The 288,358-nt window shown below is 36.0% G+C and overlaps 12 protein-coding genes across 19 annotated transcripts; 6 read left to right on the top strand and 6 right to left on the bottom strand.

The window, feature by feature from the left end:
• Positions 1-53,724: 53,724 nt before the first annotated feature.
• LOC106138511 (uncharacterized) lies at positions 53,725-68,708 on the bottom strand. Of its 3 annotated transcripts, none has more exons than XM_060951788.1 (15): positions 68,034-68,708; positions 67,528-67,675; positions 66,772-66,901; positions 65,969-66,144; positions 65,443-65,620; positions 64,578-64,718; positions 63,843-63,962; positions 62,995-63,123; positions 62,407-62,474; positions 61,390-61,470; positions 60,411-60,492; positions 57,506-57,604; positions 56,940-57,046; positions 56,417-56,498; positions 53,725-56,084 (listed from the first exon to the last, which is right to left on the bottom strand). In XM_060951788.1, the coding sequence occupies exons 1-15, from the start codon at positions 68,318-68,320 to the stop codon at positions 55,576-55,578; spliced, it is 2,337 nt and encodes a 778-aa protein (XP_060807771.1). In that variant the 5' UTR covers positions 68,321-68,708; the 3' UTR covers positions 53,725-55,575. The 3 variants fall into 3 exon arrangements, with proteins under 3 accessions (XP_060807771.1, XP_060807772.1, XP_060807773.1); XM_060951789.1 differs by having other exon boundaries at positions 53,725-56,081; XM_060951790.1 differs by lacking the exon at positions 61,390-61,470.
• Positions 68,709-70,791: 2,083 nt separating this feature from the next.
• LOC106138517 (uncharacterized) lies at positions 70,792-76,573 on the top strand. Its single transcript, XM_013339687.2, has 2 exons — positions 70,792-70,968; positions 72,335-76,573. Exon 2 carries the CDS (start codon positions 72,341-72,343, stop codon positions 75,929-75,931), a length of 3,591 nt encoding a protein of 1,196 aa, XP_013195141.2. The 5' UTR covers positions 70,792-70,968; positions 72,335-72,340; the 3' UTR covers positions 75,932-76,573.
• Positions 76,574-76,988: 415 nt separating this feature from the next.
• LOC106138502 (anoctamin-8) lies at positions 76,989-102,715 on the bottom strand. Of its 2 annotated transcripts, XM_060951697.1 has the most exons (24): positions 102,326-102,715; positions 101,471-101,599; positions 99,782-99,911; positions 99,100-99,205; positions 95,033-95,171; positions 94,392-94,508; positions 94,007-94,113; positions 93,663-93,766; positions 93,492-93,573; positions 93,139-93,291; positions 92,761-92,878; positions 91,822-91,877; positions 90,356-90,430; positions 89,468-89,600; positions 88,889-89,064; positions 88,270-88,467; positions 87,647-87,778; positions 87,388-87,519; positions 86,854-86,990; positions 84,938-85,031; positions 84,320-84,439; positions 82,433-82,544; positions 82,001-82,149; positions 76,989-81,512 (listed from the first exon to the last, which is right to left on the bottom strand). In XM_060951697.1, the coding sequence occupies exons 1-24, from the start codon at positions 102,444-102,446 to the stop codon at positions 81,423-81,425; spliced, it is 2,910 nt and encodes a 969-aa protein (XP_060807680.1). In that variant the 5' UTR covers positions 102,447-102,715; the 3' UTR covers positions 76,989-81,422. The 2 variants fall into 2 exon arrangements, with proteins under 2 accessions (XP_060807680.1, XP_060807679.1); XM_060951696.1 differs by lacking the exons at positions 76,989-81,512; positions 82,001-82,149; positions 82,433-82,544; positions 84,320-84,439; positions 84,938-85,031 and adding an exon at positions 86,084-86,196.
• Positions 102,716-103,673: 958 nt separating this feature from the next.
• Positions 103,674-125,775, top strand: LOC106138457 (uncharacterized). The gene is made up of 12 exons (XM_013339611.2): positions 103,674-103,840; positions 104,956-105,092; positions 107,572-107,715; positions 110,247-110,336; positions 112,627-112,732; positions 113,128-113,235; positions 113,807-113,986; positions 114,408-114,503; positions 115,561-115,677; positions 117,001-117,076; positions 117,985-118,166; positions 118,844-125,775. The coding sequence occupies exons 1-12, from the start codon at positions 103,838-103,840 to the stop codon at positions 118,979-118,981; spliced, it is 1,377 nt and encodes a 458-aa protein (XP_013195065.2). The 5' UTR covers positions 103,674-103,837; the 3' UTR covers positions 118,982-125,775.
• A 5,616-nt stretch (positions 125,776-131,391) lies between these two features.
• LOC106138485 (uncharacterized) lies at positions 131,392-152,056 on the top strand. Its single transcript, XM_013339643.2, has 7 exons — positions 131,392-131,556; positions 144,309-144,865; positions 146,427-146,570; positions 147,254-147,349; positions 149,201-149,313; positions 150,327-150,442; positions 150,816-152,056. Exons 2-7 carry the CDS (start codon positions 144,746-144,748, stop codon positions 151,373-151,375), a joined length of 1,149 nt encoding a protein of 382 aa, XP_013195097.2. The 5' UTR covers positions 131,392-131,556; positions 144,309-144,745; the 3' UTR covers positions 151,376-152,056.
• Positions 152,057-153,387: 1,331 nt separating this feature from the next.
• LOC106138498 (rho guanine nucleotide exchange factor 2) lies at positions 153,388-205,621 on the top strand. Of its 2 annotated transcripts, XM_060951905.1 has the most exons (34): positions 153,388-153,765; positions 154,806-154,867; positions 163,132-163,241; positions 163,754-163,870; positions 164,278-164,398; positions 164,843-164,954; positions 165,905-166,010; positions 167,051-167,205; positions 168,156-168,299; positions 169,779-169,845; positions 170,145-170,250; positions 170,642-170,715; positions 170,808-170,893; positions 174,458-174,517; positions 174,803-174,943; positions 175,336-175,432; positions 176,165-176,378; positions 176,586-176,704; positions 177,230-177,364; positions 177,926-178,080; positions 178,617-178,749; positions 179,059-179,216; positions 179,944-180,065; positions 181,336-181,449; positions 181,809-181,918; positions 182,405-182,561; positions 183,265-183,451; positions 183,802-183,962; positions 185,031-185,138; positions 185,461-185,547; positions 187,785-187,918; positions 195,063-195,158; positions 198,537-198,634; positions 199,734-205,621. In XM_060951905.1, the coding sequence occupies exons 2-34, from the start codon at positions 154,828-154,830 to the stop codon at positions 199,816-199,818; spliced, it is 3,909 nt and encodes a 1,302-aa protein (XP_060807888.1). In that variant the 5' UTR covers positions 153,388-153,765; positions 154,806-154,827; the 3' UTR covers positions 199,819-205,621. The 2 variants fall into 2 exon arrangements, with proteins under 2 accessions (XP_060807888.1, XP_060807889.1); XM_060951906.1 differs by lacking the exon at positions 168,156-168,299.
• A 158-nt stretch (positions 205,622-205,779) lies between these two features.
• On the bottom strand, positions 205,780-209,114 carry LOC106138521 (uncharacterized). The gene has a single exon (XM_013339690.2). It carries the CDS (start codon positions 208,878-208,880, stop codon positions 207,378-207,380), a length of 1,503 nt encoding a protein of 500 aa, XP_013195144.2. The 5' UTR covers positions 208,881-209,114; the 3' UTR covers positions 205,780-207,377.
• Positions 209,115-209,412: 298 nt separating this feature from the next.
• On the top strand, positions 209,413-216,849 carry LOC106138482 (NSFL1 cofactor p47). Of its 2 annotated transcripts, none has more exons than XM_060951760.1 (9): positions 209,413-209,655; positions 209,964-210,183; positions 211,515-211,620; positions 212,179-212,264; positions 213,349-213,404; positions 213,774-213,892; positions 214,564-214,698; positions 215,407-215,533; positions 216,545-216,849. In XM_060951760.1, the coding sequence occupies exons 1-9, from the start codon at positions 209,554-209,556 to the stop codon at positions 216,758-216,760; spliced, it is 1,167 nt and encodes a 388-aa protein (XP_060807743.1). In that variant the 5' UTR covers positions 209,413-209,553; the 3' UTR covers positions 216,761-216,849. The 2 variants fall into 2 exon arrangements, with proteins under 2 accessions (XP_060807743.1, XP_060807744.1); XM_060951761.1 differs by lacking the exon at positions 209,413-209,655 and adding an exon at positions 209,678-209,806.
• Positions 216,850-217,761: 912 nt separating this feature from the next.
• Positions 217,762-226,696, bottom strand: LOC106138488 (stabilizer of axonemal microtubules 2). The gene is made up of 13 exons (XM_060951869.1): positions 226,592-226,696; positions 225,216-225,363; positions 224,346-224,549; positions 223,648-223,834; positions 223,157-223,299; positions 222,510-222,601; positions 222,027-222,137; positions 221,455-221,551; positions 220,506-220,692; positions 219,637-219,729; positions 218,953-219,065; positions 218,367-218,460; positions 217,762-218,041 (listed from the first exon to the last, which is right to left on the bottom strand). The coding sequence occupies exons 1-13, from the start codon at positions 226,597-226,599 to the stop codon at positions 217,959-217,961; spliced, it is 1,560 nt and encodes a 519-aa protein (XP_060807852.1). The 5' UTR covers positions 226,600-226,696; the 3' UTR covers positions 217,762-217,958.
• Positions 226,697-233,447: 6,751 nt separating this feature from the next.
• On the top strand, positions 233,448-243,178 carry LOC106138478 (uridine and thymidine phosphorylase). Its single transcript, XM_060951870.1, has 7 exons — positions 233,448-233,706; positions 237,442-237,562; positions 238,546-238,704; positions 239,879-240,064; positions 241,556-241,694; positions 242,262-242,455; positions 242,946-243,178. Exons 1-7 carry the CDS (start codon positions 233,615-233,617, stop codon positions 243,042-243,044), a joined length of 990 nt encoding a protein of 329 aa, XP_060807853.1. The 5' UTR covers positions 233,448-233,614; the 3' UTR covers positions 243,045-243,178.
• Positions 243,179-260,109: 16,931 nt separating this feature from the next.
• LOC132903435 (piggyBac transposable element-derived protein 4-like) lies at positions 260,110-264,906 on the bottom strand. Of its 3 annotated transcripts, XM_060951758.1 has the most exons (4): positions 264,608-264,906; positions 263,112-263,246; positions 262,946-263,032; positions 260,110-262,753 (listed from the first exon to the last, which is right to left on the bottom strand). In XM_060951758.1, the coding sequence occupies exon 4, from the start codon at positions 262,137-262,139 to the stop codon at positions 260,553-260,555; it is 1,587 nt and encodes a 528-aa protein (XP_060807741.1). In that variant the 5' UTR covers positions 262,140-262,753; positions 262,946-263,032; positions 263,112-263,246; positions 264,608-264,906; the 3' UTR covers positions 260,110-260,552. The 3 variants fall into 3 exon arrangements, with proteins under 3 accessions (XP_060807741.1, XP_060807740.1, XP_060807742.1); XM_060951757.1 differs by lacking the exon at positions 264,608-264,906 and having other exon boundaries at positions 263,112-263,603; XM_060951759.1 differs by lacking the exon at positions 264,608-264,906 and having other exon boundaries at positions 260,110-263,032; positions 263,112-263,603.
• A 7-nt stretch (positions 264,907-264,913) lies between these two features.
• LOC132903434 (uncharacterized) lies at positions 264,914-268,887 on the bottom strand. Its single transcript, XM_060951749.1, has one exon. It carries the CDS (start codon positions 268,401-268,403, stop codon positions 265,500-265,502), a length of 2,904 nt encoding a protein of 967 aa, XP_060807732.1. The 5' UTR covers positions 268,404-268,887; the 3' UTR covers positions 264,914-265,499.
• Positions 268,888-288,358: the final 19,471 nt, after the last annotated feature.

Here is a 288,358-nt window from a genome sequence, read left to right as displayed (position 1 = left end):
ACAAAGTCACAGTCTCGCAAAAACTGGAAAGCCAAGAAGAATACCAAGTTTATCAGCCTTTTCCTTGACTGACTTTTACAATCTACAAGAAAAGAATATACATGAAAGCTCGTTTTGAAATAAACAGCAATAAAGCATATGATGTAAGGTCAGAACGCAAACTAATTTTTAACGAACCCTTTTTTGTAATCTGTCCTCTTTCTGTGCGGAAATAATTCGCCACCTGTCTACATCGGGCCCTTTTTATGAATTAATAAGCCATTGTCGCTGGAAATCCCCAAATGATGAGTTTTTTATGGGTTTGTGTAGGGCAGAAGACGTGGAGGATAGCTCATTTAGAAATGGATGTGTTAATGCAATAGTTCCATTCTTATTTCAAATGATTAATTGACTTCTTGTCACTAGCAGTTAATCTCAATTCTATCCTAAACATCTCATTTCTTGCGCTGGGTTGGCAATCTGTGTCTCAATTCCTTCATTAAGCCATCCAACTAAGCCTTCTTTGCCTCTACAAAGGATATCGACATAATATGACGTGTGGTTAAACTGCATTTAAAGCACATATACATATATATGCCATAAACTTGTCGGATAAAGAAATCTTAAATCTATATGTACATATTATTTACTAAATGCTGTGCATGACGCTTTTTTTAAGTCAGATAGTTTCCCTGAACCACTCTACCACGTTAAAGTAAGTATAATACCTCTTTATGTCTTTATTATTCTCAATGTTTATGGGTCATTAAGAGGGTCAATGGTCAGATTGATAAGTTCACTTCGAGTAAAATCCTGACAGTACTGTAAAATCTTCTTCAGAGAGGTGAAGATGCAGCCGGGATTAACGCTAGGAAGTTTGTCTCATATTATTCTCTAAGTGATAGTGCCGTGTGGTGCCCGACACCAATACATAAAAGAATAGGACCACTCCATCTCTTTCCCATTGATGTCGTAAAAGGCGACTAAGAAATAGCCTTACAAACTTGGGATTCTTTTTAAGGCAATGGGCTAGCAACCTGTCACTATTTGAATCTCAATTCTATCATTAAGCCAAATGGCTGAACGTCACCATTCAGTGTTTTCAAGACTGTTGTCTCTGTCTAACAAGGGATATAGATGTGACCATATGTATGTATTCCCTGAGATCATGCCACATCCATCCACCTGTACTTACAACCTCTACGTTGCAGAATTAGGCAGCACAATGGACGGACGGACGGTCCGGCGGACGCAGAAACAATCCGTGCGCACTGTTCACAAATGAATCCTTGGGACCGTGACTCAGGGATATACGTGTTAATGGAAGTGACACAAAGACATTGACGGCCTCTGTGGCGCAGCGGTAGTGCACTTGTCTGTGTCACCGAAGGTCCCGGGTTCGAATCCCAGGCCAGGGTATGATGAGAAACGAACTTTCTCTGATTGGCCTGGGTCTTGGATGTTTATCTATATAAGTATTTATTATAAAATGTAGTATCGTTGAGTCAGTATCTCGTAACACAAGTCCCGAACTTACATCGAGGCTAACTCAATCTGTGTAATTTGTCCCGTAAAAAAAAAAAAACATAGGTGAACCCCGATCTCCTCTTTAGAGAGATGAGTACATAAGAGGGATAAACGCTAAGAGAATGATGATAGTGGTGGAGTTATGAAGTGACACCCGTTTGCCTCTGTAACTGCAACTACAATCAAACGCAATAAGATATTACCCCAGCTTATATCATGGATTGGTTAGGATAAATATCCAGATGCTTGAATGTGCAGGTTTTCTCTCAATATTTTCCTTTGCCGTTACAGCATCGGGCTGCAGGGCTGACATTTTATCTTGGCAGCATTCATCGCCACGATAGAATTGAGATTCAAATAGTGACAGGTTGCTAGCCCATCGCCTGAAAAAGAATCCCAAGTATGTAAGCCTATCCCTTAGTCGCCTTTTACGACATCCATGGGAAAGAGATGGAGTGATCCTATTCTTCTTTGTAATGGTGCCGGGAACCACACGGCACTATGTCAATGTATAACAAGATAATGTCGCTTCAATTTATTCTACATCTTTCCTCTTTCGCTTTACAGTTTTTACGGGGACTTTATTATTATTTGGGGCGCGTTTTGTTCGTCATGATTTAATTTCGAATATTACAAAAGAATCTTTCCGCAAAATCCTTTGATAATCATTGGGTCTTATCTTTTAGATGTTCTGTCAGTATTATTTTGTACCGTCATTATTTTTTATAGATTAAGCTATACCTTACAGCTAATAACACTTATGTATTATCTTGTAAGCTTGGATTTTATATTAAAAAATGGTTGTAGATGTCGCAAAAGTAGACGATTAGCCGAGTCGCCGACGACCAGACCAAGAATAGATTACTATATCGGGCATACACCAACATATAGTTCTACATTCATTCATGTTTTTTAATGTAGACAATGTGCATTCGTCCATGATTTAGATTTAAGAGATATATTTGTATATTGACGTCCGATGAAAATGCTGCACTGTAGTTTGTCCCGCCGCTTCTTCTACACATGCGCTTTGGAAGCGGTAGAAGTAATAATTAGATTTAAGTGATTTTGAAAATAAATCTATTCTATTCTATATGTCCACTTCACTGTTGAAATATATGGCTATCAACCTCGGGTAGCATATTGCACCACAACTTGCCAACACTTTGTAATAAATAAATGTATAAGAGACAAATAACATAGTTTTGGCTAGAGCCAAAGTAAATTCAAAACTTGTGTTTTATAATACTGACTCAACTGTGGTATATTTCATAAAAAACCACTTTCCCTTTTACACTCACCTAAATGATTCTTCATTCAGACATATAGTCGCGTCTATATCCCTTGCTGGGTAGACAGAGCCAGCAGACTTGAAAAACTGATAGGCTTAATGATTGAATTGAGATTTAAATAGTGAAAGGTTGCTATACTGCTAGCTAGCCCACCTAGCACACCCAAACACAGCTACCCCATCATAAGCCTTGTTATTTTTAGTCGCCTTTTACGAAATCCATGGGAACGAGATGGAGTGGTGCTATTCTTTTTAATATTGGTGCTTTTTTAGTTTGCTTTTTAAGTTTTAATAATTTAAAACTATTTATGAAATAGTTCTTGTTAAAACAAACTTGATTCTCCTTAAGTTAATCAATTGAATTAAATAAACGACCTCCCATACATTGAAATCGCAATATAAGTTTATCTCCTGAATTCCAAATAGGATCGTAGTAATAACAGAGTTACAACGAGTAAGTAGTAAAAAGTCCATAGGAATGAATAAAATCGCTACTGTCGATTTTATTTCCATTGAGAAAGTTTCAACGATTCTTCAAACCTGTCGTCTTACACATACATTTTGGACACATAGGAGCTAGCAACTTTGATATTAAGTTATTATACTGATATTTCCGCGTAAACTTATTTGCAGGCAAACTCATGCCTTGAGTTCATTCAAATGACGAAAACTTTTATTTTTGTGAACCGATTTTTATGAAACAAACTTTAAATGTTTTTCTGAGTTAAAACAAAGCAATTGGTGAAAGTTTTAAGTAAATAGGTTCAGTACTTTCAGAGATAAGCGTGATCATACACACAGACAGACAGACAGACAGAAAGACTGACAAAAAATTTTTGCTTTCTATTATTCATTCTAAGTGTTCCTCTATACATTTCAGCCAAAAATACTAAATGTACAGACAAAATATTTTTGCGTGTCTGCGTCATCTGGAGAGGAGCATGACGTCACGATCACGATCATGGACTGGGTAACGTTATCATACGAAACGACTCCCGTCTGATCGTTGATGGCTGGCTTAATTACTAGGCATTTTAAACTTAACAAACACCTATATACTTTAGGTCTTACACACAACCCCATAATTATGACCAAACCTTGTGATCATTCCCTTATTTTCTTCTTCCTGGTGTTATTCATATAGTATAACTTATAACTATTGCATACTAGAGGCCGCCCGCGACTTCGTCCGCATAGAAACTCTTTCAATCCGCGGAACGGTTAAAAAGTAGCCTATATGTTATTCTGGGTCTTTAGCTACCTACACACAAAATTTCATCTTAATCGGTTCAGAAGTTATGCGTGAAAGAGTAACAAACATCCATACTGACATACAAACTTTCGCATTTATTATATTAGTAGGATAAGGGTAATAAATTTAGTAGCCGCCGGCAGTAGGTGGTGGCAATTTAGATTAAAATCGAATTAGGGTCACTTGCTGTTTCTTGATTGGATCGACCATACAAGTACTAGGCTAGATGGAACACAAAGCAAAAGCGCTGCTATTAACATGGTTATAGATTTTCTTCTTCAGAAGTCAAACTACTGCTTACAGGAAAGGTTTCCTATCTAATATATGGATATATGTATATAGCGGGAAATCAGAGATCAAGGCCTCCTCCAAACCTACAGACTCAAACTCGTCAAAATATACTGATATACTTATGTAAACCAATATATTTTTTTTATCAAATAAATATATGTAGTATACGAAAAGTCAGTAGGTATACTAACTTTCTGGCCATACTAAGTACCAATAGGAATTGAACTTTTATACCTTGGAATTCATACGTTTAACCCTTCCTAATGCTCTTAAAAAATCGAACTAACAGAATAAACACTCGAAAATAAAATAATCTAACTCTTTCTGTAATATGTATGTATAATTCTCAATAAAATATATATATAGCATAGTGTTTGTATTTTGTATTGAATAAGTCTTAAAAAAGTCTTTGGTCAGTGGGAGTAAATTTCCAATCAACTTAGCTGAGACTGCGCCTTTTTCGGCGATCCATCTCTCATTTCTCTTCTCTCCTTCTCTATTTTCGCTTGTCTAGCCAGCCTCCGCAATTTAGCATCTCTTCTCCGCTTTATACAAAAAGAACCCACAATTATAAAACATATCAACGTTATCACAAGAAAATGTATTAAACTGATAATTGGAACCATGGTTTTTGTGTAAAATTATATTTAAAACTTTTAAGTTGATCTAAATTACTTTGTGTCATTTTTGACAGTGATTAACGACGTTTTTTTTTTTTAACTGAATGAGCTTAAGTCAAATTTTTTGTGATTACTTATTAGTTTTAATTTAATCACCCAGGCTTTTCGTTGTCCTTAGCACTTTAGTCCTGGTCTTCAACACTCTGATCAAGACCCCTGGGTCTGCCTGTTACTACGATCCTGGAGTGGCTAAGGCAGCTTTTAACACGAACCCACTTGACTCTGAAAAGTTTTGTTGTTGAAGTTCATTTAGAAAAGTTGTAGACGGATTTTGTTCTTGTTTGAAAAGTTAGAAAGAGGGTTCTGAGAACTGGTTAATATCTAGAAATGCTACCCGTGCAAAGCCGGGGCTGGTCGCTAGTTTTCTACAAAGAAAAAAAGCTGATGTTACTGCAACCACATTTACTGAAATAAATTTATGTTTGTTTCCGTCACTTATTTAACGTCATTAATATTTCAGAACCTCAATCTTTTTTATAGTCATTGCATCAATGATTCGATTTGCGTGAATACGCAAATGAAATAATGAAAACTTATTGATGAATATCAATAAGTTTTCATTGCGTATTTATTTCAATCCATTTTATTACTGGCGGAATTACCAATAAGAGTCATTCGATATTAAATCCGATAAGAATTTTAAAGTTTGCTTTTTTAATGTATAAAATATGTACGTAGAGTCGTGTCCTTTTTTTCTTTGTAACGAACGTTACAATATTTTCATTTAGACTTTGTTGGTTCAAGTTACCCTTTACCTTCCACCAGAACGCCCCAATTTGATCAACTAAAGTTCTTCTTAAAAATTCTAAGTATTTTTTTCATGCTGGTATTTCCCGGGACTTAAGAATAGGACCACTTCAAGACTGCTAGCTCTGTCTACCCTGCAAGGGATAAAGACATGATTACATGTATGTTGTTGTATGGCTATTTATTTTTTATTTTTTTATTTATTATCATTCCAATAAAAAACATCAATTACAATGGTACACATAATGCATTAGGTTAAAACCACAAAGGTTTGTTGTGTACTAATGCAGTTAAATATATTTCAAAGTTTTGTTGACAGCTAAACGTTTGCATATTACTTTAAGTTATGTTTTTAAGTCTGTGACATTTAAGTCTTAAATCTACGATGTAGTCTTTATTGTCCATGATGTATAATGTAGTCTTTGCTCTATAATTTATGGATATGCTATAAACTATATACATACCATAAATATTAACTTTTCAATGTCTTTGCTTATAATACGATCGTATCAATAAAAACACTATGACATCAATCGATAATATAGATATTGTCACGCATAATAATTGTAACGTTTTTTAATATTTTTGAAAAAGTACAAATTAGCTTAATAATCATGGACGACTTTACGAGAAGTATAATGCACCTTTCTACAATAACATGTTTGTGTATTTTCCTCTCAATCGCTTACTTTTTGCTTAAAAGGAGAGAAGACCGAATGGAAGCTCAATATTATGCTGAAAATCCACCAAAGTCTCAACCCCAAAATACATATTTTTTATTAATATAATTTACAGGAGAATGAACAAGAAAGTCATTTTTAATATGGATAATAATGGGTATGCTATATATTATATATTTTTGTACGGAAAAAGGAAATGTGGTGGCTAATAGTGGACAATTATCTGTCAGTCGAAAAATTAGTATATATACGAGTATATAATAGAAGTAACATGAAGATTTTCTGGATTTTCTCGAACGCTTCATCTTATTTTTATCGAGTCGATGTCAGCCTGAAGAAATTAATCATAAGCCGTAGCAAATTATCTTTCTCTGATGCTCAAACAACTACGTATGTAACATTCTATATTGACTCCTACCACAGAATTATTGAAAGTACTACTGCTAGTACGCTTCAAATGTATAACAAGTAAACATGCTTCGAAGCTACGATAATACGTGTTCACGTCTACGAAGCGCTACGAACTTGCATTACGGCTACAAAATGCTACAAACTGTGACTATGCTACAAACTTGTTTAAGGCTACGAAGCTATGTTATTATATCTTAACTGCTACGAAGCGCTACGAACTTGCATTACGGCTACAAAATGCTACAAACTGTGACTATGCTACAAACTTGTTTAAGGCTACGAAGCTATGTTATTATATCTTAACTGCTACGATGCGCTACGAACTTGCATTACGGCTACAAAATGCTACAAACTGTGACTATGCTACAAACTTGTTTAAGGCTACGAAGCTATGATAATATGGCTTCACGGCTACGAAGCACTACGAACTTGCATTATGGCTACAAAATGCTACATACTGTGACTATGCTTCAAAATTGTTTAAGGCTACGAAGCTATGTTATTATATCTTAACGGCTACGAAGCGCCACGAAGCATTATGGCTACAAAATGCTATATTTTACAAACAAAGGAAAAAAATATCAGCTTTATAATATGTATAAGTGTTGCTCAATATCTTAGGTGACAAAAGAAAAAAGATATTTTTTTTTTGTTTTATTGAGTAGGCTATGTTTGAAATAGAAATAAGTATTTCTTTTGTGTGTTTTAGAGTTAAAGTCATTTCGGCTACAATAAGTCCCCTGCTATACATAAACCTCACCAAATGAACCTTGATCATTGTCGTGTGGATTCCAGTACTTTAGAACAAAACCATAAACTCCATATCTTTTCCATGTATGTCATAGAAAGCGACTAAGGAATAGGTTCATAAACTTGGATTCCTCTTACAGGCGATGGGCTAACCACCTGTCACAATTTAAATCTCAATTCAAATATCTCAAATCTCCATCATAAAGGCATACAGCTTAACGTGGCTTTTTAATCTGTTCATGATTGTTGGCTCAGCTACCCCGCAAGGGATATAGACGTGGCCCTATGTGTGTGTCGTTGATCATTCAGGAACAGCCTTCATGGATGACTTCCAACAAACACGATATCTTTATAACCATACACTTATTTTACTCCCAAATTATTATGCATCACAAAATTATTCAACTTCAGAAATGTAAATATTATTATAACTGAAAACAATGTTATCAAATATTGTACCTTATTTACAGACTATAAAGGCGAAAATTCCTTAAACTGTGGGCACCATAAGGGCCTTCTTTAAATTAAATCGGGACCGCGCAGTCCCTGAAGGTCTTAAATTCGTATTTTATAATACGCACATCTAATATGATGTATTTACATTGGAGATGAGTCTTCAATTTGATAAAATATCTTTTACCATTTGGATGTTGTGTTGAGTGTCGAGAGCTTGCTTCAGTGTCACGTGGTTTCAGATTCGAACCCTGTCAAGTCTAATTACGACGGTAGTCGGTACCTCAGCTTCCGTTAGCGAGTCTGATAAATCATAAAACAAAGGAATAAGTCGGCATCGTCATAGACATCAGACATAAAAATATGAATCTAGTACATTATAGGTACTGAAACATAACTTTTGGAAAAAGAGAACGGTCCCCAATCGATATACTTCTTTTTTGAAGTCCCTTAAACACTTTCCTGAATACCGCATCAAAATCGGTTCAGGGTCTGTATGTATATGCATGCTTAGATCATTAAAGCTAAACGACGGATTTTGATGCCGTTTTTTAATATATATGAGTAAGTAGTGATTCAAGAGGAAGGTTTATATGTATAAACGCTCCCGTTCTCCAGGTAATTCCCCGATTTCCTCTCCAGTAACACGGGCAAAGCCGGGGCGGGTCGCTCGCTAGTAAAAATTTAAATTATTCCGATTTCTTATAGAAGTATTATAAGAACCGAGTCAAGAGATATGCTCTTAATTGGTGCTTATATTTTTAATTTTTCCAGTTTATGTATGGATCAGAAATTTTATCTAGATTGCGAACCTTACTCATGTAGTCAATTTATGCAGAAAAGGTACCTACTTTTTTTGGAATGAAAGATAATTAGGTCCTTCTCAGAACTCTTAACAATCAATCGAGTAAAATGTGACAAAAGGTCAGTAAAAATAATATATCTCTGCCTATCCCTTTGAAAAAGAGGCGTAATCGTATTTGTGATCATGGACGCGCTTTAAAAAAAAATATACTCACTCTATTCTTCTGTCAACATTTTGACTTGAACTTAATTTACAAAAAAAATTGTTTTTATAGAAAATACATCAAAATGTCGTTTTTATAACAATCTTTACGTTAAATATTTACATTTTTACAAACGTTATTTATCCTGTGGTAATTAAGGACGTCCTGGTAAAGGGTCAGGTCAAAAGTACCCGAAACCGCCGAGCTTGCATAAAGAGAGTTATGAATGTGGAGGAAACGAAGGAAGTATGCAGAGATCGTGGCAAGTGGAAAGAGGTAGTCTCTGCCTACCCCTCCGGGAAAGAGGCGTGATTTTATGTATGTATGTTATTTATTTCGCATAAGGAGTATACTCACTTAGCTAGATGGGTGCGTGGGAGCGTTTAACGAAATGGCCCCAAAAAGACTTGGCTATGTTGACGACCATTCTTTTCATGTTCTGCGCCGTTCTCACCGTGTTCCTTATATCAATAAGGAAGAAATTGCGTCACACGATCATGGATGAGGGAAGAACTGGTGATAAGAGACCACCGCCCTGCAGCGGAACCTGCCAGGGGAGAGTGGATTCTAGAGGATAGGTGCCAGTTTTGAATCAGTAAGTATATACATACTAGTATTTTGAAGAGGTTCTTTTATTTTGTTTATAAGGTCTTTTATTTGTAAATTTTTTTCACCATTTCAAAGGTACACTTTTTGTACCAGGGGCGAAGCCGTAACGGGTCGCTAGTATATTATAAAGCAAACCCACGACTTTGGAGCTGCCTTTGATATGAGGTTTCAGTTAAACTAAATCTGTATGATTTTTGTCCATTATATATGTATTTATATAAGGTTTAAAATTATTTTATTTTTACAGTTTTATGGATCTAAAAAGATAAAGTATGTAAAGAAGGTGGAACAATCTATTTGGAAATTATAATCAATAATATATCACTATTAGTAAAAATTATATTTCATCTATGAATCAAGAATTTATTATCAGTTAAAATTTTTTATTTATTTACTGAGTTTTTGTATATCTTTTATAGATATGTTATAGTTCCTCCAACACAATAAATTGTAGGCATAAACATTTTATTATTTCATAGCTTTTTCATAAAACTGTTGGGTCTATCTAGTCCATAAGAGATATACATAAGAATATGTGATTATATGTTTGTACCTTGTTTGAAATGAGAGTGTCCACATAATTTCCTAATAGGCTATACAATTATGCTAGTTACATCAAAAAAAATTCAAATTTTTCTGAAGTTGAAGTCAACAGCTGAGAATGTGATAAAAGATTCACTCTGTTACAAGACGATAATCTACACAGCTTCCCAACTCACAACACAATCAAGAACCAGGTTAAATCGGAGAAAAAATATCATAACTGCATGAAAGAGCCCCGAAAATAAAACATAAAATATTAACGCTAGCAGCTAAATAGGGAGATTTTTGTAAAATGTATTTGATAAAACTCGTGTGGCCACTAAATATTATTTTAATGCAGTGTTCTTGTCCTATGATCGCCTATTACGACATTCCCTGATAATATAAGCTTTTTGTGCCAAGCATCATATTCCTAGTGTTAGTCTCGGTGGCAGGGTCACCTCTCTGGAGAGGAGCCCGGGGTCCGCCTTGATCCAGCTCGCAAAGTAAGGCAAGCGCGAAGCATTTTTACATACATACATAAAATCACGCCTCTTTCCCGGAGGGGTAGGCAGAGACTACCTCTTTCCACTTGCCACGATCTCTGCATACTTCCTTCGCTTCATCCACATTCATAACTCTCTTCATGCAAGCTCGGCGGTTTCGGGTACTTTTGACCTGACCCTTTACCAGGACGTCCTTAATTTGATCAAGATACGTTCGTCTAGGAACTATGAACTATATATCTGCTATACTCTTAAGCATTTTTACCGCTCGAAAAATTATCGCTGTCTCGTTTCACGTCATAATAAAAAGCGAAATAGCTATATTTTTTTCGCTTCGCAGTCAGATTTTTATACGTAGTGACTCCCGTCTAACGTTCGCAACCTTTTCACTAACCTAGCTCAAATAGGAACATATAGTTACACATCCAGTTGCCTGAATACTGGTTTCCTGACGATAGTTTCACTCACCGTAAGAGCATTGGTTAGCTATCAAACTAATGTACATAACTTTATTAAAAAAAGAATCATTGAATATGCATCAATCAAGAGAATTGTTATTACAACTTGGAATTCTTTTTTTTTTGACGATGTCAAAAAAAGATAACCTATTCAAATACATACAGAATCTTGGTAAGAATTTGGATATCTCATTGCACGCTTCCGAATTACGGGATGTATATCGTGTACCTAATAAGAAGGACCCCTCAAGATCTACTATCATTGCCGAGCTGTCAAATACACTGATTAAGTCCAAGTTCATGGACTCGGCTAGAAGATTTAATAAAACTAGAAAACTTAATGTTAGCCATCTTGGTATCGAAAAAAATACCTCCCCGATATTTATATCGGAGACTCTTACAGCAAAAAGCAGAAGACTTTACTTTCTTGCCAGAGAATATGCCAGACAAGAAAACTTTCAGTTCTGCTGGACCTCCAATGGAAACATCTATCTTAGAAAACAAGAAGGATCACCATACATTCTGGTTAAAAGTGAAAATCAGCTCAGTGACTTGTTACCAAATAAATGAACTCTTAACATGGGGCGGGCACTACTGTGCCCCTCGAGTATTTCTAATTAAAACACAAATATTTACAAATTGTGTAAGCTACAAACACTTTATATCTTATATCAACTATTATTCTATATTTATCTTTTTATTCATAAATATAAATTACTTATATAAATTTATTGATATATTAATAATATCTACTATTACATATTATATACTTATGATTTTCTTGCATGTTTTTAAGACCTATAATCGATATTTCGTTATAATTACCTCCGTTATTGACGCTGAACTTCAATGTAAAGCAGTGCCAAAACTTCGTCAGTTATGTAATTTTTGTTCTATAGTATATGACTTGTACTTAAAATTGGTGTTTTTCACAAATCACATAAGAATCAATGGTATTTTAATGGCTATAAAAATTCCTTTACCTTTTCATCTTATGGAACATTGCCTCGGAACACATTATATTTTTATGCATCTTTATTATGGATAGCAGAATAAATATTTTAAATGATATAGATAATACAAATCTGGTCACTAGCGTCGAATTATATGATCCCGACTTATGTAGACAACATTTATTAGGCACCAGCGCACGGAAATTTACCATATTATCTCAAAACATACGGAGTATTAATAAAAATTATGATAAATTAACACTACTTTTACATCGTTTGAAATTTAAACCGGATCTGATAGTGCTAACAGAATGCAGGATTAATGATTTTTCTAACAAAATATCTTTAGAGGGATATGACTGCAATCATTCAAAGTGTTTTATAAATCAAAACGACGGTATAGTTATTTATTCTAGAACAGGTCTTGATATAACTATAACAGAACCACCGTTTCAGGATGCCAACTGTTTAGTACTGCAAATTGAACAAATTTACTCGGTGATAGCCATCTATCGGTCACCGTCTTTTCGAAGTACTAAAAACTTTTATAGGTCTCTAGAGAAAATTCTAAAATCTTATACTAAACCTCATTCTATTCTATTAGGCGATATCAATATTAATTTACTTAAAGACAAATATAATGACGCGACGGATGAATATCTAAATATATTAGCACATTACGGTTATACTCCTGGACATAATTACCGAACGAGAGAACACAGAAATCTAGATCACTGCATGATTAAATCAACGTTTTCCTCTACTACTGTGGTTTGCCACGCCGATATTACTGATCATAGCACTGTATTATGTAGTCTTAACACATCTTTAGAACACGAAGATCACAGCTACAAAAGCACTAAAATAGATTTCGATGCTCTTCTAAATACCATCAAAGACGTTGATTGGACTGATTTTTACCAGATTAATGACCCTAAAGAGGCTATAAATTACTTTTTGAATGTCATGAACAGTGCTCTTGAAAAACATAAAACAACACGAAAAATTACTAGTCGTAATGTTATACGTAAAAAATGGATTACTCCGGGTTTATTAAAATGTATTAGACGTCGAGATGAACTTCATATGAAAACAAAAAAATTTCCTGATGACTCTGATCTACTAAACCATTATAAATCCTATAGGAATTATTGCAACAATATACTTCAAAATTTAAAAACCGAACATGACAAAGCAAAAATTTTAGAAAATAAAACAGATATTAAAAAATTATGGGACTCAGTTAAATCTATATGTCATATTAAAACTACAAAAAATAAAAGTGAAAAACTACTTCAAATTAAACGTGACTCCTTTGAATCCTTGAATGTAGTTAATGATTATTTTAGTTCTATAGGGGAAAAACTTGCAAATAATATTCTAGATAAAAGCGGACAAACTGAAATAGACCTAGCTAAAAAATTTAAATCTAAAACCGATTCAACAACCCCCCATTCATTATTTATGACACCTACAAATGAAATAGAGGTAACTAAATTGATCACATCGCTTAAATCTAGTTCAGCAACCGGACATGACAATCTTAGCAACAATATATTAAAAAAAGCCAAGAAATTCGTAGCAAATCCAATTGCGCATATCTGTAACTTAAGCTTGTTGTCGGGTACTGTTCCCTCTGAATTAAAGGTTGCAAATGTTGTTCCTATATTTAAGTCTGGAGATCTTCTACTACCGGAGAACTATAGACCCATATCTCTGCTAAGCGCACTGTCGAAAATTATTGAGAAAGTGGTTAATTCGAGACTCTTAAGCTACTTGGAGGCAGGGGGACTGTTGGCCGTGAACCAGTACGGCTTTCGTTCAGGCAAATCCACGGAGGATGCAGTAACTGATTTGGTTACACATACCATTGAAAAAATCGGTGAGGGACAAAAATGCGTCGGTGTCTTTCTGGATTTTGCTAAAGCTTTTGATACTGTTTCTCGGCCAATACTCCTCTGCAAGCTAGAAAAACTTGGCATAAGAGGGATTGCTCTAGAGTGGTTCCGCTCATACCTTTCTGAACGTAAACAGAGAATCTCCTTAGAGGGCTGCTGTAGTAACTATGCTGACATTAGGTTCGGAGTGCCGCAAGGCAGCGTTTTGGGTCCTACACTCTTTCTCGTTTACATAAACGACCTGTGTTCCATGAAAATGACAAATGCAAAAATTTTTACATATGCTGATGACACCGCAATCGTCTATCATGACGAATCATGGGACCGGGTCCATACTGTAGCTCAGAGAGGGCTTCAGGATGTACATGTATGGCTGCAAAGTAACCTTTTGAGTGCAAATGTTGGTAAAACTAAAGTTGTCTCATTCAAAATTAGTAACAGAACAGGTCCAAATAAATCTCTAAAACTTCGTCTTCATAGTTGCCAACAAGAATGTCAATGTGAGAATCTTGAGGAGGTTAAAACGATCAGATACTTAGGAGTTATCATTGATGATAAATTTAATTGGTCTGCACAGGTTGAAGCAGTTTCTAAACGTCTAAAAAAACTCATGCATATATTTAAAAGGTTAAGATCTGTTGCTGACCATGATATTATTAAACTAATATATTTGAGTTTATGTCAATCAGTAATCTGCTACTGTATAGTGGTATGGGGTGGAGCTCCAAAAACTTTTATATTAAAACTAGAAAGAGCTCAACGAGCCATTCTAAAAATAGCATATAGTCGTCCCAGAAGATACCCAACTAAAAAACTTTATTCAGAGCGTCAGCTCCTTAGCGTGCGTCAATTGTATATATCAGCAACTATTCTACGTTTTCACAAAAATGCCATGAAATTAGCAAGAAAATTCTATAGAGGTTACAGATGGGACTATCCAAAAATCAAAACAGTCTTCGCGCGTAGGTCATTCAAATTTATGGGTCCATACCTATATAAGAAAATTTACAGGGTGGATAAGACCATTGTCAAAATGACTAAATTAAGATGTAGACGTACTGTATGCAAGTGGTTAATGACTAAAAACTACAATGAGACGGAGAACTTGTTACTTAATGTCATATGAAATTATGCATTAAAAAAAAAAAAAAAAAAAAAAAAAAAAAAAAAAAAAAAAAATATATATATATATATTTTATGTATAATATATATAATGTATAAAACATATGTTTAATATATATAATATATATTTTAAATATTTGCATGTTGTTATGTATATATGTATTACATGTATTTCTAATGTATATATTTATATTTATTGTGTTTATTTATTTATTTATTACAATTATATGTAAGAATACTTTACAATTACTATTTAACGTACGCTCTCATCCACAAAAAACACAAATTAAAATTGTTTAATAAATTTAAGGGGAAGACACTGGTCGCCACGACACAGGGAATCCTAGTGTGACGGTCAGTGCAACTGTTGTAGAAAACTCTGTATTTTTTGTACTGAATAAAACATTTTTCATTTTTTTCATTTTCATGTGCAAGCAATTGTGAAATCAATCCTATCAAATGAACGTCGCCTTTCAGTATTTGACAGTTGGCTCTGTCTACCCCGTCAGGAATAGGAACGTCATTGTATGTTTGTATTAACATGGATTCGAACTGGTGCATATCACTTTTTAGTGGGTCACCTTAACCGTTCGACACCGTCCTAGCTAAGACGGTATCTTATGATAAAAGCTTTGCCAAACCGACCCGCACTAAAGAGAGGGTGCTATTAAGTAAATGCTCGAGGGCTTTCAATTACCGGCCAGACGTTTAAGCGCCATCATACTTACGGCCGCAATCCGATTTAGACAAGAACTATTTCAGCCTAAACAACTCCCATTTGTATTACAAAGGAATTTAATTGTGATATATAGATTTTGGCTGAAATAGGGGAATAAGGTTGCTGATTTATAAACATACATTAATTATTTTTTTACTAACGGGGTAGATAAAACCAATAGTCCTGAAAAGACTGAAAGACCACGTTCAGTTCTATTGATAATGATGGAATATAGATCCAAATAGTGACAGATTGCTAGTCCATCGTCTAAAAGAAGAATCTCAAGTTTATAAGCCTTCTCTTTGGCAGACTTTTACAGTCTGCACGAGACCAGCATGGCAGCTTACACTAGATGAATGTGCACCTATTCCTTTAGTCGCCTTTTACGACGTCCATAGGTGGAGTAGTTATGTTCTATCAAAAGTCAGAAGACGGACCCCGGGCCACGAAACACTTCTGTGAAGGGTGCAAACGGGAACACGCAGAGATGAGAGAGAGAGAGAGAGACAGTTATGTTCTATGAAAATTCCGGGATCCACACGGTACTCAATTCTATACAATTTTACAAGCTCCGTTTGATTACATTTTCAACAAATTTTGTCAGTTTCGTGGCTAAATTTAGTGGCCCATGTTAACCCGTAAACGCGACAGACGTAGAGTGACGCTATCTGAAATGAGTGTCTAAGAGTGCGCGGAGGAAAATAAATAAAAAGCAAGAACGGGTTGAAACGTGCCAATGTTAAAATATTATTACACTGAAAATTTACTCGTCGGCAGTTGAGTGTTTATTATATTTCCTGAGAAAATTTGTTTATGTTGTTCCACAAATATGTTAATTGATATCTTTTCAAAACCAACATTCTCAGTTTTAGACTAAGAGTCAGATATCGAGTTCTCAAAAGACATTTGACAGCCTCTATCTTTATAGTGCTTAATTCTGACTCAGGAGGTTGCAGTTTGTTCACTGCCCCCGTAATTTGGCCGTTTTTATCGCGGGATAGTTAATGCTGATTCGCTTTAAAAACGTGCGATAAAAACCGCGTCGCGCGTGCTATGCTACGGGGGGTTGGTCAGGTGAAAATTAACATTGCAAATAGATTTCTTTTTTCGCCTGTCTATCTCGTACCAAAAATTATGAATTAATCGACTAGAGTGTTATTAATTTACGTGTAAATATTGAAATAAATATTAAAGATCTTTTTCCGTCAAACAGGGTAATTGCTAGTATATCCATCGCACCACGACGCATTCGCTAGGGAAATAACCGTCTCGTGAACTACAAAAACTGTGTTTGTATTGTCTACCCGCCTATTAATCCTGGGGGAATCCCCGTTATTGAGCCGAATAAATTGCTTTGCTAAGGCATTTTGTGCCATTTGACTTTTGCCAACATGTAATTGTGTTCCAGTAAAATAAAGATGTAGCAAATAAAGATACAAAACTCATACCATCATTAAAACAACTCAATTTTAGAAAATTTATATGAACGTGGCTTTTCAAGTATTTCGATACTACTGGCTCTGTAAAGGACAAGGACGAGATATATGTGTTTCAAGATTCAGTAGTTATGACTATTATAAAGATTCATGAAAATTTAAGAATAAATATTTGAATATGAATGCAAAATGTTAATTCACGAGATAAAATGCAACTTCAACAAATAAATAACAATAAAGTAAATCTTGTCTCTATGATTTATTTTCGAAAATTCTTATCCTACTTATATTGCTTAAAAGTTTATTTTATATTCAACGTACCGACTCATTATAAATTGATAATATTATGATCCATTTGACGACTCCTGTCTGATCTCATTATTCTGGGGTACCCTGGATCATGATTATCTCCATTCCAGGGAGGTGAGGATGTAGCCGGGATTTAAGCTAAGTGGAGGAATAAGACTTAATACAAAATTTTAGTTGTTTTCATGTTTACGTTTACAAAATGAGTAAACAATGGAACACATACAGGCGTCTTCAGATATATAAAGCTCGTTAGGGTTGTCAACGTCCGACAGCACATTAGCTATAAAAAATGTTTGTTCTACTAATTACTGGTGCAAAACATTGAGCACAAACGTGCAGATAAAAAGCTTTCTGTTTAATGTCATATTTGAGATTTTTTTTTGTAAATGAATGTTTATTAAATAGATAAATTGCGATAGGACCAAAAAAAAAGTGGTTTTATAATTTTTTTCTGCACATATTTCTATTTTAAGTATAAATTTAAACCACTTATTAAAAAACTTGCCCTCAATTATATTTTTACATAAACAAGTTTCTTTATTCACATAATTTGGCTTCTCAAACTTATACCTCACCTGCCTATTTCTGGGCTGGGTAACAGAAAAATAACGAAAACATAATGCACAACAATAACAAAAATTAAGAAAATATAAGGAAGTACTTATGGGACATATGGGATTACAATATCACGTTATCCCATGAATTACAAAAAATGTTCGATAACAACTATAATATTAAACTGTAATTTATATATAAATAAAAATTGCAAGAGAACATAAAAAACGTTCTGATATTTCACCAGCTTCAATCGCTTAGTAGCAGGATTTCTTACTGAAACATTTATTGTTTTTGTATTGAATCAACCCAGCTTGAGATCTATACCATCGGCGATTGCGTACCGTGTTTCTTTGTATGTATGTAAAAAAAAATCTACAGCAGCAATTAGGCGTAATCAGTGGCCGGCTTCAGTCGATTCTACTCGATTACCTAGTTTACGTAATCGCCTTGCGTTATCGATTTAGTTTTTTCAAGTAGACTGAGGATAGGGTACTATAAAACTGTCGTTTTAACGACAATTGATTACCCTAATTCATCCAAACTGATACTATAGAGAGGATAGATTTGTATTTTTGTTGGTAAAGTAACGAATAAACTAAGTAACAATTGTGCACATTTTAATGATATGCCACAGTGACAGAAAAGACCTACCAAAGTAAATAGGCTTTTTTCTAGTAATTCCCACGCGAACGAAGACCTAGTAAACATACTAGGCCTTGCCGAGTAAATTTGGTCATATTGAGATGATGAACACATGTTTAAGAGCAATTGGACAGGAAAGGCCAAAATAAATGTGTATTGGGTTGTAGCGGGAGCGATGATTCGGCTCGACCGCCACCAAAGGGAAGATCTTCCGCCAGGCTAGGTGTTATGCCTGGGGAACCGCGGCTCCGACGATGTTGTGTCGGAGGTTGTATATATAGCTCCAATCCGTGAAATCTCTGAAATCGCGATTTGGGTTCTTCGCTGCTATTGGCTGAGCGCGTCGATTTCTTCGAGATGATTGACAGTTGTTGTGTGATTTGATGTTGTTGACGAGTGGCGTAGAGATGGCGCCACAGTACTCCCCCCCAAGACCGGAGGTCTGAAGTCTTGATCTTGCTGTGCAATCTGTGCTTCAGTAACTTGCAAGTGCCAGTTGTCTTCCAGTGAGTCGGAAGTTGCTCGAAGTCCTAGTGAGTCAGGAGTGAGCCGTTGCGTTGCTCGTAGTCTGCGGTGAGTCGAGACAGTAGAGAGCGAAGTCGACTTGTTGGCGCCGGGAGAAATCGTGCAGAGCTGCCACGCTGGAGAGAAGAGCGGCCGTCGAAGAGATCCAGGCGTGGGCTGCGGTAGATGCGTCGGTCGCTGAAGTCGATGAGAGTGAGTGCGGGTGGAGACAGGACCAGGAAGCTCGATGAGTCGGCTGCGATGGACCTGCTGCGATACCCAAGTTGCTGGCTTGCTGTGAGACTGCTTGCAGAGTGAGGAGTGATGCTGAGGATTGGAGATGATGATGATGGAGAAGGTTGCTTCCAATCACGTCGGGGTCACCAATGTAGCGGGAGCGATGATTCGGCTCGACCGCCACCAAAGGGAAGATCTTCCGCCAGGCTAGGTGTTATGACTGGGGAACCGCGGCTCCGACGATGTTGTGTCGGAGGTTGTATATATAGCTCCAATCCGTGAAATCTCTGAAATCGCGATTTGGGTTCTTCGCTGCTATTGGCTGAGCGCGTCGATTTCTTCGAGATGATTGACAGTTGTTGTGTGATTTGATGTTGTTGACGAGTGGCGTAGAGATGGCGCCACAGGGTAATCAAATTTGAATCAGGCATTGAAAGGTTTAGATTACGAGTACCCAAACCATGAATTTGCAAGTAAAAATTGATATATATTGTGAATATAGATGAAACTAAAAGGATCACGACATGTAGAAAGTCGTTATTTCATGTACCACGAATATGCTCAATTCTGACCAAATTTTGCACAGTGTTTTAATTAGAACCTATTCCAACTAATGATATAAATGCGCAAAAAGTTTATTTGTTTGTTTGTTTTTTGTATCCTCTCGAGTTATCTACTTAAACAATCTTCTTGTAATTTTACGTTTATACAAAATTCAGAGTCTAGAGAATAGGGTACCTACTTTTAATACCTACAATTTATAATTGTAGACGAGAATAGTGTTCATTAGGTGAGAAGTTCAAAAGATCTTGAACTTTTTCTGAAAATTCCTACAGGATCAAACCTCCAGGTAAAAGTATGATCGGGAAAACGCAAAATTATACAGAAATTAAAGGATATTTCGACAATTTATCGATAATAAGTAATAATGAGCAAAATAAAGTGTAAACTTTTTTATTAACCAAAAACACCCAATTTGTTTACATTAAAAATAAATGAACTCAAAAAATATTTGTTTTTAATTTGTGAATTAACTCATTAGGACGCGCCGCTTGTTAGTCAAATTAAAAACAAACATTAAAAATACCGGAGAATTACCAGTAAAGCTGTCCGCTAATTACCGGTAAACACGCAAATATGATCATACTAACTCAGCATTTCTATATAAAAATCATCATTATATAAGGTGAAATGATGATTAATCCTGAAGATAAAAAGTATTAGTGGACGAAGAAATAAATGGACTAAAATCCGTAATGCTCATAGGTTCAAATCCTACCTTGGTCATGTACCAATGACTCTTATACATTAGTGTGAGTACTAACCGACGCTTTTACGGTAAGGAAAAACATCATAAGGAAACCATGCACATTCAGGCAACTGCGTAACTATGATACGTCTTGACACATTTCTACTATAGGCAAGATACAGTACAGACAAACATGTTGTAGATTGGATTTCGTTGTATGTGGAGGTATAGTTGATGATTCAACATCAAATAGGCTTCCTTTCTACGGAAGTCAGACTGGATTCCCTTTGTATAAAAACCTGACTCACTCAATCCAGGATCATTGTCAAATTGCGCATTTCGTGCTCCACTCTAGAGGTGATGATGTGACCGGGGTTGAAGAAGAAGAAGAAAGTAACTTATGATAAGCCCAAGTATATTCGGGACTGCAGAACTGTATCGTCAATGCCTTCATTGTGCCATACATCAAAAGGCCTTCCAGACTGCTGGCCCTGGCTCTGTCTACCCCATAAATGATAAAGACATAACTGTATATATGTATGTGTATAGTACTGTAGCGTACACACCTAACAAGATTGAATTCGCCGACGCTGCCTCGGAATTAGACCAGAATCAAGTTAAGATTGCACGGATGTGTAGTGATTAGTCTGCTAACTGCAGAGCCAAGGTGGTACACGTTGAAATATACACAAACAGATGTTGATTAGATGGTTCACGGCTCCTTACATACATACATATGATCACGTCTATATCCCTTGCGGGGTAGACAGAACCAATAGTCTTGAAAAGACTGAATAGCCACGTTCAGCTATTTGGCTTAATGATAGAATTGAGATTCAAATAGTGACAGATTGCTAGCCCATCGCACGGCTCCTTAGAATAGGTTAATAAACTTGGAATTCTTCACGAAGGCGGTAGGCTAGCAACCTGTCACTATGTAAATCTCGATTCCATCATCAAACCATACAGCTGAACGTGGCTATTTAGTTTTTCCAAAACTGTTGGCTCTGTCTGCCCCGAAAGGTAAAGACGAGATTATATGTTGATGACGAGATGTTTAGTAGACGTGGTATATACTTACAAATCATCACGTCTATATGCCTTACAGAGGAGCCAAGTTCAAGTCAAATAGTGACAGGTTGCTAGCCGATCACGGAATTTTAAGTTTATTAGCCTTTCCCTTAGTCGCCTTTTTCCGACATCCATGGAAGAGGTGGAGTGTTCCTGTTCTAAAATGCCACGCGGCACGACGTGGTAAGTAGAAGGATCAAAGATTTTCACTATACGGACTGATGGGCTTGCCATTATTTAATTCTTAATTCCAAAAGACTTGTTAAATGTCTATATGAATTTATTATCTAACATACAATATTTTAGTGCAAAAAAAAATAAATCAATAAGTAACTTAAGCTTGGCCGTCCAGTCTTATTATGACGGTTTTGTTTATGACGTGGGGTAAGTATCTCTGTAATCTGAGTACCTTATATGTAAGATAATTTCAATATGTTTATCCTTACTTTATGGGAGACCGATACGTAATCTTAAATTTATATTTTTTTTTTTATTATTGTTGTTCCCGTTTCACTCTTATCTCATCCCGGCGTATTCCCAGTTGCACCCTCTGCCATGAAGCTTCGGGCCCTGGGGTCTGCTTTCCAACTTCTATCTTTTAACGTCTTTCGGTCTACAGCTTCTTTAATTCTATGACAACTGTATACTATGTAAATGTAGAAAATCACATATGTTGCAATCAAAACTCTTAATTGGTTAACTGACCACGAAAATAACTACATACATACATACATACATACCGTCACGTCTATATCCCTTGCGGGGTAGACAGAGCCAACAGTCTTGAAAAGACTGAATGGCCACGTTCAGCTATTTGGCTTAACGATAGAATTGAGATTCAACTAGTGACAGGTTGCTAGCCCATCGCCTAAAAAAGAATCCCAAGTTTGTAAGCCTATCCCTTAGTCGCCTTTTACGACATCCATGGGAAAGAGATGGAGTGGTCCTATTCTTTTCTGTATTGGTGCCGGGAACCACACGGCACACGAAAATAACTGGTTGAAAATATATCCAACTACAACCTTTTTTAAATGTTTTTCACTTATGCAAAAACGGAATTATTTAGAAATTTAAAACAGTTCATCAGATCAAATAGTATAGATCATTGAACCTTAAAAGTGTGATTACAATGCCGTCTCTCAATCCTTACTTCTACATTTACATGATGTCTGCAGTGTAATCAAGATTATAGTATCGCGTGCTCGTGCGCCGTTGTTATACAGCACATATCGGCTTGCGTTATCGTGTCACGATCAAAATCGTATCGCTATGGTTACAATTAGCTATCCAGAATGATTTGTTTGTTCTAATTGTGTGTTTTTCAAATTGAAATATTGTTTTCTGTCCCTTTTAGGTATTTATAAATTCAGTAATTGGTTCTCATGGATGTCGGGAAAGGCGACTAAGGAATAGTCTTATAAACATGGGATTCTTCTTTTAGGCGATGGGCTAGCAGCCTGTCACTTTTGAATCTCAATTCTATCGTTAAGCCAAACAGCTGAACGTGGCATATTAGTCTTTTCAAGACTGTTGGTTCAGTAGTTATGACTATTATATAGATTCATGAAAATTTAATAATAAATATTTGAATATGAATGCAAAACTTTACTTCAAGAAATAAAATGCAACGTCAATAAATAAATAACAATAAAGTAAATCTTGTCTGTACGATTTATTTTAACAAATTCTTATCCTACTTTATTGCTTAAAAGTTTTTTTTATATTCAACGTACAGATACATTATAAATTGGTAATATTATGATCCATTTGACGACTCCTATCTCATTATTCTGGAGTATACATTTACAGGGAATGCCCTGGATCATGATTATCTCCTTTCCAGGGAGGTGAGGATGTCGCCGGGATTTAAGCTAGGTGGAGAAATAAGACTTAATACAAAATTTTAGTTGTTTTCATGTTTACGTTTACAAAATGAGTAAACAATGGAACACAAACGGGCGTCTTCAGAAATATAAAGCTCGTTAGGGTTGTCAACGTCCGACAGCACATTAGCTATAAAAAATGTTTGTTCTACTAATTACCGGTGCAAAACATTGAGCACAAACGTGCAGATAAAAAGCTTTCTGTTTAATGTCACATTTGAGATTTTTTTTTGTAAATGAATGTTTATTAAATAGATAAATTGCGATGGGACAAAAAAAGTGGTTTTATTTATTTCTGCACATATTTCTATTTTAACTATAAACTTAAACCACTTATTAAAAAACTTGCCCTCAATTATATTTTTACATAAACAAGTTTCTTTATTCACATAATTTGGCTTCTCAAACTTATACCTCACCTGCCCATTTCTGGGCTGGGTAACAGAAAAATAACGAAAACATAATGCACAACAATAACAAAAATTAAGAAAATATAAGGAAGTACTTATGGGACATATGGGATTACAATATCACGTTATCCCATGAATTACAAACAATGTTCGATAACAACTATAATATTAAACTGTAATTTATATATAAATAAAAATTGCAAGAGAACATAAAAAACGTTCTGATATTTCACCAGCTTCAATCGCTTAGTAGCAGGATTTCTTATTTAAACATTTATTGCTTTTGTATTGAATCAACCCAGCTTGAGATCTATACCATCGGCGATTGCGTACCGTGTTTCTTTGCATGTATGTAAAAAAAAATCTACAGCAGCAATTAGGCGTAATCAGTGGCCGGCTTCAGTCGATTCTACTCGAGTATTTTACGTAATCGCCTTGCGTTATCGATTTGGTTTTTTTCAAGTAGACTAAGGATAGGGTACTATAAAACTGTCGTTTTAACGACAATTGATTACCCTAATTCATCCAAACTGATACTATAGAGTGGATAGATTTGTATTTTTGTTGCTAAAGTAACGAATAAACTAAGTAACAATTGTGCACATTTTAATGATATGCCACAGTGACAGAAAAGACCTACCAAAGTAAATAGGCTTTTTTCTAATAATTCCCACGCGAACGAAGACCTAGTAAACATACTAGGCCTTGCCGAGTAAATTTGGTCATGTTGAGATGATGAACACAGGTTTAAGCAATTGGACAGGAAAGGCCGAAAGAAATGTGTATTGGGTAATCAAATTTGAATCAGGCATTGAAAGGTTTAAATTACGAGTACCCAAACCATGAATTTGCATGAAAAAAATGATATATATTGTGAATATAGATGAAACTAAAAGGATCACGACATGTAGAAAGACGTTATTTCATGTACCACGAATATGCTCAATTCTGACCAAATTTTGCACCGTATTTTAATTAGAACCTATTCCAACTAATGATATAAATGCGCAAGAAAGTTTATTTGTTTGTTTGTTTTTTGTATCTTCTCGAGTTATCTACTTAAACAATCTTCTTGTAATTTTACATTTATACAAAGTTCAGTGTCTGGAGAAGAACATATGGTACCTACTTTTAATACCTACAATTTATAATTGTAGGCGAGAATAGTATTCAATAGGTGAGAAGTTCAAAAGATCTTGGACATTTTCTGAAAATTCCTACAGGATCAAAGCTACTGGTAAAAGTGTGATCGGGAAAACGCAAAATTATACATTTAGACATTTTTAAAATAAGTAATAATGAGAAAAATATTGTGTAAATTAATAACAAAAACACCCAATTTGTTTACATTAAAAATAAATGAACTCAAAAAATGTTTGTTTTTAATTTGTGAATTAACTCATTAGGACGCGCCGCTTGTTAGTCAAATTAAAAACAAACATTAAAAATACCGGAGAATTACCGGTAAAGCTGTCCGCTAATTACCGGTAAACACGCAAATATGATCATACTAACTCAGCATTTCTATATAAAAAAATGGTGAAGTAGTGAAATGATGATTTATCCTGAAGATAAGAATTTTTATTAGTAGTCGAATCAATAAGGTGGACTAAAATTCCGTTACGCTCATAGGTTCAAATCCTACCTTGGTCATGTACCAATGACTCTTATCTAAGTTATGTACATTAGTGTGAGTACTAACCGATGCTTTTACGGTAAGGGAAAACATCATAAGGAAACAATGCACATTCAGGCAACTGCGTAACTATGATACGTCTTGACACATTTCTACTATAGGCAAGATACAGTACAGACAAACATGTTGTAGATTTGATTTCGTTGTATGTGGAGGTAAAGTTGATGATTTAACATCAATTAGGCTTCCTTTCTGCGGAAGTCAGACTGGATTCCCTTTGTATAAAAACCTGACTCATTTGATCCAGGATCATTGTCAAAATGCGCATTCCGTGCTCCTCTCTAGAGGTGATAATGTGACCGGGGTTGAAGAAGAAGAAGAAAGTAACTTATGATAAGCTCAAGTATATTCGGGACTGCAGAACTGTATCGTCAATGCCATCATTGTGCCATACATCAAAAGGCCTTTCAAACTGTTGGCCCTGGCTCTGTCTACCCCATAAATGATAAAGACATAACTGTATATATGTATGTGTATAGTACTGTAGCGTACACACCTAACAAGATTGAATTCGCCGACGCTGCCTCGGAATTAGACCAGAATCAAGTTAAGATTGCACGGATGTGTAGTGATTAGTCTGCTAACTGCAGAGCCAAGGTGGTACACGTTGAAATATACACAAACAGATGTTGATTAGATGGTTCACGGCTCCTTACATACATATGATCACGTCTATATCCCTTGCGGGGTAGACAGAACCAATAGTCTTGAAAAGACTGAATAGCCACGTTCAGCTATTTGGCTTAATGATAGAATTGAGATTCAAATAGTGACAGGTTGCTAGCCCATCGCACGGCTCCTTAGAATAGGTTAATAAATTTGGAATTCTTCACGAAAGCGATGGGCTAGCAACCTGTCACTATGTAAATCTCGATTCCATCATTAAGCCATACAGCTGAACGTGGCTATTTAGTTTTTCCAAGGCTGTTGGCTCTGTCTGCCCCGAAAGGGATAAAGACGAGATTATATGTATGTAGATGTTTAATAGACGTCGTATTACTTACATATCATTACGACTTATTAGCTTGCCATTATTCTATTCTTAATTCCAAAAGACTTGTTAAATGTCTATAAGAATTAATTATCTAACATACAATATTTAAGCGGAAAAAAAATAAATTAATAAATAACTTGAGCTTGGCCGTCCAGTCTTATTCTGACTGTTGGTTTTGTTTAAGACGTGGGGTAAGTATCTCTGTAATCTGAGTACCTTATATGTAAGATAATTTCAATATGTTTATCCTTACTTTATGGGAGACCGATACGTAATCTTAAATTTATATTTTCTTTTTATTATTGTTGTTCACGTTTTACCCTTATCTCTCTCATCTCGGGGTATTCCCAGTTGCACCCTCTGCCATGAAGCTTCGGAGCCTGTGGTCTGCTTTCCAACTTCTACCTTTTAACGTCTTTCGGTCTACAGCTTCTTTAATTCTATGACAACTGTATACTATGTAAATGTAGAAAATCATATATGTTGCAATCAAAACTCTTAATAGGTTAACTGACCACGAAAATAACTGGTTGAAAATATATCTAACTACAACCTTTTTTTAAATGGTTTTCACTTATGCAACAACGGAATTATTTAACAATTTTAAACAGTTCATCAAATCAAATAGTAAAGATCATTGAACCTTAAAAATGTGGTAACAATACCGTCTTTCAATCCTTACTTCTACATTTACATGACGTCTGTAGTGTAATCAAGATTATAATATCGCGTGCTCGTGCGCCGTTGTTATACAGCACATATCGGCTTGCGCTATCGTGTCACGATCAAAATCGTATCGCTATGGTTACAATTAGCTATCCAGAATGATTTGTTTGTTCTAATTGTGTGTTTTTCAAATTGAAATATTGTTTTCTGTTCCGTCTAGGTATTTATAAATTCAGTAATTCCTTCTCGTGGATGTTTGTGGCTTATAAACTTGGGACTCTTAATTTTAGGCGATGGGCTAGCAAACTTTTGAATCTCAATTCTATCGTTAAGCCAAACTTTTCAATACTGTTGGCTCTGTCTACCCCGCAAGGGATGTAGACGTGATTATATGTATGTATGTATAAATTCAGTTTATATATGACGATGAACATTACTAAAGTTAACGTTTCAAAGAAGCGGCGAAACTAACTAAATAAAATTATCTCAGCATACTAGTTAACATCTTTTAAAGGGTCCATTTACATATTAAGTTATTTGTGTACGTACTATATTTAAAGCGCTATAATAACAGACCTCCTTATCCAAACACGGTCAAAATACCTTCTCCAGTTAACAAGTTCTAAACACGACGATGTACCGAAGTTAACTTGAAAAAGTTCCCCCTCCACTTAAAACCTGCATAGTGTTTAATGCAAGGAAGACAGCTGTGTGTAAATTTTCATTAGCAGCATATCTTTAGTTCGCAGGTGGAAAGTTGTTCGTCGTATAAGCCTTGGAGGCTTACAGGAAACTTCACACGGAACTTGGAAAGCTGGGGATGATATTTTGATGTAGAATATGATTTGAAGCAAATCATTCACGTTGAGTCAGAGGTTGTGTTCATAGATACTTATACAAATGGATTTTGCCACAGTAGTTCATAATGCTTCTTTTTCCTATAAATACTACTATCCTACTCCGCCGAAAACTCCTTTACTCCTCATTCACTCAGATTTGAGAAATTTCTATTCTATTCTAAAACGAATCATGTTGACAATGAATCACTATACTCTGTAAGTATTTGATTAAACAGATAACTGATAATGTTACTTTTCAGTAATTTATACTACCTCAGAATTATTAATAATAATTAGAACTAAACATTATTAACAGGACTGCTTCAGGGAAATCAAATGAAAGTTTATAGATTTCTGGGATTTTTGGGAAGTGCGTACAACTATTGGTTCTAGCTCTTGTGAACATTTTATTTTAATTATATGACAATATTTTTATTTTATATTTCAGCAAAATTTATGTTATATATAGATTCACATAAAAGGTACCTTCTCAAAAAGTACTCCTAACTCCACGTCAGCGAAAGACAAATATGTAAGTTGAGAGGTTGTGAGCGGTAAGCGCCGGCTGTGTGTTTGTTTGTGTTTTTGTTTGTATTTACACTATATCACGGATATTTACTCTCTACAGCTGCAGCCTTTTGCGATGACCAATGACTTGTATTGCGCATTGTCTGATGGATTTATCAATCTCTTTTTTTTCAGAAAGTTTTTTTTTTAAGTTGAGATAAAAAGTTAGCGTCAGATTCATAAGTTGGCAATACTCTAGGCAAAATTTATAAGTTTGCTTCACTATTGTTCTTTCTTGCGGTATTTTTAATAAATAAAAGTCTAGAACACCTAAGAAACTAAAGCATTGAATTTTTTCTCTGTTTAAATCTGAAGTATACGCCTTAAATAACTATACAATTTTTATTTCAAACATTTTAACGTCAAATTCACAAAACACGACAAATATAATCCAGTTATAAAAAAAAATACATATCTATGATGAGAACGAATATTCCCTAACATTTTATTTGCCTGCAAAACCTAACAATGCAAATTACCACAATAAACCTTATTTATGCATGCTTTGGATTGTATTTCGATCGTTATTATAGTCGATTAAACTGATTTTATATTTATCACCGTTATAATATTTTATCGTGCGTATTTTGGGTAGTAATTGGCCATCTAATCGCCGTTTTCAAGTTCATTACCTTTGATATTAAATGACCGTATATATTTTGCCGTGTGGTTCACAGATTTAAATGAAACCACAACTACATTTTTTTCCTGAAAATATCTTAGGATGTGATTAAAGAACAAAATACTTTACTAAACATTTTAATTTAGCGGGCTATCAAGCATGTAGCATCAAATCACATGTACACAAATCCCTTTTGATTCGTAAGAACATTTTAAAAAGAAGTAAAAATCGTAAGAGGCGTCTAAAGGATAGGTTTATGTATACTTGGGATTGCTCTTTTAGGCGATTGGGTCAACAACCAACCTGTCATTACTTGAATGTCAATTTTATCATTAAACCAAACAGCTGGACGTGGCCTTTCATTCTTTTGATGACCGTTGGCTCTGTCTACCCCGCAAGAGATATAGACGTGATTATATGTTATGTTATTTTATTAGAACCTTTAATAATAACTCACTACATTTGAAAATAACTGCACTTATTGGTATTCAGTTTAATTCAACCATTTCGACGTAAAAAAGAACATAAATGTTTAACTAGCTACTCGTTTGAATAGAAATATGACTAGTACTAGCGAAATTAGTAAAACACGAACCGGCAAAGAAATTTACCGGATAGCAATCATAACTGCGGGCAATTCTGAATGCCTAGCGTGTTATGGCGGAATAAAACATAATCCGCACTCATTATGTTTATCACGGAGCCATCGGCGTAAGCGACGAATTGCTGAAACCTAGCTCGTAGTAGACCTGTATTTTTTTTATTTTTAAAGCTATAATATAAACGTAAAATATGTGATGTTATTAATACCGTGTAGGTACATCACAAAATTTCTTTAAGTATTTAGTGACAAAGAACAATGTTGTCATGTAGATTCTGATAAAGCAAGATTTACCAAGGAACCGTCTCAATAAATCAATATAATATATAATCCTCTGGCTTTGCAACTGGAAACAAGCCATGAGAGGAAGAAGTAGAGCTCACTTTTAAATAAGAAGGGTCACGACACAGAAGACGAAAATCTCTTTTTATCATGTCAATGATTAAACAACGTATGTACATGAATATATACATTTAATCACTATATCTCTTGCGAGGTAGACAGAGCCAACAGTATTGAAAAGACTGATTGGCCACGTTCGGCTGTTTGGCTCAATGCTAGAATTTAGATTCAAATAGTGACAGGTTGCCAGCCTATCGCCTAAAAAAAGAATCCCAAGTTTATAAGCCTATCACATAGTTGCCTTTTACAAAATCCATGGGAAAGAAATGGAGTGGTCCTATTCTTTTCCAAGATATTGGTACCAGGAACACAAGGCACAATAGTAATAGTATTTAGCACAAAATAAGTCCAAGTAAATGGCCCCGCAGAGCAAACGTAATCATACAATAAGAAACAGAAAACAATAAGCCACAGTAAGGTTTAGTCTAAGATCACACTGCAAAAATAATCAAGATATTAAGTAGTTACATATTCGTCAAAACTTCCCTGGATATTTAAAATTGTAGCATTATAATGAATTTTTTTTTTAATTTGATTAGGGTGATTATATATCTTAATTTGTTCAGTAGTTAAAGCCAAATACTCGGCATCATTATTTGGCCTTTTCCTTCTATTTAAATTAATGTTGTTTCACGAACTAAGATACATGTTTATTTTTATACTATGTATTAGTAATTCTACCCTTATTCGATCATCATATAAAAATATTACTGGTCAAACCAACTTTAAACTAAATCTACTACTAGTAAAAATTATTTAATTTAGACTTAATATAGCTCCACGTCTTGTCGATATCACTGGTGACAAGAAGGCCGGCTCTTTTCTCGCGCACGCCATGCCACAAGAACACCATATTTTAAATATTAAGTATTAATAATTATTTTCTTTTTTTTTTTATATTCGATTTTAAATTTAGTTTTAGTTTATTTTAATTAGTTTGTAATGACAATATAAAATATTACTAATTATTATAATTTAATAAGGAACGCTAATATCTCGCACTAAGATCTCGTACTAAAACCAAAGTACACTTGATCTCAATAATTTAGCAGACCCTTAAGGGCTCTTGTAGGGCCTAATCACTGACCCTAGGGCCCAGTGGGTCAACAAAATACGGTCGGATCTGAAATGGTTTATAAGTGGCCACTCTTGGGCTTTATTTTTATATTTGTTTTATATAACGAAAAAAAGGTTTTGGGTTTTGGCAGGTGAAATTCATCTTTTTATAAACATCTCGTGACATAATGCTGGAGTATGTCATTGATGAACTCCGAAAAAACTGAACCGATTACAACCTTTATACCAAACTAGCATTTAGTCTAACTTAAAAATTAAAATGTATACGAATTGATATGATAAAATCTCGATTTTATTACAGAGTGTCACACATCCCGTTTTTAGCATCTGTTGGTTATGTATAGGTTACATTTTTATTATATATAAAATTATTTTTTATATATTGATGTCTGAAATTTCTTCTTTCTTCAGAAAGTATTTAAAACTAATAAAAAAAGAAACCACTCAGTCTTACTGCACATGAGTAAAGACATCTTTGGCGCGCCAGAAAAGTCCATAAATCATAACACTTCTTTTCGATAAGCGCTCTACAAATATTGAGAACATAACAAACAAGAGTTAACAAATAAAACCGTGACAAATCCAGTGGTAGGGAATAATCTGTGGACTGGAGTAATCCCCGATTCACAGGATCAATTTTACGGGCAACATAGTGGCTGGCCGGGTTATATGTGCCCTTAGCACGGGAAGACTGGACTTGGCGTTGGGCCAGGAAATTTATCAAGTTTATATTTCGATGATATTAATATCAACGTTTAAACTGTTAAGTCGATTTGAAATTTGGCATGTGGAGTCCCTAAGGGGTTTTAACCAACCTAGGGTTGGGGTTTGGAGTGGGTCTAAGAGATTTCCTAAAATTCCCGTGGAAACCTATATTAACACGATTTTTCCTAATAACCAGTTGGAGGCATAGGCCGTATCAATTAGTGTAATACTTAATGATGATCGCTGTAGAGTTTAATAAATACTATGTTGTAACTTGATGTATTATTTTTGTTACGAAATCTATAGAGAGTTTTCAAAGATATAACAATTTCAATGTAATTTATTCTAGTAACTGAATGTGTAATCATGATCCAATGAATCAGGTACCTCTGCAAGAGCTGCGGAGGTCACACGGGAGTTGTTTCTTGTCAAAACCTGACGTGGATCGTTGTCAAACTAATTCCAGACACCACTTCTTCTCAAGATCTTTTCCTCTCAAGGTGACGACGGCACGGCACTTATGAATATGACTAATCAAAATCTGTTCCATAGATGTTGTAAAAGGCGACTAAAAAAAAGGCTGATAAAATTGGGATTCTTCTTTTAGGGCGGGGCACTATTTGAATCTCAATTCCACCTTTAAGCCTTACAGCTAAACATGGCCTTTCAGCCTTTTTTAAAACTGTTGGCTCTGCCGTTAATTATAACATATAAATGTATCTATGTTTTAGTATATTTTTTACAAACTTATCAATACCGCTATTTTCCTAACCCTACACCGTTGTAGCCAATGTCTGATACCCAGAAAGACGGTGACATTTTACGACACCAATCTTCGGCCTGTCGTCTAATCGGGCTTACAGCGCCACAAACTTATCTGTTCATGTGGCAAAAATCGGAACTAGCAATATTTTACTATTTATTGTCTGTAAAATGTATATCTTTCTGCTGAAGTGAAACTCAATGACAACTATGACTTAAATGCGAAAAGGGTAGAGGTAGTTATAAAATGTATTCTTTTGACATCTTTCATAGAGATCAAGCTATGTTCTACGGTCTGGAATCAGCCTTCACGAAGACACTAGCGCCGCCAATGCCGAACGAAAAATTATTCCGCTGACGGTAGTCATAAAGTTTATTATCTTAATTCACTGATTGGATTGGGTCGCGTTGATTGAGGAAGAGTTGTTTGTGACATCAATCGTTAAATTTATCCCCTGCACTGCATTAATCTTTGGTAAGCAGAATTAGAACTATTTTTGTGAAGGATAACTCTCAAAGTTAAGTGCCGTGTCGCAAATATTGTTTGTTTATTTGTTTTTGTCATTTTTAACTTCCTTTATTAGTTCACAAATGAGTCTTCAGCGTATTTCTTAGCGCTTTTGACTCCATCTGATCTCTGCAACCAAACCCATATTTGATCATGGTTACTCCCACGTTACTCCTGAGAACATAGAATATTTCTGTAAGCGTCGCTGAAAAATCTTGTATTGTACTAAAATCGTGGGCCTAATCTTTTCATGTTCAGAGTTTTAATGGCGTAGGTATTCCGACTTCATGAGACCAATATACCGGGAAAAAGATAAAAATATATTATTCTTTAGAAATAAATTTATATGTGGTTTTATTTTTTAGTTCAGTGTACAAAAAATTATAAGTATATATTTTCCTCTCAATTTATATTTGGCCCGACAATACGAAAAACCACTCACATTTAGATAGCCTGCCTTTCAGCTATTACGTTACATATCTGCCAAGAGGCATTTCCTACACGGAGCAGAAAAATGATAAAATGAACGAAGTCCCTTATACATGCTTATTGAATTCTCACATACACCTCGCTACTCTCATTTCTAATCTCACCAAGCATTCCCTGGCGACTCGGAAACGGGGCCAGGAAAATGACGACGTGCAAAATAAAATGCGAAAATGTAACATACTTTCCTTTCCTGTTTGGCGCGGTGATAGTGTTATTGTTTCTGAGACAAGTCCCAGGTTCGATCCTTGGTCAGGTATCTTGGTCAGATAAAAACCGTTTTTATTTGTATTGGAGAGGTGAGTTATTAGAATCTTGGATGTTAAGCCTCTACATAGTTCCACTTGCCACGGTCCGTACCTACTTGTTTCGCTTCATCTCCATTCATACCTCTCTTCACGCAAGATTTTAATCGTACACACGTACATATAATAACGTCTTGATCTAAAGACGAGGTTATATGAAAGTATATTCAGTTTTTCAGTGCAAATTTTTGAATAAAAATGTCAAAGCTACAACTTGTAAGCTAATTAAAACTAAGTAAGAAACAATTTGAGTGAAGTTAATTTCCGTACACTACGAACATTTCAGCACACGTCGCCATCCCAATTGGAACTTTAAGCTGTAAGTCTCTAAGTAATTCTAAAGTAAGTACGTACGTGAGCTTTCTATATTAAGTCTGAAGTTTTAAGTGTCTTGTGGAATACGGTATCCGATTATTAAATGCAATGTTTGCAAGTTTTGGGACCTTCTCCCAAAGTTGTGTTAAGATCTTTGTAAGGGTTATGGGAAGGTGTCTATAACGATACTATAAGGTGTGTACGAGTGTGATACTCGTATAAAATTAAATATATAAAGAAGTCTAGGTATAAAAGACACATTCGCGTCGGTGGTCAAATCGGTAAGGTACTTGGTTAATAATAAATAAATAATAATAAATAATAATAAATAATAAATAATTATAATAAATCTGTAGAGAGGTCAATTCTGTACATGGAATATATTTTCAAAATAACTATCAGGGGGTGATAAGTGATCGATACTGATGCCAAAAATGCAATCAGTAAAATTTTTGTCTGTCTGTCTGTCTGTATGTTCTTTATAGAAACAAAAACTACTTGACGGATTTTAACGAATCTTGGTACAGTTATTCTTCATATTCCTGAGCAGGTTATAGTATACTTTTTATTACGCTACAATCACTAGGGGAAGAGCAGTGAAAGGAAATGTTGGGAAAACGGGAGAAGTTACTTGATTTTTTAAGCTTCCGTCGCGTGTGCAGCCTTAATGGTTAAAGATACAGCAAAACCATGTATAACGGAAATATACTACATAAAATTATTAAAAAAATATCCCAAGACAGCATAAGTCTATCTTTTATGGTTGACTCACAATAACACGTGTAATTCCTAATAGCTTAGCAGTTCGGAGATTTCTGATTATATTTCTTTACTCTGATGTTTATAATAGCAATGATACTCACACTCATTCATAATTCTTAAAAATTAATATAAGTACCTATTCAATAAAAAAAGAATCATCGAAATCGGTATAGAAACACCAAACTTATACATGAAATAAAATACCCTAACAAGCCATCGCGCGTAAATACTGAATCATGCTATAAGGATTATTTTTGCGTAACGGTTGCCGCGCTCGACGCGGCTAGCGGCGGCAGGGTAGAAAAGGGGCAGGAGGCGAGCGCAAGCTTCATGACCAAGGCAGCCAGGGGGAGACTTCACGCAGTTCTCTCTTCCAGCCTCCCCCGAGGACGAAGCTCGGGATCTACCAAACGTACGTCAGATCCCGTCTCACGTACGCGGCCCCGGCGTGGTACGCATTCTGTTCTAAGACCAACAGGAGAAGACTCAGAGCCCAAGAGAACCAAAGTCTCAGAGCAGTCGTTGGAGCCCCGCGCTACGTGAGGAACTCGACGATGCTCAGGGACTTGAAGTGGGAGAACCTAGCCTATATTTGAGAGGGCGGACGCGTCATCACACAGCCACCTGCGCGGCATCGCGCCGCTCCACTCCGCTCTCTCCGGGCCTTCGGGTGAAACCCTCGCCTCGCTGCCTTGCGGCTGACGTCGTCAACCAGTGACGACGCCGCCGCTGATGGGAACTCCCAGTGTATGAAGACGCGAAGACCCAGGCCGTCACGGCCGCCCCATCGACCTGCCTACAGTCGTAGGTAGCGATGATGCCATTGAAGAGGGCCAAAAGCCCTCACCAATCTACTCCGACTCCACTAAGGGAGTATGGGAAGACCCGACGACGGCAAGATAGTATTGCACAGGCGTTTCAACTTTATTTTCATTTCTTTTTCTTTTGTAAGTTGTAGGTACATATTTCTGGTTATAATTCTATTAGAATATTTTTTTTAGTTTAAATAGGCACTTAGATTTATCTATACTAATATTATAAAACTGAAGAGTTTGTTTGTTTTTTTTAATGTGCTAATCTCAAGAACTACTGGTTCGATTTGAAAGATTATTTTTGTATTGAATAGACCATTTATCGAGGAAGGCTTTAGGCTATATAACGTCTAGATGCACCTATTAAACTATTAGGAGCAAAGAAATAATGGAAAATGTGAAAAAAATCGTGGAAGGAGCACCCTGAGGGCTTCAATGATGCCCAAAATAACTATTCCACGCGGACGAAGTCGCAGGCACAGCTAGTAAATAATAAATGCGTATTATGAATATTTTGTAATAAGTTGTATCGGCATTTAGACTCGCCAAAATAATGTGTTCTCTACTTCTTTATATTTCAGATAGCTTTTTGTTTATTGATGCGATTATTTCCCCAATGTTTTAGATGTTGTGAAACGAAATTTATTTACAACAAAACAAAAATTAGTCATCATGCCTATTGTGTAGTCATTCGAAAGTAATAAACTGCATAGTTTGAAGGTTTGGTACAAGTATATTCCGTACATTGGGATCTGGTATTTCGCTGTTGTTTTCATAGTTCGCAATCTGTGCGCCGCCGCGCCGCTGCAACCGCACGCAGTCAGCGCACGTAACGCCGCGTAATAATTGCTAGTGTTGCCATTATACAAAGGCAGGGTTGCCACGCTACAATTGTTTCAAATAATTCCTGGTAGCTTTTAAATAAATAAAAAAATCTAATATTACTCTAAACAAAACTCTAAACATTATTCTCAATTTTATTATTTTGAGTATATTTTGAGTGCGTTTTACCTGAATCCGCCTAGTGGTAAGCAAGATGAGGCCTAAGGTGGTGCACGCAAGCTACTATTGCCTTGAAAATCCTAGGTTGTATGTATCTACTTTATCTTGTTTGCACCGTCTTAAAATTTTAAGACCATTGGCACGTATAACGTCTTCACAATGTCAAGTTATAATTTCTTCGGTCTACCTCTTCCACATGGGGAAGCCGATGGCGGCATAACCAGATATTTTTTCGTCCTGCAAAGTTCCGCAAGACGTGATCTGTTACGTTTATAGTATTATCATTATGTCACTGTCACTTTAAAAAAAATATATTTCTTTATACAAGTAAAATAAAAGTAGTTTCTAAAAAGTGACACCCCTACCAACAGATGTTGAACCGTTCCGTTGCACATTTCATTGCGGATGGAACGCGACTGGCTCGTATTAAAATTATGAATTTATACAAACATTCGCTTAGCGGGAATCCCTCTGAAAAACAATCGGTTTTTACCATCAGCCGACAGAAGCCGGAAATTCCGCGCATTCATGGATTGTTATTCAGCTTTTTATAAAAAAAGGGCAAGGGTGAGTTAAACTCGCGATGTGGCCGCAAACATAACCTTGTAGGTAACTTAGCTAGAGATATCTTTTATTGATTTTATATCAAGATAAAATTTAGCGGCATTCAGGTACTTATCCATAAACTTGGTAAGTAGGTAGTGTAGAAGTCATTATACTTCTTAATCAATCAGAAAACGCGTGGTCATTACAATATTGGAGTCGACCTTAGACATTTTGTTAGCAAAACATGTAGATTAAGCCTTATATTTGTACAAAGCTAATTCACAAATTGCTTCCAAAGTTTTCCCTATTTGTTTTCATTAACTTTTGATTGTTTATCGCCTACATACATTACCGAGGTTTACGAAACAATAAGTAATAGTTGTAAGCCCTGAAGTTTAATTTGTTAGGAGTAGTTGAAGATAGTTTTACTAGCTTTCAACCGCTGCTATCAGATGTTAGTTTATTTAGTAGACTTTACATACAATAAGAAACTAATGACAGATTGTTTGGAATTTAGAAACCAGATGGGTTCTAAATTGGCACGTGCAAGCCCAGATAATCCTTATTCACTAAATTCTGAAAGTCAAAAAGTTATATTTATTTAAAATGAACCCATTAAATGGATATTACTGAACTTAGGTATATTTAGAGCTAGATATAATAACGTAGACCAAAAAAGATTTAATTTAAATTCTCAAAAAAGCAAAGCCCTGGTTAATGACTGTCATCTTAATCAATTAAAAAAGCCGGTCGAATTGAGAACCTCCTCTTTTTTTGAAATCGGTTAAAAATGCCAAAGTGAGTTTATATATTCGTTTATAAACTTTTTTTCTTCTTAACCGATATCAAATTTTGCCCGGAGAGTACAACTCAGAACATGCAAAGATGAGAAAGAGTTAAGAGTTAAAAAAAAACCATGACAGTAAAAAAATTTAATAAAGTATTTGAGCAAATTTTAACAAAAATTACAGATATAAAAGGTTCCTGAAAACCAAATAGCGTAACATTAAGTCCTTGTTGCGTACAACATACGTTATCACTAATTAAGGGCCGCATTAATTCCTACAATCTAATAAAGTGGGGATAACTGAATCAAACCCTTGTGATTTCCCCCTCATTATTACCGCCCGCATCTAGTTTAGTCCGGTTTAAACTAGTTCAACGAATTTACATTGCGTAGGTTAGGTCCAGGTTTGGGTAATTGGAAAATACGCAAGAAAAAATTTTCTAGAAAATCTACGTATTACAGAATTCAAACCTAAATTGCAATTCATATAATCACGTCTATGTCCTTTGGCAGGACAGACAGAGCCATCAATCTTGAAAGACTGTCATAGTATAAACTAAAAAAAATCTCGATATTTGACACTAAGTTATACTAGGCGTTTAAGAATAACACACACGCATGTAATTTCTGTCTACCCAGTATAAGTACAGGAGTAGGCAGAAACTGCATCGTGACTTTTTGGCGGGAACCGAAACGTCAACGTTGTTAATTTGTATTATTTTTTCCTAAAATGTGTGTTGTATGGTCTATTAATGATTTTTAAGTGCGGATTATTGATTATTGAGTGTTCGTAGACAATCATGCGTGTTGGATTGTTAAAATATCGGATTTAATGACTTTTGATATAGTCCCGAGAAAGGTCGAAGTAAAGCACCCACAGCTATTCCACGACAAATACAAAGTAAAATAATTATATGACTTGAACTGTTTAACACTAGAAGGGTCGGGGAAATTGCATACCTTCAAAGACCGCGACCGTCAAATTGACGGTATATGATAATTACGGAGAAAATATGATTGAAATATGTACCTATGTGTGTCATAAAAACAAAATTACGAATTTTAATTAATGCTTTTAATTAAATACTTTGATTAGTTACATAAAACATTTATTACAAATAATTTTTTTAAATACTTTTTTACACATTGACCACAAACAGCTTTCTGGCAAATAGTACATAAGTCACAAGTGCGGTTCTTTTTACATTTTGAATTAATTTGACATTGTCGTCTTTTTTGTGATGTAGAAGGCTGTTCTTCTTCAATAGTTATGTTATCCAAACGTTGAAAAGCTGATGCACTTTGTTTTTTATTCACGTACTCTGCGCGAAGTTCACTTACAAGTTGTAGAATATAATTATGACGAGAAATGTTTTCACCTGTAACTTGGCGATAAATAAACCAGGAATTTATGGCGGCCAAATCTAGAATATTATAGAAGACGTGGACTGGCCATCTTCGTGTTCCAGCTCTTACAGTATATTTTCGTGCCATTTGGTCAATTATATCCACGCCTACCTTAGTTTCGTTATAAAATTGTATAGTCTCCGGTAGTTTTTTTTTGACTCAGCATCAATATGAATATTTTCGTGTAATGTACTCAATACAATGACATTTTTCCCAGGTTTACCTTGATAAATTGTTAGGGTTGTGTTTGTTGCCGATTTCAGTATAAAGGTTTCATATCTCTTTGTACGAATGTTTCTACAATTCGCTGGTACTTCTCGTCTTGCCCGTCTCATTGTTCCAACAATACTTGTACTTTCAGATCTAAGCTTTTCTGCCAATTTTAGAGATGTGAAAAAATTATCCGTTGTAACGTTCCGACCTTTTTTGAGGTAAGGTTGTAACAATTTCATAACAACATGTTCTGGTAACGACATATTACTTAGGCGCTCACTATCTTTTCCTAAATAAGGAAAACCCCACACAGATATTTGCTCTCAACATCCACTAATAACCAAAACTTAATTCCAAATTTATCAGGCTTGTTCGCAATATATTGCAAAAAAGGGCAACGTGTTTTCGATGGAAATAACTGCTCATCAACAGTCATATTTTCACCAGGAATGTAACACATTTGGCAATTTTCTATAAAATTATTCCATATATCAGAAATCATTGCAAATTTGTCAGTAGATAAACGTGTATTACGCGTGCTTCTCAAATCAAATCGTAAATATTTTATTATTTCTTTGAATCTATTTTTACTCATAGTATTTTTGAAAACTGGCGGACCCCATTCTTAGGACCATAAAATGTCTAGGTCTAAATGGCTCATGTTGTAAGCTCCACGTGCATAAATCAGTCCAATGAAAGCATCTAATTCATCTAAAGAAATTTCCCACGATTCATCTTGACATTTGATACGTGCTTCAGTTTCAGTGCACAACTTTATGCGTCGTAATATAAATTCTTGAATAAAAAGACGCCAAGAAGTAATAACTTTTTTGGATTCTACATACCGCTTTGCATATGGAGTGGGACCTCGGTTTTCTCTCAGTACATTTTGCCGACTTCGACGGCCCGTCGTTCCACCACTAAAACTAGGAATACACGTCCATTCAGTGCCATCATTAGCCACTTGTCTCATACCTATTTCGGGTAATGATGACGTTCTGACTTGCCTCCCACCACGTGTTATACTTCCCGAATGCACTGCTCTTCCGCTGGATCCAGGTCTTCTGCCACGACTTCTACGTATACCACGTTCGCTGTGTAAATTACTGTCCTGCGTTTCACTGTCGAAATGACTTTCAGTTGGAATGTCGGCTTCTGAATCCTCAGATGTAGAACTTTCTTGGTCTAGCTGAAAGTCTTCATCTTCGTTATCACAATGCGTTACTGATAATTCATTGCCACTTTCATCACCTGAGTCATCTTCTTCAATATTACAAAGTTGCGATAACTCTCGTTCTATTTCAAAACTCGAGAGCTGTTTGGAACGCCGATTGGAACTCATTATAAAATAAACACACGACAATTCTCTTCAAATAATCAGTTGAAACTGTAAGTCATGTCAATAAACACAACATATAAATATATAGGTAAGATAAGAAGGTAGAAACAAAACTTTTGTTTATAACACTTCAAAGTATTCAAGTGCCGTCACATTGACGGCGTCCGGTCTTATTAGGTATGAGTAAGCATACCCCGCATATCAATCATTATTTATTTATTTTTATTAAGTTAAAACTTATACAATCATAAGTTATGAAAAGTCATTAAATATGAATACAAACTGAAATACAGACAAAAAGTTATTAGCCATCAAAATTATTTTGCCGTCAAATTGACGGCCATGGCCCTTCTAGTGTTAAGCTCTACACTGGCAAATATAAGCTCATGAAATAGTTTGATTGCCAAAACGAGGAAAGTATTTTTATTTTGTCTCTTGGGATAAAAGCTTTTTCACCCAAAGCCCCTGGCAACAACTAGTTAAATAAAGTTAAACAGCAAAACATAAGACGCCGAATGCAAGACAACACCCGCGTGGAACGAGTAAAGTTGCACAGTTCTCAAACCGCGGCGTTTACATACACGAGCCAGAGTAGGAACTGTTATATAAGTATTACATCCATAGGAATCGTAAGAGTATGAAACAATAGAAATGACATGTTCTAGAAGCTATAGGAATATGTAATAATTGTATTTTACCTAGACTTTTTATATCTGGTTTTGAATTGCCTTTGCCGTGGGAATTTCGGAAAACCCCTTTATTAGTGCACCCCTAGACCACATAAGGTACATCAAGAAGAGGAAATTGATCCTTCCACGATATGCATACTTTTTTTCTCGTCGATATTATGATTTCTTTTTTACGATATTTCTTCCTCATATAAATATACTAAAATTATATATATAATCTTTATTTTATTAATTAAAGTACATAACAAAAGTGAAAATAATTTTAAAAGCATTTTACGTCCATTTCATTCTATTTATAAGCTTGTGATTCTTCAATAAGGCTATATGCTAGTAATAGCAACCTATCTCAATTCCATGTGGCCTTAGTCTTATGGCTCTGTCTACCCCTTAAGCAGCAAAGACGTGATTACGTGTGTAGATTGATTTATTCACACTCCGTAGTTGTTTAACTATTACAGTAATGAGTGATGCCATTATGTATGTATGTATGTAACTTTAATTCACTCACCACGCAGACGAAATACGATCAACAATAAAATAACGTTAACGGTTATTTGAGTTACATGATGAAGATTTAACCGAGCGTAGTATCGCTTTACTTCACGTAACGACCCTAAAACGATCACAATACATCCCTACCCCTGTACGAAAATCGCTCAAAGAAAATGTATTATTCCATCTAAAGATTTCTTTAAGATAACATCCAAAATCCTGTTCGCTTGAATGACTTAATGCTCACAATTTTTTATCGAAAATGGTTTATTAAGAATTTTCTTTTAACGCACCTGCTACCAGGTTTCAGCAATTCAAAACATTCAATTTAGAGGTTGGCAAAAAGTCGGGACGCAGTGATGTAACAATGAAGGGCTCGAGTCTTAAAGACTTTTCTAAGGTATTCAATGATTAAGAATAACCGATGCTTTTAGATTAGAGAAATCCTACATGTTCAGGCTATATGTAGTTCTGATCTAATAAGGATGTGGGTTTGGTTCCCGTGCGGTTCCGCAGGTCAGACCGGAGTCACTTTAATATTTTCTGATATAGAGTGATTACCCGCGACTTCGTAGCTTTAGAATAGCCTACACAGGTATTCCAAAATAATAATCAAAATCCATCCAATAGTTCCGGAAATAAGCGTAGGTATACAAATACAAATGATTTTGTTTTTATTTTTTTTTATTTTAAATATTCTTAAAGATACTTTTCCTCTTTTTCATTTAAAGTGTAAAGGCAGATTGTGTAAAAAAAATCCATAAAAGCTTTTTTAATTAATTTTCATAGAAGCCTCGAACTGTTTGAGACTCCAGTCTCTTCCCGCCCTAAGGTCGGCGCCGCAAAGAAAAATGAAATGAATATCCGGAAAGGTCGGCGTGTTTTTGACTAGTATTGGTTTTTGCGGCTTTGTACGCCTTTTGTACAAAAGGGATAATGTCTGTCCGGTTTTAATTAGACGGTAAGGGACAGATTTTCACGTCAGATGTCCGACTTTTTGTTGTTTTAGTAAAAAGGCTTTAATAAATAAAGGTAATCAAGATTTGTAGGTAGGCTTTTGTTCAGCTTTTTATTTAGGTATATCGGAAATGGTAATATTTTTTTTTTTTACCTCAACAGTATCAATCTAAAATACCTACACGAAGATAAAATTTCGTCTTTATAACTTACAGGTTAGTAGACCCAATAATTTCAAGGACCCCTTTAGCTGGATCGAGATGCAGAGTGCCAATTTGATAAACCATCCAGAAGACCAGAAAACCAGAAGAAGTGTTACAAGTATACAGAAAAAGTTCACCCACTTACAGGGATTTTTCTACCCAATAATCTTATATACTGATAGTAGGATAAAGCTTGGATTGATATTTTCCCATTAGTTTTACTATAAAAAATACCAAACACAGACCTAGTAATTAATAGACATCTTAAAGAAAAATAATAGTAAAAAAATATGTTCAGAAACAATCTTCTATTTAAATGGAATATATACAATTATGTTCAATCCCATTACGTTGTAACGTTACAGTTTAATATAATGGCTTGTCGCGAGAATAGATGTTTAAATTACCTAGTCAATATTCTAGCGAATGAATGAAAATGTGTGCAAAATTTCCAAACTTCAGAATAATGAGAATAATGACATAAACAAACATAGACTTATGAATCGCTACTTAACGCAATAGACACCTAAATTTTCTATTTCATTTATCTCGAAGTTAACTAATCCTTTTGATTATATCCACTTGGATTACTTTATAACTGGAGCATGAAAATTGACCTAAATAAGGGCAGCGAAAGGACATAGTGACATTTAACACATCATTAGATGATAGTGGATTGATACGAATTTTCGAATGTCCTTTACATATATACTATAATCACGTCTTTATCCCTTACGGGGTCGACAGAGGCACGTTCAGATTTATGGCTTAATAATGTACCTGATATTAAAATAGTGACTAGAAATAGCTTAAAAGAAGTATCCGAAGTTTATTAGCCTCATCCTTGACTGACTTTTACAATGTGGAAATGCCTAGAGTATATTTTAATTGTCTATTATCCATTTACAGATGATATTCTGTAATGTTGTAGAATTTTACCTAGTATGTTTGGAAACTCCTCCTTCACAGACATTAATATCCTTTAAAAGAAAGGTAACGCGTAACACCATCCAAGCAAGACATTCCCTAGCGAGAAAACATAAATAACGGGTAAAGATTTAACTCAAAACAAAAATGAAAAATTATTGCATCGCAAAAAAATAACCTCTGGCCTTTGGTAAATTTATACTACCTAATCTGAAGGGCCGTTAAGACCAAGTAATTAGTGGGGTTGAAAAACACTTAAATTTACCGGATAATGTGTTTTTGCGACACTCCTAATGACCCTAGGTGAAAAGGGTGCGAACGCAAGCAAATAAACATCTTTTGCGGAGTCGTTTAATACTGGCTAGAACCGGTTTGAACCGCCTCAGTCTGGTTAGAAGCGGATTGTTTGACCACGAGCGATTTTATTGCATTATTGCTGTTTGTTTTCGTGGGGAAAATACAAATGGCGCCCGGGCGTCTTCTGACGATCTACGAATACAAATATAAAGTAGCCTCTTCCTCCTGGCTTTAGTCTGATATGCCTTTACAGATATAACGAAGCCTAACTAGTAGAAATAGATAAACTGAACCAGTTTTTCACTTGCTTTCCTTTTCGTCGAGTCTTAGTCTAGAGGTTTACACAATGACATCTATAAAGATTATTTTAACTAGTTAAGTACGAGTATTTTTGAGATAAAAGCGACAAAGGGACATCACCAACCGCCCGTTTCTTCTAGTCCCAATTAGACCGTACCTCTCTGGAGAGGAGCCCAAGTTCTGCCTGTGATAACGGTCCTGGATCAGGTAAGTCAGGTTTTTACACAAAGCGACTCCCGTCTGACTTTCGCAATCTTTACAGGGAAACTAAACCACATTGAATCGTGAACCAGTTGCTTGATGAGTATTTGAACCTGTGCATTACGCATTATTTTAGTCGGATATCTTATATTACTAGGTGATTATCATCATGTTTTTAACATTATAATAACATTCATATTATAAAGTCAAAAACAGACAAAAGACACCAAAACAAAGGCGAAAAGACCAAAGATATATTGGCCTAAGTAACAAGTATAATTGTAAACTTTGACCGTTTTTAATAAAACAAACTGGTGAAAGTTTCAACGACCTCCCTTAATAAGGGATCCTTTCAAAGGTTCATTATTGTGATAATTACAAGGTGTAATTTATTCTTCAGCTTGTAGGCGGGAAATAAGTTGGACCCAGTACTCTTGAATTTGAAGTACTTCGGTTTATGATTCTTGTAGTTTTGAAGTTTTAAGCCCTAAAGGTTTAATGTTGACCTCTGCTAAGTATATAACAAACAATACCAATCAGCAGACTTTCTACAGGTAAGCACTGATGTTTGATGACTTTAAGTAGGTATATGTATATCTATTAAATATAATAAAATTTAGAATTGCAATAATTCATAATAAAAGGAATAAAAATATTATTTTTAAAGATAATTGAAGATTTAAAACCAAATCGTATAACTAACAACATAGACCACATTTTTAAAGAAGGCACAAGAAACAGCCAGTGAGACATAAAACTGGGTCAAATTCCTCGTGTAAGATTAAACAACCGAAGAGTTATTCTGAATTTCCGAAGAGAGCAGTCCCTAAAGAATAAACAACGTAGAGAAACTCGAACAACGTCGTAAGATTGCATCGGTTTCCACTCAACATAGTTCCGAAGCAGTCCCGTTCGTCACCACTGAATAGGCCCTCGCTGTGGAAATCGAAGACGAAATTCAAATTCGTACTGGTGGTCAATTGATCAATTGAATCGAACACTCTGTTACGGAATAGACAGAATCGATCGTCACAAGAATCTGAAGGTTTCATTATATTTATGAAGAAGTTGCTTTTTGCAAATAAATTTTCTTTTTACTTTGTGGTTCCCGGCATCAATAGAAAAACAATAGGACCACTCCTTCTCTTTCCCATAGATGTCGTAAAAGAAGACTAAACTTGGAATTCTTCTTTTAGGCGATGGGCTACCAACCTGATACTATTTGAATCTCAATTCTATCATATAGCCAAACAAACAGCTGAACGTGGCTTATCAGTATTTTCGAGACTGATGGCTCTGTCTGCCTTGCAAGGGATATGGACATGATTATGTGTACGTAAATTATTTAATGATTTTATATTTAGTTGCCTCCAGATATCTGTTCTGAGTAGTGAAAGTGATTTATTTCTTTTATTACTGGCTGTCAAAAGTGAGGTTTTAATTTTTTCATTGGTTATATTTTTATCGGATACATGGAACATTCAAAATTTGTGAATTTTTTTATCGTAAAAAGTAAATGTAGGTAGGACAATCGGGGGCGAAAAATCAAGATCCATTCTGAATCGAACCCTAACACCTTCTAAGTCCAAAGTAATTAATTTGTTTGGAATTATTCATAACTTAAAAGTATTTAATCGCGAACAAAGAGTATTTAACATTCCGAATTATTTTTAATTCGAAACTTTGCTTTCGGAATTCCGTGAACAGCTATTAGAAGTTTTGTCTGCAAATACTTCGTTTCGCGTTTCGGTTTCGCATCGTTTTATTAAATTACCATACGGTTGTCATATTTACTGAGTAAGTTCTAAAAGGAGAAAGTAAAAGTAGGTTAATTATCGTCTTTTCAAATTATATTTTATTGCCACATTTTCACAAAATTATAGTCCAACATAATTTTCTTTATGCTCATATAGTTATTGTGGTTTGCGAAATAAACATGCTTTAAAAAAACATCACCTTCTTGATTAGTGCGTTAAAAAAAAAGAAAAAAACCTTTCAAAAGCCAAGCCGCCTTCAGTAGTGTGTAGTGGTTCAGAGGTATAGAATGAAAGATGGTGATTGTCATGATATTTGAAGGGACGAACGCGCAGCAGAATCTATCAAATAAATTTCTCTTAAATTTGAAATATAACTTGGTATAACGTCCCTTATTTTAAATTCCCATGACAGCGAAGCTCTATCCAAAAACAAAATTCTGTAATCTTGGTTACAACTAGATGCTTGAACTTCCCAGTTAGTAATCTAAAGATACTCGTGATGGGACCAGCCAAAACAAGTCACAACATAAACATTCTTACATTGTACTACTACAAAATGGAACCCTCTGATTGTACAAGTATCTTGTCAGTTCGCACTATGATTTGGCGGGATGGAGACGGGTTAACATAGTAGACGCTTTTGATGAACTCGCAACTTGTGTGCTGTCTACTCGGAACTATGTGGCCAGGAAATTAGCTTTTTTAACAGTCAAAAACTTGTCATGTCTTATCTCCTGTAACGTTCAGTCTCGAAAGACTCAAATTATCTAAGAAAGACTCAAATTATCTATCTAAACACTTAAATAATCAGGGCTCTTTCCCGGAGCTTGCATACTTCATTCGCTTTATATTCATATAATCTATACTAATATTAAAGAGTTTGTTTGTTTGAATGCGCTAATCTCAGGAACTACTGGTTTGAATTGAAAAATTATTTTTGTGTTGAATAGACCATTTATCGAGGAAGGCTTTAGACTATATAACATTACGCTGCAACTATTGGGAGCCATGAAATAATCATTCATAAATCTCATCATGCAAGCTCGGCAGAATAATTTGTTTAATTGTCGCTTATTTCATGGCCTCAGCATAATTACTCCTCGCATGTCATACGTAGAGGAACCTTTGTGAGTCTCGCTATTTTGACAAGACTGAAGTGATTCTGAACCTAATTTACTTGGAGAGCTAATACGGCGGTTTTAAACGAGTTTAAATATGTTAATAGGTGTTGGAAATTGTGTTAGACTTTAATTTCTGTCTGAAAAAAAAAGGTTATAAGTTCAACCTCGTGGCAAATTTCTGCCATTGGGGGCGAGTTAAAAACAAAGCATAGCAACTGGGCATTACTTTAGAATAGCCAAATCAGATTGGAGACAGGCAGGAAGAACTTAAACACGAGTCAAATCATGCAATAAGAATTATGTGCTGTCTTCAACGGTCTAATCCCCATAGTATGACACACGCGACGCCGTTTTTATCGCGCGAAAAACTATCGCTGTCCCGATTCACGTCATAATAAAAAGCAAACTAGCGATAGATGCGCGTGTCAAGCTACGGGGGGTGGATTTTTGAAGCCTTTAACTATGCAATAAGAAATTCACCATGACCAGAGAGAAAAATATACAAAAAATACCGTATTGGATCAAAATATGGACTATAATTACAAAACATATTGTAAAAGCTTACATAAAACTTGGGAGTGTTATTTTAGGTGATGCGCTAACAACCTGACACAGTCTCTGAATCTTAATTCCATCATTAAGCCATCTAGCTGAACTCGGTACCTATCCATATAAATAATGAATTCGGGCAGTAAATAATTAATTTTCAGAGATTAATTCTGAAAATTGAATTATTGCCCGAATTTTCGCTGCTAACGTAATTTCTAGTGATCAAATTAATAAAAATTTATTCGTAACAAATCTTCCCCCTGTCTCACTAGACATTGGTGACAAATATCTCGTCTATCCTACTACCTAGTCCTTTTTATAACTAAGTAAGTATGAGATGTAAAAGATAACAATATTTCGGGAGCCTCTATGAAAGATATTTACCATAAAATATTTCGATAAATATCAATTACACAACTGGCCACTCAGCCCGTTATCGGCGATCGCTCGGGAAACAATCTCAGAGTTTGGGAAACTCTGGCTGTTAGTATTCATGAGAGAAGTATGACGTGAACAACTGCTGTTGCAATAAATTTACTGGATCAAGTAGGTATTCTAAAAGCCGTACACCAAACCAAAGATAAATGATTTGTTTGGTGACTCAAATCATAAATTAATTATTAATTCGTCTCTCTCTCTCTCTCTCTGTGCAACTTTGGAACTATTTTTTAAATGAGATATATTCTAAAATTTAATTCCTAATTCAAGAATGTCAGGTGGATCCATTTGCGGAGAAATCACTTTGCTTTTAACATTGTTACCACATCATGAATGATCCCTATACTTCTTTTAGGGGGAAAAGGTGATAAAAGGATGAATGATTTTCAGTCTTTTATGGCAAATTAAGTCGCGGGCAACATCTAGTGAAATAATAATTACTTTTTATACCGAAATTCCCAGGAGAATCCGCAGGGTGCACTGTATGCCATACTACTATCATAAGTTGCGAGCAACAACAACTATTTTTAATAAATAACAAATACCAGTTACCAGAACAAAGCTCTGAATTTGGGAAACTCTGGCTAAGTATTCATCGGAGTGTATTCGAGGTGATAACAACTGTTACGTCCTAATAACTTTGCTTAATCAGTTATTTTAGGGCCGTGCCCTGAATTATGCGGAACGAACGAACGATAGATCATACATACATATGGTCACGTCTAAATCCCTTGCGCGGTAGACAGAGCCAACAGTCTTTAAAAGACTGAATGGCCACGTTCAGCTATTTGGCTTAATGATAGAATTGAGATTCAAATAGTGACAGGTTGCAAACCCATCGCCTAAAAAAAGAATCACAAGTTGGTAAGCCTATCCCTTAGTCGCCTTTTACGACATCCATGGGAACCACACGGCATAACAAAAGATCAATGTCACCTTTCATATTTCTGGGTCAATACTAAGCTTATCTATTTGAATCTTACTACTCGTAATAGGTAAGGCAGTAGATGTACAAACATAAGGTACCTGAGTACTATCATCATGTCTTCAATGCCAACTGCCAAACTTTGAACTCCCAAATTGGCTCGACCAGAGATTGGCGTCAATTGGCTACAATAGAGCCCGAATTCTCGGAATTCCGGATAATAATTCTCGGATAATTGTACGGTTCCACTATTCTAGAAATCTTGTTATAGGTTTCAACAATATACAACAAGATACTAAAATAGCTGCATTATTTTTTTCATAATTCTTCTTTTGGTTACATTTTAAAGTATCATCTTTTACCTTTAGATTTATATTCCACTTAATTTCTCTTAGGGAGTTTCAAAGATTAAACTTGAAAACTCAACCCGTGATTACGCGGGATGGATTTACGAAAATCGGTACAGTAGTTATTATCGTAAATAGTCAAACTCTTAGTGACCTTTGTAACCTCAACTAACAGATTCAAAACTGACAAAAACAACACAATAAATTTCTTCAAGTTGATTTCTCCAACTTGACTGTTTATTGCTCGTGGGCGTCGTATCGTATTATGATAATAAATTATTTACAATAACAACTTTTTACAGTATTTACAAAAGGCATACAAACTCGCTTATGTCGTAAATTTGACGGAAAATAAATATCTCTATTAGGAATTATTCAATTTCATTAATGTATATCTTTTTCCTACACTTATTTCTAAGTGAAAATCAAGCGTGAAAGTTTGTGAAATCATATTTTCTTGGGCTGACTTCACTCTACAGTGTAGTTTGTTCCACCGCTCCTTTTACACATGCGCTTTGGAAGTGGTAGATGTCAATGAGTGATACCTAGTATCCAATTTTGAAAATAAATCTATTCTTTTTTAAATCTATTCTATTCTAGTGACCAGTCGGTTTATGTCTACTACTTTTCTGCGCAAAATTATAGTATCAGAACCGTGTGTAGTAACTATCTGTCAATTTAATTGTTGGGTTCATTGGGTATCAAAATCGGTTTAATAGTTTTTGAGACATGTGTGACAGACACATGACAAGTGTTCGCGCAGTCTAAGTTCACGACAAACGACTCTTAATTGTATTGGGTACATTATATAGTGTTTTCTTATATTTAAGTTTTAACTTAAGTAGGTATAAGTATATTCTTTTAAATAGAGTAAATAGGTATTATTCTTCAAATATAAGTTCTATTTGCGAAAATTTGTATTCTATTGAGATGTAAACTTTTTTAAACAACCGCTAATTGCCAGTTCTAAAGACTTCATATATTCTGATATTATTCCGATATTATGACTAAATGGTAGGTACCTAATTAGAAAAACACTCATCTGGACAGCGCGTTCAAACGCATAATCAGAACTCAACCAATCAATAAATTCAATGTAGTAAGATTGGCCCGAGGTATATTGTACTATCTCGCAATGAGTGGTGTACGGGAGGCTACCCAGGTTTCTCTTGAGCCCACTGTACCTACCTCCCGGAAACCAATTTTTTAAACCGCAGTTGAACTCTTTAAGTCAATAAATAATTCAGTAAATTGATTAAAAGATCGTCATTTCGTACATTGATAGTAAAAGATCCCTTTAGGGACAAAGTAATATTTTTTGTACCTGTTTTAACGGATTTAAGGCCTCTTTTCAAAGACTGTTGGCTCTGTCTACCCCACAAGGGATATAGACGTGATTATATGTATGTGTTAAAAAACAATAATCCTGCAGTGTGGCATTGACAAAACAAAAATACTTAATACGCCCTAGCCGTTGCTATGATTGCTCATTAAAAACAGACTTCAATATTGTATTAAATGTAGGTTAAACGCATAGAAATCGGAATAATATAAATAAAATATTTTACTTGACGCTTTAAACAGGATGTGTCGTCGGACTTTTTCACAGATTTCTGCGCACTTTACTGTCAAATTAATCTCAGAATTGTGTTAAATGAAAACGTTATGGTGTCACAAACATCAGTTGAACGTTGTTGAGTTCACAAGTACTTGCTACTTCTAGTCTTATTATATTCTGAATTCTATAGTAACGTAGATGTTTAATGCCCGGCATGAATGTTGAACAATATTCTACTCTATGGAAATTAAGCAGATTTTTTTATATGAAAAAACAAATACTGCCCGAATTGAGAACCTCCTCCTTTTTTTGAAGTCGGTTAAAAATTGGTACCGTGCAACCCGGAAGTGACAATTTCTAGGGTCTACTTATTTTCCGGCTGCTATCTGTATATTGCAGCACGAAAAGATAATACGAACAAAATCAACGGTACATAGTTTAATCTAAATTCTGTCATTAAGCTAAACAGCTGAACGTGGTTTATCAGTCGTTTCGACTGTTGGCTCTGTCTACACCGCAAGGTATATAGACGTGACTGTATGGAAAATTTAAACTTTGGTAGATTTTCCCGTGAATATACAAACCAGTATCAGGGCATGTTTGGTCTAGTCTGATAGTAGTTTTGATTTGTCAAGCCAACTTTTATCACTGCAAGTTTAGTCCACTTTCGTAAACTTCTCAAGTGAACGCCGGTTAAAGAATTTAACAGTTTACTTCTTAAACTGCACTTTTTTCTATTTTTGTTTTACAAGTGAAAGAATTGTAAATTATTGTTCCATGCGTTCAGTGTAAAGCAAATAGATAGATATTAATTGTCGCGTGGGCCGTATTCTTCGTAACTGCCAAAAACAATTTGATAATCTTTTCACGAAAGTAAAGAATTTATTGAAATTTTGTGCTTTTAGTGGTCGGGTGCCTTATTTGCCAACTAGCTATATTAAGCTTCATCTTTTAGATTGTCACGAACTCCGTTTGTCACCGCCTAATAGGTTTTCAATGCGGTCGAATACTTGCAAAATACTGGTAATTAGCTAGTTTGGTAATCATTGTTTTAAAATATTGTGCAACCCAAGACAACTATTTTGTGCAATCTCAAAAAACTGTATTTGTGAATAAAAAAGTTATTACTACTATTTTTCGTTTGATAATAATGATTTGAATGCGATCGTTCTTATATATTCCTTTTGAAGAATAAAATCAGGGAACAAGCCAAAAAGGGGCATTAAAAACTTTATGCATTCTCTGCATAAAATCATGTCTCGTTCCTTACAAGAACCTTTCTTGTGTCAATTAAATAATAAATAAACATTTTAAATAAAACAATTTCGAAAATCTTCAATCATATTGCACGCGTGGACTATTGTCTATTCACTACCAGAGACAAAATAAATACAACCTCATTGTTAAGCTTTATTTGAATAAGCAAGAAGCAAACCTATTTATATTTATTTACCGTCAAACTGAGGACAAAAGCGAGTGCCTATAGTATAATTTACAAAACTGACTATTTTAACAAGTTATTTGTAAGCCAATCAAAAATGTAATATCGCTATCTTACTTCAACCGAGTTGTAAGACAAGGATAAAGATGTTTTTGTTGACTTATCATTTTCGTTTAAAATCTTATGAGATATTTACAAAGGATCTATACAAATTGGGTATATATTTTGTTAGTAAATTCAGTCAAGGACACTTAAATTGTCTAACATTAGATGTTACTTTTTCTAAATATAATATAGATTTTGTAATATGAAAGGTTATGTTATTTCCATTTCATTATACATTCTTTAGAAAAAGTTCCTTAATATGCAGGTTGACATTGAATTCATTCGAGTCTTTTAATTTTGGAGTCTTCCCATGATTCTAGAGTTATGGAAGCATAGGTATAAAAAGTAATTATTATATTTTCTTTTTTTAATTTCCAGCAATGCGTAGTTTTGACCCTCTATTTGTGCAAATATTAATTCAAATGATAGGTTTGAACAACTTACAATCATGAGCAAAGTCTATAATAAAAGTATTAATTCAAAATCACCCTGCATTTGTGATCAATTTGAATGAACCTCATAAATATATGACAAATCACACAAACCAGTGTCACGGCCAAGTCAATGCTCTATTTATATATTATTTCATTTATAAAATATCATAATTTATAACAAATTAAAACAGTCAGTTTCCATAACGGGCGTCTATAGACTAGAAGGAAAAATGTATGAAAATACATACTTATTTTACATCATACATATTACGCATTTTCAACGTGATATAAACTCAAAAAAGAGTAAAACTTTATACTATACTTTTCTATATTACACACAAAACAATATTCTATACATACATAACGGATAAATCTTTCTGTCAGTCTGTATTTGACAAGCATAAACCATTTTCTCTATCAAATTCAATAGACTATTTCCGTTGCTATATTCAACTATTGCTAAATTTAAACTGTTACATAGGTGTAACATGTTTATCTATTTTGCCTATAAACAAAAAGAAATATTCAAACTGATGAGTTCATTGGCTTCTAAAGCGTACAACCTTTTATACATTCTGTTATACGTCTTCTCAACAGATGTTGCAGTAGATTTTAAAAAGTCTATCAGTTTTCCATGAGGTAATTTGTGTAAATAAATTATAAAATATGTATGGAACAAATTACACAGCTCGAGTCAGCCTCTAAGTAAGTTCCAGACTTGTGTTGAGAGATACTAACTCAACAATACTATATTTTATATTTAATACTTATATAGAAGATAAACATTTTAGAACCAATCGGAAAAAAATCGTTTCTCATCATGCCCTGGCCGGGATTCGCACCCGGGGGACCTCTGGTGTCACAGTCAAGCACACTACCCTTATGCCGTAGAGGCCTGCCATCATACTATGGGAAACTGATAGATTTTAAAAATTATTATTAATTTTTCTTGTATGGTAGCATATTTTTAAGAGGCGTTAACAGGAGCTACCATTTTTTACATTTGTTACTTAATGTGTATAATCTTTGCAAATCCGATCATTAATCACAAAACTTGCGTTATATCCGTTAATCTTGCTACATATCCTGTTACATACAATTTATATTACCTACTCGATTTCCGAAACACTCACAAAAAAAAATCATGAATGGTTTTTGCAATATTCACAATTTCAAGGATTTTCACCACTTCTATTTACGGTCCGAGAAATAATTCACACGTCACAATTTCAACTCCAAAATCTGACACTGTTACGCACTATCACAGATCAATAAAACCTTGGTTGCCTCGGCCCGGCCCATCTATTAGGCGGTCTCATGGCATTTGAGCGAGGCCAGAACTGCGGTGCAAACTGGGGCCGAAACGTCCTTGGACCCCAATTCCTTGGGAACCGTTGGTTCACTCGTTCGTTCAACTGTCTGGCGCCTTGATTAGGGTACTCATCGTACTCGTCAAATTCTGGAGATTTGTCCCTTATTGGGCTTTTTTCTAACCCTCTGCTTCTCAAGTCTTCATCGTACACGTCGTCTTCAAATTGGGTTCGTTCCGGGAACGGCATATTGAATTTTAACCCCGGCGGCATGTTCTCGAACGGGTTGGGGAGCGGATGACTGGGTGCGGAGTTCAAAGCTGGTTTCTCGTCGTATTTTCGGTTGATCTGTATGAGGTTGTGGTTGGGTTCCTTGTGGTTTGTCGTTCCGTTGTCGCCGCCGACTAAAACCTTGTTGCAACTGTTGCGGCGATTGTCGTTAGGGTTCTGGTTGGGGTAGACGCCTTCTGAAATAAAATTATGAATTGTTTTCTTATTTTAATTTTAAAAAATATTAATAACTAATACTAAGTAGAAAAAGAATTAGACAAAAATCTACGCTTGACTTTGACATTTCTATCCGTTCTGTCCATTTTCTTAAAAAATGGCACAAATACTAACAAATGCTAGAATTTATAAAATTAAAAAAAAAAAATTCCAAATTTTTTATTCATTATTATAGGATATTATTATATCGCTTAATAATTGTCGTATGGTTTAACAACTTGGTTGACGTCAAATAAATTACTTATACTAATTTTTTTTACTAATTATAAAAGTATGTTTAAAAATAACTCACGTTGGTCCTCATCTTCCGACAAGTCCATGTCGATACTCTCCACTATATCGCTCGGTGGAATCGTGGGCGGTACTCTGTAGTCCTGTCACAAATAAAAAAATGTGTTTTATGTTGTTTAAAAATATGTACCAAATGCATTTACACGTTTTTGGCTATATAATATTTTCCCATAGCCAAGTGTCAGTACTCAAATATAGTTTTTTATTAGATTGGTATAAACTGCATGATTTTAGTGTTGAAAATGTTAAATTATTCCTTCTCTATTCAGGGAATTGTCCTGGCCGGAGATGAGGTCACGAGTACGCTAAATCGATGAGCTGATGCATTGATGCTGATGATTGCATGAAGAGAATGATGCAGGTGAATGAAACGAAAGAAGTATGCAGTGATCGTGGCAAGTGGAGAGATGTAGTCTCTACCTACACGTCCGGGAAAGAGTCGTGATTTAATGTATGTATGTAATAAAAAGTGAATGGGTGTGTGAATGAAAAGTGAATCACAAAACTGCAAAAGTTAAACTTACTTGATCTAAATTAATAGGAGGCGGGCCCATAGGTCTAGGTGTTGGATGGACCTGTCTCGGCGGAGGCAACTGGTGCGTTAAAGATATTAAATTCCTATGATCTACATCTGAAACATACAAAAAGGATTTTGACAATAAACTGATACGTTTTTGTTTACACCATTTAGATTTAAACAAAAATGTCAAAAGCACTGATATACAGGGTGTACAGTTTCATGGGCTGGTTCGATACTGTGCGGATTGTAACCCTTTACACCCTGTATGCTAAGTTATGGAAGAACAAACGGGACGTTTTAGCTCAACATTGGTACACGATGACACTGTATTTGTAGGTTAAGTGTCAGTTAAAAGTGCAGTTAAAAAAAGAACGCATTCTTTTTATCAATTCCTGGCTTCCCTAATTTCATGTTCTGTTTTACTTTTATGCCACAAACAGAACTACAACGGTTTTTGTTTAAAAATATAGAATGTTCTTATTGAGCGATTGGCTAGCATTACATTACAGTATTAATTCTACATTACAGTAGCATTGTCTACCCCGTACGAGATAAAGACGTGACACTAACCTTGTTGAGGAGCTGGATGTCTGTTGAGAGCTGGGTTGATGGGCGGCGGCACGGGCGGGGGAACGCTGGGTAAGAACCTGTGATCCACATCTTCCATATCTGTAATCATACCCAATGAGCTAAAGAGTGTAAATACGCCGTACGTATAATGTAAGGTCGAAAAATAAAATAAAAAAAACATAACTTTATTTTAACCAACAACTAACACTTAGCCCAAAAAATTAAAAAAACAAGATATATATTATCTGGATATTCTAATAGTTCTAAACTTATTAAGTAGTAGTAGTAGTAGTACTAGGATTAAGTAGTTAAATATGTTAAACGATATTTATGCACACGCCATACTGCTCCAATATTCATCTCTCCTCTCACGGGTCTACTGGAAGAGATTTCTATTGAAATAAATGGCACCTAAATAAATAAGTAGTAATATTCTAGTGATAATCTAATTCGTAAGCAGGAGATATTTTTTTGCAACTATGGCCATAGTTTGTGCTGTATTTATTTGCTAATTGTCCTGGGTATGAAATGTTTATCTATATAAGTATTTATTATAAAATATAGTATTATTGAGTTAGTATTTTGTAACACAAGTTTCGAACTTACTTCGAGGCTAACTCAATCTGTGCAATTTGACCCGCATATATGTGTCGCATAACTTCAAACTTGGATAAATCCTTCTTCATAGATTTTTAAGATTTTGGTATCGTTAAAAAGAAAAAAACACAAGCTTTGAATCTATTTTGTCAGTTGTGTATAAATCCACATAGTTTGTGAGAAATTAAGAGTCAAAGTCATATCATTTTATGAAAGCCAGATATATCCACTGTCCATTTTTTTTCAAATGATGGTATATCCATGACGACCAATCAACGCATTGCTTTTATCTAATATGTCCGACAATTGGCGTAAAGTTTACGACTTTTAACAACTTGCGCTCCCGTGTTTTATTATTTATTTTGGGTAATTACTTCGTTTCCATGGATAATTCTATTAAAATTGTGTCACCCAGTAATGCCCGTAAACGGCCTAATATAAAAACTCGCCGTAAGAAAGAGGAACGAGCGAAAATTCGGTAAATTTGTAATACGTATGCAAGCGTTATTTGAAATCTTCAGACAGCGCTAGTGATGTGGCTAGCCATTATCGACTCAATTACCTACAGTTACTATTGTGTTATTCTTCTATTACAGAATAATTAAATTTGGATGTGACGAAATATGAAACAAGTTTTGTTTTACATACGACCTCTCCGATCTTTTAGTAGGTATACAGGACTATCTGTATAAGTTATTGTCCAGAGAATCTGCCAATTGGAGTTCCGATTAATGAAGCAAAATTCACTGATGTTCGCAAATTGCTGAAAACTCACTTGAACAAGATTGGGCTTCGTGGCCGCAGTTAGTTAGTTAGTTTTTTTAGTTATAAAAATATGCTCAACAGTGAAAATGTGATAGGGCGACCAACGCTCGAAGAAGAGATTGCAGGAGATGACTCAGAAGAAGTATTAAGTTTTGTTTAAAATAATTTATTTTGTTACTCACTCTTTTAATAAAAAAAAACTTCGTTTTTAATAAATTTTGTCACACCTTATATTAATTTTAAAAAAATGGTTTGTCCTAGTTATGTTATTTTTCTTTCTATTCAGTTAGCTAACACCTTTGACCCTTGATAATTTACCGTGATATCGTCATGAGCACATAGAGCACATCCCTAGCTCGGGTCGTATTTTTTTAAATCTAGTTAAATCCAGACAGGTTAAATCAAAATAATATAAATCCATCATAAGTTTTTTCAAAGATGGATAAAATGCATTCCATTATATCAAATATGTGTAGATCCAATCTTAAAATTAAATCTTTGCAAAGACGAATTGATAAATTATTCTAATTGATGAAAGGGACGGTTTTATTAACTATTGTTGCCATTTTAAAATAAAAACTGCCTTAGAAATCAAAGTGTGTATATTATTATCACTGTTTTCTGAATATCTTCTAAAAGTGTAGAGTGGATTTATCCGACTTTGAAGTTAAGCGACACATATATGAGAAACGAACTTTCTCTAATTGTCCTGGGTCTTAGATGTTTATCTATATAAGTATTCATTATAAAATATAGTATTATTGAGTTAGTATCTTGTAACACAAGTTTCGAACTTACTTCGAGGCTAACTCAATCTGTGCAATTTGACCCGCATATATATGAGAAACGAACTTTCTCTAATTGTCCTGGGTCTTAGATGTTTATCTATATAAGTATTCATTATAAAATATAGTATTATTGAGTTAGTATCTTGTAACACAAGTTTCGAACTTACTTCAAGGCTAACTCAATCTGTGTAATTTGACCCGTATATATGTATTTATTTTTATTTTACTTATTGTAAGATGATGTATTATTTAATGAGAGTGGGAGAGAGAAGTACTGAATGAAAGAGATGAAATAATAATCGCGCCAAAAAGTACATACGTGTATGTCCTTCCACAGGTAACATTGGTTGCTCTTTTGAACATATCAATAAATAGGTAAATATCATTTTTATTCTTCATTTCATTCTCATTGTATTCTTTCAAACTTATGTACTTATACAAATGTTATCTTAATATTTTAAAGAGAACTAAATATACAAAACACTGATTAACGGGCATATCAACAAACAGCCCAAAGTCTAGAGAAAAAACAAGAGAGAATTTCCCAAAATTCTTGCAGGAACTGGGAACTTTCGTCTCAATCCCTTATAACAGTTATTGCGAGAATTTCGATGGCGTTTTAAACCACCGTATGTATATTTCCTTTTTGTTTCTAACAACGTTTGAAAAACCAAATAACTAAAAATAAAACGTGGCATTTTATTATATATTTTGTATTTTTATATAATAATAAATAAATAAATAATATAACTTACGTCCCAACATCGGCAGCACGGGCGGCGGCGGTGGCGGCGGTAGAATGCCGCGTTGGTCCACGTCCGAAGGTGGTGGTAATTTCTGTACAAAACATTTTTTTTTAATTCTATAAATAATAAAGCAAGAGCAGATGATTCAGCGCCAAAATAATTCGTCATCGGGACATTCAGCAATAGAATAGTGGAGAGAGAAAAGTCGGAAAGCGGACCCCGACCGGACCGAAACAATTCTGTGGAGGATGCAACCGGGAACACGCAGAGATGAGAGAGAGAGAGAGAGAGAGAGAGGGATATTCAGCAATAGGACTTTTCATATTTGAAGGATTCGTCGACACAAAAGTATGTAGGTACGATCTTACGACAAATGGTTCGAAGATAAAAAGTCCTGTTGACTCAACGCCAGAAGAGGAAAGATTGTATTGACGAACGCTTCATAGGTCAAACGACCGTCAGAGAACAGTTTAAGACATTTACAAAAATCTATCACTGTGTATATACATGAAAGACGGTGAACGAAACACAAATACATGTGTAAATAGCAGTAAATTTGAATTTCGAATTCCTCACCAAAGAGGAGAAATTTGTGATTAAAGTGGCCAGTACAGCAAAACGCCAATTTCATATGTAAGGACCTAATATCTTATACAATATAAAATAGGATACTTGACAAAGTTCTAAAAACTATCTTGGGGTATTTATTTGTTTATAAGGAGCCTTAAAAAAATACTTTTCTGTTTTTTTTTAGCTATTTTATTAAAAAAACGAATGCAGTGACGTAGATTTCGCATAAATACAGAGCATGTTGGTGTTTCACGTCATAATAGAAATAGCCAATCACGGTCGTTTTTAGTCACGTGACAGCTGCATAAAAAAACCTAATTTTCGGAGACGGATTTTGTTAAAATAATGCAATATTTATTTCTCGCATTATTACAAATCGCTCCAAAAAGTCTAGTAAATATATTATACGAGTACATACCTGTGTGTATGTGCGTGTGACCGTGAGCGGCGGCGGCGCGCGCGGCGGCGACTCCGGCGTGTCGGCCAGCGGCGCCGCGCGCTGCCGGGACACACACTAACTCTAAATCTTCATTCATTTCATTCATTCAGGCCGCCCGCGACTTCGTGCGCGTGGACACCTCATCATAGCGTAACAATCAATCCTATTCTAGGTCTCCAGCTTATCAAATTTCATACGTAACTTTGCGCTGCAGCATTTTTTCAATAACTTTTTTTTGGTTCTATTATTTATCAACAATTTTGTATTTTTTTACTTTGTCAACATCCCTATCCTGCTATCTTGACTCACCATGCGATAAAACAGGGTTTCTCAAAGTTTCAGCTACACGCGCGCCTGTTAAAATTTCCAAGTAACGGCGAACCCCCTACTAAGTAATGAACTACACACTATACTTCAGTCGCCAGTGTGCCAGTTATCAAAGTACCATTACATAAATCTTGTCGCGACCCCCTGCCGTCGAATGGCACGTCGTTTAATTATTTAAACCTTGTAAATTATATTGCACTAGCGACCCGCCCCGGCTTCGCACGGGTGCAAAATTCAGAAAAAATTATGCATAAAAACCTTCCTCTTGAATCACTCTACCTGCTACAAAAAACCGCATCAAAATCCGTTGCGTAATTTTAAAGATTTAAGCATACAGACAAACAGACTAAAATAGCGACTTTGTTTTATACTATGTAGTGATTAAGTAGTCACAGTGTAGCGCCTCCCTAGTGTGCTTGTTCTATCTTTTTGTTTTAGACTACTAAGTATATAAATTTAATTTTTTAAAAAGGTGTCCTCGAAAGACCGGCGTTGTGGTTGCCACCGCAACATTATGCCTTTTTGACATTAACAAATACGCCCAAATTGTAAAATCCTGTTACTTAGTATACTCAAGTTTGTGATATCGCATAAAATATTTTTCTTTCTTTCATTCAATGGCGTAACCCCACTTTGAGAAACCCTACGACAAAACAAAAACAAACTTACCGGCATCCAAGTACTACTATTCCAAGGGCCGGTATTTTCTGGAAGGTACGGAGGATCTGGCTCGTCGACTGAAACAAAAAAAAACATACATACATATAATCACCTCTAAAATTCTCAACTAAGATTGTGTATAATTTCGGTACTAAATTTTATCAATACTGACCATATTCATACACATATACATAAAATCAGACATCTTTTCTCGAGGAATAGTTCGAGACTACATCTTTCTACTTACCACAATCTATGTATACTTTTTTCATGAAAGCTCGTAGATTTTGAGTACTCCTATCACGTTTGCGTATATAGATACGCAATATCCTATCATCTCTCTCTTTCTAATTCGAAGTGATAGAAAGAGAAAGAAAATAAGACACATTGGTTTTCTTATTGTTATTAAATTTGAGAGTTGATTTGATCAAGCAAGATACATATACTTTCACTTCCCATGTTGCCATTTTATTCTCATCGAGACTGATAAATTCTTATTTAGGCATCCTCGCCAAACATACGTATCTTCAAGAGTACTGGCTCTATCTACCGCGTAAAGGAAACAGACGTGATATATGCAAGTATATAAATTCTCACCAATAACAGCGTCCGCCATAGTGCCATAGAAGGACGTGGGAGGTGGGGGATTCCCCGTGCTGTCCGGAGTGAGCAGGTCCAACCCGGGCAAGGCGTCTTGGGACTTTTGGGACATTGTACCACTGGTTACTGGAAAGAAAAAAATATTTTTTTCAAGATTTTTAATATTTCAAATAATATTTTTATATAGATATAGTGCCGTGTGGTTCCCGGCACCTATGAAAAAGAATAGGACCACTCCATCTCTTTTCCATGGATGTCGTAAAAGGCGACTAAGGGATAGGCTTGCAAAATTGGGATTCTTTTTTTTAGGCCATGGGCTAGCAACCTGTCACTTTTTGAATCTCAATTCTATCATAAAGCTAAATAGCTGAACGTGGCCATTCAGTCTTTTTAAAACTGTTGGCTCTGTCTACCCCGCAAGGGATATAGACGTGACAATATGTGTGTAGATTTAGTTTTTGTCTCGAAACCAATTTCGTGAAAGAAAAAATTACATTTGTAGCAAACAATAAATTATATATCCATAATCATATAAGCGTAAAAAGGATTAGTATTTTTATAATGATTTTAATGAAATCAGGCATGAAAAGAGGAGCACTTTAGAATAGGATTAGAAAAGCCATTGCACTCCATTTTATGCCTCTCCATAACTTTCCCATCCACAGATGTCGTAAAAGCAGACTAAATAAATGGCTTATAAACTTTGGATTCTTCTTGTAGGCGACATTTAAATTTCAATTCTATCAGTCATATAGCTTAACGTATGTTAGTTAGTGTTGTATTTGATAAATTAAATAAAAAAAAAATTATAATATAAATAGAATTCAGATACATACTAAACTTACCAGAATTATTATCAGAGTTCACTGTGTTACTGTCATTTGGTATTAGAGTCTTTAGGAACTCATTAATGTTGAAGTCTTGTTTCTCTGAAGGCCTCGAGTTTATCACTTCTATTTTGTTAGCTGCAAAACAAAGGAAAAAAAAATTAAGAACTGTCTGCGAACATTTAAAATTGGAATATATAATTTTAAGACTTTATAAACCTACTAGAGAACACCCGCGTTAAACGAAAAATAACCATAATTTCCGTTCCCACGGGAATTTCGGAGAATGCATTCTAAGTGCACCCATAGACCACATAAAGAACCTACATTGCTGTATTTGGCTAGTGGCGAGTGAAGTTAATGATTGCATAACAAATATTTATTTTACGAGAACAATTAACAAATCTTATAATCTTGGGATTCTTTTAGGCGATGGGCTAGCAACCTGTCACTATTTGAATCTATTTGAATTCTACCATTAAGCCTAACAGCTGAACGTGGCCAATTGCTGAATGGCTCTGTTTGTTACTGCTTCTTCTGCACTGATGCCTTGGAAGCGGCAGTAAACTTAGTTTTAAGTAATTTATTTGACGTCAACCAATGTTGTGAAACCAAAAGTTTTGACAATTATTAAGCGATATAAAGTATCCTATAATAATAAATAAAAAATTTGAATTTGAAAATTTGAATTTGGATTTGTCTGTCCCGCAAGACATATAGACGTGAATATATGTATGTATTAACAAAACTCACCATTCCCATTGTTGGAGTCCGCCGTCTCGTTGAACAAAGCCAAGGGATTGTCTGAAGTGAGGAATGACGACAATCCCAGATTGTACAGAGAGCCGTCCGCTGCCAATGACGAGTTGAACGTGCGGTCTATGTTGTATGCAACTGAAAGCAATTATAATTTTTTTTTTAAATCAGCTTGAACAAATGGTTAGTCGTTTGTTTAGAAGGAAGTTTGTTAGCCTTTCTCTTAAGGGAAAGGCTAACAAACTTCCTTAAACTAATAAACTTCCTTCTTGTTAGCGATGGGCTAGCAACATTTCACTGTCACACCAGAGCACTATAAAGGAATAATCGACATGAATGTATATGTCTATAGTTCTTTAAAACGGAATAGAATAGATTTATTTTCAAAATTAAATCTTATTTTAACTACTTCCGCTTCCGAAGCGCATGTGTAGAAGAATTAAATTTAAAATGAAGACTGTCAAGATTATATTTTGTTATACTATAAGAATTCTTTACCAGATACTTTAAGAGGTGTACTACTACATACATATGTACATACATACATATGATCACGTCTATATCCCTAGCGTAGACAGAGCAACCAGTCTTGAAAAGACTGATAGGCCACGCTCAGCTGTTTGGCTTAGTGATAGAATTGAGATTCAAATAGTGACAGGTTGCTAGCCCATCGCCTAAAAGAGGAATCCCAAGTTTATAAGCCCATCCCTTAGTCGCCTTTTACGACATCCGTGGGAAAGAGATGGAGTGGTCCTATTCTTTTTTGTAATGGTGCCGGGAACCACACGGCACGGTGTAATACTACTGTTGAATTATTGGCGTAAATAAATAAATATATAAAAATATATATCAATGTACTGACTGTCATCATCGCCGTCGTGTGTGTCGGGCGCGGGCAGGTCAATGTCCTCGTCGGGCCCGGGCGACGGCACGTCCTCGTCGCGCTGCGGGGGGGACGGGGCTCCGCGCGGCAAGCTCGGTATCAACTCGTCCAGTTTGCGTTTGAGCACGCGCACTCGAGCGCCGAAATTTTTATATGCCTGTAATGTTAGATAATGGAGTTTGTACTGTATTTGTTTTATTTTATTAAAAGTTATAATTCACTCGATTCTATAATATTAACTCTATCTACCACGTAAGGGATAGAGACGTGATTTTATGTATTTGTATGTATGCATGTAATTATGTCAAACTATTATTAAACGACTTCATAAAAAGGAGGAGGTTCTCAATTTGAAAGATTTATTTAACGATTTTTCCCCTTTTTTTCTCATTCTCCTTTAAAATCCTGAAGCTTTAAACTTGCGGCTCTTATTATTTTCTAATGACGTAAACATATATACAATAATTATTAAATGACCATAATATTGCAAACTAGGTATACTCACATAAGCAACCACTTTGACTTCCCCCCTCTGAGTCTGATAATATTGGTCTGCCGCACTCAGCAACGCTAGCAATGCTTCTCTCGCGACAATCTCTCTTTGCAGTGCTTGTGTGTACTTCTCCACGCATGCTATGCCTTCGTTCAACTCTTTCTCCACTTCTTCCTTATTACTTTTTTCTGAAAGTTAAACATTTCATTTGATGTTGTCTTGGTCTGATGAATGGAACCTTTAGGAAAGGGAAAACTGAGATGTCAATCTGTGAAGCACTTTAAAATAGGACCACATCTCTTTTCTATTCCAAGGGCGACTAAGGTCTTGTTGTTGGCGATGGGCTAGTAACCTGTCACTATTTGAATTTCAGTTGTCTGTTTGTGACTACAATAAACTCATGGATTGAGTAAGGTTTTTCTGCCTGATCTCAATAACCTCTGCCAGTCTCCTAAAGTACATTATAAACGGTTGAACATTCAGTTGCCTGTATTTGCATGTTTCTTTATGGAGTTTACCCTCATCAAAAGAGCATCAAACTAATGTTTACAAATATATAAAAATATTAATATATAAGAGACAGATTACACAGAGAGAAATAAGTTTGAGACTTGAGTTACGAGATACAAACTCAACAATTAGAAGTCTTTGGTACATAGTACATAGTACCACAAAAACCTGTGCATCATGCTTTTTAAATCTTGGTTACATACACTCAACTTAAATATTGGACTACCAAAACCTTTTTTTTATTTATTAATTTTTTTTATACAACCTTATTTATATAATTTTATCAGTATTATGTATCAAGTTACCTTTTAAAGTAGCACACAATGCCTCGGGGTCAGACAACTGTAGATGGTTGTCGTGTATGTATTTCAGTCTCAGATCAGTGTCCGCCTCCAAAACCGTGCACTGCTTAATTTTGTTTACCAGTTGTTGCGGCTGTAATAATAAAAATTCATATATTCATGTCTTGCGGGGTAGACAGAGCCAACAGACTTGAAGTGACTGATAGGCCACCTTCAGCTTTTTGGCTTGATGATATAATAAAAACGAATGTAATAAATGTCTTTTATTCTTTAACCATTTTCAACCACTTTTTTGTAGACCTCCTTCAGTTTCATCCATCTCTTTTGATCTAAAGCTGTTTCCATTCACTTCATGCTAGCTATTCATTTGATATCATCATACCAATGCATCTGGGGTATTCCTTGTGGAATAAATATTCTGTGGTAAACTATTTTTTGTATATTTTTTTATAGAATTCAGATATCACTTTTATTTAGGTAAAAATAAAACTTGGTTAGGTTACTTGATAATACATACATACATATAATCGCATCTATATCTCTTAGGGGTAGACAGAGCCAACAATATTGAACTGAAAAACCATGTTAAGCTAACTATTAGAAGAGGTTTTGTTTAGAAAAATTTATATTCTTATAGTGACAGCCTGCTAGCCCATCACCTAAAAGAAGAACCAAGTTTATTAGCCTATTACTTAATCAACTCTTTTAGAGATGATGGGATGGATATGATAATATTTATAAGTTGAATGAATGTCTTACTTGAAAGTCCGAGGATTCATCATCAGTCTTCTTCATAGCTCCAGCACTGAGTAGCCCAGTGAGATCAGACAAAAATTCCTCATCATACACAGCTCTTTGCTCCCAAATTTTGAAGATACGCATTATCTTTGTTCGAACCTTCTCATCTCTGCAACAATAACAACAATGTACTTTCTAATCAAATTAAATCATTTTTACTGGTCTAGTATAGTCATATCAAGCATAAAGTTCGACATACAAAATTTTATATTATCAATCATTTTCTTTTTAATTACAAATTATCCTTACTTATATATTATTTGTCACAATTTATTTATAAAATATGTGCAAATCAAGACAAATTCAAAGCTTCACTTATGAAAATTTCTAATTTACATATTTATAAAGATAGATAAGCTCTTTATTGCACCAAAAGAAAAAGAAAAACAGAAAAAATCACTGAATAAAACTGAAGATATATACCTAACATAAACAAACAGCAATCAATTATTGATATTATAACTAACCTCACAAGGGGAGTCGCTTTCTGTAAATTTAGTCCCCAACTCTCTACAAACTCGTAGTTCTTCCTCTTACTGTACTGTATCACATCATTGGCCAAATAAAACAAAACCAGCCGCTGTTCCACCTTCACTCTTTTGAGCACATTTAACCAACTAGAAACTATTTTCTTGTGGTGTACCCGCTGCTTCAGACACCACGAAGACAGCCCTTGGATACTCTCCTGAGTATCCTTCAGCTGCATCAACTTCTTTTCAAACGCCAATGTATTAAATTCTTCAGTTTCACCCATTGTTGTTAAACTTACAACTAACCCAAGAAGGGTTTTTCAGAGCATCAAATTCAAAGTTTTATTAGCATAAAAATGTTTTACAAGAGTAATATCTTCAATAATCGTAACATATGGCCCTAATATGTATAAACATAATTTGTTGGCCGAACAGAATGCGTCCGGCTACCGCGCTCTCAATGCAGTTCATACAAAACAGTATTACACCATTTTTCTGTAATAATATGAGCTGAAATAAACCTACGTCAACGAACAAACCTTCGAAACACGTTTTATAGATATAACATTAAATTCTCTAACCACACTTGTCGAATGCAATAAGAATTTCAGAAAGTTTAGTTCAATAGACAACAAGCGCCATTTTCTATTGGAAAGACAGACAGCAGGCAGGACCGATCGCAGCTTGACAGCAGCATTTTAAATGCTACCAACTTATATTCAAAAGTTCCCTATAAGTTTTTTATTTCCCTAAATCAGTAAAATACGAAGAGAGAAGAAAAGTAAAGGTATACGAAATCTGTGCCGGCGCGGCGTAAGTTTCGAATTATAAAAATTGCATAAAATATATTTTCAATCTAATTTCCGGAACCACGTCGAATCTTTGGATTGTATTGTGCATAAAATAAATAGATGTTCCGTCAGAGAGTGTAACGATCAAATCGGTTTTGATTATACCTATGCGCCTTGTTGCTTTTTGTTCCGCATTAAATTCAAATTTACAGCTGATAAATTAACGATAGGTAATTTTAGAAATTCGATAGTATCCAATAATATGAAAATTTTTGTAACTTTCTTTTTAGAAAATGACCAGGAATAACTTTGGTGCCACGGAGGATGGAACGGCCACTAGTGTGGGATGCAACTGCCATTGATACATTAGCGCAGTCTCCACTGGCCGTCAGCACTCCAAGCATCCAGTTCAAAGGCCGGTGGCCTTCTGCCACATATATAGAAAGCCTCTAAAGGCGCAAATACATGTGTAGGTATGTATTTACAAGTAAGTAATTTTTTTTAAACGTTTTGAAGTGTTTGTGTCCGTGGCCTCCATAAGCTTTTAACGTACTTTCTTAAATGATGAATGCTGATCAAGGTATGCCGTAACCAGATTGGACCCTGTATGCTTGTTATTCTGCATTTAATTCAAAATAATATTAAACGAGCAATTATTTACGAAGAAATGTAAGTGCATAAGGAACAAAATTGCTTGGTTTGATTTTCACACTTTCCATCATTTAGCCATACAGCTAAACGAGGCCTTTCAGTATTTTCAAGGCTAACGGCTCTGTGTATCCTGTAAGAATTATAGACGCGAATGTGTGAATGAATTGTACTTTTTAATTAATAATAAAAATATTGTAATTTCTCATTCTTATAAGTCCAGCTTTCGAAAGTTACCATCCTTATACCTTTCAACTGTGACTAATATGTTCAAGGACTGCCTTTTTATTATCATTATCTAGGACTGCCTTGAACATATTAGTCACCAAAAAATGATAATCGACACTATGACTCCTGAAATATGGGGACAAAATCAAAAGCCAAACAAGCAATTAGAAAAGAAATTGTAAAAATAACATTTTAATAAAGCGTAAAGCAAGGCAGTAGTGGATCTAATTTAGAAATGTATTCCAGCATAAGAGAGAGAGCAGAACAAAAGAGTGTTTTAAATTGAAATATTAATATGGATATTAAGCACGGAATAACATTCGAACATTTTATGGAAGTAGTGTCTCAATTAACTATACTATACCATGCGTCCAAACATGCAACATTTTACGCATTTTTAAACAAACGACCTTACTTATGATCAATATCTGAGATCAATAAGAACCAGCATGGTTTCTTGAAATCAGAAAGAAGTAACTAAGATATAGCATAGTAATACAACGACCATGAGAAGTTAGTAAAACCATAAGCAACAATAGCTTTTTGTGGTTCAATCACGCATGACTTATTTGAATGGATTATATAAAAATTAACGATTTACTCCTAAGAGAAGATTAAAAGTAAAATTGAAAAATTATGTCAGTGTCGTGATATTATTTTTCGCCTCACGTACTTACACGCATCGCACCACCTTGTCTGTTTTGCAGCCAAGATCCGAAGCCGCTTCGGAGACCTTATTCAACAACCCTTTTCTAACATCGCACGCTACGGACGAACTCTCTGCTTGCGTACTCTCAACTAAGTTTGACATGTTATCTATGATATTTTAAAAATAATCTTGTCTTTATTGTTACTGTCATAGTTGTGTTTTAACTAGAATAAAACCAATACATTTGGTTTTGCATTATTATTACAACACTTACATACCCAGTTATGATACATGACGTGAGTCTTAATTTTGGCAACCTGGCCTCATCACGTTTTAGTGCGTGTGTGTAAAGTTTCATCTTAGAGTTTCATGATACATCAGGTCACGTCGTTCACATCCAACATAAAAAAAATATATTGTTATCACTATTGTCAAAATTGACAACAAACTTTCATTCTACCTATACTATATAGTTTATGTTGGTACCTAGCTGTTTCTAAACAAAACCCGTCCGCGATACCTTTGAATTTCAGTCCGGCTCTATATTTTAATTCCATTAACGAGTCCATCTGTCTAATATCGCAGGTAATCAAGTGGCTGGATCACAGAACAGTTGGTAAGAATTTTTATTGGTTTCCAAAGCATAGCCTTTAGGTACCTACATAATATCGTCTGACTCATCTACCCACTATGAAATAGAAATGAACTACAAAATTAATTCCTAGTTTTAAATTACTAGTAAGTATTTAGGAATACCACTGAAAGTCAATCAGAGCACAGATTTTGTCACAGATTTTGCAAAATGGTAATGTTGTCCCTTCTTTTAATGTTAATCCTAAATCTTTAGAAAACTGGGGGTATCAATCTTCTTAAAATTTCACGTTTAATTAAGAGTCTAGAGAAGGACACAGGATACCTTTCATACCGAAAAAACCTGTATCCTTTTCAAAGTGACCAAAAAAAGGTAAACTGATTAGGGAGAGAACCAAGCAAGATATGTCTATTGTGCAAATGGCGTATGCCAGGACTGTGAATAACTTCTGGTGTAATATCTGGTCAATGCTAGCAGGACACACCAATGTTGATTGGATGATATTGTTGAATGTGAATGTGAGACTATAAAACTCATGAGCGCGGTGACTATTAGCCTGAAGGCATTAGTTGTGGGATCGCTCGACCCAGAACTGGAAAAGCACTAGGCCGGATGGGTTGTACAAGTTTTGGTCAAAATGGTATCATGCCCCACACTCTATTAGGATCGATCTTATCATTATGGACAGGACTGTTATACTGCTAACAACTCTGACATTGTATTGATAGACCTATCAAAGCGCCAGGCAGTACCTGTGGACATCACCATACCACATAACGAGAACCTTGTGAAAGCCTAGAACGACAAATTGACAAAATACCTTGACTTGGCTCACGTGGTTACTGCCATGTGGGATGAGGATTCTGCGATCATTGTCCCGATAGTTGTATCTGCCAATGGTTTAATAGCATAGTTTCGATCAACATCTAAAGACGCACTCGTTATATGCAGAAGGTATTACTTCAAGACGGGGCATGCTACGTCAGAAGATTTCTTTCTCTGCAGTCTTAACAACGGAGGGGTTAGTGCGAGTTTCACTCAATCAAGCACGTTGAGCAAGTAATCACGAATTTCTATGGAATTGCATTAGTGCCATCACGTTACCACCAGGTGGCGCTGATCAAATCATAAAACACAAAGTCGTGTTTACTTGCTCGACGGGTTTGATCGAGTATAACTCGCACTAAACCCTCCAGTAGCTTGAGTCCAATTCCGGTAGATTGAGTCCAATTCCGCTGTTGGTAGATAATTAAATATGTTTTTTTATACTGTTTCTATTTTAATATATAAATATTATAACATAAGTGTAGCGAAGTAGTAGTAGCGAATTATGCACCTATTGTCGGAATACATCTCATAGTACTTAAATTATGAACATATTTTGTTCCAGATCAAAATGGTGGTGTTGACGGGCGAAAACCTTGGGAAGCGACAGCATGACTTGAACAAGCAGGTCTCCAAAGCTGCGGTAGATTTTGAACAGCTGAAAAAACAACCCAATGATACCGATATAGATATTTTATTCAAAATCGACGTGGCTTCAAGGTATAAAAAAGCCAATTTCATCATTGACATGCTAAAGAGCGGTGATAGTTTGTACATTTCTAGAGCTCTCAAATGTACTTGGTTGTATCATACCGAATATGCATCATACATCAATGTTGATTATCTACATCACAGTGTTTTTCCATCCATGTCGGCGAAAATGAAGCGAAAGTTACTTACTACTATATCGATGCATCTAAATAATGAGGTTCGATGTAAAAGCTTTTACAAATATTGTATTAGTGCAAGATTAAATAATATTGCATTAAAATTCTTAATATTTACATCTGAACCGTTCAAACGCGAAGTCATCAATACATCTTTTGTTAGTATAATGAATCAAGAAGAAACTTTTTACAGACATTTTGTCGGAAATTCATTTGGCTTAGCAAAGTGCATTTTAGACAAAGCTTCCGAATATACGAGAACTGAAATTTTATATTATCTGAGATACTTGATGTCAGTCTCACAGGGTGACTATTTAGACTTGTTTGAAATATATGATAACTACAAAAGGAAAGGAAAGCGATTCGGTTTAAGGATTTCAAAGCAGATAATGAAGAAACATAAAAGAAGATATCTAGAGCACCCTCTCCTATATATGGATAGATTAAACAAAGATGTTATTGTCAAACGCATTAGTGTGAGTAGTGCCCAAGAAATTATTGCTAAAGCTCTGCGTGCTCTTCCTGAAGCCAAAACATTCTGGGAAATTAATTTCTGCAAAAAATTTGATTATCTCATAAACAAAATTCCAGCTAATGACAAATTAATGTTCATGAAGAACACATTCCACGATAAATTTCCAGAAGAAATTTTCGAAATGAACAAAAAGTTTTTCGAATTGGGATACACTTTTCTTATGACAGACAAAGAGAAAGAGGAATGGGCTATACGCCATATCGATTGGGGTACAGAACTAAAGGGGAGCGGCCGTAATTACCTTTGGTATGAATATGTTAGCTATGAAAAAGCATTCCCAGAAATAAAATCTACTGTTATGAAAAAGACAGATTACAGTGAAAGAAAAGAAGTAGTTGAAGTCCTGATAAAGGCTGCGCGGAATCAATCTCATATTCATTCACTCCTCACATACTACCATGATCGTCATAGTAACGAACCACAAAATATTAAAGAACGCTTCGTAGAGTCATTACTTCGAGAACACAACGTATTTGAATTCGATATCGGTTGCTGGGCGGCACTTAATAAAGTCTTGCACAATTTGAAAGTTTACAAAACTATTGATGGATGTGAAAATTATCTCATTATGTATATGACAATCATGTACCATATAATTCGTAATATAGATTTACCTGAAGTTTTGAAAAAGTTTCTATTGGAACACGGTTTGAGACATTTACGTGACAAAGAAATATTGTATAAAAGAGTTAGCAAAGAAAACTTACAACAAGTTTTCGATTATATAACTAACCTTTATGTTGATAAAATAACAACATTATTTAATGAACCAGATCATGACCCTGGTGATATATATTCTTACATAGATCGATATGTCAACTATATAGCATATCACAAGAAAACTTCAGAGGATTGTGCACCCATAATTACGGAGTTCGTGAACAGTAATCGGGACCTATACAAATATAGCGCTTTTTTTAGAGTAAACAAAGAGAATTTAACAGAAGCTATGTTGTTGCGAGAGTTAAAGAAAGATTCTAACAAAACTGTCGAAAAACTTTCAGAACTAAGAGACGTTTTCACTGAGCAATCGTCAGACAATTACATAAATACTTTCTTGAAGAAATTGAAAATTTACTTTCCAAATGATATCGCCAAAGAATATTTGCAATTTTTCTTGAACACTTTGCAGGAGGAAAAAATAACTCTGCCTCGGGGTATCGTAAACATTGTTTATGGGATATTCCAATTAGCTGACAATCAAACTAAAATCGATTTTATGAATAAATATGAACCGACAGATCCGAAGATAAACAACGAGACAATCAATGCCTTTTTCTTAGGTGTACAAGAAGCAATTTGTAAATCTGTGTGTTTTTCTCGCCCTCCTATGCCTCTCCCGAATGTTCTGAAGTATATTAAAGGAGATTATCTTAAATATTGCCTGCCAATATTCCAGTCATACCAAGCTAAGTTACCTCAAAATTTACTCCAAGAATTTGTCATTGCATTAATAGATACTCCGGTGTCGGTGCAAAAACACGCATTACGTCTTGTCTTCGAGTGTTTTTCTTTGGAAGATTTGAAGAAAACTATTCGCAAAACATGGCGAAATACAAAGAATATCTCCGTAAGGTATGTGTTATATCATTCATTGTTTAACAAAATCTGCATTGAAGAAGAAGGACCTCAAGCTGAACTTTTTGAACTCCTAAAAGAATTTACTTCGCAATTGAACGACGATGACCATTCTGAAATATTTGACCGATATGTTAACGGCAATAAATTACCAAATCATCTTTTGGGCGCGTACATAAAAATTTGTTGGCATAGAATCTACAATTTTGAAAATAATACTGAAAATTACCGCATAAAAACGAAGGTCATCGAAAATATTAATAATTCAATTAGTAAAGTTGAACCAGAATTCGTAAAAGAAATTGCTGAAGAGCATGAGGAGTACATGTTAGATCAAAAACATCTACGTCCCCAGTACGGAAACGAAGCATTAGACGCGTTGAATAATGCAAAGTGGAAGCTTGTAGCCAAATACATCGTTTACTTTGCCAGTAATGCCAATTATTTGGAACTAAACTTGGATCTAATGAGATCAATATTGCACAAGTGTCTCAACATGTGGAATGTAATCCACGATGACATACACACAGCTCGTCAATTTTTCTGGACTTTTATAGATGACCTGATTGCCGTAGAAACAGAAAAGTGTTGCGGAGACGCGATACCAATACTTGAAACAGTGGAAACGTTTCTTATAGACCTTATTCCTCTGAAGCAAATGTATAAGTCATTATGGTCTTTGAAACTCAGTATACTAAGAAGGCAACAGAAACAATCGATCAAGGCCAGCTATTATAACAATAGGAATTTGAATATTGTGCATGTAATAAAGAATAGCATTTGTGAGTATGGACTTAAAGTGGCTAAGTTGGTTGAAGAAAATGTGATTAGCAACACATATTTCATAACAGCAAATGACACTATAGCTGAAATAATAAAGGATAATGTAGACAGTATAATTGCTATAAAAATTGATCACAACCTTGGCCCAAACTTGCATGAAATTATGAGGGATCGTTATGTCCTCGTGGCCAGCGGTCTTATAGAGATTAATGCAAAAGAGACATTATTATTAGCTTTATATGTATTGCCATTGGAATCTGATGCTCCAAATTTCCCCATGATTGTCGAACATATAGAACATTTCAATGACGAAGAAGTTCAGTATTGTTGGTTTAATAAATATAATAGAAATACAGTTAAAAGGAGGAGACTAAGGTAAACAGGAAGATACTGTAACAAAGAGATAACAAATAAGAGCCAGATACTGTTAAAATATTGTTTTAGTAAGCTGTTGTAAGCATACGACTAATGCATGTTACTATGAATTAGGTATTTCTGATCCTTTTTTATTGTATATTTTTCTACACAAGTATAATTTAAAATTATGGTGGCGGTAATGGATTATCTTGATAATTCAAGCTCATTACTTCTTATTTACTTTACACATTTGCTTAAACGTCCACATTAAGAGTATTTATTTTATAAATAAGGATGTTTATAAAAGTCTAGTGATACATAGTTGTCATTTATTTTTATTAACAATAAAATGTCTATTTTAAGAGCTTTTCGATATTCATTAATTTGTTACAAATATTAAAAATATTTATTTTAAGGGTTTCTCAGTAATGATTTATATCTAAAAAGTTTTAAGGTTATGTACCTACGTATATAACAGTAACTAAAAATAAAAAAATCCTCATCGTTATAACTTAGTTCATAAGAAATGTACCAGGTGGTGATATAGAAACAGTATAGAGATATTTTTTATTATTATTCATATCTCAAATATTTTACTAAGAAGCATGTTTGGTGCCTATACTTTTTATATTTAAACTTTTTTCCATTTTTAATAAAAATATTTTTGGAGCAAATGCAATTTTATTTCATTATCAACTCTTTGTCGCAAATTGGTATATGCGATGGTTTATTCGCAAAATACTATGCAATTGTCACGGATGCCTCTCTTATTCACATTGACATTTTGGGTCTGTTGGCTCTGTCTCCCCGCAAGGGACGTGATTATATATGTATATATGTGTGAGTATGATAAAAATTTATATCAGTAGTGCCATCATGAAAACTGAATGGTACAAGTGTCAAGTGAACTTTGACACAAGTTAGGTATATAAATGCAATTTTCAACAAAAATGTAGGTATAAAAATTGTTAACCTATATTTTAGTTCTTAAAGAGTTGAATTATAGCCAGCGATGTCCCTGTATTACTTACAAATTAAGACGCAAGGAAAAAATAAAACAAGACAATAATTTTGCGAACTCAATTTTTATCTACTCAAATGCAACATTTATCAATATTTCCGTATAAAAAATAATTACGTAACAACAAATATCCGCTATCGCTGTAAGCACTTACAAATACTATCGAAATTACACAAAACATTGAAGGAACATTCTATGTTTTGCATATTTTTGTACAAAATTGATATTAAAAGATCGGTGCAAACCAAAGGAACCGATGATCATTTATATCGGAACTTAATTTCCGATATAAATGTTTAGAGTTAATTTTAATTGATATATCTTTACTCAAAGCGTTTGATTGAGTAAAAGTCGCACTAACCGCAAGGTTAGGGGAGAACGAGACGAGAACAAATTATTTAACACAATTATTAAATATAAATAAATACTTATTCCCTGTTTGCAACGACCAACTAAAAATTAAACAAGTAATGTCTAGGCTAAAAGCTAACTTAATTGGAAGAGACGACAAGTTAAAATTAAAAAATCCATTTTAATCTGTTACTATGGTTAAGTTACACTATGAATTACGAATCTAGTTCTTACGAAGGCTGTTTGTATTGCTAGGCTTAATTTCAATACTGTTAGGAAGACCAATCTTATATTTCTGTGCATCTTGTAATTAAAGAAAAAAAAACTAATTCTAATTTTAGATTCACTGCAAAACGCAAAAAAGTTTCGACTTTAGAAAACAAGATGTGTTTTAGATGAAAATTACGCTAAAACTAGCACCATTTTAAATCGAAGAAAGACAGAAATCGACCCATTCTCAGATACACAGAAATACAGATCTAACTATTGGACTAAGACTTAATACGCTTGATACACATATTTAAATAAAACTTGTTGTTGGGTTAGGCATACATACGACGTACCGACAACGACATCTTGCTACGATCTTGGCATACTAATTTTGATTCATTCACATTTACCAAGTATTATTTTAATGCAAGTTCGTCAGTTTAGCGTATTTTCGACCTGACCTTTTATTTAACCAAACTAACGTAACGAACTTGTTTGCTCAAGGAACGTTTTTTTTTATTTCACTTACTTTTATTGTACTTAAATTGAATTAAATTAAGGATTATAATTACCAAGATATTTTCAGAAATTTAAATAACTGTTGACACGCACAAATTAAATAAAATCACTGAAATAACCTAATTCAAAAGGAGGTATCTTAAAAATGTGTACCAAGCTTTACATTATTTTCTCTCGACAATTATAACTATTACCACAACAGCTAACTAAACGTACGCAATATGTCTTAACACCAATGTAAACATAATTTGAGGGCAAGAAACTTGCAGGCGGTTTTAAAACAAGGCCCAATTCATACAATATAGCACGTTGATAATATTTGCATCGCATACATACATAAAATCACGCCTCTAGCCCGGAGGAGTAGGCTTAGACTACACTTTTCCACTTGCCACGATCCCTGCATACTTTTTTTGCTTCATCCACATTCATAACTCTCTTCACGCAGTCTCGTTGGTTATTTCTGTTAATTATCATGATATATTTTTTAATTAAACAGAAACAGTGAATGTTATAAACGGAGAGAGAAAGAATGGAGAAAAGAGAGAGAACATCAATGATGTTATTGGCCAAATAGAAGTAAAAAATGATGATTTCTTCAAAGAAAAGGATTTTTCGCTTTACAGATTAATTTGATATTTATCAACAGGCTATACTGACGATATCTACGTAAGTAAGACGGACTTTTGTTAAACACTTTCATTGCTCCAAAATATTAGACGACCCTTTTGACATCAAATAGTTTTAAAAAAACATATGATATTATGAGTAATAATTGACTATGTTTGTTCGTGGCTTCCTAAGAGTAACAATTATTGGAAACTTAATTGATATAAGTTAAGTATGAAGAACTCTAAGGTCAAAATATTATTGATAAATTATGTTGTTTAGATAAAATTATAAATATTATTATATAGGGAGGGCATATTACGTATAAAGCAATTAAATTGCAAAGACTGTAAAATTACTACGAAATTCAATGGAACTTACTCATTAGACTTATGCAAAATATCACTGGCTTTATCAATAAATACGTTTTCGACCGAAAAAAGGGTATAAAGCATAATATACACGTTAATTAGCTGCCTCGATATAAGGGGAGTAATGAAAAGTTATCCTACTTTCTAAGTGTATACTATAACAAACGAAATATAGCCTTAGAAATATAATTTATTTAACCCCTATCTAAGTTTTTCATAATTTTTCGCCTCTTCACATCCTTTGTTTTAATTTTTAAATCACATTTCTAAGGCTTATACTCTATCCTTCTTGTTGTGTCAAAAGTCACAGAATATATAAAATGAAAATTTAACTTATTAAAAAAGTATTTTGTTTGTTATTATTTCAATGAAAAAACAAAAAGCATTCTAATTATGCGATGTGGCCGGATTTTGTAAAAGATAATTTTTTTTTTGTTTTCATATCCATTTCCACTTTTTCGTTCACATAAAATATACAAGTTGGAAGTGCAAAGTCATATTACTATTTTTACCTTTATATATTTCAGTTCTGTGACTTTTGACTTAATATTACTTACTGAAAGTGAAATATTCTAGCCATTTTAGAAAGATTAGTGAGACATTAAACTATCTACTTTTTACATGGTCTTTGAGGAAATGGTAACAAACATTTTTTACGTGGTCATAGAAATAAGGTACATTTATAAAGTGAAAAGCATTTAAGTAGTCATACGACTAATAGTGCTATCTCTTCTTGCCGCTCATTATACAATACCGGGACGATAAAGACAGATTTCTTTTGATATAAATTCAAGATTTGTTGGGCGTTAGTTTTGTTTTAACGCTTTACACTCTTAGACGATTTAGCAGCAAAAAGGGAAACACCTCAATGGATTTACATATCTACTTGATGTTTAATTTATCAACAAATTAACAGCAACTGGAAATTATTGTCAAGACGATTGCTTTAGTATCGATAAAACAGAATTACTTAAAATTGCGAATAATCAACAGTTGCACACATGGAAAATTAAAACATCAACATTAAAAATTTCTTCAAAATCGTTAAAAATGCTCAAAAATCCTTCTCATTACTGACGACTCTCGTTACACATCTCTTTCGCAATTATCACATTACGCATATCGCGGTCTTTTTCTGACAATTCTTTTGTACTTAAATGAACGCTTATTATTTACGCAACGGTATGTGCCTTCATTTACAAATATAGGTTCATGAATGACAAATATTTCTCAGTTAAATACTGAGAAATGGTTGTTTCTCAGCGGTTTCTCATATAAAATCAACGTATTTACCAACTTTGCCATTTATTTACCATAAAAGTGGGCATTTGTGGCATTCTTTATAATACGTTATCTTGCAAAAAAACTCAATTCCATTAAAAACAATACTTATTTCACCCCACTTTGTATAAATAAATGAAGGTACATTTTTAATAAACAAGTTAGCCTTAACATAATTACGTACAGAACTTTCTAATTGGTACCGATACAATTACGCTACAAATAACTGATTTAAACGAATACGATTTCTCTATGGTCTAAGGTATAGGCGTTGTCTATGTCCATTTAATTTTAGCTGAAGTGAATATTAATCATAGTAACCTGACCATCTTGTGCCATTTAAATCATTTTAATTGTACTCTACATAATAAAGGTGTATTTTCATTCACTTCAGCTATTCTGTTTTAGTTTGACAAGTTTTATTTGCATCTAAATTCTATTGTTCAACCTTAAAAAGGGATAATTTTTCTAATACAACGTATAACGTTTATGAATAGGTACATTTTTACATTAACAATATTTTTTTATGAAATACAATAAAGCCAATCTTTGAATGTTATTTTACGTTATTTCATTTCGTTCATTAAAGAAACAATTAAATAATCATGACTATTTTTTTAAAGTGGCAACACTTCATATCTTCATAGAATAAAATGTTTCTGAGAAACAATGGCGTCAATATTATTCTACATAACTTTTACTTCAGACACAAGGCGTCAATTCTGCAAAAAAAATGTACACAGGAATTATCAGTTTGTAAATCCCTTTGTGCATGCATGGGTCTTTACACATATAGAACAAAAAGCTTCATTCTTTATATAGAAATCACGCTTTGGACACGTTAGAAAGTTTTTTTGTCGCCAGTAATATATTGAATGCAATGTTGAGAAACAAAGAATTTTAATTTTTACTAACATAGATTAAATGTCATACTATTGCACTTTTTAAACGTCTCAATTATAGTTTATCTTTACTTCAAGGGTTACCTGAGAAATATTTTACTGATAAATGATAGGTCGCATTTTACTATCCTATTTATAAATGTGAATTTGCTCTGTTATTGCACATTTATTTTTTGCAAAATCAACACCCATTTTTTATCGTTTCTCACTTGAAAGTAAACAGTAAAATATAATTATGTGTGTTTGTGTTTATGGTCGTGGTTTGACGTCTTCCACCTGAATCAGCTGTTCGATGGGAATGAGGGACAATTCTCCGCCAAGCATCGGCGCGGGGGGAGCCTGTATAGGATAAAGAAATATTTCAATCATCCTCTTCTTCCTAGCATTTGTCCCGGTTGGAACCATACTATGTATATATATTATGATATATATACATAGTATGGTTATATATGGTACATAGTATGAAATAAGTCCGATAATTTAACGTAACGACTACCTTCTGGCAAGACTATTTGTTATCATTCAGAGGCAATTATTTTTGGAGACCAAAGAAGCTCACAAGTCGAACACGTCATCTATGATTTCTTAGATTTTTCGATCCTTTTTCCCCACATCACTTCTTTAGAGAAAATTTAAAACTTTTAATGTGTTGGCAAAAATTATTGTAAAAACGAATGTTTTTATTTATGATACTTTTTTTAAAATCTTTATTACACTTTAAAATGTACAGGTAGATTATAAGGGTTCTATACATGTCGACAAACGAAATATCAACAAAACAGTCTCTTACGGTCAAACCTTAATAAATAAGACATAAATAATCTTACCATAGAAGCCTTATCAGGCGTATGGGGAGTCCCAACCTGTCTCTCTTGCGCAGCATTAGCGGCCGCCTCTCTCGCCTTGCGGAGCCCTAGAGAAAATACCGCCACGGAGCGGACGCGTTTTACTAACGCAGCCTTGGCGCGGGAACGGCCTGCAAACATTATATAAATTACATTATTATATAAATACAACATTATATAAATAAATATGTGTAAATAGTTCTATCGCCATTCTCTTTTTACCTTTTTAGTTAATTTTTCTTTTATTTTTAGTTTTTTTGACCCTTGTGTTATAAAATGCCTCCTGTCATTCAGCTTTAATATATTCTGTCTTCCACAAATGTTGACTATTTATTTCACCTTAGCGATACCGTAATCAATCGCACATGTTCCCTAAATAAGTGCCCCTTGTGAAGTAAGTCAGTATCAGCTCACCGCCCTTGTCCTTGGGCTTGTCGTCCTCGCTGCAGGCCGCGTCGGGCGCGCGCGCCGGCGCCGCGTTCAGGTCCGGCTCCGAGCCGCCCGCGCTCACGCTGCCGGATACTTCCTGAAAAATGACATTACAGTTGCTATCATAGGACCAATCACTATTTATAATTTTTTTTAAGTAGTGCGTGTGATAAGTACACTAGAAGCTTGATACTTCCGAGTATCAGACTTCGAAAGTCAATAAGATCAGTAATTTATTCAGGTAAACGAGTAATTAAAACGTACATTTCAATTAAGAATCCATTGAAATTTAACCAACCTAGAAAACATATCACAATGAAAAATTTACATCGTATAAAATATTTCTTTATATCTCTTTCAAATTAAGCGAATTAGAAAGAGACAGTTTTGTTCCATACCTCTGCACCTCTTTGTTAGTTACAAGTGAGCGGTTTTACCATTACTAGTTATACTACCATTACCGAATCACAGTCTGCTATCTACAGGAACCGAGGATATATGTTTAACACATGTACCTGTAGTGTGGGGTTGACAAGCGGGCGAGTGAGCGGTTTTACCATTATTGGTTATACTACCATTACCGAATCACAGCCTGCTATGCTAGCTACAGGTACCGAGGATATATGTTTAACACATGTACCTGAAGTGTGGGGTTGACAAGCGGGCGAGTGAGCGGTTTTACCATTATTGGTTATACTACCATTACCGAATCACAGCCTGCTATGCTAGCTACAGGTACCGAGGATATATGTTAAACACATGTACCTGAAGTGTGGGGTTGACAAGCGGGCGAGTGAGCGGTTTTACCATTATTGGTTATACTACCATTACCGAATCACAGCCTGCTATGCTAGCTACAGGTACCGAGGATATATGTTTAACACATGTACCTGAAGTGTGGGGTTGACAAGCGGGCGAGTGAGCGGTTTTACCATTATTGGTTATACTACCATTACCGGATCACAGCCTGCTATGCTAGCTACAGGAACCGAGGATATATGTTTAACACATGTACCTGAAGTGTGGGGTTGACAAGCGGGCGAGTGAGCGGTTTTACCATTATTGGTTATACTACCATTACCGGATCACAGCCTGCTATGCTAGCTACAGGAACCGAGGATATATGTTTAACACATGTACCTGAAGTGTGGGGTTGACAAGCGGGCGAGTGAGCGGTTTTACCATTATTGGTTATACTACCATTACCGAATCACAGCCTGCTATGCTAGCTACAGGTACCGAGGATATATGTTAAACACATGTACCTGAAGTGTGGGGTTGACAAGCGGGCGAGTGAGCGGTTTTACCATTATTGGTTATACTACCATTACCGAATCACAGCCTGCTATGCTAGCTACAGGTACCGAGGATATATGTTTAACACATGTACCTGAAGTGTGGGGTTGACAAGCGGGCGAGTGAGCGGTTTTACCATTATTGGTTATACTACCATTACCGGATCACAGCCTGCTATGCTAGCTACAGGAACCGAGGATATATGTTTAACACATGTACCTGAAGTGTGGGGTTGACAAGCGGGCGAGTGAGCGGTTTTACCATTATTGGTTATACTACCATTACCGGATCACAGCCTGCTATGCTAGCTACAGGAACCGAGGATATATGTTTAACACATGTACCTGTAGTGTGGGGTTGACAAGCGGGCGAGTGAGCGGTTTTACCATTATTGGTTATACTACCATTACCGAATCACAGCCTGCTATGCTAGCTACAGGTACCGAGGATATATGTTTAACACATGTACCTGTAGTGTGGGGTTGACAAGCGGGCGAGTGAGCGGTTTTACCATTATTGGTTATACTACCATTACCGAATCACAGCCTGCTATGCTAGCTACAGTCCCCGAGGTACCTGCAGCGCGGGGTTCCCCGGGCGGGGCAGCGCGGGGTGCGGCAGGCAGTGCGCGGAGCGGTGCAGCGGCTCGTCGCGCAGCCCGCGCACGCCCAGCAGCGACAGCGGCGCGCCCGCCTCCTGGGGAACGGCGAACTGTAATGGCAGACAGCTAGCTAATCTCATAAATATTTAATGAATGTCATTAAATATTTATGAGATTAGCTTGATGAATTAATCAGCTTCCTTTAATAAAAAAAATTGCCCATTATTCTGACAGAGTTATTCAAATCTATCGTTATGAAATTAAACATTTTAGGAACTTTTAAAAAATACGTAACAGACATCTACACTAATATTATATAAAAACGGGGTAAAATTCATCCTTGAGGATTTCAATTATGCCCAAAATAACTATTCCACGCGGACGATCGCGGGCACAGTTAGTATTTTCATAAAGGCCAATAAAAATAAAACATAAATAAATCCATTCTTCATATAATTTCTCATCTCAGTTCCATCATCAGAATGTGGCTTCGGGTATTCCTGGTATATTTGTCTCTTTCTACCCTGTGAGGAATAAACACTTGATTACCTTACTTCTTATCTCTTCTCTTCTTCTATGGATTAGTGACTTACCTTACGTCGGATCGGCTTCGTAGGACTAACATCTTGCAACAGCTGCAGTGAGCCGGTGGTCACTGTCGGCTCCGTTATGGACGCAGCTTTAGCTCTGTAAATACGTGATTTTGTTTAACAAATGTTGCCCTTGGCAGTTTTTAATAGTGCCTGAAAGTTTGCTGTCGTTAAAATAAATTAATATTAAAAGCATGAAAGGTGATATCAAGCTAAATCAGTGTTTAAATATAGATGTAGTCTCTGCCTACGCCTACAGGAAAGTGATTATAATGGATGATCTATAGCAATATAATCATTGTGCCAGATTATTCGTTTGTCCATAGAAATAACCAAACTAGAAAAACACCCCTTAAGTTTAAGACGGTAATGACCATGAAAATTTTCCGTACATTAGTCTCTTTCTGATTGATGTAATTAGAAGAAAAAAACAGAGGCGAAAGGCAATAAACACTGTCTCTTTCTAATTGGTCTAATTTGTAAGATATGGGAATAAGACTCGCATCTTGTTTTTCATTGTTTTTTTTTTATTCTGTAATTTTTCCATGTTTTTATCTCACACTTAAAGCTTAAAGAGTGAGATAAAAACATGGAAGCATGGAAGCTATCAAGCTTGATACAACATAGTTTTGGAAACAAAAAAGCTATTCACAATTTAGTGCGTAAAATTATAGGGTGATTAGTAAAATTGAGGTGGAAAATTAAAATTACCTTGCGAACACATCTTATTTGTAAACATTCACAGCAAATGGCTAAAAAGGGATACCTAACCCTACAAATTTAATTTATTAATTAAAAAATATATAAACTTAATATTTAAGAGAAAATGTAGTTGCGTGTTTTTGTAAACTAATTTAATTTATCGTTGATAAAAATAGTTAATTGTAATAAACATCTATGAAATGGTGAAATTTAAAAAATAAATAAAAATATAATTCTGTGTGACTTAAAATCCACTAAAATCCAAATAAAAGCTTGTGAAATCAAATAAAATTATAATATGCAAGTGATTTGAATGAAGTTCAAATAACTATTCTTGTGAATAGATCAATATTTAAATGTTTTCATTTACATTTGAGATATAAATTTTCATAATAGAGGTATTAAAAGCCAAGAAAAACTACACAATGTTAATCATAAATTTTATTATAAAAACGAATAATAAAAACAAGCATTAAAATGTAGCGCACAAAATGGAATCGATCTTTAAAAAAAAAATATTTAAAACGACACACCCATCCATAACACTTGTGCCAAATTAACTGAAAACAAAAAAAAAATAAAATAAATTAAAATCTACAGTCTACCATGCTTGTTTGGTAGCGATGAAAAAAACATTATACCTAAACATCAACTACGTCATTACATACATACATATAATCACGTGTATATCCCTTGCGGGGTAGACAAACCCAACATTCTCGAAAATGCATACCCCTTGGACGCCTTTTACGACATCCATGAAAAAATATTGAGTGGTTCTATTCTTAAGTGCCGGAAACCACACGGCACACCATAACGTATTCATATTGCATCTCAATTCTGAGATTGATTCGACAATTTTAGGTCCAAAGTCCACCAAAGCGGAGAAGAAAGGAGACGATACGAGATGTGTTTTGAAAAACCAATCAAATTTTATATTTCCATATCTTTGCTTTATTGAAATTCGAGCCTTATAACTGCACAGAAAACTGCGTGTGGTGCAAGATGACACATAATTTCTTTTCCATAACATAACATAACAGATAGTCACATCTATACTCCCTGCGGGGTAGATAAAGCCAACAGTCATCAAAAGACTGAAAGGCCTCGTTCACCCGCTTGGCTTAATGATAGGATTGAAATTTAAATAGAAATTCATTCAAAATTAATTCTTACAAGAACAACATCATAATTTTTATGTCTATATATACACTGACCTGAATGGTGGTATCTCCGGTATCTTCCCAATGAATATCTTCTTCCCCTTATCGGGCTGTTGTTTGGGCGTGGTCGGTGTGATAGTGCGAGGAGAGCCGCGGACGGAGCGTATATCATCTTGGCTGGGGCACTCCGACTGTAATTACAATCATAATTTATTAATACATTGCAGAAGAGTTTTTTTTTTTAGATATAAACAGTCTCCCTGTACAAAGTAATTCTTAGTCAAGTTATTGTGTTGTGTTTACTCGATGTACGATAAATATATAAATTAAATTAAATACACACATGTAAATCAATACATCTAAAAAAAATTCTACACAATAAATATATTTACATAAAAACAATATTACACCATGCAGAAACAGTAGTAGTAGTCTCTAAAAAATACATGGCGGATGTGGATCAGCTGATTGTCAAAAATAAATGACGTCACTATTTCCGCCAAATAAATTGTAATGAAATTCCGTCTAAATATTTTTCATAGCCACAAACACAAGTCACATTAAATTGAAACAAGATAAAATAATTACCAATAACGGAGCGTTAGAGTTCTTGATGGCCTCCCGTCTCTGGAACTCAACCTTGGCCATTTCGGTGGCGAGCCAGCCCGGGATCTCCGGGATCGCGATGCGGAGCGCCAGCAGGATCACTAGGATCACGTGCTGGAAACAATATATAAGTAATTAAATCTAATTTTATTGATTTGGTTTTATTTCAATTTGATTTTGATCTGTAGCGGCCTGGCCAGGCCAATCAGAGAGCAGCCCCCCCCCTCCCCTCCACACTCACCTCGAGAGCCACGATGAGCAGCATGCTGGTGGCGGGCGCGGCGTCGGGCAGCAGGCGGTGCAGCGGCCCGGCCAGGCCAATCAGGGCGCAGTTCACGACCACTGCCACCCCCACCATCGCTTCCATCGCGTGCTGGAAATAAACATTTAGTAAGACAGTAGAGCAGATCATTTGAGACTTTTTTCAAACAATCATCACAACAATCAAAACGTAAGCAGGGTTATGGAGATCAGATGGGATTTTAAAAAATATTAAGACCCAAAATCTTTTTATTTAGAGATTCTCCATTAAGACGATAGTTTAGCAACTGTCAATGTCATGATTAAGTCGTCTAGATAAACCTGGCCTTCAAGTCTTGAGACTACCCTGTAAGGGCACGACCTATGCGTATTGTGACTACTAGCTCTTTCTTCTTCCTATATAATAAAGATGTGATACATACATACATATGATCACGCCCATATCCCTTGCGGGGTAGACAGAGCCAGCAGTCTTGAAAAGACTGCAACGGCCACACTCAGCTATTTGGCTTAACGATAGAATTGAGACTCAAATAGTGACAGGTTGCTAGCCCAAAAGATGTGATTTATAGAATAAATATTTATATCTGTCAGTCATCTGACCTGCCAACTGCCGATAGAGCTGACCCGCTCGCCGAAGGGTCTCTGCGCCACGTGGCACAGTTTGAACGCGTCCGCCCTAACTTCAGCCGCGTTGTTCAGTAGGGCGCACAACGCGGCCAGGGGAAACGCCGACGAGAACAAAACTACGTGCCCCAGCTGTGTCAGCATTTCTAGGTATTCTGCGAAGGTGCCTTCGTACTGAAACATAGAAGTTTTTGGTAATAAATAGTGGTGTATTTATGAATCATGGCAGGGTTGCCATGTAAAGCGACTTAATGACACAGGTTGGTGTTAAATTAAATTATAAAACACGTTTTCTATCATCGTCTCTATACGAGTATCATCACTACATAGTAATCATTGGCAGAAAGCCGCTTCCGTAATAAGGGGGTGCCGCCAAAAAGATGAAGTAGACTTTATTGCTATTAGACAGAAATTGACAACTAGCGTAGCGTAAATCGTAAATAAGGCCAGTGTCATTTGATTTTTAATGTCGTGCTTTTCATTCACGTCTCCCTCGTGGATTAAAAACCTTCTTCTTTCCTCGTCACTGCTACTAATAAAACTGTTAAAAATATCACACACATATATATAATTTTATCTGCAACTTAAATAGTACCTTGAACAACTGCGACTCCAATTCAGCCTGATGTATGACCTTCTGACCAACTAATGGCTCGGAATCTCTCCTATTCTCCTTGTCAGTGCTGCCGTTAATCAAACTGTTTTCCGGCGGCTCCCCTGAAGAATCGGTCTTCTTTTCAAATAACTCTGTTAGCTGGGCCGATGTAGGTACTGAAATTATTTTGTAATTATTAATTTTTTATCCTCAAAACCTCAAAAAGACTAGGTTAATGTTTGTTATGAAATTTATCAAGTAAGACATAACCTGCAGGCATTGATTGATAGAAACTAAAACCAGAATTAATTGAATTAATTAAATGTCTTAATAAGCAGCAAATGCTTCTTTGAACTAACAAAATATAAAGAAAAGGTGGCTTGCAAAGGTAAAATTGAATTCTTCTTTCGCAACTGGTTACCAACAGCAAAAGATAAATCCTCTTTTGTAATAAATATAATTTGGTTATGTAAGTTTAATTAGTAATGTGGACGAAAGGAGCATTAAAAGTATTAAAGTAACAATAGATCGTCTAGGTTCGTTTACAATGAACACATAAAAAAGAAAACAAATACTTACTTTTACTAGGACTAAGGGCACCAAAGACGTCAACACAAATCTTCGCGAGCCTCAAATTCTCGATGAGATACGGCAACGCAGACTCCTTTAGATTTCCTATCACTTGTCTTGTTATCAGCAAAACGGCCAATTGCTGTAAACGTAAGGCAAAAACATTAATAATGTACAGCTCAAATTGTGTGAGAATAATTTCGTCTGTTATTTATAAAATTTGAAAGTCAAGTAAAAGTACCAAATGTCCAACTTTCCTTGTTTATTTTAACGTACATGCATACAACACACGTGGTGGCAAACTGCAGTTTGTTACCGCTTCTTCTGCACTGACGCCTTGGAAGCGGCAGTAAACTTAGTTTTTAAGTAATTTATTTGACGTCAACCAAGTTGTTAAACCATACGACAATTATTAAGCGATATAATAGTATCCTATAATAATGAATAAAAAATTTTGAATTTTTGAATTTTTTTGACTAAATCATAATACCTATTTATAATTTGTATATATTTTTTTTATAATGTCGTATTCTGTTCTAGTGTGTTTATAATAATAAATAAACGCCATCTAGAGTTTGTAAAAGCCAATACTGGGATTAGCTGTGTACGTTGTTACAGTAATCAGACTAGTTTAGTTGTCTCATGCAAACCCTGGGTTCTTCGTCAGAGAGGTGAGGAAGTAACCAGGATTAACGCCAGTACCAAGAATGGTAACAACCTGTATAGTACAATAGGCGGATTAAATGCTAATAGCATTAACCTTTAGGTGATGATAAGATCGTGTATTGATGAGTACATTGACTTACCTACATACATATGTATATATAATCACGTATTTATCCATTACGGGGTTGACAGAGCCAACAGTCTATTTAAAAGGCTACGATCACGACTTACCTCTTTCAATTTATCCATGTCCTGCAGATAGAACGCAATGTAGAACAAACTCATGAACGAGTTGACGAACTGAAACTGAAAAACAGATAGAACGTGACAATATTTTGTTTGTTATTAATTTATGTTAAGCCCAGTGCCGGATTAAACATGTGGGAGCAACAATTGCCATGGAAAATAGTCGAAGGAAATCATTTCAAGAAATAATTGTAAACCTTAGATGTATTAGAAATATGTATATCATATCATATATAAAAATTTAGTCAACATAGATATCATTATAAAAATTTTGTCCAAAAATGTGACACAGCCAGAAACGCATTTTTTTAATGTGATAATTCGTGATTAAGCATCTTTGGCTCAGCTGATTACGAATAATCATTTTTATATAATATTTTTTGCTACTGAAACCATAACTTAATCCGGCACTGGTAAGCCCTTAGCGTTATTTTTTGTGACTGTATGGAAATGAGTGTACTGTAATGCTTGCGTGCTTGCCTAAATGTATAAATCATAAAGTAAATGGCTTAATAAAGTTACAGTGTTTCTCAGTGATAAAAGAAGTATTAAGCCGAAATTTGGGCAACAACATTCAATTATTAAAATTAAGGTGTAATGAAATTGACGACTTGAAAAAAAAATGTTTATTTGCTTTATTTTATTAAAAATAATAGTTTTTCGTGTCTTTATTTTGTCTAAAATCTAAAATAGATAATTGCATAAGATAAAAGTAAAAATCAATCTATTGAGATCTTCCTTATAATTGCGTCAACTGTGGTACTCAAGAATACTTTTTATTTGATTACTTGATTTTATTATTATTTAATATTAGAGTTGATACTACTATAATGTTTCTCGGCTTTATACTTTCTCATTGATCTTGTGCGTGTTCACAATTTCTACAAAACAGAGCGAAGCGAGCAAAAGAAATATCCGCTAAAATTGATATTTTCAGAAACTCTGAAAAGTGCAGTGAAAAAGAATCGTTGTCCAAAATGTTAAATTTATATAACAGACATATTACAGCAACTTCCAATTGTATTTTTATATTTTCGGTTTGAACTTTAAGCTTAAGCGTTCTGTGATTGTAATGTTGTATTTAAGCGAAAAGAGAACCATTTAACCCAATTCGATTTGTGTTTCAATAGTATTAAAAGACTTAACATAATGATGTAATATTTTCTGTCAGTGAACGTGTTCATGGCTTTTAATACTTTTATTTGAAATACATTAAGTACAAAATTATAGGAACTATTATCATCATACTTTAAAAAAAAGTTAGTATGACGTGCTAAAACATGCGAGCGAAAACTAAAGCGTGCCATTCGCTAGTCGTTTGTGCCAGTTATTTATGTTCTTTTTTTAAATTACGTTTTACTTCCGACCTCCTTCAAAATCTATGTTAAGCGAAGCGTGATGAAAGCTTAGCTTAGCATGGCGATAGTTTTAGAGCATTATTTAATACAAACCAATGCTATTTTAACTATCAGATGATTTTCATACTTGGTTTCTAGACGGTAATTCTCTGTGGTTGGAAAAAAATCGACGTTTCAGTGTTGCCATATAATTTTTAATTAACATTACGTAGTCCAGTCCCGTTTGGTAAGCAGAAAAGAGAAATATTATGCACTATAGTAAATTATTACTACATTATAGTGTACACTACATATTTTTGAACTATCACTATTTATTCTTTGCTGATTTATTTTCTATTTAAAGTCTAAGGAGACAGTATGTGCTAAACTATAAGAATATACAGGGAATAACTAAGATCATGCATTCAATTGTAACATTAGAAAGATCACTTTGAATCTCACACTATTATAAAATCTGACACACAAAAATTAAGAAATAACACAAAAAAACCTTAGTTCAAATTTCGCAAGTTCCGCTTAATTTAAAGTTTACAATATGTCAGTGAACTTATCAAATACAAAACTCGCCAAAAATCTAAGGGTAAATTATATGGATTAAACTCATTCAGTCATTTCAAGACTGTTGGCTCTGTCCACACCGCAAGGGATGTAGACGTGCCTATATGTATGTATGAGTAATACTGTTTAGCGTAACTTACGAAAAATGACATTTCACATATTGTCGTAATTTTACATCATTAAACATCACTCTCAAATCAAATCAAATTAATCAAACAAATGTACAGACAATTGCAAAATTCTCACGTAATATAATAGAGTTTATAATAACTCACTAAAAGATTGATATTTGAAAAATAGACCTTACTTGATTAACTTATAAAAATTGTATGTGGGAATATTCATTGTGATAATATTCATAATATCCCTTAACTTGGGTAAAGAATTTTGCATATAACTGTACATTAAAATATATTTCATGTTCAATCCAGGATACTGAATAACTTTTTCAAATTAAAACCATAGTCAACATACCTTTATCATTGAGCCACCTGGCTATTCGAGCATATACTTCCTCTTCTACGGCTATTATTATAGCTAAAATTGCCCTTGGAATCCATGTCATGTACACTATCCTTGTTTCCCACCATTCCTAAGAATAATACATACATATTATAGCGGTTGTACATAACATTCGTTTGTTTGTGAAAGGTTTCTCTTTCTTCCAAGAAAAACATCGTGAGGAAACCTAAACGTTCAAGAATTGGATGAAGAACCATTATCCAATACAGATTAAGTTCCTCTGCAAAGGTTGCGAAGGTCAGATGAGTGTCTCTTACGTAAAGTACCCCAAGGGGTTCCTCACTAGGGTGTTTAACGCCAGGAGGAAGAAGACATACAAAGACTATATACCTGAGCTCTCAACAGCAGGAAGGTGGCGCACGCGCAAACAGACAGACAGACAAGCATGACGGGCACCGACACACAATGGCGCCACACGCGACGACGCCATGCAGGATACTGAGGCTCTGGCCGACCCGTTACTACGCTTGTGCCCATTTCTCCCTGAAATGAAGAGAAAAATACATGTAAAGCAGTTACATATGTATGTATCTACCTTTACATCAGAAATTTTACTAAAGTTATAAATAGTATTGTACACTAGAGTGTAAAATACCATCCATGTTTTTGTTTTTTAAATGTATAAGTACAGAAGGATATCTCATATCACAATTATGTTTTAATTAAGACATTCGAAATTATACCTGAAATAAAGGTCGAGGCTCAACTAATAATTCGTCTCGTTGGTCTAAAGTACCCCATTTATATGCCAGAACATTGGAATACCTGAAAGTAAAAAGTCAGTAACTTTCAAATTTTTTTGAGTGAAAAAAATTCTAGGTTTGTTTTAAGGGATTATTAATATAATGTATAACCTTTTCCATGTCTCCAAATAAACGCAGGCCCACAGAACGTTGAATAACGAGAATAATACGTAAGCAATGTCTTTCCATGTCTCATTTGCCGTACCCAACCAAATCTGTGAAATTTAAACGTATCAAAAGCATGAAGTTTGTTTGTGTATGTAAAATAATTACAACTACACATCTGTTTGGACCACACATCGGTAAAATTTGCTATACGTATGCCATTATACTAGAATATAGCACTTAGCAACAGTCAAAATTGTAAAATGTATTTCTTTGACAAAAACCAGAGGAGAAGAATAGCGATTTGAAAAAAAGAAGAATCCTTTAAGGTTTCAAAGTGATTTTCTTACCCAAAATACAAATCCAACAATGGCAGGCACTGTTAACGATTGAGTGTAATGACCAAGCCAAGCAAAGTACATTGCTATTTTAACACCGAAGTATTCACTTATCTCGTCTGAAATGAATAGTTGTGTATGAAATTGTTGAATTAAAATTTTAACCTGAAAATATACCTAATGCGGTAGAAGTAGACATTAATCTGATTACTTTTAACATAAAGGTTTCTACTCATTATTCAGTAAAATACAGATAAGATATTTTTAAACTTAAAAGAAAACTGCTATTAATATTCGGGAAATAGAAGTTGAGTGAAATTACTAGCTTTTTAGCTTGTTTGCTTGCTTGCAAAAATATTATCTGAAAAATTTAATACAATAAAAAAATAAAGCTTACCTAAAGGTTGCGGGGAGAACAAAGTCTTAACCCATTTCTTTCTTAAATTCTCTAGGGATTGCCGCTCGTGTAGAGGAAACATACTGGCAACGACTCCTTTGCTTACACAAGCAGGCACTGTGGACAAAAAGTGTAACTAAGACTAAAAAATCATTATTTTTTTAATAATGATTTGCCTAGTATACTTAAAAAAGTGGCAATCAATAAACTTAAAGAACGTAATAAATTTCAAGTAATCTTCGTGATTTAAATTAAGTTTTACGTTTACGACTATGGATCTCGCATTAGGTTACCATGAATTTTTGTTACAGATATTAATATACTTAGAATATTTATCACTCTTGGCAGTTTTTATTATTACAAAAGTAGTAATATGACTTTCGATTCGTCAAATGGCCGTAATCTTTCTCATAGTAATAATAACATCAAAAAAAATTAAAACTTGGTTAAGTATATATTTAGACGACTTCTTACTTCTTAGTCACAATAATCACAAAATTTTGGTCATCTGAAATTCTGAACAGCATAGGATATTTAACCGCTACCGGTCAAAAACTCAAGGAATTCACATCTTTTGCTAAAATCATAATGCATATTAAAATGAAGCCAACAGGGCCTAAGTATACTACTACATCACTTACCAATGCTCTGACCCACTCGCAGTGTAAGAGCGGGTTCCAAAGCATGTTCATCACCCGGCTCCGCTCGCGCTGATTCCAATACATGTTTCACTAGCGCAGCTCGTTCTTGTGAATTCAACAATTCTGTAGCTGACGAACCCTGTGAAGAAATGGTAGCTTCTTTTTTCATTTAATTCTGTCTGCTCCATCTTAAGAAATTTTCATTTGTATAACTAACTCTTGGCTTGCAATTTCAGAGTCTACTACAGAAAGCACGTAAAGTTAAACAAGGGGGTATGTAATACATGAAAAGTTTAGTGGAAATAATTTAAATTTTTCATATTATACACCCTCGTTTTCTCGTACATCACAAGAAATTGCCAATGGCTTCTGCTATAAACGGAATGAAATGCTTAATACTATGACATGTGTGATTTGGAAACACAAGAATTCTTTTCTACTCTGATAAAGATGACATGGTTTTTTAATAAATTTCAATAAATTCATAAGAAACTTCTGCACCAGATATTCATTTTAAAATTACAATGATAACATGTATATATGCATAGTAAGAAAAGTGGAATAATGTGGAAATTTGAAGTTCAAGAACACGAAATCATAAATTTGAGTTTTGAATAAAATCCGTTCAGATAGCACGATAGAGCGTTGCAATTTCTGACATGCATTATTCATAGACTTCCGATTGTTGCATAGAGTTAGAATGTTGTATAGAGCGCGTCGTTCATTTCCTTCTACGGTGAAAGAAAAAATCGTAGGGAAACTTGCACCTTCAGACAACTACTAAGACTTGTTTACTCTGGAAAAAATATACGTTTTTAGGGGGGAATTGATATAAGCGTAAATGTGCGAGACCAAAAGTAATTCGAATTAAAAAAACAATAACTTATTTGGCTCTGAACCTATTGCACTGAGAATGATCTCTATTGCAAACTAAGGTAACGATAATTATGTACTCTATGGATTTAGATATATCGATATTAAATATATTTAGAGATAGCAAAATAGCGCATCAACAATGCATATTGTTTGTTCATTCAAAATTGATAACACACACAAATGACCATGAATATCTGAAAAAGTTAAGAAATTACATAACCTAAAATAATTTGAATATTTTCCCGATTGGCTTGTCTATTGGTGACACATAAAATTCCATTCAGTAGTTTATAAAGTCACTAGCTGACCCGCGCAACTTCGTTTGCGTGTATCCCGCTACTTCGACAAATACAGTCAACGCACCAACACATATTGGATACTAATTTTCAATTCACAATAACTTCTCTTTCCCTTAACCGCGTTTAAAATATTAAAATGTTTTTTGGTTTCTGTGACTCTTCTTTGATCCTATCAGTTTTTGGAAAAAATATTTTATAGGGACGCTGCCCCCGCCGTCGCGGCCGGCCCGTACCGTGCCGCAATACTAATATCGTGATATCTCCTAAACTATATGTCTAAATAACACACTGTAAACTGCAAAAATAATCTAAATTAAATGCTCGTGATGATGAACTTACTTATTTTGATAAGGATATATGTATTATTGGTTATATCACCAGTTAAACATCACCCCACGAATTAAATGTTTTTTTAATACAGAAAAGTAGTTTTTGTGACTTAAATAAAAAAGCTGGATATATGTCATCGCGGACTTTTTTGTAGAACTAATAAAGACCAATGTTTTTGCTATACATTGTTCTTACTTGTATCCAACGGTATAAGCGGCGCACGCACAAATGCAATCTTCAATTAGATTTTTTTTCTGACTTCTTGGACATAAATCGCTATAACTCAGCTAATATAGTTTCAATGTATTTCAATTATATATAAAAACCTGTCGGAGAAAATACTCTTTCTATTAGTGAAAACCGCATCAAAATCCGTTGCGTAGTTTTAAAGTTTTATGCATACGAAGGGACTACAGACAAAATGGGCGACTTTGTTTTATACTATGTAGTGATGACAAACTGAAAACACATATTTTATGTATTTACTATAATTCTTTCTTTTATAATTAACGGCCTTGTTGGTAACAAATAAAATAGCAGAATGTAAGGAAAAATGTTTAGATCAATTTCTCGATAACAAGTAACAACTCGCCACGTTTTTTTCAACACGTAAACCTCATTATTTTTCGAACGCTTTTCTTAGATAAGTTACGTTGATTAAAGTATAACAAATAACTATGCCGTGGAAACCCGAATGAATAGTTTTAAAACTTTGTTTTTTTCTACACAGCTAAATGACTTCAACAATATGACCAGAGCTCAATAATATTTGCAAGGCAGCAAAAACATAAGTCTGCACTTGACTCTCTGTTTGTGGTTGTACCAGCTACAATGGTGGTCTGGTAGCAAAGAAAAAACGTAGCTACCTCTCTTCCCTTGTAGACGGTAAAATTATTAATCAATAGAAATACTTCCAAATTTTGAGATTTTCAGATAGACAATGTGGTAGCGATGTGGATTCTCAATTCTATCATTAAGCCATACAGCTGAAAGTGTGTGAGTAAAGCATCTCAGCAAGTGATATGGACTAGATATTGTATAAAGCAGATAAATTAATAGGATAAATTTCTAGAGGCCGATCAGATGACAAACGATTTAAATTTTGAAACCAATTCTGTTATCCGAAGCCATTGACTTTGCAATACATATTTGCGTTATTATTTTGTTAATTCTGAAAATATCTTTTCTTCTCTATTTTGACTGACATACTTCAATCAATTCTATCATTTAACCAAACAGCAGAACCTATAGTATTTTGAAAATTGTTGGCTTTGTCTAACCCACGAGGGATATAGACGTGACCATACATATGTATGTACTAACTTGAATATCGTACCTCATTCTAGTTTGTTTTCAAATTCGCGAATCACTGCACGCCATGCATTATGTATGTTCGCCAATAGACGCCCGAGAATAATAGACTAGACCGCAATCCGAATAATTGGACACTGAATTTCTTATTGTTTGTTTATGCCAAGCATAAGTTAGTAAAACAAACTAAGAAAATGCAAAATAAAAATCATATCTGCGTTAAATCATGCCTCTTTCCTGGTTGGGTAGCTAGAGACTAGAGACTACTACTACTAGACCTTAAAAAAATAAGCGCCAACTGTTTGAAGTAATTCCAATTATTTCTTTGGACGTGGTTGAACAAAACTTAAGGTCAAAGTGCAAATAGAACGTGAAAGCTTTGCCAAATCTTTCCAAGACATGTGAGACGCAATTCACTTGTAAATACTGACTTAAGACCCTGACCTTTGAAATCAGCAAGCCAAGAAAACAATCTATAGTTATGTATTTATAAAACTCTTATTACTGACTGACTGATAGACAATGCACAGCCCAAACCACTGGGTCTAGAGACGTGAAATTAGACATTAAGGTACTTTATGTGATCTACTGATGCACTTAAAGAGAATTTTCTAAAATTCCCGGGGAACGGGAATAAAAGGGATTTTTCTTTTTACGAGGATGGAGTAGCGGAGTTGTCCTAATCGAAACTGAGAGCTTTATGAGAGCAAGAAATGTTTCTTTATCGTGACACTACAGGATAGCGTTTTTTTAGAAAAATACCCTCTTCCCAACATTTCAAACATGTTGACTATTCTCGCGTGTAATGTACCCGTGTGTACCCCTCCTTTTTCATACTGCGCACTATATATACTACTACTATATAGGTATGCAAATTTTTTAACACCAGTCTGTGGTTCAACTTTGAAGAGGTAACAAATTTATTTCACATTTATAATATTAGAATGGACTAGTTGTGCCCGCACTTCTACTACTACCGCACTAACTTCGTCCGCGTGGATTGTTATTTTGGGCAACATTGAAGCCCCCAAGGATCAATAATTTTCTCAGTTTTTTCACAATTTCCATTATTTCTTTGCTTCTTATAGTTGCAGCGTGATGTTATATAGCCTAAAGCCTTCCTCGATAAATGGTCTATTCAACGCAAAAATAATTTTTCAATTCGAGCCAGTAGTTCCTGACATTAGCGCGTTCAAACAAACAAACTCTTAAGCTTTATAATATTAGTATAGATTTACTAAATAGACTTACCTTTTGAAAGCAATGCATGTCCCTCACTGTGAACTCTTTGTAGCCGCCGCCGAATTCTGGCTTCAACAGCTTCGGTAAATGAACTTCTTCGGCGGTTTGCAGTAGCCTGGGTTACAGTCTTCAGTTAGTTTATTAATTCGTGAAAATCGGGATATTACATCAAAATAAGTTTACATACATACGTATAGAATCACGTCTCCTTTTGGGAGGGGTAGAAATTTCTTAAGAATTATGGTTTTTTTTAAATGTCTTTAGTTAAAAGTGTTCTTATATATGAAAAACGGCCCTAGATTGTCACCGCGCCATTACTTTGTCACACCTTCCAGAATATGGGTGTCAAATAAAAGGGCTCAAGTAGTACATTACCTACTATACACAAAGACTGAAGTTTGAGTTGGGGGTTTTTATTATATTTTTTTTTCACTTATTTAGGCTAGGCTACTAGCTCCAAACCCATGTATATAAATGACCCCTTTTTAATACTTAGAACTAGAGGACGCCCGCAGGTCCGCCCGCGTAAACCCGTGAATTCCCACGGAAATTCCTTATCTACATAAGAAATCCCTTCGACTAATAAGAAAACCTTCGTACAAATTTATGTCTCTTGGTCCAGCGGTTTGAGCTGTCTGTCACTCACTGGAGAAGTTTTATATATACAAAGTTAAATTTTGTATACACTCACACATCATCATCAGCTGTGATATAGAACGCTCCGCACTGCGACGACGCATGTTGTCGCACGCACACGCGCAAGCGCGGCCGACTCCCGCGCAGCTTTTGTAGGAGCCAGAGTAACATGCCATCAGGGAGGCCTGTGGACAAAATACATACTTATTGTACTAATTACTACTATTTTTTTATTTATGCTACTACATACTACATGCTTGAGTTGTATAAGGGTAGTAGGATAACTTGGATGGGCCCAAAACCTAATAATAATAAAACAGTGGCTAGTAAGACTGGCATTTAATTTTTAAGTTATTCTTTATTATTTGAACTTTTATTTGTATAGTAGGGTTTCCCACTAGAATTTAAAATGCTTTTCAAATCACTTCATCCATATACGTAAATATTATAAAAGCGAAAGTGTGCTTGTTGTCCATCTTTGACAACAAGCACACTTACACTTTAAACTTATCCATTTTGTATGCATGTAGTGTGTATAGTATGGAGGACAAACCTATTTGTGAGTAAAACAGTTATCGTTTCGTCATTCATACAGAACAATTAAACTTAATGAAAATTTTATAAGGCAACATTTAATATTAGTCAAAGACACTTAAAAATCTCAATGCATATCCAAAACAATTCTGCCTACTAAACGACGTAATTATGTGGAGTAGATCCAATAAGTTAAGGAAACGAGCTCCCGCAGACTATTCAAATGCACTTCTGGCCCATTTCCCATTTCTTCAAATTAGGCATATCGTAAACTGCGTTTAGTTTCTTAGAATTTGAAAATATATGAAAACGATATTTATACTGATACTTCTTCTTTCTTTTGGCGTTAGTCCGGTAACATCAGCACCTTTTTGAAGCCCAGGTGAGCATATTTATATTGTACCTATAATATATATTACCAATTGTATAATGCCCCTGATCTTCCTGCTTTTGACCAAGTTATTTCTTTTTAGAGGCCTCTCCCTCTGTCATTTCTTACTTTGTTAATTCACATGATATCCAGCGAACGTAATGGAGATCTCATAGTGTCATACAGTACTGATATAGTGGTTTACACACGAGAGCATATTATTGTATTATAACAAAGTTACAAAAGTTTACAAAACCAAAAATAATATAGGTTCAGTTAAATTAATAACAGCTATATGTCATACTACAGACTACTGAATGCCTATGTAATTGAATAACATAGTTAAAATATATTGTTGCGTGTGCATTATGGAGTTTTAAGTTGGAAGTTCAACATAGTGAAAACCTCTTACCGAGCAAATGCTTTAAGCCATAAGTTATGTGTCTGAAAATTCACATGGAAACATGCCAAGTCTTATGCAATAAAGGCTAATTTGCGTTGCATAAACATAATGCTGAATTTGTCATCCCAAATTGCTAAGGTTCACATTTATCATGAGAAACCAAAGCACTTAATCTAAGCATTTTAAGAACTAGATTTATCCAGGTGTTATGAAATCACTATTCTAAATAATCAATTAGATATTTTTAACAAATATACTCTTTAACTACTGGACTAACTTTAATATTGCCATAGACTCAGCCGAGACGAGTGCCATATAAAGTGCCAAAATAGAAGAGCCGTTCCTATGATCGTTTGAGTTGTGGTTTAAAAGCAAGAATATTGGTGTCGATTACAGCATCATTTTTTTTCAGTATTTACATGCTGATCTATTCTCACCTTTGGGAAATATCAGCACTACATCTGTATGCTGTGTAGGTGTTGAATGTAGGAGTAGACGTCTTGGGTGCATCAGATGAGCGCCGAGTTGCCCTGCCATTGGGAGACGTCTGCGAAGCTCTCTCCCAGCTAGATGCAGAAATGAGTATTAAAAATACAAAATTACCATAAATGTAACACGCGGAATATAAGACAACCATAGAATTTGAAACTTTCAGGGTGTACAGTAGCCATTTTTCATAAAAAAATATTTTGTGCAGAATCCATAAAGTATAATTTTGTTTACCTAATGTGCTGGGCACTAGGCCATGGGCCAGAAGTCTTGTCTACTGGTGTTGTGTTATCCATCCTTATATATATTGAAAAAGTTTCTACAAATCAAGAAATAAAGAAAAAAGACCTCAGAGTAATATGCTACCTATTTTTCTATAGATCCTACTATTTTATAAAGAGATTCAGAATATTTTATAAAAAAAATTATATCTTTGAAAAATAAATAAGAAAACTAAGTAATTAATTACAAAGTAAAATATGAAACTAATTTCTGTCGTCTTTGGGTTACTGAAGTCAAAGTTGTTCTGTGTTAAAACCAGTAGGTAGGTACTTTGTCATATTACCTAGGTTATGCGGTGCAGTGCACTCCAGGCTATGAAGTAATAAATTGATAACTGAAATAAATTTAAGGTAGAATTTAGGTATGTTCATCACAATAGTTATTCAATAGATGAAACTTGTAAGGATTTAGGTAAGCAGGGTAAAAACCTGCAAACATATTTTAGTACTTTTTTATATCTTTAACCAAGATAAAGAAAAATATAAAAACTTTTTCATTGAATGCAGATAGAAATAACTTACCGCTATCTAACTTATCTTTTGCAAATTCCGCAAAAGATTTGTGCTCTTGAGGTGTTGAGTGAGAACTACTTTCATAGTCGTCTTTTTCAGGGTTTACAATGCCACTATCTTCACCATCCATCGTGATATCACCAAAAATTCACAGGAAAACAATACACAAATGCAATGTACACAAAGTCCTTCAGTTTCTTACATCATCGCCTACAATACCTTAGGCTGAAATCACTTAAAAATGATCAGTTCATGTAAAAACACGAATTAAAATGTATGCTACCATAACAGTTATTATTCAATGAGTAATGTATTTGATAATTCCACTAAATTATGATTATTTGTTATTTTTTCTAAGTGCGCGATTTTCTACGATCGCTGTCAGAATTCAAAATTGATTTTTGGCCGCCATTTTTAATAAAAATGTTGCCAGGTAAATTCAGCAAATGTCATATAAGGGCGTCAAACATCGAGCTATAATATTATTATAATATTTTATAGCAAGGTACATTAATGTAAATTTCCTTACAAATTAAGAATGGCCACACACGCTTTGCAATAATTGAGTAAGCTGCGAAACAGATAAACTTCATGATGCGAGGAAAATACTAAGCTCTGACAAAAAAAGAGATTTTGTGGAGCTGAAATCTAAGGCGAAAATTATTAAGTCAACTTATTAATTTTCGCCTTAGGTTAACGCCTTAGCCTTAGGGTAACTACTATCCCTTAGTCACCTTTTACGACATCCATGGGAAAGAGATGGAGTGGTCCTATTTTTTTTTATTGGTGCCGGTAACCACACGGCAATCAACCTAATAAGTCAAACTTAAGTTCAGTCGAGCCGAATTATCGCTCCCGCTACACTTGCATCGTCGTTCGGATGCAACGTTGTGAAAGCGATTTTAGATATTTTATGCTCACACTTAAAATATTATTACCTACATTTCAGTTTGTGGTAGGTAGTTTAGTTTAAAGAACTTTATTTCCTCATAAAGAATTAACAATTCACTTACTGAGAAACCTACACGGTATGTTTAATATAAATCTCAGCTTGATGTGAGACGGATTTTATATTCTCATGTCATCTGTCATGTGATTTAATTACAATGGCAAGATTTCTTTGCATTCGGATTCACTGCTTTAGAAATTAGAGATTTTAGTTTGATATAATATAATGAACATTACATAGGTACCTATTTTAAGTTTTTATCTTTCTTCATATTTTTAACTCTGTGACTTATATTCAAATTTTTGAAGCTACTTTTAAGTACAAAAAGGGCCACAGAGAATTTCACTAAAAGTAAAACACAAGGTCTTTTGCATTTTCCACAGAACTTATCCGAACACTAATCACTTCAATCATCCAGTTTCAATATTTTGCGCGATTATATTTTTCGAGTGACAATGGACGATTATATTACGAACTAAGACTTTCTCTTTGTTAATTTAGTTAATTATCGATGTTTATAACAACCAAATTGAATACTGACACTTTTGCGAAAGAACGGACCTATACAGTCCATGGTATGTAAAATAATATTTTGACCTTTCTTTGTACTTATTTCATATTAATTCCTATCGATGATTTGATTTTGAGATATTTTTTCTTGACCAAATTATTACAAAGCTCCTTACTATTTATACTATTTGTACAAAATTATCTCGCTTTAAAATTGTTTTGCGCAGTTTGAAATAATCTCCGTAACCCACTTTCTCAAAAAACAATAAACAGCTGTTTTATCGAACAGCTGTTTTCATGATTCAATTTGTTATAAATTTCAAAAAATAATTGATAATATGAAATTGATTTCTGCGTTTGTGTTGTGTTCATCGTTTTTTAATGTTTAATTGCTCAAGGAAGGTAGTTGATTATTTTTCATAGCCACATACATATTTTTCAACAAGAATATTGATTTGATGATGTAGCATATTTGACTTGTTTAGTTTGTAATTATCATTATATCTAAATGTTTAATATTGAACTGAATTTCATTATTATGTGTTTAAATTGAACATTTATTTTACTTAAATTACTCAGGTATACCCTACCATTCATACTTTGATTTATTTTTGAGTTGTAAATCCTATGGGTCTATGCATTTTAAAATTTTTACATACTTATATCCTAATATTGTATTGTAAATATGTCTTTATCCCTTATGGGAAATTCAGAGCCAAAAGTCTTATTAAGACTTACAGTCCATGTTCAGCTGTATGGCTTAACAAAGGAATTGAGATTTAAATAGTGAAAGGTTGCTAGCCCAAGAATAGCAAGCTAAAACAAGAAACCTAAGATTACCCTTTCCTGTAATTCAATTCAAGGTAAAAGTACCTTGCAGTAGAAGAAATGCAGCTGGTAAGTACATTCTCTATTAAACCAGCATGGAAGCATGCACTAGATAAAAATGTTCCTATTCATATAGTCGGTTTTTATAACACCTGGGAAAGAAATTGAGTGGTCCTGCTCTATAATGCCGGGAACCACACGGGAAGCAGGTGTACTGAGATATAAGTTTAGTTCAGACATCAGTGTCTCACAATCTTTCAATCGCAGCAATAAGTTTTTTTTCTTTATTTCCTTACCCCTTAGGGATAGGCGTCACATGTGTATGTATACTTATTTGCTTATTTATTGCCAGATGTCACTTGGGTGGGACAGCCTGCCACTTCTTCCACTTAGGTGCATACTCCAGCATCTTAGCACGGAGGATGCTCTGGCGGCCATGTCGACTTGCCGGCACTGGCGCAATGCCCTTTTGCTGTATGAGGGACATAAGTAAGTTTTTTTGGTACATACATACATATGATCACGTGTAAATCCCTTGTGGAGTAGACAGAGCCAACAGTCTTGAGAATTCTAATAGGCCATGTTAAGCTGTTTGGTTTAATGATAGAATTGTGATTAAAATAGTGACAGATTGCTAGCCTATGGTCTAAAAGAAGAATCCCAAAAAATAAGGGATATAAGCCTATCCCTTAGTCGCCTTTTACGACATCCATGGGACAGGATGGAGTGGTCCTATTTTTTTTTGAAGTAAGAAAGAAAGAAAATTTGTTTATTTGGTACAAAATACAAAGAACACATAAAAGATATGACAATTTATATTTGTACAAATGTACCAAATCCGGTCTCCGCTCAGCAAATGTCACAGTGTAAGAGGCGACGCTGGTATTCCGCGGATACCTTTGAAAAGTAAAAATTAAATAGACACTAAAACAACTAGGTAGTTTTCTCTGGCTTTTGACTAAAGTAAATTATCTACATTATTTAAGGATTTGGTGTCAGTATAATTGTATTTGACCATTAAAATTTTTATAACCTGACTAAGGCAAATAAGCTGGATGGCTTTTGTTTTAAGTGTGTTCTCCATTATTTATGAGTAATTTATCAGAAAATCACTACATAGTATAAAACAAAGTCGCCCATTTTGTCTGTAGTCCCTTCGTATGCATAAAACTTTAAAACTACGCAACGGATTTTGATGCGGTTTTCACTAATAGAAAGAGTATTTTCTCCGACAGGTTTTTATATATAATTGAAATACATTGAAACTATATTAGCTGAGTTATAGCGATTTATGTCCAAGAAGTCAGAAAAAAAATCTAATTGAAGATTGCATTTGTGCGTGCGCCGCTTATACCGTTGGATACAAGTAAGAACAATGTATAGCAAAAACATTGGTCTTTATTAGTTCTACAAAAAAGTCCGCGATGACATATATCCAGCTTTTTTATTTAAGTCACAAAAACTACTTTTCTGTATTAAAAAAACATTTAATTCGTTGGGTGATGTTTAACTGGTGATATAACCAATAATACATATATCCTTATCAAAATAAGTAAGTTCATCATCACGAGCATTTAATTTAGATTATTTTTGCAGTTTACAGTGTGTTATTTAGACATATAGTTTAGGAGATATCACGATATTAGTATAGGCTATTTGACAAAGTTCTAAAAACTATCTTAGGGTATTTATTTGTTTATAAGGAGCCCTACAAAAATACTTTTCTGCCTTTATTACAGCTATTTTATTAAAAAATCGAAAAAGAAAATGAAATATTCAAATATGCCGCCAAAACGCGTCTTTTAGCAATATGGCGGCCATGGCATGCAGTGACGTAAATTTCGTGTAAATATCATACAAAGCTTGTTGGTGTTTCGAAAAGTTTTGATTGTCTCTTGTTTTATTTAACTTGTGCCACGTCATATGTGTGAAAATTATTAAAATGAGTTCCTATAAATGTTGTGCAGTGCCTCAATGCACTAATACAACAATAAAATCTCCTACGAAACTGTTTTTTTCTATGCCGATGGATTTGAATATTCGCAAGAAGTGGTTTCAGATCATGATCTAAGATCAGTGGTTACCAAGATATACTTACATTGATGTTTTCACATTCCTCAGTTCGGCAGCATAGAAATCTGGATTGTCTTCTTCAAAGACAATCCAGATTTCTTCTTCCAACCATTAAGTATTGCGTCCACTTTTTGTAGGTTTCGACTGTCAGCTTTCGCGGTATTGGTTTCCATTATTAAATACTTATGTTATCTGAGTAATCCTGAGCGATCAAACACTTATAAAATCTTGAAAAATAATAGCGAACACTAAGGAACGGTACGATCCACAGTCTGTTTATGGATAATTGACGTCATAATAGAAATAGCCAATCACGTTCGTTTTTAGTCACGTGACAGCTGCATATAAAAACCTAATTTTCTGAGACGGATTTTGTTTAAATAATGCAATATTTTTATCTCGCGTTATTACAAATCGCTCCAAAAAATAATATTAAGACTGATGACATAAAAGAAATGTATATTTTTAATACAGTCAAATAGCCTATTGCGGCACGGTACGGGCCGGCCGCGGCGGCGGGGGCAGCGTCCCTATAAAAACGGTACATAAAAAATAAATAATATTAAAAAGTAGGTACTACGACTTTGATCTATACATATAAGACAAAAAAAAATCTGTACATTACTTAAATATTTTTTCCAAAAACTGATAGGGGGGGCGATCAAAGAAGGGTCACAGAAACCAAAAAACATTTTAATATTTTAAACGCGGTTAAGGGAAAGAGAAGTTATTGTGAATTGAAAATTAGTATCCAATATGTGTTGGTGCGTTGACTGTATTTGTCGAAGTAGCGGGATACACGCAAACGAAGTTGCGCGGGTCAGCTAGTTATATATAAGAAAAATTCATTAGTGACACGCTTCCTCAAAAATTCACAGCATGGTTTTTGTTTCAGGAAAACTTTGAAGTTGAAAGTGAATTACCTAGAAAGGAATATGTTCCTCGCGAGACTGTTTAGAAAAAACATTGAACAGCTTCATATCTATCTGGAGTGCACCGAGGGACAATTGGAGAAATTCCAAGATTACGTGCTGCCACAGTAAGTTTGTTTACATACATATATATAATCACGTCCATATCCCTTGCGAGGTAAACAGAACCAACAGTCTTGGAAAGACCGAAAGGCCATGTTCATCTGCTTGGCTTAAGATTGAATTAAATTTAAATAGTGACAGGTTGCTAGCCCATCACCTACAAAAAAAATCTCAACTTTATTAGTCTTTCTCTTATTCACCTTTAACTATATACAGCACCTTTCATTATAATTTAGCCGGACCATTATGGTTCCAACCATCTAGTGTTCGAGTTCAAAACCATTGATTCGCTATATGTTGCCCAGGCTTAATAGCTATACAAAAAAAAAATTTCGACAGCAATATTCAGAATATGTATGTACGTACCTATAAAAAGTATTAAATAAAAAGTTATTATAATTAAAAAAATCATGACACACAATTAAGTTACTTTATAAAAAGTAAGAAATAATAAAAGAAACACAATCTTATTTATCCCAACACGACATACTAGTATTTCTTATAAAAATATTACTCAATATAATATATTAAGTTACCTTAATTGAGTTTTTATATAATTATATGAAAACTCAATCTTATATAAAATATTTATTATATAAAAACTCAATCTTAATTAAGGTAACTTAATATATTGTATTGAGTAATATTTTTATAAGAAATACTAGTATGTCGTGTTGGGATAATTAAGATTGTGTTTCTTTTATTATTTCTTACTTTTTAAATTATACGTTTAGGTGTAAAATTACTTCAACGTCAAAACCAGCATGCTTTTGACTTACACAGGTAGGTACGTTACGGAGGGGTAGGCAGAGACTACATTTTCCTACTCGTCGCGATTCTCGCTTACTTTTTTTGCTGCAATATCTTGTCATGCAAGGTTAATTTGACCCGACCTTTCACCTTCACTAGAATGTTATTGCCACGTAGAGGACAAAAGAAACTGCGAAATTGCCATGTCGTAAATTGCTTATTTAAGGCCACTAGCTTATTTCCTTCGCCTTCGCGATTGTTGCTATAAATAGTTATAAAATTGACGTGAACGCGCCCTTGATAGTACGAAACTACCCTTGTAGCAAGCTAGGGGAAGCTTCTATTGTAATCCATACTCGTACTAATAAGTATTATAAATGTGAAAGGGTGTTTGTTTGCGTCTTTCTCATTAAATTAAAATCATTAAAACCATTGAACAGATCTCCATTATATACATATAGCGTGGACTACAGGGAATGACTTTTTAAGTTACCTGAGCCTTGGGTAAAGGTTAGTAATTCGTATTTAAATCATAAGCGGTTAACAAAATAATTCTATAAAGTTTCAGTTGTGTAGTCCTAATAGTCACGGAATAAAGTGGCTGAGACATACGGGCGGACAGATAGACATAGTGACGAATTTAATGTCTATGGTCTAAGGGTCCCGTTTTTCGCTATTCGGCTGCGAAACTCTAATAAGCCTTTTACTAGTTGTCTAAGTCATATTTATGTTTCTACCGCGACAACTTTCGAAAGCATCAAGGCAGATCCTTTATACTTTTTTTGTGGGCCAACATAATCGGTTTAGTCGTTTGTGAGATCTAAGTTTGCGTCAAACAACTATTCTATCCCAATCGTCTAGTTAATGAAACATAGCCAAGTTCGCGTCTTTCTCTACGTAAAGCTGAGACCTAGTTAGGGGGAGGTCCAAGGCAGTCTATTTTTGTCTGTCATCGGCACCAAACAATCGACTGTTATAAAACTATACTACATGTTTGAGGGACCGATCTCAAGTTTCGAAAACTAGATACTGAACATTTTATTTATCGGTTTGTAAAGTTTGTTTTATGACAAAAAAGTGTTATTAAATGATCACACATATTTTTAAGAGAAGCGCCCTTCTTTATTCATACATTTATAATATATTATGAATGATCAATATGTGCATAAATATATCATCGACGTACATACTATTGTGTTGTAGATTTAGGTACTAATCAGAAAGTGTCTGTGTTTGTGTCGTGTGGCTAATAAACTTGGGGATTCTTCTTTTAGGCGATAGGCTAGCAACCTGTCATCATTTGAATCTCAATTCTATCATTAGACCAAAGAGCTGAACGTGGCTTATCAGTCTTTTCAAGACTTTCGGCTCTGTTTACCCCACAAGGGATATATACGTGATTGTTTGTATGTAGTTATCATAAAGTATAATTAGGAACTTAATTTTCCTCAACTGTGTGTAAGACCAAAGACTTGTTACATTTTTAAGAAATAGTGAAGATTAGATATGTATTGATCCACACATTTGCAGGCCAGCAACTTCATATACTTCATTCGTCATATACGTAATGATATATCATTGACATTATGTTATCTGAATTTTAATGAATGTCCCTTGTTTTAACGTAAGCGAATCACGTAAAGGATATGTCTACTATGTAACTTTCTTTGAATTTTTTATTTCGTATATACTAACTTTCACTTACTCTCTCATCATACTGGATGTGCAGATATTTTAATTGTGAACGTTTAATATTGTTTTTATATTTTATATATATTTGTTTCAGGTTTTTTGATGCAGTGAAGCTCCAAGAAATAATATTCATAGGGCCAAGTTATATGCGGCTAAGTCAATATGTACCCTTTAAGTTAAAACGGTGAGTTCAAAATATTTATTTAAAGTATTTATTTATTATAGTTTTATTTTGGTAATAAATTTCCGTAATTTTTGAGTTACGCATTTGTTACAATCAAAATGCCAACCTTTTCAATTTGTAAGCTTGACCAGAAATATGGCAGAACTTTTAATGAGGGCATTATTTGTGCTGCTTTTTATGTAGAACACCAAATAGTTGTCATAGAGAGTGATACTCGTAGTAAGTTGATATTGATTTGATAATAAACCATCAAGTTTTGGAAGATGTATAGTAATAAAAGCCTTAAGTAAAAATAAGGTTATTTTTTTAGTAGGTTATGCCAATAAAAAATTAAACACTCTTTTTTGAATCATTCTTTAACAAAAATCTGTACCAAAATCCGTTATAGCTTTAAAGATCTAAGTATACATTCATTCTTAGAGACAGACGCGGGAAGCGACTTTGCTTTATACTTATTCATGGCGAGGTATGGTATATTTCTGATCGAGCTATAATATGCGTATGGATATTTTTTAATGACAATGTGCATTCGTCCACGCTTTGGATTTAAGATCTACGAGTATATGTCTAAAATGACGTCCGTTGAAAATGCTGCAGTGTAGTTTGTTCCGCCGCTTCTTCTACAAATGCGCTTTAGAAGCGGTAGTACAAGGTGTCTCAAAAGTAAGTTCACATTTGCTTATTTTATTACGCGAAAGCAACTATTCTGAGGGGCGCGGGGGGTATGTCAGTCGGTAGTCTGGCTCTTGGGAATTTAACCGCTATGGAGCGTTTCTCTGGTGCGGACCGTGCGTTGTGCGTACGTGAGTTTTACAAAAACGGTAATTCGGCAACTGTAGCGCGTAGAAAATTCTGCAGTATTCGACATATTCGTCACTTAAATGATGCGCCTAGCACTCGACTCATTGCAAAATGGGTTAAGAAGTTTGAAGAGACTGGGTCAACTCTGGAGAAACCAAAATCTGGGCGGCCAAGAACATCAAGAACAGCCGAAAACGTGGATAGTGTTACTCAGTCTATTCAAGATGATCCAAACCTCTCGATTCGGAAGCGTGCTGTTGCTTTAAATGTGCACAGATCTTCATTATGCCGCATTTTACACAAAGATTTAAAGCTGCACCCGTACAAAGTTCAGTTAGTGCAAGAACTGAAGCCTCAAGATGCTGGTAGAGGCTTGCCTTTGTAAATCAGATGATTGAGCGCTTTCCAACGTTCACCAACATCTTGTTTTCCGATGAAGCCCATTTTCACCTGAATGGGCATGTAAACAAGCAAAATTGTCGTTACTGGAGTGCAACCAACCCAAAACAAAAACATCAGAAACCGCTACATTCACCCAAAGTCACCGTATGGGCAGCGATGTCGGCGCGAGGAACTATCGGCCCTTACTTTTTTGAAGATGGAAGGGGACGCACACTTACAGTGAATTCAGAGCGTTATGTGGAGATGTTAGACGAGTTTTTCGTACCCCAACTGCAAAACTTTTCTGGTTACAACCAAAGAACATGGTTCCAGCAGGATGGAGCCACTTCACACACGTCCAACAGATCTCTGCCTCGAGTTCGAGAAATTTTTCCGAACAAATTAATCTCCAGGCGAGGTAACATAAATTGGCCTCCACGGAGTCCCGATTTAACGCCTATGGATTTTTCCCTGTGGGGATATGTCAAATCAAGAGTTTACGCTAATAAACCGACTTCCCTGGCACAATTAAAAGAAAATATCCGTCATGAAATGGCAGCCATCACGGAGACTACCTGCCGAGCTGTCATAGGGAATTTTAGTGCCCGACTAAATGAATGCCGAGAGCGCAACGGTTTACATTTGGACGATGTTATTTTTAAAAAATAAATTCCCAAACAGTGTACTTCAATATAAAATAAAAAAAATTTCAATAAAGCTAAGACTTTTCTTTTAAAAAAAGATTTAAATGTGAACTTTCTTTTGAGACACCTTGTACTTATGTTGATGGCAATAAGCGATACCTTGTATCCTATTATATAAATAAATGTATTTCTATTGCTGTATTGACGGCCTCTGTGGCGCAGCGGTAGTGCGCTTGTCTGTGGCACCGTCGGTCCCGGGTTCGAATCCCGGCCGGGGCATGATGAGAACTCTCTCAGATTGGCCTGGGTCTTGGATGTTTATCTATATAAGTATTTACTATAAAATATAGTATCGTTAAGTTAGTATGTCGTAACACAAGTCTCGAACTTACTTCGAGGCTGACTCAATCTGTGTAATCTGTCCCGTATATTTATTATATTCATATTTATTTGCTTTTTTACAGAATAATAACGGAAAGTCTAGTCTTCAAACACATACACAGCCTGAAGAAACTGGCATTTATTGGCTGCAATGTGGCCGCAGTGACGGACGAAAGCGAAAGATATACAGTAAGTGTTCTTATTTCCTTAGATTTTAGTTTTAAATTCACTCGCTCTCATATCAAACCGAACGAGATTTGTATCCTAACTAATATTATAAATGCGAAAGTAAGTTTATTTGTTTGTATTTACCTTTTCACGGGTTATCTACTGAATAATTCTATTTGAAATATCTCGATCATATATATAATTCGAGATATTTCTGAGAGTCTAGAGAAGGACAAAGGGTACCTTTAATCCCGGTAAAAACTATAGTTCCCCTGGGAAATGCCAAAAAAAATCTGTATTCATTTGTAGGGTGGCGTTAAATTCGTCGCCTTTTGTAGGTGGCGCTAAATTAACGCGAGCGAAGCTGTGAGTAGAATATAGTATGTTATGAATACATGAAAATTCTTCTCTTCCAGCACAGACACGTCGAACATTACTCTCGACCATTGTTGTTCAGCAGTTCTCCGGCAGACGCCATTTTGGCCAGGAGCAATGTGGACGCCATGTTGTTTTCCTCATTACAAGTAAGGATATATCTTTCACTAGGGGTTGCCCGCGAATTATTCCGTTGTAAAATGAATAGTTTACTGATAATTTCAATTTAAGAAGCTGTAGCCAAGTTTTCCTCCCTAGGAGAGGTGGGGGGAGAAGTTTATACAAGTTTGAAAGTTAGACCAAGTCAAATAAATCTGAGAAAACCGAAATCAAATCAGAGTTATAAATATACAGACTAGCAGAATTTCTAAAAATCATATTTTTGCCTTCTGTTGGTCATATAGAGAGATTATCCTTTATCGATATTTGGGTAATATCTTACAAGGATAGATATCGATAAGGAATGGCGTTAGGTCAGGTCAAGTCAAAACAAATGTACCATAAATGTGTACCACCATAATCATAAATGTGTACCAAATGTGTAAAAAAGTAATGATTGTGGGTGAGGCGAAAAAAGTATGCAGCAATCGCGGCGAGTGGAAAGATACAGTTTCTCTACCAACCCCTTCGGGAGAGAGGCGTGATTTTATGTATGAATTTCACAATATCTCCTGTCTTAATACATAACATAATTAATATAAATTAATTTACATTTTTCAGCACATAATCGTGGAGTATGACCAAGTGACAACAGAGGCGATCGAGTCTCTCGCGCGACTCAACTCGTTGCGCAACTTATCGCTCAACTTAATTGGCGAACGTAACTTGACCCTGCGGCCGATACGCTGGCATAGGATCAGAGAGGTCTTTGGTGGTCGGTTGAACGTCGCCGTTAATATTGTGAGTTTATATTTTGTTGTAAAAAGATAATTTAAATTATTTGGAATTAAGAAAAGTTTCTTTAAAGTTCTTCTTTTTTAGTTTTAGTAAAAAAAAAAATTTTTGTAGACGGAAACAGGCATACGTCTTAATTGCTAATAAATGATAATGATAATACCTACATTACGAAATTAAAGAATATGTTATAGCTGTTTTCATGAGGAAACCTGCACATTTAGGTCACTGGAAATGATCCACTATCGGTTAGGTTTCTCTACAAAAGTTGCGGAGTACTTACAAAAGATAGGAAACACCATATCTACTCTATCCAGGATCATTCTCAAAACGCGCACCCCGGGCTCCTCTGCAGGGAGGTGAGGATGTAACCGGGACTGAAAAGAGAGAAGATTGGTATTATTTAGTAATAATATATTTGTTTCAGATATCCTTGCCATCAAAAAAGTTTAAAGACGTGATAGAAAATGTTCTAGTCGAAGGATTACCTTTAGTTTCGCTGAAGGTTTTATATTGTAAAATGGTGAGTGTGCACAGATTTAGAATTATTTGTAGGTATAGTGATCAGGAAGTGATTTCATTTGCTGTAATTGATACCATACCTGGCTACATCGGAAATTAAAAAGTTTTAAATAATAACTCAAGAAAACGAAAATAGTATAACCCAAAAGGTTTTCAGTAGTCAGTCTTGTTATACAACTGTATTGTGATTAGGTAGTTATTTTATTTGCTGTAAATGAAACCATAACTTGCTATATTCCAAATTCAAAAGTTACTTAAAATAATAACTCAAGAAAACAATAAGAGTTAAGAATCCAAAAGGTTTTCAGTAGTCAGCCTTGTTATGGCTCCTGTTATACAACTTCTTCAACAGGTCGGTTTATATTTGACGACTAACTTTTACCCGCAGCTAATCGCCCGAGCGATTAAAGCGCCACCTACAAAAAAAAAACGATGTTTTCGCAAATTCCACGAGAACTATAGTTTTTAGCGGTGTGAAAATTACTAGGTCCTTTTCCAGATTTTAATTTACATATTCGTAAAACTTTTAGAGGATTGGTATAGTAGATAACGCGTGAATCTATGCAACAAAAGAAGTTTCAATAAAATCGGTTCAGTAAGTTGCTGAAATTCAGACATGTTTTTTCAATTCATGTTCAGTTACTATTTCTAAACCGTTATATATTTATTCATTCATTCATATTCATATACATATCAATATCCCTTGCGGGGTAGACAGAGCCATTAAAAAGAGATAGGTTATACGTTCAGCTGTTAGGCTTAAAGATATAATTAAGATCGTAACATATTTATATATACTCGTATTTATGAAATATATTTATTTTTTTTTTTTTTTTTTTTTTTTTTTTTCATTTATTTTGGCACAAACAGTCATAAGTACAAAATAAAATATCTTATAGAACAGTATACAGTATTATAGACCAAACAGTGCCGATTTAGTAAAATTTATGTAGATACACATTGTTTTTAACTGTAAAATAAATACATATATAATAAATTAAAGATGATAATTGACAAATTCACCGTAAAATTCATTTATAAATTCTTCATAATTGCAGATAAGCGTTCCTGTGTTGGAGCACCTAGTCCAGGTGTTCAGGGGATGCTTACAGGAGCTGGTGTGGGCGGACTGCCCCGCCAACACCGAGCAGAGGACTTTCGTCAAGGGGTGGCATGTGAGTGTCTGTCTGTCTGTGTGTCTGTGTGCGGCCTCTGTGGCGCAGAGGCAGTATGCTGTGTGTGTCTGTTGTTAAGAAAAAGTATATTTGGTATGTTATATATAATAAATTGCCAGAGAGATTTAAGGATCTAAATTTTTTAAACTTTAAGAAAACACTAAAACTATTTTTATTAGAAAAATGCTATTATATAATAAATGACAATTTATGATATACCTAATGTGACAATTTATAATTTCCTTTTTATTTGTTTTTTTTTTATGAATGATCAAATATAAATGTAAACAATATTTTGTGACTGATAATCAACTATTGTACATCCTCTCCAGGATAAAACATAGTGATACTATAAAGACATGTAACAGATCTGTACGACTTACCTATGTTTTACAATAAAATTTTGAATTTGTAACATCGGAGGTCTCGGGTTCGAAGTCCAGTTAGAGCATGATGAGAAAGAACTTTATCTGGTTGTCTTCGGTATTGGATAGTTGTCTATATAAGATTTTATTATAAAATATAGTATCGGTTAGTTAGTATCTCTTAACACAAGTCTGGGTACTTCGAGACTGACTCAATCTGTGTTATCTGTCCCGTATATATATTTTTTTCTTCCATAGCTATATGTATCTATTTGTCTATCTTCTTTCTTCCTCCAGGCTTTGGTCCCGGTTGCATCCTCATCACTCTGGAGAGGAGTTCGCGGGGTATGCCATTGACCATGGATCCTAGATTGACTGAGTCAGATTTTTACACGAAGCCAATCTTACCTCTCCAACCTTTTCAGATAAAACTGACCCATATTGGATCTATGGTTACACATCCACTTGCCTGAATGTGCAGGTTTTTTCACGATGTTTTCCCTCACGATAAGAGCATCGGTTAGTACGCAAACTAATGTACATAACTTGGAGAATAGTCATTGGTACATGGCCGCATATTGTACACAGTGTGGGATTTGAACCAGTGCCTTTGTGCTCAACACGCGTTTTAAACCTTACCGATTCGATCACCGACGATCTATCTTCTTCTTCTTCTATATCTGTATATATTTATATTTTCTATCTATTCTAATATATATATATATATGTGTCTATTTTCTTTTTCTTTATATACATATATAAGATAAGTCCTTCAAAAGTTGTTTTATGTTGCAGTACACTATTTATAAACACTGCAAGTTATTACTTTATTTTATGTCGGACGTTAAGAACTTAATTTTCAAATACTATTCTTAAATGTTGGGAACCACACGGCATTGTTACGAACTAACGGTATAGATAGGTAAACATGGATATTAATGTGTACGTCCCGTTTCAGAATGTGACGTGTGAAGTGAATCCGTTCATAATGTTGTGCTGGCAATGCACAAGTCTCCGGAGGCTGGCCGTGCACGGTGAGTTGTGTGTTTTGACACGATTGTAAACGATACATACATACATACATAACAATCACGCCTCTTTCCCGGAGGGGTAGGCAGAGACTACCTCTTTCCACTTGCCACGATCTCTGCATTGTAAACGATATGGTGCCATAATTAATTTTGCCATGTGGTTACCGGAACTTAAAAAAAGATGATGGTTCGTTCCGTATTTTTTTTCTCATGGATGAAGTAAAAGGCGACTAAGGGATAGAGGTGATCCTTTGCGTGGTACAGAGCCAACAGTCTCGAAAAGACTGAAATACCACTTTCAGCCGTAGGGCTTCATGAATGGAATTAAAATGAAAAAAGTAACAGGTTGCTAGCACATCACCTAGAAGAGGAATCCCAAGTTTGTAAGCCTATACCTTAGTCGCCTTTGGGAATATGTACTGGGTCTTGGATGTTTATCTATATAAGTATTTATTATAAAATATAGTATAGTTGAGTTAGTATCCCGTAACACAAGTTTCTCACTTCGAGGCTAACTCAATCTGTGTATTGTATAAAAAAAAAAAATCTGTTGTTTAAAAGTGCGGGGAGCCACGCGGCACTTGCGTATTTAGTCCAGCTTTGAAAAAATGCTAATTGGTAGGTATCATCATATAAAAGTGACATTAGCAATAAATATCTCCTATCTTTTGCCTTTTGAGTGTGGAGGGAAAGGTCGGAGTGGGAAGACCTAGACGAACTTTATCAAGTTAAGGACGTCCTGGTGAAGGGTCAGGTCAAGAGCACCCGAAACCGCCGAGCTTGCATGAAGAGAGTTATGAATATGGAAATAGTTAGTCTCTGCCTACCCCTCCGGGAAAGAGGCGTGATTTTATGTATGTATGTATGTATCTTTTGCCACCATATGATTTTGACTACAATTTCCATTTCAGGCTACTGGTTCTGGCAGTACGACGTCGTGGGGTTCGTCCGAATGTGCAGTTCCCTCAGGATCCTGGAGATATCGTCCGTGTACGACCGCCCCGAGCGGCTCTCCGTCAGCCAGTACGGGACTTCCGCTCTGCGGGTGCTGGTCGGGGATTTACATCTCAACCCCGATATGAAATATATCAATGTAAGTTTCAATATAGTGTAGATACATGCATACATATAATGTAGTCTATATCCTTTGTGGGGTAGCGGGTTAGAGAGAGTCTTGGAAAGACTGATGGGCCACATTCAGCTGTTTCGCTTAATGATAGAATTGAGATTGAAATAGTGACAGGTTGCTAGCCCATTGATTAAATGAATCCTAAGTTAATAAGCCCACTATCCTTTACTATGTAAGTTTCTCGTATACATACAATTAATTAGTCGCATGAAATTTTGCAATTTTTGCCCATGAATGTCTTTGAAATATGTTAATACCCCTTTTTGCTAAAGAGATAAAAAAGGTCATTCAAGGAAATTTTTATTTATGGCTTCCAGTTTATAGTCGTCGGTAGATCTTATCTTATAAACTTGATCTCCCTATGGTTTTAGTTTGTATTAAGTCAGGTTTCTCTGTCGTTAACTGTACCTATCAGTCACAACGGTTCGATTGCCAGTCAGGTTAAGATGAGAAATATTATTCCATTGGAATTTTTATTGAGAATATTTTTTTGATGCCTGTGATTGGAAATGTTTCATTCCTTTGTAACATTCGATTTCTGCGTTTTTATTAAAACATGATTCAATTAGAAGTGACATTAGGTTACTCTTAGAAAAATCTCATTTTGCTCGAAACTACACTAAAGCAATATAACTAAACAGCAAGTGAACGAGTACGCGAACTTCAAATACCAGCCTCTATCCTGGTCGTCGCTTCCCGCGGGACTCCGCGCCCGCGCCTCGGCCCGGAAGCGAACCGAATACATCCTGCAGGAAGTGGCCTCGACGGGCGTCACGTAAGTGGAGGGGGAGTATCGCGCGGGGGATTGGGGTCAGAAGGGGGATTGGTGGCAGCGGTGGGATAGCGGCGAGCGGTGTACTCTTGCCCATTTTTATTTTTCTCCTTTAGATACGTAACCAGGGTAAAACTAGGTTTCGATAAATTTGTGTTACATTTTTTACGGTGAGATATTTAAATCCGCAATTCTCAAACTCCGCATTGATTGTGTGTCGATGTGGATAAGTAGATGTATGGAAGAATTCGAATAATACACATGTGAGGACGATAATATTTGCAATAATTTTATACCCTGGTTAGGACAAATCTTAAACATTTCAACAGTATGTCTAACTATAACTTCTCTCTTGTTTATAATTTTGTCTAGCATATTATCTTATTCGCCAGAGTACAAAGCGAGCCGACAAAATATCAACAACATATTATTAGTTGAGTATTTAAGTACTTGTATTTTTTTAAATATTGAAGTAAAAGTCACAAAATAGACTTCTAGCGTTGACCGCTGATTATACTATAGTCTTCTTGATGATTGAAATTTCATGCCAAAACTGTGATAAAGGAATGACTTCACCAAATATTATAATTATGTCACCTTAGAATTTTAAAACTAAGAAAAATCAACAAGGTGAATTATCAATTGAGCATAGGAAATATTATTTATTACGGTGAAAATACAGATGTAGTAATGTGTTTTGCTACATAGCTTGCATTAACATGAGGGTAAGGCAGAGACTATATGTTTCCAATTAAAAGGAAGATTGCGTTATTAAAAAAAACATATATTTTTGTATAAATATAAGTACTTATAGATTCAACAATTGTTCTTCCATCATTTGTAAGATCTTTCTTCAAGAAGGTCGACACAAAAATCGATTTTGACAAAAACGTCGACGAAACCGTATTATATTGACTTTGATGACGTTTTATATAAAATTATAGTGTCAAAATTATCACGCTATATAAAATATGAATATGTACTTATATATATGAATATAATCGTAAGGATAGTCATTTAGTGCAGTGGTGGCAGCCAAGTTCTGGATATTTATGGTTTTAATGTTTTAAACATTATTTACGTTTGTCCAAGACTGTATTTTTACGATTATATTCAATTTTTGTCATTTTATCAGCCTAGTGAAATATATGACATCGCATATAAAGCATTACATGCTTTAATCGGATATAAATGTATGCAATAATATTTTAAAATATTTGCAATAACCACACTAAAATGTGACTGTTGCGGAATGAGCAATAAGAAAATTACATCGATTGTTGAAACATATTGCAAATATTATAAAAAATTTAAGCCAGTTTCAGAAAATTTTTTGATCAAACTCTGAAACTATAAGCTTATAACATCATTGATGATATTAATAATCTACTATTATAAATATTAAATTACATCTAAATTTAGAGAAAATGAAAAACTTGCATCTGTTCTTTGTAGTAATTCTTTTTTAATGGGATAAATTAAATATACATAAAATTAAATTTCCAAATATTCTTCGTGAAATATTATATCTTCGCAAATCTTAATAAGGAGAATCAAATATTTCAATTGGGAAATATTTATAGTACTCGAATATATTCTATAGCGCTGAGCAGATGCAAATAGAATATTTAAGTAGTTCATAAATCTACATAATATTTACACAGGTTGCAGGACAGTATAACAGTGTTGTAAAATTAAAATAAAACATTGCAAGGATTTCTTTAGCACCGAACATTTTAAATTTGTACAAAATCGAATGCCCAATGTTAGTGGTAGGCAACCTGTGTAAATATCTTAGATTTACATTTGCGCAATGATTTCTTTTAATACGCAATAATTTAGATTTAATAAGAATATATTCAACATAATTCTCCTATTTTATAGTTGTTAATTTCTTATTGAGACATAAATGGTTAAATTATAATGCGTATTATCTAAGTGGTATTGGGTTCTAGATATGTAATTCTTAAATAATATTAAAGTACACAAATATTATTCATTCCATTTAAATGTGATCAAAAATAAATATGAAATTTCTCAAATTAATCTGATTAAATTTAATTCGCTAAAAATTATATATAGTTGATCACGCGTGGGAATCAGCAATCGATGGCCTAAAGTTATTTTATATTTGTTGCAATTTGAACGTTGTATTTTGACCTAAAGTTTTAATATTTGTACAACCTTTAAAAAGAATCTGAGCAATTGGTAAAGTTCCTGACTCATGCGTTTTCAAAACACATTAAGTTTATTTACAATTCAAAAATACATAAATATTTATATCGAAATAACATATTGAATCTAATATTTTCATCTAGATGTTTTATCACGCGTTTGTAAATAGCTTAAAAATGTTTTCTCTATAAAACAAATGTATATAATTAAAAAAAAAAGAGCAAAACAAAGAAAACTCGCACCAAAATATAATAACGTGTTATGTAGCCCACCTTACAAAAACTAACATCGCTTGATCCGCAGGTGGAATAAGACGTAGCATAGAGAAACGCCGAATAATATGTTTACTGGCAACATTTCTCAAGTCGCGAATTTATCATGTAGTTGTAATAAATGCAATGTTACTTTTGTACCTAAATCAATGAAAGACTGACGTCGGACACTTTACTATTATATGATAACATTTTGATAAAATTACAGATCTTTCATCATCGACAATAAATAAACTAATAATACTTTATTTCATACTGAACTAAATTTTAATTTTGATAACTGATTTTAAACTTTTGCTTATAATTAGTGTGATTTTGATTATTGAACATATGTATTTTGGGGAAACAAACCTTGTGAATATTTTAGTTTGCAAAAGACAATATAATGACATTTGTTGTCATAATTTAACAAAATTGTCTTTCGATGGCAGGACTGTAATTACGATTAAAAAATACACGGAAGTGTATTGAGACAAGTCACGGGGAAATTAAAAAAAATCCCCCAGTCAAAATCTTAGTGTTCGATGTCAAATTAAACATCTAGTCAAGGGGCCGCTGAGAAATTTGTAAATAACTAAAAGACGCGGTCTTCGAATGGACATTGCACAAAATAATTGACAAAGTATTACAAATACATAATTTATATCAACTTTATAGCTTTAAGGGAACAATCTCGCGATACTGTATCAAATACAGTGTTAACAAGTGCCACTGCTAGCAAATTATAAGAACGTTTATACCAACGAGTAGATTTAGGCGACACGATGCAGTAAGGAGAGTTTTAAAAATCTTAACAGGCATTTGTCTGTCAGAATATTGTATCGCTTTATTTTATTATATTTATTATATGAACATATAATTGCTGTAAGATTTCGGTTGTTATTATAATTTTTAAAAACTTTATATTGCGTTAATACTTATTTTTAATATTTAGCATTTTACAAGTTGGAAACGAACGACACAGACCATAAATTTAGAAAAAAATGCGTGACGAAAACAAAAAATGTACTTTTCTGCAATGAATACTGACAAAGAATTGTATATTTATATTGAAAGTCCAGTCAAACACGTAGGGAGAAGGCACGGTTTTAAAACATTTTCCGCGAGGAAGAACTTTAGCAGCTTATTCATATTTTTTTTTTTTTTTTTTTGTAAAGTCCTCATCGTAACTCTTTCAATATTACAAATGTAAACACTTCTTTACTGAAGAGCTGCTATTTGAAATGAAATTTGTGTTTTCAACTTGGGGCGCAATACTGTTTTAACGCGGCTCTGTCCTTAATTTTAATACGAGTTACATAGTTTTACATATTCTAATATTGCCAAAAATAACGGACTTTACGCCTTACATTAATCGTTTTAGATTCCTTTGGTAATTCCTTCGGAAATCGTGTTTGGTGTTTACGAAACTTTAAAAACATTCGCTTTTCTAGCTGACAGGCCATAAAACATGGTAAAACAAATAGAGATCGGATAGTCCTAGCGTGATAGTCTTTGTGGTTTGACTGAGCTTATATTTAGGGATGAGTCTCATTAGAGCGGCTCCATCCGTGCTGCATGTACGAGTATTATAACGCCAAGTGTTATAAAATCAGGTAACGCGTGCGCACAATAACAATAACCTTTGTGTCGATGGAGTGAGAGCTAACAAAACACGGATCTATACACTGTGTTATCAGTTGTTTCATAAATAAATTCACTTCCTGTGCCCCGGTCCGTGCCACGTCAGACGCCCCGGGCACGGCTTGTTCTAATGAGACTCGCCCCTTAGAATACTGTTAAATTATTTTTCAATTAAACCGTATGATACATGTTCCGTCCCCACGCACTGTTGCATTTGAACCAGACTGAAAATTGCTTACCCTTTATAGTGCAACTAGATCAACTGAAATATACGAAATGTCACTTTTTAAAAAAAACACCGGTTATCATGACGTTAGACTTACTTAGTTACTTTTAGCGCATAAATATATTTATATTAAACAATATATATATATCTTACGTTGATATTTCGCACGAATTCTGTTTATTATAAGTTACTAGACAAAGCAAATTCTTGACAAGATTATAAAATTTGAATAACTTGTAAACACAAATTAAAACATCGTAATTAATTGATATACATAGTTGGTAGCGAATATTTCTCAGGTCTGTATAACTTCGCATTATATTCCGATTAATATGAAAAAAAGTAACGGAAAAAATGCTATTGAATTAAAATATTAATTTGTATGAAAAAAGATCTATTTCACGTATGATTACTTTTCGATTAATCGACATCAATTCCAGTAAAAAATATATAATATACATATCAAAACACGGGATTTGTGTTCTATGACCACTATATTGAAAGTGTAATAACCAGTTTTATAAATTATAAAATGGATCCCGTATTATTATTTACGTCAAAACATACTTATTTAATTTTACTTAATTATTTTTAAAAGACGTTTCAAATAATTGAGATACTATATTACTTAAGATTTAAATGTTAATAAAACAGAAATCTCAAAACAGAGTCACGCACAAACATTGTAATTTAAGAGTAAAGATGCAGACACTCAAACATGCCTTTAAGCAAATTGATCAATATTGTTGCTAATTCAAACTAGATCCATAGTATTTTCAACTTTAGATATTAAAATCCCTAATAGAAGGGCTAATATAAAATATATGATGCTTCAAACCCTTAGTAGTAAGAACTCCTTAGATTAGAACTTGTTATTCACAAAAATATATAATATTATAAAAGAATCTTAAAAATAATTTCCTTAAAATATTTTTATGACATTTATAAGAAGTTCGACGTGAGTGAACTCATATTATGTAAGGCAACGAAGAGACTTACCAACAACATTCCCTGAGACTGAGAAACGAATAGAAGAGGCTAAGAGATCAAATTACAACTTAAAATAACAAAATAATCGTAAGAGGTAAAACTATATTGAATCAAAACTAATGAAAATAATGTATTTAATTTATATTGTGATAAAGCGAATACAACCAGTCTTAAAACTGGGCATCATTCCCGCCTCTTAAATATCGCTTTCTTTATGTTTAACTTTGTCCTAATGAATATTACAAATGCTTACATTTTCGGTTAAAATTTCACCAGGTTAAACTTGCTTCTCATTAAAATAGCGACTGCTTTTTAACTGCAGAACACATTTTCAATACAAATGTTCTTTTTTTTTTTAATTTATTACCATTTCCTATATCTGAAATTGTTCCAATATATAAACTGTATTTGTGATATTCTTTAGGACAGAGTAAGAAGAACAGTTTTTACCACCTAAGACTTCAATAAGGCTGTGAATCCACTCGAATTCGGTTTGGCTATTGTTGTGGCAAAGATATCATCTGTGTTAGAAAATCGAACGAATTTATATCATATAAAAGGACGATACTTCCTACAATTGCAAAAATAAACAACTATTTAAATTTATATTATTAAATACTAGTCCTTGTGATGAAAGAATGTTGTTCGTCCATAATTTAATTTTATTATTCAGAAAAAAGAAATTATGAACGAATAAATTAGTACTTGGTTGAACCGAATTGCCTAGAATTAGACCAAAATCGTTGTACTTATCCATCTTAATAGTGATAAATAAAGGGAATGGGAAAAAGAGAAAATCTTCTCTTGAGTGATAAGTTAGAACAACTGTGTGAGTAATGGTCCACTTAAAAATCTTTTTATTATTTATCATTTAAGTAAAAAAATCTACTTATAGAATGAAGGTTAGTGTAAGTGGACCTTAATATTTATGAAACTTTTTGAGAGTTTATTTGCGTTTTAAGATCTGAATAAATTTTATTTTTTAAATGTTATCAAAAATAAAACTTTTGTTTGAGTGTTGTGCCCATTTCTTATTATTAGCGGCAATGATAATATTCTTGTGTAAAGAGCATTATTAAACTATATATATTTATATTAGTAGTTGTTTGTCAGACAGTCCACTCAGAAGTGTAATAGCATGTAGCTTTTGCATTATAGATTCATTTAAAATCGTTATAGTGTCATCATTTTTGTGTACAATATTCTTGCCTTGGATACTCTAAATGTATTAGTGAAAAATACATGTGTTTTTAAATATTCAAATTTTGAAATTCGCTATTAAAATATTGTTTCCCTCAACTATCTTTATTGTTTCTCATTATAAAATATTGTACTAGAGATTTATAAATGTTTAACTATAAATATATATTGATTGATGTGTTGATTCACGATTAAATTTCCTTTGAATTCTATTTTCCTTAAAAATTAATAGAATATTGATATCTGAATATAATACAAATAAATATGATTTTCTAAATTAATCAATATTTAGGCCGACAATTCGTTTTTTTCGAAATTATTCCCTTTTTAATGTTACTATTTGAAATATATCATTGTATGTCACGATTAAATATATTCATATGTGTAACTTATAATTTTGTTTTATTCCACATCATTATTGTTGTCCCTCCATCATTAAATAAATACAACAATTATATATATAAATTTGTTTGTAAAAAAATTGTAATCTTCGGAAATACTCGTACTAAAACGGTAATAAATTCTTTTTCATCATTGAAAAGGTATATTATGTGCGGGTGTTAAATGCTTGTATAATGGCAAACCCGTGGCGCGCCGCTAGATAAACATTTTTGCATAGATATTATGCATAAAAAATAACAATGTATCGCACTGCTTCAAAATTAATTGATTACGACTATGAACTTGGCCAGTCTTTTTTCAATTTATGTTTTCGGAGAGCTGTATTATGCAGGAAGTTTATGTTTGTTGGTTTAGCCATTACGGTATTCAAAAGAAAAATAATTCTTCCGACCAACAGCAACAAGATAAAGTGGCAAACATTGGTAATGAAGAAGTAAATTATGGTTTATTAGTTTTAATTTTGTTCCTTTGTCTTTAGAGGTATGGGTATCAAGAATCAAAGTTTCATATCGCACGTAATACTTGACTCATTACGTGTAGGAGTTACAGGCGCAGGCGCAGGTGCTTCTTGAACGTGAAGGTATGCTCCTACACGAGTGACGGCCCGAGCCAAGTTTTGAGATAGACCGAGATTGAACTATGGTCTTCACCCAAAAATCTTATGAAGATTTCTATGCGCCTTTTTTCATAGCAATCTATAAGTGTCCGACGATGTAGAGTCGCAGGTTGTATTTATGCTCCAATCTGTAGAATAGAAGCTGCCAGCGCGATTAAGAAACTTTTGGCTAATAGCGTAGCATACTTCGCTGTACTTGGATAATGTCTTGTGGCGTAGAAATGTCGCTACAAGTGAATAATAACGGCATAATTGTTTATTCTTACACAATCTTCTCTGGTGAGCTGTCATATTTATTGCACAGATAAGCGTTGCATAAAGCGTCAACTATATTTATCAGCTTGCACAGCAGTACAGCTAGCTGGGAGACAGTTGGTATGAGACATCACTCAAGCAAAATATTTCTGTGTTAATGTGTTTCCAAGAAATATTGAAAAGCGAAGTATCTGATTTACTTAACCTTTGGCGCCTTCTGTGTTTCTTACTTGGAGCAGCCCCTCTGTACGCTATACGCTATGGCCGGATCTACCTACACGCTCAGGTAAGGTTATGCTTTCTATTATTTGTATATTTAGGAACGATTACTTAAATTTCGGTGTAGGTGGTTATTAAATAAGGCAAAATAATTTTAATGATGTGCGGGAACTTGACCTGCTTACACGCTGCTATGATTTAAAAAATTTCGTAACTTGTTTGAGTGAGGAAATAGGAATTTTATATTGTATTTTTTTTCTAAGATGATCATAATTCTTTTATTAAAGACAGGCAAGTCTTCGTTTATAATCGTCTGAGGGAAGAGGTCGTTACGTTCCCTTATTTTTAGGCAGATTTAACCAAAAGTAAAAATAGTCGTCTCATCTTTAATTAATTTATTAATGTCATTTCAATTGTTGTAAGTATTTTAGGACTATAGTCAAAATGTTGTACTTTATTGTGTTGTAGAGTCTACTTATTAACATAACCATAACCAAGTTTAGAACGCCACTGTATCATTTTGTGCCATGTCATTTTTCTTAGCTGGATCAGAGCTTACAGTAAAGAATGGTGTGCGGTTGTAAATGATGTCATTAATATCGTGTACAATAAATGGCTGCAGTTGTAGACGGCACTTTCCCAGTCGTTATAAATATTATTGAGCTATTAGAAAGTGTCTAATGTCTTTAAATGTAAATAGGTACATACAGACAGATTTATTCTTAGATAGGTATATCAGATAGCTATAACTATCCGAAAGCATTAATGCGTCGAATTCTGTTGGTTTCTGCAGTTACAATCTTTTGATAAATCTTTTGATAATTCCGGACCTTCAAGTTTTTGGGGAATAAGTTACTAAGTATTTTAATTTTCACAGTAATGACGGCAATGGAAACCTTCGTTATTAAATTTGCCCATTCAGGCAATTGGATGTTCAACTATGATCCGATAGGGATTAGATTACGCAAAAAAAATTCAGATCGGTAGTCAGACGGGAGTAAAAAGAAACACTAACGACTTAAGACACTATTTACGTTGTCTGTGTACTTATTGCCACCTGGTAACCCTCTACGACTACTATTTCTTGAACCACAAGGTTACCACGTAATCTACGCATTTAACAGGGAACAGTTTTCTCAATTAGGAACGTTCTTGACAAATACTTAACCGATGTCCACTTCTTTTGTATCCTAAACAATAGAAGTTCCAAGTTTTCCTTCAAAACATTGCTTCGATGCTCCAAGGTTCAGACGTTTTGTCTTGAATCCTACATTGTTTGTCTCTTCTAAATTTTAGTGTTAGAAAGAGAAGAAACACATATTGTTCCAACGTGGGAAATCTAATGAGTCACTTCTTTAGGCAGAAGAGTACTGAAACATTTCGCAATAATGCAAGTACTACCTATACTGTTTAAGGATGCAGTTTTAAAACGATTTTAAAAAGGTTAAAGTTTGTATGTTTCTCGTTTTGTATTTTATTTTATTGTAACACACCACATTTGATTTCGTATGGATCTTCGATTTGGTACTGGCTTTGACCATGGTCTTGTCAAGATCAAATCACTGATTACTGCTTACAAACCTCATTTCATATTAACCCAAAATAATTTGCTTCCTTCTCTCAAATCGCTTCCTACCCGATTGTTTCAGTCCGCAGCGGGGCTATTCTCGTAAATAAATACATATCATGTCTACATTTATATTCTAGTAAAACCGAAGATATAGAAAGAGAGAAAAAATAAGAATAAAGTCTTGTCAACATTCATTAATAACCCAACTCTTTTTTAAAGGCAGTAATGGTGAAATCGTTAGTTAGATCAAGTTATTGTCAAATGTGTCTAGTCCATTACTCATTGAGTAACAAATAGTTAAATACGATTGGGTTGGGCGACTGGTTTGGTTCAAGTCGATTAATCGACAAAATGCAAACAGTAGTCTGCGATTAAGATATTATATTTAACCTGTTTTAAAGTGGCACAGTATTGATAAGTTTATGGTAAAATAGCCGAATGGTCGAGGGGTCGATTTTCCCTGCAAAGATTACCTAATCCATGATCACCGTCAAAAGACGCACCATTGGTTCCCCTCCAGAAAGGTGAGGATGTAACCGGGACTAATGCCAAGAGGAAGGAGGAGTCGAATGGTCGACCGCTAGATTGATAATGAATCCTCCGATTTAGTTTTACATTAGACCCATGAGCGCAGCCGCAGGAAATGGATTAAGGACATCATCTTATCATATGGTTTCCTTCCATCCAAATGTTGACTGGAAGAGATTGCATTAGCGATAAGTCCGCCTTTGTACCATCTCTATCCGTTTTGTGCTGTTTTGTATGTTTTACTCTTATGTTGCAATAGAGTTTTTTCTGTCTATCTATCTATCTATCTTATTCACCATCATGGGAGTGCCGCGCTGCTCTCGCGTTTGCTCTCTAACAGGGCACCCTTTCTTAACTCTACAGAATCTTTCAAAATGGCGGTATGTGCAGGTATAAAGTCGTCAACTATACGCCATTAACCAACCCCAAACTTCAGGTTATGTTAATTAAATTTCCTTAGTTCAATAAAGCGTTCATCTGCTTGCGACATAACAAAACAATGTAACCATTACGCACATTTACGACTCTGTCCCATGGAAGACGTACAAAAACGTGTTATTCTTGATGTAACGCGAACAAAACCCACGCATTCTTAAAGGTCGCTGCTCCGACTTCCTGTACCTTCTACTTTGTGTTGTGCCTTTGCGTGCGAAAATATCAGAAATGTATGAACTTATTAACTCCCGTGGGAATTTTTGTGGCCTTCCGATGTTCTTCCAAAGTCCTTTGCAATGTAATCTAATGAAATTTTATACTTGTAGGTAGTCTCTCACTCTTTGTCGCGCAGATTGTGAACGTCAATCAAGGTTTGAACCTAACTGCTTTTATGCTGGAGCTTATTTTTGTCTCTGTCTACCGACTAAGCGATAATTTACGACTGCGTATAATATCAAGGAATTCCCCAAAATTAGGATTACGTTGTGTACCATATAAGATGGTTTTAAATAAATACCTAATTTTAGAAAAAAAACATTTTTTATCACAAGGTTTGTGTCATGTGCTGTACAAACATTCTTGTCGGCGTATGCGCAGCTGTTTAATATTCAGCGGTTTGAGTCACTCGCGCCCTGCATTGTCTGCGGCGCTTTCGCACCTGAGGCCTAGTTTTTTATCCTAGATATTCGGGCTACCCAACATTTTTTACACTGTTACTTATTTTGCAGCCAACATATTTAATAAGAAATTTTGGAAAATTCTCTCTATAGCACGCAGTTTCCAACCGGTCATATCAAAATGGTGAAAATGGTGGGGGTACTTTTACTTGATATTTAAAACTTAATTCCATCACCAAGCTAAGCTAAACATGGTCTGTCAGTCTTTTCAATATTTGTAAGGCGTAACGACGTAATTATGTATTTTATATAAGTATTGAAAATTTTAATGCGTATGACTATTCCGCTTCTGTTCAGCAGTAAAGACTTCAAACTGCTGAGATGGTACAATGATGAGTACCTGTGAGTTTTTACTGATATCCTTAGTCAGCAGATACGTAATAGAAGTTTAGGAGGTAGCGTATAGTCAGGAGGAAGGGTATACATATAATGTTTAAAGCCAGGGCTTTTAGTCCCATTTACATCCTCACCTCTCTGGAGAGGAGCCCGGGCTATGCCTTTGACCATGGATTCTAGATTGAGCGAGTTAGGATTTTACACGAAGCTACTTCCATCTGACCTTTGCAACCTATGCAGGTAAACCTAGCCCGTATAGGATCCATGGTTACACATTCAGTTACCTAAAATGTGCAGGTTTCCTCACGATGTTTTTCCTCACCGTAAGAGCATCGGTTAGTAGCAAAGTTTAATATTATATAAGTGAAGGAAAAAAGGCATACAGCCCTTTTGATGACGAGTGTTAGCTCACTCAATGAATCACCAAGGAAGTCATACCTAAACACTTCGCTGACCTTGAAGAATCTTCCAAAGGTTGTCTACTCACAATATATCTTCTTGAAAGCTACGCCATTAATTGCTTCGTCCTTATTTCCTTAAAAACACTAATATTGAGTATGATCGAATATCTAATAATTGCTAGCACGAATACCGAAGTTAATGAATTAAGTAATTATTTCAATTTGTAAATATGTGTGTCATATCATGAGGTAACATCGAAATTATCAATAAATTGGTATTACGATCGCAGGAATTCGCGAAATACTAAACGCTCTATTTGTAACTACCAAACCGAATACACGCCTTTAAACTTTCCTCTATGTTTGAAACTATAAATTATCTTGCGCCACTAATTATCATAAAACCAACAAAAAAAAAACAAAGTAATTTTGACATGTGCATTCCCGCGTTACCACAACCAATCACAAGCTTGACCCAGTGTTGCGCCGTAAGCGAGCGCGGCCGCGCGCATTCCAATTTTAAAATTATTAAAAAAGTTTTAATCGAAACAGCCAGTGTTCACATTTGTTCACGAAAATAGGCGTTTATTTTTTATTTCGTAAGTGATTAGTGTGTGTTATTGTACAGCCAATTGGAGTTTTAATAAATTGAAGGAGGTTTGTGCATACATATTTTTTTCTATGAGAGGTATGAGGTAACTCGACAAATATAAATATTCCGAAGTTCTTGCGAAATGTTTTTGTTGTGATACCGGGGCAGGGTGTGAACTTATTGCAGCCTTCGTTTTGTTACTTAATAATTGTTACAACATATGAATTCATTTGGTATTTTAGATGGATAAAAGGTAACTAGACTTGTAGATCAACTTTGAAGTTACATTTCAAAAATTCAGATATTACAAAATTACTATAACTTTAAATGAAGGTTAAAGTGAAACCAAATTATACTTACCTATGCCCTGTGGTTCCCGGTACCATTACAAAAAAAGAATAGGACCACTCCATCTCTTTCCCACGGATGCCGTAAAAGGCGACTAAGGGATAGGCTTATAAACTTGGGATTCCTCTTTTAGGCGATGGGCTAGCAACTTGTCACTATTTGAATCTCAATTCTATCACTAAGCCAAACAGCTGAGCGTGGCCTATCAGTCTTTTCAAGACTGGTGGCTCTGTCTACCCCGCTAGGGATATAGACGTGATCAAATGTATGTATGTTAATAAAACATGTATATGTCACATATTTATATATGTAGTCGATATTTATATAGGTAGCTATAGAAAAACGGATAACACTCTTATATATATTGTAAATTTGTTAAATAAAAATAATAATTTCTATTTTAATAACCTAATGTGTGTCACAGTTGATTTTGCAATAGAGCCATAGAAAAGATATCAACGCGCTCAAGGTTTGGCATGCGCGGAATCTATGATTTGAAAGTAATAAAGTTATTACAATACATCCATAGGTACTATAGTAGCTTTTGTCCGCCACTTTAAAGGCACTTAATTCATTATAAACTTACAAAATTTTGTCAAATCAAATAAATAGCTTTTGTCTATTACCTTAAATTCAATATGAACCCTCATTACTCAGAAAATCTTAATTCCAACAGGAACTAAATCCGTCCACAACTTTCGGAGAAAAGCGCATACATACTTTCTTCTTAAATTTAAGAACTAACTTTTGTCGGTGGAGTTAAGTGAAGTTTCCTCCATTCATCTCTTTTCCCTGTATTTTTTTTTATTCGCTGGTATGTTGTAATTATTTAAAACTATAGTAGGCGGAAAATTTAATGAAAAGGGAGTAAGAGGAAGACCAAGAATAAAAAAATATAATAAAGCAAAAAGAAAACGCATACATACAGACAGAGGAAAAAGGGGGACTTTATAAAAATTTTGAGATAATCTAGTTTCTTTCAACTAATGTACATACATACATACCTACATACATACATCCAAACCCAAGCTAATAAAAGCGTAGTAAAAAGGGGGACTTTATAAAAATTTTGAGATAATCTAGTTTCTTTCAACCAATGTTTAGTGGTCCCCCAACCGAGGAAGCTGTTCATCCAGACACGAGTAGCATTAACAAAGTTACGATGTTATCGCGCACGCGACCAGCCCGTTATGTTATTGTACGCGACAACTTAAAATAATATATTAATTCTCAAACAGTACAGGTCGCGCCATCTTTTAAACCGTGACATACAACTATTTAGCGCGCAAATATAGGAAAAAGCATAGCAGACAGTAATGCCATCTAGTCAATAGTGCCAAAATTACGACGTATCGTCAATGTCCATTATATTGACGTATATTGACATTACATTGACGTATCGCCAATAGTAATAAGTGATGTCGCTACTCGCTCCGAGATGTCTCCCTACGGTTTCTAGAACAATCAATACAGTTCGAAAATGCTAGATGGCTCTAGAATGCGAACACTAGAAAAAGAGGGATTATTCTGGAACAGGTTGATTCCGTATATATAGACGAAATGTTTGCTCCGAGAGTTAGTTGTGCCTTGAATTCGACATCGAACAGCCCGAGGAAAATAATAGTGCGAGCTAAATAGTGAATAACAGACAGTGCTAAATACAGTAAATAGTGATAGTGAATAAATAGACAGTGCATAAAATATAGTTTACAGTTATAGATACAGAGTTAGTTGTGCCTTGAATTCGACATCGAAAAGTACGAGAAAATAATAGTGCGAGCTTAATACAGTAAATAGTGATAGTGAAATAATGGACAGTGCATTTAATACAGTAAATAGTGATAGTGAATAAATAGACAGTGCATAAAATATAGTTTACAGTTATAGATACAGAGTTAGTTGTGCCTTGAATTCGACATCGAAAAGTACGAGAAAATAATAGTGCGAGCTTAATACAGTAAATAGTGATAGTGAAATAATGGACAGTGCATTTAATACAGTAAATAGTGATAGTGAATAAATAGACAGTGCATTTAATACAGTACATAGTGATAGTGAATAAATAGACAGTGCATAAAATATAGTTTACAGTTATAGATACAGAGTAAGTTCTGACTTGAATTCGACATCGAATAGTGCGGGCAAATTACAGTTACAGAACAGTTTTAAGTGTCGGGAATAGTTAAACAATTTTATATATTATATAGTGATATAGACTAGATTGATTTATAGACAATTATCATAGACAATAAAAGACAGTAAAGTGGTGACTGGTGTTTTAATCCTTCGAACCTATAGTTCGTGCATATGGGATACTAAGGCGCGTCTTCAGACAAACCCGTGTCCCGCACATCGTGGTCCTTCGAGCCGGATCTAAGGGTTTTTAGCATGCCAGTTACAAGATCGCAGTCCGGAGCGGCCCGCCGACAGGCCCCCGTTATCGACACACCGACAGTTTCCGCTGAAGTAAAACCAGAAGAAGTACAGTTGCCCATAGAAACTCCTACTGTACCACCGACGGCCATGACAGAGCCTACAGCAAAATCTAATAGAACTAGTAAAAAATCGAATAAATCACAGCGTCTTGCCCTCGCATGGAAGGAAGTAGCTCGCGCCAAGTATGAAATGGCACTCGCCGAATTCCGCGCAATAGAGGCGGCGGAAACCGACATCGAAGAAGAGTCCCAAATCGACGAAACCGAATCACGACATCGTGTAACACAGTGGCTGGAACAACAGGAAACAGAAATACAGGAGCCTCCCGCACCCCGTGACGCTTTATTACAGCCTACAGTTCAAGTCGTCACAACAGCAACAGTAAACGCGGGAACACCGGCCAACGTCCTACAGTCCACCACAACCCGTGACGCTCCTCCTCGTCCGTTTCATTTCGTATCGGGCGTTGCGGTACCTACAGCAGACGTGGTGGAACCAAATAGCATCCAGCAATTTTCTGCACCCCTTAATGTGCCATCAAACAACAAAATAGAAAATATGGAAGAAAGAAGACCAACTTCAACTACAACGGGCAATATCAATTTAACAGAATTAGCCGAGGCCATAGCACTAGCAGCACGCTCAGGGCGACCAACAACTGTACCAAAATATATAGGAGAGCTACCATACTTTAATGGCGCATATCAAGAGTGGCTAGCTTACAGTGCAGCATTTACAGAAACAGCTAGTTACTTCACAGATATAGAAAATACAGCACGCCTTCGTCGATCACTTAAAGGAAAAGCTCGAGAAGCCGTCAATTGTTTATTGATAGCCAACGCAAAGCCCACAGATATATTAAAAACATTAGAAACCAGATTTGGCAGACCGGATTCCATCGCACTTTCAGAATTAGACCGTTTACGCAATCTTCAACGTACTACAGATGCTCCAAAAGACGTATGCGAATTTGCCAGTAAAGTACAGAATAGTGTGGCAACTCTACAGGTTTTAAAGCGAACATATTACTTACACAATCCAGAAATAGTGAAAGCACTAACAGAAAAGTTAACTCCAGTTCTTCGATATAGATGGTTTGATTTCGTCACAGATACAGAACAACTAGATGAACCAGACTTAGTGAAGTTTAACAGATTCATAAATAGAGAAGCTGAACAATGTGGAAAATTTGCACCACCAGAAGTGATCGAAAGCTCCCATGAAAATAAAGACAGAAATAACAGGAAACAGTTACACAGAACGTTCAGCATAGACAGCAACGATTCAAAGAAAAGCACAGTTCAACAGCGACAGCCTAATTGTTTGATATGCAAAAAGTATGGTCATATAAGTGCGGACTGCATCAACTTCAAACAGGCTAACAGTGATAATAGATGGAAATTAGCAAAGGAAAACAGTTTATGTTACAGATGTCTCCGTCATAAAACAGCATCGCATAAGTGTAAAGCGCACCTTTGTGGAATAGACAGTTGCCAACGCACACATCACCCTCTGCTCCATTTTGCAAAGAAGACAGAACAGAATAGAGAAGTTGCAGTGGCAAAACAGATAGAGAAAGAAATAGTTACATCGACAACAGTATCGAATCGGAATATACTCTTAAAGATATTGCCAGTAACAGTATCCGGACCTGAAGGTTACATCGACACCTTCGCGCTTCTTGACGACGGGTCAACAGTAACTTTGATAGATGAAGACACAGCTAATCGCATTGGTGCCCAAGGACCCGTCGAATCCTTACAGTTAGAAGCCATAGCCGGAACAAGAGTATGTAACAGCACCTCAAGACGTGTGACCATTAGTCTACAAGGACGTGGTAAACAGTATGATATACAGGCTCACACTATCAAGCGACTACAGCTATCATCACAGTATATTTCCGAGGAAGCCATCCAAAATTGTGATCACCTGCGCGACATTCGCGAAAAGTTGTTATACAGACAAGGACAACCAACAGTTTTGATAGGCCAAGATAATTGGCACCTCTTGATTGCTAATAGCGTTCGACGAGGGAATTTGAATCAGCCAGTTGCCTCCCTCACCCCACTTGGATGGGTATTACATGGTTTAAATAATAGAGTTTCGGAACATCGAGTACACCATTATAGAACATGCAAAAAAGATAGAATAGACAATGCAATCAGAGGAAAAGAAACAGGAAAACCGAATCAAAAACGGCGAAGAAAAACAGTCATTAAACGAGAGTATAGGACAGCATCGACATATAAACAAAAGAAGATCGCGAAACCGAATATTTACGAACAGGCATATAGACAGAAGAAAATAGAGAACAAACAGAATAGAAAACATAGTGGTCAATTAGAAGAATACAGAGATGCTCACCGATTTTTGTGGAGTAAAAACCGGCGGGAGGACCCACCAATCGTGTACAGAGTTAACACCGTTATACCTGAAGTCCGATACCGGCGGGAAGGCCCGGCAATAGAATACAGAATGAAGACAGATACGCCTCCACTCCGATACCGGCGGGAGCATCATAGAGAAGGAAATTTCATTGACTGGCGATACAGTTGTAATAGTTATAGAAGACCCATCGCGGCTCCGCACTACATAGACAAAAGGAACACAAATAGAAGCATTTCTCCGACGCGATGGTACAGTAATAGCAACAGAGATATAGATAAATGGCAGTATCCACAGAAGCTGAATACAGAGACTTATAATTCCGCATACAGAATTTACAGAAGAAATAGCAGTTGTCGCTCCCACGGAGTATTTGCGGCGACGAGTCCGCCGCCGCACGGCGGGAGTATGTACGCGACAACTTAAAATAATATATTAATTCTCAAACAGTACAGGTCGCGCCATCTTTTAAACCGTGACATACAACTATTTAGCGCGCAAATATAGGAAAAAGCATAGCAGACAGTAATGCCATCTAGTCAATAGTGCCAAAATTACGACGTATCGTCAATGTCCATTATATTGACGTATATTGACATTACATTGACGTATCGCCAATAGTAATAAGTGATGTCGCTACTCGCTCCGAGATGTCTCCCTACGGTTTCTAGAACAATCAATACAGTTCGAAAATGCTAGATGGCTCTAGAATGCGAACACTAGAAAAAGAGGGATTATTCTGGAACAGGTTGATTCCGTATATATAGACGAAATGTTTGCTCCGAGAGTTAGTTGTGCCTTGAATTCGACATCGAACAGCCCGAGGAAAATAATAGTGCGAGCTAAATAGTGAATAACAGACAGTGCTAAATACAGTAAATAGTGATAGTGAATAAATAGACAGTGCATAAAATATAGTTTACAGTTATAGATACAGAGTTAGTTGTGCCTTGAATTCGACATCGAAAAGTACGAGAAAATAATAGTGCGAGCTTAATACAGTAAATAGTGATAGTGAAATAATGGACAGTGCATTTAATACAGTAAATAGTGATAGTGAATAAATAGACAGTGCATTTAATACAGTACATAGTGATAGTGAATAAATAGACAGTGCATAAAATATAGTTTACAGTTATAGATACAGAGTAAGTTCTGACTTGAATTCGACATCGAATAGTGCGGGCAAATTACAGTTACAGAACAGTTTTAAGTGTCGGGAATAGTTAAACAATTTTATATATTATATAGTGATATAGACTAGATTGATTTATAGACAATTATCATAGACAATAAAAGACAGTAAAGTGGTGACTGGTGTTTTAATCCTTCGAACCTATAGTTCGTGCATATGGGATACTAAGGCGCGTCTTCAGACAAACCCGTGTCCCGCACAGTTATATTGTGAAGCAGTACTAGTGTTATTACTGCTTATGTAACTTTGTATCACTCTAACAACAAAACTGTAAGAGATGCATTAAATCACGTTATTATTATATATATTATATATATATCACGTTGGAAGCGGTAGTAGTTATAATTAGATTTAAGTTATGTGACGTCAATAAGTAATACCTTGTATCCAATTTTGAAAATAAATCTATTCTATTCTATTCTATTTTACGGGGTAGAAATAGCCAATAGTCTTGAAAAGACTGAAAGGCTTATTGGAATTGAGATTTGAATAGTGACAGGTTGCCAATCCATTCTAAAAGAAAAATTCCAAACTTATTAGCCTTTCCCTTGATTGACTTTTACAATCTGTGAGGGCAGAGCACACTTTATTATACACTTATTCTCTTCCCGTGCACACTTTGTTCTTTTTTGCTACTAGAACAGCATGGTGGCTTGTACTTGATGTAAGTAGGTACGTGTTTGTGCTCCTATTCCCTTAGTCATTTTTACGACATCCATAGGAAAGATAATAATCCTATTCCAAAGTGGCGGGAACCACACGGCGATATCATTTATGTATGTAGGTACTTGCTATAAGATTTTCCTATAATGTACCCATGACCGCGGCGCAAGCGACCCGCATGCTAATCGTCTGAGTCAACTTAATTTGAATTTTCAACAATACTCAATATAATATTATGGTTTGGTCGTAAAATATATAGCATATCCGGTTGTCTGCTAGTATTTAAGGTGTTATAACGGGGATTATTGTTGGCGAATTTGATTATTTAAATCCGTTATTCTATTCTGTGTTTCATTTGACTCTTTGTGAATTTTATTTCCAAGATATATGTGTATGGCCTACGGTCTTGTGACTACTCTGTCTTCCCCGTTTCGGTTGGAGTTCACAGATAATATCCGCCAGACAAAAATAACTAATTTCCAAACAAACTTAGGATTCTTTTCTTAGTAACTATTAAAATCCCAAGTCATATAAGCTAAACTTGGCCTTTGAGTCTTGAAAAATTGTTGGCTCTGTTTATCCCGTAAGGGATAAAGGCATGATCAAATTGGAAAAAGCCTCATGTGTCACACACATTGCCTTTATATTCCTTTCACGTAATACCTTTGAGACAGTGAACTCACTTCGAACTCCACTCACGTCGAAAGCCATATTATCACGCCCCGACGGAAGTACGTGTAACTGTAACGTCTGCGTTTTGTGAAATGAACCCTGATACCTTGCAATCAGGTCGGGTTTTGAGGTCACGACTCGGTTAGTTTAGGTTATCATGATGTTGTCATGATAAGGTTTTATGAGATTTTATTTTAACGAGAATTCTGTTGTCATGTCAAGAGAAATTATACGGGCGTTTTCAAATGTGTGTGTTATCACTCTTCTGGAGTTTGTTCCGTCTTCTCTGGTGAAAACTGATGTGAGATATCACTGAGATAGCGGTACATATATCTAGTCACCTGCATGGGAGCCTTATAGTTGTAATTTGTATGAAATGACCCGTTCATTTCATACAAATTACAACTACATATAAGGCTAAACAATGTTTCTCTGCAGGCAATATTTAACAACAACCTTAACAAAAGTCGAATCGCATCGCATGAAAAGAGTGATGAGTGTGGAGGAAGCTGGAGAGGTATGTACCTAAGGATCGTAGCAAGTGGAAATCCATACTGTCTGCCTACCTCAGTGAGAGAGAGGCGTGATGGCAAGAATGTATGTTGTAAAAAATAAGTGTTCGCGGCGAATAACTAGTGTTAATTCGACAATCCCAACTTACTCGATAATGAAATAGTTTTGTTGGCTGTGCTATGATTCTAAGCAATGAAAGGACTGCAAGGACATGCACACAATTATGCATAGCAATCACTATGCTAAATAATAAATGGTAACCTCCTGTTTGCAACACCCTGCTTGAAGTTAAGTGGAGGATATCCGGTGCCATAGTTACAAATTTACTAGAATCCAGGCCGAGTACGTGAGGTCTAAATTTGAGCTACCCGTCCTTAATTTTAAGATCTTTTAAGTACGTGTACAGTAGGCCAAATAGAACTCAATACGTTTCTATTCATAGACGGATTAAACTAATAAGTGTTTATGCTTTATCATAACGATTATAACGTGTCTTTATTAATAATGCGCATCCATAATAGCGTAAATACGGATTCTACCTAATAGAGTAATATTTTTCCAATAAAAATCGTAAGTTGTAAAACAGTTTACTTGAGAAGCTATCGCTATCCCTTTTCACGTAATAATAAAAAGCAAAAGGCGATAGTTTTTCATGCTATGCTACGGGGAATAACTCGTTTGTCAATCATTTGACAATCCGCCCATTGGGATGAGTTGCTACAATAAAATTTTAATATGAATTACATAAAAATAAAATACATTTAAGAAACAACAAACATCTGGTAATGTTAGAAGATATTACGGTAGTCTTACGGTAGTGAAGATAAAGGTTGAATTAATTTCACGGTTTGCGATGAAAGTGCGTGGTAGGCCTCAATTATGTAAACGAAAGATAAAAACCAGTATGTACCTTTTCTAGAGAGAAATTACAAGGAAATACATGGGTACTTGTATGTCTTCCTGGTTCGGCGGTATAGTAAGCTTAATATTGTTTACTATTCGCCGTTGCCTATGCCTACAGCAGCGATTTTCAAGGCAAGACCGAGTCTAGTAATTATTTGAGCTTAAAGCCCATATGCAGATTGAGACCAAACGCACTTATTCGTCAGAAAATAGATTTTCTCTCAAGTTTCGTTCCTGTTCTCAATCTTTTGTTTTAAAGTTCAAGACCTCATTAATTTTTCATGCTGATCTGGTCTTCTCTACCAGACTAGTGGTTATATTAAAGAAAATAATAAGAAATATCATAGTGTGTGTGAGCTGCTTAGTGAGTAAATAGTGAGTGCTTCCCGAGTGGATTGTAAAAAATTATCAAGAGGAAGGCTTTGCAAACTCTATCTTTTCAATTCACCGCCCAGGGTTCCTATATACTCGTATAAACGCTTCGGACCTTCGGACCGGAGTCCACTAACTTCGGCGCTCAGCAAGTTAAGTAGCTCGCTATCCTCAGGCGACTGTTTGCTGGATCTCGTGTTTTTAAACTTTTATTAACGCCCTCAAACTTGTGTAATAAATATTGTCGTTATCCTATGAATCTTTTAATTGCCTCTCTACACCTTTGCCTGCGACGTTTTACTTAACGTCACAAACATGACTTCCTATTCTTGTGACTACATCTACCCCGTTAGAAAAAGAGACGACACGTTTGTAGGATTCACATATTGACAACTAAAATTGTATTGCTGGAACAGTATAAAATTTTTACTAGAAGAATCACAAAATAGTATCTAGAAATCTTACATCAGTTGCATGTGGACCGAACATTATCTAACTTAATTATAGCATCTTCCGCTTATTGCGTTTGTTTTAATTGAGTTTTATAGTTCGCGATGCAATAGACGATTCTTAAATAATTTTTCTCAATGTGAATTTTATTACTGTAAATTTTTTTGCAAAAAAATAAAACCGTGTCTAGAGATTTGTAGGTTCCTTATGTGTACTACAAGCGGATTTCTCGATATTTCCGCGGGAACAGAAATTACATTTAAGGGAATTTTTCGCTTTATCTTTGTGGACCCGCTGGCGTAGTTCAGTATATAATATCTGCAATGACTAGTAGGTATGTTTTTATTCATCGTTGATTAATTTAGGAAACCGATTAAATTCGCTGCAGATTTCCCCTTTTTTGATTTATTACCAACTTGAGGTAATTAAATTATTACTATTAAGTAATCATTTTTGCAACTTTCCTGTTATCAAGGTTTGTTATGTAGGCAATAATTACATTTGTATTATCCTTTATTGAAGGGCAAATAAGCCATGTCTGTAAAAAAATGTGCCAATAATATGTCTTATAATTATATTAGTTCGTTCATAAAATACGGAAAAATATGAAACTTTAGTGCACACAATGAGTGTGGCCTTTCAGTCTTTTCGAGATTGTTGGCTATGTCTACCCCATAAGGAATAATAATGTATAGTATATGCATACTGAATGAGCAGACATGAATCATCAATGATTGAATGTTTCATTGACAAAACCTTCTTTCTTGTCCTTGCATTATGCATTGTTTTACGCGAAGAATATCTGGTTATGTCAACGTACCTCTTCTTTTTCGAAGTAATGATGACTAGCCCAGGGACCGCTTATGACCATAATCCAGGAGGGTATTTAACAGAAGCAAGTTCCTTTCTGACCTTAGTGGACATAAATCAAACCTTAGCCCAAAGAATTAACCCAGCTTTGGTAATGTTAATTACGCGGGATGATAATGCTTATGCTTGTCCTCTTAGTCGACGCTTACGTCAATCACGGGAAAGAAATGGAGTGCTCCCTTTTAAAATTGTTGGGTAGCAAATTATGTATGTCTGCCAATTGAAGATGAATGTTTACATGTTGAAACCAAAGTATATAACCCGTTGATTTTGCTGGCTGTATGTAATAACTAGAAGTGCCTAAATCAAATAGGTAGTTAGGTATATCAAAAATACACCTATTTCAGATGGTTAGTTGGATGATATGTAGTATTGAGATCTGTACTGGGCCAAGGTTTTCCACCGAGGTGATCTGTCCGCCCACCTGTATGTTAGAAACACCTGCACTTGCGCATGAGTCAGCATACATCATACTTGTGACTGTCTTTTTAGTATTTAAAGGATTACTTTACAAAAAAGAAAAAAAAAACACATTTCAAACTTTTCAAGTCAACTTTTGTATATTCAACTAAAATCGTAATGTTAATTTACAGTTTTTATTTGCAAACGTAAATATGTTAGAATTTTTAAATTTGCTCATTTGCACATAGAAAAAACCGGAGATAAGGAACAGAAGTTCTTTTTTTTTCGAGAGGGTCATATTTTTTGCAGGCGACTGTACAATTCATTACACGTTTTTGACTGTCTTTTCTTTTTGGTTTGTATGAAAATAGGTTCATGTTTCTCTGCAGGTTTCTGTATATTACTCTTGCGTGAACTTCGTGAAATGATGACATTGGCCTACATTTCTCGAGGTACTTTACACTCACTTAAGAAATCATTATTGTTAACTTTTAAGTAGCCAGTAAGATGTGTTTATATTTTTTTGTACCGGTATGACGGTCAGTGGGCTATTTCGTGGTCATTAGAGGTTGATGACACCCGCAAAATCATCGAATTATCGCTATTATAGCTATGCTTATTCTGTCATCAAACGGAACCGGTAAAAGATAAGTTACACTTTGAGAAATTACTAAAATTAGACCTACTTTAAGGTTTCTTGAGATCTTATCTCACGCCAATGTAAGTTACAGTTACAGTTCCATTCCGTTATCTTTACATATTATTAAAAATTGTATTTGTCTTATAGGACAATAAGAGGTTCAAAAGTATATTTAAGAGAAAGAAAAGTTAGGGCCTTTTAAGGGCTAATAAAAATCCACCACCAATATAATTTCTATTTAAAAATTAATTACCTACATAATTAAATTTGATGTGGTTTTTAAATGTTCAATGTCTCGCTTAACCGGATGCTCGTGCGCCACCAAGACCTACCCGAGATAAAAAAAACCAGTGTCTACCTACCCGCGTCTACTTTTAAAGTAGGAACGAAAAAGGAATGAATGTTTTGAAGACACAATCAAAACATTTACATCGAGGCTTGATCGAGGCCATTGCTCGCGTTTGCATATTCCAATGCTAACATTTAATCAGTAGCATATTCTCCCAGCATTGTGCCTGGCTCCCACGGGGCAGACAAGAAATAATCATTATTTAACAAAAGGTTTAATTGCCGATTTGTTTGGTATGCGTAGGCGCGGATGTTGGAGGGTTTTGTTTTGAATTGTTGCCGGCATTTTTTGTTTAAGTTGATAGGCGTCTCTGATAGTAAGCAGTTAATGTAGTCTTCCGATTAAATTTTTACCCAAATCTTAGGTGGATTAGACCAAATTTTGTTGTAATAAAAACCACCACAATTCATGAATAGGCTAGTGGATCACAGCCTGCATCGTGATATTCTAGGGCTATCTCTTTCTCGCATCATACATCCTTTGAGAAACCAAATGTGATAAATGTCCATAAAGTTACTGGGAAATTGCTTACGTGACATATTAGATCAATTGGTCTTCTTTTAATGATGTTTGGTACTAGGTATTTTTTAAAATAAAATACTTGTTTCTTTTTTTTCAGATCACTTGCATTGCATCATTTTAAGAAAACTAACTCCTCTACTTCAATGAGAAGATGTAGTTTTTCAACCTTTATCCACTGTATACGAAAGAACATAAATAAATTAAATGAAAAAAAATTGCTGACAACATAAAACAAAGACATTTGAAGAACAAGTACCTACATAAAAACAATAAAATGACTTTTGAAGAACAACTCCATAAAATAAATAAAAGAAGATAAAGACCTAAACAACACAGTAATACCCACCTGAAATAAGGATAATAAATAATTAATATCAGTTTTTAATCAGAAAAATAAGTTTTATAAATCAGATGAATCACTGCCAGCCACCTAAAGCATCATAACTTCGCGACAATTCCCAAGAAACGGAAGACAGTCAAGTGATGTTCCCACGAAATGTGTTAAGCTCGCAATAAAAGTTTACAAGAGCCAAGATGTCGACGAGCAATGAGTTGAGTGAGGTGGAGTCGAAGATCCGGATGAAGCCGGCTGTGACCAGGATATTCTGCTGCAGTGTCACGGCCGCTGCTGGTTTTATAGCTGCTTACGCTTTGGTAAGATTTCTTTTACTTTTTACCTTTTAAACATAAATTATGTCTAGGTTCCGAATTGATTTATGTGTTATTATTATGTGCCTCCGCCGCCAATTCGTGGTATCGATGCCAATGATAAACAGACCGCACATACCATTAATTAGTTTGAATCTTATACAGGTATCCGGAAGAGCCATTACCGTACCTATAATCCAAAAATGGTAGCGTTCGCTGCAATCGTAGCGCTCGTAGTGAATCCTCATTGGCGTAGCGTTCCATAAAAGATTTTCAACTTCTATTTCGAAAGCTGTTACGAGTAGGTTGCCTGTATTGAGTTTGATGAAGAACGCTTTATATTCGCGTTCATTTGCATTAGTAACCTATCGAAGTACTTGGCTGTTCCTTTTATTCTAATGTGTAGTTAACGAAGGTTTAATGAAATCTTCCCTATCTAGTTAAGTATATAATCTTTTTTTTCGATGTATGTTACTTATACAAGTAGGTATACCTGACTTACCTAGTAATCTTATAAAAATCTCTACAATTTTAACAAAAATCACAATTTACAAACAATACTCGGCCTCATTATCTCAAGTCACCAAGGGCTCGTGAGCAGAATATCAGATAGACCGTGCTTTAAGGCAATTCCGTACACAGTTATGTCATTAACCTACGAAACTGGCCGTAAAAGTGAGAGTTAAACTTGTGTTCAGTTCATGCAGAATAAAGTTAAGTGAACTATGTTCATGCAAGCTAAAGTACTCTACTGTGGGTACTTAGTTCTAATAAGTGCATTAACTTGTTTACGAATCCATTCACCACCTTGTAACCTTGTTTTCTAAGGTATTTTTGAGATTGCTGGTCATTTAATGAAAAGATTTGAAAGCGAGATTGTACCGCGTGTTTGAAATTTATGGCTTAACTCAAAAATTGTTATTGCTTACCTGATTGCGTAGACATGTGGACTTATCTGATGTCATTTGATACTTATTTATCACAAAATAAAAGCCACTTTTAAGCCGTGGAAGCCTTGGAAACCTTTACTTACCGGGTTGGGCTCCTACTGCGACCAATTGTAAAGTTGACATATCTATACAACTACTTTTTTAACCTTAGATCTAACGCTATGGGAAAAACACAATGCGTAACTTTGGGGTATTTGTCATATACCTTATTTTACTTTTTCAGTTCTTAAAAGGGTAAACATTAACTTAAATATCGAAAAACTATCTAAATCCGACAGTTATGTTCAGAAAGTACAGTAAAGCTTTGCATGAATGTAGAAGAAATGTAAGAAGTAGGTATTCAGTTCAGAGATTGTGATGTGACAAGTGAAAAGATTTTTCTGCCTACTCTTGCCGGAAAGAGGGTTTTATGTGTATATACGTTTAATCACGTCTATATCCCTTGTGGAGTAGCCGAGCCAACGGTCAAACCTTTTCCCTTAGTCAGTTACGACATACATGGGAAATATATGTAGTGGTCCTATTCTAAAATGATGGAAATCACTCGGCTTGTTATGTTTATGTCATAAGTATGTAATAATAAGGCTTCCTTTACATTTTCTGATCCTCTTTTTCAGGTCGCGTACGCAATAGCCCTAATCTACGAAGTAGTATGGGTGGTGGAGTCTCAGAACGGTCTGCCTATCCCGTCGGCACTGCTCATGCTGTGCTACGTCATCGTCATCGCGGCCACCGTCATTCTTGTGCATGGTTTGATCGCTGTAAGTATCGCAGAATTTATCAAAATCGATAACATTTCCGTGGGTTTTGAAATAAAAGTGCGATACTTTTATTTCAAATCCCACAACAAAAACTATAACATAATACATATGTTATGGTTTTTGTTATTACATTTGGGTTATGTACTTACATTAGTTTGAGTGCTAATCGATGCTCTTATGTTGAGGAAAAACATCGTGAGGAAACCTAGGCTTCATATTCGGGCAACTGGATGAGTGACCATGATTTTATAAGTATATGGATTAATATGTATTGGCTCCCCTGCAAAGCTTATGGAGGTCAGACGGGAGTCGCTTTTTGTATAAATTTAACTACCCAATCCAGAATCATAATCTAAGGAGCACCACGTTCAAAGACATTACATAAATCTCACATACGATTATAGTCATAACATAATATACCTACTAACGGAAAAATTATGCGTTTCCTTGGTAAGAACATGATGTGTGTAACCAATTTTTTAATAATTAATCTAAAGCGTTTTGTACACGTCTGAAATGATCTGATGATGATAAATGATTTGATTAATTTTAAAACCCTTTGTGATTCAGAGCACTTCGAGAAAATGAGGAAAAGTTTTGAAAAGTGAGGAAATTACATTTCCTTCTTTGATAGTAGGTAGGTATTTCGAGCAATCGTAAAATTTTCATATTAACCATTTCAGAAAAACAACCGCTGCCTCCTCTCGTGGCTGATCGCAGTCATATTGGTGCTCATCCCGGAGTGTGCGTTAGTCTTCTACATGTCCATATGCCATTGGGTAAGCATATACTCTTATAAGCTTATAAGTAAAGCTTGTTATACACCAGACCAATGAAAGCTAACGAATGGGTTTTATTACTGTGTGGTTCCGGCACCATTACAAAAAAAAATAGGACCAATCCATCTCTTTCCCACGGATGTCGTAAAAGGCGACTAAGGGATAGGCTTATAAACTTGGGATTCCTCTTTTAGGCGATGGGCTAGCAACCTTTCACTATTTGAATCTCAATTCTATCACTAAGCTAAACAGCTGAGCGTGGCCTATCAGTCTTTTTAAGACTGGTGGCTCTGTCTACCCCGCTAGGGATATAGACGTGATCATATGTATGGGTTTCATTCAATTGCCGCTTGGTTTTTGACGGTTTGACAAATGCCAAGGTCTACATTTAAGTGACAACGCACATGAGTGCTGCTGCCAATGTTCGTGGGCCCGGTGAGAACATCGACCCGACTTTATAATAATTTAAGTACCTACACTTATTTACCATTAAAATTTCTTATTGGTCCTTAAACGGTGGTCTTTGATCATACTTCAACATTAAAGGTAATGATGAATGAAATGGAATACTCCATAGATATCTATACGATTATAGTAAACTACTTAATGCTGTTTGTAAACACGATCTGATATTGTCACGCTGAAATGGAATACTCCATAGATATCTATACGATTATAGTAAACTACTTAATGTTGTTTGTCAACACGATCTGATATTGTCACGCTGAAATGGAATACTCCATAGATATCTATACGATTATAGTAAACTACTTAATGTTGTTTGTCAACACGATCTGATATTGTCACGCTGAAATGGAATACTCCATAGATATCTATACGATTATAGTAAACTACTTAATGTTGTTTGTCAACACGATCTGATATTGTCACGCACGTGCCAGTTACCTATACAAATCAGATTTCACACTCTAAGAGTGCCTTTTCTACTAAGTAGATACGAATCTACTAAGTAGAACTAATAAGTACTTAGTAATGATTCGGCCGTGCGTACCATCCGACTGTGATGTAACATACATACATTAGTCACGTCTATCTCCCTTGCGGGGTTGACAGAGCCAGCAGTCTTGAAGAGACTGATATGCCACGTTCAGCTTTTTGGCTTTATGATAGAATTGAGATTTAAGTAGTGACAGGTTGCTAGCCCATCGCCTAAAAGAAAATCATAAAAGATGATAAAATAATTATCACCATCTTATTAATAAGCACTATTACCACAGAATATAAGTATTAAAGTTAATATAACCTACATAATAGAAGCTGGATCAATAAAATAAGGATCACCTGTTGACATTATCACAGAGGTTGTATAGATTCGCTGGATTTTCTCAATAGCTTACGATCTCATCTCCGGCGAATGAAAAATGGTATTTAACATGGTTTGGTTATGTTGAAAGCAGCTCAATAAGCAAATATGAGGCAAAAGTTATTCAAACGTGGGACTGATGATACTCGTATTTATCGTGTAAATGAATAAATCATTACAATGTATTCTTCCGTCTGTTTTTCTATTCTAAGTTTGGATAATTGTGAAGTTGGTTATTGACGAAAATGCTGCAGTGCCGTTCGTTACCGCTTCTTTTGCTCTGATGCTTTGGAAGCGGCAGTAAAGTAATTTATTTGACGTCAACCAATGTTGTGAAACCAAAATATAGGTATGACAATTTAGTGATGTTGAATGTCCCATAATTATGAAAAAAATTTTTGCATTTTGAATTTGGAATGCGAAAGCATCTCTGTGTTCTATGCGGAAAACTAAGCCCAAAAAACCTGATACAGACGTTATCTTTTTATTTATTAGTACATATGTAAAATACCGACATTCCTCGTCAGGGTCTCCAAGGAGTGTACGGCGGCGCGGAGCTGGCGTGCTACGTGGCGCGGCTGCCCGCCGTCGTGTGCGGCGTGGTGCTGGTGCAGTCGGCGTACGCGCTGAGAGAAGCTAGGTTTGTCTTGAACCTAACTACTATTAATTTATTTTAATTCTCTGTGCCGTGTAGTTCCCGGCATAAATACAAAAAAGAATAGAACCACTCCATCTCTTTCCCATGGATGTCGTAAAAGTCGACTAAGGGAAGGACTAACCTGTCACTATTTGAATCTCAATTGTATCATTAAGCCAAAAAGCTGAACGTGGCCATTCATTCTTTTAAAGACTGTTGGCTCTGTTTACCCCGCACGGGATATAGACGTATGTTTGTATGTAATTCTCTGGTTACTTGGTTACCTCTAACGGTTCACCTGGTTACCTCTAATGATATTTAAACATAGAAAGTCTATCGTCTAAAACTTCACGATTTAGAAGAAGGTACTTAGCTTTCTTCTTATTTTTTTTTTGGAATTTGCAACCCGCTGGGCACCTATAAAAGCAAGCGTAGTTTGCTTAACATATCATAAGTCTTTTTAATAATTTTGAAATGCGAAAATCTGTCCGTTTACACGACAAACCCGGACCGTATCATGACACAGTTCCATGACCGATATTGATGCAATTTATTAATAAGTAGGCATGGGCTTGTATTTTTCTGATAATTCGCACAAAAGCATAACAACAAGGGTTTTGTGTTCATAAAATGTGAAAAGTATATTCGAATTTGATCTATTTTGAGTTATTTTAGTTCAGATTAGGATGATGAGGACATGATTACCATGATGAGGACGACTAGTCCTGATTTATAATTTTTGACGAAATAAAACTCTGAACTCGATAAAAAGATGTGTATTCATTTGGAAAAACGTTCAAAAAGGCGGGAAGATTTTTCTTCTTTTTTTTTACTATGGAAATTGCGCACAGATAAGTAATTGGCGCAAACATGCCCCCGGGCGTTAAAGCCTTTCTTTCAACCAAACTCTGCGTCGACGGGTAGAGGGCAAATCCTATTGAAAGCTCTTCGTATGATTCCAACAGATGTGGTGCTGTAAACTGATATCTTTATATTAGTTATTATTTATGTTCCAGAAAAGCCGGTTATAGTAATGGGGCGGCGGTAGGCAGCGGCAGCGAGTTCGACGCGAGCCACTTCGTTCCCGACGCGCCCACAGCATTCGCCAATGATGGGTTTATGCCCGATTCTGGTATGATTTGTGAGGCAACACAAACTTGATTTTATAGTTAGACGTGTTTTTTCAAGGATTACGCTAGTTTCAGGGTTGCGAACTTAAAGTTTTTTATTTTGCATAGAAGTTACTTACCTCGTACTTACGTGGTTAATCTTACTAAGTTAAATCTATACGGCTAAATGTGAGTTTAACGAATATCAATAAAGCCAAGATGAAAGTGAGAGATCTAAGTCTGATTCATTTTGATTTCATTTGAAAACCCAATAAAAGTTGATTAAAATATTGTAATGTTGGACCCACAGATATATTAATACTAGATGTGGCGTTCTTTCTATCACATCACACTTTTCTTCAAATAAGTAATATCGTGCAAATGTTTTGTCAACAGGGAAATCAGGCTCCATGCCGGACTTGCGGCGCCACCTAGCGAGTCGGCAGTCGATGAGCATGGGCTTCCCCCCCATGATGTTGCCGCAGCCCCCGCCGGCCTACTGGCAACACGTCGCCGAGCGACAGTACGCAGCCAGCCTCCGGGGGCTCCCCAAGTCCTACCCCGTCCCGCAAATGTACGGCACTTGGGTAGGACCTAGATCCGGACCATATGAAAACCCCTACAAAAGGAGACACTCCGTGGTCGGTGCCTTCACAGATGAATACCCGGCTAAATACGATATGTACGAAGACAGAGCGGATTGCAAGAGCGAAATAGCATATCCGTATTATCGCTCCTATCCATATGAACAAAGAATGTATCCGCCAGAGTATGATCCAAGGTTTTACCCGGATTATAAGCGGGAAGACGCGTCGTATGGTGTGAATTTGTTAAGACATGAACCTTATCGTTTCAGTGGGTCTAGAGAGAGAGTGTTCTATGGTATTAGAAATAGTCATACGTCTGTTGGCAATGAATCTGATGATTTAGGGAAATATAAAGATGTGGCGCTGTAATGAAATACTTAATCGTGTTAGAGTTGTGATGTGATTATAAGTGTAAATGTATAAAGGAATTTTCAGTCAAGAGTCCATACAGTGTTATGTTTAAAATGAGATGATTTCGTTAAGGAGTGCTCTTCTTAAAAAAAGTGATACATAGATCGGAAATCGGTTACATAGCCACCTTTCCATGTCGGTTAAATCCTGTAACACCCACCCCCTATCAGAGTAAAACAAAAGTCACAGAATTTTATAAGTTATCGTTAGAAGCTACTGAACTTAAAATTGTAACGAAGTTGTCATACTTTCTGACTATCATACTTGTCTATACATTAGAATAAACTATGTACCTATCTTATACCTTATACCTACCTGTCTACCTATATTTAAATCATTATCGGTGAAGTAACTAAAAAACCACCGACACAATTACTTGATAATTAAGAAACAAATTGTTGTGTATATTTGGTGCTTCATATATTTTTATCTATCAAATAGTTTAGTAGATAATGCAATAAATTTCAACCTATATAGGTACCTACGTTAGCCTTCTACATAATGTAACTTGGCTTTAATAAATATTTGTACATTTAGGTTACCTAATAACCAAAGTTTTAAGAGTTAATTTAATTAATCTTAATAAAATTTGAATTGGAGTCACTATTTCATAATTATTTTTGATATAAATTATAACTGTTTGAGACAAAATATATCTTTTTTATTTCGCCTGCCAGACCTAATTTATCAAAAAGAAGAACCTTATTTAGTTAACTACTTACTTGGTTTTAATACCTACCACTTTGTTCACTAACATATCGATGCTGTTCAAAACCACTAAAAAATTACTATAAAGAAGAACAAAACTTAGAAAATATGAACCACCATTTTGCTAGGTGTATTGCGCCCATGAGAATTGTTTAAATTCCTTAGTTGATGCCTACGTCATTTTAATGAGTGGTGTATCTTAAATTTCATCATTAACTTCTAAGATGATATAGATTTGTTGAGTTGGATAAGAGTAGTTTTTATTGCCGCTACATTTTAGCGAAACAGCTTCGTTGCGCTGTTGTTGGAGTGTATTCCCGGCTGAATCCGTACCAGATTTTCAATCAGAGCTCGGGTTGGAATACCTAATCCAGGCGACCTGATGTGGTCACGGATATCTACAGTGTCGTAGCAGGAAATTAGAAAAGTATTATTTACATACATGCATATGTCACGACTTTAGCCCTTATAGAGCAGACAAAGCCAACAGTCTCGAAAAGACGCTTACACATATTATATGTATACATATACATATTGGAACACACGATGGAAGTTGTATGAAAGCATAATTTGAGTAAATAATTTTGAATACGTCTATGCGTAGGCCATGAGTAGGCAGAAGGGCGCACCGGAGGGGTTTTATACGGTAGGCTGGCACACTCGATGCCAGGAGTCCCACACTCTCCCGGCTGAAGACACGGGAGACAGACCGTAAAAAAGATTTCCCCTTCAAAAACAAAAAAAGGCATACCGTAAACACTATTATTTATGTAATACATACATAACAGGTAGGTAGGTACCTTTAAACATTAATTTAAAATTGGCGCCAATGTGAGTTTCCGACGCCATTAAAACATTTGACAGTTAAGTATAGCCATATGACAATAAAAATGGCATATAGTAGAAGAACAAGTTAGTGATTGTGAGCAGTGTTTTTTTTTTCATTTATACTAATATACTACATCATATGAAGGTACCTTTAAAATTTCATCAAAATCAGACCAGCAGCGTTAGACATTATAACAATTATCTATATAGATAAAAAAAACATGTATTATTGCTTGTCCCGAAATTGGTAGGTAGATTTAAAGTGATTATGAATGTTAACTCGTAGATACCTACTTGGCAAAGACCGTTTTAATACAATTCTGCAATACCGACGTAGGTTGCCCAATCATAAAAAAAATATTTGTTTTGTTGCGCCAAATAAATATTTTTCTTGGTTTGTTAGTAGTTTGTTCGTTTGAATACTGCAACACTTGTTGTAATCGTCGACATTTATTTTGCATTGCAGCAAGTGAAGTTTTAAAGTTTTTCGATAATCACAAAAGTTACTTAATACTTCTAGATAAGTGTTAACCAATGTTTATCAGTGAAATTATAATGGATTGACTTGTTGGCAGCTGTATACAAGTTTATTTTTGCGATGGATAGTGTAATATAACTGTTTATGTTTCGTGTAGGTGGCTGTCCCACAGACCGATGTGAAAGTGTTTCGCATAAAATTTTGATACTATTGTTCGGATTCGTCCGGGTTACTTGGGAAAATAGTGTTTAATTGTGACTTGCGCAAGTTATTGTGTGTCGGCGATGTGTTGCATTGGATTTCATTGCATAGTCCGTGGAAGTTACTGAGTGTGGTAAGCTAATCCATTGCTTGCATGTTTACGTTTTTTTTTCGTTCCTGGAAGCCTGCATCTAAAAAGGTCAACACATAACAAATTTGATTTTCAATTGTTCACAACTTACTTAAGATGTCGTCAAGAAGTAACTATAATAATGTGATGAAATAATTGTCTTGTACAGATTCTTAAATGATTTTGAATCCTGGTTAATGTAGATGGTAGCAATTATAATTGACAATTGGTAAACATCATGCAACAATAGTTAACCTATATACCTTAAATGCTTGTTCCTCTGCCATTAGTTTTATTATTCCTGTTGTATTCTCAGCTATGTGCTCCCTAATACCTTCCAGCCATGAATTGGAGCTCATACCTAGTTTCTGGATGTTGCATGGAGTGCCTTCCTTATTTTAAGAATGTGTGTTGTGTGTCCGTAATGAAATGGATAAACACATTTCTAAGTATTTCTATTAAGCATTGTACTGTTAATTACAAGAATGATTAATGTGGCTATTAGAACTAAGAAAGTAATAATTAATTATCTATCTAATTAATAATTAAAGATAGTGACTTCATGCTTATACTTGTAAACATGTATGTATAGTGGCCTTAAGAGATACATAGATCACCTCGCCTTGGGTGGTGTATGAGAGGTCGCTCATATATATCCTAGGCCCACTGTATTAACCTACTTATGTTGGTATTCCAGTTCCAGTTTTAAAGTCTAATATTGACTGACAATGTTATTTATGTTGATCGAGCTAGCCTCAGAGTAAACTTGAGACTGGTCCTGTAAGCAATGTTAACTCTACAATACTATTAACTAAAATACAATATTTTAAGGATAAATATAGATAAATATCTTAGCCCTTATGCTTATTGATTTACTTTTAATGTTGTATGGTTACTTACGTACATACATACTTACAAACTAAACAACTAACTAATTGGCACTGGTGCTTTTGAAAAGGACTAATCTATTGCTTTCCTATAGATATTAAAACCATAAAAATATGTCTGACCACGATAAAAAAGATACTTTTTTCTACTTTCAGTTCGACATCAAAAGCAATTGAAATGAGTGCCCCGAATAAGGAATACAAATACTCATCATCAGGTAACTGAATATTTGTTTTTATTGCCTCATAGTTAACAAGAATTGAGAGATAGGTGTTACAAATCAGACCCTGGGTCTTGAAGTCATTTGAATTAAACTGAAAGATGAGAGAGTTATAAAGGGACCCTTATTGTGTCGCCATAACAATCTATTCATAAAACTCTGTATTATGAAGCTGTTTGACATGTCTTGATCCCTTATCTCCTCCATTAGGGCTAGATAACAGGGACAATAATCATGGAGAAGGCTAAGGTCACAACTGGATAGCTGAATGGTCGCCTTTGTACCTCATTACCTGTGTTTTTTTCTGTTTTTCTTTTTCTTATGGTGCAATAAAGAGTATCTATCTATCAGATAGTGACAGGTTGCTAGCCCCTTGCCTAAATGAAGAATCCCAAGTTTAAAGTTAAGCCTTTTAATGGATCAAAATCAAGAAATAAATATTATCCATTGGTGTCATAAAAGTAACATTAAACTATTTATTTATCAAAAGAATAAAAATATTCCCTTATGGAGAATCATGAAATAGTAAATATATAAACAAATTTTCAACTAGCGCAGTAAGAAAAGAATACGAACTTATTAGTATATGTATATATATTATAACTCAAGTTAAAAGTTAAATATAAGAAAACAACAACATGATAACTTCCCACAATGTGCAAAGGTGTCTTTGAATATTCAAAGATTTATGGAATCAAAGTAATTTTCGCCGTGAAAAACATATTTGAAGTTTATTTTCAAATAACTTTAAGCAGGAACGTTATCGTACGACTATCATGTATTGTCGCCGACACAGTTCCCAAGGTACGCGTAATTATCAAATAGAACCGCATATTTTAACATTTACGTCCATAACATAAAGTTTAAATTAGTATGATCACATGCCTGTCTATAGCAGATAAACGAGATATTTGAAGAATTTCATTCTACTGCTTTTAACAATAGGTTTTTATGAAAGACACGTAGCTGGGTACAAGCTGTAACAGTTGTAGTTTTTGTATTTGGAAATCCATATACCTCTTATATTTGACTAAGTAAGCTTTTACCATCATCCAATAAGGGTTAGGTTACCCAGCAAAGGTTGCGGAGGGCGGACGGGAGTCGCTTCCTGTAAAAAAATGACTTACCCTGTTTTAATATAATCTGTTTAAAAAAGAAGGGAGAACTAAGAGTAATGAAAAAAAGAATACGTATTAACTGCCACTTTATTAAAGTTAATTAGTCTGCCTGCGTACGAATTCGAAAACAGCAATATTCAACGTTGCACTCAAGTTCACCCAAAGCAACAGATGCACTGCAGAAATTTATAGAGTGCAAACCTGCCTTAGTGTGTGCAACTTGTAAATGTGTTGTGTTCGCTGTTGAAGGCTTCTGGCGGATCGATTTCACGCATGCGCCATTCCTCCAGCCCGTACAAAGGCCAGGCTGCTCCCTTACGGGCTGGCCCTGTCAAAATAATCCGCGATTTTCACCAGTTTTGCACGCCATAGCTTCTTATCACCGAAATTAGCACTTTATATTATAAAACGTCTTTAATTAATACTCTTTTCGTCATTAAATTTAAATGACACTAGTGTTCTAAATTTAAACTACCGATTTTACTTTATTTTTTGTCTGTTATTATTACTTTTTAATTACAAATGATTTGAATTCTAATTTAAAAAAACAAAACATGTGTTTGTGTTTTTGTGGTCAGTACCACTCGTTGAATTAGCGACGTGCAAGATGTAGCGAGATTTTCCCATATTGGTACGTATAAAAATACTTGTAGCATTCACTTACTTGTTGCGTCCCATTTTAATGTCCGTATTACGTAATGCGACATATTAAAAGGCTTACGGTTTTCCGAACTCGCGATGATTGATGACGATTACTTTTATATTATTTCCAAAATGTGAAGAATTGGACCAGATCATTTACTAAATAAACGTTGAATTTTTCCCAAGGGAAATTGCGTCCTTTACCTGTTTATGAAAAACCAATAGCATGATCCTGATAAAATCTTTGGTTTTTCAAAAGCCGTATTCTCGTAAAAGAAGTAGCAAATATTATCTACTATTAATCAAAACCGGACAAGTGCGAAATCGACTTCAGCGAGGGACCCTATCAATCTTATATGTAATTTTTGGGTTGATCGATGTGACAAATGACTTCTCAAGTTAAACATTGTCTAGAAATTTTATGATGTTATAGGAACGATAGATTCCTAAAAGTCTCTCAAAACTCAACAAGTTAATTATTTTAATTAATAAAAATGTAGATACACGTTGGGCGCCAACAAATATATTATTTAATAATAAATTACAATTTGATGGCAATTAATGATAATAATTTTGCCATTGTTTCCCACATTTAACAAATACTAAAACACCCATTATCTAAAGCCTATAAAAATGGTCGTAATTTTTTTATGTCTGGCAATGTCGGCTTTATGAAAAGTAGAATTCGCATCGTTAAAATATTGGCCACTGACAAAACGATGTCTGCCAGCTATTTGGCTGTAAGAAACATTAAAGCTCAATCAAATACCACTTAGTTTTATATTTGCGCCGTAAAAACAGGGTCTGTGGTGACCTTTTATGAAAGTAATTTCCTTGTTTCCATTATTTTTAAAATTTTATAGTATTGCCTTATTCTTCGGCGGTGTTGCGTTCTTATTGATGTTACATAGAGTAAAAAAAATACTCTGTTATTTTTGTATTATGTGTGTTAGGCTAAGGCCTGTAAGCGCAAGATACGGACCATCCGGACTTGACAAAATTGTTGTGTATCTATGATTCATCGCACAAGTGCATTAGAAACGGTACAAATACATTATCTATTGCTGAAGACACTTCTGATTTAGTTTATTAGACCCGGGACTTTGAAGCCAACATTTGATGAAATTTGGAATGCATATAACGTGACATGCTGTCTTAAATAAACCTGTGTCCTGTCTTTATTTCTTACGGCGTCGTACAGAGACATCAGTTACAAGTCTCGGCTGCATTCAGCGGGTCGCCAGCCCATCGCATAAAATATAAAAAAAAATTAAATTATACAATCTGCGCGGGAACAGAAGAAAAGATAGAGAAGTTAAAAGTATCCCAATTCTAAATAATGTTATAAATGCGCAAATAAGTTTGTTTGTTACCTTTTCACGCGTTAACAGCTGAACCAGTCTTCCTCAAATTTCGTGTATACGTAATTAAGAATCTGGAGAAGGAAGGTATTGTTTCATAGGCGGCGCTTAATCCACGCGGGCGAAGCTGGGTATAACCTAGTCTTCTAATGAAACAAAAAAGCAACTGTATGCTTATCCCTGCCAGTGTCGAGTAAATATTTTCTGCCTCATTACCCGAGCATGTGAAGCCATACGATTATATCCGCTCCTATCACAAGTATCTGTGGACTTTGCTATCTTCGTAAATAAATTGTTATAATATGTATATTTTAAAACCATCCATAATCCATCCCGCTTTCTTTCCAAATTCGAAGTATTGTCTCTTCTTTGTTTGCGGTTCAATAAAAACAGCAGTGACCTGTCTAATATTGATTCCTAGATAAAAATGCACTATTTGAATTTCAATTCGATTACTAAGCCGTACAGATAAACGTGGCCTTTTAGTCTTTTCGAAACTGTTGGCACTGCTAACCCGCAAGTGATAAATATGTTGGTATGTATGTTGTTAGACTTTGCTCTTTTGTCGCCTTATAAAAAGTCCAGGGGAAAAGAACCTGGTCCAGTTACATATTTATATTTCTTCTTTTATTGATGCCATACGGAATTCATTTTTTAGATCCTATATTATAAAAATGATTTAATGGTGTGGAGGTGCAAGATGTTTCGTAAACGCAAGATAACAAACATTTACTTAAACTTTAAACTATTTGCAATCTGAAAACGATGCACTAGTCCTCTTATCTATAAGATAAATGCTTAGTTTTATTACGAGTAGGTATTGGCACACACTTGATATTAATCATGATAAAATATTTTTTCCCACGAACCTTCTCCTTAAATGAAATCTTTAATTTTATAGTATTGAAAACCTTCTATGGCTGGTCAGGTGGTAGAAAAAATACATAGTGTGCATTAGTTCTTTTTTCCCCGCGCAGTTTTGAAAACTCAAGGAAAATTAAGGGATGTTTAGCAACCTGTCACTATATGAATCTGATTTCTATCATTGAGCCAAAAAGCCGAATGTGGCCTATCAGCGTTTTCAAGACTGTTGGCTCTGTCTACCCCACAATGGATATAGACGTGATTTATATGTAAGTATGTCTAGCAACCTGCCACTGTCTGAATCTTGATTTAATCATTGAGACATCTCGTTAAACGTAGGTAGGTAGCTTACGATTATTTGAGAATACGGACTCTTTACACCGACACAAAAACCGGGACAAAGACATAAATGTATAAAAATGTAACAGACTTTGAAAAGATCTAATTCTAGTTTATAAATATATCGCAGTTTTGCGACAAAACAATTGAACAACCAAATATTTTTCATAACTAACCCTCAACGTGTCGACATTTACGAATTGATTTTGACAAAGGTGTGGAGTTGATGGGCAGGCGACAGCTTGGACAATAAGTACGGTTTCCATCTAAGTCTTCATTGAATATTAGTTCGTGAATAGGAGAGTTCTTGTTTTGTTTCTTCCTTATGTAATCTATTTTCGGAGATTGCTGTACAATTAAGGCCTTTAATATTTTTTCTAGATGAAGACCTTGGGTTTGAAATGCATAAATTTTATGTAGTTCTGTCAATATGTGGTTCTCGTCTGTGTTAAGAAATTTAGTTCAGATGATTTACATCATACACTGATTGATTTATATATACAGATAGAATAGAATAAATAAGCTTTATGTCCTCTATCTAAGCTAGAGTTCTGAGCAGAGTAATTAATGAATAGATAACAAATGATAAATAATTTGATTGTTTATTTGATCTGACGTCAATCAATAGATTATATCTTATGTCGTGGAATGAAATTTTTGAAATGAATTAAATTAGGCTAAGATGCTAGCATAGTGCTCAAACCATTCGAGTACCTACATACATAAAAGCGCATTTAAGCCCATACAACACCTAACAAATTGATCTCGGGATAAAAGCGACGACCAATTCGATAAACTTTCATGTTATGAAAAAGGCCCGGATGTATTATGAACATCGGAGGTCGTTCGTGTCATTTATATCTGTATGAAATGACACGAGGCCAAGGGTAGATATTGTCAAACTTGGGAAGAAATGCGAAACAGGGCTCGCTAATGTTTCGTTAGTTCGGATAACATTAGAGATTTTTATTATAAAAGTGGACTGAACTTAATGAGACTCCTCTGAACTTTTAAAGATTGGTTTTGGAGCTGTCAAAAATAAATTTATGTCCTAGAGGTTTGACGTCATAAAAAAATATTATTTATTTATTTATTTATAAATAAATATAATTTTTTTATTTATTTATTTATAAATAAATAAATAATATTTTTTTTATGTTGAAATGAATGAAATTATCAGGACTTACAAGAGTTACATAATGATTTAAAGTTGATCAACTTGTATAAAGTTTTCAGATCAGTAAAAATTTACACTTTCTATGAAATTTTCCTTGCCACTTTCTTTAAATATTGGGGTACGAAAATACATTCGATAAAACCTCTTTTTCCTTTTTTTTTCGCACTTTTTGGCATCGAACAAGGTTTTCGCTACATATTTTATGAGGTAAAAAAACCTTTGCCCCATTCTTACTTTATTTAATCAGACCTTATACGGTCGGTTTCGGCGTACCCCAGGGGTCTATACTGAATGGCAAGTCAGCCTTGACCTGATTGCGGATATGGGTCGCGCCGACCCCAATGTTTTTATGCCGGCTGTAGTGTGATGTTTGGTCTGGAGGACGATTAATTAATTATGTTTCTGTCAAGGTTTTATACGATTAAGTTATTGCTACAAGTTGTGCACAGCAAAGGTAATTTAAAAAAAAATACTCTAACGTGCCATTTCATTTATATTTCAGCCCAAATTTTTAACCATTGTAGAGTTCGAGAAAGGTTTTTTTGGGCAAAGACGTCTTGGAACAAAAACTGATTTCTTTTTAGAGCTATCGCAGCTCTAAAAAGAAATCAGTTTTTGTTCCAAGCATATCGAGCTTTCAGTTGTCTTGAAAGAATTACAATAAACTACCCTACATACCTATATTTTTCTCTTTTCAGACCTTATATTCTCTCCATATACCTACATTTGCCAATAAACTTCATATCTCCGCAAGCTGTTGTATATCCAGCTCTGTGGCGGCTTATCCGGCCGCTTCCCGCCAATATCCGGCCAGTGATAGTCGATCTACTGCCGGCAGATTTATTGACTGCGTGTACTTTAACGGTCTACATATATGACTTCTGATCAAAGATTGACTGATTACAAGATATTTCAATTATCTGGGTAGCTATTTTGCAGGGTCATAGATTGACTGATTTTAAGGTCGTTGGTAGATATCTAGGTACTTTTAGGTACGAGTATATTCTTTTATCTGCCATAGCTTTGGTAGGTGATACAACTTGCTGTCTCAATATTTCAATTTCATAATGTTACCCAATCAAGGGCTATGCATGTAATTATAGCTTATCCCCAAAAACGCACCCGGCCTTTTCTTTAGAGAGATGAGGAGGTAAACGGAACGTACACCGGGAGAAAAAAGTAATAAACTATCTGAAGCATATAAGTAAATTAAATAAAGCCTGCATCATATTTCTCGGTTTGTTGGGAGTTGCTATAATATAAACTACCCTAGATATATTTTTGTCTTTCCTAATAATCTCTTGATATAAGTACATTGGCCAATAAACTTCATATCTCCGCAAACTGTAAGGTTGTAGTTATGATCCGGTATATCCAGCTTTATGGCGGCTTATCCGGCCGTTTCCCGCCAATATCCGGCAGGTGATAGTCCATCTACTGCCGGCTGTCTTATTGACTGCGTGGGCTTCAACGGTTTAGATCATATGAAATGTTTTTGAGGTTGACTGATTTCAAGATTGTCAGTAGATCTGTATATTTACTTTTAACTTTTCCGACAGCTTCGAATTCTTACAAATTTTCGTCGTCATACTTCACGTCCTAATCCCATGAAATTCCTTTTCACGATAAAAGTAAGATTCATCAAAATGTATTCGATCTCTAGATATTCCAACTATTTGTGGTCTCATTAAAACTTTAAGTCTCTCAAGACTTAAATCGTAACAAGCAGAAAGAGTTATTCACATAAAAGTTTAAAGAAGTATATCTATCATTATGATGATAGTATAGTATTTAAGATTAGTTGTCCTTATAAAATAATACGTGAAAAGGGGTTGTTATTTATTTATTTAAAACCGGAGTGTCAATTTGTACTCCCCCAACTCGCTTAACAAAATGAAGACTATATAGAAGGCGAACCGAGACTCTTAGCTTTTAAACTATTTGTAATTATTACATTACCGGCTTATGCTATTTACATGGATCTATAACTGATAGTACATAGTATACCCTTAAAAGATAAAACGCCTTTCTTTAAAATGTACGAGCCTAAAAGAACCGAATTAATATTTAATCTGAATGCTGAACTTTACGAATGAGAATTTAAAATCGAAAATTGGATGTTCCACGGAACTCCATCGACAAGATAAAGATCAATCTATTTTTGAATCTTTCTCATTCCTTTTATTAATTTTGTATCCGTAATAACCTTGTTGTTACGTATTCAAAATTTGAAGAAGATATCCTACGCAATATGATATTGCTTTTCTATTTAAAGCGTCGTTTTTATGAAGTCTCAATTCTGTATTTGCATTATTCCGAGGTAGTATTCAAGCCTCGGAAACGTCGGATGCCGCTTTTGCTGAACTTGGCACAATGCAGTGCAATAAACGTATCTCGCTTCTATTGTTGGTTTTAATTAAACTTTTGTGCCCGCGTATCTTTTGCAATTCACAATGTTCAGTATTGTTTTACGAATGTTGTTAGTCTATGCTCGTTTCAGTTTGTCTGCAAGCATAGGAGGTTTATTGCTTCTGATTTTGAAATTTTAAGGGCCTTATCGACGACTATATAAGTAGCGTAGGTACGGGAGGGCCGTATACTTATGGGAAGAACTCAAAGGGCAATGGCATCGACTAGTTGACCGATTGGAAAATTCTGCTCATGACAGTAATTTATAGAGGGAGACACCCTTTTTTCTTTGCTCAACTGTGGGATACGACACAGGGCCCAAATACCTAATGCTGAATACCTTCTTTGCAGACGATGACGGCGGCGGTTCAGACCTGAGCTCCGACAGCAGCGAGGACGAGGTGACGGAGCACGTGACCCGCTCTACGCCACCGGCCAACATGGCCGCCGCCAGGGCACAGGTACCTTCGTAGCCGGCAAATAAACATTCAAACAGATATCTGAAAGACAACGATAGAGTACTTTTGTCGTGTGGTTCCTGTCACTTCAGAATACAACTAAAACCATTCATTTCATGTGTTTGGTAATTATCTGACTTACTTGCTCCTATACCTACTGTGGTCCCTTTTCAATGGGACATAACCAAAAAGATGATGTTCACGTACTGGGATAACTGCAAAAAAATTTTCAAAGTCCCCAAAAAGTCCCTAAATATTAAGTAAAAACGTATGTTTTTCGGGACGTATTCTTATATTTCTTTTCGCAGGACAGACTTCCAAAGCAGTAACTTTTTTATTACTTATCTTAGTCATTTTGAGTTTAAGATAGGTTTAACAAAAAATATAATTACAACTTTCAACAATTCTTAAAAATAAGTCTGGATAATTTCACTCATGTTACTGTTTCACAGCGGTTTCCCCAGGGCAATATACTAGGTCTGCCTTACATTTATTTTCTTTTGTTACTTTCATAGGTGCCAACGATCAGCGTAACGCCACATAGTCCAGGCGTTCTCGATGACAGTTTGCAACAGTTACGACGACTACATGCCGTCGTGCAGCGCATGCGCGCCGCGCCTCTGCCGTTGTTGGTAAGTTTTAATGTTCAACTACCTCCCATTGAGATAGTTATAATAATATAATCTTAGTAGATATGTTCATGCAAAAGTGTTTTCGATTTTACTTAACCGCAAACTAAGTTCGGTGAAGGTTTAGCGGATTCTACACCTCGAAGCATTGTGGTAGATGGTGCAACTGGGAACACGCAAAGATGAGAGAGAAACTAATTTCCGTAATTTTGGTAAACTTTAATTAAATATTAATCTTCCTTTATCCTCAAATTCATCAGGTTTAAACAATTTCAACAAAAAATAGTTAATATACTTATTTTGAAATTTTTATGCTGTATTGCCAATTGAACTAGTCTTCTTCCAGTAGGTACTTAGAGTAGTATATTTATTAATTCATGTTAAAAACTAAAAGAAAATTGTGTCCCTAGGCGACAGGCAGCAGTCGTCTAAGCACCTCATGTCCATCTTTATGTAAAGATGGCGCGCCTGAAGGCGACTGCTCTTCACCAACCCATCTGGACTTCTACGCTCAAAGCAGGAAGGGGAGCGGTATGATATCGTATGATTATGGTTTAGAGTAGAGGTTTCCAAATATATTTATTAAAGACGATGTAGTTTCAAAATAAACGTTAAGTTTGATGTTTGCGTTTGCGTAATTCACAGTACACCTGTTACACTCTTTTCAGCTGCACTCGCGACTGTTTTGAGGTTTTTTATTGCATACCTTATAGGCAGGAACTAGCCCGCTAGAGATCAAGAGAGCAATAAACTGAATGATTATGAGGATTGAATGCAGTTGATAGTTATTTCTTTAAAATTTATATCTACGATCAGTACTTTAACTCCGAGCAGATGTGTTGGAATATAGTAATATAGTCATAAGAGAAATTCTGTAAAACCTCTAAGATTCCAGCTTGTAGTTTGAAGTCTCGGAAGTCCGTTATTCCTGTTACTTGTTTTGTAAACAGCATTTCTTTCATTGTCATCTGACAGGCGAGTCCCGTCAATGGAGTTTGTGGGGGGAGCGCCGAGACGAGGGCCGCAGGAGCTCGTGGGCGGCGCTCGAGCCCGGGCCGCGGGGTCATGACGCTCATAGGCAGAGGAGGTGAGATTTATTTTATAAGTGTTCAAATTATTTTCATAGCTACGTTAAATTACAAGTAAATGCTTGACGAGAAATAAAACAGACCAGTAAACCTCATTAACGCTAGTTCTGCGTTTCAGGGTGACTTTTAATTCAACTGCATAAATTTAACTGTTAAGTGTACTCATCTAAAGGATATTTAAAAACGTTAAAAGAAAAATATCGGTTCATATTTCAGAAAGTACGAAAAAAAATAAAAATATCAAAATCCACGATCCTAAATACATCATATCACCCCGGCCGGCGGAAAAGCGCCGCGTAAGATTCAGAGGTCAACGACAAAATTCATTCAGCTGAGCGATCTCGACAACTCTGTACTTTATTTACTTGATCTTGATTCTAGAAAAATAATTTATTTTTCAGACATTTATTTACATGTTTAGTTTTAATTTTTTTTTGTAGTATTGGTCTTTAATAAAGCGTGTGACATAGTTTTTGAGGGTTTTTTAAATATGAAAATGATGACGTTTAATTTAAATATGAATAGGCTCAAACAGCTCAGAAGCATGGGTATAGTCTATGTTTAAAAGGATGCAGTTGTTTTAAATGTCACCCTGTATTGAGTAATTTTTATGTCGTTTGACAACTTTAAACTCAATACTGTTAAAAGAAAAACCGACCTCTTTTAAAAGATGGATATAAACAAAAGGAGCCATAACGAGACTATAAAAAACTTTTCACTTTTTAACCTTACTATCCCGACTTCCTTACTAATATTATAAATGCGAAAGTAACTCTGTCTGTCGGTCTGTTACGCTTTCACGCCAATAATTAATTTATTTGATGAAATTTCGTACAGATATATAAAGTCGAACCAGAGGAAGAACATATTTTTTATTAAGGGGGAGAAGTCGTTAAAAGAAGGTATAAAAGATCAAAAATTTAAAAAATAAAATATGCTCTTGTTACAGTACGCTCAATGGACACAGCGCATCTCTCTCTTCAATGGAGTCGGAGGGGGAAGTGCCGCGTCCGGTGCGCCACTCCACTCACTCGCTCAACGACAATGATTTAGCGGTAAGAGATTGAGTTTCATTGAATGTGACGTACTCTAGCTTTTATTTATTTACTAGCTGTGCCCGAGAATTCGTCCGCGTGGAATAGTTATTTTGCTCAAGGATTAATAATTTTCCCCGTTTTTTTTTCACTTTTTCCATTATTTATTTGCTCCTAATGGTTGCAGCGTGATGTTATAAAGGCTAAAGCCTTCCTTGATAAGTTGTCTATTCAACACAAAAAGAATTTTTAAATTTGAACCAGTAGCTCCTGAGATTAGCGCGTTCAAACAAACAAACAAACTCTTTAGCTTTATAATATTAGTATAGATTTATTTTCTGTAACAATTACAATTTGTAAAGTACAATAGGCTGACTTAATGCTAATAGCATTATCTAACAGTCTACCATTGGGTTAAGCAGAGAACCTTTGTGTGGGTGGTTTAATTACTTGTTTTCTTTTATGCTCCGATTTTTCGGGGGCATTTAAGAATCGAATCTCTTCATACATACTTTAACATAGAATCTTATTTCCTAACAGTGTAGACAGACAATTTCAGGATTTGACAAACTTCATACTTCTTTGCAATCTTACTGGATACTCCCTTTCTTCTCATGCTTTACTATTCAAAATCGATAATAATATTTTATTCAGAAAATAGGCCTTCGCAGGCACATTTTCACGTCAATTTACATTCCAATAAATTAATGTCTTAATATATTATTAGTATTTGTCAAGAAGCTACAAATTACCTGGACACTTTACCCCCTTAGCGCTAACGCCCCTTTCAAAGAACAGAACGGAACGCTCTTCAATAAATAAATACAGATATGAAGATGATAAATTTCAATCAAATTATCGTGCAGTGTGGTTCCATGAAAGAAATAATAGGACCACTTCATCATTTTCCCTAGGTAGGCATAGCAATCTGTCACTATTTGAATCTCAATTCCACCATTAAGCCAAATAACTGAACGTGTCCTATCAGTCTTTTAAAAACTGTTGGCTCTGTCTACCCCGCAAGGGAGATTATATGTATGTAAATTGTTGTCCAAAAACAGAAAGACTTCGAGAAAGTAACAGCAACGCTCCGCGCGAACGCGGCCGCGGCGGAAGGGGCGCGTCTGATGGCGCGTCTGCCGCTACAGAAGTCTGTGTCCACGCCGAGCATCGTGGCTGCTATACAACCTCAACAGCCCCAACCTCCGGCTAACAAGTGAGTTGCAATTTTTTTTTTACACCGAATTGTTATGAACACGTAATTTATTTGTCTATTACCACGTTATACAATAGAATATTTAAAAAAGAACGGCCATATTATGAAATATTTGAAAATGGAACAGTAGGTTTAAGTCTATTGAATAAAGAAATTTTTATGAAAAAATATATTTTTTCATATACGGTAACTACACTTACATTTAAGAAAACATTTTTATGGTATGTTGAAAGAAAATAATTTTATAAATGTTTTGATTTTTTTTTAAATTAACTCCTTTTTTAAATGCAATTGATTGCTTAAATACTTCTATCATTAATCTTAGTATACACATTCGTTGTAAATAAGATTTTTTTCTATTTATCAGCTGCACTCGCCTGCCTTTTAGGCAGAACGTTTTAAAATTCTTGTGTATATTAAGAATAATGTGCGTGCATGTGACGATTTCTTATGTGCATGTCTGATTTTCTCTATTTTGCGCACATTTGCTTTGCTCTTTTTGGAAATGATAACACCGGCCAGGACCGGACATGTTTTTTTTGCACTAATTATGTAGTACTGACGTGATTCAATTGAAGGAATTATAAAAGGATTAAGAGATTTTCTATTTTCGTTAAAATGATGAGATCGAAGCTAATAAATTCAGAACCTTTTATCTTTGTGTTATAATAAAAACGGTTCTTTTTTTCTTATCTAAAATTAAAAAGTGAATCACATAGAAACATGTACTTACGATTATCCAGTCAAATATTGATTGACGACTGTAGCTGTCGCAGCGAAATATTAACTAAAATAAGTAAAAATAAAATAGAATTAATCCGTAAAAGTTCAACAATACGTTTAAAAAAACCAGACATTTTACTGTTAATTTCTAAAGCTCAAGTAATATCTCAATCCTATACCGTGAATTGGATCACGTCATGCTTATTGTACGTCTCGCTCGATGTTAGCCTGTCGCCGGGGGGTGCGACAGAGACGGAAAGCGACGAGGACGCCTCCGCCGCGACCGTGGGGGCGACTCCGCAACTCACTGGGAGGCGGAACAACACGCATCAAGAACATTTGGGATTACATCGACTGGCTTTCTTGGAACAGTAAGTTGGGGTTAATAAGTAACGTTGGATCATCATACATATTGTGGTCTCGTTCGTTGGTAGCCTGACGCCAGGAGGTGCGATAGAGACAAAAAGAGACGTGGGAGCAACTCTACAGCTCACTGGCGGAAGGTACAGCACGTGCCAAGAACATTGGAGGCTACATCGCCTGGCTTTTTTTTAACAGTAAGTGGGGTTAAGCTAGGGGTTATAACGTTTCTCAGAACTAAAGTCTACATGGAACTGGCAGGGAGCTTTCTTGGAATAGTAAATAGGGTGTGAGCGGTTGAATACGTTTCTAAAAAATACGTTCGCTTATACGTAGCTAAAAGCCTACATCGGGTTTTCATTCTTGGTCAGTTTGAAAGATAATAAATAGGTCAAGAGTTCAAGACCCAATAATTTTATAATGTAAGAGTCAACTTATGCATCGTCCATCTCGCTCAATATAAGCCTGTCGTCAGTGGGTGACATAGAGTTTGAAAAATACGAGGGGGCTGCGTTACTAATGTGGAGGAAAAAGACGTATCAAGTACATTTAGAGTTTGCGTTCTTGAAACAGTAAATAAGGGTTGCTATACATATATTTTTAAGAACAACAAAATATACACATCAAAATCAAATTTCCAACAATTCTTGACCGAGAACCAAACCTTATGACACAGTTGGGCTATTCACGAACTTTAAGTACGCATATTATTACGTGTTGGTTCTCTATCAAAATCTAAGAGAGAGGGAGAGGGAAGACAAATATAAATAATTTAAAAAAAAAGAAAATATTTATTGAATCCATTGAAAGTCGTTTGTAGCTTGGCCTTTTATTTGTCATATGACTATAGGTATCGATTGATAATATACATATATTATCAATCGATACCTATAGTATTTGAGCGTATGTTGTTCTCGCCGCTTACAGTAGAATCTCTCAAAAAATAATGCTGAAAGTTAAGCTTCCGGCAGTGTAGAATAGGATCATATTTAAGTCGTATATTTCTTCGTAGATTGGACTGTAGTATATGTATAGCAACCCTTATATACCTACAAACTTTTGCAAAAATTATGAACAGTGTAAGTATTCATTCCATGTTTAAATTCCCATTCACATTTTTTTTATTTTGAATCTGAACCGCTGAAGTATATAAAATTATAGGCATAAGCTTATCACACAAAGTTTGTCTAAAAATATTACGAAAAACAACGATTAAGTCTACCTGTCGTATATTTATATTTTAAAAGTGCTTTATAGTTAAATTCATCCAAAGTACTTTAGCGGTTCAGATGATATGTGTTATATATTCGCCATATTTTTTGATTGACACATTTTTTCTTTAATGCATGCTTTGACTTTTACATGTTGTGTCTTTTGTGTTTTTGGTGTTTCCACATTGTTTTTGCATGGATTATTTGAACAAAAGAAAGGAGAACAATAACTTAATTTATTTTTTAATTGTCCTATATTGCAAAATTTTATTTTTACAGAGCAGCGTTTGACCACCACGCCGAGAAGAGGCGGAAACGGGGAAGTCTGTTCTTTAGGAAGAAGAAGGTAGGTGCTACCATGTTATTATGCTTTCTGCATTTAAATTATAAAATATGTTTTTAGTGTTTAACCATTCACCCCAAATGTCACAAAGAATAAAGTAGATTCTTTATCAAATATTTTACAAAAAAAAAGTTTTCATCCCTAACTATTGACATAACATAGTTTACAATAAAAATATCTTCTTTTTTACAAGGATATTCAGTTTAGGGACAATCTCAATCAGTGTATTATATGTAGGTATTACATTTAGAAATACCCGGTCAAATGCAACGGGTACAAAAGTCAATTTATCTGTTTGACAGGACAAGTCTCGCAAGGCGGCGCACGCGTGGTCGGCAGCGAGCGCGGGCGCCGACTGCGATTGGTGCTCGCGCCCGCTCAGCGACAAGCCCGCCCTCTATTGTGACAGTATGTAGTTTTAATTTAAATTTGGAACTCCTAGGGCCGACGAACTTGGGCGTTCAGATTAGGCGTTGGCGTTAAAATTGAAAACATGAGGAGTGTCGCGAAGAATCGCAAAAAGCAACGAATTCAAATGAAATATGATGAGGTTAGACTATGTAAGAGAGTAAGAGAATTCATAAAGTATAGAATAGACAGTTTAGACTCATATCTAATGTAAAAATACAATACAATAACTCTTAATTAAACCGCAAATTAATTTATGTAAAAACTACGCAGCAAAAAAATTAAAACCAAATTGGAATTCTGTGCTTTTCCGGACACATCACAATAAGGCATAGTCCTATTGGTAGGATGATGTGTGAATTATTTTATTGTGATTTATTATTTTTTTCAGATTGTACCATGACAGTACACCAGAATGTATGCAAAGACTACATAGTTGAATGCAACAAACCAAAATCATCCAAGGTAAAATACTGAACAAATTGAATACCTTCTGTATTTTATATAATCTAATTGAATGTGTGTGTGAAATAATTCCTTGCTTATAAATTTTTCAGACCTCTGTTGGTAAATCTCTGAGTGCGAGTAGTGGAAAGAGCAGTAAGCGAAGTTCCGTTTCCGGCCAGTCACAAAATTCAAATAGGTAAGTATTCGCGTTACTCATAAGGCATTATAAAGAAATACCTTATAAAATTATCATTCCAAATTTTAATCAGATTTAAATATAGCGATTAGCACGTTCAATAAAAAAGTTACATTTAAAAATAGAATCTTATTTATAAAAACGTGAGCATAGAGGTTTTTTGAATTTTGTATGGCATATATTTTGCTGCTTTATTTTTTAATTGTCGCAAAGATAACTGGCAAAGCCACACCCATATGCTGCCAGCGTGGATGACGCATTTTAAGCTAATGCATTTTGAATTTCATTTGCGTGCAAATGTGCGGATTTTTATATGTATTTACAAAAGATTTTATTAAATAAATAATAAAGATATGTTTAGATTTAGGTTTTAGGTGTGAAGTTTTCATTCAGTGTCAGTTGTGAGGTTATGTTTATGATTTAATTATAAGAAGATACACAAGTATGTGACACTGCAATTTTGTGATTTATTCTATATACTTACACCTTCGATTTCTAATTAACTATATAACACTCTCTTTTTGCTTTCTGTCATTGCTAGTTTTTAATTTCTTTTATTTTTGATTATTTCTTACAACAGCTCGCTTTTATAATTTAATATATGCTATTTTCTTTTTTTATAATTGGTTTCGGTGAACGCATGTCTTCTTATAAAGGAAATCATTGATGCGGACGTATTGATGTGAGGATCACTAATACGGAATATTTAGATCATATTGTCTTATTCATATAATCGCGTATTATTAAAAAAAACAAAGCATTAGATAAACAAACGTATTCCTAATCTAAATGACATCTCGATACGTCCGCCCGCGTTACAATGCCGCTGCAAAAAAAAAAAAAACAAAACAAAAGCACACATATGTAAACGTGTGTTCGCATTCGTTTCTGTACGCACACAGCAAGAAGCAGAGTGGATGCTATTCGCCGTGGCGCCGCGTCGCAACCAAGCTCGGCGTGCAGTAAGTTGCGCGAATGCTGCGATATACAGCTGTCTCTTTCTTACTATCTCATCATACATATATCACCGCCATCGTTCTGTCTCTCTCTGTTACGTGTCACTCGACGCGGCTATGAACTCCTGGTAAATTGCGTGATACGGACATGAATTTCAAGTTTCAGATTTTTGGATTAATAATTGAGTTGTAGCTGTTTCTTGGCAGTTATGTTGATTTTTATTTGTTTGTACAATCGTAAGCAGAGTGTGGAGTGATTTGTTTATGAAATAAAATATGGTATTTCATTTATTACCTTTTCAGTTCATACATTTCGTTGGTAAAGAATTTTCTTTGCATAAACAAATAGGTATACATCACATCAAATTATACAATAGCATTAAAGATTCTAAATATATATGGGATATAATATGGGAACATCAGTTTCAAGTTTACGTCTTTCATTTTATAAGTGATACCTGCATGATTCAATATGGCTTGCTTTTGTTTGACTTGTTCTATCAAATTATGCACATAAGTCGTTTCATAACTATTTTAAACATGTACTACGAGCGGGAAAAGGAGAAAGCTATAGCAAATCACGTTGATAGTCTGGTAATTTACATCCTTTCAGCCTTTATACCAACTTCCCTTAAAGCACTTGATTGTAGGTAAATAAATATATATGGGACAAATTACACAGATTGAGTTAGCCTCGAAGTGCGAGACTTGTATTACGAGATACTAACTCAACGATACTATATTTTCTAATAAATACTTATATAGATAAGCATCCAATCAGAAAAAGATCTTAACTCATCATACCCTGACCGGGATATCGACCCCGGGACCTCTGGTGTCACAAACATGCGTACTACCGCTGCGCCACAGAGGCCGTCAGAAGTAGGTACATACTGAAAAATGTTAAATAGTCAAGTGCTTCGGTTTGATAATAAGTTAATAGGAGGAGATGTAGTAGCTAACTATCGTATTTCTTACGATTTTAAAACTATGAAGTTGGTAAAACAGGCAAAGACAGTTACAATCAAAACAGTACACCCTACAATCAAACAACACTTGTAAATCGATCGTGCCACGCCGTCTCATCAAACATCGCAGAATCTTCTAGAGCGTTCTCGAATCATCCACGACGCCTTACTTGTGTATCTTTCTATCTTACGGTCGTAGGTAGACTCTTTTGAGATACGTTGTCGTAGCGTTTAGTATGTGATGAGTTTGCTGATTTGTAAATTGTCTGTTCAATTTTGGATATAAAAAAGTTACAATAAATTATTGACAAGTTCCGTTCCGTTCCTGGCATGTTCTGCCAATTTTTTTTTTAACTGTAACATAAATTAACTGGCTTCAACTTGCATGTCTAAGTTTGGTGAAGCAAAATCTCGCTCAGTTCTGGTTCGGCCGGATGATTAGTGGGTTGGTTTCTGTAGTATCATAACGCCATGCATATCACTGTTACTCAACGAAAATTAATTCTGCTGTGTTTTAATGCAGTGTTACTCACGGGAAGTTTTTACCAGTACGGATAAATTTATTAACACACCAAATTTATATTTATGTTAGGATCAAAATATTTTAATAATATCCAAAATTTAAATAGACAATAATATTATTTGACTCAAAATTTATTTTCTAAATTCTATTAGGTATGGATTTCTGTCTCGAGTTCAGTTTTGATCTTTTTGAATTGTTATTTTTATTCCGTGTTCGGAAGCATGCAGTTTTTTTTTAATAAAATTTTGTGACGTGACATTCAGTATTGGCTTCTTACAATCATTTAGGCTTTGCTGAATTGTTAAGTATTGTTGTTTTTCTCCCTAATTTATAATGTTATAATGTGAAACTGCGTATTGACAAAGAGCATTCATGAATAAAAAAAAATATAGTTAATTGAATTTTTTCGTCTTTACATTTAAATATTTTTGTGATATTTTAATCACTTTATATTACCAAAATATGATCTTTGTCAATCTGCATCAATATATTTTATTATACGTTATATAGTCATTTGTAATGTCTACTGGATAATGACCCCGTCTTTTATATTTTGATCGGTCACACGAGAAAATTGTAACTTTGCAATAATTGTTTCAGGATCTTTTTTAATTTATCAGCTCTATCGAATATTTGTTGATTTTGAAAATGTATTTGAGAATGCATCTTGGTTTGTTGTGACCACTGACATTGTTATCGTATTTGTAAGCTGGACTGAATTTCCTGTCTCTGACATTATAAACAGCGAGTAAAAATAATTAATGTAGCATATATGTATAAAAATATATTTTTTAAATATTTTAGTTGGCTTAAACTTCTAGACAAGAATAAAATTAATACTTCCTTTTATTAAACTAAAAGAAGACGTTGATGCATCAACAGAACTTAATATAACTTCGTTATCAAAATTTGTCTTTCTTAACCACAAAATTTATTAATAGAAAATTAACTTGAGCTCAAAATGTTTTCAATTATTCCAAAAAAATTGATAAAAAAAGAACGAACTCCAGTTTATATTCAGTCCAGCATACTCGTTTTTTAGTTAGGTGAGTGGCAGTGTCCCATAGTAAATGTAGGTAAATATTTTGTTTTATTAATGTATACTTGTCTGTTACAGCACGAGTCATGTATATAACGACGACAAAGACGGATCTGATCATAAACATGATCAGAGCAAGTAAGTATGTTTTGATTTTATATATTTTAATCGTTTCAACCTGCGACTTTGTACGGGCCAAATTTCAGTCTAAAATCACAGAATTGGAAATATTAATAGAAAAAATAATATACATCTAATAATATATATCTATAGATAGAAGGATTATTGACATTGTACTCGTATCAAAAAAATTCCGAAGCCGGTTGGTATTACACAAGATCGAGAAACTGTAAAATGTTTTCACAGTATGCAAGATTAATAAACAGAATAGAAGGTGGTTTGACAAAACCTAATGTATTACAGCGCATCAGACGACGCCCTGGTGACCGAGTGGCCGGAAGTATACCTGACCGCAGACCAGCTGGGGGAAGCCGCCATACTGCTCGGGCTGGGGGCCACCGAGCCGGACACGTGGGCCGCCGGGGCGCCCAAAGGACTCGCAAAGTAAGTGTAATAATCTCTTTTGACATATAAACGACGCTTTTTCTATGTGCCCACAGCATATTTATGTCCCGACTAATATTAAATATGCGGAACTATGTTTGTTTGTTTGTGTTCTCTTCATGCGTTATCTACTAAAACAATCTTCTTGAAATTTTGCGTATGTGTAATTAAAATTCTGGAGAAAGATATTTTTCATCCCGGTAAAAAGTCCCGTGATCTCGTGAATTTTGCGAATAACCAGTATTGTTTAGGAGGTGACGCTAAATTCGCGCAGGCGAAGCTGCGGATACAAGTTAGTTTCTTATATAAAACATAACTTTACTATGGGGCTAGACAATTATGTCATCATATATGTTTATTATGTCCCATATTTATGTATTTAATAATTTCAGATCCTTGGGCGAGCGGGAGACGAAGCGACAGGAACACATCTACGAACTGATTTTGACAGAGAAACATCATTGTCTCACAATACGACTTATGCAGAAGGTAATTTCTTTTAAATCGAATTAATTTATAATTTATATCTTTTTACACTTAGAATTACTGTTTGTAATAGTCTTAGTGGGAGAATTTGATTATCGTTGGAGGGATTATCGACACGCTAAGAGAAATATTACTTTTTCCCTTGAATGTTTCTAAAATTCATATCGGTCTAGGCTCACTAGAGACAGATTTGTTCGCCTCCAGAGCTTACTAAACTAGAGCCCAAATCTCCTCCTAACCAGAGCATGTGATCTTCTTTAAAACTTATAAATTAGTTTGTTTTTCATTCACAATATAACTGCAATCAAGCGCAATATATAGCGCGGACCACTGGCGCCGAAACATAGTAGTAACTGGGACACGCAAAAATTAGCGGGAGATAACTTTACTAAAAACTTGTATCAATTTTCGACTCAACAATAATTTTTTATACATATTAATTTTTTCTCATTAGTTTTATTTTACTTTAATTTTAGTTATAGTTTATTTATGGCTCTTAATAAAAACGTAAAGAAATAACTTTTGTAAACAGAGAACCGCCACCTGTCGATATCCTGTTTTCAAAGTTTGTTAAATTTCTATAACCTGAGTGTAACAAACAAACTTTTTCCTAAAAATCACATCAAAATCAGTTCAGCGGAACGCGAGATAATCGCGGACAAACATACATATAGGACAAACTCAGAACCACCTTTTTTTAAAGCGGTTTAATGTAAACTTATTTATATTCCCCAGATGTTCGTAGCGGGCATGATGCGTTTCTCCGGCGTGTCCGCGTCGCAAGTTTCCAGAATGTTCCCGCGCGTCGACGAACTATGGTCGCTTCACGCGGAGCTGCTCGGGAAACTGAGGAACAGGCAGAGAGCTTCTACCACCGTCACGTCTGTAGCCGATATACTGGCCGAGACCTTCGCGCCGCCGGCCATGATCAAACTCAAGTCTGCTTATGGTAAGACATCATGCAAAATACTAGTGCCTGGTATACTGAGAAATACCGAGAAACCTGAGAAACAGGTCAAAAAATTGCACTGATTTTATTGGCTGCAATACCGACGCACTTTTTCTGATTTAATTTCCTTTCATACTCAAAATCATTTTATTATTAACTTCACGGTCATCTAAAAAAAAAAAAATAAACAACTTAATTTGTTTCCAGGCGAGTTTTGTTCGCGACACCGTGACGCAGTGGAAGTGTTCAAGGAGTGTTGCACGCGGGAACCGAAACTCGCTCGGTTTATACGGAAGTGTCAACAGAACCCGTTACTTAGGAAGAAGGTATGGTTTTCTCATGAATATTGAAAATTTTGCCTTATTGAGTGAGAGCATCACTCATTGGAAAACTTTTATTATTTATTGAATACCTTATAAAATTAATAACTTTTTAATTTTGACACGTTAATATTAACTCCAAATATATTATGACATGTTTTTTTATTATTGTTATGTTTATCATAATAGCCAATATAAACTGCCCGCCGTTCCATATTATTCTAAAATTGCGATACCCAACAGGGTTCATATTGTACTTATATGCAAGCCATTATGTACTATAAGTTATGCAATAAAGACTTTGAATTGAAAAACTGGGAGTGTTTTGAGTGTTGTGAAATAGTGTTATCACTTCACTTTCACTACATATTAAAAAGTCTCTATTTTCTGTCTGTATGTATGAGCTAATGTCTAAAAGTGTGGACGGATTTTGTACCCGTTTGAAATAGTTTTCTTGGGAGGGTTTATATCTATAAATGTTACCTATGCGAAGTACGATAATAAAACTAACCCATAATGTTTTATACACAGGGTGTACCAGAATGCGTGCTGTTCGTAGCCCAGAGGCTGACAAAGTACCCTCTTTTGTTGGAGCCGCTATTGAAGACTGCGGGTGATGATACAAATGAAAGAGAATTACTGCAGAGGGCGCTTTGTGGAGTGAAGGTGAGGTTTTGAAGTATAAATATCAGGAAATTCAATTGTAAGGTTCCATGGCGTATAAATATCAGGAAATTCAATTATAAGGTTCCATGGCTCTAATAAAGAAACTATGTCTTTTTAGAATCATTATCTAAATAACATTTTACTCAGGAACAGGTTGAGGTATCACGTTGAAAGCTGTAAAAGTTTAAGTTGACGCTGTTAATTTATGTCAAATATGTTTCTCCTTTTTTTCGATTTCACAGGGAAATTTAAAATAATTTCATTCAGAATTATTCAAGTGTATCGGCATTTCGTAGGGTAGGAAATTAATTTTACGATAATTTGTCTCCCTGGTGGGTACTTGTGATTATCTTAATTAATGAATTAATTTAATAAGGAAACAATAATTTTCGACTACAATATAATACTACTAATACTGTGTAAGAAAAATACATCAATTTGAGTGTTTATTGTTCTTCGTTACCTTCTCTTAACGTGGGGTCAGAATAGTTTGTTAGTTTTTTCCAATTTCGGATGACATTCTTAAGGCAATTATCTTAACGAATTATACTTTTTATTCAGGAAATCCTAGTAGATGTTGATAACCAGGTAGCTGCAAAAGAGCGAGAGGACAGAAAACTTGAAATTTACCACCGGATAGACGCGAAATCTTTCGCAATGTTCAGAGGAAATAAATTCAAGAAGAGTGATATACTGCAAGGGAACAGGAGTCTTATGTGAGTACTGCAACGAGGCACATCGGGATCTACCAATAATTCATCCTTAATATTTTTATCTTATAGCTTTAACCCGAGGCGACGGTCATCTGAGGTCCATTTGTTCCAAAAATCCCTGTTCGATCCGAAAGAAGTAACACATGATAATATTTTGCCAAAATAATCATTCTAGTAAATAAACAAGCTTTGCAGGGAACCTAACCCATGGATCATGGTTAAACATCCAGTTTCCTGAATGTGCAAGTTTTCTCACCATATTTTCTTATTAAGAAAAGGTTTATTTCAGAACTTCAGTTATAATGATATAATTAAATAGTGTTAAAATAATATTACATGATACATATAACATACATACATACATAAACTCACGCCTCTTTCCCGGAGGGGTAGGCAGAGACTACCTCTTTCCACTTGCCACGATCCCTGCATACTTCCTTTGCTTCATCCACATTCATAACTCTCTTCATGCAAGCTCGGCGGTTTCGGGCACTTTTGACCATGATACATATAATTTGGAGATATTTATCTTAATCCAGGTTCGAAGGAGTGGCAACACTAATGCAAGGCCGCAGCAAGATGCAAACTCTTCTAGTCGTTGTTTTGACAGATTTGTTGTTCTTCCTGCATGACAATAACAACAAATACACGTTTTTCACGCCCGACAACAAGGTGAGATGTAGTGGCAACATTGTCAGATATATAGTGGCAACACTGTGAAACTATAGTATAAAAGATTTCTAATTAATAATTTAAATATTTAACAATAAAAATCTGATATTTTCATATTTTTTGCTAACTCAAACAGTCATGGCAACCGTTGCTATGGCATACATGTGCATATGTATGTCAGCTGGCTTTGCCTGTTAATATTTATAAACAATAAATAATTAAATACTAATAAAGGTTGCCCACACCCTTTAAAAAATGTAATGCACTCAATAAATAATGTCGTATATAATTAATTCTTTTGTTTTTCAGACCGGCGTAGTTCCCCTACTAAAGCTTCTAGTCCGAGAGAAGGCCGGCGCCGAAGGAAGAGGCCTATATCTCATCTGTAGCGGGCCCGCAGAACCAGAAATGTTCGAACTCAGGGTCCATAGACCTAAAGATATACAGCAGTGGATACAGGCCATACGGTAAGTGTGGCTATCAAACTCAAAATTATTTATGTTTTATAACAAGGTGTTGTACAGACATTGTAAGAGGGACGACCAATCATAATGCCTACATTTTTTGTATACTATTGCGCACGTGTTAATAGTCAGACAGATCTTCACAATAAATAAGTGATCATTCATACTGGTGGTTTTCTTCAAAAGAACCCAATACAGTCCACCCATCATCAACACAAGGAATTGTTACAATGGTCGCTGGGGCTCGCTGAGTTGGTTATATCTCTTTTCCCTCTCTAGTTTTCCCACTCTTTTCCTCTTCTGTCAAAGTTTTTTTTTTTTGGTTGCATTTTGTATAAGTACCATTCTTAGTGGCCCCGCCGAGCCAGAAATGTGCGAATTGAGGGTTGACCTTAAGATATACAGCAGTGGATACAGGCTATACGGTTCGTATAGCTTTTTCTTTCCCACTGTAGATTTCTTACTCTTTTTAGTTCCTTTTGCGTAAATTAGAAATAGGCATTACATGAGGCATATTTGGGAAGTAAACATATTGTTGTAAACATATTTTTAATCGTAGACAGAAGAGTAGACGTAGAAGGGTGTTATCAACTTTTTGTGTTTGATTATTTGAGTAAGTTTAAGGATTTAGTCCCAAGTTCTTTTTCTCTTTCGTATTACATTTAAAATAAGTAAGTATAGATGAATATATACAAGTATGGAATAAATGTTTCTTTCTCTTATATTTCAGTGCGGCAGTAGCCCGTTGTCCGTCGTCAGTTTCGGAGGCGGAGGCCGGCGTTGCAGCCGTCACCGCGGAGGATAGACAGAGACAACTCTCAATGCAGCACGAGAACATACGACTCATCACCGGTGAGTACATACATATAACTGCGTCTTTATCTTGTGGCGACATAACTAACGTCACACGACATCTACCAATCACAGCGAGAATACGATGCGCTCGGCCAATAGCAGCGAATAGTAGATGGCGACATCTCAAAACGTCACACGCCACTGGCGAATCACAATGCAAATGCTAAATCGCGATATTAAAGTTTTTACGGATTGGAGCATATATAAAACCTCCGGCTCAACATCGTCTGTCGCGCGGTACCCTAGGCTTCACACTAGCCTATAGGAAGATCTCCCCTTTGTGGCGATCCCGTCTCGAATACTTACGGTGTATACAGATTCAGCAGTCTCGAAAAGACAGAAAGGTGGCCTTTCTGCTGGACGGCTTGATAATGGAATTGACATCGAAAATGTGACAGGTTGCAGAAGATATAATCCGTTTCAAAAAAGAAATGAATCTAAAATGGGGTCAAGTACTTGCAGTAAGTTAAGTAGGTAAAACTGGACGGGGCAATAGTGTGCAAGTGATATTTACTGCCATTTTACATGCGTTTCTTTATTGAAACAGGTTATAATCATAAGTTAATTAGCCTTGTCAACGTTAGTAAAAAGCCTCGCTATTTACTATTCGTATTGAACAGTCTGTACTTTGATCTAGTATTTAAAATCATTTAGCTCATACAATGGTATTATTATTTTAGATCCCGTGTTGTAGCGGTTACATTTAATTCTAGATTTAAAACATCTTAAAAACCTAACTATGTACATTTTACTCTTACAAACAGACGATACTCCCTGGTGGCAAATAGAAGGTGATTAGCGTTATAGACAAACATTTTTAGATCTTGCATGTGTATGAATTTGTGTTAACTATTTCGTATTTTTATTTACATAATAAATCATTCATTTATTCATGCATACATATCTACAAAAAATCACTACTTCTTTCCACTTTTCTTAACTTTTATATAATTCTTACCTTTTAATATTTACCACAGATGTCTACTACAAATATTTTGAAATTTGGGTTGCGATTATGATTTTCTTTATAATTTTTTTTCGAAACTTCTTTTAAAATACATGTAAAAATCCTATCACTATGCATGAAATAAATTGCACTAGTTATATATCGATTAGACCTGGGTAAGCGTGGGTTGCACCATATTACTATATTACTATGAACTATAACCAAACCGTAAAAGTTGTCGAATCTCCGGCGTCAATCAAGTCAATTTAAACCTATCGGTTTATTTTATTTTTGATAAAATAAAGTTATTTTATCTCACAGAGGCGCTTCGAGCCAAAGACAAGGAACAAGCAACGCTTCTAGAAGAGAAGATGGCGCTACACATGAAGATGGTCGGCTACACGGGGAACTACACTCTGGATGTGCATAACACTGGTATAATTCATTTGAATGACATTATTTTTTTGCAACATTGTCCCTTATGAGGTGGATATGGTCAAGTCTTAGGTCAGGTTCAGCTGGATTGCTTATTGTCGTATATTATCGCTGTTGCATAAAATATAATAATTTCACGTTTTTAGTCTCACTTTCACAATTATAAGTCTTTATGTCTGTCCATATGTGTTTGTGTTGTGTTATAAATAACGTTCAGGATTGGTAGACGTAGTTAGGCATAATTATTTATTTCTACCTCGGGATAACATCTTTCAATACTTGATATCTTTCACATTTATATTGCAATGGATGTTCGCTATGGCTTATGCGAATTTATTTTGTCATGTTTATTTGTACAGGAGTGAATACGGTGTTCCCGGGTGGGTTAGTGTTTCCTGACTACGTGAGACTGTCTGCCCCGTCAGCCGACACGCACGCTTTATGGCAGGAAGTCTGCAAGGTTGTCAAGGTAACATTAAAATAATTACATAAAGTTCTCTGTTAGACTCAATAGTTGATTGGTAGATAATGCTTCTAACATTAAGTCCGCTGGTTGAGTTATACATTTGTATTTTGTGCAATGAAGTTTAAATAAATATTATCATAAGCAGTGTTTGAATTTTCAATTGATCGTTATTTATTTTTCCTTTAATCGATTTTGACGAAACAATGTTTTGACAATGATCCTAATTGTATGTAATCCACTTGCGAAAACCGTATTCAAATTCGTTGAGAAGTTTCGCAGTTATAACCGTACCAGTCAGACAGACTGACAAAAATTATTCATTATTTTTGTTCGTGTTACTCTTCCATCACTTATGTGGAACAATATGTAATGGACTGTCGATGATTAACTGTCTCATTATATATACGATTTCAGTCTATGTTTACTGTATATATAAAGCGGTATGAATGTTGCGCCGCTCGGTCGCCCAGTGACAGTATATGTTCGCAGGCGGCGCTGGAGGCGGGCAGCGGCGCGTGGGCGGGCGGCGCGGCGCTGGGCCGCAGCACCAGCTCGGCGGGCGAGCGCCACTCGGCCGCCTACGAGAGCCCCGCGCTGCCGCGCCGCGCCGACACCTTCGCCGGCTTCGACGCCGCCCGCCACAGGGGTATACTACGCAGTGTGCTTCACGCCACCAATGTTAACGAGAATAGAACCACTGTGACTCATTCCCATGGATGTCGTAAGAGGCGATTAAGGGATAGATAAGGGACTTATAAACTTGGGATTCTTATTTTAGACGGTGTGTTAGCAAACTGTCACTGTTTGAATCTCAATTATATCATAAAGCCAAACAGCGGAATGTGGCGTATCAATCTTTTCAAGACTGTTGGCTCTGCCTACCCCGCAAGGAATGTATGAAAGAACAAAATGAACGAATAAAATTTTAGAATTAAAATTATGTACAGATGCTGTCTCGGTGATTCCCTACATATCAAAGATTAACATTTGACTTTGATATGTACAGACTTATTTTGGTGAACCGTACATAGATAACTATTTAAAACCCAGGATAATCAGTGAAAGTTCGATTATTAACTCGTTCGTTAGCAATACGAATAACTCAAAACCAAAATATTCAATAAATCTTTCTAAATTTAAAGTGGAAAAATATTGAGTTTCCTTGAAAACAAAAAAAGAATCTGTTCGTTTTTCGTTTCTTATTATATTAAATTAGTGACCATTGCTCTCATTGACAGTTATTTATACATGTTTCATGTAATTTTAGCAGTTTGTAGCATGTTATGCTAATATCATCTCTCATAGTTGTATTCATTTTGTTTTTCTAAATCGTTACATTTTATTTCCAGGCGTTGCCCTGCGAATGTCAACGGAGACGCCGACGGAAACGGACGCGGCGGAAGTAGCCGAAGCCGGTGACGTCATGGAGCCGCCGCGCCTGGTGGAGTGCGTGGGCGCAGATGCGGCTCTGAGTCTGCAGCACGCTATATACACTCTCAGCTGTATCGTGTGGCAGCAGATGACCTCTATACACAGGTATAATGGAGAATAGTTGTGTCAACAATGCGCTAAACAAATGTATAAATAACTTTATTGTAATGGTAAAAAATCAGGTTAAAATAAACCAGCAAGTATTTATATAAGGAAATAAAAGGGATCGTGACGAGAGGATCGCGCAGATGTTAAGACAAACTGCTGTGTGGTTATCGTAACTTTATAAAATCATTTTGAAAGAAGGCCGTTAAAATCTTTAATCTTCTTGTGAGCAAAATGTTAGACAAAAGTACTACCTCTTTTAGTACAGTTGTAAAAAGGCCCACTCCACGCATTTTCTTTTCATCTTCCAATAAGGCCTTTTTAATTTACAAAATCTCTTTCATTTTTAGTTTGGAAGCACAAGTATGTGCATGGCGATCTCACGGCGGCAACGCGGCGAGATCGCACGACACACAACTAGAGGAACTACGACACGCCCAAGCGAAACTGACGGCCGATAGAGCCGCCTGGGAGGCTCAGAGGAACGCTGACAGTCAGGCTATAGCCTTGGGTGAGTTTATACGACCATCATCATAGCGAAAAGTTGTATGGTTTATTGATGGAGGTAAGGTATGAATAGTGACAGATTGCTAGTCCATAGTACAGGTGCCGTGTGGTTACCGGCACCAAAACAAAAAGAATACGACCACTCCATCTATTGGGGCCGGGCCGACTGGGGGGGAACAACACATTCATTTATTATCAGAAATCGGAATGCCGTGTGGGCACCAACAAAAAAAAATATAGGACCACTCCATCTCTTTCCCATGGATGTCGTAAAAGGCGACTTAGGGATAGGCTTACAAACTTGGGATTCTTTTTAAGGCGATGGGCTAGCAACCTGTCACTGTTTGAATCTCAATTCTATCATTAGGCCATTCAGTCTTTTCGCGATTGTTGGCTCTATCTACCCCGCAAGGGATGTGGACGTGACCATATGTATGTATGTATGCTAGTCCATCTAGTCTTTTTAACACGGCAAAGTGGCGCCTGTATGATTGTATAACGTGTCAATGAAGAAACAAATCTAAAATAGCGGCCAAAATCGTGTCCTTTTACTTGCACACTGTTGCCGTCTTTACTCACACACGGCGGTACTGCATGCAAAAAACAGCTGTTTTTTGTTTTGTAAAAATGTTTGTTTTGCGTGGTGATTATGTTCTTAAGACAGTTCTTTGTTAAATGTTACTCTACTACTGTTTCTTCATCGCCTTATATTGTTTTTATGTAAATTTATTGTACATAAACTAATTTTATTATGTTTTTGATAAAAAAAAATATCTAAGCAAACAGTTTTTTTGCTAACTCTACGATCTGTCATTGCAAGTACTCGAGACCATTTCAGATTCGCTTCTTTATTGAAACTTATTATATCGTCATCCTCCTAGCATGAATCCTGTTTGCATCATTTCTCTCCTGGAGAGCCAAAGCTCAAGTACAGCATAAGACCATAATACTGGATTGCGTAACTCTTTGAGTGTCTGAATGTGTGACGTCACAATGTTTTACGTCGTGTAGTTCAACGGTAAGGTACGTTAACAACCTTATTTATCATTAATTTAAATTTTAACATTTTCAGAGAAGCGCGAATTGGAAGCGGCTCGCGAGGAACTAATGGAGCTTCAGAAGGACGTGGAACAACAGAGGGATAGACTGTATAGAAGGCTGGAGAGGTTGCAGCAACATGGTGAGTGACGAAACATAGGTATTTTGTATAAGACCTTTGACATACGATGGCCTCTGTGGCGCAGCGGTAGTGCGCTTGTCTGTGTCACCTGTGGGTACAGGGTTGGAATCCCGACCAGGGCATGATGAGAAACGAACTTTTTTAATTGGCCTGGGTTTTGGATGTTTATCTATATAAGTATTTATTATAAAATATAGTATCTTTGAGTAAGTATCTCGTAACACAAGTTTCGCACTTCGAGGCTTATTGGATATTTCATTCAACTATTCACCATTCTTTTTTTATATATTTAGATGTGAAAATGTTAAAATATTTATATTAGGTGGATCTCAGGAGGAAATAGCGACATTGTCACCAGACTCGAGCGTCAGTGACACCTCGCGAAGGAAAGAGCCTTCTAAATGGCGGAGTGAGTATATTTTTTATCACTATATACAGTTAGTTATACATACATATAATTTTATTTTTATTTTATATATTTGGATGACCAACAGCAAGTTTTACAATCATTAGGTTTTCAATTATACATTTAAGAGCCAATTACAGGTCTTCACTAATAGAAACAGTTTAAAAAATAAAATTTTCGAGAACGCCAATTATATTGAAGCAAATTCTTAAGTGCATACATACTGTGAATAATAGGGATGTGGACTATTTTTGGGAAATTGTTTAAAACCATGCATAAGTACCAAATATAACCCAAACCCTTTAAAATAATTTATTTAAAATTCCATTTGAAATATCGCGCCAAAACGCGGATACCTGTCTAACAGCCGCTGTGACGTCACGCGTTACAAAATATTGTCGAAGTTGTATGTAATGAATAGTTATTTCGTAGATGTGTGATAATAATATGAATTCAAAATTTTATAAATATTGTGTGGTGCCGCAGTGTGACAGTACAACTATTAAAACACCTGAAAAACTGTTTATTCACGTTCCACGTACAAAAACGATGCGGAAAAAGTGGCTTCAATCAGTCCGTCGGGATCCGGCACTTGTATCTACACAAAGTAAAATGTATTTCTGTGAGGATCATTTTGATGTAAGTTTGATAATATTTGTTACATTTACTTGTATTAAAATATTTTTTTTTCTTTGAAGAGAGTTATGAATGTGGATGAAGCGAAGGAAATATGCAGAGATCGTGGCAAGTGGAAAGAGGTAGTCTCTGCCTACCCCTCCGGGAAAGAGGCGTGATTTTATGTTTGTATGTTACTCTTCACGTTTTCAAAGACGAAAACTCGAATTTTTAGGTTAGAAATAAAGTAAACAATGTTTCGTTCTGTTTCGTTCTTTCATTATAGTTGGCCAATGATATGGCAAAATCATATTATTTAATTTTTACCTTATAATTTACCTTTTAGAGTTTAAAACTACCTACTATTACTATAATAATGTATCTTGAGTATATTACTTACATGGATGTCTTTACATTTCTAAATTCAGCAGAGCAGAAGTTACTATTTGTTGCGAAGAAATTAGCCACCGTAAAGCAATCAATTCTTGGCAAATTTGAACTATCAGCCTTAATATAACTTAAAACTTTTAAAAATTCATTCAAAAAGATATTCGGACGGAAATCACGGTAATAATATGATCCAAATATCAACAAACACCATAATACTTGACAGCGAAAATTCTTGTATTGTCACGCATTTTGATTGGTATTCATTGTCACGTGACTTGAGGGATTATTCAATATTAATTACATTTTATTAAATAAAAAAATAATCCCTTGTTTATTAAGGAAAATGTTGTGTTTCTTATTATTTTACTATAGAAACTACCTTTTCGTTGTAAAATTTTATACTTATTTGAGTACAGTCCACATCCCTATTAGACTTAAAGAAGATAAATGTAAATACTTAATCACAAAAGAATTTTTCATACAATAAATGTTTAGCCCTTGCTGAAGAGGTGTTAAAAATATCAATGTCTATGGTTTTGCCAACAGTGTTGAAAGACTTGCCTTATGCCTTACTCGCCATAAAAATGAATTCTGACTATAATGACGCCTATATCCCTTGCGATGTAAAGAGAGCCAACAGGTTTGAAAAGACTGATAGGCCACATTCAGTTGGTTGGCTTAATAATAGAATTAATTCGAAGAAATAAAATGTTCACAGAGAAAATTATTAAGCCTCTGGCTGTCTGTTTCAAATGTTAGGTCCGTCCGAGAAAGAAGACTTATGTATATTGAGCAAATGCAATTGATTGTGTAGATCACAGAACTCTTCTGCATAAACTCGCTCATAACAAGTTCGACACTACTGCCGTTGAACTAATTAAATCATATCTTAGTGATAGATTCCAGACGGTAAATTTAAATAACACAAAATCGAAAGGAGCTAATGCAAAAATAGGGGTACCGCAAGGTTTCATTTTGGGACCTTTTCTCTTTCTGATGTATATTAACGACCTACCTTGCATGATTCTATTGTTTAATTTGCGCACTGGCCGCTAACAAAAAAGTAATAATATTAAGAGACGAAAAAGCACGATCGACTTTTGTTATTTTTCTACACAATGGTTTAAGACGCAATTGAAGATAGGTTTTAAGTTTTTTATTGTAGTGTTCTTTATTTTTATTTAACATCCCGGCTAAATTATCTGTATGTAAACAAACAAACGTCACCGTTGCAGACAACCGCGGCTCCACCGGGTCGGAGTCGGCCGCGGCCGCCATGTGCGCCCCGCGCGGCGCCGCGCTGCCGCCGCCGCAGCTGCTGTCCGCGCACAACGAGAGCCGCGCCACGGTGCGCGCGCCCGCCATGCCGGTGAGTGTACACTCACACACAGCACAGTTACACCTCACTATACCTACAGCTGCTGTCCGCGCACAACGAGAGCCGCGCCCGCCATGCCGGTGAGTGTACACTCACACACAGCACAGTTACACCTCACTATACCTACAGCTGCTGTCCGCGCACAACGAGAGCCGCGCCCGCCATGCCGGTGAGTGTACACTCACACACAGCACAGTTACACCTCACTATACCTACAGCTGCTGTCCGCGCACAACGAGAGCCGCGCCCGCCATGCCGGTGAGTGTACACTCACACACAGCACAGTTACACCTCACTATACCTACAGCTGCTGTCCGCGCACAACGAGAGCCGCGCCCGCCATGCCGGTGAGTGTACACTCACACACAGCACAGTTACACCTCACTATACCTACAGCTGCTGTCCGCGCACAACGAGAGCCGCGCCCGCCATGCCGGTGAGTGTACACTCACACACAGCACAGTTACACCTCACTATACCTACAGCTGCTGTCCGCGCACAACGAGAGCCGCGCCACGGTGCGCGCGCCCGCCATGCCGGTGAGTGTACACTCACACACAGCACAGTTACACCTCACTATACCTACAGCTGCTGTCCGCGCACAACGAGAGCCGCGCCCGCCATGCCGGTGAGTGTACACTCACACACAGCACAGTTACACCTCACTATACCTACAGCTGCTGTCCGCGCACAACGAGAGCCGCGCCCGCCATGCCGGTGAGTGTACACTCACACACAGCACAGTTACACCTCACTATACCTACAGCTGCTGTCCGCGCACAACGAGAGCCGCGCCACGGTGCGCGCGCCCGCCATGCCGGTGAGTGTACACTCACACACAGCACAGTTACACCTCACTATACCTACAGCTGCTGTCCGCGCACAACGAGAGCCGCGCCCGCCATGCCGGTGAGTGTACACTCACACACAGCGCACAGTTACACCTCACTATACCTACAGCTGCTGTCCGCGCACAACGAGAGCCGCGCCCGCCATGCCGGTGAGTGTACACTCACACACAGCACAGTTACACCTCACTATACCTACAGCTGCTGTCCGCGCACAACGAGAGCCGCGCCCGCCATGCCGGTGAGTGTACACTCACACACAGCACAGTTACACCTCACTATACCTACAGCTGCTGTCCGCGCACAACGAGAGCCGCGCCCGCCATGCCGGTGAGTGTACACTCACACACAGCACAGTTACACCTCACTATACCTACAGCTGCTGTCCGCGCACAACGAGAGCCGCGCCCGCCATGCCGGTGAGTGTACACTCACACACAGCACAGTTACACCTCACTATACCTACAGCTGCTGTCCGCGCACAACGAGAGCCGCGCCCGCCATGCCGGTGAGTGTACACTCACACACAGCACAGTTACACCTCACTATACCTACAGCTGCTGTCCGCGCACAACGAGAGCCGCGCCCGCCATGCCGGTGAGTGTACACTCACACACAGCACAGTTACACCTCACTATACCTACAGCTGCTGTCCGCGCACAACGAGAGCCGCGCCCGCCATGCCGGTGAGTGTACACTCACACACAGCACAGTTACACCTCACTATACCTACAGCTGCTGTCCGCGCACAACGAGAGCCGCGCCCGCCATGCCGGTGAGTGTACACTCACACACAGCACAGTTACACCTCACTATACCTACAGCTGCTGTCCGCGCACAACGAGAGCCGCGCCCGCCATGCCGGTGAGTGTACACTCACACACAGCACAGTTACACCTCACTATACCTACAGCTGCTGTCCGCGCACAACGAGAGCCGCGCCCGCCATGCCGGTGAGTGTACACTCACACACAGCACAGTTACACCTCACTATACCTACAGCTGCTGTCCGCGCACAACGAGAGCCGCGCCCGCCATGCCGGTGAGTGTACACTCACACACAGCACAGTTACACCTCACTATACCTACAGCTGCTGTCCGCGCACAACGAGAGCCGCGCCCGCCATGCCGGTGAGTGTACACTCACACACAGCACAGTTACACCTCACTATACCTACAGCTGCTGTCCGCGCACAACGAGAGCCGCGCCCGCCATGCCGGTGAGTGTACACTCACACACAGCACAGTTACACCTCACTATACCTACAGCTGCTGTCCGCGCACAACGAGAGCCGCGCCCGCCATGCCGGTGAGTGTACACTCACACACAGCACAGTTACACCTCACTATACCTACAGCTGCTGTCCGCGCACAACGAGAGCCGCGCCCGCCATGCCGGTGAGTGTACACTCACACACAGCACAGTTACACCTCACTATACCTACAGCTGCTGTCCGCGCACAACGAGAGCCGCGCCCGCCATGCCGGTGAGTGTACACTCACACACAGCACAGTTACACCTCACTATACCTACAGCTGCTGTCCGCGCACAACGAGAGCCGCGCCCGCCATGCCGGTGAGTGTACACTCACACACAGCACAGTTACACCTCACTATACCTACAGCTGCTGTCCGCGCACAACGAGAGCCGCGCCCGCCATGCCGGTGAGTGTACACTCACACACAGCACAGTTACACCTCACTATACCTACAGCTGCTGTCCGCGCACAACGAGAGCCGCGCCACGGTGCGCGCGCCCGCCATGCCGGTGAGTGTACACTCACACACAGCACAGTTACACCTCACTATACCTACAGCTGCTGTCCGCGCACAACGAGAGCCGCGCCCGCCATGCCGGTGAGTGTACACTCACACACAGCACAGTTACACCTCACTATACCTACAGCTGCTGTCCGCGCACAACGAGAGCCGCGCCCGCCATGCCGGTGAGTGTACACTCACACACAGCACAGTTACACCTCACTATACCTACAGCTGCTGTCCGCGCACAACGAGAGCCGCGCCCGCCATGCCGGTGAGTGTACACTCACACACAGCACAGTTACACCTCACTATACCTACAGCTGCTGTCCGCGCACAACGAGAGCCGCGCCCGCCATGCCGGTGAGTGTACACTCACACACAGCACAGTTACACCTCACTATACCTACAGCTGCTGTCCGCGCACAACGAGAGCCGCGCCCGCCATGCCGGTGAGTGTACACTCACACACAGCACAGTTACACCTCACTATACCTACAGCTGCTGTCCGCGCACAACGAGAGCCGCGCCCGCCATGCCGGTGAGTGTACACTCACACACAGCACAGTTACACCTCACTATACCTACAGCTGCTGTCCGCGCACAACGAGAGCCGCGCCCGCCATGCCGGTGAGTGTACACTCACACACAGCACAGTTACACCTCACTATACCTACAGCTGCTGTCCGCGCACAACGAGAGCCGCGCCCGCCATGCCGGTGAGTGTACACTCACACACAGCACAGTTACACCTCACTATACCTACAGCTGCTGTCCGCGCACAACGAGAGCCGCGCCCGCCATGCCGGTGAGTGTACACTCACACACAGCGCACAGTTACACCTCACTATACCTACAGCTGCTGTCCGCGCACAACGAGAGCCGCGCCCGCCATGCCGGTGAGTGTACACTCACACACAGCGCACAGTTACACCTCACTATACCTACAGCTGCTGTCCGCGCACAACGAGAGCCGCGCCCGCCATGCCGGTGAGTGTACACTCACACACAGCACAGTTACACCTCACTATACCTACAGCTGCTGTCCGCGCACAACGAGAGCCGCGCCCGCCATGCCGGTGAGTGTACACTCACACACAGCACAGTTACACCTCACTATACCTACAGCTGCTGTCCGCGCACAACGAGAGCCGCGCCCGCCATGCCGGTGAGTGTACACTCACACATACATACATACATACATACATAAAATCACGCCTCTTTCCCGGAGGGGTAGGCAGAGACTACCTCTTTCCACTTGCCACGATCTCTGCATACTTCTTTCGCTTCGTCCACATTCATAACTCTCTTCATACAAGCTCGGCGGTTTCGGGTACTTTTGACCTGACCCTTTACCAGGACGTCCTTAATTTGATCAAGATACGTTCGTCTAGGTCTTCCCACTCCGACCTTTCCCTCCACACTCTCCTTGTATATCTGCTTAGTCAACCTGCTTTCATTCATCCTCTCCACATGACCGAACCATCTTAACATACCCTTTTCTATTCCTGTAACTACATCTTCTTTCACATCACAACATTCCCTTATCACGCTGTTCCTTATCCTGTCACTCAATTTCACACCCATCATACTCCTTAACGCTCTCATTTCCACTGCATTTATTCTGCTTTCATGCTTCTTTTGCCATACCCAACTTTCACTCCCATACATTAATGTCGGGACCAACACGCCCCTGTGCACAGCCAGTCGAGCCTTTTTGGATAGTTTCTGACTGCTCATAAAGGCATGCAAAGCTCCATTCACCATGTTCCCCGCGTTCACTCTCCTTTCAATATCACTATCATACTTGCCATCTGATGTAAACTTTGATCCTAGATATACAAACTCTTCACTTGCTCCACTTTTTCTCCTCCAATCAAAATATTACATGCTGTCATTTCTTTCTCCATTTCAAAAATCAGTGTTTTAGTTTTACTTACGTTCACTTTCATTCCTTTCTCTTTTAAAGCTTCATGCATACAGTTTACCATCTCCTGTAACTCCTCCGCTGATGACGCCAGTATAACCTGATCGTCGGCATAGAGCAGACATTTGACGAGTAACTCATTCATCCTTAATCCACTTTTAGACTCTTTCAAATCTGTCAAACAGCTATCCATAAATAGGTTGAACAGCCACGGTGACGCAACACATCCTTGCCTAACGCCTTTCTCAATCTTAAACCACTCAGTGTGCGCTCCGTTTATCCTGACACAAGCACTCGAATCCTCATATAAGGATTTCAGTGCTCGTATTAAGAGACTGCTCACCCCATGCATAGAAAGTGCTGACCACAATTCATTCCTCTCAACTCTGTCATAGGCCTTTTCCAGATCTACGAATGTGCAATAGACTTTTTGACTCTTGGCCAAAAACTTTTCGGCTATGCACCGCAAGGAAAAGACCTGATCAGTACATCCCATTCCCTTTCGAAATCCCGCTTGAGCATCCCATATTTTGTCATCAGTGTACACTCACACACAGCACAGTTACACCTCACTATACCTACAGCTGCTGTCCGCGCACAACGAGAGCCGCGCCCGCCATGCCGGTGAGTGTACACTCACACACAGCACAGTTACACCTCACTATACCTACAGCTGCTGTCCGCGCACAACGAGAGCCGCGCCCGCCATGCCGGTGAGTGTACACTCACACACAGCACAGTTACACCTCACTATACCTACAGCTGCTGTCCGCGCACAACGAGAGCCGCGCCCGCCATGCCGGTGAGTGTACACTCACACACAGCACAGTTACACCTCACTATACCTACAGCTGCTGTCCGCGCACAACGAGAGCCGCGCCCGCCATGCCGGTGAGTGTACACTCACACACAGCGCACAGTTACACCTCACTATACCTACAGCTGCTGTCCGCGCACAACGAGAGCCGCGCCCGCCATGCCGGTGAGTGTACACTCACACACAGCACAGTTACACCTCACTATACCTACAGCTGCTGTCCGCGCACAACGAGAGCCGCGCCCGCCATGCCGGTGAGTGTACACTCACACACAGCACAGTTACACCTCACTATACCTACAGCTGCTGTCCGCGCACAACGAGAGCCGCGCCCGCCATGCCGGTGAGTGTACACTCACACACAGCACAGTTACACCTCACTATACCTACAGCTGCTGTCCGCGCACAACGAGAGCCGCGCCACGGTGCGCGCGCCCGCCATGCCGGTGAGTGTACACTCACACACAGCACAGTTACACCTCACTATACCTACAGCTGCTGTCCGCGCACAACGAGAGCCGCGCCCGCCATGCCGGTGAGTGTACACTCACACACAGCGCACAGTTACACCTCACTATACCTACAGCTGCTGTCCGCGCACAACGAGAGCCGCGCCCGCCATGCCGGTGAGTGTACACTCACACACAGCACAGTTACACCTCACTATACCTACAGCTGCTGTCCGCGCACAACGAGAGCCGCGCCACGGTGCGCGCGCCCGCCATGCCGGTGAGTGTACACTCACACACAGCACAGTTACACCTCACTATACCTACAGCTGCTGTCCGCGCACAACGAGAGCCGCGCCCGCCATGCCGGTGAGTGTACACTCACACACAGCACAGTTACACCTCACTATACCTACAGCTGCTGTCCGCGCACAACGAGAGCCGCGCCCGCCATGCCGGTGAGTGTACACTCACAGACAGCACAGTTACACCTCACTATACCTACAGCTGCTGTCCGCGCACAACGAGAGCCGCGCCCGCCATGCCGGTGAGTGTACACTCACACACAGCACAGTTACACCTCACTATACCTACAGCTGCTGTCCGCGCACAACGAGAGCCGCGCCCGCCATGCCGGTGAGTGTACACTCACACACAGCACAGTTACACCTCACTATACCTACAGCTGCTGTCCGCGCACAACGAGAGCCGCGCCCGCCATGCCGGTGAGTGTACACTCACACACAGCACAGTTACACCTCACTATACCTACAGCTGCTGTCCGCGCACAACGAGAGCCGCGCCCGCCATGCCGGTGAGTGTACACTCACACACAGCACAGTTACACCTCACTATACCTACAGCTGCTGTCCGCGCACAACGAGAGCCGCGCCCGCCATGCCGGTGAGTGTACACTCACACACAGCACAGTTACACCTCACTATACCTACAGCTGCTGTCCGCGCACAACGAGAGCCGCGCCCGCCATGCCGGTGAGTGTACACTCACACACAGCGCACAGTTACACCTATTTTCTATCGTTTTTTATTAACTAATTGGGCTTAAGATCTTTATGATAATAATTATATTTTTAACCCATTTTTACTGCGAATAAAATTGAATTATATTTCAGTTCCATTGTTTACTCTAGAGTCCTTAATCTTAGCGTAGGTCGTCTAGATTTTAAGTAGGTTTCATACGTATCGCTTAAAAAACTAACCGCGATGCGCCGCGTCACGTGTCTCGTACGTCTAACTATGTCGCTCCACTTTTTGATTCAAATTGAGTGTGTAAAATGTATGTATGTAAATTGAAGTTTGTTTGTCTCCCTCAGATGGTGAAGCAACAACTGCCATTGAAGTTAGCGAGCGGTAAAAGTCAACAACAAGCGCCGCCAGGCTACCACAGGCTGCACGAGTCTCCCAGCGAGGTAATTTTTTAAAAACACATAGAATTTATCTGCTTTATTCAATAGTCAGGTACGCTCGCGAGTCTGTTCCATATAAAACTAAAATTTCGTCAAATTATATTCGAAATTTCGAATTTCGGGAAATCATCTCTAATTGCACTTCAATACCATATAAGTGACCTATAGATTTCAATCCATAGACTAGTTTGTACTGTACATTGTTAGTCATGTCCTATTTTATATTGACAAGATAAACAGATAAACCATTTTGTGTTTTCCGGCACTCCACCTCTTCCCTGTAGATATAAAAAGGCGACAGTCACACTCACAGACAGATTGCGAAGTCGATTTATTTAATTCAAAATTTTAATTCATTATTATAGGATACTTCATATCGCTTAATAATTGTCAAAACGTATGGTTTAACAACATTGGTTGACGTCATATAAATTACTTAAAACTAAGATAACTGTTAAAACCCCGTAACGAGTTTTGTTGCGGCTAATGCCAACTATGATCAGTTAAACCAGTATGATTTTTATTAAACAAACGTTGTCACCGCTACGGCGCATTAAGGCTGATTCCTAGTATGGCAACCGACTCGCTAATGGATTACATCTCAATATGGCCACTTCTCACTTGCTCCTGAGTGTATAAAACTAACTAGATTTAACTAACCTTAACACTCTTTAATCATGTTTATAGGCGGACTGTGGCTGTTCTTACGTAGAATGCTGTTGAAAAACGCCAAAAAAATCTTAGAAAATATTTTTTTGTCTCAGAAATATGACTTATTTATTTAAATACCAGCTACCCATATTGTCAAAGTTAAAATAGTTGATAAATTGCATCTTGATGTATCTTTTGCAAACAGTTTATTTTCTTTGTCATAATGAAAATTCGTATGTACGGCATTTGTGTACAATCAACCGCATATCTACATACATATTTACGTCTTTATCCCTTACGGGATAAACAAAGCCAACAGTCTTGAAAAATACTGATTAGCCATATTCAGCTTTTTGGCTTAATGGTAGAACTGAGAAATAAATAGTGACGAGTTGCTAGCCCATCGCCTAAAAGAAGAATCACAACTTTATAAACATATCGTTTATCAACCGCATATCTATGTATATCTCTAAATTCCATAAATAAGCCATACAGCTGAACGTGGCCTTTCAGGGATAAAGACGTGTTAATATGTACGTATGTATCAAGTAACACTGCGGTAATAGAAGCGAATTTGCTCTTTAATGTAATGAATGAATCTGAATGTAGGTTGATATGCTGTTGACTGTACAAAAAGTGAAACAGATAAAATGGTTGATTCCAGGACGTCGAGTATCCGAACGTATTTTAATTGGCCAAATTAGTGTTATGTAAGTAATTGGTGTAAAATTAGATTTTGTCCAAATTTCGCTGTTGTGCTCTTGACTATCCGTACTTGACGCCCTGTACAAGTATGAACAATATTTGATACTAAACTACCTACTATGATTGCAACGGATCGGAAATTTAAATGCAATAAGTAATAGGTACATTAAATAATTGATTGTAATCTGAATATTAAGACTTCTTTGTGACAAGGTTTCTTTGTGATCTGATTTTTTATACAAATGATTTCATTTCATAAATCGAATCCCGGTTTTTAAAATAAAGACGAAACAAGAAAGTTCGTAGCTAAAGTGCGTATTACTAAATAATGTTGCAGCGACATCTATATACTAGGCCACCAAAAGTAAAACATGAATTTATTTACTCAACTGTAGTCCGAGAGAGGGCGCTACTGAGAACGCTAAATTTAGCCCGCATCTTTGGCGCAGTAAACAGCACATCAACCTATCAAAATTCACTGCAAAATCACCTTTGCAACGGCGGCAGGGTAACTTGTTATGCGGGCGATTGTATGAGCAATGATGCGGGCCAAATGGCGATGCAAATATAGTCAGTTCCGTTCCGATCCGATGCGATCTGTTACGTCTGAAATAATACTTGAATGACGCGCAAAATCTCATGCTGTCTTCTCACTCGGAGTTTCTTTAGATTGTATAAATCCTCGTGTACTTAATGTATTAGGCTGATAATAATTAGGGCCATTTCCTTGGTAACGCAAGGATGACAACTGTGTGTCTTGCAATAAATGCATTATAGAACGCATGCCTATTATTTATGAGTAGTATATAGTAACTAGCGTTTACTCGTTTTTGTCCGAGGTTTATATATTTATTTAAGTACATTTAGGAAAAATAATACATCAAGGACTTAGAATATGGAGAAATTTGTACAAAGAAATTTCTTTCTGTAGGTCCGCAACACATGGTAGGGATTCCAATTTCGCCTATATATATATATATATCTTTTTCTGCGTCATTATAATAATGTGATTGTATTCCTTCCTATATAGCGCGAGATGGCACGAAATATTGCGCGATGTATTTGAGGCTTCGTTCGTTTAAACACTTCCGTTGGTTTTAAACTTGACTATGAATGCGCAGGAGTAGGTAGTATTGCAATATAATTGTAAATAGCATGGTATTTGTTTGATTTGCGGTTGTACTTCACTAGAATTTTCACGTTCTATGTTGTATAGTGCACACTGCACAAGCCTTATTTTTCACGGAAAACGTACTACAAAATGAAGCACCTTTTTCTACGGTGAGGGTAGGCAGGCAGTCTACATTTTCCACTTGTCACGATAATAAAATTTTATGTTCAATGATTTTTTTTATAACAAAAAAATTACGAACACCCACTGTTTTATATCCATTTGTAGTTTTTGAAGTGATGTTACTTTTTAATTTGTCTCGGTAAAAATTGGTCTCGGCCTGTATGACACCGTTATTTTTAATTGTAAGAAAGTGGACCTCGGTCTCCAAAACTGAAGTATGAGAATTCAAATGAAAACACATAAATATGAGAGAGTGTTGTACGGACTTTATGACAACCATTTCGTCTGTTTTGCCGTTGCTGAATCAGCATGAATTTTTATTTGCATTATTTTGTGATTTTATATAAGTTATGACTATGATGAATACTTTATTATGTGACTATATTTGAGAACAGCAAACTGTTATATTTTCAAGTATGAATATTTTATATTTTTGTTGTATTTAAGCAAATTACATTTTTCTGTATACACTAAATTTGTTCAATTTAAATATGAGTAAACATATAGGTATCTTTTTCTATAAGCGACACAGAAAATATAACAGATTATTGATGTATATGATGATTTTATTTCTTCCTTATTTCGATATTATAAGTAGGTCGAAAAACGCTAAGACGTTGATGATAGTAGTCAAAATATAAATATATTCAATATTCTTCTTCACGATCGTGGCAGTGTCGAAAAAAATAAAAGGAATTTTTCCTTAATTCAATGATTTCTCTATTTTTCAGCATAACCAAGGCTTAGTGATACAACACACTCGAACTGGCAGTTCGCCGGCTCCACTGCCATCGCAACAACAACAACAGATCAACAACAAGGCAACTAGGTAAGTTACAATGGCTGTCATACAAGCCAAGTCAATAGGTATTACTATCGAAATGATAGTGTTGTACTCCCGGTTAGGTCATGATGGAAAAATAACTTGTTTGATTAACCTGGGTCTTGGATGATTATCTAATCAAGTATTTATTAAAAAACATGTCGTTGTGGTGGTTCGTTCGTTGTGGTGTGGTTCCCGGCACCTGTCCGTGTGGACCGCACCAATACAAAAAAGAATAGGACCACTCCATCTCTTTCCCATGGATGTCGTAAAAGGCGACTAAGGGATAGGCTTACAAACTTGGGATTCCTTTTTAGGCGATAGGCTAGCAACCTGACACTATTTGAATCTCAATTCTATATTAAGCTAAATAGCTGAACGTGGCCATTCAGTCTATTCAAGATTGTTGGCTCTGTCTACCCCGCAAGGGATATTAGACGTGACCGTATGTATGTATGTACATGTCGTTGAGTTTGTATCCTATAACGCATGTCTTGAAATGACTTTGGGGTTAGCTCAATCTGTGTGATTGGTACCATACATAATTATAAAGGACGAATTTGACGACGACCAAGGTGACTGACTTTGGTTCCCTATGCATAGATGTCATATAAGGTAAATTGACTTGATTTCTAGGCTATAGGTAGACCCAGGGTACATAGGAAGAACGCCTCAAAACAAATACTATGATGACGATATTTAATACGCTTCTCTTACTAGTTTACAGGCATAAAGATACATTTTAACTTGCCAGATCAATATCTATTTCTCCATTTTTATTTTACCTCTTTTGTTTAGGGTACACTTAACCTATACATGATAATTGTAGGAATTAATAACCTTTATAACTACACTATCACGTCGGGATCACCAGTTGTAGGAAGTATAGTTATTAAAGGTTATTAATTCCTACAGAAGAAAGAAGGAGAAAAGAGGAGAAAATATTCAGTTTAAAATAATTATATTATGAACATAAAAATTGAGAAGCTTTTACAATAAAAAATATTTTTTTGACATATCTCACTAACAAAACCATGGCAACCGTTGCTACGGCGTCTAGCAAGAAGGTTGCCTACAATAATGAATTAAAAAAAATTGTCCACAGAACAAACACTTACCCAAAGCTGCCCGAGAAATTCCGCGTTCGTTCCCCCGAGGCGCCCCCGGAGGAAGAAGTGATATATTTCTGACGGCCCTCGTCCGCCACCGACCACTCGCGATCCTGAGGGTGTCGCCTCTCATAGGCACTGTCTACTGTTATAGTCAGATATGTAATCCAATAATACTCTTGCAATCAGATGAAGAAAATTACTCGCCAGCAAAAATACGTCGTATTGGGTTTAAATCACTGTTTTTATGTGAGCAGTTATATGAACCTGTAATTCATAGTTGAGAAATGATAATAATGACCTTAAAAAAATCGATGGAGAAAAGTCGCGAGCGTAAATGTAATAATACGAACAAATAATTGGTATTGCCAATTCTCCCCAAGGTTTTAATAAAGTAATGGCGGTAGCCTATGTTGCCACCACTGTCTTCTGGCACAGCCGGATACGTGATCCTATAATTTAATAGTTGAAAATTTATAAATATGTCTTTACTTTAAAAAGAAAATCAGGTAAGAAAATTATATGTAAATATAATATTGGTGTTGCCATCTTTGTCTACTGTGAAAATCTGAAAATGTGAACTTAAAAACCAGCTGATTGATTCTATAAATTGACAATATTTAATTGTTGCACCTTCAGTAAAAACTTCCAAAGTTTACTCAATGGACGAATTCAGTAAATAGGTATACCTACAACTGTTGGCGAAAACTATTTTCAATCAAAGTTAATAACTTATACATTTTAGTTTTACAATTTTAGAGCAATAAGATAATAAATATTTTTCTAAATTATTTGTGGGGGTGACAAAATATTCTTACTTTATTGGGACCATTCAAAGATAATTATTATTTAACGTATAGTACAAATCTATACATTTCAATTATCATGACATTCCAATTGAACGAAAATGATCTCTTTACTTGTGTATTTAAAGTGTAATTTATTTTAAACAGTATTGTTAATGCAATGAGACAGCTACTTATTTTTAATTTTATTATGAATAATAATATTTTTAATGATCAAAAGCTAATACGACAAATGAATTTTAGAAAATAATTAATAACATTCGTTATTTAAATTTTAAAGAACAACAATAATAACCAAACTTATGGAAAAAAAAACGGACATCTCTGATGGTGTATTAGCTATATTTTATAAAAGATGTATTAAATTAAACAAAAATGCAAATACACAAATTTTCCTACACTAGTTGAAAAATTACCATTCGTAAATCGATCTATTTTAACTAATCAAGTTGTTAAAATTGTTAATTGTAAAAACTGATAATAGTGGACGAAGTCTAAAGGACTAATTAAATACTTAGCGGTTTAGAAATTGTTACATTAGTTGTTTCCTAAAAGATCGTAATGTTCATACTAAGGTTGTTTGCACTGTGGTAATTCTTACTGCATTTTTTTAATCAGTGAAAGGATCTAATGTTCAGTTCAGTAATATATTTGTAATGCAAAGTAGAAAATTAAAAACAAAAGTTTTGACAACTTATTCACACGATTTTGGTATAAATAAAAGTTAATTCTTCCTTTGAGATATTTTTAGTAAGTTTACTAGGATTTTATATATATACGTGTTGTGCCAAAATACTGAATGAATCGCCTATTTCACACTTTAATAAAAGTAAACAAATATATTCTAATGCGGGCAACACAAAAATATCCTGTTTATCATGGATTTTTAAAATGAAAGCGCAACCAGTTTGCATCCTAGATTTTATAACATCTAAATATAGATATACTTTATATACAGCTGTTTCCTAAATCCTACACCAAATAACGACGCTATTTTCCTATAACTCAAAATATAAAAAGCTTCCATATTTTTATCTTATTGTTAAAATTAAAAATGTTAAAGTAAATGTCGCTGTGTAACGAACTTGCTGGCAAAATAAAAATCACAACTTGACAACTCACCTTTTTTTGGTGAGGGACACAAATATGAATTTAATAATTATAGTTTGTAATATGTAGAGTGGTTTAAAGAATAATGGAAAAAGTTGTTGAATTGCGTAAAGTTAAATTTATAATACTGTATTATAATACAGTACTGTAGTATAATAGTGTATCCATGAATCACATGTCTACGTTTTACAAAGTATAATTAGTGTGACAATGTTTGAACTGTACTGACTGCCAAATATGGTTTCAAATCGAAATATTTTACTGTTGCTCAAAAATTGTTTCAATAAGAAAAGACGGTGACATAATTAACAAATACGTGTATTTTCTGATTGGTGAATAATTTTTCGATATGAAGTCGTATTTAAGACTTATTGTTCTTAAAGCGCGTGCACTTATAAAAAATGTAGGTACATTAGATCACATAAAAATGTATACCACTCAAGAATCAAGGTGGGTATACCTTTATATGTAGTCCACTATATGCGCGCTGTAAAATTGACTTGTAGAAAAACTGTTATCGGTGTAAATATGTTGAAATGTTTATTAAATGTAATAGGAATGTTATATCCGCGATTATCAAGTTATATACATTGTCTAACGTTTATATCATAAGAATGGCAATTGTATTTTTAAATTTCCATTTCATGATACGCTTTGGAACACGTTTTTGCTTCTTTAAGCAATTGTTAACACTGCTTTTAAAACTATGTTTCTTTTTAATACAAGGTACTCACAAAAACGTAAAAGATCAATTTCTGTGGTCTGGGTCGAAGTAAAATAAATAAATGCTAGTAAAAAAGCAATTGTCATTCTAACGGCCGAAATCTCGCGTGGAAATCGAAAAAAAAAATTTTTACATTTACTCAGAAAAAAAAAGAAAATAATGTCTGACCGTGTTTTCGGCTGTTACGCATATATTATAGGCTTGTGTGCAGGCATTATGTGCAATATGAACGCTTAGAAGGGATATAGACGTGACTGTATGTATGTATGAATCTGAAATTAATTTTACATTTTTATTTTGGTACAGTGAGGAGCAAAAATCATATTTTTGTGGCTACAAACTCGTAAGGGCCTTAATAGCCTTGATGGTTACAAGACTATTAAGGGCGAAAAGAGTATTCAAACATTATTGCTCTATGCTCCCTAGTGAATTAATATTTATTTACAATAATGGCAGCTTTAATTTTTTGGATGATCGTCTTTTTTTGACATTTCGCTTTATACTCAAGAGTCAGATCTCTATGGTTTCTATATTTTATTTGAAAAGTGATCACAACATTATATTTGTATGAAATACTTGCACACAACAGTTGTTTAGCTCTTAAAATACTGTTGTTAAAGACCTTATAAGACTATGTAACTATTTTTCGTGCATTTACTGTAATACTTTTTACTATTTAGTGTCTAGAGAAAGTGATATTTTAAACTATTTTCTTGTTTAGGATATCTTTTCATACTATACTGTATATATTAACGTTGATGTTTGAATATATTGTAAGATATACTATGAGGATATGTCAAATGAATTAATCAGATTTTAAGTAAACAAATATATGAATATATGTGTTGCAATAAAATTATTGGGAATAAACTAATCTATGGAATCATGGCAATCATAGACGGTAAATGTTTTGGGAGATTCGTGTTTAGCAAAGTAATAATTGAAATTATATGGTACAATATAAACTGTTCTGTCAAGTACATAGATTATGTCAGAAGAACTCTTCCTTTTAATAAGTTAGGGCCGGCTCAGACGGCGACCCTTAAACACAATTTTGTTATAAGTACTCTATTTTGTCACATATTAAGCATAAGTGAGGCTTACTTAGGCTTAAAATAAATTATTGTACCATGTATTTTCCACATTTGAACCGGTCTTGAAAACATCATGACAATAAAATATAAATGTTATAGTTTCTCTCAATATGATTGTGACACCATATGAACTCCTTGCAACTGGGTCCATATTGGGTCCCATAAATTGTAATGGCGTTAATTAAAGTATGCATAATATTTGTTGGCATAATCATCGTTTTGCGTTTTCAAATGCAAATCTTTTTGAGATAAATCATGCCATTTAATGTTATGCAAGATTCAATAAATTATGTCATTAGAAATTATGCAATTCAATACAAATCCCGTGCAAATAGAAGTTCTTAAAGTTATTCATCTTTCTAAAGATATATTTTTACATTTTTTATTTGTAATTCAGATTCCAATTTTATGCAATCGATGGCCAGAATTGTTGCATTTAAAATTGTTCCTTGTATAATATGTATACTTCTTGTTCAATCGATATTTGATAGGTCTAAGCGTCGCATTTAGCCGTATTTATGAAATATTGAAATTCGAACATCACAACTAATTGGTCTCTTTCCAACTGACCATAGAGTAAATACGGCCTGAAGTTTATAGATGAGGGAGCCACTGAGGTGCGTGATAGGTCTCTGGTTACACTGCAGTGAAATTTTGATACGTTAATAAGAAATACAATTAAGAAGTTATATATTGCTTTTAAGTTCTGACGCTCTTTTTGTTATTTGGATATAATCTTAGTGTTACTGCTAAGAACAACCTAGTATAATTCAAATGATGATTAAAATATTACCCTTTGAACTTTATCGAACAGATATAAGGTTCAATTTCTCTTAAATAACCATTGCAGTGTAGCCAGACTCTCTTGTAGAGATGTGATATATGCTTGTGATAACGTAAATGTGGCTACAAGACTATGAACACTAGGAAAATTTTCTATAGACAATTGGTGAATGGTTCATATTTCAGGCAAAATATTGGGTTCTTTTTTTATAAACTAACAGCCCTGTAAGGCGTAGCTTTATGTCATATTCTACATAATGTGCTTTTAAACACACAAACATGATTAAGAAACCGGTGGTGTTTCCATTAATAATGTTTAATCTTAATAATTTTCCGTAAATACCTTTGTAAATATCCAGTTATTACATTAACATCTACTTTATTATGTGGTCAACAGTCCCAACTGAGTAAAGTTTATTCATTTGGACTGTTGAGGCGTAAACAAATTGGCATCTCAATAGCAGCCCTAAGATTGTGAACCATTAACGGATCGTATAGTTTTACAATAAGTTAAAATTGAACCACCGCACCCATTCTTAAAGTGCTTTTACGCAATGAGGCTTCGTTGCTTTACATTTTTATAACTCGACGTCCGTGCCTTGCTGAGCAAAATTATTTTTATTGGAATCCCTGTAATCATTTTTAATCGCGAGTTTTTTTCCACTTAATATTTTTACCTTTCAACGTAAGATAACGGTGCCTAAACACAAAGCAAGATAAACCTATAGGTACACTTAGGGCAGATAGAAATATATGCCTCTTTCATAATAAACCAAAATAGGTCGGGTATATCTCTCTCTCTAGCTCTTGTATGTAAGTTATATAACTTTCTCGCTTTGCCATATAGGTTTATTTCGCTTAAAAAGATATGGCACCTTTTAATTTATTGTTTAGTCACACGTCAGTACTTAAAAATGTAGCATAAAAATAAGTTTCGTGGCAATATGTAAACATTATGTAAGTTAAGCTTTAATCTATTTTAATTTGTCGTTTAGTATTTAAATTGGCGAATTCCCTCCATTTATTTTATTGATTTATGTAAACGACAATACAATGATGTATTGCTCAATATCGCTCATGTTATCCTTTTAAATGTAGTTCCATTGATATTATAGGTTAGGGTAAACGTATTATCAATTGCGTTTAATCTAAGTTCTATTTGGACTGCAAGATAATTGATCGACTAATATTCGTTGTGATCGAAAATACGTTTGCCCCTCTCAGACCTACCATGTAGTGTGTTTGAATGTTACGTTCGCGAGAATCCATTCGAATGGTTCATATTTTGTTTGTTTGATCTATGACATCGCAGGCAATGTCTGCTGTATTTAGAATAGATAAATGAAATAAACATTTACTTAGTATCATTTTTGTCTTTCATTTATTAAGCGCCTTATATTTTTCTTGAGGTTTGAGGATCATTGAAATAAGGATCTTGTGTTTGCTTTACATACAGTTTCTATAATAATTCTGTGGTAGGTATTAGTAGGAGGAACAGTAGAAAATAAAAATCAAAGGCTGTAAGTAGTGATAGCAATTTTTATTGGAAGAGTGGAATAAAAATAAACAAATTGTGGATATAATTTCTGTGTTTTATATTATCAATAGCTAAACAATTCTGTTTTTTAGGCATTTAAAAAAACCCTTGTGGCTTTAAAGGAAATCTTTTGTATCTTTGGCACAAGTTGCCAGTGGCTGAATTCAGGTACACAACCGGCCAACCAAAGTTGGCATTTATGTTAATTGGCTGTAAAATGAAGGCATTTGCGTTCGCTAAATCGTCTAAACAGGACCAACAAGGGTTTTTATACCGTTTCGTAGGCCCCCCAGTGGGTACGGTGGTACTCAGATAGAATAACCAGGTCATGTGGATATCTCTTATATTTAAAAACCCTAGAAAAACAATAGGTAGGTATTTGATAACTATGTTATCTGCTGTGTAAGTTCAAAAAAGGCGCTGCTATTATTAAGGCGGGACAAAGTAAGGTCCATTCCTTGTAAATTAATAACAACAACATTTCCAAAAAAAATAACTGAAATTAACAATAGAACATTTCTTAAATTTCTAGCTAATTTGTGTTTAAGCTATAGAGTATACATAGGTTTTATGTAATTTTGTTAATATTTTTAACAAGCAGTCTTTATGTTACAAATAACACCTACTCCTAACAACTTCTTGCCTAACAATTAAATTTTAGCATTCATTAATAAACTGAAATGGAAGTATTTTCTCTTGATAAAGGCCAATAAATAGAGTGAGCATAAAATTATATTATTTTATAGGTGAATAGTTAATAACAACCATCTTTTAAGGTCTGAAACAAAGCTTTTATTGTTTTATTAAAGAAATTTCTATCTACCCACACAAAAGGCACTTTTCCATAAATTCAATAAGCAAAATTATAATAATTGCAATCTGGACACACAATTATGATTCATTATAAATTATAAAAAATGTTTATCATTATTTTTACAAAAGCTCAAATGCAATTCTTATGAATAATATTTAAAAGAAATTGAACAACCTTAAAAACTACAAACTGTATGAAAAATCTTCCATCAACAATATTTTTGGAGTTTATTACTCTAAATGAATATTGGTTTGTACAATGACTAGTAATTTGAATTCTTAAAAGTACCCGAAACCGCCGAGCTTGTATGAAGAGAGTTATGAATGTGGACGAAGCAAAAGAAGTATGCAGAGATCGTGGCAAGTGGAAAGAGGTAGTCTCTGCCTACCCCTCCGGGAAAGAGGCGTGATTTTATGTATGTATGTATGTATGTAAAAAAATAGCATAACTGTGGCCTATCACAAAAATTGTGGCAAAATCTTCGTTATAATTTTTAAAAATGCTACACTCCTTCCTACTTTTACAGGCTAGGTTTTAAGCCAACAGTTTAAAAGGCAATTTGGAATAATCTGTGATAATCAAAATGAAAGGGAACCTAAATTGAGCAAAGAAATTGTCACTAATACTTTTTCTATGAGTTTATCTACAATCATCAATAGAACATCTATTCATCATCATCATATATATAGTATTGTAAAAAATGTGTTGATGCATAGTTTTATTACTATGAGTGACCCCTAGTGATGATAGCCAACTAGGTACTAAAACAGTGTTACAGCATGTCCCTAACATCGTGCTCATTGGTATGTTTCTCCCATATTTGCCCTGAAGTGTACAACCTGTAAACTTTATTACTCATCAAGTTCTGGCCAAACTTTAACATTGCTCCCTCAAATTTGTGTTGGAACACTTGCATCTGAGTCTCATTGTATCCAACGCCATAAGGGTGGTATGTTTTAGGATCCCTACATTCTGTATACTTATGTGCTCCTAGTATCTCCAAAGGTATAAACATACTGGTAGAATTCAAACTAAATATGTCTTCAAATGAAGTCATTGTATCCAAATTTCTTATATAAATGGACTTGTTTTCTTGAGGTAATTTGTAATAATGTGTTTTTTTCATGATATCCGGATAGCCAATCTCTGCATTGTCATCATCTTCTTGATTCAAACAGAACAGAAGAGGTTTTAACTCAACAGTTCTCATCTTTCTAGTTGGGTCAAAATCATCAAGCAATGCTTTGATATTTGTGTGAACTCTAGGTACAAGAAACTCATCCCAGGATAAAACCACAACATGACTTGCTTTGCTAGCTTCCTCTTTATCAAATCTAAAGTGTCTAAATAAGCAATCCAGCTCAATAGCACTTCGAACAATTTCATAAGACTTTGCAAACACAAATGGATAGTTCAGTGGGTAGAACTGTATATTCCATTGAGTGATATCTGCTGGCAACAGATTCAGTCTTCTTATAATATCCTCTGAAATCATGCTATCATAAATTGTAAACCTATTGACTCCCATCATATGGTGAAACACCAAGAATTCTATGAAAGAGTCTCTGGAGACCAATGGCACCTGATTTGGTATGACACAAACTGTTGGCTCAACATTATTGACAAATCTTATGCTACTCCTTTCCCTTGGCTTACGTTTTGTATTCACTTGGATTAATCTATTTATGGGTGCATGTATAGGATTTATGTTATAATCATTCATGTAGAAACTCACTCCTTTAGGCTTACCTATATCTTTGTTCAATGAACAATGGAATACATACAGTCTGAAGTCATTAATTGGCTCAGCAATAATTTTATAAGTGAATCTACCAGCTTTTGGTTTTGAATTGTTTTCCATCCACAAATTACAGCGGTAATTAGGCCGCACGTGCGCCTTTCCTATTACGATAGTGTCAACGTTATGTACATGAGTTTTTGTAAGCTTCTCATACTTTTGATAAGATCTTAGAAATGAGGAATAAGAATAAAAATTCTCATCAATTTCTTGGAATAACGGCGGTGTCTCGCGTACTTCCATAGACGTGTTTCGTAGAATTTCTGATAACAAGGTAGCATTGAAGCCTGGGCCACAAAATTCAATTTCGGAGAGACCCGGCTTACCGAAAAAATTCAACACTTCAAGTACATACCGCAATCTATAATACTCGTGCCTGTATATCAGAAGCGTTACGATGCTTATAAAGCATACGATAACTAATATCAGCTGATAGTATTTCCTCATACTGCCTGAAGATTTGCGATGGGTCTTCATTTATTAAACGAAATCAAAAAATTTTCGTGCCGCATTCATATCTTAATTTATATTCAGAGGAAGGTATGTAATGTATACGATTTGTTTATTTACAGCACAGATAGAAATAAACTAGACACATGCACGAATACCAAATATCCTATAAAATTATTTAACGAAAATAAATACCCAAAAACCCTAGGCGAGACAGCGTAGCGAGATTTATTTTGGAATTGAAAATATTGAAATTGTCAACCAACATTGTCAATTTGTTTTGTCAGTCATCAATCAAAGTCAATGTCTGCTGTCAACTTACGATACTTGAAGGCTGTCAACGTCAGTACAATGACATGAAGCATGAAGCTTAGCCAAATAAATATTTTTTTTTATATTTGAAAATTCCTAAATAATTTGTAATTTTTTTCTACAAGTAGCTATTTTTCTAAATATATGGAACCTTCATATGGATTTATTAAAATATCCTACTCCAACTCTAAACTAAAGATAGCGAATAAACAATATCATAGACAAATCACAATTCACGATTCATGCTCTGCAATGTCAAAATCAAAATTCCACTAGAAAGGGAAGAAAAGCGAAACATTCGAACGAGGAGCAAAGTAAGCAAGTCATCGGCAATTTGAAGGCTTTTAATTTTGTGTGTTTTACGTTGTGTTTTCCAAATATTCCAAATATGTCTAATAATGAAGATACGCTAAAGCAATTTTGTGATGTTACCGGCGCAGACGAAACACGGAGTAGGTTCTTTTTAGAATCTTCAAATTGGCAACTTGAAGTGAGTGATATTCCTTGTCATTATCCATTTTCAGCGATTTTATATACAAAATTGGTTCGCTTTATTGAATTTTAAACCATTTTTTAGGATTTTAGGTACTTAGTTATTTTTGAGTTATCAATATTCGCAGTTATGTACATTAGCGCAATTAGTAAGTAGAAAGCTTCAAGTTTATAGACTATTCAATTTCCTAAAGTAGGATGTATACCCAAACACAAGACAAAAAAATCTGATTCTGATCATTCTTTGCAATATTATAACCTGACTGCCTTGTCTCTTTTCATTAAATATTAACTTAATTATTGCAGGTTGCACTATCCTCTTTCTATGAACACGGAGGCAACATTGAAGAAGCACCAGTTGCAAACACTGCCACTCCAGCCAGCTTACCGACGTTAGTGGATAGTGACATGGAGTCCCCACCAGGGTCACCTGAGAGACCACATAAGAAAGACAAGAAAAAGTCCAGTTCTAAGTTTGCTACATTAGATTCTTTGCAACAGGAGAGCTCGAGTGATGAAGAGGAAGGCAAGTATAATTTTTATTTCTTTAAAAACATGACTTGAAATATATTTTTTAACACACCATGTCACAAGTCTTCACACAAGCTTTGTAAAGTCAACTTATGATAATTTAAAAGGTAACACCTTCATTCAAATACATGAGTACAAAGTAACTTTTTTTTAAACAATGCATTGAAGGCAAATATGGAATGGATTAGTTGAGAAGTAACTAATATTGTATTGCTCCAAAAAAAAAATGGGCACAAATATCAAAACTATAAATAAATGACAATAGTTAAGTTTTTGTGAATTTGCTGATAGAAATTAATCAGTGAATATTATCTCCACATTCATTAACAATGCGACGTTGGTTATTAAGACATTACAATATGTAAGCAAATCAAAATTGTAATACATTTTGTCAGAATGTTCCATCGCTAATAGACTAAGGGAAATCGAAGAAAACTTTCACAGACAAGTTTCATCAAGGAAAGTTTTCACAGCCAATCAGTGTGTTAATAATTTAAAAGAATTGGATGACACAACTGGAGTTTATCTAGGGAGCACCAGGGAATTAGGGCATCTAGATAGAGATGTACATGACATGGTCGAAGAAAGAAATAAATTGATTGAAAATATAGAAGCATTGACTAAAGAGAATGATGAATTAAAGAAAGAGATAGCAAGATTGAAAAGTGAGAGGACATTGAGAATTGATGATAATAATGCTGATCAAGGTCAGTAAGATGACATAAGTACATAATACATAGAAATCATATATTCAAGAATTGAGAGACTACATCCTTGTTATCTTTTGCTTCATCCATATTCATCATTCTCATGCATGCCTTGAAAGCTTAAGGGCCAAATGTACTATGGCTTTTCAATTTTATTTATTTAAGATGTTATTATTTTATTCAAAAAACCCTTTTTCTGCTATGAAATGGTAGGGAAGAAGCCCCTTTTTTATTTCTGTAACCATAACAGCAGTTTCCGTATTTCAAATCAAACCAATTTTATCAAAGAAAAGTTGTACTTAAGGCAGGAGGTTACAAAACATATATATGTATATAAATAAATGATATATATGAAAAGATAAAAAAATTCATAGGTAATTTATTTAGACTAAGGGAAAAGAGACATTCATCTAGTGCAGGTTTTGAAATAAAAAAAAGTATCTATTCCGTTTACAACGTTATAATAAAAGGGGAAATAGTGACAGTTTTTCGCGCCATGAAAACGGCGACGCGCGTTCCATGCTGGGGGGATTATACTCCAGAGAGTAAAGATGCATCCAAAATTTAATGTCAGGGACGAAAATATATTTTTTGTTTAGAATTGTTTTTCTTGTTTCAGGCCAGGCATTTTATGCTGGAGGCTCGGAACGCTCCGGACAACAGATCATAGGCCCCGGGAAGGCCAGGAAAGATATTGTGACGGAGATGTTCAAAAGTGTAAGAGAGTGAGTAATATTCTATATGTATAATAATTGTAGTCATAATTATTTGTTGTGAAGTGATGTCACAATTTGTCTACTGTCCCCGTAGCACGCGGGACGCCATTTTTTTTTACGCGCGAAAACCTTTTTTTTTTCACGCGTAATGGGGCAGCGCACTACCGCAGCGGCATTGAGGCCGACATAAGTATTAAAAAAAAATGTTTTCAGAATTTATTCATTAATAAGTGTTAATTAACATTTATTAATGAATAAATTCTTTTATTAATTAACATACATATGGTCACGTCTATATCCCTTGCGGGGTAGACAGAGCCAAGTCTTGAAAAGACTGAATGGCCACGTTCAGCTATTTGGCTTAATGATAGAATTGAGATTCAAACAGTGACAGGTTGCTAGCCCATCGCCCAAAAAAAAAAAGAATCCCAAGTTTGTAAGCCTATCCTTTAGTCGCCTTTTACGACATCCGTGGGAAAGAGATGGAGTGTCCTATTCTTTTTTGTATTGGTGCCGGGAACCACACGGCGTGTTAATTGATTTATATTAATTATATTTATATTTCAGACGCGGCGCTGTTGTGTTTGAAGACGAACCAACGTCTACCAGTAGAGGCCGCGGTGAACTGTTTTCTGGAGTCGGATATAGACTGGGTATGAATGTTTACACTTCTTCCTTCTGACGTTAGTCGTTACTACATCCTCATCCCTCCGGGAGAGCCCGGGGTGCGCCTTTGAATAGAATAGAATAAAATAGAATGTTAAGTTGCTTTTGACCAAGATCCTGGAGTGTGCGAGTCAGGTTTGTACATGAAGCAAACTATTTTATGACCTCCACAGACTTTGCAAGGGAAACTTGACCATATTAGATCATGGTTACACATCTATTGGCTTGAATGTGCAAGTTTCCTTATCCGTGTGCCGATTGGTTCCCGGCACCAATACAAAAAAAAAAAAGGACCATTCCATCTCTCTCCCATGGATTTCGTAAATATTGACGAAGATATAAACTTGGGATTTCTCTTTTGGGCTATGGGATAGCAACCAGTCACTGTTTGAATCTCAATTCTGTCATTAAGCCGAACAGCTGAACGTGGCCATTTAGTCTTTTCAAGACTCTGTCTACCCCGCAAGGGATATAGATGTGACCATATGTATGTATGTATTAATTAACACTTATTAATGAATAAATTCTGAAAACATTCATTTAAAATATTTATGTCGGCGTCCGTGCCGCTGCGGTAGTGCGCTGTCCCATTACGCGTCTACTCCGCAAGGAATAGGTATGGACGTGATTATATGTATGTATGTTCCTTCACCGTAAGAGCATTGGTTAGCACTGAAACTGATGTAAGTACCTACATAACTCAGAAAAGAGTCATTGGTAGAATAGAATAGATTTATTTCCAAAATAGGATAAAAGGTATCACTTATTGACGTCACATCACTCAAATCTGATTATAACTACTACTACTACCAAAGCGCATGTGTAGAAGAAGCGGCGGAACAAATTACACTGCAGCATTTTCACCAGTCGATTTACAAATATTCTATGTAGATTTACAAATATACATAGATCTCTTAAATCTAAATCGTGGACGAATGCACATTTTCTACATTAAAAAACATGAATGAATGAACAGGTTTATGGCATAGGTAGGTATATTTGTACTAATTAATATTTGTACTAATTAAGGGTAGTAGGTTATTGTTTGATGTCACATTACTATGTGTGCAGGTCAGACGGCGGACGATCACGAACCAGTGACTCCTGCTAACGCAGCGCAAGATCAGGTGCGTACAATACAATACAATACAATACAATACTGCGCAGTACATTTACTGTACTGTATAATACAATACTAATTATCTTTATAATGTCTTAATTATATATATGTAACATAAATAAAAAAAATATGTTGTGCAATGACGAAACTACTTGGACAAAGTTGCAGGCATAAGCTAGTCCATCTATGTATTTAACTAGCTTTTGCGGGGTGCTTCGCTCATAGCCTATGTTACTCCCGAATGTCTATTCTATATCCTATCCAAATTTCATTCGAATCGATCCAGCGGTTAAACTGTTAAAGCGGAACAGACGAACATACAGACTTAAAATTGTAGCAATGCACTAAAACAATAATTATATCATTGTCGTTCTAGCCTACGTCGCGTTCCGTCCGCCTCCGCCTATACCGCGAGGGGTTCACTGTGGACGACGGCCCGCTGCGGCTATACACCGACCCTGATAATAGCGAGTTCCTGTTTTGTATCAGGAGGGGGTGAGTTTGTTTAAAATTAAAATACAATATGTTTATTTGGAAGTATTGAATTGTTAAAATGTGACTGCCCGGTGTGGTTCCCGGCACTTTTTAGAATATGTAGAACCAATCTAACATGGATGGATAAAAAATGTTTATTCAGAATTGTATTAAATTGTTCAACTGTTAACTGTTGTGTGGTTCCCGGAACTTTTTAGAATAGAACCACTCTTAACATAGATGCCGTAAAAGGCGACTAAGGAAAGGCTTATAAATTTAGGATTCCTCTTTTAGGTGATGGGCTAGCAACCTGTCGCTATTTGAATCTCAATTCTATCATTAAGTCAAGCTTAATCAATTTTTACCGACGATTTTTTTATTTATGAAGTTTAAAACTAATATCAAGTTACTATAACGTCAATGTTATGTTATTGTTTTTTTATTCATAACTATAGGAGATACTTCATATCGCTTAATAATTGTCAAAACGTATGGTTTAACAACATTGGTTGACGTCAAATAAATTACTTAAAACTAAGTTTACTGTCGCTTCCAAGGCGTCAGTGCAGAAGAAGCGGTAACAAACTGCATTGCAGCATTTTCTTCAACAACGTCAACTTGACAATATCAATTAAACTTATAATAGAATGTGGACGAGAGAATACACACACAATATATGATGATGTTTGTAGCGAAATCCCGGCGGAGCTGGCGCGCGGCGCGGGCGGCGGCTCGGTGCGCGTGAGCCTGGAGGACCGCCGCCTCGAGCCCAGCCCGCGGGCCGCCGCGCGCGCCGCCTTCTCCGGCGCCGGCCACATGCTGGGCAGGTGGGGCGCACACGCACACACACACACACACACCCGCACCCACACCCACACCCACACCACCACCCGCAACCACTATGCGCAATATGCGTCAGATGTGTAATACACAGTGAGCCGGCTATACTATTAGTGCTTCATTTGGCCCTATAGTAATACTCCATCCGTCTCTTTCCCTACGTCTATACACTATACATTCACTATTTGAATTTCAACTCTATTATTGACTCAGATAGCTGAGCGTGACCTATCGGTTTTTTCGAGACTGTTGGTTCTGTCTACCCCGTAATGAATGTAGGCCAGATTGTATATATAAATGTACTATACATATAATTAGCTTTTGCGCGGGACTTTGCTCCCCTGGGAATTTCTATAAAAAACGAAGTTTATGTTACTTCCGAAGTTCTATTCTATATCTGTGCTATCTCTGTTAATTTGATGAAAATCGTTTCAATAGTTTTCAGTTTTTTCGTTACATGCATACAGAAAATATAAATATTTTCACTATTATAAGTGCGAATGAAATAGTTACTGACCGATGTTTTTATTTATAAAATATTGGCAAAATATCGATACAGGGAACGTTATAAGACCAACCTAGTCTCGGCCGTTTATACGAGCAACACGCGAAAACTATTGCTGCTATCCATATAAATCCATTTGAACATCCATATAAAACTTTTCCCCTATTAATTTTATTAATGTATGTGTCAGTCCTACGCCGGCCACAGTGGGCGCGACGGCCCCCGTGGCGGCGGCCGCCAGCGACCGCTCCGCCAACCAGCGCGCCGCCCAAGACGCCGTGCGATTGGACGATAACGCTCCTCAAACCACCATACAGGTATGTTTATAACTGACTAGCGACCCGCCCCGGCTTCGCACGGGTGCAAAATTATGAATGTTATTATACATAAAAACCTTCCTCTTGAATCACTCTACCTGTTACAAAAAACCGCATCAAAATCCGTTGCGTAATTTTAAAGATTTAAGCATACAGACAAACAGACTAAAATAGCGACTTTGTTTTATACTATGTAGTGATTCCACCTTATTCGATAGCTTATACCACTTCTGATATCTCGATTTGCTACCCTATCTTACTTCTTTTAACTGTCGCTGGCCAGCGACAGTGCAGCCAATCAGCGCGTCGCTCGGTTTAAGTTTAGAAGAAGAAAAATAATTTGGATACTTCTACTGATATTGCTTCTCTGAAATTAATGTATGAAATTAAGTTTTAACTTTATTGCCGTCGCGTAAGATTCAATTTCGGGGACGCTTCAGCGGCCCCAAAGTATCGCTACGAAATTGTAATCTATTTTGTTTACTTATATATTTAACCGATTAAATAAAAAGACTGGGGACGCCCGCTCAGACTTGGTGCAAAGTATATAGCTGTCCAGCGTGGTAATGTAGCAAGTATTCCGGGCACTTTTGCACCGAAAACTCTAAAATGGTGGGTTGTAATTAATACCTTTATTTTTTTTGGACGACGTTATTATTGTATCTTTATACAACGTTTAAAACTTTAAATAACCTGAATAAATATTATACATACATACATATGATCACGTCTATATCCCTAGCGGGGTAGACAGAGCCACCAGTCTTGAAAAGACTGATTGGCCACTCTCAGCTGTTTGGCTTAGTGATAGAATTGAGATTCAAATAGTGACAGGTTGCTAGCCCATCGCCTAAAAGAGGAATCTCAAATTTATAAGTCTATCCCTTAGTCGCCTTTTACGACCTCCATGGGAAAGAGATGGAGTGGTTCTATTCTTTTTTGTAATGGTGCCGGGAACCACACGGCACATAAATATTATACTTGCAATAATTGTTATACTTCACTTTCCAGTTTCGCCTGGCGGACGGCAGCCGCCTCACCGGCCGGTTCAACCACACGCACACCGTGGCCGACCTCCGGCAATACGTGGCCACCGCCGAGCCCAGTTACCAACTGCAGAACTTCTCCCTCCTCACTAGCTTCCCCAGTGCGGAGCTGACAGATGGCAATCAAACTCTCAAGCAGGCCAATTTGCTTAATTCTACCCTTTTACAGCGGCTCAAGTAGCAGTTGTGTCGAATGTATTTTGTTGAGCGAGTATATTTCAATCGATTAATATTGTGAATTGGGAACGAAAATATGAAACACAGGAGAATGTGCGAGTGTCGTTTTTTTTTTATTCTCCTGTGTTTCATATTTTCGTTCCCAATTCACAATATTCCTGCTCTCACGCAAATTTCATCTCTGTCGCTCCGTTCCTAGAAAGCGGGTAGAATGGTTCCGGTAATATTACAATGAATAGGAATTTACTCTATACGTAAATTTTACAATTGCATAAAATCTTAAAAAGTCGATTGGAATATATTCGCTGTATAGTTATAAAGACCTTTTTGTACATTGTAATAACTTAAAAGGGCAATAAATTAACCTCAAGGTAGATGATCCTGTTTCATTTCAATCTTAGTCACAAATGCCTGCTACAGTAGGTAACGGGTTCGAATTCCGGCTAGGACATGTTGAGAAACGAACTTTTTCTAAATGGCGGATCTTGGATCTCTGGATGTATATTTAAATAAGTATCACAAGTTACGAACTTATTTATTTTTCGTTTTTTATTTTTCGGACCTATAGTCTCTTTTTAAATATTTTGGCCTGGGGTTTGCGTGCCAAGAGAATGGTTATCAGAGCTAATCGTGGGTGGAACTTGTGGTTTTTATAAAAATCTATGAGATTTTTAAAAAGTCCCTCTTCTAATTTCGAATCTCAAATCCTGAAGTAACTGTGATGTACAATCAAGGAATAAACAATTGTTTTGCAATAATTCATGTTGAAAAATTTTAGTGGACATCCCCAAATCGACACCCCAGGAGTGTCAAAATTCGGATGAAACTTCAACAGATATACCAGCAGACTTTAGTATTTAATAAAGTGTTAGGCAGGCAATCGGCAAATAAAAAGAAACTAATTATTTTTATAAAATATGTATTAAACTGATTCGAAAACAATTTCACATAAGTAAAACTAACATAATATGTACACTTTTACCAGTAAAGTACACAATTATTCTAGCAACGTATTCTAAGGTACTGTCGATTTCTAAATAAATCACAATTTATAAAATAAAATCAACAAAATATAAAAATAACCGCCTTTCACTGGGATTTAAAGTCCAGTCCGCAGGCACATTGCTGGCGACGCGAGACAAATCAGACGCCATCTTGTCGACATTTCCACTTTTGAATTTGGAACGGCTTCAAAATGGCCGCTAACTGCAACACTCCGCTTTCGGGAAGTTACAAGCGCACGGATCCGTCGCGATGCATTCGGCTGGGCAGATGCAGTCACAAGCTGTGTAAATACGTAAAGTGAGTTAGTTTGGAATCAATTTATTTTGTAGTTTTTATTTTTTTTACTGAATTTAAATATTTCTAGTCGTCTCCATGGATATGACTTCTCAAAGATCAACAAGAACAACATTAGCTAATGGTAACAAAGATAAATCGCGCAAGCAAAGTTTTACGGATACGGAGCATAAAACGTCCTCCAACGCTAGCAGGCCGCAATGTTGGCGGTCGAGCCCGAAACATACAGCCTGTTTGACACCTTACGGCAGATAGCTTGCCAACTTCTTATATTTATTCATACATCTTTAAGGACAAATTAATTGACTAACGTTTGCAATCCCCATAAGAGCAGGGGTCCATGTACTCCGTGCAGTCTTCACCGGGCGGCAGGAACGAAGAGCGGTAGACCGTGGTGCCTTCCAGCTGGGTCAGATTATAGCAAACAAGTTAAACAGACATTTATAAGCGTGCCAAGAGCGTAATTTTGAGATACAAATCAATACATACCTACATAAAAACAATGTATCTAGTATATCTCTTGTGGGGTAGACATAGCCAATAGTGTTGCAAAGACTGATAAAAGGCCACGTTCAGCTGTTACAAATTAATTTATATATCTAAATAATATAAAAAACCAATATTTGTAAAAGTCAAAAATTAACGGAACAATTTTTGACGAAATTTGGCACAGATTAAATAGACCTTCACAAGTAACCGTCATCGTGGAAAATTTCGTAAAAATGTAAAACATCACGTGTTTTATCAGACATCTCGTGTCAAATATCTAGTCTTCCATCGGACAACATGTGCTAGGCACCTATTGTCTCATCAGACATCAATTGTCTCGTCTGACATCTTGTACGTGTCAATTCAGTCAAAGTTTATAAAAAAATGTTATTTTCAAAGTAAACGTACCCTCTGGCAGGGCTTCTGGTACTGCCCCTTGCAGGCCCACGGCGGCCGCTGCGGCGCCGGCGCGCACACCGGCTGGTACGACATCTTCTGCGTCGTCGCACACTCCATTTTTGCTGTGGGTTTAGATCAGAAGAGGTTAATCAATGAATTATAGATATATCCTCAGCTTCCACGCTGGTCTGGACGCAAAGAAAAAACGCCCAAATTGTAGAAACTTATAAACCTTCTATATACAGTGACATTTTCTGCAAGGACGTGTCAATTCACAAGCAGTCAGGGCTAATAAATGTATTTTTTATATTATGCCACCATGTTAACTGTATGAAATACGTAGTCGTGTACATTAGTTTAAATACCTACTAATCAATGGTCTTACGGTGAGGGAAATCATCGGTTACAAATCTGCACATTCAGGCAACTGTATGTGTAACCATGATCGATCCAATACGGGTTAGGTTCCCCTGCAAAGGTTGCGGAGGTCAGATGGGAGTCGCTTCGTATAAAAACCTGACTCACTCAATCCAGGACCATGATCATGGACTCCTCTCCAGAGTGGAGAGGATGCAACCGGGACTTATCAAATTTAATATTGAAGGTAAAGGGTAAATGTAGTCTTTATTGAAATAAAGACTACATTTCTTAGTCTTTATTGAAATAGAGACTACATTTTATGACTGTACTTACCAGCAGGTTTCTCGTAACATCTGCTGGGTGCGAAGGACGCTGGTGGCGGCTGCCGTCCAGGGTTTATGTACGACATTCTGTTCACGGTGCGATCTGAAACACATTACGATAAAATGTATTGCAAAACTATCATTTCTATTCACTTAGTCTGGGTCTTTGATATCCTCAAAGGCCAAAGGTTTGATCATCTTTAGCGTTAAAAATGATTTTTTCAGACTCACTTCTACCAGGGCACGAAGCCTAACCCTGAAGACATTTGTCTCTCAACAGTCACAAAATAAGATCACTATTGTGGACATCTTTTTCGTATTTTGTCTGCATCAACAAATATTAGCAAAAATTCCGTATCACGGACATAAAATTGAAGCTTGCTAAGAAAGCGCGCATTCCTTTCCCGGTTACACCATGAAACTTCGCGCATCTAGCAAAAACCGGCCAAAACTGTTATCAGATTGTTCAGCAGCCTAAAGGCATCTGACATTGCTTAAAGACTGCTATCTAGTGACAACAGCTGCAAAACAAGCAAACAGGTGAATATACATTCACATATAGTGAATAAGCTATTGTATACGATAGAGCTGAAGAAAGTGCCGTGTGATTCCCAGCACCAATCCAAAAAGGATAAGACCACTCCATCTCTTTATCACGGATGTCGTAAAAGGCGACTAAGTGATAGGCTTTCAAACTTTGTATTCTTTTTAGGCGATGGGCTAGCAACCTGTCACTATTTGAATCTCAATTCCATCATTAAGCCAAACAGCTGAACGTGGCCACTCAGTCTTTTAAAGACTGTTAGCTCTGTTTACTCCGCAAGGGATATACACGTGACCATATGTATGTAGAGCTGAAGAAGACATCTTAAATCTTACTCTCAAACGGCTGTTCAAGGCAATGGAACTTGGCTGGCGGTTTGAAGCTCTCCCGAAGGGCGCAGGGTTTGGGCACGTAGTCGTGACGCTGTGTCGTGAGGTTCTGCATGGGACCCTGGCCCCACATGTCGTGGTGGCACGGCCGGATCGGCTGCGTCACGCAGACCGGGTTCGGCAGGAAGGACAGCTGGGGGGAAGTGACGGTTATAAGCACGAGGAATGTTGGCTATGAGAAGATGAAAGGATAGCTGGGAGGAAGTGACGGTAGTAGGAGCATGAGGAATGTTGGCTTTGAGAAGATGAAAGGATAGCTGGGAGAACGTGACGGTGGTAGGAGCATGAGGAATGTTGGCTATGAGAAGATGAAAGGATAGCTGGGAGGAAGTGACGGTTATAAGCACGAGGAATGTTGGCTATGAGAAGATTAAAGGATAGCTGGGAGGAAGTGACGGTAGTGGAGCATGAGGAATGTTGGCTTTGAGATGATGAATTTAAAGTCATGTTCATTTAAAACAAACTCTTCGTCGTCCCATATACTGCTTGAACATTCAAAGCCATTCTTCCTGCAATTACTATTTCTTACAACAAAATTTAGAAATAGTGTATTATTTCGAGAAATGAGTGTTCGTTTTGATCATGAGTTATTAAGGTATTGAAGTCTTCCGGTGTCGGAAATTCAACACCAGCTACTTCTACTAGATCTTCCTACACCAACCATCACTTGTTATATGAATCAAAATCACTACGACCTCTTATTTCTATCATAACATATAATCAAGTCTACATCCCCTGCGGGGTAGATAGAGCCAACAGTCATCAAAAGACAAATGATTGAATTGATTCCCTAATTTCTATAAAAAAAATTCAATTGTGAGGTATCAAATAACGCACATCCAGTCTAGACGTATTACTCTTTGTAAAGATCTATCAAGAACAAAATGACAAATACCTTGTGCACAGTATCGCCCTCCATCTGAGCGGTGGACGGCACCAGGTTGGGCATAGGCTTCACCGGCTGCGGTATCGGCGCTTTGGCGGGGAGGTAGCTGGGGGGACAGGAATTAGGGGAGTTTTAGTAGACAGAAGGTCATATGAGGTGGAGATATAATGAGGATAAAGGGAATTAGAGTGGAGGATAAAGATTGCACATAGTAACTTAAACCAACGAGCTTGCAAATGAAAAGAGCTATGAATGTGGATGAAGCGAAAGAAGTAGGTATGCAGAGATCATGGTATATGGACAGATAAGTAGTTTCTGCCTACCTCTCGGGAAAGCGGCGTGATTTGATGTATTATCAAGATAGATGGGACATTCACAGGCAGATAGAAACAATGTATATACTAAGTAGATAGAAAGTTTGTGTGATATTGCTATCAAAAGATAGCTTGATCAAATCGGGGACGTTCTTCTAAACGTCAACAACAGGCCAAGAGACCCTTCAAATGTCTTAAGTCCGAATAAAGTAGCATGATGTGACGTATATACGCATTGGACTAACCAACATAACATCATCTACATACCTGCCCTTGTAGACGGTCTGGGTCTCGAACCTCTTGGAGGCGGTGACGGGGTTGGTGCAGCTGTCCGGAATGATGGCGCGCCGCCGGCAGTCGCTGCCCGCGTCTAGAAAGCTGCCGTCAGACTGATTTTATAAATACATATATTGTGTTTGTTACATTGTTATTAAGTAGGTAAGTAAAAAAAAAAATTAATGATGAAACCAACTCCCGCCTACAATGGAAAAAAGTATGCTCATCGATTGAAGATCCTGGGGTCCGTACTGTACTGAAATTAAATAATTTGCTACCAATGCTTCTTTAAGCTACTACTGAGCTGGTCGGACAACCCTGTCAATTTTTGTCGTACATAGAATTTTGTCATCCACTCCTCAACCAACAATCAACAATCCATGACCTCAAGTGAACTCAAGCTACCCAAGTATACCTAATAGATTTTTATTATGAAAATAAAAAATTGTGAAAATTTCATTTTGTCAGAGTTACCTCATTGTGTAAGTAGTGTTGCCATCCAGTTTCTGGCACGGCTTCTGGTACTGTCCCTTGCAAGCCCACGGTAGAGGTTCCTTAGGAAGAATCTGGAATAATATAAGGACTCCTCACATAAATCGCATTATTTCCCAAGGCAATACATCTATAGTTTCGCTTTAGATCTCTTTCATGCAAGAGACTAAAAATGTCTATTCCTCATCGTATGCTTTTGACAGAGCAATTGTAGCCACTGTTTTTCTCCACTTGTCTCCAAACGATGTTAGAAGGATATTTTTACTGACCTAAAACGTCCAAACACTTTACTAAATTATCATCCTCCTCACCTCTTTGCAGAAGAATTCGAGATCCACCTGTGACCACGATCCTAGATTTGTTTTTCACACAAAGCAACTCCCGTCTGACCCTGTCGACATAATGTAGCTAGCATAAAATGTCAAATGAATGATCAAATTAAGGACGTCCTGGTAAAGGCTCAGGTCAAAAGTACCCGAAACCGCCGAGCTTGTATGAAGAGAGTTATGAATGTGGATGAAGCGAAGGAAGTATGCAGAGATCGTGGCAAGTGGAAAGAGGTAGTCTCTGCCTACCCCTCCGGGAAAGAGGCGTGATTTTATGTATGTATGTATGTATAAAATGTAAACCTGGTTGGGCAAATAGCTCATCTTGTGCGTGGTCGAGCCGTCCATCTTGGCGGCCGGCTTTTCGTAACACCGCTCTGGGGCGTAGGATTTCGTCGGCTCTATCTTCTCAGGCGGCAAATATGATAGCTTGTTGACGGTGCGATCTGGGGATGTTCATGTTTTTTTTTTAATTGTAGGATTTTTTGAAATGAACTAATAAGGTTCATTTACAGCTGGTTTAAGTCGAATTGAGATTGTGAGAAATTAAAAGTTTTAGTAGGTATGTCAGAAGAAGAAAGATCAGAGTTGGAATGTTCGAAAACTTCCGGGTACCAGATTCCGTGTTACAAAAGGACATAGGTATTATTATAAGGGTCGTTATCATTAAATATGAATGAAAAAATATATAAACATAACAGCAAATGTAAACTGCGCACCAAGAAGTCCACCTACTTCCGCGGCAATTGCTTTTGGTTCAAGTGCAAATAAAACCAGGGCAAATCCAATCTTACTTTCGAAAGGCTGTTCCACGCAGTGAAACTTCGCTGGGGGCTTAAAGCTCTCCCGCAGTACGCATGGTTTGGGCACGTAGTCGTGACGCTGTGTCGTGAGGTTCTGCATGGGACCCTGGCCCCACATGTCGTGGTTGCAGGGGCGAATCGGCTGCGTCACGCAGACAGGGTTTGGCAGGAATGACAACTGGGGAAAAAGAATAACTTTTGTGATGGAATAATCATGTAACTTAGGAGTGTTTTGTAGCAACAAATAAATTATTTATCTATCTATCTGTCTATGATGGACTCTAATGCAACCGGCTAAAGTCTGGATCAGACCAGGACACAATGAACCAGATTTATTATTTTAGAGGTAGAAAAACGGTCTGCTTTCACCGTGTTTTCCTGCAAACAAAAGTGCGAGACGTGAGAAAAAAAACAAACTGGCCTTATAACGTGTAGCGGGTGATTCGGCCTTACCGTCAACAACGGGAAGATCTTCCGCCAGGCTGGTGTGATGCCTGGGGTACCGCGACTCCGACGTTGTTGTGTCGGAGGTTGTATATATGCGCTCCAATCCGTGAAATTTTTGCTTGCGCGATTTTTCGCTGTTCTTTGAGTGATACTTCGCGCGATATATTGTCGTGACTAGTGGCGTAGAGATGTCGCCACAAACATATGTATGTACGAAAAATAACGTCTCACTCGTCACACACCTTCTGCACAGTACAAGACTCCATAGGCTCACAGCTCGGCACCAGATTGGGGGCGGGCTTCCTCGCCTCCCCCCTGAGGTTCTTGCAGCCGTCCACCGGCAGGTACGACAGGTTGTACGTGGTGGTGCCCTCCACCGGCGCCGTCGGCTTCATGTAGCAGCGTCGGGGCGCGTACGAGTCCGGGATCTTGGGTTGTTTGTAGCACTGAACAAAATTTATTACATGTATGTTCGTGTATCATATTGTGCATCATAGCCGTGTGGTTCCCGGCACCAATACAACAAAGAATAGGACCACTCCATCTCTTTCCCATGGAATGTCGTAAAAGGCGACTAAGGGATAGAGTTAAAAACTTGGGTTTCTTCTTACAAGAGCAAGTTTGCAAGCAAGTTTTAAAGCCAGGAATAACACGGCACCAATCGAAAAAAAATGAATAGGACCACTCCATCTCTTTCCATACAAAACAATACAATAACTTTTTATTGCACCACAATAACAAATTCATAATCAAATATTTAAAATTAATTCTTATTTTAGGCCATGGACTGCAGCCAAACAGCTGAACGTGGCTAATGTTATTTTCGATATTGTTGGTTTTGTCTTCCCCGCAAAACGTGATTATATGTATGTATGTAAGAGCAAGTTTTTAGAGATACCTATGTTAATTTGATGGCTGCTTAGCTGAGTAGCCTATGCCTTGAAATCATTTAAGTTGCCTTTGAGTATACTACTTTAATCTGAGATATACTTAAATTTAAGAGCCCTTTAACTGAGTATAAGATTTGAGTAACGTTTCAGTATTCGGCCGTCAGTTACCCCGTCAATAGAAGTCATTATTTCCCTATAGGTATATATACTATAACGTCTTACTGGCTTAACGATAGGTGGTTTTCCGCAGCAGCAGCTCCTGCAGGGGCATGGGTTCTCCTGCTTCCCGTCAATAGGCTGCCCGTCCCGCAGGCCAGATTTTATCCCGGCGGACGCCGCGCACGGCGCAGCCGCGGGGCATGGTATACACCTAAATCATTTCATCGTGTAAGTAAAAATTACTACTAGGTACTTGTCTTTTAAATGGTCAACGTACGTGGTTCCTATTTTTTTTTGTCTTTTAACTATAGTGTGATTAATACAAAATATTTTTATATTGACGTTGATGTTAACACTGTGGACAAACCTCTGTGGTTTTTATCAGTGTTCTTATATATGTACTAGATATATTTAATTTTTGTATATATTAATATATATATATATATAACATCTACAAACTTACAAACTTGGGATTCTTTTTTTAGGCGATGAGCTAGCAACCTGTCACTATTTGAATCTCAATTCTATAATTAAGCTAAATAGCTGAACGTGGTGGAACTGTTGGCTCTGTCTACCCCCACAAGGGATATAGACGTGACCATATGTATGTATGTATACACCACATTCTATTCTAAGTTTAATTAATATTGTGAAGTTGACGTTTTTGAAGAAAATGCTGCAGTGCAGTTTGTTACCGCTTCTACTGCTCTGACGCCTTGGAAGCGGCAGTAAACTTAGTTTTAAGTAATTTATTTGACGTCAACCAATGTTGTTAAACCATACGTTTTGACAATTATTAAGCGATACCAAGTATGCTACAATAATGAATAAAAATTTTGTTTTTTTTTTTTATTTTGAATTTTTCAAACCCACCTGAGGGGTAGGTAAGTGCGAGTTTTACTCGATGAAACGCGTCGAGCAAGTAAACGGGAATTTGTATGTGATTTGATCAGCGCCACCGTTTAACGGTTTTGTGGTAACGGAATGGCACTAAATAACTGGATGTTATTGTAAGAAGCCATGGGTACATTGTTGGGTGTAAAACCGGAAGGTTGGTAGAGCCGTGATAAGTAGTATCCAGGCGATTATCACCGATGTAAACCTACTCACTGCATGTGTATATCTTGGTTTAGTACTTATATAAATAAACTAGCTGTCCCGGCAAACGTTGTTTTGCCATAAAAATATTTTTTTAAGTAATTTCTAGTTAATCCTTCCTCCTTATCACTAGGGGGTGTGATAGATGTTGGCCGATTCTCAGGCCTACTCATCAATATGCTTACGAAATTTCATGAGAATCGGTCAAGCCGCTTCGGAGTAGTACGGGAACGAACATTGTGACACGAGAATTTTATATATAAGATTGAAAGTGGTAGTTCGGTCTCTAAAGAGCCTGGAGGTAGATAATGTCGTAAATACAAAAAAAATAAGTCACTTACTCAGGCATAATTTAACGGACACACCTAAATGTATTCAAATAACACTGTAAAAAAATTGAAACTAAAAACTAATATGAAAATTGACTGAAAATAATTTATAAAAACATCATTAAAATAATAATTGTTACTAGAAAGTGACAGGTCTGTATATCGTTTGTTTTTTTTCACGACGGATAGTTCGATTTTTAAAATAAATATAAAATAGGTAAAAATATTTAGGTTGGTTTTTATTACACATCCTTCAGACTGGCCACAGAGTACAGAACACCCAACCTGGTCACTTGTTTGGTGACCCCGGGTTATTAAATAAACCCACACGGTCTATGGTAAACAGGCAACTGGCCTATGCAACTGGCACATAAATGCTTTTTGTTCCACAGCACAACCGTGATCAAAATATTTATTCTCTTCATATGCCAAAAATTTTAGTCAGCTGAAAGTAGCTTTGTGTAAAAATCTGACTTGCCGACTTATTAAATTTTAGGCGCTTATGGTTGTAGGTATGTACCGTGCCGTGTGGTTCCCGGTACTTAACGCCTCTTTCTCTTGGATGTTGAAAAAAGGCGACTAAGGTAATGGGCTCATTCGTGAGGTCAGACAGGAATCGTTTTATAAACTTTGGCTTACCAAATCTACAAATCAAACTTACGCTAAGAAAAAAACGAAGTGAAATTAAAAACCCGACGTAATTTAATTTACAAAGTTACAAATTTTACAATTTTTTTTTCACACACATTTACAATGGCTAGCGGGGGTAGCAGATAGGGTAACAACAACAGTAGCTCGGCTGGGGCCACCCAGGGTTCGGGTCTACGTTGAGGCCGTCCCTGGGGCCCGACTTGTTGCCTGCGGGGCGAAGCCACACTTGGAAGGCTGGGTTTGGGCCGCACCTGAGAATAAACCAAGATAAGGTCATCAACCGCCGAGCCTGCTTAGAGGTTATGAATGTGGATGAAGCGAAGGAAATATGCAGAGATCGTGGCAAGTGGAAAGAGGTAGTCTCTGCCTACCCCTCCGGGAAAGAGGCGTGATTTTATGTATGTATGTATGTAAGGACATCAGATAAAATAAAGGTACGTTACGTGCGAGTTTAATACTAATATTATTTTATAAAAAGTATAATGCAACGCGAAAGGTTAAATTTAATTAAGATAAGGTCAGATCAAGAGAACCTTAAACCCACCAGCTTGCATGAAGAGATTTATGAATGTGGTTGAAGCGATAAAGTATCGGATTGTGATAAGTGGGTCATATGTTCAGTGCTAAATATGATAAGTGACCGGTGATTCTGATGGACACACAAGAATTGATTGATAAGATTGATTTTGATAGCTTGAAAAACTGCAGCGACGTGCAGTACAGGGACAAGCAAACTATCTCTACCACGTTTATAGGTCGTCAAGGAATTGTTAAAATTATAAGTAAAAATTCTTCCTTCACTCTCTAAATGTCCAAAATTGCTCTAAAACTAACAAATATACCCAACAGCTGAACGTAGGTATCTCTATCAGTCTTTTCAAGACTGTTGGCTCTGTCTACCCCGCAAAGGATATATGTACCTATATAGACGTGATTATATGATACAAGTACCTATGTATACGTTAAGAAAATACACGCAAACAGAAGACTGATTAATGAGATAAGAACTTTATTATTGCATTAAATTCATTCATTATAGCATTAATAGAATGCATTCCATGAACATAAGTATTTGCATAAAACCAATTAAGATATAGTTACGTTGATTTATGTAGGTACTTACGAAAGCGGTATGGGCATATTTGAATGTTTTGCAACGGAAGAAATCGATGGAACGAAATATTCAAATCAAATGATTTGAAATCTCTTGAAAAGCTTGAAATCTCTGTAGTTGAGGCATTTGGTATTGGCGTTTCGCGTCGAAGCGCTAATATCATGTTATTATTTTAAAGATTTTATTTTTCTTACCATCCAGTTACAAGTACATGTATTTTTTTTATATTGGGTAAAAATTTTTTTACCTTTTTGTATGTACTTTTCTGTGATAGTATCTACTTTTACAATTAGTATTTGTAAACAGTTGTAACTTAAAAAAATGAAAATATGTTTCTATAAAGCGTTTTAACAGAATGTATATTCTGACTATGATTGAACTTACCTTCATAAAAAAGATACCAGTCAAATTGAAAGAACAATATGTGTCACTTCAAGGACCTTCACGAGCTTAAATGAAAGTTCGTCTTATAATATGCAGTGGTAAATTTTAGGTACATATCATGTGCATATAAATATACCTAATCTGCTGCTTTCAGTACAAACAAGATAAATTTTCAGTCATTTTGCTAGGGATGTTATATCTAACAATAGCAATTTGCGCTACTGCGATTATCGTAGCTATTCACTATGCAGTCGTAAGTACAATAATTATTTATTTCGTGTACCTACCTGACAATGAGAATATAATCGTCTATACCCCCCGCGGGGTAGACAGAGCTAACAGTCATCAAAAGACTGAAAGGCCACGTCCAGCTGCTTGGCTTAATGATAGAATTGAAATGATTGATTAATGATTGAATGAAATAGCGACAGGGTGCTAGCCCATCGCCTGAAAGAGGAATTCTAATTATATAAGCCTATCCCTTAGTCGCCTTTTACGCTCGTTTGTTGTCGCTTCACGCATTATATACTGGTAATCAATCTTTATGAAATTTGGCGTATATACAAGAGTCGGAGAAGGACTAACGATAAGATACTTTACATCCCGATAAAAACTATAGTTTTCGTGGGATGAGCGAAAAATCTGTATTCTTTGTAGATGGCGCTTACTCCGCGCGGGTGAAGCTGCGGGTAGAAGCTGCTTTTGCCGACATACAAAATTCACAATTTTCTCCATTTCAATGTAGACCAAACTCACAGTGTCGATAGGACTGAAAGGCCACGTTCAGATGTACGGCTTAATGATGGAATTGATATTCTACTCGTAAAAAAATTGTCTGTTCGCTAGTGCATCGTCTTGAGGAACCCTAAGTTTCGAAGCCTTTAAACATTTGTAATTTTGTAGCTTTATATATTTTTTTCTGTATTTTACAGTGCATTCTGCATTTGGAATAGCTCTGCTTATTTGATGACAACGCGGAAGACGGTCAGAAGATTAATTTGCATTTGAATGCTATCCCAATAAACCTTGAGCATTGGGCGTACGTTGTGTTTAACCAAAGTAGTTGAATTCGCTTTGCGATACATATATTGAGAAGATACAATTATCGAAGCTACCATATTAGTAGATTTTCCATAGTTTTTGTACGTATCGTCGGTAAAAATGCAAGGAGTTCCTGCTGAAGGTTTAAGCTAAGTTCAATGTTTTCATGTGAGCCCATTAGCGCTTTTAAGGGTATGCATTTTTATTCTCGTTAGGTCCATTATTAAAAGATATCATGTATCATTTCGGAGAGACCTATCGTGTATATTGAAATGTTTTGGAGTACCGTGTGCTGTTAAATAAAAGTCTTTGGTGAAAATATCAGTAGTTTTATGTTTTACTTTTGTAAATAAGGTTCGCAGAAGATCAGAACATAGGTGCGTGCATAATGAGATGAATGTAATAACGCCTTTCTGACCCGTGGAACCAAAGTGGTACTTAGTAGCCATACACCAACAAGTCGAACACAGTTGTCGGTAAAACACGCAGATTTTATATCATCAAGCAATGGTTAATGATGATAAACGTTAGCGGCAGAGTAGAAAATGATATTAAGTTCCTTCTCCACATTCAAATTCACACCTTAGATTATAGAAGGCTTTATAATAATGTTAATATGTTTTCAAAAATAAACGTGTCTTCTGAACAAACCATTTATTTCTAGATATTCGCAAACACAACTTCAGTGGCTTTTTTAAGCCTTGATGAACTGATCTTGAAAGTCCTTTTTAAGCCTTGATGTTTAAAGATTGTTCTTGAAAGTCTTTTTTTAGACTTTCACGATCAGTTCTAACAGCATGGCCCACACGGTCCACAGCATGGGCCGCAGCAGCAGCACCCGTTCATCCCGATGCACGTCTCCTGTTTCCCGTCCATGGGCCGACCGTCCCGTAAACCACTTTTGATGCCCGCTGAACGCGCGTACGCAGCTAACGCCGGAACTTCTGAGTAACTGTCGAAGAAACATTAGATTTTTTTGAGCAGGAGAAAGACTTTATTGGGTTTCGGTGGTCGTATGGTCAAGGTATATGAATAAAAAAACGGAAAGGAGTCGCTTCGTGTAAAAATCTAACTTACCCAGTACCGGATTAGCCACGTAGCAAGAGTAGCAAATGCTACGAGCCCCGTGACTCGGGGGGCCCCGCGGTCCTGTCTGTAATACCTGTCTGACCGTAAAAAAATATCAATTTATAATACACGTACCTTAAAAAAATACACATATCTACCACGAGAAACGTTGGTATTAAAATCTACAACAATAATTTAAAATTTTACCACGTTTCTGCAATTGAGCGTTGGCTACACCAAAAGTTGTGTTGTACTGCTTGCACTGCGCTACACGCGAAGTTGGTAGCACTGCAAAACTAACAGGGGAATCCCCTGATATTGTCATCGGACGAGCTAGTCGTATCAACCCGATCAAACAAAATAGGATTCTATTGACTATTAAACAATAAGAAAATGCTGTATATTTATGTTTGGCACAACATAGAAAAACTATTAAAAGGACTTTAGATGTGAGCCATTCTTGAAAAAACGCCTCACATATATGGTCAGTGCTAACGAAGATGATTTGGAGAATAGCCTAGGCGACGAATTAGTGCAGTTCGCTGAACTGCTGAAAACAGATGTGGCTACTGTTATTGATAGCAAGAAACCAGTCTCTGGAACTGCAATTTTATAAACTTTTATCAAATAATTCCTTAGAATCGTGTTTCCCAAACGTAGAAATTGCCTTGCGCATTTACTTGTCTCCCATGATCAATAACTGCAGTGGCGAGCGTTCTTTTTCAACGTTAAAACGTATTAAAAACGAGTTAAGAAACACGATGGGCCAGGAACGTCTTAATCACCTTACTTTGAAGTCGATAGTGAAAGTGTTAGGTATCTAAATTTGCCCATATGAAATGCAGAAAAGTTTATTTGTAATAGTTTTGTTTTATCTAATACCCTTCAAATTGAGAAACTATAGCAAACCAAGGGCCTCTTGACAGAATTTACTACAGGCCCTGCGCTGGCTTAATCCGGCACTGAACTCAACGCACGTCATAAGTATCAACGCACCCCGGGCTCCTTGTCAAAGAGGTGAGGATGCGACTGGAACCCTTGGATATGAAGGCGCTCCAAATGCTGTTCTGGCATGTCAGTTTCAGCTTTCATGCCGTTTAAATGCATGATAAACGAAAGTGAACGGAAATAGGTAGGTACCTCATATCAATCAAAAATAAGAGTATGAAAATTTAATTTAATGATTTGTGGCAAATGGAAAGATTTAGTCTCTGCCTGCAACTCTGGAAAAAATACTTACAAAAGCATGGTGATGTTGAGAAGATAAAAATTACTATATTCCAATATTTATTTAATTTTAAATTTTAATATTTTTTTGTCGGTTTGCTCGTTTTTATTTTTTGACAAGATAAAAGATACATCTTTCAGTTTTTCATATTTCTTGTTTTAAAAGCCATAAAAAAGGTCATAATGCAAAAGACGTAAGTATTATAAATTCGAATAATCTTTTTTTAATGTGTAAAAGAAAATTATTTTGCACTGTAAGTACATAATTTTAAATACATCTAATATGGATATAGGGACAGTAAAACCACTGACGAAAATGTATACAATAATATGCAGCAACGTAGGCATTATCAAAGAAATACATACGGAATTGAGATAAATACAGGTTCCTTTGCTAGTCCATCGATTAAAAGAAGAATCCCAAATTAAGCCTTTCCCTTGATTGACTTTTACAATCTACACGGGAAGATAGGCAAGATATAAGTAGTCAAAATATTTATTTTCGAACTGGTTAAAATCGATGCGACATTAGACGAGTAGATAGTGTCCAGCGATAAAGGCTAGTTTACACAGTGACAATGGCAAGCCAGTAACACAAGCCAGTGCCAACGCAGCCAGTATAATAACTGACTGGTTTAGTTGACCTATTTCTGATGAACGTTTAGGCTCAAGGGGAGATATGCGAGCTAATGGTAGGGTTTACAGTCCGCCGTCACTTTGGTATTATGTCCCGAATATCGTACAGTCAACTGCATTTGAAGTTACCCTGTATGGAACTCCATGACGGGGTAATAGAGGCAATCTGCAGTGAATTTGTGTAGGTTGATGTGCTATTGACTGTACCTAGTTTATTTTTTCAGGGAATTATGTCATTTGGAAAAACCTAATCTGCTCAGAAGGCATAAGTCCCAATGGTTAAATAAAATTATTTCACGTGGTTTTTTGGTTATGATAAAAATGTTTTTAATTTTGGGGCTATATTTATGACTCTGCAATCAAACCTAACCAAGGTTAATCTATAAATAAATAGTAACTAAATTTATTTGCCTCCAATTTAATACATATACATATGACCAAATCGGGGATGTTATGGCAAAAGGTCAGACCAAGAGTATCCGAAACCAATAAGTTTGTATGGAAAGAGTTATGAATGTAGATGAAGTGAAAGTAGGCATGCAGAGATTGTGGAAAATGAAAAGATGCAGTTTCTACCTACATGCAGAAACCAGCACTGAAATAAAAGAGCTACTTGTAATCAATCAACACTAAACCAATATATACAGAAGCACAGATTTGCTTTTGATTTTGAGTCAATTATTGACCTAGTGTAAATAAGTCATAAGTTAATAGAGATGCATCACATTAACATATTTCTCATAAATAATGGATTTAGTTGTGTGTTGACTGCCAGTGCGCACGCGTCTTTGTTGATTAAGTACTATTAACGATAATAATACATTAAAAACATTAAAGCTATGCCCTTCTAATCAGTGCGTCGTGGATGTTTGAAAAGATAAAGGTTTATAATTGTGTGTTTCAATTAAGATAAAATGTGCGATTGTGACAATATTTTACCTCAGGGAACAGTGAAAGAGAAGCATTATTTCAATTGTCAAACTCTATGGAAAGGCGAACCACTGAGGTTTTTTATTTTTATTTTTTCAAGTTCTTGATGTTTTTTTTTTTTAATTTATACTTTAATTTAAATTTTTACATTTTGTTAGGTTCCTTCACAGGGTTTCTCAGACAAGGATTTTCTGTAAATTAAAATTTAATTTCGTTGTTACTTGTGTACTTAGGTATGTTTATTATTTTTTCCTTCATTTTAATAATATTATGATATCCAATGCATGCGGGGCAACCCTGGCATGCGGGGCTCTGCTGGGGCGGACAAAATTTTTCCCTAGCGTCTCGTGGGAATCGCATTATGAACCTTAAAAAGCATATAAATGGCGGCGATGGTGTCCGCACCCCATCACGTCTCGTTCCCGGCGGGAGCGGTATGCGGTCTGCTGAAAGCCGCTTTGCGACGATGAATGTAAGAGGAGGAATGAAGGATAAGATTGAGGAAGTATGCCAGATGATGGATGAAAGACGTTTGGATGTGTTGTGCGTGAATGAAACGAAGCGGAAAGGATGCGACGCGACGCAGCACGGCCCTTACACGGCGTATTGGTCTGGAATTTCCAGTACCAGCCGAGGCTGTCAAGGGGTCGGTCTAATTCTTTCTGCACGAATGGCTGAGTGCGTGAATGAGTATGAGTGTGTCAGCCCTCGTCTTCTATGGATTAGGCTGAAAGTTGGAATCACTCGGATCTTCGTTCTAGGTGTTTATGCACCTTGGGATGTGGGTTCGAGGGGTACAACATCAGCAAAAAGCGAAAACGAGGAGTTCTGGAATAGTGTAAGAGAAGTATTGAAAGTTACCAAGCCAAATGAGAAGATTATTATGTTAGGTGATTTTAATGGATGGGTGGGTGTAAAGCGTGATGGATATGAAAAGGTGCTTGGTGCGTTTGGTGACGAAAAGGTGAATGATAATGGAAGAAGTGTATTAGAAATTTGTCTAGAGTGGGATCTTTTTGTGTCGAACTCAATGTTTCAACATAAAGAGATCCACACCTACACAAGAGTGGAAGGTATTTTAAAAAGTATGATAGACTTTGTGATTGTAGATGAAAGATTGAAGAACAAAGTGCTGGATACCCGTGCATATCGCGGTGCTGGCATTGACTCGGACCATTTACTGGTGATATCCCGGATAAGGGGTATCTTCAATCGCTGGCGGCACAGGGTAAGGGAGCAAACCAGCGCTTTGGAAAGAGTAAAAGTAGAAAATTTGCAAGATATGGATGTAGGTAAGAAGTATATTAATAGACTGAAGGATGAATTTGAAGATTTAGATGAAATGAGCGATATTGAAGATGGATGGAAGGAATTTAAAGAAAGAATTGTGAAAGTAGCTGTTGAAGTGTGTGGTGTAAGTAGAAGAAGGAAAGGAAAAAATCACAAAAATGCGTGGATGAGTAAAGATGTGCAAGAACTTGTGCGATTAAAGAAGAAAGCATGGCTGGATTTGTTAGCAGCAAAAGCTAACTTAAGAATGCAAGAGGTTATAGATGAAGATGTGAATGAAGCACGTAAGGAATATAAGAAAATGAAAGATTTGGTTAAGAAAGCTGTGATTAGAAAGAAAGAAGAGTATAAAGAGGTTTTTGATAAAAGGCTATCAGAAGACTTTCAGTCAAATCTGAAAGTATTCTGGAAATCCGTAAGGTCAGCCCGAGGAAATACTATAACCAGAGAGCTGACTAGGATCAGATGCCAGGATGGTAGCGTTGTGAAAGGAGAAGAATGTGTACTAAAGATATGGAAGGACTATTTTGAAAGTTTATTTGAAAAAAAGGAAGGAAATAAGAAAGATTTCTGCTATAGCGAAGAAAAAGGGAATGAGATGGAAGGCGAAATTGAAATGTTCGAAATTGTGGAAGCACTTAAGAGTATGAAAGCGGGAAAGGCTGCTGGGTGTGATAGAGTGTCGGTCGAGATGCTTAAAGCAGGAAAAGGCGTAGTAGCTAGTCAGTTGTACTGCCTTTTCAATTTGTGTTGGAGAAGCGGCCGAGTACCAAAAGATTGGTGTAAGGCTGTTATCGTGCCACTTTACAAAGGAAAAGGGTCACAGCTGGACTGCAAAAATTATCGTGGTATAAGCCTGCTTAGCGTCGTCGGCAAATTGTATGCTAAGGTATTGATTAATAGAGTCAGGAATGAAACTGATGACAAAATATGGGATGCTCAAGCGGGATTTCGAAAGGGAATGGGATGTACTGATCAGGTCTTTTCCTTGCGGTGCATAGCCGAAAAGTTTTTGGCCAAGAGTCAAAAAGTCTATTGCACATTCGTAGATCTGGAAAAGGCCTATGACAGAGTTGAGAGGAATGAATTGTGGTCAGCACTTTCTATGCATGGGGTGAGCAGTCTCTTAATACGAGCACTGAAATCCTTATATGAGGATTCGAGTGCTTGTGTCAGGATAAACGGAGCGCACACTGAGTGGTTTAAGATTGAGAAAGGCGTTAGGCAAGGATGTGTTGCGTCACCGTGGCTGTTCAACCTATTTATGGATAGCTGTTTGACAGATTTGAAAGAGTCTAAAAGTGGATTAAGGATGAATGAGTTACTCGTCAAATGTCTGCTCTATGCCGACGATCAGGTTATACTGGCGTCATCAGCGGAGGAGTTACAGGAGATGGTAAACTGTATGCGTGAAGCTTTAAAAGAGAAAGGAATGAAAGTGAACGTAAGTAAAACTAAAACACTGGTTTTTGAAATGGAGAAAGAAATGACAGCATGTAATATTTTGATTGGAGGAGAAAAAGTAGAGCAAGTGAAAGAGTTTGTATATCTAGGATCAAAGTTTACATCAGATGGCAAGTATGATAGTGATATTGAAAGGAGAGTGAACGCGGGGAACATGGTGAATGGAGCTTTGCATGCCTTTATGAGCAGTCAGAAACTATCCAAAAAGGCTCGACTGGCTGTGCACAGGGGCGTGTTGGTCCCGACATTAATGTATGGGAGTGAAAGTTGGGTATGGCAAAAGAAACATGAAAGCAGAATAAATGCAGTGGAAATGAGAGCGTTAAGGAGTATGATGGGTGTGAAATTGAGTGACAGGATAAGGAACAGCGTGATAAGGGAATGTTGTGACGTGAAAGAAGATGTAGTTACAGGAATAGAAAAGGGTATGTTAAGATGGTTCGGTCATGTGGAGAGGATGAATGAAAGCAGGTTGACTAAGCAGATATACAAGGAGAGTGTGGAGGGAAAGGTCGGAGTGGGAAGACCTAGACGAACGTATCTTGATCAAATTAAGGACGTCCTGGTAAAGGGTCAGGTCAAAAGTACCCGAAACCGCCGAGCTTGTATGAAGAGAGTTATGAATGTGGACGAAGCGAAAGAAGTATGCAGAGATCGTGGCAAGTGGAAAGAGGTAGTCTCTGCCTACCCCTCCGGGAAAGAGACGTGATTTTATGTATGTATGTATGTATGATATCCAACCTGGTAGTGCGCATGAAAATCTAAATATCACGTATAAATAATTGAAAGTCTATGTCTATCCCGGACTGCATTTACGGGTATATTTTATCCCGGTAGAAACTATAATTCGTTCCTAAACAATCTTGTAAGACTGATAGGCCACGTTCAGCTGTTTTGCTTAATGCTAGAATTGAGATTCATATAGTGATAGGTTGCAAGCCCATCACCTAAAAGAAAAATCCCAAGTTTATAAGCCCATCCTTTAGTCGCCTTTTTATAATATCAAAAGTAACGATCCTATTCTGCTTATAATAAGATATGATGATGATTTTTTCAGAAATCCCGATGGCACCACCCGGCTACCAAACAAACATATTGATAGAGAGTCACACGACATTTTATACCACCTAAATTTAAGCACGAATGATGACTTGGAGGCTATGTTTGGTGACGTCAAGGTGAGTTTAATGTGGTGGTCTATACATATATATATGTATAGACATATCACGTCTTCTACCTTAGTTCAATCATTCATATAATCACGTCTATATCCCTTGATTTTTGCTTGATTCTCTTGAGTCGCGAGAGTATTTAATACCTATGTATAAGCCTTTTCACTCATTTCGGCAATCGCTGCACCTACTTATTGTATATGTTTATTTTTTATTTATTGTAGTTTTTATGTATGTTTATTTGAATTATTTTATATTTTTTTATTTAGTTTGACCACACATAAAGTTCTCTGTCAGACCCAATGGTTGACTAGTAGATAATATGCATCTAGCATTTAGTCCGCACATTGTGCTATACAATTTTATTTTGTACAATAAGGTTTAAATAATAATTTTTAATGAGCCTCATTGAGTAGTTTCCTTTCATTCGGACAGACACAACGGAACTATAGAATTGACGTTTTTAACCGTCCCGGGTTCGAATCCCGGCCAGGGCATGATGAGAAAAGAACTTTTTCTGTTTGGCCTGTTTCTTGGAAGTTTATCTATATAAGTATGTAATTATTATAAAATAAAGTATCGTTAAGTTAGTATCTGTCTCGAACTTACTTCGAGGCTAACTCAATCCGTGTAATTTGTCCCGTATATATTTATATATTTATTTAATCTGTCTGTAAGTGTCGTGTCGTGTCTTCGTAAGTTGTAATTTATGTACATATCTGGTATACAATTAACCAGTCTCCTTCCAGCTGTCTGTGGTTTTAAGCTTTACGTTTCAGTAACAAGTACCTATTCAGATGACGTGAGAAAATATGGCAAATTTTGTGCCAAACATTGAGAAGAAGGTTTTACAAATTTAACCTACTTCAAAAAAGGTGGATATCGATTGAAGGCGGTTCTCTTTCTATTAAATTTATTGCCTAATGGCCTCAGAACGTTTATAAGTACAGCTTAGGAAAAATTAAGCCAATTCTGTGATTTTTTTTCAGTTCGTTTGCACCGGAGGCACCGAACACCGTCTTCGGGCGTTTGCTCTCTACATGGCTCAGCTGCTAGACCTCCCCTACAATGAGGATAATCTAGTGAACATCACTAAGTTGTCCAAGAGATACGCCATGTTCAAAGTCGGACCTGTTTTGGCGTTTAATGTGAGTTCATTGTTTTAATGTAAAATAAATAATGCTGTAGCACGGGGCTTCAGTGTCGTGGGAATTTCTAGAATTCCTGAACTATGTTACTCCTGAATGGTCTATGTCAAAGCTCTAATCCAAAAAACATTACAATCGGTCCAGTATTGCGTTTATCCATCACACAAAATCAAGGCATAGTGCTAATTGAAAACAGGATATATTAAGTTCATACATACATATAATCACGTCTATATCCCTTGCGGGGTAGACAGAGCCAACAGTCTTGAAAATACTGATAGGCCACGTTCAGCTATTTTGCTTTAAGATAGAATTAAGATTCAAATAGTGACAGGTTGCTAGCCCATCGCCTAAAAGAAGAATTCCAAGTATATAAGCCTACCTTAGTCGCCTTTTACGACATCCATGGGAGAGAGATGGAGTGGTCCTATTCTATTTTCTATTAGTGCCGGGAACCACACGGCACAAGTTAGTTAAGTAATTAATATATAATCTCAAATTTAAATTTCTACACATTTTGGAGTAAAAATTTGGAACCATATTGTTGGTGCTGTTATTTCTTTTTCGATATTAATTTATCATTGTATATTCAAATGGTACTGCATCCCATATTCTATGTTTTTATCACAGGAATAGATACCACCACACAAGGGCACTCGGCAACAGATAGGAATGCGTTATCTACAAGCCGTATCAGTTTAGATATAGTATTGAAATATATGTATAAGGGGAATAGAAAATTGAACGCGATGAAAAATTATACCATTGTCAATCAGAGAATGATTCTCATGCTAATGGAAAGAATTCTAGTTTGTTTTCAAAAAACTTTTGTAAAAAGAAAACCGCCTTCAATTATTATCCTCCTTTTTTGACGGTTAAATTTCTACACTTTTCTGAAAACCGCAACAAAATCGGTTCAGCGAAACGCGAGATATATTTGTGGACAAACATAAATATTATTACATTCATATCAAACTGAGAAATATTTTTTTAATGACTAAATTACAAAAAAATTGGTATAGACCAAACATGTTTTTTTTTAGTTTAAATGTTTTTTTTTTTAATTTGGTAGTCTGTTACTCAACGTTTTTTGTATAATTATGTCAATAATTTTATTTTTGACCTTTCTAAATATAAATAATTTTACTTTAAAATAAACTGTGTTTATTTTCAGCACGGAATCGGTATACCTTCCATGACGACTGCTCTCCAAGAAGTGATCAAACTGCTATTCCACGCCAAGGTCAAAAACCCCATCATTATCAGGCTTGGGAGCTGTGGGGGGGTGGGGGTGGAACCTGGGGACGTGATCATATCCTCATGGGGCCTCAACGGGTTATTGGAAAAGAATTATGTATCGGTAAATATTAATTAGTGCCCGTGTCCTTAAAATCCGTGTGGTTCCCGGCATTTTAAAATTGGACTACCACATTTTTTATCGTGGATGTCGTAAAAGACGACTAAGGAAAAGAGTATCTAATAATAAACTTGGAAATCTTCTTGCAAGCGATGGTTTAGCGATATGTCACTTTTTATAAATAACTACTTAGCTGTCCCGGCAAACCTTGTTTTGCCATATAATTTTTTTTTAGTAATTTCTAGTTAAAAAATTGTTAAGGGTGGGTGGACAACCATTAAGGGGTATGAAAGATTGATGTTGGCCGATTCTCAGAGCTCCTCAATATGCTCACAAAATTTCATGAGAATCGGTCAAGCCGTTTCGGAGGAGAACGGGAACGAACATTGTAACACGAGAATTTTATATCTATACTATAATATTATAAAGCTGAAGAGTTTGTTTTGTTTATTTGTTTGTTTGTTTGTTTGTTTAAACGCGCTAATCCCAGAAACTACTGAACCGATTTGAATAATTCTTTCACTGTTAGATAGTCTATTTATCGAGGAAGGCTATAGGCTACATTTTATCCCGGATTTCCTACGGGAAACGTCAACAATGCAGGTGAAAGTTGAATGAGTCGGCCATCTGCGAGCTTTCCACGCGAACGCTGCGCAAACCAACAAAGATATAATAAAACAATGTACTAAAGATGTGAAGTACTCATTTTTTGCCACAAAAATGTCCGCGAGAGCATATATCTATCTCTTAAGGTTTACTTACAATAACCACTTTTATGTTCATTTTTTAAGATTATTTTTTCATTATAAACATAAGTTATTTTGAAACCAATTTTCTTTAATTCAGTATTAATCCTTATCCAAATAAATATGTTTATTACTTTCGGCTTTTCATGTAGACTAAAATTGCCATTTACAGTATATAAATCAGACGAATAGGTTTTGAGATATAGTCGTTATAAGCAATTTGCAGCGAAACATTTAATACGGCGAACCAGCGTTCTTTCTAATACGCATGACCGCCTGACCTAAATATGATGCCCAAAATAACTATTCCACGCGGACGAAGTCGCGGGCACAGCTAGTAGAAGATAAAGGTATTAAACGCACACGTATTTACGCTTTTATTTTATCTGGGACTTTACGAATTACAATGATCCTCGGTCACCGAGCGACTGAATATCTGTATTATTTAAAAAAAAAAGGATAATGCAAGAATAAATTTTGGTTGACTGGAAGAAATCCAATTGGGGATAAGTCCGCTATTGTACATATTCTTCTAAATCGAATAACTGTTTTGTTATTTGTTATATTTATTTTTATGTGCAATAAAGAGTTTACAAACAAACAAGAAATTTGAAATTTATCTGTATTTTGAGTTGAGTGAGTTGACTGAGTTTACCTTAATGCCTTCATTAAGCCATACATCAGGACCACAAATGCTCAAATGATTCTACAATGTAGAAATATCTACATCATCATTATTTCCTTACAGTACGTGCTTGGCGAGGAACGCCGTTACCCGACCTACCTGGACACGAGGCTGGCACAGGAGCTGCAAGCCCTGACATCACCTGATGACGGCTTCCAAATCCTTATTGGAGGGACTTTGGCCGCTGATGACTACTACAGGGGTAAATATTGATGATAGCAACACTAAAGCGGTAAACAATATATCTAATCTATGTAAGAAGTTTTAAATTCTTTAATGTAGGTATGTTTCTTTGTTTGTGAATTCTTTATGAAAAAATGAGATCATGCGCTATTAGATTAATTAGTACATACATACATACAATCACGTATATATTCTTTGCGAGCCAGAGGACAGAGCCCACAGTCTTGAAAAGACTGAATAGGACTATTCCCACATATATATTTACACACTTATGTATCTCACGTATATACATATATATACCTTGCGCAGTAAACAGTCTTGAAAAGACTTATAGGCCACGTTCAGCAGATTGGCTTAACGATAGAATTAAGATTCAAATAGTGATAGGTCGCTAGCCTGTCGCCTGAAAGAAGAATCGTAAGTATATAAGCCTATCTCTTATTCGCCTTTTACGACATCCATGGGAAAGAGATGGAGTGGTCCTATTATTTTTTGTATTGGTGCCGGGAACCACACGTCACTGCCGGGAACCACACGGTAAGTTAGTAAGAGTATATATATGTATTGATTGATGTATAATTCTCAGGACAAGGCCGCCTCGACGGGCCCTTCTGCGATTACACAGAAGCGGACAAAATGGAGTTTCTCCACAAGTTGTACGCTGCAGGCGTGAGGAACATCGAGATGGAAGCTACTGCCTTCGCCGCGTTCACTCATCAGGCCGGCATCAGGTCTGCAATCGTGTGTGTAGCTCTTCTCAACAGGTTCAATGGAGATCAGGTGCAAACAAAATATATTTATGTACTGAATACTGTTGTAGTTGAATTTTTGCTTTAATTTATTTAATTTTTACTTTAATTGACTGAATGGCCACGTTCAGCTATTTGGCTTAATGATATAATAGAGATTCAAATAGTGATAGCTTGCTAGCCCTAGCTAGTTTAGTGGGTTCAAACCCCACATAACCCGTCCGGCTTCCCGTAGCCGGCCGGATAAGCGAAGGTCTTTCCACACGAAAAAAAAGGTCAGAATAGGGTTAGGTTCGAACCGAAAAAGATTTCTTTTCTCATCTTTAACATAAGCTACGACCGGGTTATGATTTCGGGTTAGGTTTGCAATAATTCAATATTAGAATAAAAGTCTTGTACGTACTTTGAATTTTGAGGGTAGCTCAATTAATTATTACTTACTTTAGGGTTTCATACAAATGCCATGATGATAATGATACTATAATGATTTTAAAATGACTTTATGTAATTTCCGTTTCCAGATAAAAACTTCAAAGAAAGGAATAGAAGAATTTGAAGCCAACATCATGAAAGTGGTGGGTCGATTTATTCAAAATTATGAGAAGAATAAAAGAAAATAGCAGTGTGGCCTTTAAAAAACATATGTTTGAAGGGAAAAGAAAAACCCAACTAACTTAAATTACTTAAAACTTAAACTACTCGTACTAAGTGTTTAAATAAGTAGTGTATGTATGGCTTATACCTACTTATGAAAAATAAATAACTTGACTTATAAAAATTTTGTATACTTGACTTTCGTGTGGTTCCCGGCGATTGAGAATAGAACCAGTCCATCTCAATTCCATAGATGTTGTAAGAGATATGTTGATTAACTTGGGATTCTTCTTTTAGGCGATGTGATAGCAACCTGTTCCTATTTGAGTCTAAATTCCATACAGGTGATGGTGGCCTTTCAGTTTTTTCAAGACTGTTGGCTGTGTCTAGCCCGTAAGGGATAAAAACGTGTTTAAGTATATGCACCTATGTAAACATGTACCTACTTGACTTTATTATTTTCTTAGTAATACATACATAAAATCACGACTTTTTCAAAGTCATATCCGTATTTATCTCGGTTGTGTCCTTTCTGGAGTGAAATCATTCTAGCTGTAGATAAGTCAAGTAATTCGAACACAAATACCATTTTCAAGTCAAAAAACTTAACTACTCGAAGAGCGCCGGCTCTTAACTCGCGGAATAATCACGAAATTTTAAAATTCTCCCAACAAAAACACCCCAAATGGAATCTCTCTGCGCGCGCATCCCATTCCGTGCGCATTTTCCCTCCAAACTTAGATCTACGTCAGTACTACGTTCATTTCTCGAGGGGCAACACCTAACGCCCGAAAACCAACCTCTTTTGTTACAAAACACCAACAATATTCTATTAAAACTCATTTGTGTTTAAAAAAAAATTGTTTCTGTACGATAATACGAAATTAAAATTTTGAATATCGAATGTCGGTAATGATGTGTCTAAGTGCAGTTTGCTCTGTGATTAGCTGATTTAGTGTTGTGATAATTTGTACAGTGTTGTAATTTGTACAGTGCGTTACATTTCGGATTTCGTAAAATAATGATTTTTGGTAAGTAGTAACGTCATTATTTTTAACTTAAATCTCTATGTAAGTAAACTTGATATTATTACATGATATTTTAACTAAATGATAATAACTATTATTAACAAAATATTGGAGAAATCCAAAAGGTCTTAGAACCAGCCATCCAACCACAAATAATAAGCAAAATTATTTCACATCATGTATGGTGTCAGTAACTAGCTGTTTCTTGAGTTCATACTAAGAGCTAAACATACATACATACATACATAAAATCACGCCTCTTTCCCGGAGGGGTAGGCAGAGACTACCTCTTTCCACTTGCCACGATCTCTGCATACTTCTTTCGCTTCGTCCACATTCATAACTCTCTTCATACAAGCTCGGCGGTTTCGGGTACTTTTGACCTGACCCTTTACCAGGACGTCCTTAATTTGATCAAGATACGTTCGTCTAGGTCTTCCCACTCCGACCTTTCCCTCCACACTCTCCTTGTATATCTGCTTAGTCAACCTGCTTTCATTCATCCTCTCCACATGACCGAACCATCTTAACATACCCTTTTCTATTCCTGTAACTACATCTTCTTTCACATCACAACATTCCCTTATCACGCTGTTCCTTATCCTGTCACTCAATTTCACACCCATCATACTCCTTAACGCTCTCATTTCCACTGCATTTATTCTGCTTTCATGCTTCTTTTGCCATACCCAACTTTCACTCCCATACATTAATGTCGGGACCAACACGCCCCTGTGCACAGCCAGTCGAGCCTTTTTGGATAGTTTCTGACTGCTCATAAAGGCATGCAAAGCTCCATTCACCATGTTCCCCGCGTTCACTCTCCTTTCAATATCACTATCATACTTGCCATCTGATGTAAACTTTGATCCTAGATATACAAACTCTTTCACTTGCTCCACTTTTTCTCCTCCAATCAAAATATTACATGCTGTCATTTCTAGAGCTAAATATGATAAGATAAAGAAGAGAGAAAATATGAATCAATAATGATTAATTTAAAAAATAAAAAATATATTGCGTACACGTAGTAATGTACCTACCTACGCCTTAATTAATTGCATTGATAATTTATTGATATCGAATGAATTTATCTATTAATTTATATAATTATGAATAAAAATTTTAAAACCTTCACCTTAGTGTAACAAACAGATTTATAAAAACTGCATCAAAATCGATGCAGCAAAACGCGAGATAATCGCGTACAAACATGCATTCATACAGGTCAGACTATGTATCTTCTTTTTTGAAGGCGGTTAGAAGAAATAATACTTAGGTTTAGGCGTGAAGGTAGAAATAACTCATGGTTCAATAACTTTCTTTCTGACAATAAAGAAATTTTAGATATAAATAAATATTATGGGTACGTTACGTACTTGATAATATGGTTTGGTCATGTGGAGAGGATGAATGAAAGCTTGACTAAGCAGATATACATGGAGAGTGTGGAGGGAAAGGTCGGAGTGGGAAGACCTAGACGAACGTATCTTGATCAAATTAAGGACGTCCTGGCAAAGGGTCAGGTCAAGAGTACCCGAAACCGCCGAGCTTGCATGATGAGAGTTATGAATGTGGATGAAGCGAAGGAAGTGTGCAGAGATCGTGGCAAGTGGAAAGATGTAGTCTCTGCCTACCCCTCCGGGAAAGAGGCGTGGTTTTATGTATGTATGGGTATTTCTTTTTGGTAAGATCAATAGTTGTGAAGCTCTGTACAAAATTTACTTCAAAATAAAAAGAGCCATTAGAATGTTTTACAAATTGATATGTTAGATGATAACATGTTATATGACAATGAATAAATAATCTGATTTCTATTTAGGTAAGTACAATCAATAGCTATACCATTAACTGGCTTATTGTTTGAATCTCAATTCTATCTTAAAGCCAAATAAATGTCGTAAAAGGCGAGTCAGGGATAGGCTTATCAACTTGGGATTCTTCGTAGGCGATGGGCTAGCAATCTGTCACTACTTGAATCTTAATTCTATCATTAAGCCAAATAGCTGAACGTGGCCTATCAGTCTTTTCAAGACCGTTGGCTCTGTCTACCCCGCAAGGGATTAAGACGTGATTATATGTATGTCTATCAACTGCTGTCCGCGACTTCGTCTGCGTAAGTATTTTTGTACGAATTGCCTTTAAGCAATTTACTAAGGTTGACTGGAAGAGATTGCATTAGCGATAAGTCCGCCTTTGTACCGTCTTTATCTGTTTTATGTTGTTTTGTATGTTTTACTCTTATGGTGCAATTAAGAGTGTTATCTATCTATCTATCTAGTAAGACACAGGCATAAAATGTCTGTCACATATTCATAATTCAGTCTCTACGGGTTCAATAGCCTACTGACCCGAATATTCTGGCAAGCTTCGTGGTAGGCTTACAAATAGTAAATAAGCATCCTTTTGAGAACAAATAACATTGCTCTAAGCGGGCTATTTATAATCCAAGAAAAATATTTTCAGTTTCAGCACATGTTAGCAAATCATTTATTCCTGAGCAAGTCAGTAATATTTCAATACTTAAATATAATGTTTGTTGCATTGAAAACATTAGGGATCCCCGTGAAGGATCACGGGGTAGACTGAACCAATAGTCTCAAAAGACTAGACTTCAATATGAAATTGACAAGTAGTATAAAACAAGAACAGCCACGTTCAGCTCATGTTATATACTTAATGTATTGAAAACTAGTTAAGACGTTTCTAATTTCAAATCACGGGTATATAGGTTTCTCTTGAGTCACGATATAAGCCTTTTCACTATATTTTGCTGCACCTATTTATTTATGTTTATCTATTGTAGTATTTATGTATGTATACTATAATTATTTTATTTTCTATTTTGTGTAGGTATAAATATATTTATTTTGTTTGACCACACATAAATTTCTCTGTCAGACCCAATGATTGACTGGTAGATAATGCTACTAGCATTAAGTCCGCCAATTGTGCTATACATTATATTTTTTGCAATGAAGTTTAAATAAATAAATGAAATTATCTAATAATGTAGAAATAACAACGTCCCTTCTGCTAAGGCAGATTTCTTTAGAATTCTCACATGGGCCGAACCATGCGAAAATGCTAGTCAAAATAATATTTTGTACAGCGTAGCATATCCGATGCGAGAGCCTGATTTTATGCAAATAGGCTACAGTCACGCCATCTGCCGTGATTATTCGGAAATTTGCGATGGCTCCATACGGCTTATACGGGCTTCTGCTGTTTGTGTTTCAATTTGCCATTGCATCAGGAAGGAATTTATTTATTCAATCTCTGTGACACTGCGTGTTTACGATAACAATGATAGGTATTTATTTTTAATGGAGTTTTATTTTTTCGTATTTATTTTTTAAGTTACAAATCTGTGTCAAAAATTATTTTATTTGTAAAAAAATTACTTACACAAATAGAAATTGTTAAGTTGGTTAACCTATTTATATAGATTTTTTTATTTATTTATCATTCTTACAATATATTTACAGGCTAACCCAATGCGATACTATAGCTATATGAACTTAAATTTAGTAACTGATTTATAGTTATTTTATGATATAGGTACGTATGAATTCACTTAGAACGAAAAAAATAAGTTGATCTCCACAGTTATTAGCTATTATAAATACGTAAGGCCTGAATAACACGAAAGATAAATAAATAATCCAGAGAAATATTACAAAGTTACACAAAGTTGTTAGGATAATGTCGGAAAGACGGCAACTTCATAAGATGAAGTTGTTGAATATTTGTGGTAAAGATTTAGAGATATTTTCTTACTTAAAATTAACTTAACTAAAAGTTATCAATACAGCTAAACGTGGCCCATCAGTCTTTTCAAGACTGTTGACTCTGTCTACTCCGCAAGGGAAATAGACGTGATTATATTCATGAAGTTAAGTTAGTTATTTCTAGAGTAGCGTGAAAATTTCTTCGGCTCAATTAATTCTTAAGTTAGTTGACATGGATGTCGTAAAAGGCGACTAAGGGAAAGGCTTACAAACTTGGGTTTCTTTTTAGGCGATGGGCTAGCAACCTGTCACTATTTGAATCTCAATTCTATCATTAAGCCAAATAGCTGAACGTGGCCATTCAGTCTTTTCAAGACTGGTGGCTCTGTCTACCCCGCAAGGGATATAGACGTGACCATATGTATGTATGTTAGTTGACATCATCATGAATAAAAGCCGTAGGACGTCCATTGTAGACAGAGCCAACAGTCTTGAAAAGACTGAATTGCCACGTTCAGCTATTTGGCTTAGTGATAGAATTGAGATTCAAATACAGACAGGTTGCTAGCCCATCGCCTAAAAAAGAATCCCTACTTTGTAAGCCTATCCCTTAGTCGTCTTTTACGACATTCATGGAAAAGAGATGGAGTGGTCCTATTCTTTTTTGTATTGGTGCCGGGAACCACACGGCATCTCGTCAGTTTCTTGAACCGAATTGCTGACTGCTATATAATTTTAATTATATTCAGCTCAAAATCAGCATTTACATGAACAAAATTAAAATATTTTTTCTTTATTATATTAGTATTGGAAGTATAGATACGAGCTATTAGTAATTACTTATAGTATTTTTTTATCGCGCATATTTTCTTTTTTAAGTGTGCGACGTACCTAGTTTATGAGTGTTTCAAATAATGTGAACGTCACGATATTTAATTTACTTAATGACAGTTGTGAATAAATAAGAATAATTGGGCAGTGAATATTAAAAGGATGCTAATATATTCAAAGTCTTCATTGTATAACCATCGTTCGAATAATTGATAATTGTTTTTTTAAATAATCATTTTTTGTATTCTTGTTAAATTTTTTAGTATTCTGTCCATTTAGATCAAATGTGATAACAAATACTACCTACTACAGAAAGCCCGTGACTCCGTCCGCGTAAAGAAATAAATCCCGACAATTTACCTTCCCGCGGGAGTTCCAGGAAGTCCCGACAATTTGCCTTCCCGTGGGAGTTCCAGGAAATCCTCTCTTAGTGCATCCTAGACCACTAAAGGAAGCTACAGCTTAGGTTACAGGTTTAGGTTGTGCGCTGAAATCAGTATCAGTCAATAAGTCAGTCAGTCATTGAATGAATTGATTATTCCAGTGAAGTAATCACATAAGTTTTTATTATAACTTTGTATTGTAATATTTCTTTAATATACATACATATAATGACGTCTTTATCTCTTACGGGGTAAACAGGGCCACCAGTCTCGCAAACACTTAAAGGCCACGTTCAGCTGTATGCTGTATGAATTGAAATGCAAATAGAACAGGTTGCTAGCCCATCGCCTAAAAGAACCATACCAAGTTTATTAGCATTTTCCTTAGTCGCCTTTTACGACATCCATGGGGAAAAGATGGAGTGGTCCTATTCTTAAGTGCCGTGTGGGTTCTCGGCAATAAAGAATAGGACTTCGTTAACCTCCTTATTATAGTTCCTTTGTAATAAAATATAGTCCAAGTAATATTAGTTTGGCCCGGAAACATGTTACTTGTTATATCCCCTGCAAACGTGCCTTATTTTTGTTGATCTGTTTTATCTTGTTTCATGTATTTCCTTCTATCTATTAAAGATATAATTTCATTGTAAGTATAATAAATATGTTGGTATGTTTTAAGAAGATGGGCTTTTAGATAGATAGATAATAGAATAATTATAAAAATGACTGAGGTGATTCATACATAGGGACCTTATATAATTATTCAATCTCTCCCAGGCAACCAATAAGACAAAGAATATGGTGCGGGGTAGAAAGAGAATATTTACAAAATTAGTTACCTACTTATAATAGACTTACATAAATATGTTTCTTTAAATAAACTTACCTAAATATATATAAAGTAAATACTTACAGAGACAGGTTAGACATACATTAAAAACACTTAGTATGAAGATGAAAATGAAAAAAAAAATGGAAATAGAGGAAGATCAAGAATAAAATATTTTGATTAAATAAAGTTAAAATGAAAAGTAACAACATACTAACTAATTAAAAAAAAGATAGAAAGAGGAGAAAGCTCCACTTGACTCCACCGACAAGAGTTAGCTCATACATTCAAGAAGAAGAATTCAAATAAAGTTCTGCTGCGTAGCAAAATCGTAGCACTTCGTAGAAAAATCGTAGACTAAAGTACTTCGTAGCATGTGTATAATCTGAACGTTTCTGGGTCAGGCCGCGAAAATTGTCAATTGTATCACAAAAGTAACACAAGACATTTTGAGTTACCATAACACAAATGTAACCCAAAAGCAACGAACATTTTGGGTAAAGTTCGTTTCAGATTGGTGACTAAAATAACCTTAACGAATATAAGTAAGTAACTGTAGTAAAAATGAAGTAAGTAATGAAAAAGGGGTTGAATAAAAGACTTTTGTAATTTTACCAATATTTTTAATTTCAAAAATATTATGAACACAACTAACTTTCTGTTGTACTGCACATACCACTTCTACTAGCAGCGAAAACTTGTAGAATCCCGATTATCCGAAATTCCGATTATCCGGACTCGCGTCACGGCTCCAGTAACGCGCTACTAGACATGTGGCGACAAGTTTAAACGCGCCTCCGAATGTTTACTCCCGCTCTCATCTCAAAGAAGAGACTGACACTGAGGATGAATGTCAAGGAACATCTCACGCAGAAGCTTTTGAAGCTCTAGAAATAGCTTTTAAGTGATTTGAAAGACAGGAGAAATCGGATTCCTTACAGCTGTTACAACTGAAGCGCATCAGGGATTTGGCTGCAATGAAAAGATGTGATTCATTACGACAAAGATCAATAACAAGTAATTTTCAACCAAAATTGTAAATAACATTAGTACATATTACAATGTCTTTCATATTTGAACCACATATAAAGACCCCGCGTATATTTGGTTCTTTTATATCACTTGTGTACCACAGATATTGACCAGTAAAATTAACTCATCGCGGTTTGTAAATTTCGAGAATATTTTTTTAAAGTAAATAGAATAGGTAAACATTTTTTTAGGGCTCTCAAATAACTCAATACCTACAACCAAAACAATGACTTTTATATTTTTTCTGTTTGCCTATTTATCTGGCTGGAAGAAGCACGACGGAGAGGAATCAAACATCAATAATTATTATTTCAACGGGAGATTGTAGGTAGCACCATTAAAACTAAACGACTTTCAATTCACAGAATGTGAATGCGGCTTTACAAATCTATTGTGTTACGCAACACGTAAATTTGTGTTACAATAACACAGAAGTAATACAAGCGTAACACATATGTCATACAAAAGCAACACAAAAGTAAAATATTTAAAATATTTTTTGGTTATAACTTGGTTATTTATTACAATTAGACGCTTATGAGCGATTCCACGCACACTTTTAAACACATTGCATAGCAATTCGGTACAAAAATTAACAAATCTCGGTTACTTACCTTCAAAATCACAATTTTAATTTTTTTTTCAATCATAGCAAGTTATGTAACGGACTTTCAAAATGCCTCCTGTGACAAAATAACATGGCTGCCTTTTTTACATTTATATGTCGGTAACAGTGATGCCATATTAATACTTTGTTTTGCTATTTGGTAGTTTTAATCGAAACAATGGGTGTATAAATTCGTCACACAAAAAAAAATGTAACACAAAAGTAAGACGCTTTTTTTATTTTAAACTGTCGTCAAACAAGTTATATCTGGAATTTTTGCAACGGTATTACAGTAACAGTAGGGGCTATCATATTACTCTTCGATGGTAAACATATATTTAAGGTATACTTTACAATTTATGGAGTATATCTTCATAATGGTAGTTCGACAAAAAGCGACCAAAAGTCACACAAAAAAATTGACAATTTCGGCGGCCTTACCCTTCTAACGATTTTATAAACAGGGCTTCTGCCATTCTTTCTGCTGTCGCAGGGGGAGATGGAAGGATATTAGCATGTGCATACCGTAAGAAGCAACTAAAGTAAAAAACATTTAAAACTGTTCGTGATATAACATTCTCTAGTTATTAAATTAGCACCATTTATATAAAAAAAAAATTAAACGCCATATACAAAAAGCAACAAATTTAGCGCCACATACAAAAGAGAACAGGTTTTTGCGCAAATCCCATTGGAACTCTATCTTGATGGGACTCTTAATTATATTATATGATATTATTCTATACGTGATATTTCAAGAAGATTAATAAGGCATAAGAGGTAACTTTTTACGTACATTTATATTAATTAGTTAATGTGTTTAAATCTATATTTAAGCCAAATTTTAGATCCTTTTTGACATCATACTTCCAGAAAACATAAAGAATAGCCCAGAATAAACTATGATTTACTTTAACAGGTGAAATATATTCAAACTTTGCGCGCGTCATATATTTTCTGATAATACGAGCAATTTGTAAAACAGACGACGATATATATTTCAGATACCTTATACAGATAGGTTTATTTTCTTTTATATTTTTATGGTGTGGTAGCGAGTCAAAAAAAAGTAATTCGCTCAACAAGCAATGATTTTCATACAGATATATAATATGTATACTTATAGGCACAAATAATCAATTCTTTATCGAATCGGTAAAAATTCGTGCTGCGCATAACAGCACTGGTTCTATTCCCACCTGGGCCATGTACCAATGACTATTTTAGAATGATATGATAGATGTTCTAATGGCGAGGGAAAACATATCGAGGAAACATGCACATTCAGGCAACTGAATTCCATGCAAAGGTTGCGGATGTAGGTTGGGAGTCGCTCCATGTAAACACTCTCCTATCCAGACCCACCTTATCCAGGATCCAAGGTCAATGGCTTGCCCAGGGCTCCAGAGCGGAGAGGATGCAGTTGGTACTATAGCCAGGAAAAAAAAGAAGAAGATTCACGTCTATTTAATGAAGAATCCCATGTTTATTAGCCTAAGAATGAAATAATAGTCTAGTGTAGGAGTGAGAAAGTCAATTAAGAAATTACATAAAGCAAACGTCGTTTGACCTCGGTGACCCTGTTAAAAGGAGATATGACATAACTATCTATTGTTTCAACTCCATGAGCTAAAGCGCTTATCTGGTTAACTTATCTCAGACGGAAGTGCCAATGATAAGCCGCAATTCTATTGCTACTTGATTTAAATTTATATTTCTTTTATTTACTTGGTTTCTTTTTGTTACTGGTTACTAAGCAGATATACAAGGAGAGTATGGAGGGAAAGGTCGGAGTGGGAAGACCTAGACGAACGTATCTTGATCAAATTAAGGACGTCCTGGTAAAGGGTCAGGTCAAAAGTACCCGAAACCGCCGAGCTTGCATGAAGAGAGTTATGAATGTGGATGAAGTGAAGGAAGTATGCAAAGATCGTGGCAAGTGGAAAGAGGTAGTAGAGGGAGTCTCTGCCTACCCCTCCGGGAAAGAGGTATTTCGTGATTTTATGTATGTATGTTCTTTTATTTATTTGCTTTTGCCCGCAACTTCTTTCGCGGACAATCTCAATTCATAATAGTTGACTTCCTGTCTTGATTAGAAGGGTACGGAGACATTTTTGATTTACCAGTTTTAAAGTTGAACACATCAACATCAGAACAATAGTTTTCGCGTGATGCGAGTACGTATATACAGATAGACAGGCCAATAAACTTTCCAGTTTCCAGTTATTTTCAGTTACATTTTAAGACTCGGCACACCAAATATTGTGACTTGAGGGATATTTTGAATTAAGTACAGGCTTGGTGACTCTGAAAATCAGACACATGATATTTCGAACATTCCTCTTAAAAATAGTAAACTCTTTTCTGGAAAGCTTAGTCTTAACCTCTCCCGAGAGGCGCTGAGGTATCTTTTGACCATGATCCAGGTTTGGGTGAGTCAAGTATGAAGCGAGTCGACTGACCTTGCAAGGGAAACTTCATACTAACATACAACACACGTCTTTATCCCTTACGGGAAAGATAGAGCCAACAGTATTTAAAAGACTGAAAAGCCATGTTCAGCTGTATGAGTTTTGAGATTCAAATAGTGGCAGGTTGCTCACAATTTTTTTTTGCTTAAGTCACCTTTTACGACATCCATGGGAATGAAACGGAGTGTTCTTTCAATCTCAGCCTAATACATCTATCTATATGGCATTAAGTTCACATGTAGTACTTTCCAATTTATCAATTTCAAAATGCAATTAACTTGACTTAATTATATATTTACACCGGTAGATATTTCCGACAATGGAATGTCACCTTAAGGTCTTTGTCGCTGCTCTATAAAATCGAGCTGTAGAAAAACAAGGGAATCTGGACCACCGCTCCCTTGCTCAGTTTTACTGTTAGTGTACTGGTTACTGTGAATGAATTTGTGAAACGAACGTAGCCTATTAGTCTTTTCAAGACTGTTGGCTCTGTCTTCTCTGCAAGGGATAAAGACATGATTACATGTACATACCTACATATAGTATAATACGTATAATCATACATACATAGGTATATAGTATAATACATATAATCATACATACATATAGTATAATACATATAATCATACACACATATAGTATAATACATATAATCATGTCTTTATCCCTTGCAGAGTAGACAGAGCCAACAGTCTTGAAAAGACTTATAGGCTACGTTCGGGTGTTCCTGATTTTTATCTATACTAAATTATTATAAAGCTGAATAGTTTGTTTGTTTGAATACGCTAATCTCAGGAACTACTGGTTAACGAATTGAAAAATTATTTTTGCGTTGAATAGTCCATTTATCGAGGAAGGCTTTAGGCTATATAACATCACGCTGCAACTATAAGGAGCAAAGAAATAATGGAATATGTAAAAAAAACGGGGAAAATTATTCATCCTTGAGGGCTTCAATGATGCCCCAAATACCTATTCCACGCGGACGAAGTCGCGGGCATAGCTAGTGTGTTATAAATTGATAAATAAATTAGTAAAAATCATACCTTGGATAACTTTACGGTCTTCAATTTAGGTAGTTTATGAGACCCGTGTAAATATTTTACTGCCAAATAATTTATAGCTGTAATGAAACGTCAAAAGCGTTAATAAGATCCTGCTTCAGTTTATTACAGGCTATTTTGCGTGGGACCATTATATTGGTATTGAGAAGTATTGTGAAGAGACTATTATTAAGCTAAATGGCTATAAGTGGTACTCGTACTATTCTTAAATGCCGTGTGGTTCCAGACATATAAGAATAAGACCACTCTATCTCATTTCCATGAATGAAATATAAAATAAATAGTGGATCTCAGTTAAAATATTCTTTTTTATCATATTATAAACTAGCTTTTACGCGAGACTTTGCTTTTGTTGTATTTTTTGGAAAATAATCGTAGCTACATGCTTCTTCTTATGGATTTATCTGTCTGTTTCTACGAGTATATCAGTAAAAACAAAACAATCTTTTCTTTATAATACTATATTAGAATTTTACATACATACATATAGTCACGTCCCTTGCGGGGTAGACAGAGCCAACAGCTTTGAAGAGAATGACAGGTCACGTTCTGTTGTTTGGCTTTATGATAGAATTTTGATTCAAGTATAGTATGTGATATTTAGTATCAATAGAATATTGGTATGAAATTATTGCGACTGGATGTGTGACTATTATACAATATTGATTAGGTTACCCTGCAAGGATTGCGGAGGTCAGATGGGAGTCGCTTATACTAAAAACCTGACTTACCCAATCTCGGATCGTGGTCAAAAGCGCAAAGATTTAACCGGGACCAATACCGGCAGCAATAAATTATCGCTGTCCCGTTTTACGGCGTAGTAAAAAGCGAAACAGCAGCAGGAAGAGAAGCATGGAAATTTGTATTGTAATTCTCCTATTTTTTTATCTAAAAACCATATAATTTCTTGTTTCAGAAACGAAGATCGCCTAGTTAGCGGGAATCTGTTGCAGTTTTTATGATCAGTGACCAAGTCAGTGCGCGTGCGCATCCCCGATGATTGCGTGCGTGCGCTGTGACAGCTGACATGAGCTGAAAGAAGTCATGTCCACCAAGAAACACTCCCCACAACCTAGTAAGTTTGTAAACTCTGTATTGCACATGATAATAACATATTTTTTTTATATATTAAGAATTATTTTATTTTATAATATAAGTTAATTTAAAAAAAAAATACTATTATTATATTGGGCGCCGCCTATTTGCTTTGCCAGTAAAAGGTTGCTTCTTCATTCCTTATTTTTAAGACAAATGTAACTACCCTTAGTTCTTTGGCAAATAAATATCTATGTTTGCTTTAACTATCTAGCGTAGTTATAAAATAAATCGACCAACTGCAAAAAGAAAATATGAACTGATTTTGATAATTTGCAAGACCAGATCTGAATCTGAAATGAAATTTTAAATACCTACTAAATACGATAATATAATTTATACGTAATTTTGGTTTATTATGAAATTAATTAATTCGTATGAAATATATTATATTATATTTATTTATTCTAAAGGTATTTAACATAAAGCATGCTTAGAGTTCTTGTGTAATATTTACAAATTGTGAAATTTCTATTCTGAAAATTCTGTGATGAGTGCGATATCCATCTTTATACACAAATTTTCCATGGATCTCATAGAAAAATAATGCCATTACTCTTATGAAAAATACACGCACTAGAGACCCTATTTGCTAACGTTTGACAGATGATAGCGGCCGCGTGATGAATCGCTCCGTATTCGTTTTTGGTACACAGACGTTTTATGTAGCCGTGTGGTTCCCGGCACCAATATAAAAATAATTCCTAGGACCATTCCATCTCTTCCATAAAAGTCATAAAAGGCGACTTAGGGATAAGCTTACAAACTTGGGATTCTTCTTTTAGGCGATGGGCTAGCCACCTGTCACCATTTTAATCTACGTTCTATCATTAAGTCCAACAGCTGAACGTGTCGTAGCAGTCTTTTAAGACTGCCAGCTCCGTCTTCCCCGCAAGTGTAAGAGACGTGTTTATATAAATAAATAAATGAACGTTTTATGTAGTCCTTACTAATATTTTTTTGATAGTAAAAGTAAGTTTGTTACCTCTTTTCAGTTAAACCACTGAACTATAAAATTGTTGCGGGAGTGATGATTCGGGGTCAACTGATAAATAAGGGAAGATCTTTCGCCAGACTTGGTATGCCTGGTGAACCCGCGGCTCCGACAATATTGAGCCGGTGGTTGTATTTTTGTTCTAATCCGTGAAATCTTTGCTTACGCGATTTAGACTCTTGGCTGCTATTGGCTAAACGCGTCATATTCAAAAACGATTTAGAAGCGGCAGTAAACTTAGTTTTAAGTAATTTATTTGACGTCAACCAATGTTGTGAAACCAAAAGATATGACAATTATTAAGTGATGTGAAGTGTCCCATAATAATGAATATAATTTTGAATTTGAATTTTTGCATAAATATAGTGTGGCCGGATTATGTTAAAGAACATAGGGTACTTCTCAAATATAGTATAATGTTAAAGTTAAATAACTTATCGATACCAATAAAACCTTAAAATTTTACGTTTAATTTTTTTTAATTTTTTAATTTATCTGAATCCCAATTCCATCATTGTTGAATTATTAATTATTGAATCGTCATGCAGTTGAATGTGGCTTCGGAGCTTTTTGACTCCGTCTACCTCATAAAGGATAGAGACGTGATATAAGTACGTATGTTTTAACCTATTTCGTTTGACCTCCGTTGGCCCGTAACTATCCTTTAACACGACCCCTTTCAACCCTTATTTACCTGCCTATTTTATAGCCCTTTACGACGCAATTGCGATCAGATTATATATATATATGTCGCGTCGACGGTGGCCGGAGGCGACTTCGGAGGCTCATTGTAAACATTTGTTTCCTCATTATTCATTTCGTGGGCGTTGAGTGGGTAATCAGGCAACGAAAAACACTTTCACTATTAAACAGTTTTATTCCGAGATACAAAAGTACTTAATAATCGAATAAAAAAAATAACGTAACTACCCCACAGTCAAATAAAGAAAAATAGTCACTGCCCGGTCACAGACAAGTTCCTCAAAATCGATGTGTAAAGGCACGGCTCTAAACAACGACTGAGAGGGTCATGTCCAAACGCGTTTGGGTGCAACAAGCGCGCTTGCGTTTCCGGCGCAGTACATTAAAAAATAGCAACCGTTATCTATTACGTAAACAATGCAGAAATTACTATCAAAAATCAAATCATGAATTATCATAATTATTGAATACTGATTAATCTTTAACCCTTCAGCTGCGGCGGCTATACGCAAACTGCGCACCTCGTCTGCGGCGTTCAAGCGCCGCGGCGGACGGGCGCGCAGTGTCTTAGATTTTGTTGTATATCTGTATATAATTATTTGGGACCTACCCAAAAATTTATTTTTTTTTAAAGATATATAAATGAAGAATCATATGCAATAAATTTTGATGCGAAAAAACACTTGCGTTTATTATATTTAGGTCACTGAATTCAAAACTTACCGAAAAATTATCCATTGTAAATATTTTACTGATTTTGCAATTTACATCTTTCATATATTCTGTTTTTGTTTACTATTCCACAAAGTCCAATAATTGAGGAATTTAATGGTGCCAAAAAGTTATTATGTCCCAAGTAAAATTCTCTAAAATCGTCTTCACAAATAATCCAGTAAGAATCACGATTTCGCCATTTTGCAACTTCTACAACGCAAACTTTATACTTCTATTACCATGAAAATATTGAAATGTAGATTTATTTGAGGCATTGTAATCGTAAATAATGTATTTGGCTTCACAAAACAACAAGTAAAATGTATCTAAATGTCTTAAAATAGTATATTTCTACTAAAAACTGAAAACTTACCTAGAAAACTATCATTTTTTCAATTGGCTCGTTCATTCACTTACATTTGTCTTTGCTCAACTGTAAGGGCAGTGTGGCAAACACGAAAAATTGTAGTTTCGTTTTTATATCAGACATATATAGCTTGCCTAGAGAAAATGAGCGAAAAACCATAGCCAAAAACTAGAAAAATGTATGTCTGTGTGCGTGACTTGTTTGCCTTGCTTGTCTGCTGATGGCCGTATCTGGACAAAATGGCGGCATGTGGTTAACGCCTAACTGCTGATGGCCGTATCCGTCCACTGTCAATGTTTGTCTAACTGCTTTAGGTCGGATCTGGGCATATCTACAGGATGTTTGTTTTTAGTTGTGCACGTTAGTAATTTGGAAAAGAGTGTCTTGTAAAAATAAAAATAAAATGTTGATTAAAATGTTTCTTTTATTGGAATACAAAAATGTACAATGTTTATTGGTTTCCACTACTCTAAACCTATTCAATTCATAGTACATACTAGTAATTATTTTTACCAATGATTCATAGTACATACTAGGAATTATTTTTACCAATGAAAAAATAAAAATAAAATTACAATTTTGTAAAAATAATTACTGAACTGTTTTTGATAAGTTTTTTTTTTCAATAAATCTATAATGATAAGAACTATGTAATATATAAAGACTTATTGAAAAAAAATACTTTCATCAAAATCGGTTCAGTAATTTTTGAGATAGGGAATAGTGTTGAAGTCGGTTGTTTTGTAAAAAAAAATACTTATTTTTAATGAATTATGAATTCAAATTAAACAAAAAAATTTTGCGTAGGAATCGAAATTTTAGATTCCCATCATTTCACTTTACTGATAACAACAACGTTTTAAAAGGGTGTTATTTAAACAGTCTGCAGAATATTCATATGCAAAAAAGTTTACACAAATTCAGAAGCGCAAGTGAAGAATAGGATAACAGAAGAATAGGCACCAAACTGCACTGCAGCAGTGTCTCTAAATGACGTCAACTTAAATTTTAAACAAAGCATGTTTGGACTCAAAACACGCATGCGTTCGATCGAGCTCAAGCCGACTGTAACCAAACTCAAACGTTTATTCAGAAAATAGGCCTTTGTAGGCACTTTTTTACGTCAAATTACATGTAAAAATTATCGATTTAGATAAATTAAATAGATATGTATTCAAAACTCAAATTTAAAATTATTAATTCTTTCAAAGCTAAAGACTACTAGCGCTTCGTAACCGACCACTGCAAGAGAAGAAACGCCGAAAGAAACTCTTTTCAACAGTATTGGTCGCCTACTCGCCTGAAGGGCTTTGAATTTTTTTTTTTTTTATTTTATTTGTATATTCATTCTATGTATCTTATAACCCGTAGACCAAACCAGTGCAGTCCTAAGAAAGAAGGGATCAAAGAGAAAAAAGTATTTTTAAACAATAATCCTAATATTAATATTTAAAAATAAAATAATGTATACATAAATAGATAAACACCCAAGATCAGAAGTCAATATGAAAAAGATAATTTACCAACTTGACCTGACTGGGGATCGAACCCGAGACCTGGAAGTAGCAGTCTGGTGTGTTGACTACTACATCACACATTTTATATAAATATATAACTAATATAAATAAATAGATAATATTTAATTATATATTTTATATATATGTAACTACAGAAGTAATTTACAAACTATAGATTTTCTAAAGTATGATACTCAAGCCAACATTGGCCAACACAAATATACACCGTGCAATGACTGCACGCGATGTTACATTTTTGCCTGCATCTAACACAACGTCCCCTCTTAAATTTATCTTGTTTTTTGGTTCGCTCCTCGGTCACCTCATTATGAACAGGGAAATGATTAAAATCCCTGTTCAGCCTGCTACAGGTGGGGATGGGGACCTGGCGCGAACGTGAGGAGACGTTTTGTCCGAATTCTAAGCAGAGCTCTTCAGCAAGCTTGAAACGAAATTGGCGGTGAGTCATTTTTTTATGCTGGCCAATGTTAGCACAATATATAATATATGCATTTAAAATAGATATATTTAAAAGACGTCTAAAAACTTTAATATACCATTTGATTCCCCTCTTTCTTTCTAATAAATACATGCTTAGCTTTTGATCTTTGAGATCGACGCCTCCCATGTATTTATTATATTCATGGACCACGACTGGTTTGGAGCAGGGTTGGCCAGCCCTGTGCCCTGGAGCCATATCTGTTTTGTGGTAAGTAGATACAGTGGTGACAAGCTTCACATCTTTCCATGCTATGACGGATACATCACCACAGTGTCTACTTACCACACTACCCCTAGCCATCCTTTTATCCTGCAAATTTTGGATTTCTACGGGCGTGTCTTTTCGGCGACGGTTCAGAGTACCGACTACGTCAGTTTTATGTTTTTTTAGAAATTGGGTCAGAGGAACAGAATTATAAAAATTGTCCATGAACAGGGTATATCCCTTGCCTAAATAGTTCTTGAAAAGCTCAAGGACTATTTTGGCAGTGGATGTAGTAAACCCGTAAACCGTTTCTGCAGTTGTCGTGCCTTTGCCGGCATACAAAATTAAATTTACTACGTATCCAGTTACGGCCTCACAGAGTTCATAACTTTTGATACCGAATCGAGCTGCTTTGGAACGAATGCATTGTTTCCAGCTTAAATGACCCTTCCAAAGCAGCAACGATTCGTCTATCGATACTTCTCTGTGAGGCACGTAAATGGACTGGAATTTTTTATTTAAATAATCTATAATAGGTTTTATTTTAGCTATTTTCTTATCACGCCCCTGTACATGTATGTTGTTGTTATCAGTAAAGTGCAAAAATTTTAAGAGCATTACGTAATGATCCCTTGACATCAGTTTTCGAAACTCCGGCATACCCATCACACCCGTCATCCAATATTCCTCTAACCTACTTCTTACACATATTGACATAAATATCATCACACCTATAAGCCTATATAGTTCGGAAACCGAAGTTTCCACCCAGTCGTTCATGCGAGATTTACTTGGCATGGAGTCTCCGGTTTCAAAGAAACCGGTTATTGTTTCCCAAGCGTAATGATTCGTTTCGTGGACAATAGAATCCATCAGAGGCTGGTCCCAAATTTGAGTAAACAAGCCTAAAGGACTTGTTCCCTCAATTTTAGGACCAGCTTCTTCGTTGAAGTCCTCCCTGACCCCTCTAAATTCGTTAAAATCAGATGACCAAGTCAATGGCTCCTCACTAACTTCATCTTCAATAAAATCGTCATCTGATTCCAACATCTGCTGTAACTGATCGAGAGTCAATTCTTCCTCGGCATCCTCATCACTTCCAGAGTCGATGGCTAATTCTTCAGCCAGCTCAGGATCCAGTATGTCTTCATCCTATTAAAAAAACCAAACCCTAAACCACATGCAAGCATACACACAAACATAACAAAAGCGGGTATTGTTAGAGATGCCAACCACAATATTTTTATAAAAAGGAATAATTAGTGTATCCCAACGATGAACAGGAATAGAGATTCCTGTTCATTTTTATTCAATTAACTTTCAATATATTCATGCCATATTGCCAATTTCGCTGAATTACGTTATTGAGCATACACCAAACACCTTTATATCAATGAAGTTACAATACATTCATACCGCATTGCCAATTTTAGCAGAATTGTGTTATTGAAGCACAAACCAAACACCCTTAGTTACATTACCTTAGTTACTGGATGGACTAGATTTCTATCAGATAGTCCGGTGCACGATGAGAGCGGCAATAAATAAAAATCCCTTTCTCAATGCAAGTAATTTATACTTTCAAAGAGTGTTATGAAAATGAAACTTACAGGTTCTCGGCCAAAAAGATTACGCGGCTGACCTTTCGTACGTTCCTCTGGTACCTAAAAAATAATTATTTTGTAAATAACATTGCATGTTGTGATAATAGGTAATATTTTGTTTCGATAATCCTTACAATAGACATCAATAAGTGAGCAATAAGTTAGTATACATCTCGACATATTATTATCTTGGTAGTTAAAAAAAAGTTGAACATCTACTAAAGTTATCAAAAAAAAGAAAACCATTCTTACAGCAGCTACTTTTTCGCCGCCATGGACCAACTCATCCACGATCTCTATGGCTTCGCCTTCCACAGATAAATTTTGGGGCCGCCAAGGCTGTAATAAAATATACGAAATAATCAGTTTTTGTTTTTAAAGTAAAAGGGAAAGTTAACAAAACTGGAAAATAACATACTCTAATCCTCCCTGATCCAGATGTCTCCAAGACTACATCTCTGCCCCGAATAAGGGATCCCTGAGGAGTTCTAGTCACCTCCAAGCCGACAAACATGCTTCTGGAAGTACTTGGGGTTTGGGGTTCCATTTTAATCTGTCAATAAAATAAAATTATTAGCATGTATTCAAACCAGACATCGATGTCATCAGAAAGTGCTCACGGAGACAAAACTAACGAGCTAAAACACAGCGCGATACGAGTTACCGGAGCGTAGATCCTGTATACCACCTTCCGACTGCATCATCAGACCCTCGATGTCACTTCATCAGAAAGTGCTCACGGAGACAAAACTAACGAGCTAAAACACAGCGCGATACGAGTTACCGGAGCATAGATCCTGTATACTGTATACCACCTTCCGACTGCATCATCAGACCCTCGATGTCACTTCATCAGAAAGTGCTCACGGAGACAAAACTAACGAGCTAAAACACAGCGCGATACGAGTTACCGGAGCGTAGATCCTGTATACTGTATACCACCTTCCGACTGCATCATCAGACCCTCGATGTCACTTCATCAGAAAGTGCTCACTGAGACAAAACTGACGAGCTAAAACACAGCGCGATACGAGTTACCGGAGCGTAGATCCTGTATACCACCTTCCGACTGCATCATCAGACCCTCGATGTCACTTCATCAGAAAGTGCTCACGGAGACAAAACTAACGAGCTAAAACACAGCGCGATACGAGTTACCGGAGCATAGATCCTGTATACCACCTTCCGACTGCATCATCAGACCCTCGATGTCACTTCATCAGAAAGTGCTCACTGAGACAAAACTGACGAGCTAAAACACAGCGCGATACGAGTTACCGGAGCGTAGATCCTGTATACCACCTTCCGACTGCATCATCAGACCCTCGATGTCACTTCATCAGAAAGTGCTCACGGAGACAAAACTAACGAGCTAAAACACAGCGCGATACGAGTTACCGGAGCGTAGATCCTGTATACCATCTCCCAACTATCATGACATCATGTCATCAAAACCAAACGACATTTTGACTAAAACCAATAAAATAAATTTCGTAGATTTAGTTTCAATCAATGAATAAATCACAGAGGCTTTTGAAAGCATGCTGTATATTAGCGTCGCGATACAATACACAGACAGTGTACGACACAAGTAAGATGGCGGACATAGTGCGTATGTGTGCGTGTAACGGATTCTCAGTCTTGAAAAATATAAGATATTTACAAAATCCATGTATTTATTGTAAAAAAGTTAGTGTATTTCAATAGTATAATAAATTTACTATCTAAAACCAATTATATCCATTACAGAGGTATTGGATATAATGCATAAACTAACACGAAAGAAATATGTAACACACTCCCATCTACTTTTGAAAAAGCTAAAATCCTTCTTTTTTTACTAAATCTATAAACTTTTACACGTAATTGCTTCGAAAGTAACTATATAATAACGAAATAAAAACATTTACATACCTGTTTGTAATTACAGCCAAAAAAGACGAGTTTTCTCACACGTTCTTCAGTCACTTTGCAACACAACGAAGTCACAATTTGAAATGACTTGGTTAGCTAAATGAACGGATGAAATTCATATTTGACAGTTGTCTATGACGGCTTCATTCGTTAGAAATACATTTCAAATAATAAAACACCTTATTTCTTGTTATTAGATATTATATTTGTGTAAAAACTACGACGAGTGCATTTGGACGGATCCGGAACAAAGCATTCCTAGTACATGCCCGGATACGGCCTAAAGCTTACGAAGGGTTAATTTAACACAATAACAAATAATAAGTTAACAAACGCCATTGAATGTTTTCTTAGCGGAAAATCCATCTAGCTACGCCATCTATCGACGATCATATGAAACTTATGCTACAGAGATGCTCCCATTATCCGACACGGCCATCCTGATGGTCTTCACCCGTCCTCGGGTGTTGCATCTGAGAACAAAACGAAACACAAAGAGTAAACCGTTCGGCTATCCCGACCAGAAATAATTCAAGGGCTTTTGTTTACAAAACCAAAATCATTAATTTAAAACATCTGACCGACAAGTTCCCATATTCCAATTGGTACTAATCTACAGTAATGAAAAGAAAAATCAATGACACAAGTCTGGGTACGCATACTTGAGCCAGTCCATCGGCTCCGAGCCAGTCCATCGGCTCTCTCAGTACCCAGTCCATCGGATACTATCATGTCTCGTCAAATCATCAGTGTTCAGTCCATCGAACACTCATAGTATCCAGTCCATCGGACACTAACATGGCTCGGTCCATCGGCCATCTAAATCATGAGTAATCCAGTCCATCGGTTACCCGTACCATCAGCAGCACCATGACATGTATCATCAGAAAAACTAACAATCATCATCATCAACAAAATCATTTTCATCGGTATTATCTAGCTCTTTGGGAACTTGATGGTCTGATATCCTCCTAACACGATCATGGGGATACTTATAGGTTCTGTTAGAGTTCAGAGATTTCAGTAGGTATCTATCTCCATCTAAAACTTCAATTATCTTAAAGGGACCTTTGAACTTAGGATCCAGCTTAGTCTGGTTCCTTTCCTCATTTTCAAGAAGCACAAAGTCTCCTACAGAAAACTTATGCACCTTAGCCTTATTGGAGTCGAACCGTTTCTTGTCATAGGAAGCGTTATCCTTTATGCCCTGGGTCGCCTGTTCTCTCACCATATCTAAGTCAACTTCGATAGGCTCTTCATCAATAGTCATTAAGTTCAACGGTCGGGCAACCTTCCCAATCATTAATTCTAAGGGACTGGCTTTAGTTACACGATTGACAGTCGAATTTATTGCCAACTGAATATCACCAAGAGCATCCTGCCAGGAGCGATCTTTACTAACCTCTACAGAGGTTAACATACCTTTTAGCGTACTCATGATGCGCTCGACCTGTCCGTTTGCTCTACAACCACCAGTAGCAATCAAATGAAGGTTTATGTTATGACTACTACAAAAATTTGAGAACTCCTTACTACTAAAACATCGACCTTGATCGGAAATTACTCTGTTAGGGGTCCCAAACAAGGAAATGCCCTGCTTGAGTGCCCTTATGCTACTAGTACTATCGATGTTTTTGGAGTGTATTAGAAGCACATACTTTGTGAAAGCATCAATCATGACAAAAACATATTCTTTGACATCATTTTTGCCACTCAGCTTACCAGACGCATCTATGTGAACAGTATGCCATGGAATCGTGCCCTTGGGAATCGGATGTAGCTCTGCTGGGACCCTCCCGCTATTGGATTTAGAAATCTTACATGTTATGCAATTGTCTACAAATTTTCGCACATACTTGGACATACCGGGAAACCAGTAGTGCTCGTAGGCCTTCTCAAGGGTTTTATCCGCACCTAAATGCATGACAGACTCATGAATGTTATTAATTACTGACCAGCATAGTGAACGCGGAACCATAGGCAGACATCTCGTACGACCGTTGCGCTGAATCTTTCGATGCAAGACGTTCTTGCGCAACTCGTAGGTTTTTCTAAGATCTTCAGACATTTCTTCATTATGCAAGTCCGAAACAATCTTAGAAATATCCTCATCCTTCTCCTGCTCAGCCACTAACCAGTTGTCTGAGAATGCAGCGAGATCTACCCTTCTTACCTTACGAACAATCTTACGCGAAGTATTCGTAATCGGCAGAGGATTTCTGGATAGGAAATCCACATGACCCATGCGGCTTCCAGCTCGATGTACAATGTCGAAGTCAAATGACTGGAGATAAACCCACCACCTATGAACTCGCGAAGAAAGATCAGTCTTACTTTTTGACGCTCGAACTGATGCACAGTCGGTTACTACGGTGAACTTACGGCCTTGCAAGTAATGGCGAAAGTGCTTTATCGCATTGACAACCGCCAGTCTCCAGTTCAAAAGAATGGTAACTTGATCCAATATTTTCATTCCAAATAAAATGTTACTCCTAAGAAAACTGTCTTGAACAACATGAAAAAGTATCTCTATAGATATAGCATTTATTGTAACTTCAGCCAAAATTTGAACTAAACTTTGAATTGAAGACTGCCCAATACCCGTGAGGGTTATCACATTATCAAATCGTGTTCCCGTAAACTTGGAAGCAACACATTCTTTGATGAGAGAACATTCGGCCCCAGAGTCATAGTGAAAAGGAAACGACTCACCATTATTCATTAAGTGACCACGTGGATTGCTCACGAAGCACACATCCACCCGTCGTTGGCTGGCCGCGTTGGTTGATGCACCGTTGCTCGACGATCCCTGGCCGCCGCCGCTGGTTGCTCGCTGAGTACACCTTGATGCGTAGTGACCCTTGCCACCGCATTTGAAGCATGTCAGGTCCTGCTTCTCTCGTCCGGTACTAGTTGAAGGCGTTGCCGAAGGACCGCTGGTGGTCCGCTTCACATCGCGTCGCTGACGGCAGTCTGCAGCTCGGTGTCCAGGTTTGCCACAGTAGTTGCATTTGAAGGTATTTGGCAAAAAAGGCTTCATGCGCTTGCTGTCATTGGGCCCGTCGAGTGCCGATGACACGGTATTGCTCTTTCGTTTCATATGCGAAAATGCCTGAAGCTCTCGTTGGAGTTTATCACGCGAAGTAATTTCGGTAGTAAAAGCAAGACGTTGCAATCTATCATCGAATCGAGACACATGAGCAAGTATCGTAGAAATTGCAATCTGCTCGGCGCTCATACCTTGCCAACGTGACGATAGCGAAGTCATCAACCGGGAAGCATAAGCGGCATAACATTCACCTTCCTTTGGGCGACTATTTTGCAAATTAATCAGCGTTGCTGCTGGTGTCTCGATACAGTCATATCTCGCCTTAAAAATGTCCTTGAATTCCGGCCAAGTTATCCCAGCATAAGACACTTGCGATAGCCATCGTGAGGCACTTCCTTTTAGCGCTTTACTCAGTATAATTATCAAAGCACTGCCACATAGATCACGATCAGCCACGCAGAGGTCAACGGTATCACACCATGCACGAGGGTCGTTGTCGGACTTGTCCGGGTCGAATTCGGGCAGAGAAATCCTTTGAGCAGATGCAGACGGTTTTATTGCATCGATCAGGCTCATCATATTTCTGTTCTGCGACTCCAGAAGAACACGCAGAAGAGATTCGTCTAATCCGGGTAAACTCGTGGAATTATTTCGTGCCTGAAGGTATCCCACTTCTGATGTCGCGTCGACGGTGGCCGGAGGCGACTTCGGAGGCTCATTGTAAACATTTGTTTCCTCATTATTCATTTCGTGGGCGTTGAGTGGGTAATCAGGCAACGAAAAACACTTTCACTATTAAACAGTTTTATTCCGAGATACAAAAGTACTTAATAATCGAATAAAAAAAATAACGTAACTACCCCACAGTCAAATAAAGAAAAATAGTCACTGCCCGGTCACAGACAAGTTCCTCAAAATCGATGTGTAAAGGCACGGCTCTAAACAACGACTGAGAGGGTCATGTCCAAACGCGTTTGGGTGCAACAAGCGCGCTTGCGTTTCCGGCGCAGTACATTAAAAAATAGCAACCGTTATCTATTACGTAAACAATGCAGAAATTACTATCAAAAATCAAATCATGAATTATCATAATTATTGAATACTGATTAATCTTTAATTTAACACAATAACAAATAATAAGTTAACAAACGCCATTGAATGTTTTCTTAGCGGAAAATCCATCTAGCTACGCCATCTATCGACGATCATATGAAACTTATGCTACAGAGATGCTCCCATTATCCGACATATATATCTCGTGTAAATGATAGTTTACGTATTTTTAAACGTTTTTTTCCATAGGTTCCTTTCACTTAGGACTGCAAAGACTGTTGAAAATTTTCAAAATTGGTTACAATGTATCACATATTGACGTCACATCACTTAAATGTAATTATAACTAAAACTAACTAAATATATACTTACGTAGTAAGTAACTAAAATATAGGTACATTTGGAATGAGGTAAACAATAAAAAATTACACAAAACCAAATTAAGAATGCAAAAGTTATTGTAGTCATTTAATTGAAAATTAACGATACCGGATTAATTGTATTGTCAAAATTCATAGACAATACAGCTTTGATTAGGTACCTTATTTGTAAACAATATTTAAATTTACTTTCGTCTCGGAGGCCCTAAGGCAAGGCTCTCAAAGCTGTCGGCAAAATTATTTTAAATTCTATGTCCGGTTGTTACCTAATTAATTAAATGAAGGCCTGTTGTTTAGCTGAAAATTCTGTCATAAGCTATGAATAACAAATTAAAATCCAACATTTACATAATAAGCAAGGATTTTTTTACTTTGTAGAACGTTGTTTGACTTTAAGCGCCTTGTTTGTTTTAACATTAATTAAATTACAATACATAATTAACTAAACATTACTTATTATCCCGACAAAAGTTCAGATCAAGAATACCCGTCTCGGACGAGCTTGTATAAAGAGACTTATGATTGTGGACCAAGCCAAAGAAGTATGTACCTATGCAGGGATATTGGTATGAATGCGATGCAAGATGATTACATAGCGTTTCTTTTGAGTCAGTCATTATATACCTAGTTAACCATTTTGAAGTCATAAGATTACTTATCTTATGATTTCAAAATGGGTAGGTATATAATACCTGACTCATTATACCTACCTTTTATTTTGTAGTGATGTTTAATACTATTTGTCGCAAATTATCATTTGAACATGAAACTGAAAGGTGAATGCCCTTACTAATTGCGTATGTCACGCCATCTACCGTGTCGGGCGCTACTTACGAGTACTTGGTTGTAACATTACAGGATTGAACCACTTACATTCTCCTGACGTGGGAATTAGATGATTAATTCAGTAGGTTAGCTTTTGTTAGCTTGTACGCTGAATAGACGTTTACTACCGTTTATTTAACCGACTGCAAAAGAGGAGTTTTGTTTTCGAGTTTATGTCAAGGTTACTTATGATATGACACTTTGATGAAATCTCAGGTACATGGTGGATGGATTTATAACTACGATTCGATTTTTTGTACGATATGATACAAACTTGATTTTTTGTCTTATAAAGTGCCGTGTGGTTGCCGGCACTTTATCATATAACCACTTCATATTCTCCAAAGGATGTTGTAAAAGGCGACTATGGAAAGGTTATGTATATAATATTTGTATCTCAATTTCATCATTGAGCCATGCAGTTGAACGTGGTACAACATACATATACATAAGTAGGTACAAATAATTGTTCCACATCTGCCTACGACCTAAGTTTCAACAAAGCCTGAATTTTGCTACTGAAATTAAGGTCTAATTACTATTGGATTCAGCTGACACAGCAGTTCTTGACTGGAAGTAGATTTATATTTGATGATATCTTTGAATTTGTTACAGTCATTGTTGAATGTACTATACCTACGTTTTATCTGTTTCTATAGCGCAGTGGGTAATGATAGGTGCCGTGTGGTCCCGGCACATTAGAATAGAACCACTGCGTATCTTTCCCATGGATGTCGTAAAAGGCGACTAATAGATAGGATTATACACTTGGGATTCCTCTTGTAGACGATGGGCTTGCATGCTGTCGTTATTTAAATCTCAATTCCATCATAAAGCCATACAGCTGAACGTGGACTGCCTTTTCAAGACTGTTGGCTGTTTCTACCCCGCAAGGGATATAGACGTGAACATATTTAGACGTTTGTATGTAGGTATGCATAAATTAATCTTTTACAATCTCTCTCTCGTCTTTGGGTGTTCTCCGCCACTGTAAAATTGAAACTGCGTGTGATGCAAGACATACATAAAATCACGCCTCTTTCCCGGAGGGGTAGGCAGAGAATACCTCTTTCCACTTGCCCCGATCTCTGTATACTTCCTTTCTGGTTTCTGGTACTCTTGACCTGACCCTTTACCAGGACGTCCTTAATTTGACCAAGATACGTTCGTCTAGGTCTTCCCACTTTCACTTCCCACCGACCTTTCCCTCCACACTCTCCTTGTATATCTGCTTAGTCAACCTGCTTTCATTCATCCTCTGATGATGATGCAAGACGATGACACATTATCAATCTTTGAATCATCTACACTATTATTGTTGTACAATTTCCCGCCAAAATATCGTTCGGTCATAACGCTGTCACGGCCGCACGGTCACGCAATTTGTATCATTTTCACGGCACGCCGCGTCGATGGACTAACCCTAGTTTGCTACGATAGAGTTGAGCTACGAAATAAAGGTAAAACGTATGTTTGAAATGATAAATGGTTGAAAAATAAAAAATGTTTAACGTTATGTATCGCTGCAAACAAACATACAACCGTTTATCATAAATAACGAAAGTATAAAGTGGCTGGTATACTTTTGGTTGTTATGTCGGGCTAATTTTATCAAGCAGTTTTGTATAAGTTGATCAAATATTAATAAAAAAAAAATTTTCGACAAAATTCTAAAATTAGTTTGTGAATTAAGAATTTTTCTTTGCATTTTTCCAAAAGAAACTACATGATAAACACTAAAAACTGAACTAGAAATCCATCAATACACTGAGAGAGAACCTCTAAAACCTTTAATGCCATATCCATCCATTATAACATTGTTGTACACCCACTTGGGATCAAAATCCACTCCGCACACGCTGGTTATTAGATTCAGGAGCGAGTGTCACTGTCCTCGAATAACTGACCGCAAATAATCTGACGCGGCATAAATACTAGCTTTTTCCCGCGACTTCGTCATCATCGTGGCGTGATAGTCACCTCTCTAGAGAGTCTTTGGTATATTTTACGGTTATATTGTTGACTGCCTATTAAAGTACACCTAAGCTTCCGTTTATTAGCCAGAGGGCATCGTGGTGAAATGCCTGCGATCCCATGATGCCCTCAAAATGGCAAGAAGGGCGCACGGAGGGGTTTTAGTGGGTACATACATACGTATAATCGCGTCTATATCCCTTGCGGGGTAGACAGAGCCAACAGTCTTAAAAAGACTTATAGGCCCTGTTCAGCTGTTTGGCTTAATGATATAATTGAGATTATTATTAGGGTAGGCTGGTACATTTGGTGCCAGGAGTCCCACACTCTCCCGCGTGAAGACTCGGGGGGATGTACGTAAAAATTATTTCTTTCGATAACAAAAAAAAAGGCTTCCGTTTATTCGTACATTGTATTTTGGTAGCCGGCAGAGTGAACACGTTTTCCGAGAAAGGGGCTGATGATTGATTATAATAATTATTATTGTTGTCACCTAGCTACCTTAATGTACAAGTTTTTTTATGTTCGTCAGGAAGTCAGTTAGTGAGAGCAACATTGTGTGTGTTTTGCAGCAGAATAGTATAGAACTACTACATATCTGTACACAGACGTTTTAAGAAGAATCTTTGAAAATAATACTTACATAACAAATACAGTAAGACTTCGAAAAGCATCTTGTATTTTTCTATCCCCGTAAGCTCTCTCTGGGAAATTGTCTCTCAGCATTCACTCAAGGAAATGTTCAATTTTAATTTTACCCTCCCATAATTTTCACAAGGAAATGTACTACACTAAATCATACAATTTTGTCAAAAATGGCCCATTTTTATTATTAACGAGACATTCAAGGCTCGACGAAAAACATTGAAACAAAAGTGGGTTGAGAGCGTAACTTCCTTTAGTACTGGTATTGAATTTAGGAGAAAGATACTTTCCCGCTGTACCTAAGCATCAGACCCACATATAATAATTGAATAATTTTTGTGAGTAAGGTTTTTCTAGAATCAGATGCCCTGTGTAATTTGACTTTCCTGACTTTCCGACTTTTGGGTTCATAGTGGACATAAATAAACGAGCTTATTTAAGTTTATTGCACAAAATCCAAACAAACTACGCGTGCATTTTGTTGGGAAGTGTGTTTAGGAAAGATAATATATCTCGAAATTCCAATAGTGATAGAAAATAAACGAGTTTTTATTGACGCAAGCACAGTAGCGGGCATAATCTATAACTACAAATATACCAGAAAGCACTAGAGCATAAAAAGATTCAAAGGGAACCTTACATAGGGCATTATCTTGAAAGCAATAAGGCGTAATTTTCCGTGACAAGACTTTCAACATACATATACGTATGTCTGGGAATTCTCTACCGATGTGTCCGGATAAAGGCGACTCGTATAGACGTTGATGCGGTATCTAGTGCATTCGACTGTACAAATTGTAGTACAGTCTGGTAGAAAAGTGTTAAAGTGGTTAACAGGTGGTTACAGGTACATGCATACCTAGGTACATATTTATATCAAATCAAAATCAAAAATTTCTTTATTTTCTCTACAATCTTATAGTTAGTGTATAAACAAACAAATCACAGGTAAGGAATATAACAAAAGATTGCGAGAGACCGGTGTCTGAACTAAGCAGAGCCTGTATCTCAGTGCACCAGCCTCTCCCCACAAGGTGAATGACATTACCTAATTACTTGTTTTGTCTAAAACAGATAATCAAAAGTAAGTTATAAAAAAGAGAATGAGTGCTAGGTTAAAACATAAGTACATCAGTTTCTTATATCTAAATTATACATACATACATAAAATCACGCCTCCTTCCCGGAGGGGTAGGCAGGGACTACCTCTTTCCACTTGCCACGATCTCTGCATACTTCGGGTACTTTTGACCTGACCCTTTACCAGGACGTCCTTAATTTGATCAAGATACGTTCGTCTAGGTCAAATCTAAATTATATCCAACTTATATGACAATTAATAAATAACTAAGCATAGATATATAGATACATACATAGAATCACGTCTTTATCACTTATACTTGTTGTATAAGGGATAAAGACTCTTATAGTCAACCTATTTTAATTTTTGTACCTAGGTTCACATGTACCTACAAACCAACGTGCTGTGTGGTTCCCGGCCATATAAAAAAATAGGACCACACTATCTCATGGATTTCTTAAAAGGCGACTAAAAATATGCATCTAAACTTGGGATTCTTCTTTGAGACGATGGGCTGGCAACCTGTCACTATTTGAATCTCAGTTCCAGCTTCAAGCCATACAGCTGAACGTAGCCTTTCAGTCTTTTCAAGACTATTGGCTCTGTTTACCCCGCAAGGGATATACACGTGACTACACGTATGTATGTCTACTATTTAACATCACATTTATTAAAAAAACAAAATGGCGCCCAGTCATACATTAACCCACAGGAGCTCTATAAAAACCAAATTGGCTTCCAGTGTTGCCATTACACAGGCTAGTTTCCCGGGGCGAGCGGGAATTTCACAATTTGCGGTCATGCAACCTAGCGTGACGGTTTAATTGTAAAACTACTACGTCTTTCTTGAATCGTTAAGTTTTTACTCATTTATTACTGCGTAGTACGCGGACGTTAATTCGTATGCGAGGGATTTCAAATCCGTAAGGATTTTCAAATTTCAAAAGCGAAAGTATGTTTCTTTGTTTGTTACCCCTTATCGCGCTATCTACTGAAATTTCGCGTATTAATAAGAGTCTGGAGAAGGATATAGGGTACCTTTATTCCGGTAAAACCTAAGTGAGTGATTGTTTGTATGTATGTATCCCACACACAGTCATATATTCTGACTGTTTTACTAGTCATCGTTATCTTTGTGAAGCGTGACAGGGCAACATTGGCCAACACGGTCACACCGCGTGCCTACTCGGTGACACGCTGAGGAATTAAATTATATATGTCTAATTGACCTTCACAAAAAATCTAAAAACATTACGATAGATGAATCATGGACAATGGAATCTGAATTGCAGATATTTATGACATATTTAAGATGAATTTTTTTTGCATTAAGCATCACTTTTTAAGTTATTCAATATGCTTTTCTAGTTTACTAATAAAAGTCGAACCTTCTGAGGGTTACCAAATACAAGTAAAAATATCGTCTTAGAATAAGTTTTTGTAATAATACATTTAATTTGATAACTTTTCCACTTTTAAAATATTAAAAATATATATATATATATATATACATTTTTATGATATGCTGATTTCAAGATTTCGCAACGGAGCCATAAGAATAAGTTCGAAACTAGTTGTATAAAGCTGTTTCGTAAAAGATATCTCACGTACATTTAGTATACCTACGAGGGCAATTACCAACTTGGGAACACTTAAGTTATCCTTAGCAATGCATAGCTATATGTTGCTCTTAGATATTTAAGTGTGTTTTAGGAAAAAATTAGATTAACAGTAGGTACTTCTTGAATTATTTTAAACTACATGGCAATATGCCAATTTTAAATATTAAAATAATTAAAGTTGAAAAACTATTTCAATTTATTATTAACAGAGTAAAATCAGTCCGTTGGTTCTGTCTACCCCGCAAGGGATATAGACGTGATAATATTTATGTACATATGTACAATGTAACTATTAAAATAACAAATATATTTGTACCTATCCCACCAAGAAAGTGGCATGATTTTATTATTTATGTAAGTATGTAACATTGTAAACAAGTATCAGCTTTGTGATGGAAATTGAGGAAATTTCATTTTCGATTGCGGAGGTTGAGATCATCCATTTTATCGATTAATGCTAAGTTAATTTGGTCCGTTCGGAAAAGTGGATAAGTGAATGTATCGATTTACAGTCGTAATAACAAGTTGTGACATTTTGGGGAAAACATTGGCTACTATAAAATGATATAGCCTATTTTTAAACAACCTTGAGGACGCCCCAAACCGATCAAGGTGGAGAGAAGAAAAGGCGGAATGCAGACCCCGGACCCCGAATAATTGCTGTGGAGTGGGGGGTTCAACCGGGAACACGCGAAGATGAGAGCGAGAAAGAGTATTAAACAAAAGAATCGGTCGCTGAGAGTGTCTTGGAGTCTTTAAACCTTACTAGATAACCTGTTACGTACGAAAAAAGTCATACGTTGACACTAGTATGATGAAACCATTGATATAGACAGCAATAAGAGCAGCGGTAGTACGCTTGTCTGTGACACCGGAGGTCCTGGGTTCGAATCCCGGCCAGGGCATGATGAGTTAATAACTTTTTCTGATTGGCCTGGGTCTTGGATGTTTATCTATATAAGTATTTATTATAAAATATAGTATCGTTGAGTTAGTAATACAAGTCTCTAACTTACTTCGAGGCTAACTCAATCTGTGTAGGTAATCTGTCCCGTATATATTTATTGATGTTGCTTACCATCCTTTATTGTTTCAGAGCGGTCGGAAGCCCTAAGTGGAAGGTTGTCCAAGTCAGCGTCTGAACTGTCATGCGCACCCCCCGGCCAGCAGTCCCCGCCCCCCCGCGCGCGGTCTGCTCATCATCATACCCCACTATCTGTGGTACATAGGACGCAGCATTTCTTCACCAATTTGAAGGTAAGATCAAGTAAAAGGGAATATTTCCAAAATGGGTTATGTTCACCCGGTTGGGTAGGTCAGGAGGAGTTGCTTCGTGTAAAATCCTTATTTACCTAATTCAGTATCATGGTGAGAATGTTACTAGGATAAACGCCAGGGTAAGGAACATTAATAGTATACTAAAAGCGTCAATATAAACCTGATAGAAGGCTTACATGGCAGTCAGCATCAGAACTAACAGGTAAATCCGCCTCCGCGTGAGGTCTGCTCATCATCACACACCGCTCTCCGTGGTGAAAAGGACATAACATTTGTTCACCAATTTGAAAGTAAGATCTGGCAATGGCGTATGGGTATAGGCATAATCACCTTTTGCAGCCATGATACTTACAAATTCATGTGGAGAGGATGAATGAAAACAGGTTGACTAAGCAGATATACAAGGAGAGTGTGGAGGGAAAGGTCGGAGTGGGAAGACCTAGACGAACGTATCTTGATCAAATTAAGGACGTCCTGGTAAAGGGTCAGGTCAAAAGTACCCGAAACCGCCGAGCTTGCATGAAGAGAGTTATGAATGTGGATGAAGCGAAGGAAGTATGCAGAGATCGTGGCAAGTGGAAAGAGGTAGTCTCTGCCTACCCCTCCGGGAAAGAGGCGTGATTTTATGTATACGTATATAGAAAGTTTGTAAAACTAAATTGTAGTAGATTACTCTTCAAAGATTGCGGGCGTGAGACGGGAGTTGCTTCGTGTAAAAACGTGAAATTTTTTTTCGAGTTTTACGGTAAAAGCAGAAAATAGGAACATTCATCTATTGCAGCTTGTGGTTGTTGTAAATAGTATATATATATAGAATTGTTTCTGTTTTATTATCTTGTGTAACTAACTTAAAAAAAAAACCTACTACATACCTACCAGCTACCTAAATACTTAGTGCATTCATAATACAATAAATCAATACAGTGTAACTCAATATTCTGCTAGTATGTAGAACAATAGGTTGGACCATTACCTATTCAGAGAGAGCCGAAATCTGAATAATTAATATGACTTTACTGTGAATTTGCGATAAATGGAACACTTCGTATGTGACACTTAGTCCAGGGGTCGATACCCATCCGTACAAAAAGAGTGTAATGTTCTTCACAGAGTCCCCAAATGCATCATTGAGTCACAATATGCAAAAATAATCAATGTTTTTCGAATTCTGTAAGTACTATTTATCACGTCTTTTTTCCGGTGAATACATATTTCCATTTGTCACGATATCTGTAAACTTGTCTTATCGTTAACCTTTTCATGTAAGCTCGTCGTTGTGTTCCCATTTCTATTCCTGTCACTGTATCTTCCCACTTCACACTTTATCTTATCTTTACCACACTATACTTTATCCTCTCACTCAATTTACACCGATTAAGCTCCTTAAAGTTGTCATATACACCGGGGTAATTCTGATTTATGCTCCTCCTGCCATACCCAGACGAGCCTTTTACAACATTTGATTTTAATAATAGTTTATTTCTGGTAGTTGAGGAAGACATCTTTGAAATAACGTATGAAATGTGTTTTTTTAAAGATGCCTTATGATCGGTTATTTTTGGAAGATGTTTGAGGAAAAGAAAATTTGCAGAAATTCAAAAAGTAAGTTTGTAAGTGCTAAATCTTTAAGCTTTCCGCTGCAAAGTTTGTCTTAAGACTCACTAAAAACATTTTCAGATCTTGACCGTAGGAAAAAAGAAATATGGTAGAATTGATTCATCTATTTGCTTATTTTATCTCGGTGCTTTAAGATTAATGTGATGGAACACAGAGCCAACAGTCTCGAAAAAACCATAAGGCGATGTTCAGCTGTAAGGCTCATACATACATACATATGGTCACGTCTATATCCCTTGCGGGGTAGACAGAGCCAACAGTCTTGAAAAGACTGATAGGCCACCTTCAGCTATTTGGCTTTAAGATAGAATTAAGATTCAAATAGAGACAGGTTGCTAGCCCATCGCCTAAAAAAGAATCCCAAGTTTATAAGCCTATCCCTTAGTCGCCTTTTACGACATCCATGGGAAAGAGATGGAGTGGTCCTATTATTTTTTGTATTGGTGCCGGGAACCACACGGCACTGTAAGGCTCGATAATGGGATTGAGATTCACATAGTGTTAGGTTGCTAGTCTTTCGCCTACAAGAAGAATCCTAAGCTTATAAGCCGGGCACATTAACTAGAAAATGCCATATCACTTCTACGATCAATACATTTCATGGTACGAGGTGCCGCGAATTCACTCAAAATAATTACAATTTCCAAGTAAAAATTACAATGAATTAGAATGAATAAATATAATTTATGTTAATTACAATATGATTCCGATGTGACCTATAAAACTGGAGCACTGAACTTATTAAAACATATTAAATGATTAACATTAAAGTAGATGTGAAACATTATGCACTTTTTAAATATTTTAAATTATCTAATAAAATGTCGCAGCTTTTATCGGAAAGATAAGTTCCTAAAACATGAAGACAAAGGAGTATAATTGCTTAATTATCTATCTAATATTAAGAAACATTTTAAATCAAATAAGAAACTAATTAATAAGACAGAGTTCCTTTTTATAGAATTTCTAGAAAAAAAGTAATGTAGTATTAACGCATAAAAAATTATTTTCTGATGCGTGTTGTAAAAATTAAAATACTTAGTACTTTGCACTGGTGTTCAATTAGGTTAGTCGTGACATAAAATAGTACTTTACGCTTGTGCTCAATTAACTCACATAAAAAAGGTCGAGCGACCCTCTATCTTCAACAGTCATTCATCCCATATCCCTTTTCCCAGTCCAATGAAAAATCCATAAATGTCAACCCAACAGTTTTCATTACACGACGTGTCCAACCCAACAACAATTAGGGAAAGTATAGATATAAAGCCTTTAACTAACAATCAATAATTTATAAACTTGGTATTTTTCTTTTAGGCAATAGCCTAGCAATCTGTCGCTATTTGAATCTCAATTCCATCATTATGACATTGCCGGCCTCTGTGGCGCAGCGGTAGTGCGCTTGTCTGTGAAACCGGAAGTCCCGGGTTCGAATCCCGGTCAGGGCATGATAAGAAAAGAACTTTTACTGATTGGCCTGGCTCTTGGATATTTATCTACATAAGTATTTATTGTAAAATATAGTATCGGTGAGTTAGTATCTCGAAACACAAGTCTCGAACTTACTTCGAGGCTAACTCAATCTGTGTAATTTGTCACGTATATATTTATTTGTTTATGACATACAGCTGAACTTGGGTTTACAACCTCTTCGTTTACGTTCGTTGAGCATTCTTTATAGCATTCCATTTAACAAATGACAAATAATTAATAAAATAAAATTTTATGTTAAAAGGGAGTCCAAAAGTTGCATTAAAAAGAACAAATAGAAATTTAGCAAATGAGCCAAATAAAATTATCAAACATGTTAAAATAAAATAGTGTTACTAATGTTTAAAACACAAAAAAAAAATGGAAGCACAATTTTTTGCACAGACTCTAACATTATAAACACGATGTCATGTTGGTCGCGCACCTTTTTTTTTGCATTGAACTGGGCTAGAAGCCCTTATTTCTGTGTTTCCGTGTTTTTCTCGTAGTCATTGCCAAAGCAATTAAAATGCAGATCACATCACCAATGGTTTTGAATATTTTAACAACGTTTTTCCAATATTAATCGTTTATAAATTTTTAAGGAAGAAGTTTAATTGAAATTTAACTGTTTTTCCGGTTAACAGCGCATTTTTACTTATTGTATTAACATGACAAAAAGTACCCATTTCATATCATAACCTAACTCAATCTGTGTAACCTGTCCAGTAATAAAAACATTTTCATAAAATAGTCATTCATCGCGTACTTAAACCTCACGAACACTTTCATTTTTTAATTGTGGATATTATATATATATTATTTATATTTCAAAAATTACTTGACCGAGTTTGATGCCCCATGAATTTACAAATTCTAATGACAGATCCTGTGTACATTTTAAATTTCAACAAAATTAAACTTTTCGAAAGTAATTTTATTTCGGAAATATATACCAAAAGTGTATTTTCGTCCAAAGTTGATTACTTATTATTGATATAATAGTTTTTTTTAATAGGTATGTGCAAAATAACTCCATCCTAAGTACTAATACGAGTAGAGTGAAGCTACATTCACCTACTGCCGAGTTATAAATAAATCAAAAGCCAAAGAAAACCTGACCTACTAACGATTGGTTAAACAGGAAAAGCTCACTTAAATTTCAACCCTTTACGTGGTATTAGTAAAGTTAAAATTCGAATATTTCTTAGTATTAAAAATACACTGTATTTATAGATTATTAAAATTTGAATTAATCATCTAAGTTGACAAAAGGGTTGACGAATAGACGCGTATTACTCTCATTTTGCTTATATTATTCGGAAAAATTTGGATATGTTGTTTTTTTTTTTTACTTGAACACGTTCAGTATCGGTTACTGAAAGTTCTTTTTTTTGTGTAGTAATTATTACATGTACACAATCTACCTACTACTTGGCGTGGCATCACTGGCTCCAAAAATTTATGGAGGTAGGCTAGGTACCAACCCACTAATCACCTAGGTACAACGTATTGTTTATTAAATTTTCAATTCTTTTTAGCTTATTTTGGCTTCTGAAGTCGGTTTTATTTCTTTACTATCAGACCAGCATGGAGGCTTGGACTAGATAAATAAGCTTCTATTCCCTTGGTCGCTTTTACGATATGGTCCTATCCTTAAGTGCCTAGAACCACACGGCACAGAGTCGGGAACCAAACGGCGCAAGCTAGTACCATCTTAGCTTGCCACGTCTCGATTCGAATTTTCGATTAATTTTTAATTTAATATTTTTGAACAGACTCGCTGGCAACGCAGCAGGAGTCGAGAGAGATGTCCGGCCGGTACCACCTTCTCCTTGGCACCGGGGCATGACAGCAGCGGCACAGAGTGCGCAGACCACAGCTCGGAGCAAAGCACGCCGGCACACTCGCCCAGGAGGCGGCAAGTTAGACGAGGTACGTTGTTTTTCCTATACATTTGTATGTAAATTTAAAAATTGAACCTACTCATTTTTAAACAGAATTGGCTTAGTATAATTTTTCTAATATACACGTCTATATTCCTTGCGAGGCAGCCAGACCCACGTTCTCAACCTTATGACTTAATTATGAGATTGAGATTCACGAAGATAAAATAAGACCACTCCATCTCATTTCCATGGATGTCAAAAAGGCGACTAAGGGAAAGGCTAATAAACTTAGGATTCCTATTGTACGCGATGGGCTAGCAATCTGTCATTATATTTGAATCTCAATTCCATCATATCCATTCTATAAGTATTTTCAAAACTGTTGACTCTGTCTACCTCGCAAGGGACGCAGACGCAATAATATTCCTTAACCATTTCTCAATGACGGGCCATTACACAATCGCTTTCGAAGATAACTGTAATAAAATTTAATACTCGCTTCATTTAAATATAATCTTACTTTGAAGTCTTTGGAGAAAGGAGGCACAAGAGTTTCCACTTCTTTTGAAAATTATATCCAACTTTTTCAGAGCAATTACCTCGCACTTCGTTATATTAAAATAGACACGAGATTTTTTGAAATAAAACTGTTTTTTGCTTTATACATCCTACCATGCGTCTTACAGGGGGGGGGAGGCAGAGACTACTAAATAAATAAAACAAAAAAAAAAAATAACCGGGACAAATTAGCCGTTCAAATAAATTCAAATATCGTAATTTGAAAATGTTATGGTGATTGATGGTAGAAATAACGACACATTTACCACTTCTGATTTATTACACACACATATATACATATACACATTATATACCTAATATATTTAAAACTCTTGGTTTACTGAGTGACCGATTTACCAATGACAACCACAGGCAAAACCGCTACGTCTAGACACTTAAAATTCAAAGGTTCTTAATGTGGTCTAGGCTAGGGGTGCACTAATAAATGGTTTTCCAAAATTCCCGCGGGAACAGAAGTAGATATTTTTTTGTTTTTTATTAGTCCGAATTCTTTGTTAAACCTTTATCTTTTAAATTTTGATATAATAAAAACCAATACCAAATAATTTCTGAAATGCTCAAAATAATGTGAAATTGTAACTTAGCGCACAATATTGGAACTTTCTATTGATGTTACCCACTCAAGTGCAATCTCTGTGTTATATTTATTTTTATGTGCAATAAAGAGTTTACAAACAAACCAAACTCAATATTAAACCACATTTATGAAATCCTTGTGAATAACTTCATACAAACACACATTGGATTCTTTAATTATAAACTTTTCAACAACCCAGTTCCTGCATACCAACGTTTGCAAGCTCTGAGCTTTGTGCTCTCACTAGTGTAGGTACCTCACAGAGTAATTATATTCTGTATGAAGCTGCTAATTTAATAACGACGATACATATGAACCAAAATTGTATTAACATCCTACTAATACAAGTATTATAAATGCGAAAGTTTGTTAGTATATCAGGATGTCAGTATGGATGCTTGTTACTCTTTCACGCAAAAACTACTGAACCTACTACGATGAAATTTGGTATGTAGGTAGCTAAAGACACAGAATAAGATAAAGGCTACTTTTTATCCCGGAGTTCCCGCGGGATAGATAGGGTTTCCATGCGGACGAAGTCGCGGGCGGCATCTAGTTTTTATATAAAGATGGAACCTAGCTGTACTGACAGCGAAGAAAAACATGCACCAGTTACTTCTCTTTTCGTGCAGATTGTAAAAGTTTACCAAGGGAAAAGCTATTAAACTTTGTATTCTTGTCTTAGCTTTAAGACGATGATGTAGAAATCTGTCACTATCTGAATTTCGATTCCAACATTAAGCCACACGGCTGAACGTGTCCTTTCAGTCTTTTCGATACTGCTGGCTCTGCCGACCCCGTAAAGGATATAAAGATTATATGAACGTATGTTGAAATAATCATCACAGAACACAGAGTATAATCACAGTCACTGGTGACTGTATTCGACTTCTTTTTGTAATCGGTTGGTGGTAAAACTTGTATTTGAGTTTGTGATTTACAATTTGGCATAACGTCGCATTGGCCTGGATTTAATTTGGTTTGATTTTGACCAAAGCGGCCAAAGTTCGTGGCAGCCCTTTAAGTTTTGATTGCCACTTTGTATTTGGGATTGACGATATAAATCATAACAGTAATTTCTACAGTACTAACATTAGATATATATTCAAAATTCAAAATTTTTATTCATATGCCTTATTACCGATTTATATAAACCGTTGGTCTTGTTCATTTACACTTGACTGTATATATTGTCTATATTATTACATAAATGCTCTGAACAGCGTAAAGGATATAAAAACGTTACCTCAACGGGCCAATAAGCTGGATTTACCTTCCATATGAATAATTTATGAAGTGAACAATATATGAATACGAGTAAGTTAAGGCAGTTTTTACCTCAATATATTTTGATACAGTAATTCTGTAGGTTTGGCGGATTAGTAAAACCCTTCCTACCTTTTTCATTCTTTGCGGGTAAATAAAAAAGAAAATGGCAGTTAATTATTGTTCATATTTTTTTTTCTTTACGGACGATTTTTTTTTCTTTTATTTGTATGGGCATTAATTATTTCTGCGTCAGATATCTGATCTCAAACAATATGGAAATCTTTACACAGTGTATAAAATGTAGTTTCATCTGAGAATATCTTTTAATACATACATATAATCACGTCTATATCCCTTGTGGGGAAGACAGAGCCAACAGTCTTGAAAAGACTTATAGGCAACGTTCAGCTGTTTGACTTTATGATGGAATTAAGATTCAAATAGTGACAGGTTGCTAGCCCATCGCCTAAAAGAAGAATCCCAAGTTTATAAGCCTATCTCTTAGTCGCCTTTTACGACATCCATGGGAACGAGATGGAGTGGTCCTATTCCTTTTTTATTGGTGCCGGGAACCACACGGCACATCTATCTATATATCTCTTAATTAAAGCGAACAGCTGTGAATGCAACCTGAATATACTTTACTATAAAACTAGCGGCCGCCACGGCTTCGCCCGTGGTATAGCCACAAACCAGGCATAACACCCGCAAACAATTTACCTTATTAAAGGTTAATCCTCCAAACGCCTCTCTCCCGGAGGAGTAGGCAGAGACTACATCTTTCCACTTGCCACGATCTCTGCAAACATCCTTCGCATTATCCACATTCATAACTCTCCTCATACAAGCTCGTCGGTTTCGGGTACCCTTGATCTGACCTTTTGTCAGGACGTCCCTGATTTGAGCAAAGTTCATTCAATAATATCAAGTTTATACAGGTATACTTTATAACAAAACCGAGGATTATAAAAAGTTGAGCTTTTACCACGACTATTTATTTCTAAGGTAAAATAAATAAGACGCAGAACTTTTTAGTGCATGTAATCCTTTCAATTATAATTTCCAGTTCAGACTCGTCACGTTTCTGAAATGTCTTTATGCCTCTCTTTTATATTATAATGGAGTGGAAAATTTTATTAACACCAGTATTTTCCATGAATATTAAATTGTATGTTGAGAATAATGAGAATATTTCATTTATATTTATATTTTAGTCGTGTGGTTCCAGGCACCAATCCAAAAAAGAAAAGGACCATTCCATCTCTTTCCCATGGATGATGTAAAAGGCGACTAAGGGATAGGCTTACAAACTTGGGATTCTTTTTTAGGCGATGGGCTAGCAACCAGTCACTATTTAAAACTCAAAATTCTATCATTAATCCAAATAGCTGAACGTGGCGATACAGTCTTTTTAAGACTGTTGGCTCTGTCTACCCCGCAAGGGATATAGACGTGAGAGTAGCAGCTCTGTTGTGTAAAAATTATGAATCAAAGCTGAGGTATATGTCAATTTAACTTTGCAGGCGACTCTAAAACGATAATTATCATTTAGAAGTACAACAATTCTGAAAAATAATAAGTTTGAACAACTTAAACTGTCGCAGTGAAGATTAATTAATGAGTAAAGTTAGTCCATTAACCCCTATTATCCCCAAACCTTGAGTTTGAGAGGCAGAGGACTTATTTACCTAATGTAGGTATAGTCCAATTCATAAGGTAATAAAATAAAGTAAGAGAATTTTATGTCTTTTTGCTGAAAAATAATATTAATAAATACTATATTTCAGGTGCCGTGTGGTTCCCGGCACTATTACAAAAAAGAATAGGACCACTCCATCTCTTTCCCATGGATGTCGTAAAAGGCGACTAAGGGATAGGCTTATAAACTTAGGATTCCTCTTTTAGGCGATGGGCTAGCAACCTGTCACTATTTGAATCTCGGTTCTATCATTAAGCCAAATAGCTGAACGTGGCCATTCAGTCTTTTCAAGACTGTTGGCTCTGTCTACCCCGCAAGGGATATAGACGTGATCATATGTATGTATGTATGTATGTACTATATTTCAGTTGTGGAGACAGAGAAATATTTGCACAATGACAAGAAATAGCTCTTAAATTTAAGAAAATAATTTTTCCATATGAACTTATGAAAACAAAAATAATCATGGTCATTCTCACTGTAAACCATACATTTTATGACGCAACACAGACGTAGCGAATCTCGTAGCGAAATCGTAGCTTTCGTAGCGGTTTTCGTAGCACCGTAGAACAATGTCTACACAGCGTCCTATCATTTTACAAATAGCGCCATCTATGTTAGCCAGTGTACAATATCCCGAGCAAAACCTAGGTTATAATACCTGGTTGAGTTTTGATTCAGCGTTTGGAACATTTACATTATTGTTTTATAGATGGCGCTTCTTTATTTTGTAAACGGCAGATTAAACTAGGGCCATTGTATTGAATATTTTACTGCCAAATTACGTAACGTAAGAGGCGACTAAAAATATTCCAAAAAGTGTTAATCTGATTATTCGCCTGGCGTTAGTCATGTTTTTATTCCTTACCCGGTAGACAGAGGCAGCAGTCTCGAACAGACTGAAAGGCCAAGTTCAGGAAAGCCGATGTACTAGCAACTTCTATACTCTCAATTGGTCCTCAATTCGTCTCACGTGTCCCTTTAGACTCTTCGAGACTGATGGTGGTGTCCACCCCGTAAGGGATCAAGACGTGATTATATGTTTATGTGTGTAAACTAATTTATGTTGTTAATTGTACTATCTTGGCAATATCTACATAATTTCATTAATGTCTGCCTGGAGATTTGATTGGTTACATCATTTTGACGTAATTTGGACGATTGAATTGACCTGGTTCATTTGTAAATGAAGATCAAGGCCGTTTTATTTATTTCTTTATCCACACCTACACGTTCATAATAAATAAAAAAAGTAGTTTGTTTATCACTTTTTTTGGGTTTATCTACTAGACGAATTCCATTATCGTAATCTACTAGACTAATTTTTGCCGTAGTTGCTTCGAGTATAAACCTTACTCACTCAATCCAGGATCTATGGTCAAGAGCCCTTGGCTCCTCGCTAGAGTAGGGCGAGCCTTTTCTGATTGCCCTGGGTCTTGGATGTTTATCTATATATGTATATATTATAAAATATAGATCTTTGAGTTAGTATCTCGTAACACAAGTCTTGAACTTCTTCGGAGCTAACACAAACAGTTTTATCCTGTATACATTTATTTTTATTATTTTTCATTAAAATGGAATTTGTGGAATGTAGTAAATCTGTAATTTTTCATCACAAAACCGAGCCTAAATTAAATTCCACCACCGATTGCCGATTCAGACGTCTACTAGAACCACAAATAAGAAAACAAAAATTATAGAAAACACAGAAGTTAAATTCGTTTAAGTTACACGATCAGATAAATCAGATAAATAATTATTTTTATGATTCTGATTTATCTGATCAGATAAAAATAAGACTGATACAAATTAGAGAAACTTATGTTTATTAGCTCTTTCTACAAATAAGTTTTAATTGTAATTTATCTAAAAAAAGGCCACGGTTTTCCTTTTTCAGAGTTAAGTTTGGTGGCCCAAACTTAACTCTGAAAAAGGAAAACATAGTCTTTCTGAGTAAATAAAAAAAAAATACTTTTTAAAAATGGAAATGGTTGATCAAAGCTTGAATATTCTTACAACTCATAATTTTTCTACTTGATTAAAAAGTTTTTTTTTAAATACGCATTTAATACATACTTCCGAATGCTCCATATTTGCGCGCGGTTTGGGGCTCCACTAACATATAAATAGAATATTAAATCAATATCTCATTGCCCTTGAACTCCCGAGCTTTACTGGGAATTCTAGGAACGGTCAAGGAGAAGTAAAAAAGGTATATTTTTTTATCGGCCATGTGTCACAAAAGTTTTCGTACGGATCACGTAGAATCGTTATTAATGATACTGGAAGCTATAGCATATAAAAAAAATATTCTTTTCCTAGTACTGTACTGTGCAGTGTGTGTACTGAGTACTGAATAGAATGGAATTTCAGAAAAAAGTACTTAATTTTGAACTAAGAAAAAAAAAGTAGACGATATTAAACTTATAGAAAATAAGGAGATTTTTGTTTAAAAAATAAATAATGCTTAATTGCAATTTAATAAATAAAACATTGCCATAAATATCGTCTCAGTCGTCACCTCATTGAGAGAATGATTGCACATCTAGACATACAAGGTCGAGAATAAAACATAGAATTATAACGACTAGAAGTAGTATCTGTAATAATGTAAAATTTTATAAACATGTATAGATAGATTAAACTCTTTATAGCACCATTATAGTAAAACATACAAAACAGCACAAAAGAGACAGAACTGACAGACAGGCGAACTTATCGCTAATGTTATCTCTTTCAGT

This window comes from Amyelois transitella, chromosome 26 (genome assembly GCF_032362555.1).
Source record: "Amyelois transitella isolate CPQ chromosome 26, ilAmyTran1.1, whole genome shotgun sequence".
Lineage (NCBI taxonomy): Eukaryota > Metazoa > Arthropoda > Insecta > Lepidoptera > Pyralidae > Amyelois > Amyelois transitella.
This window is presented reverse-complemented; position numbering and strand designations above follow the sequence as displayed.

Bases quoted from the DNA above. Each gene is read 5' to 3' on its own strand.
- LOC106138517 (XM_013339687.2), top strand. From the start codon at position 72,341: ATGGTGGTGTTGACGGGCGAAAACCTTGGGAAGCGACAGCATGACTTG.
- LOC106138478 (XM_060951870.1), top strand. From the start codon at position 233,615: ATGTGCGATTGTGACAATATTTTACCTCAGGGAACAGTGAAAGAGAAG. The intron at 237,563-238,545 runs GTGAGTTTAATG...ATTTTTTTTCAG, and splicing joins CTATGTTTGGTGACGTCAAG to TTCGTTTGCACCGGAGGCAC. The intron at 241,695-242,261 runs GTAAATATTGAT...TATAATTCTCAG, and splicing joins CGCTGATGACTACTACAGGG to GACAAGGCCGCCTCGACGGG.
- LOC106138521 (XM_013339690.2), bottom strand. From the start codon at position 208,880: ATGAAGACCCATCGCAAATCTTCAGGCAGTATGAGGAAATACTATCAG.
- LOC106138488 (XM_060951869.1), bottom strand. The intron at 223,835-224,345 runs GTGTGTGACGAG...CTTTTTCCCCAG, and splicing joins AGTCTTGTACTGTGCAGAAG to TTGTCATTCCTGCCAAACCC. The intron at 219,730-220,505 runs GTAAGATTTAAG...AATGTGTTTCAG, and splicing joins CCTTGAACAGCCGTTTGAGA to ATCGCACCGTGAACAGAATG.
- LOC106138511 (XM_060951788.1), bottom strand. From the start codon at position 68,320: ATGGGTGAAACTGAAGAATTTAATACATTGGCGTTTGAAAAGAAGTTG. The intron at 66,902-67,527 runs GTAAGACATTCA...TTATTATTACAG, and splicing joins ATGAATCCTCGGACTTTCAA to CCGCAACAACTGGTAAACAA. The intron at 57,047-57,505 runs GTTAGTGTCACG...TGTATGTTTCAG, and splicing joins ACATCCAGCTCCTCAACAAG to ATGTAGATCATAGGAATTTA.
- LOC132903435 (XM_060951758.1), bottom strand. From the start codon at position 262,139: ATGTTGGAATCAGATGACGATTTTATTGAAGATGAAGTTAGTGAGGAG.
- LOC106138502 (XM_060951697.1), bottom strand. From the start codon at position 102,446: ATGGATGGTGAAGATAGTGGCATTGTAAACCCTGAAAAAGACGACTAT. The intron at 99,912-101,470 runs GTGAGAATAGAT...TTTTGTCCACAG, and splicing joins AGTGCTGATATTTCCCAAAG to GCCTCCCTGATGGCATGTTA. The intron at 84,440-84,937 runs GTAAGTCACTAA...GCCGTTCCCCAG, and splicing joins CGAAGCCGATCCGACGTAAG to GAGGCGGGCGCGCCGCTGTC.
- LOC132903434 (XM_060951749.1), bottom strand. From the start codon at position 268,403: ATGAATAATGAGGAAACAAATGTTTACAATGAGCCTCCGAAGTCGCCT.
- LOC106138482 (XM_060951760.1), top strand. From the start codon at position 209,554: ATGTCTAATAATGAAGATACGCTAAAGCAATTTTGTGATGTTACCGGC. The intron at 213,405-213,773 runs GTGCGTACAATA...TTGTCGTTCTAG, and splicing joins CTAACGCAGCGCAAGATCAG to CCTACGTCGCGTTCCGTCCG. The intron at 214,699-215,406 runs GTGGGGCGCACA...TGTATGTGTCAG, and splicing joins GCCGGCCACATGCTGGGCAG to TCCTACGCCGGCCACAGTGG.
- LOC106138457 (XM_013339611.2), top strand. The intron at 117,077-117,984 runs GTGAGTTGTGTG...TTTCCATTTCAG, and splicing joins CCGGAGGCTGGCCGTGCACG to GCTACTGGTTCTGGCAGTAC. The intron at 118,167-118,843 runs GTAAGTTTCAAT...ATAACTAAACAG, and splicing joins CCGATATGAAATATATCAAT to CAAGTGAACGAGTACGCGAA.
- LOC106138485 (XM_013339643.2), top strand. From the start codon at position 144,746: ATGTCGACGAGCAATGAGTTGAGTGAGGTGGAGTCGAAGATCCGGATG. The intron at 147,350-149,200 runs GTAAGCATATAC...ATTCCTCGTCAG, and splicing joins ACATGTCCATATGCCATTGG to GGTCTCCAAGGAGTGTACGG. The intron at 149,314-150,326 runs GTTTGTCTTGAA...TTTATGTTCCAG, and splicing joins TACGCGCTGAGAGAAGCTAG to AAAAGCCGGTTATAGTAATG.
- LOC106138498 (XM_060951905.1), top strand. From the start codon at position 154,828: ATGAGTGCCCCGAATAAGGAATACAAATACTCATCATCAG. The intron at 170,251-170,641 runs GTATGTAGTTTT...TATTTTTTTCAG, and splicing joins GCCCGCCCTCTATTGTGACA to ATTGTACCATGACAGTACAC. The intron at 181,919-182,404 runs GTAACATTAAAA...ATATGTTCGCAG, and splicing joins AAGTCTGCAAGGTTGTCAAG to GCGGCGCTGGAGGCGGGCAG.